At 28.3% G+C, this 288,358-nt stretch overlaps 7 protein-coding genes and 1 long non-coding RNA gene across 14 annotated transcripts; 4 read left to right on the forward strand and 4 right to left on the reverse strand.

The window, feature by feature from the left end:
- Nucleotides 1-3,499: 3,499 nt before the first annotated feature.
- Nucleotides 3,500-36,677, forward strand: PIP5K59B (Phosphatidylinositol 4-phosphate 5-kinase 59B). Of its 3 annotated transcripts, none has more exons than XR_012723391.1 (14): nt 3,500-4,144; nt 9,685-9,710; nt 9,776-9,916; nt 10,003-10,343; nt 13,707-14,243; nt 14,308-14,409; nt 14,466-14,598; nt 14,731-14,818; nt 19,758-19,820; nt 23,951-24,031; nt 24,184-24,558; nt 32,099-32,402; nt 35,026-35,166; nt 35,276-36,677. XR_012723391.1 is itself a non-coding variant. In XM_075312525.1 (14 exons), exons 1-14 carry the CDS (start codon nt 4,045-4,047, stop codon nt 35,377-35,379), a joined length of 2,568 nt encoding a protein of 855 aa, XP_075168640.1. In that variant the 5' UTR covers nt 3,500-4,044; the 3' UTR covers nt 35,380-36,677. The 3 variants fall into 3 exon arrangements, 2 of the variants coding, with proteins under 2 accessions (XP_075168640.1, XP_075168641.1); XM_075312525.1 differs by having other exon boundaries at nt 34,994-35,166; XM_075312526.1 differs by lacking the exons at nt 23,951-24,031; nt 24,184-24,558 and having other exon boundaries at nt 34,994-35,166.
- A 9,695-nt stretch (nt 36,678-46,372) lies between these two features.
- On the reverse strand, nt 46,373-53,807 carry YME1L (ATP-dependent zinc metalloprotease YME1L). Of its 2 annotated transcripts, none has more exons than XM_075309954.1 (10): nt 53,650-53,807; nt 53,127-53,581; nt 52,872-53,064; nt 52,468-52,563; nt 52,312-52,385; nt 51,925-52,238; nt 51,623-51,852; nt 51,397-51,557; nt 47,396-47,561; nt 46,373-47,325 (listed from the first exon to the last, which is right to left on the reverse strand). In XM_075309954.1, exons 1-10 carry the CDS (start codon nt 53,674-53,676, stop codon nt 46,831-46,833), a joined length of 2,211 nt encoding a protein of 736 aa, XP_075166069.1. In that variant the 5' UTR covers nt 53,677-53,807; the 3' UTR covers nt 46,373-46,830. The 2 variants fall into 2 exon arrangements, with proteins under 2 accessions (XP_075166069.1, XP_075166068.1); XM_075309953.1 differs by having other exon boundaries at nt 52,312-52,394.
- Nucleotides 53,808-55,606: 1,799 nt separating this feature from the next.
- Nucleotides 55,607-56,110, forward strand: LOC142242020 (uncharacterized). Its single transcript, XR_012723918.1, has 2 exons — nt 55,607-55,839; nt 55,897-56,110. It is a non-coding gene; the product is annotated as an uncharacterized LOC142242020 (long non-coding RNA).
- Nucleotides 56,111-56,801: 691 nt separating this feature from the next.
- On the forward strand, nt 56,802-59,304 carry MED16 (mediator complex subunit 16). The gene has a single exon (XM_075311111.1). It carries the CDS (start codon nt 56,862-56,864, stop codon nt 59,220-59,222), a length of 2,361 nt encoding a protein of 786 aa, XP_075167226.1. The 5' UTR covers nt 56,802-56,861; the 3' UTR covers nt 59,223-59,304.
- A 1,598-nt stretch (nt 59,305-60,902) lies between these two features.
- Nucleotides 60,903-63,850, forward strand: asrij (OCIA domain-containing protein asrij). The gene is made up of 4 exons (XM_075309748.1): nt 60,903-61,054; nt 62,493-62,630; nt 62,698-63,049; nt 63,121-63,850. Exons 1-4 carry the CDS (start codon nt 61,016-61,018, stop codon nt 63,366-63,368), a joined length of 777 nt encoding a protein of 258 aa, XP_075165863.1. The 5' UTR covers nt 60,903-61,015; the 3' UTR covers nt 63,369-63,850.
- Cndp2 (Cytosolic non-specific dipeptidase 2) lies at nt 63,409-73,094 on the reverse strand. The gene is made up of 6 exons (XM_075309747.1): nt 72,916-73,094; nt 67,815-68,049; nt 67,218-67,751; nt 67,073-67,140; nt 64,086-64,602; nt 63,409-64,006 (listed from the first exon to the last, which is right to left on the reverse strand). The coding sequence occupies exons 1-6, from the start codon at nt 72,951-72,953 to the stop codon at nt 63,959-63,961; spliced, it is 1,440 nt and encodes a 479-aa protein (XP_075165862.1). The 5' UTR covers nt 72,954-73,094; the 3' UTR covers nt 63,409-63,958.
- Nucleotides 73,095-78,691: 5,597 nt separating this feature from the next.
- vlc (disks large-associated protein 2) lies at nt 78,692-132,128 on the reverse strand. 3 transcript variants are annotated; one of them, XM_075309751.1, is made up of 7 exons: nt 131,983-132,128; nt 131,188-131,412; nt 100,791-101,081; nt 87,510-89,134; nt 87,280-87,376; nt 87,061-87,215; nt 78,692-84,106 (listed from the first exon to the last, which is right to left on the reverse strand). In XM_075309751.1, exons 3-7 carry the CDS (start codon nt 100,858-100,860, stop codon nt 83,777-83,779), a joined length of 2,277 nt encoding a protein of 758 aa, XP_075165866.1. In that variant the 5' UTR covers nt 100,861-101,081; nt 131,188-131,412; nt 131,983-132,128; the 3' UTR covers nt 78,692-83,776. The 3 variants fall into 3 exon arrangements, with proteins under 3 accessions (XP_075165866.1, XP_075165864.1, XP_075165865.1); XM_075309749.1 differs by having other exon boundaries at nt 100,791-101,119; XM_075309750.1 differs by having other exon boundaries at nt 100,791-101,119; nt 131,188-131,417; nt 131,983-132,115.
- Nucleotides 132,129-137,986: 5,858 nt separating this feature from the next.
- On the reverse strand, nt 137,987-238,401 carry ap (apterous). Of its 2 annotated transcripts, none has more exons than XM_075311224.1 (9): nt 237,254-238,401; nt 222,145-222,446; nt 214,043-214,314; nt 207,129-207,345; nt 206,787-206,926; nt 143,331-143,504; nt 142,182-142,465; nt 141,908-142,104; nt 137,987-141,494 (listed from the first exon to the last, which is right to left on the reverse strand). In XM_075311224.1, exons 2-9 carry the CDS (start codon nt 222,181-222,183, stop codon nt 141,321-141,323), a joined length of 1,497 nt encoding a protein of 498 aa, XP_075167339.1. In that variant the 5' UTR covers nt 222,184-222,446; nt 237,254-238,401; the 3' UTR covers nt 137,987-141,320. The 2 variants fall into 2 exon arrangements, with proteins under 2 accessions (XP_075167339.1, XP_075167338.1); XM_075311223.1 differs by having other exon boundaries at nt 214,043-214,317.
- Between the last annotated feature and the right edge of the window lie 49,957 nt (nt 238,402-288,358).

Consider the following 288,358-nt stretch of genomic DNA (forward strand, 5'->3'; position numbering starts at 1 on the left):
AAATTTTCTATAGAAATAAAATTTTGACAAAATTTTGTATAGGAATAAAATTTTGACAACATTTTCTATAGAAATAAAATTTTGACAAAATTTCATCTACAGAAATAAAATTTTGACGAAATCTTCTATAGAAATAAAATTTTGACAAAATTTTCTATAGAAATAAAATTTGGACAACATTTTCTATCGAAGTAAAATTGTGGGAAAATTTTAATTTTTTAATTATATTAAAAAATTATTTTGGAAAAACGGCTAAACCGATATAAAATTGTTTATTCGGCGGCATACAATTTTCCATTATAAAATCAATTTGAAGTTTTCCGAATTGTAATTTCTATAGAAATAAAATTTTGACAAAATTTTCTAAATAAATAAAATTTGGACAAAATTTTCTATAGAAATAAAATTTTGACAAAATTTTGTATAGGAATAAAATTTTGACAACATTTTCTATAGAAATAAAATTTTGACAAAATTTTCTATAGAAATAAAATTTGGACAAAATTTTCCATAGGGATAAAATTTTGACAAAATCGTCTATAGAAATAGAATTTTGACAAAATTTTCTATAGAAATAAAATTTGGACCAAATTTTGATAAAATTTTCTACAGAAATAAAATATGGACAAAATCTTTCATAGAAATAAAATTTGGACAAACATTTTTATAGAAATAAAATTTGGACAAAATTTTCTATAGAAATAAAATTTGGACAACATTTTCTATCGAAGTAAAATTGTGGGAAAATTTTAATTTTTTTAATTATATTAAAAAATTATTTTGGAAAAACGGTCCGCTGGTACGAATTTTGGCCCAATTTTGGATAAATGTTGGTCCAAAATAAAAATACATTGTAGCAACGATGTTCGGGTAACTTACATTAGGTGTTAGTGACAGCCGCCTTAGACATGTAGTCCACTGTGATAGCTCATTTACAAACAAATTAGCACATTCGCTTTGTCGTTGCCTGGTATATCCTTGTGGTCGATTTCCTCACTATGTGAACTGCTCAGCCATCTCCTTAACATATTTGAGGAAGTCATTGGAAATTTACGAAATCTGAAGCGTGTCCGGTAAATACGGCTACTAGATCAGAAGAGTAGACATCTAATGCTGCTCTCCCTTTCAGTGCGATGGTTTATTTAAAGAAATCCCTCATTGATTTAGCACGGTTTGAATTGGTTGCTCATCGACACTTGATCAGATGCTGTGAGCCAAGAGAGATCAATGTTTCCTGGCTAAAAGCATATTGAAACCGTCTTGGAGTTCCCTTCCCGAGTAGTTGAGTTACAACAATAAATACTCTTAACGAAGTACTCTGTATCAATGATCGATGAAAGGACTTCCAAACTACTTAACGAAGTACTCTGTACTTTCTGAAGATTCCGAAATTCTGTGCAGCTAATATAGTCGATGAAAGGACATCGACACTGCTTGTAGGTTCTTATCATGTCCATACTTTATTAAAGGGTTAGGATTAAGGTGGAGTCTTAGCAATATTACTTTGGGGTACTGAATATCGAGCTTCTGCTCCATCGCCACCGTGGTGCAGTGGTTAAAATTCCCGCCTAGCAAATAACGGGTCATGTGCTCAATCCCAGTTTCGACCGAACAATCAAAAGTTTTTCAGCTTTGGATTATTCCTTCTCTGTAATGCTGATGACATTTCTGGGTATTGCCTAGAAATTTAAATTTTTTAATTGATTCAATTATTATTTTTAATTGATGTTGATTGCAAAATTTTTTAATTAGAAATGAAACTATTTTTAATCGCTATACTATATTTCAATAACGTTCTATAACTATTTTTAAACCTTTTTAGTTTGATTCAAAAATTGATTGTTTCCAAATAAATTTAATTAAAAATTAAAAAAGAAAATATCCATAATTTTTTAACTGACTAACTCTTCCCAAGTTAATTGTATCAATTAATTTTTTGATTGAATTTTTTTTTTAATGTCAATCATTGACGTAATTGACTTAATGTTTCTAGTTTGATTAATTAATTAATTGGGAATATTTTGGTGATATCTTTTTCGGCACACAAAAAAAATGTCTAATTCAATCACGAAATTAATTGATCCAATTAATTTTTTAATTGAAATGTTTTCAATCACAGAAATGATAGTATCAATAAAAAAATTAATTGAAAGTCAATTAAAATATTAAATATACAATTAAAAATTTGATTTGATTTTTGTTTCAATTAAAAAAATTGTTGAATCAATTAAATTTTTAATTGAATATTTTTTAAAACTCAATTAAGATTTTAATTGTAAAAATTTTCGTGAATTTTTTTTTCTGTGTGTGTAACCATACTATTAATTTGTGTGATTTGATTTTTGTTTCAATTAAAAAAATTGTTGAATCAATTAAATTTTTAATTGAATATTTTTTAAAACTCAATTAAGATTTTAATTGTAAAAATTTTCGTGAATTTTTTTTCTGTGTATGTAACCATTGAACCTTGGAAGCTAAGTTAAGGTATTATAGGCAAAAAATTAAAATTAAATATTTTCTCACTATTTTATACAAATTGTCATAGTATTATTGTGTAATGCATAACATTTTTTTTTAAATTATTATAATTATCTCAATCATTATTAAGGATTATCATTATCCCCATCCCCGTAAACGCACCACCACCACCACTCTCAAAGTAATGAACAACAAATTTTTTAAATACCTTTAAATTGCCGATTTTTTTTTTCTTTCCTTTACATAATCTGCTTATCCTTACAAAAGACAACTCATACTTATTTCCTCCCCCGCCAAACAAAAAAGGCAAAAAACTCATACAAAGTCTTCTAATTTACGTTAAAGTTCCTGACTTTTTTAAATTAGTGTCATGCCATAAAACATGAATGTTATCTGATTTCCTCTCTATTGTTTTGAACTCTCCGTTATGCGACTACCACTACGATTCTTGTATTTATGCTATGTTAAGGAGACGATAGTCAGTAAATGTGCCGTTAAGTAAACAGCATAATTCGCTCTCCCTCTCCTGAGGTATTTTATACTTATGAGAGGGGGTGTTTCGTAGCCAATAACTGTTACTTTATTTAAACAAAAAGGCAGGTAAAAAAGCATGCTCTGCTCTTGGGGAATATGTTGTAAGGTTTCTTGGCCACTCAGACTCAGCACACTCACACCCTCTTGCTTGCTTATAAGGGAGTTTTCTGTTACTCTTTTTGTTTTGTTCTGTTATTGTTCAAGGCAACTGTCAAACTTCTATACGTTTTTTCCTAAGGGTAAAGCAAAAACACATGATTTCTTTTCTCCAAGAGTTGCCAACTTTTTAATTACCCCCCAAAATATGGTAACATTGCTAGCCGGATATTACATTTTCTCTTACATTGGCAAAGTAAATACAACCCTGTGCTTGTGTTCTTTCTGTATTGGAATACAGGTTTTTCATTCGTTTTCATTCTTCTTCCAGAGCATTTCTATCTCCCTACAAGTATGCAGTGACAGTAGTAAAAAGACAAATCACCATTCAAGAGTAGAGTGGCTCCAAGGTTTTTTACATCGGTTTTTCGTTCTTTTTAAGTTCTTCGATACAAAGTGTTTGTAGGAAAAAAAATCAGGCAGCCCAACTAAGCCAAGGCAGTGATTAAGTAACACACAACTTAAAAGCAATAAATCAAAACATTTAGTGCAAATTCGTTTTTAAGCAATCTCATTTTAAAAGCAAATCGTCCTGGTCCTGGTCAACGTAACCTATACCTTTACTTCGTCTTGCTCCCACTCCTGGTCACATAGCCAGTGTTAAGTGTAAAGAAAAAAAGAAATCCTCATCCAAAAAGAAAAAAATAAATGATAAAAACATGTATTGCAATTATACATAATGAAAATTCTTAAAACTACTTAAGCAAAAAAAAAACTAAGCAATTTGGATAAATCTATAAAATATCTTAAGGATAAATCCCCGCCCAGGATACACTATAGTTGGAAGGTGGCGTATAAAAGAAGGTCTTTTGATCCTTCATTAATAAATCGTTCCTGTTGCAATCTAGAAGGAAAAACCGAAATAAAACTACAATCATGGCTTCGGGTGGAGTTGGTATTAGCTCCATAGATCCTGAAGTATCCTCAACATCCAATACCAAATTCACATCAGATAATCTAAGTCATAGTCGTGAAGGTAATTTTTCATTCCCCAAAATTGTTACATAAAATCAATCTCCTCACCCTGTGATGAGAACAACATAAAATTTTGCATAAATTTTTGATGAATATCCCATAAAAATGTTGGGATTTCTGCTAACAGTGAAAAAAAAATCATTATGAAGAAAAATCAATGAATTCGTTCAACTGACAAATACGTGTATTCCTATTGGAATATACTCGGGTAAAGAGAGTGCATGTGTGTGTGTGTGTATGTAAAAGTGCCAACACAAAATAAGAGAAAGATTTTCTCTCAAAGCATGTGATAAAAAAGAGCGAGAGAGAGAGAGAGAAAGTTATAGAGTCATTTACCGTTGTTTCGGTTTAATTAATGTGGGGAGATTTGTTTATGTGAAATTTTTGGGAAAAACAAACGAACGATTTGTCTAAACATTATGTCCACTATTCCATTGTTTAGAAAATAATATTGGTGACTAAATATTAACTACCATTTATTTATATTTGTTGTTGTATATATAGCAACGAGCCTTTATACTTTTATTACACCAGAGATAAGGTTTAAAATAGCATTTCAAATTGTGACGTTTAACAATTACTACGTACACTGGGTAGATCTTAATCTGTATAAAAGACAAGATTATATATTTGTAGTTCGCTGGCCCGCTTAGACTATTATTTAGATTCTTTTTTATTAATGAGTGTTACTTGATTCTATATTTAGCTGAATGACAAAGAGACCCCCCCTTTATAGTCGAGTCAGAACATGTGATATCACTAATGACTTCGATTTTTCGATTTTTATAATAAGTGCACAAATTTTTTAGAAATTGTCTATAAAATATAGAAAGACACAATATTATGATTTTTGTTTAATTTACTAATTAAGGGAAGAAGTAGTATAACACTGGGACAACACCTTTTCACAGAATCGAAATCGCCATTAGTGAAGTTTTGAAATACTCAGTAATGTCAACAGCATAGATTATAGATTACATAGAAGGTTCATCGGTGTCAAATGCTGTTTGACAGTTCTAAAGGTTGAGAGAATAAATGAAGAAAATAAGAGCACATTTAATTTCTCTTTTGTTTTCCTTTTCACAATTTTATCCAAAATCAGAAAATTTATGGTGGACCAGATGATTTATAAAATAAACATTTAAAAGTTCATATTTGCACAAAAAAAAATTCGAGCAAAAACGAGAAAATATAAAAAAATATTTTGGGCGGATTTGCTTTACGAACAATACAAAATCAAATGCCGGTAGATTAATGTTTGGAACTGGCGCATTAAAAAAATGTAGCCATGGTGCAATGGTTAGCATGCCCCCCTTGCATACGCAGGGTCGTGGGTTCAAATCAAGTTTCGACCAAGCAGAGTGTTTCAAAGCTTCTCTAAGTGGTTACACTGCAATGTGAAACCCCGTTCGAACTCTGCTATAAAAACGAGGTCCTTTGTCACTGAGCTTAACATCCCAGCAAATAAATTTGGAAGTTCTTCCAAAGGCACAACTTTAAAAGCACTTCCAGAAGATGCACTCCCAATGATGTTCTTTATTTTAACTACCTAGGAAGTTATTGTAATTCAATTTTTTATAACTCGTTTTTTTCATACTTTTAATGGGTAATTTCAACTTTTTTGTTTCAAATAGGTTAAAAACAGAGTAAGAATTCATAAAATGGTACAAATCATTTAAACTTTGTCGAAAAAAATGCTAAATCCAATCTGAAAAAATGGTGAATTTTTGAAAATATTTGAGGTCAAACCTTTCTGATAAGCTTTAGAATCCATTAAAAATTAAAAAAAAATTAAAAATTATTTATTTGACAATATATCACAGAATTTTTTAATTTACATCCAAACCATTGAATTCGGATCACACCTAAAGAAGTGATGCAAATTCAGTGCAACGGCTGTTGAAATGGAGGACTTCCGTCCTATGACAAGTCCATGTTAAATTCATCGCTTCTGCGTCAATTTTGCACCACTTCCGGATCCAAAGAGAACATTTGCCGGATAGAATCGGGCGGCACTCAGTGATAAGAGAAAAGTTCACCACTGTGGTATCACATTGAACTGAAGAGTCTAAGTGAACCTAAAATATTGAGCTGCCACTATACCTAACGAAGGGCAATTTTCGCCAAAGGTTCATACCGTGCTTTAAGCCAAAAATTTTTGGTACCTTTTTTGAACATTTATTCACCAATTATTATAATATATAATTTAAATTTGGTATAAATTAAATTTGGTGATTTTTTGGCCATTATCTATTTGGACACACTGGTTTAAACCACTGATGCAGATTGGTCAATAATTTAACCATGAATCGTCTTACTATTGAAAAACATCCACGTAAGTTCAGCATTTTGAATGTCGGTTGCCACAGTTGGTAGAATTCTACCAAAAATGGTAGATTTTTTACTGTTTGGTAGAATGATAAAATTCTTAATGTTTTGGTAGATTTTGCAAAATATTCCTCCACAACTAAGAGTTATTTCACAAATTTCCTGTAGAAATAAAATTTTGACAAAAACTTTATAGAAATAAAATTTTGACAAAATTTTCTATAGAAATAAATTTTTAACAAAATTTTCCATAAAATAAAATAAATTTTTGACAATATTTTCTATAGAAATAAAATTTTGGCAAAATTTTCTATAGAAATAAAATTTTGACAAAATATTCTATAGAAATAAAATTTTGACAAAATATTCCATAGAAATAAAATTTTGACAAAATTTTCTATAGAAATAAATTTTTGACAAAATTTTCTATAGAAATAAATTTTTAACAAAATTTTCTATAAAAATAAATTTTTTACACTATTTTCTATAGAAATAAAATTTTGGCAAAATTTTCTATAGAAATGAATTTTGACAAAATTTTCTATAGAAATAAAATTTTGACAAAATTTTCTATAGAAATAAATTTTTGACAAAATTTTCTATAGAAATAAAATCTTGACAAAATATTCCATAGAAATAAAATTTTGACAAAATTTTCTATAGAAATACATATTTGACAAAATATTCTATACACATAAAATTTTTACAAAATTTTCTGTAGAAATAAAATGTTGACAACATTTTCTGTAGAAACAAATTTTTAACAAAAGTTTCTATAGAAATAAATTTTTGACAATATTTTCTATAGAAACAAAATTTAGACAAAATGTTCTATAGAAATGAATTTTGACAAAATGTTCTATAGACATGAATTTTGACAAAATTTTTTATAGAAAAAAAATTTTGACAACATTTTCTATAGAAATAAAATTTTAACAAAATTTTCTATAGCAATAACATTTTAACAAAATTTTCGATAGAAATAAAATTTAGCAAAAATTTTCTATAGAAATAAAATTTTGACAAAATTTTCTATAGAAATAAAATTTTGACAAAATTTTCTTTAGAAATAAAATTTTGACAAAATTTTCTATAGAAATAAAATTTTGACAAAATTTTCTATAGAAATAAAATTTGACAAAATTTTCTATAGAAATAAAATTTTGACAAAATTTTCGATAGAAATAAAATTTGACAAAATTTTCTATAGAAATAAAATTTTGACAAAATTTTCTATGGAAATAAAATTTTGACAAAATTCTCTATAGAAATAAAATTTTGACAAAACATTCTATAGAAATAAAATTTTGCTATAGAAATAAAGTCTTGACAAAATTTTCTATAGAAATAAAATTTTAACAAAATTTTCTAAAGGAATAAAATTTTGACAAAATTTTCTATAGGAATAAAATTTTGACAAAATTTTCTATAGAAATAAAATTTTGACAAAATTTTCTATAGAAATATATTTTTGACAAAATTTTCTATAGAAATAAAATTTTGACAAAATTTTCTATAGAAATAAAATTTTGACAAAATTTTCTATAGAAATAAAATTTTGACAAAATTTTCTATAGGAATAAAATTTTGACAAAATTTTCTATAGAAATAAAATTTTGACAAAATTTTCTATAGAAATAAAATTTTGACAAAATTTTCTATAGAAATAAAATTTTGACAAAATTTTCTATACAAATAAAATTTTTACAAAATTTTCTATAGAAATAAAATTTTGACAAAATTTTCTATACAAATAACATTTTAACAAAATTTTCTATAGAAATAAAATTTTGACAAAATTTTCTATAGAAATAAAATTTTGACAAAATTTTCTATAGGAATAAAATTTTCTATAGAAATAAAATTTTAACAAAATTTTGCTACAGAAATAAAGTTTCTATAGAAATTAAAATTTAACAAAATTTTCTATAGAAATAAAATTTTGACAACATTTTCTATAGAAATAAAATTTTGACAAAAATTTTATAGAAATAAAATTTTGAAAAAAAAATCTATACAAATAAAATTTTGACAAAATTTTCTATAGAAATAAATTTTTAACAAAATTTTCTATAAAAATAAATTTTTGACAATATTTTCTATAGAAATAAAATTTTGACAAAATTTTCTATAGAAATAAAATTTTTACAAAATTTGAAGAATTTTTTTTTTTGTTCATAATAACCACATAAATTTGATCAAACACTGCAAAATTAAAATTTAAATTTAGATCAACTCCGAAGTCGGCCCTGAGCATTATTGATTTTGTGGCCCCAAAATAAACCTATTATCCATATTCTATTCAAATCGAATAAATGTGGAGGCTTATATGCGCTCAAGAATAGCTTTATGTAAGGCTATATCAAAATCTGGACCGACAGGATTCATATTTTGAATATTTGATTAGGGATCCCAAATTCGGGAAAATGGTATGCAAATTTCAGGCTGGCAAAAATTGTAGACCTCTTGGTACAACCAGACTAACCTAACTTAAACCCTCAAGAAAGCAAATCGGATGATCGGTTTATAGGGCGTGAAATCAATAACAACTGAAATTAAGATCGATATTTAGAAACGTTACAAATTGAATTTTATGGTGGTGGGATCGATTCAATCTATCTTCTCGTCTAAACTTCAAGAAAACGTAGAAAAATCTCAATTATTAGAAGTTGCACCCCAATTACAATCATTGATCGATGGAAGAACTCAACGGAATAAAATTTTAAAACATTTAAATTTAATTAAAAATTTTGCTCGACTCCGACTCCGGCCATAACCTAGGCCGGAGTCGAGCAAAACTTTTACGACTCCGACTACAGCAAATTCTTCAGACTCCGACTCCACAGCCCTGGATGGAACCAAACAGATTGTATTTGGCGGAATGGTGGAACATTGAAATGCATATTTATGACAGGATGGTACCTTTAAGTTCTCAAATGGTTCAAAGACGTAGTAGCACCTAACGAGAAGCTAAAGGCATGAACATTGAAAAAAGGTTGTAGGATTATAATTCTTCATAAATGATTTCGGTTTACATTTTATTTGGTTATTCCATTTTGAGAGATTTCACTGTAATGAAGCATAAACCAAAATATCTAAATTAAGGTACACAACTTTGGATTTAAATCATCTTACTTTTAAGAGTTAAGAGAGTACTTTTTAAAGAGATAACATCAACCAAATCTATAATATTTTTTTTATCTATTTATACAGATGCCCTGGACTCATCCATATCGGAGGTAAAAATAAAAACAAATATTTTTTTACGTAAATTTTCTACAAATATATTCTTTCCCTACATTAGACTCAAAGTAAGCAAAAGAATAAAAGTGACAAGGAGCGAAAAATTGGTCATCGGAGGGTTGGTGAAGGCGGTGAAATTACCTATAAAAAAATTCAGACATCACAAATTATGGGTTCCATACAATTGGGTATACAACATACGGTAAGAAATTTGGTACATATTTTACAGGGTACATAAATGTTTTAACTTTTCCTTCTTCTTCTTCTTCTTCGTTTTGGCTTTTACAGGTTGGTAGTTTAGCATCAAAACCAAAACGTGATTTACTTATGATGGACTTTTGGGAAATCGAAAGTATAGTCTTTCCACCCGAGGGTTCTAGCCTTACGCCTGCCCACCATTATAGTGAATTCAGATATAAAATTTATGCACCAATTGCATTTCGTTACTTTAGAGATTTGTTTGGCATTCAGCCAGATGATTTTATGATGTCGATGTGTTCATGTCCTTTGCGAGAGCTATCGAATCCTGGTGCTTCTGGTTCTATATTCTATTTAACGCATGATGATGAATTCATTATAAAAACCGTACAGCACAAAGAGGGAGAATTTTTGCAAAAATTATTGCCAGGGTAAGTTGATGCAATTCAAGCGTTCCATGGTAGAGAGAGAGTTTAGTAATGAAATTTATCATTAAAATTGAGCAAACGAAAGAATTTCATAAATTCTATGAAAATTTTCCTAATTGTAATTAATTGTATATTTAATAACGAATGTTCATACTATTAATGAATATGTTCATTTGTTAATGAAAAAATTTCGTTGACTGAATTTCTTCGACAAAGTCTCTGTGCGAATCTCTTAATAACAATTTCATAGAACACAATGACATTTTTTTTTAATTATTATGAATTGTATTCTTAATAACGAGAGTATTCATAATATTAATGAATATGGTCATTATCGTTATGAAAAATGTAGTTAAAAATGATAGAGAAAGCTTAGTATTGAAATTGGTCATTAAAATTGAGCCAACGAAGGAATTTCATAAATTCAATGAAAATTTTCCTAATGGTAATGAAGTTTATCTGTAATAACGACTGTTCATACTATTAATGAATATGTTCATTGCATAATAAAAAAAATTACGTTGACTGAATTTCCTCGACAAAGTCTCTGTGTCAATCTCTTAATAACAATTTCATAAAAACAATGGCATTTTTCTTAATTGATACGAATTTTATTCCTAATAACGAAGATATTCATAATATTAATGAATATGATCATTGTCTTTATGAAAAATGTAGTTAAAAATGATAGAGCAAGCTTAGTAATGAGATTTGTCATTAAAATTGACCCAACGAAAGAATTTCATAAATTCAATGAAAATTTTCCTAATTATAATGAATTTTATATTTAATAACGACTGTTCATATTATTAATGAATATGTTCATTGCATAATAAAAAAATTACGTTGACTGAATTTCCTCGACAAAATCTCTGTGTCAATCTCTTAATAACAAATTCATAGAAAACAATGACATTTTTTTAATTATTATGAATTTTATTCTTAATAACGAAGATATTCATAATATTAATGAATATGGTCACTATCGTTATGAAAAACGCAGTTAGAAATGATAGAGAAAGCTTAGTATTGAAATTTGTCATTAAAATTGAGGCAACGAAAGAATTTCATAAATTCAATGAAAATTTTCCTAATTGTAATGAATTTTATATTTAATAACGACTGTTCATATTATTAATGAATATGTTCACTGCTTAATGAAAAGATTACGTTGACTGAATTTCTTTGACAAAGTCTCTGTGTCAATCTCATAATAACAATTTCATAGAAAACAATGACATTTTTCTTAATTGTTAAGAATTTTATTCTTTATAACGAAGATATTCATAATATTAATGAATATGAAAAATTTAGTTAAGTCAAATTTAATGACTGATGAAGAAAGCTTAGTAATGAAATTTGTCATTAAACTTCAGCCTGAATTTTGAGTAAGGAATTTTATTCTTAATAATGAAGATATTTATAAAATTAATGAACATGGTCATGGTCTTTATGAAAATTTTCGTTAATTCAACTTTATTGGCTGATAGAGAAAACTTAGAATTGAAATCTGTCATTAAGTTTGAGCCAACGAAATAATTTCTTAAATAAAATGAAAATTTTTCGTAATTGTAATGAATTTTATGGATAACAATGAATCATTTCATACTATAAATGAACATATTCATTGCTTAATGAAAATAACTTCGTTCACTGAAATTTAATCGAAACTTCTTTGTCAACCTCATAATAACAATTTCATAGAAAACAATGACATTTTTCCTAATTGTAATGAACTTAATTCTTAATAACGAAGATATTCATAATATCAATGAATATGGTCATTGTATCTATGAACACTTTAGTTAACACAACTTTAATGACTGATAAAGAAAACTTAGTAATGAAATTTGTCATTAAATTTGAGCCAATGAATTAATTTCTTAAATAAAATGAACATTTTCATAATAAAAATTCGTAATTTTCAATTCTAATCCAATTTTCTTTATCGATAATTTCATAAAACAATGTCTTTTTTTTTCCTAATTGTAATGAATTTTATTCCTAATAACGACGTTATTCATTTAATTAATGAATATCGTCATTGTAATATAATAATTTCTTAAATCAAATGTAATTGTATGAATTTTATAGCTAACAAACATTTCATACTATTAATGAACATTTTCATTGATTAATGAAAAAATCGTTGACTCAATTTTAATCCAATTTTCTTTGTCAACTTCTTTACAACAATTTCATGAAAACAATGAATTTTTTCCTAATTGTTATGAATGCTATTTTTAAGAACGGAGATATTCATACTATTAATGAACATGATCATTGTCTTTATGAAAATGTTCGTTGACTCAAATTTAATGACTGATAGAGAAAGCTTGGTATTAAAATGTTGTCATTAAAATTGAGCCAACGAAAAATTTCGTAGTTGTAATGAATTTTATATATAATAACGAAACTCTTCATACTATTAACGAGCATGTTCATGACAAATTTCGTTTAATCAATTTTATTCAAATGTTTATAAAAACAATAACATTTTTCTTACTAGTAATGATTTTTTTTAATAACGAAGATATTCATGCGATTAATGAACATGGTCATTGTCTCTATGGAAACTTTCGTTGATCCAAATTGACTGATAGAAAAAGTATAAAAGAAATAATTTCTGAAATAAAATGAAAATTTCGCAATTGTTATTTATTAGTGAAAAAAATCATTATATTTATGAACGTGTTCATTGTTCAATAAAAAAAAAATCGTTAACTCAATTTAAGTTGCTTTGTCACTCTCATTTCAACAATTTCATACATACAATTAAATTTTTCCTAATTGTAATGATTTTTATATTTAAAAACGAATCTATTCATAATATTAATGAACTTGTTCTTTGTTTAATAAAAAAATCATTAACTCAATGTTAAACAAAGTTTCTTTGTCACTCTCTTTTCAACAATTTCATACATGCAATGAAACTTTTCCTAATTGTAATGATTTTTATATTTAATTACGAATCTATTCATACTATTAATGAACTTGTTTAATAAAAAAGTTTTTAACTCAATTTTAATCAAAGTTTCTTTGTCACTCTCATTTCAACAATTTCATACATACAATGAAATTTTTCCTAATTGTAATGATTTTTATATTTAATAAAGAATCGATTCATACTATTAATGAACATGGTCATTGTTTAATAGAAAAAAGTCGTTAACTCAATTTTAATCAAAGTTTCTGTGTCACTCTCATTTCAACAACTTCATACATACAATGAAATTTTTCCTAATTGTAATGAATTTTATATTTAATAACGCAACTATTCATACTATTAATGAATATGGTCATTGCCTTTATGAAAAAATTTCGTTGACTTTATTTTAATGAAATTTTCTTTGTTTTTACCACCAGATACTACATGAATTTAAATCAAAATCCCCGAACCCTTTTGCCAAAATTCTTCGGATTGTATTGCCTGCAAACGAACAATGCAAAAAATATTCGCTTGGTTGTTATGAACAATCTCCTGCCTTCCTATGTGAAAATGCATCTGAAATATGATCTCAAGGGTTCCACATTCAAACGCAAAGCCAGTAAAGCTGAACGTGCCAAGAAATCTCCAACGTTTAAGGATTTGGATTTTATGGAACAACATCCAAATGGTATATTTTTGGAAGCTGAAACCTATTCGGCATTAATCAAGACCATACAAAGGGATTGTACTGTCTTGGAATCATTTAAAATTATGGACTATTCATTGCTATTGGGTGTCCATAATTTGGATATAGCCTCAAAGGAGAAACAGAAGATTAAAAAACAGCCCAAAACTTCGCAATCAGAGGAATCGGATAATGATGATACACCACGAGGAGGAGGAGGGGGAGGAGGAGCAGAACCTACATCAGATAATCCAGACGATGAAACGCAAAGCAATATACAACGCAATAGGTAAAACTTGAAAATTTCGGGAGAAATTTCCCAGTGATAATTAAAAATTTTCATTATTATTTAGTGCGGCTTATCGTTCGAATCGCCAACGTTTGGTGGCCCATTCAACAGCCATGGAAAGTATACAGGCCGAAAGTGAGCCCATTGATGATGAAGAGGATATGCCGTAAGTTTTATATGGATAGGGTATCAATACCTTTAAAAATTTATTGTGCTTTATAGGCCCGGTGGCATACCAGCCCGCAGTGAAAAAGGCGAACGTCTTCTTCTATTTATTGGTATCATTGATATTTTGCAATCCTATCGTTTAAAGAAGAAGCTCGAACATACTTTCAAAAGTATCATACATGATGGCGTAAGTAGCAGCACATTCTGTTCTTTTTATCACAAATTGTCTTCGGGTTTCTCTATAATATTCAAAAACAATGAATTCTATATTAACTTATGATAATTTCTTCCTTATTAATGATAACACCTCCCACAAAAGGATACTGTATCTGTGTGTCGTCCTTCATTTTATGCTCAAAGATTTCAAAATTTCATGGCCAAAACTGTATTTCGTAAAATACCGTCTCGTAAGTTCATAATAACTTTTCGAGGAAACGAAAAATGACTAAATCGTCGTAATATTTCCGTTTATAAGGAAAGTATAAAATTCATACATTAATGTTCAACGTAAGTTAAATTTTAAATGTAAGATTTGACCACGTTTTATATTTTATTATTATTTTTAATAATAATAATAATTATGAGGGCAAAGCCAAAAACAATTCCAAAGCAGCATTGATCATGTATATCATTTTATAAATTGTTTGGTACCTTTTGCGTGAACAAAGTACCGTGGTACTCCCGCGATATTTTTCGTACCTTTTTTCACCTTTTTAAGTATATACACTCAAATATGAATTTTGACTAAACTTTCTACAGAAATAAAATTTTGACAAAATTTTCTGTGGGAAAAAATTTTACACAATTTTCTACAGAAATAAAATTTTGACAAAATTTTCTATATAAATAAAATGTTGACCAAATTTCTATAGAAGTAAAATTTTGACAAAATTTGAACAAAGTACCGTGGTACTCCCACGATATTTTTCGTACCTTTTTTCACCTTTTTAAGTCTATACACTCAAATGTGAATTTTGACTAAATTTTCTATGGAAATAATTTTCTATAGAAATATAGAATAAGTAAATTTTTGATAAAAAAAATTCTTTACTATTAAAGTTTTGACAAAATTTTCTATGGGAAAAAATTTTACACAATTTTCTACAGAAATAAAATTTTGACAAAATTTTCTACATAAATAAAATTTTGACCAAATTTCTATAGAACTAAAATTTTGACAAAATTTTCTATTGAAATAAAATTTTGACGAAAAAATTCAAAGGAAATAAAATTTTCAATAGAAAAAAATGTTTGAAACAAATCTTTAGAAATAAAGTTTTCCATAGATTAAAATGTTTGTAAACTAATATAAAAATTTTTTATGGGAAAAAATTTTACACAATTTTCTACAGAAATAAAATTTTGACAAAAATTTCTATACAAATAAAATTTTGACCAAATTTCTATAGAAGTAAAATTTGGACAAAATTTTCTATTGAAATAAAATTTTTACGAAAAATTTCAAAGGAAATAAAATTTTGACAAAATTTTCTACAGAAATAAAATTTTGTGAAAATTTTTTATAACACTAAAATTTTCACAAAATTTTCTATAGAAATAAAATTTTGACGAAAAATTTCTAAAGAAATATATTTTAACAAAATTTTCTATTGAAATAAAATTTTGACAAAATTTGCTTTAGAAATAAAATTTTGACAAAATATTCTATAGAAATAAAATTTTGACAAAATTTTCTTTAGAAATAAAATTTTGACAAAATTTCTTATAGAAATGGAATTCTGACACATTTTTCTATAGACATAAAATTTTGCCATATTTTCTATAGGAATAACATTTTGACAAAATTTTCTATAGAAATAAAATATTTGACAAAATATCCTATAGAAATAAAAATGTTGACAAAATTTTTAATAGAAATAAATTTTTGATAAAAAAAATCTTTAGAAATAAAGTTTTTCATAAACTAAAATTTTTGCAAACTAAGCTTTTTTTGTTTGGTAATTTCTTGTTAAAATTTTCTACAAATATTGGTAGATTGTTTCTGGCTCCAATGGTAACCGTATCCGAAAATCTTTCATGATTAAAAAATCAAAAATAATATTTTGACAAAATTTTTCATAGAAAAAAATTTTTGAAACAATTTTCTATTGAAATAAAATTTTAACGAAAAATTTCTACAAAAATTAAATTTTAACAAAATTTTCTATAGAATTTTTATATAGAAATAGAAATAAAAATTTTGACAAATTATCAAATAAAAATTTTGACAAATAAAAAAAATCTCTAGAAAGTTTTCCATAGATTCAAATTTTTGCAAACAAACATTGTTTTTGTAGTTTCTTGTTAAAATTGTTTAAAAATATTGGTAGATTATTTTTGGCTCGATTGGTAACCGTGGCCGAAAATCTTTCATTATTAAAAAAAAATTGACAAAATTTTCTATAGAAAAAAATTGTTGACACATTTTTCTATAGAAATAAAATTTTGACGAAAAATTTCTAAAAAAAATTGACGAAAGATTTCTAAAAAAATAAATTTTAACAAAATTTTCTACTGAAATAAAGTTTTGACAAAATTTGCTTTAGAAATAAAATTTTGACAAAATATTCTATAGAAATGGAATTTTGAAAAAATTTTCAATAGAAATAAATGTTTGAAAAAAAATCTTTAGAAATAAAGTTTTCCATAGATTAAAATTTTTGCAAACTAAGATAAAAATTTTCTATAGGAAAAAATTGTACACAATTTTCTACAGAAATAAAATTTTGACAAAATTTTCTTTAGAAATAAAATTTTGACAAAATATTATGTAGAAGTAAAACTTTGACAAAATTTTCTATTGAAATAAAATGTTGACGAAAAATTTCAAAGGAATTAAAATTTTGACAAAATTTTTTACAGAAATAAAATTTTGACAAAATTTTCTATAGAAATAAAATTTTGACGAAAAATTTCTAAAGAAATATATTTTAACAAAATTTTCTATTGAAATAAAATTTTGACAAAATTTGCTTTAGAAATAAAATTTTGACAAAATATTCTATAGAAATAAAATTTTGACAAAATTTTCTTTAGAAATAAAATTTTGACAAAATTTCTTATAGAAATGGAATTCTGACACATTTTTCTATAGACATAAAATTTTGCCATATTTTCTATAGGAATAACATTTTGACAAAATTTTCTATAGAAATAAAATATTTGACAAAATATTCTATAGAAATAAAAATGTTGACAAAATTTTTAATAGAAATAAATTTTTGATAAAAAAAATCTTTAGAAATAAAGTTTTTCATAAACTAAAATTTTTGCAAACTAAGCTTTTTTTGTTTGGTAATTTCTTGTTAAAATTTTCTACAAATATTGGTAGATTATTTTTTGCTCGAGTGGTAACCGTGGCCGAAAATCTTCCATGATTTAAAACAAAAAAAAAACAAATACAATTTTGACAAAATTTTTTATAGAAAAACATTTTTGATACGATTTTCTATTGAAATAAAATTTTGACGAAAAATTTCTAAAAAAATAAAATTTTAACAACATTTTCTATAGAAAAAAAATGTTCACACAATATTCCATAGAAATAAAATTTTGACAACATTTTCAATAAAAATAAAAATGTTGAAAAAAGTTTCTATAGAAATAAAATTTTGACAAAAGTTTCTATAGAAATAAAATAAAATAAAATTTTGACAAAATTTTCTATAGAAATAAAATTTTGACAAAATTTTCTATAGAAGTAAAATTTTGACAAAATTTTCTATAGAAATAACATTTTGACAAAAGTTTCTATAGAAATAAAATAAAGTTTTGACAAAATTTTCTATAGAAATAAAATTTTGACAAAATGTTCTATAGAAATAAAATTTTTAAAAAATGTTCTATAGAAATAACATTTTGACAAAAATTTTCTATAGAAATAATATTTTGACAAAATTTTCTATAGAAGTAAAGTTTTTTGAGAAAAGTTTCTATAGAAATAAATTGTTGACAAAAGCCACAACAATAAAAAAACACAAAAGAATAACAGAATTTTTCTATAGAAATATAATTTTGGCAAAAGTTTCTATAGAAATAAAATAACATAAAATTTTGACTAAATTTTCTATAGAAATACAATTTTGACACAATTTTCTATAAAAAAAAATTGACAAAATTTTCTATAGAAGTAAAATGTTGACAAGATTTTCTATAGAAATAACATTTTGACAAAAGTTTCTATAAAAAAAACTTTTGACAAAAATTTTTATAGAAGTAAAGTTTTTTGACAAAAGTTTCTATAGAAATAAAATTTTGACAAATTTTTCTATAGAAAAAAAAATTGACAAAAGCCACAACAATAAAAAAAAAACAAAAGAATAACAGAATTTTTGTAGAGAAATAAAATCAAACAAAAAAAAAAACAAATACAATTTTGACAAAATTTTTTATAGAAAAACATTTTTGATACAATTTTCTATTGAAATAAAATTTTGACGAAAAATTTCTAAAAAAAAATAACATTTTAACAACATTTTCTATAGAAAAAAATTTTTCACACAATATTCCATAGAAATAAAATTTTGACAAAATTTTCAATAAAAATAAAAATGTTGAAAAAAGGTTCTATAGAAATAAAATTTTGACAAATTTTTCTACAGAAATAAAATTTTGACAAAAGTTTCTATAGAAATAAAATAAAATTTTGACAAAAGTTTCTATAGAAATAAAATAAAATAAAATTTTGACTAAATTTTCTATAGAAATAAAATTTTGGCACAATTTTCTATAAAAAAAATTTGACAAAATATTCTATAGTAATAAAATTTTGACAAAATATTCTATAGAAACAAAATTTTGACAAAATTTTCTACAGAAATAAAATTTTGACAAAATTTTCTATAGAAATAAAATGTTGACAATTTTTTCTATTGAAATAAAATTTTGACAAAATTTTCTATAGTAATAAAATTTTGACAAATTTTTCTATAGAAACAAAATTTTAACAAAAACCACAACAATAAGAAAACCCAAAAAGAATGATGGCTTCTGAATTGTATTTGGCAATGCTTAGTCATCTTACCACAATTTACAGTTAAATTTCACGTTAATGGTTCGTTTAAACATTAAAATTTATTAATATACCATAATACTATTTTCTACAGGAAACTTAGACATTTTTCGTTTCATCGCTCCTCGAAATTTAAATAAATTAAACAAAAAAAGCGCCTTGAACGCTAGAGTTTGCTCCATTCGAATTGTCATGTTGCAATCAAAATAAAACATGAATACCAACCCTGTAAAAACATGCGACATTCATAATCTCGTTTATTTTTCTTCTTTCATTTCACATTCTATAATTGTTTATATATATATATTTAATTAATAATGTCTTGCGATGCACAGTGGATCTCCCCGAGATCAAAGGAAATCATAGAAAATTTCGTACTTTGGTATCCAGTTATATAGGTAAATGATAACAATAGTTTAAATGTCAAAGAAATAAAAAACAACTAACCTCTTTTTTTTAAATTGTAATATAAATAAAACTAACTCAAAATTTCCAAATTTATATAACTCAAAATTTATAATTTTGATAAAAATATTTAGATATACAAATGACTTCCAGTTCCAAAGGTTAAGTTAAGATATTTCGAAGAGAAAAGATAAAGTGTTAAATTAGTATTAAAATTTAAAGACATTTAAATTTTTTATTAGAATATGATTGTATCAGGGGCCCAATAAGTGATTTCAAACACATACATTCCTAAATAATGTTGAAATCACGTGTTTTTCTTTTGGACAAAATTTTCTGTAGAAATAAAATTTTGACAAAATATTCTATAAAAATAAAATTTTTTACAAAATTTCCTATAGAAATAAAATTTTGACAAAATTTTCTATAGAAATAAAATTTTAATTAGGTCGAAATCCTAGTACCTTTATTTTGTATTTATTTTCATAACTTATTATGGTTTGAAATAAACTAATAATAATAAAATTTTAAGAAAATTTTCTATAGAAATAAAATTTTGACAAAATTTTCTATAGAAATAAAATTTTGGCAAAATTTTCTATAGAAACAAAATTTTTACAAAATTTTCTATAGAAATAAAATTTTGAAAATTTTCTATATAGAAATAAAATTTTAACAAATTTTCTAAAGAAATAAAATTTTAACAAATTTTCTAAAGAAATCAAATTTTGACAAAGTTTTCTATAGAAATCAAATTTCGACAAAATTTGCTGTATAGAAATAAAATGTTGACAAAATTTGCTGTATAGAAATAAAATTTTGACAAAATTTTCTATAGAAATAAAATTTTGACAAAATTTGCTGTATAGAAATAAAATTTTGACAAAATTTTCTATAGAAATAAAATTTTAACAAAAATTTTTATAGAAATAAAATTTTGATAAAATTTTCTATAGAAACAAAATTTGGACAAAATTTTCTATAGAAATAAAATTTTAATTAGGTCGAAAACCTCAGTTGTTAATACCTTTATTTTGTATTTATTTTCATAACTTATTATTATTTGACAAAATTTTCTATAGAAATAAAACTTTGACAAAATTTTCTATAGAACCAAAATTTTTACAAACTTTTCTATAGAAATAAAATTTTGAAAATTTTCCATAAAGAAATAAAATTTTAACAAATTTTCTAAAGAAATAAAATTTTAACAAATTTTCTAAAGAAATAAAATTTTAACAAATTTTCTAGAGAAATCAAATTTTGACAAAATTTTCTATAGAAATCAAATTTCGACAAAATTATTTTAATTATTTAATTAGGTCGAAAATTTCAATTGTTAATACTTTTATTTTGTAGTTATTTTCATAACCTATTATGATTTTAAATAAACTAATAATAATAAAATTTTAAGAAAAATTTCTATAGAAATAAAATTTTGACAACATTTTCTATAGAAATAAAATTTTTGATAAAAATTTTTATAGAAATAAAATTTTTATAAAATTTTCCTTAGAAATAAACTTTTGACAAAATTTTCTTTAGAAATAAACTTTTGACAAAATTTTCTATAGAAATAAAATTTTGACAAAATTTCATCTATAGAATTAAAATTTTCTATAGAAATAAACTTTTGACAACATTTCATCTATAGAAATAAAATTTTGACAAAATCTTCTAAAGAAATAGGTTAAGTTAGGTTAGGTTAGGTGGCAGCCGGATGTATCAGGCTCACTTAGACTATTCAGTCCATTGTGATACCACATTGGTGAACTTCTCTCTTATCACTGAGTACTGCCCGATTCCATGTTAAGCTCAATGACAAGGGACTTCCCTTTTATAGCCGAGTCCGAACGGCGTTCCACATTGCAGTGAAACCAGTTAGAGAAGCTTTGAAACCCTCAGAAATGTCACCAGCATTACTGAGGTAGGATAATCCACCGCTGAAAAACTTTTTGGTGTTCGGTCGAAGCAAGAATCGAACCCACGACCTTGTGTATGCAATGCGGGCATGCTAACCATTGCACCACGGTGGCTACCGATGTATCAGGCTCACTTAGACTATTCAGTCTATTGTGATACCACATTGGTGAACTTCTCTCTTATCACTGAGTGCTGCCCGATTCCATGTAAAGCTCAGAGACAAGGGACCTCCTTTTTATAGCCGAGTCCGAACGGCGTTCCACATTGCAGTGAAACCACTTAGAGAAGTTTTGAAACCCTCAGAAATGTCACCAGCGTGGTGCAATGGTTAGCATGCCCGCCTTGCATACACAAGGTCGTGGGTTCGATTCCTGCTTCGACCGAACACCAAAAAGTTTTTCAGCGGTGGATTATCCCACCTCAGACAAACTTTTTGGTGTTCGGTCGAAGCAGGAATCGAACCCACGACCTTGTGTATGCAAGGCGGACATGCTAACCATTGCACCACTGTGGCTCCCGAAAAAGAAAGAAATAAAGAAATAAAATTTTGACAAAATTTCCTCTATAGAAATATAATATTGACAAAACTTTCTATAGAAAAAAAATTTTGGCAAAAATTTCTATAGAAATAAAATTTTGACAAAATTTTCTATAGAAATAAAATTTTAACAAAGTTTCTATAGAAATAAAATTTTGACAAAATTTTCCTATAGAAATAAAATGTTGACAAAATTTTCTATAGAAATAAAATTTTGACAAAATTTCATCTATAGAAATATAATATTGACAAAATTTTCTATAGAAATAAAATGTTGGCAAAATTTTTCATAGAAATAAAATGTTGACAAAATTTCCTATAGAAATAAAATTTTGACAAAATTGTCACCATTCTATGGTTGTTGTTGGTTGTTAAGTTAGGTTCATTGACTTTCAGACTGTTGATGATATGCTATGGTATGGAAGGAAAAGGGCGAATGGGAAAATGAAAATAGGGGTTTTAATTTACAAACAGTTTATTTTTATTTTATTCCTATAGATATAAAATTTTGACAAAATTTTATGTAGAAATTAAATTTTGACAAAATTTTCTGTAGAAATTAAATGTTGACAAAATTTTCTGTAGAAATAAAAATTTGACAAAATTTTCTATAGAAGAAAAATTTTTACAAAATTTTCACTATTCTGTGGTTGTTGTTGGGTAAGTAGGATTACCTGTATTTTTGATGGCGAAGAGACTGTTGATGGTTTCAGTTAGGTTCAGTGACTTTCAGACTGTTGATGTTATACTATGGTATGGAAGGAAAAGAGCGAATGGGAAAAAGACAAAATTTTCTATAGAAATAAAATTTTAACAAAGTTTCTAAAGATATAAAATTTTGACAAAATTTTCTGTAGAAATAAAATTTTGACAAAATTTTCTATAGAAATAAAATTTTGACAAAATTTTCTATATAGAAATAAAATTTTGACAAAATGTTATTTCACTTATGTTCACTGTATACTATGGTATACTTATGGAAAAATGGGTCTTAGGTTTCGAAGGGATTTAAAATGAACCGTTATAACTTCTTCACTTTTGCTTCTTTTAACTGACCAATGAGCCAGCAACTCGAAATCTGAACACAAATGCTAATTCATTACACCTTCATTCATTCAAGAAAGGAAAAGGGCGAATGGGAAAATGAAAATATGGGTTTTAATTTACAAACAGTTTAAGCAACTTTTAAGTAATTAATAATTTTATACAAATTATTGTTTTGACCGAAATAAATTCATTTCAATTCATTAAAAATTTCAATTTATTCAATTATTTTTAATTCAATAGTTATGTCGCAAATAAATAAAAATTCTGAAACAACTGCTTTAGGAACTGGAAGTGTTGAAAATAATCGAAACAAAAAATCAGGTGATAATTTTGTAATTTAGTATATACATATATCATATCGAAATCATTAATAAATCATATTAAATCACATTTAAAAGCATTCTGAATATTTTGCGTGCTTTTTTAGTTAAATAATATGAATTGATAGAAATGAAAAATGAAAAAAAAATCCAAGCAAAATTCAAATGCTAATCAAAATTACAAATTTATTTCTCGCCTCTTCTAATGCAACTGCAACAACGCTAAACAAAAATCTATTTTGTGGCTGGTGTCTACACTCGAAAAAAAATCGAACAAAACAAAACAATCTTATAGCTCTGAAGCATTCACCATCGAAACGAAAAAGTCTTTCGAAAGCTATACAAAGGTCCATTGACAGTGAAAATGAGGCAAGAGGTAAAGACACATGACACAACAAAACTACTCCTTCTTCTTCTTCTTATTTTCTTGTAATAAACCCCTAAAATTCCCCCACTTTCTCTAACAAACACTTGAACCCCCTTAAAGACCTAAATGCTAATTTTACGATATTTAATTTCAAAACGCAGATCATGGTCATACTCACCATCCACCTACATCGACGGTTCAACAATTCAAAAAATCACATGTCACCTCCAGTGCTAAAGGAGCAGCGACGTCTGCGGCGGCAGCGGCGTCGTCAACGACTGGTGGAGCTACCACATCACACTCAGCTAATACACTTAAATCTATCGCTGCTCCTCCAGTAAAACAACGTACACCAGCCGGTAGCGGTTCCACATCGAATAGCGGTGGCGTTGGTAGCACACTAAAGGCCAAAGTTCCCCCACCGGTACCGCCAAGAGGTTCACCACGCAAACGAGGCGATAGTGATACCTATCAACAGCAGTCCCAATTGCATCACGAAGGAGGAGGCTCTACGCGAGCCCTTTCCATTACGCCAGGTATAGCAAATATAACGAAACTGAAAAAACATAGAACCAAAGAGAAAAACCCAAATTCCTCGCACAATGACAACAAGAACATCAACGGTGACCCTAGAGACGACAAGGACTTGCTACAGGTTCCCATCAAAGATATACCCTTACCGCGTTTTGGAGAGCAGCGTTCGCCCAGCAATGTGCGTGACTGGTTGGAATTGCACGATCTCTTCGAAGGCATTGGGGGTGGCGGCGAAAGTCCCGTAAAAGGGAAAGCCAAACCGCCGCCCATACCACCACCTCCGCCCCAAATAACGGCGCTGCAAAAGCTTAGGCGCAAAGACTCAGTGAGATCAACCGCTTCTAGTTCTTATTCAGCAGCTAGATCACGCATTTCTCATGCTCGCCCGCTAAATCATGTCGATATATTCCACCAGCGACAAAATAATATCATCGCCGGTAGACGTCCATCTGTGGCCACATCCATTGTGCATAGTTTCCCACCCATACCATCCGAAATTAGTAACGATTTTAGTATACCCCAGACGAGCAATCGCCGTGAACAGCGTCAAAGTAGGGCCCTAAAGAAGCGTGAGAAACGCATGCAGTATTTACAATACGCCGATATGGCCTTGGCCGAAGATGAACCCTATGAGGATAATCTTTTGCAGTCGATGCATGCCTTTATTGAAGTTAAACAGGAACTGGAAAAATCCCATAAAGTGCGAAGGCCTAGAAAATCCATTCCCCTAGATAATGGGGACACGGGAGAGGATAGACCAGCAGTGGATTTGAGTGAACAATACTCTATGGAGGTGGCCTCTTCGAAACGCTCGATTAACGATGAGAGCCACAATGGTGGCGGTGGCGTCATTGACGATCAAAAAGTCAGTAGTAGCCGCAAATATCGATATTATCCTCATACACGATGGGATCAAGATCAGCGTGATACGAAACCACAAAAGAAAAAGAATCGAACGAAAACGACAAATAACGAAGACGATACGATAGTGACGAAGACTAATGCGAAATCGAATATGACCGATGGCTTTCCATCTAATTATAGCCTATATCCCCCACTTAGTAGTAGACGTAGTAGTTTTGTTGAATTTTAGTTCTTGTTGTTGTTGTTGCTCTACTCTTGTTTGATTGGTTGTTTTGTTGTTTGTTGTTATCTACGTCCTTATACCGCCCCTTCCCTCCCCCAACATCATGATATCTCCCACATATATTTTGTCCTACATTATAGTTTATCAGCTTTTGCTGCATTAAAGCTTTTTCATTTCATAATTTTTAGTTTACTGAGAATTTTGCGAAAATATTCATATGGGTCATTCCATGGAAAAATCGTATCAGAAAAATATGAAAAAATTAAATAGGTTTCGATTTTCTTAATGAAATCGGAAATCAATTTAAAGAAACTAACATAATAACTTATTTCCATATTAAAAATTAAAGTTGGATGGTAATTTATTCTAGTCGATGGCAAACAGCATTGGAAATTTTAGTCGATCGGAGCCTATGCTATCGGTGGCGTAGTCGAGTGCGGCGGCTAACATCGGCGGAGCTGCTCGGCGGCTTTACTCTCTGTTTGTGTTCTATCATGATAAAAATAATTAACATAACAGGTACACGGACGAAAAAGACTGTTTTTCATATGTTTGGGTATAAAAATTATATGTTTGGAACTCAAATTTTTTAACACAATATTTTTAAGTGCAAGCATATAATGTTCATAAACTAGCATAATATGTTTGGGACATATATGTTAATATGTTAGAACATATTATATTTGGGACATAAAGTGTTTGTAAATATAATATGCTTAGATGAAAACATATATTAATTTAGAAATAGCCTATAAACATATTTGTGTTTAGAAAGAGAGACCTAGAGAGTATGCTACAAGTAAAATAATGGAAGTTACCAATTGGCGCCTTAAAAATATATCCGCACAAAGAAAAATTCATTAAAATTTTTTCTACCAGTGTATGCCCTAAAGTGAAACACAATATGTTTGAACAATACAAACAATATTTTGTTTGGACCAATCCTGAAAATATATATGCTTGAAGCAAAATGTGTTTGGGGTATATCTTACAGAAGCGATTTTTTTTAGGGTGTAGCCGTAGTATTAAACTAACAATTTTCAAGTGCATCGATTGTATGATTTATTAGTGAAAACCCGCCAGTGTTGCCAAGTTGAGTTTTGATAAAGTGATAAATTTCATTCACGATAGCTATTTATTGTGATTAATTGATTCAATAAGATGAAATTAATGGTCAATTTCTCATATTCGAAACGAATGCTTTCGTTCGACTAAGATGTTAAAACAGCTGAATTTATTTAAAAAAACACATTTCTTAAACAGAAAATATTTATTACACAGAAAAAACAGTAAACTACATTATGGGAAAAATGAATTATCTCGTGCGAAAATTTAACTAAATTGTATTCCAAATTTTGAGATTCATTAAATTAACGAACATTTTCCGACATTTTTGGATTTTTAACTACCATTTGCATATCGTAAATGGTTTTCTCGAAAAGCAAAAATGAACTAAAAATAAAGAAAAAATCGTAAGTGCCAGAACATTCCCATTTTAAGTATGCTGCAGTTCATTCTTACTATTTTTGAGATAAGTGTACGAAACTTTTTCTGTTTTAGTTAGAATTGAAATAATTTGTATGTCATTGAAATTTTACTGTCATTTACTTCATAAATTTTTTGAGACATACTTGGAATAAATAAAAAATCGTTTGGCTGGGGAATATTTCTTACAAATTAAAAAAAAAAACTAAAACAAAATAAAATTTTTGCAATAAATATTAGTTCATTTTAGCATCAGTTTTACAACAGACGTTTTTCTTTTTCTGTATATTCTTTGACAAATGTGTACATACATTAAAATATATAATTTTACTCGTCGTTTTTAAACAGCTGATGCCAGTGTTGTGCAATTTTTCAGATGTTCTGAATAAACGAGTACAATGTTTTCTTTTAGTCCATCACGACTTGGTTATCCAGGACTAAAAGAAAACAACGCTTATGTAGAGCAGAACATCAGTCCACACTTCACCGATATTGCAACACTGAACTTTGATAAATTGACGCTTTTGCCGAACTATAATAGCAGTTTATTGTGAATGAACAGCTGTTCTAACACACACAGGGCATAGACCAAGGAATGTATAGACATCTCAAGTGAATTCACCATGGTTTTGTTTATTTGCAGAGCGCAGTCATTACACTCAATTGCGCAGTCAAGTGACTCAATTTCTTTTTGGAAAACAAGAATTACCGTACAAAGCAGCCAATTTGCATTACAAAAAAGGTGTGAATGGATCAAATTTTATAAGCTTTTACAATATTTTGTGTTTCATCAAGAGAACAAAGGAAAGAAAACAAAAATAAAGCCAAATTAAAAAATCACTCAATTGCAGACGAAAAAGAGCCCTCTACGGTGTGCAGACAAACTACAGCTCTGTGAATTCATTTGAGATGTCTTATATTTAATTGGTCTATGCACAGGGTGTTTTCTTCTCTTGTAAAAAAAAAAATTTTTGCATTTTGCCCGAAATATTACCTTTTTAAATTCTTTTCTGAAAAAAAAACAGACAAAAGTACGAAAAGGCTTCGAATTCTGTTGTGAAAATAGTGCCACACATAGAGGCAAATTGCTGCAATTTTCAGAACTGCCGACAAACGAGAGTGATGCGATTGCCCTGTTTGCTTTGAACACTGAACTGTGATACTTCGAACACTGAACTGTGATAAATTTACGCTTTTGCCGAATTATGATAGCAGTTTATTGTGAATGTTCTAACACACACAGGGTGTTTTCTTCTCTTGTAATTTTTTTTTTTTTTGCATTTTGCCCGAAATATTACCTTTTTAAATTCTTTTCTGAAAAAACAAACAAAAGTACGAAAAGGCTTCGAATTCTGTTGTGAAAATAGTCCCAGACATAGAGGCAAAGTGCGGCCATTTTCAGAACTGCCGACAAACGAGAGTGATACGATTGCCCTGTTTGCTACTTTGAATTCTTTTCTGCCCGCTGAAATGATAGCATTTTTACAGGTTGCTGGCAACATTGTAAAAATGCGCATTCCCTACAGCCAAGTGGAGGCAAAGCACTTTTTTCAGAAAGAAAACACCATAAGATTTTCGGCGTTACTAAACGTTCGAACCGCGTTTTTCGGGAAAGTATTTTTTTATTGAATTTAATGAATGGACTTGCTAAATTCAGATAATGTCGAATCTTGTTGATTCGTCAATGGTATATAACAACCGAAATGTGTTCACACGGCTCCAACGTAGCTTTCCAAATGTTTAAAATTATAATTCGACGTTAAACTCGATGAAAATTCGATATATAAAATTACATCAGGTGATCTTTCGTAGACTCAAATTCAGGTACATTGAAGACGATGTTCGGAAAATCACTACGTTCGTGCAACTGAAGGAACTCCTTCGCATTCTCAAGTCTACACCGATAGAAAAATGTTTGTAATATTAAAGTAAGCAATACAATTGAGCTAAGTACACCAAAAAGAAAGTGAACCCACCGTGGAAGAAAATGTAGGTTTATTTTAGAAAATTTTAACTAAAATAGTTTTCTAATTGCTACATGTTACAAATAAGTTTATATTTTTTGTCAAATTGAAGAAAATTTTTTAAAAATAATTATTTTTTTTCTGTTGTTTAAGAAAATTTATGTTGAAAGAAAAAATTGGATTTAAAAACTGTTAAAATGTCTTTAGCGCTGTACAAAGTTCAAGACCGCGTTCTCATTTGAGAGATTTATGATCTCAATTTAAGCAAACTTGTGTCATTTTAAGAAAATATGAACTAATTTATTTTTTAGTAAAATTGTGCACTATATTTGTATACAACTTTTTATCTTATTTTTAGTTAACGTCATTAAAGTTAGCAAAAAATTATTCAAATAAGGAACATTTACTCATATTGTGCAAAATTTAACTAAAATCAACTAATCTTCATAAACTAAAATAAAGTTCAATTGGCATTAGAGCCCCTTTTTCTGGGTGTAAATATAATGAAACTGTTCATTATTGTTATTATTTTTGTATTAAATTAATCGAAAATTTTCATACGGATAATGAAAATTTTCATTCTCGCAAAGAAAAATTTTCGTTATGTCAATGAAAATGTCGTTGGCTTAATTTTAAATGAAATTTTCTACCTGTTTAAGTTAGTTATAGTGATCATTATTACAAACTCACAATTCTGTCCATTCCCTGCAAACATTGAATTTTTGAATTTAACGGCACTTCTGAGAAAACAGTCGTATACGATATCCAAAACGCGTCGCAAAAGTGCCATCACTATTGAGAAGTTGTACCACTCCAAGTTATTACAAAAAAGTATCGCATGAGTGCAATTATTAGGTGTCTTTTTAGATAAATTTAGAACGACGCCAATAAGAGCCCCTTCAAACTATTAGACAAAATGCATTTTAAGATAGCTGTAAAAGCATCATTTTGATCAAATAAAATACGATTCTTTAAATGTTATTAATTTCAATAAATATTTATAAATTACTCCAGGTATTAATAAAAACACATTGAATATAATGCCTTAAAAAAATAATTATATTGATTTATAAATTTCAATTCTGCTATATTCAGCTGATGCTCCAGCATCTATCAGTGTTTATTCTTAACGAAGGCAAAGTGTCTGGAAAAATATCTGAAAAACTATCACTTTATTCCATTTGGAAAGTTGAAAATTGTTCACCAATATACACCCAGAAAAAAGGGGCTCTAATACCAACTGAACTTTATTTTAGTTCATGAAGATTAGTTGATTTTAGTTAAATTTTGCACAATATTAGTAAATGTTCCTTATCTGAATAATTTTTTGCTAACTTTAATGACGTGAACTAAAAATAAGAAAAAAAGTTGTATACAAATATAGTGCACAATTTTACTAAAAAATAAAATAGTTCATATTTTCCTAAAATGGCAGAAGTTTGCTTAAATTTAGTTCATAAGTATCTCAAATGAGCAAATTTTACTAAAATTGTACATGTCATTTTACAATTTTTAAATCCAATTTTTTCTTTCAACATATGAAATTTTCTTAAACAAGAGAAAAAATTAATTATTTTTAATAAATTTTCTTAAATTTGACAAAAAGTATTAATTTATTTGTAACATGTTGCAATTAGAAAATTATTTTAGTAAAAATTTTCTAAAATAAACCTATATTTTCTTTCACGGTGGGTTCACTTTTTTTGTGTGTACCTTTCACAATTTTAAGCGTAATAACTACGTTTTCAGCACTTTTCGTTTTTATTTAAATAAATTATAATAATCTAATTGCGCTTGGTGTTTCACAAAATATTAAATGACTCTTATAACAACAGTGATGGCATTATACGTTCATGTACATTTCGTACTTTTTGATACGCTTCCCCCATCACTATTGGCGATTGTTGTAGTATCACTTACTTTGAAATGCTGGCAGGGTTGTGATACCATTGTGGAGATATTTATAGTCGAACTTTTTGTTTTCTAAAAAACCGGACTTTTTTCCGAAGCCCGAAAACCCGTCATCATCGATTCAACCGGTTTTCACAAAAACGCGTAATTTTCAAAAGCTATAAAAAATAATTCCATAATTTATAAAAATACGAAAGTATTTTTTACGGTGCTTTATTATAATATCCAGATCTGATTGGCATTGAATTTAAAATTTTACATTGAAAATGAAAAGTGAGTTTATTAAAAAAAATCAGTGTAAAAATATAAAGTCGTCTACCGATTTTCATCCACCGGCTTTGATCACTCTAAATATGTTCCATCCTTTCAAATCCATTTGATTATCTCCACCGGATGGATTTCAAGCCTTCACTTGATGGACAATTTTAAATATTTTCGCATTATTTTTGGACTACCACCATGTCACATGGCTACGCTACCGGTATTATTATAACGATTTACAGTGTCATACACTAACATTATGTTTGCTGCGATGTGTTTGAGCTCTTCAACAATAGCCAGCCGGTTGTGATATACAAACCAATCATACTATTACTCTTGAGACCCAACACGATCAACTCTCTTTTTATATAATCTAAGGTGTAAATGCTTTTGGTGGACTGTAAATGTACGTGATGTGAGGTCAAGGACCGTTATTTCTGGGTTCGATACTTATTTCAAAATTGCTCGGTGTCCTAAATTTCCTCCACTTATGGGAGGTGTATTTTTTCTAATTTTAAGAATTTATTATATACATATATATTATTTTTAAAATGTTTCCAATGAAACTAAAGTTTCATTAACAACAAAAATACTTTAAACATTTGTCATATATATGTATTTTGACATGGAATGCTTCTCATATCATTTAATAAACATTTCCCCTCATTAAATCCTTTGTAATTATTTTGAGTGTTTTTATTTTTATTTATTTTTATAAAAAAAAAATCTTATTAGTTTTTTTATGATATTAGGCATTATTAGAGAAATGTTGAATTTATTTTCAAAATATTCATCTGGTATTTATATCTCTCATCTAATTGTATCTATCGCTAGGCACAACACCATCATGCAGTTCAACACCACCCCCTGCCTTCGATGATATATCCGAGGATAATAGTTATAACAAGCATAGTTCCTCAACGACTTCGAGGCGTTCACATAAACATCACCACCAACAACACCAACAGTCCTCATCGTCGTCCCATCAACACCACCATCACCACCACCATCAACAGCAGCAGCAGCAACATTACCATCAAAACGATGGGTTATCCACGTCATCGTATCACGATCGAAAAATGAATGTGGGTCCAGCCTATCGAAGTTCATCATCATCACAAAAGGATGATATGGTCAGGTATGTGGTTAATGGAATTTTATTATTATTATTTTTATTTATTTTTATCTAAACTTCGACTATTTCCAATATTATTCTTCTTTATTCTATAATAAATAAGAAAAGTAGTTTAAATATTTTATTTTTTTTTAACACAAACAAAATTAAAATTGGAAAAATTTCGTATTATTGTCGATTTGATCTAGAGTGAGGATTAAATTTTTATTTTACCTTAATTTTAATTTTACCTTAAGAAAAAAATTAAGGGAAATATCTATAGCCGATTTAACTTTATTTAGTTCAAAATTAGAGTTAATTTAATTAAATTGTTTAAAATTTGAGAAAAATTTCCTTTATCTTTATTTTATATTATTGTTTTAATTTTTGGTTATTATTTTGATAATGACGCCTAAGATTTCGGTATATTTTTATCAAAGATATTTCACAAAAATTTTGCTAAAGTTTTATTCCTATAGAAAATTTTGTCAAAATTTTATTTCTATAGAAAATTTTATCAAAATTGCATTTCTATAGAAAATTTTGTCAAAATTTTATTTCTATAGAAAATGTTGTCAAAATTTTATTTGTATAGAAATTTTTTTCAAAATTTTAGTTCTATTGATTTTTCTTTTCAAAACTTGTTTTCTATTGGAAATTTTGGCAAAATTTGATTTCTATAAAAAATGTTGTCAAAATTTTATTTTTATAGAAAATTTTGTCAAAATAATATCTCTTTAGAATTTTTTTTTAATTTTATTTCTATTTCTCTTTAGAATTTTTTTTTTTCAAAATTTTATTTTTATAAAAAATTTTGTTAAAATCTTATTTCTATTTAAAATTTTCTTAAAATTTCATTTCTATAGAAAATTTTGTCAAAATTGTATTTTGTCAAAATTTTATTTCTATAGAAAATTTTGTCAAAATTTTATTTCTATAGAAAATTTTGTCAAAATATTATCTCTTTAGAAGTTTTTTTCAACATTTTATTTCAATAGAAAATTTTGTCAAAATTTTATTTCTATAGAAAATTTTCTTAAAATTTTATTTCTATAGAAAATTTAGTCAAAATTTTATTTCTATAGAAAATTTTCTCAAATTTTATTTATATAGAAAATTTTGTCACAAATTTATTTCTATAGCAAATTTTGTCAAAAAATTATTTTTATAGAAAATTTTGTCAAAATTTTATTTCTATAGAAAATTTTCTCAAATTTTAGTTCTATGGAAAATTTTGTCAAAATATTATTTCTATAGAAATTTTTTTCAAAATTTTGTTTCTATAGAAAATATTCTATAGAAAATATTCTTAAAATTTTATTTATATAGATTTTTTTTTTTCAAAATTTTAATTCTATAGAAAATTTTGTCAAAATTTTAGTTCTATGGAAAATTTTGTCAAAATTTTAGTTCTATAGAAAATTTTGTCAAAATTTTGTTTCTATAGAAAATATTCTTGAAATTTTATTTATATAGAATTTTTTTTTTCAAAATTTTAATTCTATAGAAAATTTTGTCAAAATTTTAGTTCTATGAAAAATTTTGTCAAAATTTTAGTTTTATGGAAAAGTTTGTCAAAATTTTATTTCTATAAAAAATTTCGTTTCTATAGGAAATTTTCTTAAAACTGTATTTAAATAGAAATTTTTTTTTCAAACTTTTATTTCTATAGAAAATTTTGTTAAAATTTTATTTCTATAGAAAACTTTGTCAAAATTTTATTTCTATAGAAAATTTTGTTAAAATTTTATTTCTATAGAAAATTTTGACAAAATATTATTTCTAAAGAAAATTTTGTCAAAATTTTATTTCTATAGAAAATTTTGTCAAAATTTTATTTCTATAGAAAATTTTGTCAAAATATTATTTCTAAAGAAAATGTTGTCTAAATTTTATTTCTATCGAAAATTTTGTCAACATTTTATTTCTATAAAAAATTTTGTCAACATTTTATTTCTATCGAAAATTTTGTTAAAATGTTATTTCTATCGAAAACTTGATCAAAATTTTATTTCTATCGAAAATTTGTCAACATTTTATTTCTATAGAATGTTTTGTCAACATTTTATTCTATAGAATGTTTTGTCAACATTTTATTTCTATAGAATGTTTTGTCAAAATTTTATTTCTATAGAATATTTTGTCAAAATTTTATTTCTGTAGAAAATTTTTTTAAAATTTTATTTCTATAGAAAATTTTGTCAAAATTTTATTTCTATTGAATTTGTGAAGTATCTCTTATTTGGAGATAAATATGTCATCGTGTCACTGACATGACAAATTTTCTCTCGTGAGATCAAATCGACATTAATCTCCAAAAAAGGTCTTTTTCAATTTCCGTTTCCTTTTTGTTATGAATTTAACTCTCTTTAATACTGCACCTGTTTGTAAAATTAATTAAGCACTTTACATAATCAAATCAAAACATTCCCACACACATACAATGAGAAAGCCCTGGCACACACATACACATACATATATATCAAGAGAAGTATTTTTAAAGAATATATTTTTGAAGTATCATGGAATGGAATGACGAAAATTCTATTGAATGTGATCTGCTCATTAACTCATCCGGTAGTTGAAATGAATTCTATTTGTATCTGTGATTTTAGTGTTTCCGAAATACATTTAGACACCTATTTAGCCGTAGATACATCATCCAGTAGTCACTATGGTTCAAGGGGCGGTCTAGCCTGGACACCACCAGCATCTGGTGAAGGTTCAACACCCACATGGACCGAGGGAACGCCCAGTTTTACGGATTCCAGTTCCAGCGGTGACTTTGGTAAGTGAGATTAAGGCAATTTGCCATAAACCCCAACTCGAAACACTTACATATCCAAAAACCCACACATTTTTAATGTTATCATCAGATAATAATTCCTTGATTTCAGAACATTTTTCGCCAATAAACTCTTCGAAAATGGATCGTTATAAGCCAACAGTAGAGGATGCCATAAATTCCTTGTCGGCAGAAATTGTAAATGATCGTCATTGAATAGTTAGAGATGGTAAACGAAATGAAAAATTGAGATGATGATGATGATGATGAAGACGCCCAAATCAAAAGTCCCCCAGTGAGGAGAAGTATGAATGGTTTTCAAGGGTTTGCTATTCCATCATACAGAGAAAACCAGGATTTTTCACCAAGCATATACAAGATTTTTTTCGATGAAAGGAAAGTTCTAAACAAATATTCATTTTAAATGAATTGTGTTCATCCTATCTAACATAAAGTGAAGCCTATTTCTAAGTCAGATGTATGAAATAATTAAGCTTAAAGTAGGGACTGGACACATAAGACATGTTTCACTAAAATTGAGCTAATGGAAAAATCCATTGATACAATGATAATAATATGATAATATGATAATGTGCATTATGAAATATGAAAATGTGCATTAATTGAATGAAATTGTTCGTAATACACAAATATTAGTGGATCACCACACAACCATGGCAGTAGTCAATAAGCGAAAACTTTTTACGTCTATTTCCATATAGTCAACGGCTAGACTCATTCATAACGCAGCAAATTATTTTTTCTGATTCAATTACGACATTAATTGATCCAATTAATATTTAATTGAAATTGTTTCAATTACGAAAATGATAGTATCAATCACAGACTTATTTAGGAATAAAAAATATACTTGATTAAAAAATTAATTGATTTATTTTGGCATTTTTAAACAATTTTTTGATTAGTTCTAATAAAATTTTAATTGATTTTAGTCGCAAACGTCAACTAACTTTTTAATTGAGGGAATTAATTATTTGTTGTTTTTTAATTTATTTATTTATAATCATTCTACCTTATGATGACATAATTTCCTTGGAAAGGTTCTGCTACTACTGGATGGAAACAAGTCCAATGATGTTCCGGATGGCGCATACAAATGATGCATCCAGTCAGTGTTGCCTTTGTGCCAAATTTTTCACTTTTTCAAGCGGTGATACTTTTGTGCCACTAAATGCCATATTTTTTACATTTTTGTGCCACCTTTTTCCCATAAAGCTTTCAATGGATACCGCCCAAAATAATGCAAGAAAAAATTGCTATACATAGTGGACTTGATTATTTCAGGGAATGGTTTTCAATTAAATGAAGATAAAATGTTTGATGTGTTAGTGAGGACAATAATAGAAAATGTCATTTCAGAATTCTATATAAAACATTGATATAAATACGTTTAGCTATTACTTGTTCTATATGAACAAGTGTATCACTTTTTTGAAATTAGTGTGCTACCATTTATTGGGAGTGCCACTTTTTTGTGTACCACTTTTCAGAAATTCTCGTCTGTGAAAAATTTTATTTTTCAAAATTTTCTCAAAATTTTATTTCTATATAGGAAATTTTGTCAAAATTGTATTACTATAGAAAATTTTGTCAAAATTTTATATCTATAGACAGTTTTGGCAAAATGTTATATCTATCGAAAATTTTGGCAAAATTTTATTTCTATAGAAAATTTTGTCAAATTTTTATTTCTATAGAAAATTTTGTCAAAATTTTATTTCTATATAGAAAATTTTATCGCCATTTTATTTCTGTAGAAAATTTTGTCAAAATTTTATTTCTATAGAAAATTTTGTCAAAATTTTATATCTATAGAAAATTTTGTCAAAATTTTATATCTATAGAAAAGTTTGGCAAAATTTTATTTCCATAGAAAATTTTGTCAAATTTTTATTTCTATAGAAAATTTTGTCAAATTTTTATTTCTATAGCAAATTTTGTCAAATTTTTATTGCTATAGAAAATTTTGTCAAAATTTTTTTTCTATATAGAATTTTTTTTCAAAATTTTATTTCCATTTAGAAAATTTTGTCAAAATTTTATCTAATTATACAATTATTTCTCGAGCTTTATGGACAGATATAGATTAAGGAACATGGTTAATAGAGCCATTGAAAAGAAAACGCCATGTTTCTTAATCTATATCTGTCCATAAAGCTCGAGAAATAATTGTATAATTAGATATAATGCATTTGGACGTCAATTGCCTGTTTTCGGTATCAGGCTAACATGAAATATCAAAATTTTATTTCTATAGAAAATTTTGTCAAATTTTATTACTATAGAAAATTATGTCAAAATTTATTTCTCTAGAAAATTTGGTTGAAATTTTATTTCTATAGAAAATTATGTCAAAATTTATTTCTATAGAAAAATTTCTCCAAATTTAAATTCTATAGAAAATTTGGTCAAAATTTTATTTCTATAGAAAATTTTTGTCAAAATTTTATATTTATAGAAAATTTAATTACTGTAGAAAATGTTGTCAAAATTTTATTTCTATAGAAAATTATGTCAAAACTTTATTTCTATAGAAAATTTGGCTGAAATTTTATTTTTATAGAAAATTATGTCAAATTTTATTTCTATAGAAAACTTTCTCCAAATTTAAATTCTATAGAAAATTTGGCCAAAATTTTATTTCTATAGAACATTTTGTCAAAATTTTATATTTAACAGGTTGGCTGATAAGTCCCCGGACTGACAAATAGATGGCGTCGCTAGTATTAAATGCATATTAGTTTTATATAGTACCAACCTTCAAATGATTCGTGACGTCTGTAAGTCAATTAGTTTGTGAGATAGAGCATCTTTTGTGAAGCAACTTTTGTTATTGTGAAAATCATGGAAAAAAGGAATTTCGTGTTTTGATAAAATACTGTTTTCTGAAGGGGAAAAATATGGTGGAAGCAAAAACTTGGCTTGATAATGAGTTTCCGGACTCTGCCCCAGGGAAATCTACAATAATTGATTGATATGCAAAATTCAAGCGTGGTGAAATGAGCACGGAGGACGGTGAACGCAGTGGACGCCCGAAAGAGGTGGTTAACCGACGAAAACATCAAAAAAATTCACAAAATGATTTTGAATGACCGTAAAATGAAGTTGATCGAGATAGCAGAGGCCTTTAATATATCAAAGAAACGTGTTGGTCATAACATTCATCAATATTTGGATATGCGGAAGCTCTGTACAAATGGGTGCCGCGCGAGCTCACATTTGACCAACAACAACAACGTGTTGATGATTCTGAGCGGTGTTTGCAGCAGTTAACTCGTAATACACCCGAGTTTTTCCGTCAATATGTGACAATGGATGAAACATGGCTCCATCACTACACTCCTGAGTCCAATCGAGAGTCGGCTGAGAGGACAGACCGGTGAACCGTCTCCGAAGCGAGGAAAGAATCAAAAGTCCGCTGGCAAAGTAATGGCCTCTGTTTTTTGGGATGCGCATGGAATAATTTTTATCGATTATCTTGAGAAGGGAAAAACCATCAACAGTGACTATTATATGGCGTTATTGGAGCGTTTGAAGGTCGAAATCGCGGCAAAACGGCCCCATATGAAGAAGAAAAAAAAGTGTTGTTCCACCAAGACAACGCACCGTGCCACAAGTCATTGAGAACGATGGCAAAAATGAATGAATTGGGCTTCGAATTGCTTCCCCATCCACCGTATTCTCCAGATCTGGCCCCCAGCGACTTTTTCTTGTTCTCGGACCTCAAAAGGATGCTCGCAGGGAAAAAGTTTGGCTGCAATGAAGAGGTGATCGCCGAAACTGAGGCCTATTTTGAGGCAAAACCGAAGGAGTACTACCAAAATGGTATCACAAAATTGGAAGGTCGTTAGAATCGTTGTATCGCTCTTGAAGGGAACTATGTTGAATAATAAAAACGAATTTTGACAAAAAATGTGTTTTTCTTTGTTAGACCGGGGACTTATCAGCCAGACTGTTATATGAACAAGTGTATCACTTGTTTGAAATCTATAGAAAGTTTGTCAAAATTTTATTTCTATATAGGAAATTTTGTCAAAATTGTATTACTATAGAAAATTTTGTGAAAATTTTATACCTATAGACAGTTTTGGCAAAATGTTATATCTATAGAAAATTTTGGCAAAATGTTATTTCTATAGAAAATTTTTTCAAATTTTTATTTCTATAGAAAATTTTGTCAAAATTTTATTTTTATAGAAAATTTGGTTGAAATTTTATATCTATAGAAAATTTTGTCAAAATTTTATTTCTATATAGGAAATTTTGTCAAAATTGTATTACTATAGAAAATTTTGTCAAATTTTTATTTCTATAGAAAATTTTGTCAAAATTTTATTTCTATAACAAATTTTGTCAAATTTTTATTTCTATAGAAAATTTTGTCAAAATTTGATGTGTATAGAAAATTTTGTCAAAATTTTATTTCTATAGACATTTTTTTTAAAAATTTTATATTTATAGAAAATTTTATTACTATAGAAAATGTTGTCAAAATGTTATTTCTATAGAATATTTTCTCAAAATTTTATTTCTATAAAAATGTTGTCAAAATTTTATTTCTAGATAGAAAATTTTGTCAAAATTGTATTACTATAGAAAATTTTGTCAAAATTTTATATCTATAGACAGTTTTGGCAAAATGTTATATCTATAGAAAATTTTGGCAAAATTTTATTTCTATAGAAAATTTTTTCAAATTTTTATTTCTATAGAAAATTTTGTCAAAATTTTATTTTTATAGAAAATTTGGTTGAAATTTTATTTCTATAGAAAATTTTGTCAAAATTTTATTTCTATATAGGAAATTTTGTCAAAATTGTATTACTACAGAAAATTTTGTCAAATTTTTATTTCTATAGAAAATTTTGTCAAAATTTTATTTCTATAGACATTTTTTTTAAAAATTTCATATTTATAGAAAATTTTATTACTATAGAAAATGCTGTCAAAATTTTATTTCTATAGAATATTTTGTCGAAACTTTATTTCTATAGAAAATTTTGTCAATTATTTATTTCAATAGGAAATTTTGTCAAAATTTTATTACTATAGAAAATTTTGTCAAAATGTTATTTCTATAGACAATTTTGACAATAAATTTTATGTGTATAGAAAATTTTGTCAAAATTTTATGTGTATAGAAAATTTTGTCAAGATTTTATTTCTATAGAAAATTTTCTCAAAATTTTATTTCTATATAGAAAATGTTGTCAAAATTTTGTTACTTTAGAAAATTTTGTCAAAATTTGACTTCTTTTTAGCGAGTAACACTTTTTGTGCCACTTTTCAGAAATTCTCAACACTTATTTTTAGAGACAATTTTCGCAAAATTTTATTTCTTTTGTCAAAATTTTATTTCTACAGAAAATTTTGTCAAAATTTTATTTCTATAGAACATTTTGTCAAATTTTTATTTCTATTGAAAATTTTGGCAAAATTGTATTTCTATTGATAATGTTGTGAAAATTTTATTTTTAATGAAAATTTTGTCAAAATGTTACTTCTATATAGAAAATTTGTCAATATCTTATATCTATAGAAAGTTTTATCAAAATTTTGTGTGTATATAGAAAATTTTTTCAAAATGTTATTTCTATAGAAAATCTTGTCAAAATGTTATTTCTATAGAACATTTTGTAAAATTTTTATTTTTAATGAAAATTTTGTCAAAATTTTATTTCTATATAGAACATTAGTCAATATCTTATGTCTATAGGAAATTTTATCAAAATTTTGTGTGTATATAGAAAATTTTGTCAAAATTTATTTCTTTAGAAAATTTTATCAAAATTTTATTTCTATAGAAAATTTTGTCAAAATGTTATGTCTATAGATAATTTTGGCAAAATTTTTATTTCTATAGAAAATATTCTCAAAATTTTATTTCCATAGAAAATATTCTCAAAATTTTATTTCTATAGAACATTTTCTCAAAATTTTATTTCTATAGAAAATTTTCTTAAAATTTTATTTCTCCAGAAAATTTTGTCAAAATTTTATATCTATAGAAAATTTTGTCAAAATTTAATTTTATAGAAAATTTGTCGAAATTTTATTTCTATTAAAATTTTTCTCATAATTTTATTTATATAGAAAATTTTGTCAAAATTTTATTTCTATTGAAAATATTCTCAAAATTTTATTTCCATAGAAAATTTTCTCAAAATTTTATTTCTATAGAAAAATTTCTTAAAATTTTATTCCTACAGAAAATTTTGTCAAAATATTATTTCTATTGAAAATTTTGGCAAAATTGTTTCGCCCATCGTTATTCGCTGTGGTTATGTTTTGCACATTTAACGAAACTTTTATGAACAAATTTTGTTGGCTCAATTTTAATGAACCATTACCTAAAATGATGAGGCATAACGAAGTAAGGACTTTAAAACCACGAACAAATAAGGACGTAAGTAAGGACTTTAGCAATGACATTCAAAACTAAAAAAAGGTATCGAGAAACTCACCTAACGAATGAAATGTTATAGATATATGAATCCATAGAAAGAACAAATAATTTACATAATGATATGTTATTATGTTAAATTAACATAATTATCTTACACATACATATATAACATGTGACTATATCCATATATACATATACATGCATATATACATACGATGATTACATAGAAATATCTATACAAAAAAAAAAGAAATTTGTTCATTAACAAAATGAAAAAAAAAAAAACAAAAATCGTGTACATAAGCTAATCTACATATATACATATGTATGTATTTATTGTATTCTGTTATATACGTGTAAAGTTGTTCGAAGCAAATGTGTTTTTTTCTTCTTCGTTTTTTGAAAATATTTATATATACACTTACATATAGAAATAATTTAATAAACAAAAATATTCTAAATTAATGCCAGTAATTTGTAAGCAACATTTTTTTTTTTTTTTTGATTTGGACTCCTCCATTAATATTAATCCATTTCAGCTGTCAAAATTAATTCTATTAATACAAATTTTTTTCTTTTGAATCCAATATATTTTAATATTTACAAAATGATAAAAATTAAATAATAATTTCTTGCTATATGAAAATATCAATAATAAGCCATAGTCACTAGTCAAATATTCTTGACATATTTTTGATGTTCTTTGCTAATATGTGATTTCTTAATAAATTGTGTATTTTTTTATATGAATTATAATTAACAAACTAGAGTTAACATATAAACTAAGGTTTAATAGTCTGTGTTTCGTTTCTAAAATTTATATAAAGAAAATATATATGATATCAATTATATATATGTAACATATATAAACAAGTGTGTACGGCCGAACGTTCGGCCAGGTGGAATCTTACGTACCATCCACCATTGGATTGCGTATAAAATTTTATTTAAATCCCAAATTATTAGACAAAGAAATTTATTAGCAGACATAGTCTGAAATTAATCACTGTTTGCTGAAATAGCAACCATTACATTACACAGAAAAAAATTTCACGAAAATTTTCCAATTAAAATCTTAATTGAATTTTAAAAAATATTCAATTAAAAATTTAATTGATTCAACAAATTTTTTAATTGAAATAAAAATCAATCACACAAGTTAATAGTATCAATTAAATACTTAATTGGATAAATTAATTTTTTAATTGACTGTCAATTAATTTTTTAATTGATACTATCATTTCTGTGATTGAAGACATTTCAATTAAAAAATTAATTGGATCAATTAATTTCGTGATTGAATCAGAAAAAAATTTTTTATGTGTACGTTCTAATTTTAAAAATTGTAAACAAAAAACATTTTTTATTGTTTTGCAAAATCGTTTAGCTAACACTACTAATTCAGCAGAGCAAAATTTTTCCTATTTCAACTAACGGAAGATTGTTGTCTTTACTGACTGCTGTCCTTTTTCAGCAGACAAAAACGGCTACATGATCCAAGTTTTCCTGTAGCCTTATATTCACTATTCCGCTTACCGCAGCCCAGACTATTAAAAACTAAGCATATATGCAAAATTAGTAAATATGATATCTGTAACATGTTAATTTGTTTCATAGATTTTTTTTATATTATACATTCATCTACATTGATATCTTGATAACTGAATATATTGTACAATAACTACTAGCTACTATATTTATCTAATTGTTATTATGGTGGATATTACATTGAATTAGCAAATAAAAACAAAATAAAAAATTTACAAAAATAAAAAATGCTGATAACTGATAAATACAATGAAAGAATAAAATCCAAAAGACAGATGATTAATCAATAACTAAGTAAATAATATACTTGGGTAATTATAAGTAATTTAATTATATAACAATCTCTCTCCATATATACCCATCTTTCTCTATCTCTCTCTCTCTCTTTCAAAATCTTTCTATATACTTCTGCCCCGCCTAATCCTTTTCCCAAAACTTTTTTCTATAGCCACATTTAATATTTGTTGTGATGAAAGTAATAATATTGTATTAATATATAAAAGGTTTATTTTGAAATAAAATATAACAATAAATAAAATTAAAGGGAAATAACTAAAAAAAAAAAAAAAATAAAAATAAAAATAAAAATAAAAATAAAAGCAAATAGAAATAACAAAATTATATTGCGATATCATATTCTCTAGCTAAACAAAGGAAACGCAAAACAAATGAATAAAAAACTTTCAAGCCATATTTAATAATACGATAATTAATTTAAATAATAATTTAAAAAATATATATATACACATATATACAATACATACACTCCGTGGCAAAAAAAAAAACAAAATGAATGAATAAAAAAATGAACGATACAAAATACATAAGGGAAGTTAGATGATGTATTATTAGTAAGAAACTGTTAAATTATACATAAATAAAATATTATATTATTCTGAATTAATTTATTTAAAGAAAAATATTGAAAACAAATAAAAAATGAACTATACATAAAACTTAAAAGAGGTTTCATTTTTATAGTCTCTACACTCAATCAAGAAAAAATTTCTCAAAATTTTCTTTGTATAGCAAATTTTGTCAAACTTTTATTTCTATCGAAATTTTTTTCAAATTTTTATATCTATAGAAAATTTTGTCAAATTTTTAATTCTATAGAAAATTTTGTCAACATTTTATTTCTGTAGAAAATTTTCCCAAATTTTACTTCTTATTTAATTTCGATAGAGAACATTATCAAACTATTATTTCTATAGGAAATTTTGTCAAAATTTACTTTCTATCGAAAAATTTCTCAAAACTTTATTTCTATAGAAAATTTCATCCAACGGTTTATTTCTATAAAAAAAATTATTACTATAGAAAATTTTCTCACAATATCATTTCTATAGAAAATTCTCTAAAATGTTATTTCTATAAAAAATGTTGTCAACATTTTTACTTCTATAGAAAATTTTCTCAAAATATCACTTCTATAAAAAATGTCCTAAAAAATATATTTCTATAAAAAGTGTTCTCTAAATTTATTTCCTATAGAAAATTTTGTCAATATTTTATTTCTATAGAAAATATTGCCAAAATTTTATTTCTATAGAAAATTTTGTCAAAATTTTATATCTCTAGAAAAGTTTGTCAAAATTTTATTTCTATAGAAAATTTTGTCAAAATTTTATTTCTATAGAAAATTTTGTCAAAATTTTATTTCTATAGAAAATTTTTTAAAATTTTTTTCTATAGAAAATTTTGTCAAAATTTTATTTCTATAGAAAATTTTGTCAAAATTTTATTTCTATAGAAAATTTTGTCAAAATTTTATTTCTATAGAAAATTTTGTCAAAATTTTATTTCTATAGAAAATTTTGTCAAAATTTTATTTCTATAGAAAATTTTGTCAAAATTTTTTTCTATAGAAAATTTTGTCAAAATTTTATTTCTATAGAAAATTTTGTCAAAATTTTATTTCTATAAAAAAATTTTGTCAAAATTTTATTTCTATAGAAAATTTTGTCAAAATTTTATTTCTATAGAAAATTTTGTCAAAATTTTATTTCTATAGAAAATTTTGTTAAAATTTTATTTCTATAGAAAATTTTGTCGAAATTTTATTTCTATAGAAAATTTTGTAAAAATTTTATTTCTATAGAAAATGTTGTCAAAATTTTATTTCTATAGAAAATTTTGTCAAAATTTTATTTCTATAGAAAATTTTGTCAAAATGTTATTTCTATAAAAAATTTTGTCAAAATTTTTACTTCTATAGAAAATTTTCTCAAAATATCACTTCTATAAAAAATGTTCTAAAAAATTCTATTTCTATAAAAAATGTTCTAAAAATTGTATTTCTATAGAAAATTTTGTCAAAATTTTATTTGTATAAAAAATGTTGTCAAAAGTTTATTTCTATAGAAAATTTTGTCAAAATTTGTTTTCTGTAGAAAATTTTATCACAATTTTAAAATTTTGTCAAAATTTTATTTCTATAGAAAATTTTATTTCTATAGAAAATTTTGTCAAAATTTTATTTCTATAGAAAATTTTGTCAAAAAAAAATTTATAGAAAATTCTGTCAAACAATTTATTTATAGAAAATTTTATATCTATAGAAAATTTTTTCAAAATTTAATTTGTATAGAAAATTTTATCAACATTTTATTTCTATAGCAAATGTTGTCAAAAATTTTTTTTTCTATAGAAAATTGTGTTAAAATTTATTTTCTATGGAAAATTTTGTCAAAATTTTATTTCAGTAGAAAATTTTGTCAAAATTTTATTTCTCTAGAAAATTTTGTTAAAATTTTATTTTTATTGAAAATTTTGTCAAAATTTTATTTGTATAGAAAATTTTGTCAAAATTTTATTTGTATAGAAAATTTTGTCAAAATTTTATTTCTATAAAAAAATTTTGTCAAAATTTTATTTCTATAGAAAATATTGCCAAAATTTTATTTCTCTAGAAAATTTTGTCAAAATTTTATATCTCTAGAAAATTTTGTCAAAATTTTATTTCTATAAAAATTTTCTCAAAATGTAATTTCTATAGAAATTTTTTCAAAGTGTTATGCCTATGGAAAATTTAATGACATTTATAGCTATAGAAAATTGAGGTACCTGTTAGTTAGAGAGGAATGTTTTCCAAAATTTACCAAAACCTCAAAAACTCTACCAATCTACCAAACAATAAAAAATCTTCCATAGTTGGTAGAATTCTAACATTTGTGGCGAACGTGTTTACATTGTCCTACCAGTGTGTTTGATTTTAGAATTAAAAGACATGACTTTAATATGATTTGTAATCATTTATTTTACAATTTTTTTTTATTATTTTTTGCATTAATCTTACTATGGTTTATAGGCTATGGAATCAAAAAATAATAAAAATAATATAAAATGGATTAGTTTTGTAACTTTTGTTATAATTTTGTTTACGCTTGTTTTTTGGTGATAAATAGTATTTTTGTTTTATAATAATACGTTTACTATTCGTAGTTCCATATCCTTGTTGATATAACGACGTTGTTTTAAAAGAAATTTTTGTTTTACTGCTGCATTTGTTTTCTTTTTACTGCTAATTGTCCTTTCAGTTGCTTTTGTAATTTTAAGTAATATTGTATAGAGTGTGTGTTTTGTTGTTAAGTTAGAGTTATACTTAAAAAAAAAATAAAACTAAAACGCTTTCCTTTTCATCTTCTTCCTCTTCATGTTCACCTACTTCATATTCTTTAAGTAAAATTTCACTATTGCGAGTCCTTCATAATCGCTTTTATGTCCTCGGCATCGAGAGTCTCGTATTTTAATAATGCCTCAGCCAAAGCCTTATGTTCCTTAGCATGTTTTCGCAAAATAGCTTTGGCGCGTTCATAACTTTCATTGAGTATACGTTTAATTTCAGCATCGACAGATTCAACGGTATTTGGTCCCAATGATTCATTGGGAAACATACCCTTCGAACTTTCGATAGTACGTAGACCGACTTTTTCCGACATTCCCCAGTCTTTTACCATATGTGTTGCTATGGAAGTGGCTTGTTTTAAATCACTACTGGCTCCCGATGTAATTTTGTCTATACCGAATATTAATTCTTCAGCAGCACGACCCCCCATCATCGTATCCATCATGGCTAAAAGTTGAGCTTTGGTAACATGGTAACGTTCTTTTTCGGGAATATAGGCTGTGTGACCAAGTGAAGGCCCTCTTGGCATAATGGTTACTTTATGGAGGGGATGAGATTCCTGTAATTATATGAGAATATTTTTTGTTATTATAGGACATTTGTATAAAGGTCATTTATAGTGGAATTACCTTGGTATAATAAGCAACAATGGCATGACCACCTTCATGATAAGCTGTAATAAGATTTGCTTCTTCATCGGGCAAGCGAGCCTTACGTTCGGGGCCCATTAAAACTTTGTCACGTGCCGTTTCCAAGTGTTTCATAGTCACGGTTTCTGCTCCATCGATAGCCGCCCTGAAATTTGACGTAATAAATAATTAGTCGTGGTAAAATATCCAAAAATAATTCTTTGGATTCGACTGTCTGCCGAGAGATTCTTGAGAAAATTCTACCAAAAAACTACCATACAAAAAATCTTCTATAGAAAATTTTTTTTCAAAATTTTATTTCTATAGAAAATTTTCTGAAAATTGAATTTCTATAGAAAATTTTGTTAAAATTTCATTTCTATAGAAAATTTTTTTTCAAAATTTTATTTCTATAGAAAATTTTCTGAAAATTTAATTTCTATAGAAAATTTTGTCAAAATTTTATTTCTATAGAAAATTTTGTTAAAATTTTATTTCTAAAGAAAATTTTGTCAAAATTTTATTTCAGTAGAAAATTTTGTCAAAATTTTATTTCTATAGAAAATTTTGTCAAAATTTTATTTCTATAGAAAATTTTGTCAAAATTTTATTTCTATAGAAAATTTTGTCAAAATTTTATTTCTATAGAAAATGTTGTCAAAATTTTATTCCTATAGAAAATTTTATCAAAATTTTATTTGTATAGAAAATTTTGTCAAAATTTTATTATTATCGAAAATTTTCTGAAAATTTTATTCCTATAGAAAATTTTATCAAAATTTTATTTGTATAGAAAATTTTGTCAACATTTTATTTGTATAGAAAATTTTGTCAAAATTTTATTTGTATAGAAAATTTTGTCAAAATTTTATTTCTATAAAAAATTTTGTCAAAATTTTATTTCTATAGAAAATTTTCTGAAAATTTTATTATTATAGAAAATTTTCTGAAAATTTTATTTCTATAGAAAATTTTGTCAAAATTTTATTTGTATAGAAAATTTTGTCAAAATTTTATTTCTATAGAAAATTTTCTAAAAATTTTATTATTATAGAAAATTTTATTTCTATAGAAAATTTTGTCAAAATTTTATTTGTATAGAAAATTTTGTCAACATTTTATTTGTATAGAAAATTTTGTCAAAATTTTATTTGTATAGAAAATTTTGTCAAAATTTTATTTTTATAGAAAATGCTGTCAAAATTTTTTTTCTATAGAAAATTTTCTGAAAATTTTATTATTATAGAAAATTTTCTGAAAATTTTATTTCTATAGAAAATTTTGTCAAAATTTTATTTCTATAGAAAATGTTGTCAAAATTTTATTTCTATAGAAAATTTTGTCAAAATTTTATTTCTATAGAAAATGTTGTCAAAATTTTATTTCTATAGAAAATTTTCTGAAAATTTTATTATTATAGAAAATTTTCTGAAAATTTTATTTCTATAGAAAATTTTCTCAAAATTTTATTTGTATAGAAAATTTTGTCAAAATTTTATTTCCATAGAAAATTTTCTAAAAATTTTATTATTACAGAAAATTTTATTTCTATAGAAAATTTTGTCAACATTTTATTTGTATAGAAAATTTTGTCAACATTTTATTTGTATAGAAAATTTTGTCAAAATTTTATTTGTATAGAAAATTTTGTCAACATTTTATTTGTATAGAAAATTTTGTCAAAATTTTATTTGTATAGAAAATTTTGTCAAAATTTTATTTGTATAGAAAATTTTATCAAAATTTTATTTCTATAGAAAATTTTGTCAAAATTTTATTTCTATAGAAAATTTTGTCAAAATTTTATTTCTATAGAAAATGTTGTCAAAATTTTATTTCTATAGAAAATTTTGTCAAAATTTTATTTGTATAGAAAATTTTGTCAAAATTTTATTTCTATAGAAAATTTTGTCAAAATTTTATTTGTATAGAAAATTTTATCAAAATTTTATTTCTATAGAAAATTTTGTCAAAACTTTATTTCTATAGAAAATTTTGTCAAAATTTTATTTCTATAGAAAATTTTGTCCAAATTTTATTTCTATAGAAAATTTTGTCAAAATTTTATTTCTATAGAAAATTTTTTCAAAATTTTATTTGTATAGACAATTTTTTCAAAATTTTATTTCTACAGAAAATTTTGTCACAATTTTATTTCTATAGACAAAATTTTATTTGTATAGAAAATTTTGTCAAAATTTTATTTGTATAGAAAATTTTGTCAAAATTTTATTTGTATAGAAAATTTTGTCAAAATTTTATTTCTATAGAAAATTTTGTCAAAATTTTATTTCTATAGAAAATTTTGTTAAAATTTTATTTGTATAGAAAATTTTGTCAAAATTTTATTTCTATAGAAAATTTTGTCAAAATTTTATTTTTATAGAAAATTTTGTCAAAATTTTATTTCTATAGAAAATTTTGTTAAAATGTTATTTCTATAGAAAATTTTGTCAAAATTTTATTTCTATAGAAAAATTTGTCAAAATTTTATTTCTATAGAAAATTTTGTTAAAATGTTATTTCTATAGAAAATTTTGTCAAAATTTTATTTCTATAGAAAATTTTGTCAAAATTTTATTTCTATAGAAAATTTTGTCAAAACTTTATTTCTATAGAAAATTTTGTCAAAATTTTATTTCTATAGAAAATTTTGTCCAAATTTTATTTCTATAGAAAATTTTGTCAAAATTTTATTTCTATAGAAAATTTTGTCAAAATTTTATTTGTATAGACAATTTTTTCAAAATTTTATTTCTACAGAAAATTTTGTCACAATTTTATTTCTATAGACAAAATTTTATTTGTATAGAAAATTTTGTCAAAATTTTATTTGTATAGAAAATTTTGTCAAAATTTTATTTGTATAGAAAATTTTGTCAAAATTTTATTTCTATAGAAAATTTTGTCAAAATTTTATTTCTATAGAAAATTTTGTTAAAATTTTATTTGTATAGAAAATTTTGTCAAAATTTTATTTCTAAAGAAAATTTTGTCAAAATTTTATTTTTATAGAAAATTTTGTCAAAATTTTATTTCTATAGAAAATTTTGTTAAAATGTTATTTCTATAGAAAATTTTGTCAAAATTTTATTTCTATAGAAAAATTTGTCAAAATTTTATTTCTATAGAAAATTTTGTTAAAATGTTATTTCTATAGAAAATTTTGTCAAAATTTTATTTCTATAGAAAATTTTGTCAAAATTTTATTTCTCTAGAAATTTTTGTCAAAACTTTATTTCTATAGAAAATTTTGTCAAAATTTTATTTGTATAGACAATTTTTTCAAAATCTTATTTCTATAGAAAATTTTGTCAAAATTTTATTTCTATAGAAAATTTTATCAAAATTTTATTTCCATAGAAAATTTTGTCAAAATTTTATTTCTATAGAAAATTTTGTTAAAATTTTATTTCTTTAGAAAATTTTGTTAAAATGTTATTTCTAAAGAAAATTTTGTTAAAATGTTATTTCTATAGAAAATTGTGTCAAAATTTTATTTCTATAGGAAAATTTTTGGAGAGGAATAGATTGCAAAATCTACCAAAACAGCAAGAATTTTCGACGTGACCATGGACTCGACATTTTATTGTCATTACAATCCATGGAACTTTTCTCAATTTTTGATAAGCCGCAGAATGTGTGAAAAAACTTCACAGTTTGTGTGGGATAGCTAAGACAAACAAAAGTCCTAGATGAAACAGCGTACTTAGTTTCCTGCATGAAATTTTGGAGCAATGGGTCGAGTTTGCTCTCAACCGTGAGATAATTTCAGAGCAGGATTTTATTATTTTTAATTTAATCCCTCGAAAATCCCTTTATGGAGTAAGTGCAGGCCAAATTAAGACAGTTACAAGGCAAATCCATTTTATAGCCTTAAATTCTGGTCTGGTCTTAGAGAAATTGAGATAACGAAAATATGTTCACATCTTCGAAATTATTCGATCTCTATCTATATCTCTAATAGCCAACAATTTTTTATAAATAAAAAAAATTCTCACCTGAGTGCAGCTTGGTTAATCATATTCTCTAGATCTGCACCAGTAAAACCTGATGTACCTCTAGCCAACATATCCAAATCGATTTCATCGTGTAATATTTTCGCAAGATATAAGGTAATAATCTCTTTTCGTCCGGTGAAATCGGGTGTATTAACGACAACCTTTAACAAAATTAAAGTCAGCATAATTCAAACTTCTCAAAATTTTTTCCATTCAAGGATATTACCTCCACATCAAAGCGACCAGGTCTTAGAAGAGCTTGATCTAAATCATCACGGCGATTGGTGGCTCCCAAAACAATAACACCAGCATTCTGATGGAAACCATCCATTTCCGAAAGTAATTGATTAATGGTTTGATTTGCATAGGGATGTAAAACTGAATTGGTACGTTTGGCACCCACTGAATCTATTTCATCGATAAATATAACGCAGGGAGCACGTTGTTTGGCGGCCTCTGCACAGCATTTGAAAGAGATATACATATAAGTGATACTAAAACGTCAAATCATAATCGTTTACAACTTACTAAATAAATCACGTACACGCCTGGCACCTTGGCCTACCAATACTTCATCGAACTCAGGACCAGCTGCATGGAAGAACGGTACATTTGCTTCGCCTGCTACAGCACGAGCCAGCAATGTTTTACCTGTACCCGGTGGCCCAACCAATAGAACACCTTTAGGTAATTTACCACCCAAATTGGAAAACTTTTCAGGATTTTTGAGAAATTCCACAACTTCCTTCAGTTCTTGTTTGGCCTCATCGCAGCCCTTTACATCGTCGAAAGTTACATGAATTTCTTCAGGATCAACTTCAACTTGATTACCCAATTGTATGCTGTTCACAAGATCAGAGAAATATAATATAAGAATAATATGATAATAGTCGTTATCTTATTAATAATTCATACCGAAACATGGATCCATTCGATGAAGAGAATAGGCTTACGAATATTCCAATAAATACCACAATAACTAATAGTTGCTGAAAGACCTAAAGTTTTAACAAATGTTTTTTCTGTATGATTTTTATGTGTTATTTGGGTGGTTGTTGTGTTATTACTTACCTTTAAATACTTCATGGTTTTCCCAGATTTTGGATGATCTTCGGAGTTTGCAGCTGCTAGATAACCTTCAGCAAAAGCTATTTTTATATTATTTTCCTGAAAAGTAGAGCATATTAATAAAATGGTGTAATTAAGGAATGGTATTTGGTCATTGATTCAATTTAAATTTTATTATTCAATTCTGTCCCCATTTCATATAAAATGGTCCTCACATGTCGCTCATAGGTGGATTGTAAATTGGCTTCTCCTTCAAATTTATAGCATGAAATATTTTTGGTTAAAAATCTATACATATGCTAGAAATACATGCGGCCACCTTTTCTCATAACTTTTGTTTGAAACATAAACCATTTTCCATAAAGTCAAAATTTCCAACCTTTGGTTATATAATTCCCCTGGCTTACCTGGCTTTTCTCTGGACCTCCCTCTGAGGACTTCTCCAATAGACGTTTAAGGGCCTCCGAGCTGCTGGCCATCTCGCCATCAAGTTTTTGAGGATTGCCACTAAATGCAGTACGAAGGCGAGAAGTCATTGAGGGATTACGTCTTAATTCTGCAGCTATGGAACGATCAGTTTTAAAAGTACGTACAAATTTCCTGAAAAATAAATATTTTTTGTTTACAATTTTATCCTCCTCTCATTATATGTCAACACTTACAATTGATGTTGAGGTAATATGGATTGCAAGAGTTTGGAATATGTATTTGCCGGCAAACTATGAGCCCATGCATTGTTTAATGAAAATTCGATTAAATGGCGCGCACTTTTTCCTTTTCCCATTATCGAATGTTTCAAGTCCACACCATCTATGTTGACCTGCTGCGAGGTCAACAAGGTTTTGGCAGCCTTTTGTAACATTTCATTTAGCCTTGCGGTCTCAAAGAAATTTTCTACCGTAGCATTGTACTGACTGACCATGTGATGAAGGTTCGGTGGTATCCTAAAGATATTTTTAGCTGGTGTCGTTGATACTACATCACGTCGTTTTCCAATATTTGTCAAATGATTCCATCGACTTGAAACATTTCTTCCTGTCACCATCTGATGGCCATGGCCATAATAGACCTTATTTTTATTTACTGTGTAATAGTGAGGTTTTCGACTGAAATTTCCCTGCAAAATATCCAAAGATTTTCTATAAACCTATGGCCATGGATGTTATGTAGCATTCGATTAGTTACCAATGAATAAGTGTAGGCACAAAACATCTCGTATTCGTTCCAGAAATTTGTACAAATTTTCAATTTTATAACTAAAACTAGGAAATTTCTGCCCAAAGAGCCAACAAAGATAATTTTCTTCTAATTTGCGTGATGACAGTAGCGTTTGACAGACGAAGACATTTGACAGGAAATTTCATCAGCGGATTTAAACACCGATCACAATCACATCGTTGTCGGAAAGCGAATGCAAAGTCAATACAGTATAAAATAGGTAGTGAGAGAGATATTCAGCAGCAATTTTCATTTGTATTACTAAATTTAAAAATGAAAACGGATTTTGGATACGTATAATAATTTTTTCCATTTGTTACATAGGCCCGGTATAGAACGCGAGCGAAATTTCCGCTACCCACAAAAAATGCATATGCATTTACCAGCAAAATCCCTGCCAACATTTTTTGAATTTGGGGGCGCTTCAGAGAATCCCCACTACGTCGAAAACAGTCGTATACGATATCCAAAACTCCTCGGAAAAGCGCCGTCACTATTGAGAATTTGTACCACGCCAAGTTACTACAAAAAAGTATCGCATGAGTGCAATTATTAGGAGCCCTTCTGGATACATTTAGAAGGACGCCAATAAGAGCCCCTTCAAATAATCAGACAAAGTGCATTTTAAGATAGTTGTAAAAGAATCATTGTGGTCAAGTAAAACACGATTGTTTAGATGTTTATTAATTTTATGAAACATTTATAAATTCTCATAAATATAACATTTATACGGCTATCACATCACATTTAACACATTTTTATGCATTAATAAGAGATTGATGTTGAGTTACAAGTTGTAAGTTAAATGTTGTAGCGTCTATCAGCCAGTACTTTTATTCCCAATGGAGGCAGCGTGTCTGGAAAAATATTTGAAAAACTATCACTTTATTCCATTTGGAAAGTCAAAAATTGTTCACCACTTTACTTTTCACAATTTTAAGCGTAATAACTATGTTTTCAGCACTTTATTTTCGTTTTCATTGAAATAAATTATAATAAGCCAATTGCGCTATCACAGTTGGCGATTGTTGCAGTGTCACTTACGAGTCTGTGGTAGCGATGAGGATGAAATGGAACATTGAAATGCTGGCAGGGATGTTCGGTAGCACTATATTATCGACAGTTTTCATTTTGGTTGAAATAAGACTTTCCTATGGTTTTAGTTCATGTGTATAGACTATGTTATTGACATGAACATACTCTCGGGAGGAGGAGCATACCGCTTTTTAAGCCGATAAGGCAGTCTACTAAGTTTTTCTTCATTCCATTATGTAAATCTAGGTTTACTACTAACGAAATGTTCGTAGAACGATATTATCGTTTGCTTACATTTTCTCCCACAAGAAGTCATTAAAAACTGACAAACGTATAATAATATTTTTCCATTTATTTCATAGGCCCGGTATGCAACTCTAGCGAAATTTGTACTACCCATAAAAAAAATGCATATGCATTTACCCTGCCAGCATTTCAAAGTTCCGTTTCATCCTCATCGCTACCACAGACTCCCCTGCCAACATTTTTTGAATTTGACGGCACTTCTGAGATGTGGTAGACGTAAAAATTTTATATTTATACGAAATTATAAATGTTTAATCCATCTTAAAAACATCTAAACAATCGTATTTTACATGACCACAATGATTCTTTTTCAACTATCTGAAAATTCACTTTTTCTAATAGTTTGAAGGGACTCTTATTGGCGTCGTTCTAAATTTATCTTAAAAGTCACCTAATAATTGCACTCACGCGATACTTTTTTGTAGTAACTTGGCGTGGTACAACTTTTCAATAGTGACGGCTCCTTTTCCTACGAGTTTTTGATGTCGTATATGATTGTTTATGACGTGGTGGGGATTCTTAGTAGTGCCGTCAAATTCCAAAAATATTGGCTGGGAAGTAATGAAAAGGTACAAATTCCCTGCCAGCATTTCAAAGTTCCATTTCAACCTCATCGTTACCACAGACTCGTAAATGTCACTTCAACCATCATGAAAAGGTACATCAAAAAGTACATGCAAGTAATTTGCCATCCCTACTGTTAAAAAAGCCATTTTTTTGTGAAACGCCAAGCGCAACCAGCTTGTTATATTTTAATTAAATAAAAACGAAAATAAAGTTCTGAAAACATAGATTATACGCTTAAAATTGTGAAAGGTATATTGGTGAACAATTTGGTGATTTTCCAAATGGAATAAAGTGATTGTTTTTCAGATATTTTACAGACACGCTGCCTCCAAGGAATAAAAACACTGGTTGATAGACGCAGCAACATGTAACTCGCTACTTGTAACTCAACATCATCATTAATGCCAAAAATTATGTTAAATGTAATGTGATAGTGGTATAAATGTTATATTTTTAAGAATTTGTAAATGTTTAATCAAATTAATAAATATCTAAACAAACGTGTTTTACTCGACCACAATGATTCTTTTACAACTATCTTAAAATGTACTTTTTCTGATTGTTTGGAGGGTCCCTTATTGGCGTCGTTCTAAATTGATCTATAAAGGCACCTAATAATTGCACTCATGCGAAACATTTTTGTACTAACTTGGCGTGGTACAACTTCTCAATAGTGACGGCGCTTTTCCGACGAGTTTTTGATGTCGTATATGATTGTTTTCGACGTAGTGGGGATTCTCAAAAGAGTCCCCAAATTCAAAAAATGTTGGCAGGGTTATTACAATTTTATCGAAAAAAAAATGTTATATCCATTCTAAACAAAATTGCGAATTTTTGAAGTCAATCGTTTCAGACAAGCATTAGAATGCATAAAAAATTATACAAAATTTTATAAATTATTCATTTAGCGAAATATCACCTTTTTTTAATTTACATCAAAAGCACTGAATTCGGATCACACCTTAAAAAGTGATGCAAATTGAGTGCAAAGGCAGTTGAAATGGTGTACATCCGTTCTATGACAAACCCATGTTAAATCCATCGTTTCTGGCAGCAGTGCCAATTGATTTAATTTTAAACCCAGTAGTATTTTTTTATCATCAATGCCTCTACCTTGAATAGTTGTATCATGATGTAGCTGCATACAGACTGACGGCGTTAAAACCATGTCTGCGGCAATGATTTTCCATTTTGACAGCTAGAGATTTTTGTTTACCGGTCATACACAAACCAAGTACGGTCACGTAAATAATATAAGATAATTTGCAATAATGACGATTTTATATAAAGTACAAAATGCTTTGGGCACTAAAGATGGATATCTCTTACCGAATTGTGTATTGTGCAAAGTATCTGTAAAGAATATAGTGGCTTATTGCGTGCAACAGAATTTACAGAGTGTATTGTCTGTATGTGACCTTGTTCTTCCTTGGAAAAGTTTTTTGGTTACCACCTCAAAAAACTTAATAGCTACATTGGAATGGAATCAAACAGGAGAATTGCTATTGGTTGGCTATAAACATGGTCTATGTGAGATATGGAAGACACGAAACCATGAGATCAATAACTGGAGACTCATATATAAATCTAGTATGCCTTTCGAGGAAATCATACAGGCGAAATTCTTCCATAATGGTCGACAAATGTATTTCAATACCCACAAGAAGGATTTGCAAGCTTATGCCGATAAATTTGAGCGTTCTGACTTTCGTCCATCTCTAATGCATTTTGGAAATACACCTGTTGAAGGATGTTTCATTCTCTCATCTTCGGGGCTGATTGGAGCTTTCGCAATACCTAAACTTTTACCCCCAGATGTTGGAGCAAATACCCCGGTGGAACTAAATATGCATACCTACACTAGTTTACAACTAGTGCGTTCCTATTTGACCCATAGCTATGTGGGGTATTGTCCATCGGGAAATTTTAGCGTAGTCGTTAGTTGTGGAGATGAGCCTTTAATCAACTGCTATAAAGTAGCTGTTGAAAAAGAAAATGACGAATCTTTGGCCTTGAAATGTGGCTCGTTGACCAGTGTTTTCTTGCAAAAAGACGATATGGAAGGGAAGCGAATTTCACATATACGTTGGCGTTCTATTAACGGAGAAGAAGTTTTGTTCATTGTCTACGACTACATGGAGGGCAGCTTTTTGGAACAATGGATATTGAAAAAGAAACATCAACCGGTGCATAAATTATTGCAGAAGAATAAAAATGATTTTGTTCAATGGGAGGAATGGGAATTGGCTGCAAAACTATCACTTACATCCCGAGTCTGTGATGTCAGCCTAACCAAATTACCCGCGGAATCCATTTTGATATTTGCCACTCTGAAGGATAATTCTGTTCAGGTTTTGGAAATGGGCTTGAAGAAAATTGCCTCCACAGTATTCGAAAGAATGACTGAGGATCCTCAACGTATGCCTTGCAAATTGATGACGTCGGATATCACGTTTCTAAATCAACTGCTGGTTTTGTTTGATAACTTGGGCCAGATGTACGCTATGCAGGTTCCCAGTCATCACTATGATAAAAACTACAAAATGAATCCATTGTCATTGCCGGCAGCTTTACTGGAATACTCTATAGTTACTGGTATAGATGCCAGTGATGTCTTGATGCTAAACCTACCCAATTTGGAAGTGCTATCGGAAAAGATAACCGAGAATTTCACCAGACAACATAATTTCACACGCCAATACTATTACTCAAATTTTTTGTCATTGAAAAGCAATCTGTGCAGGATACAAACTAAACAGCAGGATTTCGATAATTTAATAACATTACATTCCATTTCAATAGCCTTTAAAAGTTTGTTAAGACCATCCGATATGAGTTCACAAGATAAAGGTCCTGCTGAAAATCTTTCGATGATACTTTCCGATCCTAATCCCCAATACAATGATGTGGACAAAGTCTTATGCGTTTTGGATGCCAAGGATTTCACAGTGGAACCAACGACTCTACAAAGTCTACAACAACTTATACAATGGGTAGCAGATTTGGCATTGAGTATTCTTAACAAGTTGCCAGAGGAAATAATGAAGTCCAAGTTCAATAAGAAACATGGATACGATATTAGTCGAGATATGATTGCCATTAGCAGCATACGGGAACTTTTGGTAATGATACGTATTTGGGGATTGCTAATACCTCAATGTTTACCCATTTACACAAAATCGGTAGAAAATTTCGATGTTCTACCCGTGCTATTTCGTCTGCTAACACGCCTCTATCAAAATCCCAATGAGCCCGACGATGTCCTATTGGACGATTGTAGTGTTCTCTCCACCCAGGTTCTTATACCCAGCCGCCATTCGAATACTCCTACCACTTTGCTAAATAGTCATGCTACAGCAAAACTGTTTCCCTTTGTTTTCCAAACAGCAGTAGAACCTTTGGCTTTGCAGGATTTACATTATGAGGAAGTGGTATTTGCCAATAGCTGTCGTGATGATGTTAGCAATCTACATTTGGGTTCCAAAGTCAAAACTGTTCGAAAATGTATACGTTGTGGATTTATTAATAATCTGGAAATAGCAAAAAATCGCATAGCAAAAACATCAGCTTTGAAAGCTTGGACAGCGAAAACTGCATATTGCCACTGTGGAGGATTTTGGTTGAATGCTTAGATCGGTATAGGGCTGAGCCTCTCCTAGTATATAAGTTATAATAATTAACAGTAAAAAATATATTTTTTTTTTATAAATATAATTTTTTGTGTGTTTGTTATTAATAGAGAAATTTGATATCCCCTTGCCTAAATTCATATTTTAGGGTACATCATCGTCGACAGCAGCTTTGCCGCTAATTAAAAAAAGTAGCACAGAAAGTAACATCCGTTTATCACAATGGACTGAATAGTCTAAGTGAGCCTGAATCTTAATCGGGCTGCCACTTTAACCTAACATTCGTTATAAAAGGTGTGGAAGTTGGGCGGGTCCTCTATATTATACCCATGTATCAAATTTCATCACAATCGGTTAATAATTACGACCGGAATCCTTGGAATAACAAATACATGGACAGACGGAGTGCTTGATCGACTCAGATGGTGATTCTGATGGGATCTATAATCAATATTTCTGGTTGGCACATGTTTTTGCAGATCAAAGGTATTATTCCACTATGCGGTCAGGGCATATGAGTTACAACAAAAATGGCACACTTTTATAAAAAAACGAATTAAATGCATTTGTATCAGTTTTTACAATGAATGTGTGAAATCATTTCGTTTTCAAAACTAGATATAATTTAACCTAACAAGTCCCTAGATCTTTTAAAATCACCCCTAGAGATTAACTTCAATGAAGATCAACCAGATGTACCTACTATCGACCATTTTCTTTGTATATTTTTAAGCGAATGGGGGTTCAAGTAAAAATCAATATTTTGATTATTAAAAAACAAACAAAAAAATAACCGCGAAATCAATTGATTTTCAGTACAGGCTAGGGCTGTCATTCGGGATTAATCCCGTCCCGGGATCAGGGAAAGCAACATGAAATAGCTTTTAATTTATTTTTCTGTTCATATTTTTTGTTAAGTAGCAATTTGAAATTGCTTTTTAATTTACGCTTATGTTCTGTTGTTAAGTTTTTTATAAATATGTTAAAATTGGGTTAATTCATATTTACTTAATGTACTACAAGTTTTTAATGCTGTAGATATCAAAATATTTAAAGAATCCCAAAAATCCCGGGATTCTACATTTTGAAATCCCGAATCGCGGGACTTATAAAAATCGATCCCGAACGACAGCCCTAGTAAAGGCCGACCCATTTTTGTCGGCGGCAGCTAACACTAAATTTTTGCCTTCGGCGGCGGCGGCTTGACGGCTAAGCTGATAAAAAATTGTCTGTTCGGCGGCGCAAAATTATCTATTACAAAATCAATTTGAAGTTTTCCGAATTGTAATGAGATTAGTTGTACAACCAATCTTACAATCAAATTTACATTTCATTCAAATTTTTTGAGCTAAATTTTTGTAAAACTATTATAGCAACTTGATACTAATTGATTGAAAGTGGAAAGTTCAAAATTTTGGCAAAAACTATAACAAATAAATGTTTATTATTAATTTTTTCTGATATAAATCAATATTTTAGATTAATTGGCGGCTAAATTTGAGTCGAGATGAGTCGACATATTCGGCGGCGGCGTCGACTGCTAATAACGGTTCGGCGACGGCTAAAATCGGCGGCGCGACTCGGCGGCTTCATTCTCTGGTAAAGGCCTTTAAACTGAACTCCTCTAACTGTCAGCGCCATCTAGAGCCTTATCATTATCTCTGTCAATATAAGAGAGCAAATCGCATCTTGTTCTGTATGACATTTGACAGCCACTACCGGTAGAATAATGTAAATATTGCTGAAGAAGGCGGAGTTGTATAATTTCACAATATTTGCTTCCATTTTCCAAAACAATGAATACGCAGGATCCTCAGAGACCCCAGCATCCTCTGGTAAGTTACGATATGAATGTAACACTTTGCAAAAACCTTTGACATTCACGAAGCAATACTGAAAGCTTTGGAATGCAATGGAACCAGGTCACGAGTCTCCGAGTCATAACCTGGTGGATAGAAAATCTACGACCTCTACTACGCCATAGACATTGCCTTTCCATAAGGGCACGGAGTTCCGAGGAAAAAATACGCGGCATAATAACATCCGAATGTGATACCTTCGAGGATATAAAATTTTCACCTCAGAAGAGGCAGGGCCGCTTTTGGGACTCTAGAGAATATTTAATGGCTGTGAGTTATGGAATGCTATACAGTAATCCCTCGATTTACGTCGTCATTGGTTCCGGAATTTGACGATGTTATTCGAAACGACGTAAACGGAATTAAAAATTGCTCATATCCCTGCAAGCATTTGGGTGATTGTTTTATCGTCCTTAGCTAAAATGTCATAGACTCCATACATCGACATTGCGAATTTTTCATTAGCACCTCTTTGAGAGTACATGTGTGTAAAAAGCCACTATCAGCCAACGAGCGTGGGTAGCACAGAGGGAGAGCCTCTGACTGGAAAACGGAAGGTTCCGAGTTCAACTTTCGGTGCGGCTGATCATCATTTTTATTTTTTAAGAAATAACTATCGCTTTTTTTACATCCTTTGGTCACTGGTTCGATTCCCCGAGAACACTATCGCGTAGTGGGACATTTGTTCCCGAACGGGGACACTAACTCGATAAGAAAATGATATCGCCTATGAAAGTTTTATCTTCCAGGGCGAAACTACTTCGATACACTTTCGATAGAAAATGTTTGCAGGGTGCTTACTCCTAAGTCCATTTATGTATGTGTGTGCGTGTACATAATAGAAAACTTCAAAAATAAAGGTAATTCAGTAATTTCGGTAAGAATTTCAGAGAAAAAAAATGTTTCGATGTCATCATCGTTGATACTTATTTTACTTATGGAAGGCGTTTCTGATAAAGTGGGCAAAAAAATCGATTCGACGTAAATCGAATGGCGACTTAAATCGAAGTTTTTAAATCGAGGCATTACTGTATTCAAGTATTCATTAACTGCAGGCTATTCAAGTATTTATTAATCTCTACATAAGAAAAATATTCCGAATACTTTGACCCAATACTATTTCCATTCAACTAGCTGGACAGCGGCAAAAAACGAAGGGCTATGTCTGGTTACCAGGAGGCAATAAATTTTTAATTGAAATTGCTTCAATCACGGAAGTGATCCAATTAAAAATTTCAATTCTTCCAAATAAGTAAATAATTCCTGTAAATGATTTTTGTTTTGATCAAAAAAATATTCTAATTAAATTATTTAAATTTTAAGAATATTTGTAAATCAAATTGAATTAAAAAAAAATATTTATATTTATTCAAAGTTAATACAAATTACTAAAATCAATAATTTCCATTTTTAGGCCAATTACCAATTCACCACTGATGAACTTCGTGTATTTCGAGAATGTAATACGGAATCATTTTTCCAAAGATCTCTACCGCTTGGTACCACATTTGGTGTGGCAGCTTTCTTAGGTGTAAAACAAGGAATTTTATCGGTAAGTTATACGCCCACATCAATCTAATAAAATAAATAACAAAAACAAATTGTATTTATTTCTTTAGCCTAATATTCGTTATGGAGCTGCCCCAAAAGTTATTCTAGGTGTTATTGTAGGCTATTTCATGGGTAAATTTAGTTATCAGCAAAAATGTGCTGAAAAGCTCATGGCTTTGCCAAACTCAAGGCTTGCCGAAATTTTACGCCAACGTCAACAACAAAGAGGTGGAGGTTTCCTCAATACTGACCAGAGCATTGGAATGGGAATGGCTTTGGGTCCTTTCACACCCAATGCAAGTGATGTTTATAGCGATGAACATATGCATCCCGATGTCAGAGGCAATGCTTTGAATCTAGATATGGAATCGAGGCCGCAATTTGCTGGATTAGATGATATTTATAGGCCTAATTTGGATAGTAATGTTTTATTTTGGAAATTTTTTGGGATTTGCATATCTTAATGTGTGTTTGTACATTTTGTTTTATAGGTCCCGCCAGTACCCATGTTGATCCCGATATACCCCTGGAACCTGTCAAACCTGGTATGACCTATGAAGAATTACGCAAACGTAATCGTGAAGAATACACGAAAAAACAACAAAATCCCTATTCACAACCTTTGCCCCCAGAGGCACCTGTGGTAATGAGGGCATCACCCCAACGTCCACCAGCAATGGATGAGAGACCTTCGAAAAATATGCAAACTAACAAATATGGTGATGCCTGGTCAGAATAGATTTCTAATCACATTGTGCAACAAAATACAGGTCGAAGTCTTTAATGGATGGAAAATTCTTTATTGGGAAGAAAACTTGGGTGGAATTGGTGAATCAATACAAATCTATAGGCATTTCAACTTTGGGAAAGCCAATTTTTACCAATTTGTTTAATTTCGATTTTTTTCAACAAATTCACATAAAATCAAATCTTGATTGGTCGGATTTTTTCAACAAATTCACCTAAACTTTTCTTAATAATTCTTCAACGATCGAATAGTCTGGATTTAGGGCCTATACATTTTGTATTCACCGAGGACTTGAAAATCTCCAAAAATTAATTGCCATCCTGTTTTAATTTTTTGATCCAAAGTGTAGTAGAATAGTTGTACTCAGTAACGCTCAGAGAGCTCAAAAAGGAATAATTTTTTTAAAGTAATATAATTCATTGTTATGCTTTTATAAATGTTAAATACAAAAGTATTAAATTTGGAAAACTAAACAGAGTGAAGACTTTCTTCTTAAAATGTGATGTATTTCATAAGGACAAACAGTTCACGGTATATGGTGTATTTAGAATACACACACTGGGTGGTTTAAAGCTTACAGCTCATTTCAATTGGCCAACTTCATATAGATAGGCACCCAATAGTTTTGTCTGAAAAAAAATAATAATAATAAAATATTTTTATATTTAAATATTTCCGTTATTTAATTATATCACTCCATTAACTTACGCCTTCAATATAATTATAAATGTCAATCTTTTCATTTTGGGAATGTGCACCATCATCACATGCTCCGACAGGAACCAAAATAACATTTTTACCTGTGGCCTCTTGCAATGTCAAGGTCACGGGAATTGAACCACCCTCGCGTGTCATATCGGGATCTACTTTGAAAACATGTCGGATTGCTGTTTTGGCTGCTTCATAATGAGGATGATTTGGATCTTCAGTCCATGGTTTACCAGCCGATACCAATGAGACCTTCATCTTATTTGGTGATCCTCTTTCAGCCCACTTTTGATTCAAATATTTGGTAACACATTCCGTAATATGATCAGGATCTTGATGGGGAACCAAACGAATAGAAAATTTACCAATAACTTTGGCAGGTATAACAGTTTTAGCACCAGGCTCGTAAAAAGCACCCTCAATTCCATGAATTGAAAGTGATGGATAACGCCAGCGAGCCATCAATAATTTTGTTTTATCCTCATTGTGAGGAAGACGACTTGTTCCGATATCGTTTCTAGAAAAGATGACAATAAAAAAGGAAGAAATGAAATTTTGTGAAGATGCAATCGGGGATAGATAAAATGCGGGCAAAATAAACAGTGGCAAAACTGAAGGCCTTCGGTAGCAAAGTGGAAGTAAGTTAGTCTTGTAAATGTAAAAATACAGCTCGCACCATAATTGGCTATGTCGAAGCCGGAGCGAAGTCTCCAGGCTGTTCCAAAAACATCAGTGGTGGAATAGCTCCAATTGTCCCTCGCTTCTTTTTAACATTACACTTAGTGACAATTTTATCTGCAACAATTTTGAATTTTATGTCCTCAAATCTACATCAACCACTTTTATTTAAAGGGCTAAAGATGTGAACCAGGAGGTCGATATACACCCAAGGTCAGTGCATTCCCAAGTCCAAGAACTCCAAATTTCTGGGCATGATATTGAATAGCCTGATACTCTTTAGTAAATACGAGGAAATGGTTGCCAAAAATGTTGGGAACAGAAACCAGAACTCAAAGGCATTGGCTAGTGGAAAGATAAGGAAAGCATTGAAAAGAATCTATTCCATTAACGATTACACTGTCACCGTTTAGACTCCGAATATTAGCTACACCCAATGGACGAGGCCTTGCTAGGCAAACGCTCCGTATACAGAGGCCTTTCAGAGAGCTAGATCTCCTAATAGCGCTGTAATGAACTGAGGAAATTTTCTATAGAAATAAAAATTTGATATTGACAGAAATTTGAAATTTGACAGAAATAAAATTTTGAGAAAATTTTCTATAGAAATAAAATTTTGAGAAAATTTTCTGTGGAAATAAAATTTTGACAAAATTCAAAAAATTTGACAAAATTTAATATTGACAAAATTTTCTATAGAAATAAAATTTTGAAAAAATTTTCTATAGAAATAAAATTTTGGCAAAATTTTCTATAGAAATAAAATTTTGGCAAAAATTTCTGTAGAAATAAAATTTTAACAAAATTTTCTATAGAAATAAAATTTTGACAAAATTTTCTATAGGAATAAAATTTTGACAAAAATTTCTATAGTAATAAAATTTTGACAAAATTTCTATAGAAATAAAATTTTCTATAGAAATAAAATTTTGACAAAATTTTCTATAGAAATAAAATTTTGACAAAATTTTCTATAGAAATAAAATTTTGACAAAATTTTCTATAGAAATAAAATTTTGACAAAATTTTCTATAGAAATAAAATTTTGACAAACTTTTCTATAGAAATAAAATGTTGACAAAATTTTCTATAGAAATAAAATTTTGACAAAATTTTCTATAGAAATAAAATTTTGATAAAATTTTCTATAGAAATAAAATTTTGACAAAATTTTCTATAGAAATAAAATTATGACAAAATTTTCTATAGAAATAAAATTTTGACAAAATTTTCTATAGAAATAAAATTTTGAGAAAATTTTCTATAGAAAAAAAACTGAGAAAATTTTCTGTAGATATACAATTTTGAGAAAATTTTCTATAGATATACAATTTTGAGAAAATTTTCTATAGAAATACAATTTTGAGAAAATTTTCTATAGAAATAAAATTTTGACAAAATTTTCTATAGAAATAAAATTTTGACAAAATTTTCTATAGAAATAAAATTTTCACAACAATTTCTATAGAAATAAAATTTTGTCAAAATTTTCTATAGAAATAAAATTTTGACAAAACTTTCTATAGAAATAAAATTTTGACAAAATTTTCTACAGAAATAAAATGTTGACAAAATTTTCTATGGAAATAAGATTTTGACAAAATATTAATAGGTTTGGTAAAAATTCTCTAAATTTTGTTAGATTATGGCTTGGATGGCAATCTTGATCACAACACGGGTGTCCTGCAAACCCGATTAATCTGACATATACTAACAATCTGGACGCGTCCAGAGAAGGCCACTTAATTCCTTGGGCAGTATGTAGGCTTTACTCTACAGGCATAAATATTGGGGAGCTGCGACGTCTTACTACTACAAAATGTTATATCCTTATCACCTGAATAGCTATGTGGAAATTATATTAGAAGCGGTGGATGGATACAGCCATGTACTTTTTCCAAATAACACCCGCATAATCTCCCCATCCTTCAAATTTCATCCTTATGCGGCACATTCCCTAATTGCTTTAGGGCACTTGGTGACTCTGTTTTAAAGGATTTTTCAACTTGTTGAGGCAACATTGCAGAGTTGTTGTTTACTAACATTCTTCATATGGGAGCGATGTTCTAAAAATCTACAAGTTTTAAGAACTTTTATAGGAAAAAAACAAATTGTCATTTTCCAGTCCTTCATTCTACGCACAAATCCAAATTGAAAACATATATTCATTTGGAATCTATAAACTGGAAATTCCGCCTCCTACCCACATCTTGCATTTTTCCATATTCTACGCCACTGTCATCACCACAGAATAAAAACAGTTATTTGACTTAATCTAAAAGAAACATGCAAGAAAAACGTTATCTTACTTGTAATCGTCAACTTCATAATCAATGCGCTGATAGATTTCATTTTCGTTATGGAGAAGAGGAGCAATCTACAATGAAATATTATTGGCAAATAAATTATATTTTAATCCAAAGAAAATTTATATAGGCGAACTGAAATACTTACGTCTCTCTCAACACCAGGCACTAAAATTTTTGTATCTTTATCAACCAATGTACTTAGCAACCAACATAAATCAGGCATAGCCTCATGTACAGTACCACCAAAGACACCACTGTGCAAATCTTTACGAGCACATTCTACTTCGACGGTATAGTAAACAAGACCACGTAGACCATAGGTCAAGCAGGGACGTTTTTTACCCAACCAATAGTTATCCGAAATGCACACGTAATCGGTATTGGCAAGGAAATCATCTTTACGTTTCATTAGTAAATCATCTAAATTCTCACTACCACTCTCCTCCATGCCTTCCAAGACAAATTTCACATTTACCGGCAATTCAATATTCAATTTTTGGAAAGCTTCAATGGCATGTATCCAACAAAGAACAGGTCCTTTGTCATCGGAAGCCCCACGACCATATAGTTTACCGTCCTTTTCGGTTAATTCGAAAGGTTCAGTATTCCAGCCATCTTCTTTGAGGGCAGGTTGAACATCCAAATGACCATAAACTAAAACGGTTTTCTTTTTGGGATCCTATAAAAAAAAACAGATGACAACATGGTATTAACTTAAAAATTATAAATGTCCTTGTTTTACCTTTCCCAAATCACCCAACAAAACATTGGGCAAAGGAATTTTTTTGCCATCCACTAGCGTTTGCTCTCCTATATCGGCCAATTCAATTTCAGCACCTAAGGCTTTCAATTTGTCCGCAGTCCATTCAACCATACGTTGAATTTCTCCACGCTTATCCGGCCATGCTGACACAGATTGGATAGCTACAGCTGTTTTAAGGACATCGATGTATTTAGTCTTATTATCTTCGATGAAGCTGTAAAGGGAAATAGATACATTTTGATGATTGTAAAATAAAAATTAGTTGGTGTTTAATGGGCATTCCCATTATCTTGATGGTTTTCTAATAATTTTGGGAAAATTTGGGAAAAAGTGATTTTCAATTTGAAAGCCTATGGATGTGATTCTCAATTTTTGAGGCCTGATGTAACCCTCTAATGCTCAATCCCGCCTTCATTAAATAAGAAAGCTTTTAGTAAAACACACCTTAAGACAACAAAAATGGGTAAAAGAAAAAAGAATTAAGTTGAAACTGTTCAAGAGACTTTGCAGCACATACTGAATTTTACCGTATAAATTTTTTTTGTTTAGTTTTTGTGTCGTTAACATTAAATATTTAATCAGCTGGCCAAAAAATTGGGGCATTAGAGGGTTAAGATTGACTTCACCCTTAACTCTTTTTATACTAAATTTTATAAAAAATACTACTAAAATCTTAATTTGATATAACTGATAACTTAAATATGGGTCCTGGAGCCAATACGACGCTTGATAGTGACCACCCCCAAAAAAATCAAAATTTCGATGGAAATCTTCAACAAATCTATTTTTGTACATGAAAAAAATATTTTGCCCACATCTCCATAAATATGATTCCCAGAGTCAAAAGGGCGATAATTCATGATCATCCCCAAAAAATCAAATTTTCGACGAAATCACAAATTCGATGGAAATCCACAACAAATTCAAAAACTGATTTGCCTATGTATCCTTAAATATGGGTTCTAGATACAAAGGACGTCAATTAGTAACCGACTCCAAAAAATCAAAATTTAATATGAAAAAAAAAAATATTTTTCCCATATATTTATTAATTTTTATTTATTTAAAAATTCTGTAATAAAAAGCCAATAGAGGCCTTAAATTTTCGATGGAAATCATCACTAAATGCAAATTTTATATAAAAAAAATTATTTTGCTAATATCTCTTAGAGCCAATGGAACGTTATTTCGTGGCCACCCCCAAACAAAACAAAATTACGATCGAAATCCTCAAAAATTCAAATTCAATGAAAATTTCGCGGTTAGTTTTTTTTTTTTTGAAAATTGCCTTCATCTAAAATCAGCCAATATCTGACAGAAATAAATTTCTTAGGTCTGAAAATTTAGAAATTAATAAACGGACAAAAGTAATAATCAAAATAAATTTCTTTTGATTTATATGTATTTCTAATAATTTGGAAAAAAAAGATAACTAAAAAATATTTTCAATTCGAAACCATAATAAGAATTCTAAATTTTTGTGGCCCGATGATTTTGACTTCATGTCTAAAAATGGATTTAAAAAATAAAAACAAGTAAAAAAATATTAAAAATTGAAATGTGAATTGACCATGAGGATTATACGACATCCCAAAATTCATTTTAACTAGATTTTAACTGTCATTTGCATTGTGAAAAAAAGACCTCGAACCTGTTAGAGGAGCTTAATAAAAATTGGACTCGTATAAGTGGTTTTCCAATATTTTCAAATATTTTGATTTATTTACCCATGGGTTTTATTATCGTTTATTTTTGTTTCCTTGTGTAATAAAATAATTCTATCAATGTCATCATAGCTTTTGGTCTTTGTGAAATCCTAAACTGCAGGTAAGTCACATATTTCCATTATAACCTAATAAGATCATATGGTAAAATGCATGGAGATATTTATGGTTATTGTATTATAAATTATTGATAAAGATTGCCATGAGCAATGTTATTATTTTTTCAATGTGGATAAAGAGTTTTTTTTTTGGAAAAACTAAAGCTAATAACAATATATTCAAGAAAATTCTGAATGACTGTTATTAGATCCCCAAAAATTGTAGATAAGGTTTATTTAAATAATTGCCATATGAAAATATGGGAGATTATCTCTAAATCCCAAAATGAAAGCAAGAAAAATAATATTTTCGGAAACTTGACAGAACTCAACTAAAATATCAACATTATAAATAAATAAAACATATGGCGAACATTTATCTTCAGTCTTCTCGGGTGCTATCAGTGTCAATAAAATTGTTTCCAATAATACAACACCCAACACTACAAATAAAATAAAAGATAAAAACTTTTTATGAATGTACAATATAAAAATAAAAATATTTTGAAACAATGATATGCGTTTGTGCTCGGTTTCTTGGTATGGTTATTATCTCGAAGACAATAGCTAGCTCTAAGCCACAGATCCAATTTGTGTGGATTATAGTGTGTCTACCAAATTCCTCAAAAAAAAAAATAACAATGTAAATTTGAGAATAATAATTCGAGTGCAATAGGTAACGGATATAAGCCCATCTCATATAAGAAAAATATGCATATTAGAAAGTTTATAAAAAAAACTATACTTGCTTTTTATTAAGAACAATGATTGTCTATAAGAAAAAACGCATAAAAGAAAAGTGTGTGTATTTCCGAGTTTCTTATTTAATAACACCCATTCCTTCATTTTAATGTCCAAAATGCTCGCATGAAAATTGTAATTTATGTAGAAAATAATTAATTTGGATAAAAAATCAGCCTACATTGATTTACAGGCTTCGTATTTTTCACTAAAGGTGAGTATTAAGTTCGAGTTTAGCCGCTAATTTTCACTAAAGTGAAAACTATATCAGTAAAAAACGGCATAAAATTATACATATTTGTTGCAAATTTTATTATAACTTGATGGGGAATAGCCCAAAGCAAATTTGCACAAATTTTGTATTCCTTAAAATGGATTATTAAAGAAAAGTAATCGTGAAAAAATAACGATTTTAGCAGCTAAACTCGAACTTAATACTCACCTTAAAACACTAAATTAAAAGTACAAAAATCTATATGAAGACCAATCTATTTTTATAAAGGAAAGGAATTGATTGTGAACCATTTTATATTTATAATTAAATTAATTTAAAAAAAGTAACCATGAGAACAAGCCGATTTTCAGCTTGAAAACTGAACATAAACTCAGCTTAACAAAAAATTTTGATTTTTTTTGTTTATCTACAAGTCATTTGAATGGGCATTGCTGTATAAGGCCTCGATCGCTTGGTCCACCCCTGGACAACCACCTCATATATTATATACGCTCACACACAATAAATAACAACGTTAAACTATAAATATATGACCACTGATATCAACAAGATGTTTGGTAAAAGTTTCATTTCAATTCATGGAGAAATGCATGAGCTGAATAACTCTATGCCACAAAACTATGTAATTGGTGGCGTTTGTAACCACGAAGAGGAAATGGTAATATTTATCAAGAGTTAGTTTTTATCGTAGTTGTAAAATCGAAGAAGTCCTATGTTAAAATAAAATATGAGAAGCTAACTCCTGATTTAGGGAATTTGGGGCACCTGAATCACAAATGGTGTAAAAGCATGGTGGTCTTAATTTGCAGCTTCTCACATTTTATGTGAAATGTTACATTCAAATAAAGATTAATTCAGTCTAGATTGCGAATATGGATAATTACAATCAAAAAAGGTGGATCCAGAAGGAAATGGGAGAAAGATCCTGATCCTAAATATATATTATATGGTTCGCAAATGCTAGGGGTTTCAGAATATGAATAATTTGGATCCCAAAGTAGATTTTTGAACCAAACAAAATCACTAATATGAAAATTTATATATTTTTAGCTGGAACCCTATCATTTCATTGCGCTTTTATCTGCATTGCATTCCTTTTTAAAATTGCCTATATTTGTTGGCAGTGCTGCCGCTAGTGAAAAATTGAGTGAAGTAGATTTTGGAAAAAGTGGAGTAGATTGCATAAAATTGAAGTAGCATACATTTTTGAAAACAAAACAATAGAATTCATTTTATTAAACCCTCCACCATAGGATGGGGGTATATTAACTTTGTCATTCCGTTTGTAACACATCGAAATATTGCTCTAAGACCCCATAAAGTATATATATCCTGCGTCGTGGTGAAATTCTGAGTCGATCTGAGCATGTCCGTCCGTCCGTCCGTCTGTTGGAATCACGCTAACTTCCGAACGAAACAAGCTATCGACTTGAAACTTGGCACAAGTAGTTGTTATTGATGTAGGTCGGATGCTATTGCAAATGGGCCATATCGGTCCACTTTTACGTATAGCCCCCATATAAACGGACCCCCAAATTTGGCTTGGCGGGGACTCTAAGAGAAGCAAATTTCATCCGATCCAGCTGAAATTTGGTACATGATGTTAGTATATGGTCTCTAACAACCATGCAAAAATTGGTCCACATCGGTCCATAATTATATATAGCCCCCATATATAAACCGATCCCCAGATTTGGCTTGCGGAGCCTCAAAGAGAAGAAAATTTCACCCGATCCGTCTGAAATTTGGTACATGGCGTAAGTATATGGTCTCTAACAAATATGCAAAAATTGGTCCACATCGGTTAATAACATCGGTTAAAACCGCTATGTTCATCGTAATTAAAGGAATAGGAAAAACATTTAGGTAATATGGGAAATTTTAAAATTTGAAGCAGAACAAAAAGTGAAGCAGATTTTTGGAAGAAGGAGTGACGAAGTAAATTTTGTGAAAATGAAGCAAGATACTTCGATTGAAGTAGTAGCGGCAGCACTGTTTGTAGGGTTCAAACTTCTGGACCAACTTTCGTTGGACACTTTTTCACTTAGTTACATAGGTCTATTCGGCACCTTTTTTTAATAAATTAATACTATCCACCTGCTGGCATTTGCCAATACAAAAAGGACTTTCAATAAAAAAAAACAGCAGAGATAACTTTTAAAAACTGTTTCCCTCAAATAAGCCATATTTTTGTACTTACTTTTGGGAAAACATTCGCAAAAATTCGACCCAACTTAATTATTTTGGTGAGCCATTTGTATGCGTTTATTGGAATCACTCACCTAAATAACTGGTTCAAAGCACTGGGTAGATTTGACATTTTTGTTGTCGTTGATAGCTATGACACCAAAAAATATTAAAATTATTATTTTTTTTTTAACCACTCGCGTAAAACCAAAATGTTAACCTCCTATTGCTTCAACATTTATACAATGAATAAGTAAAATTAAACTTGCGTGAAGATACCGAAGAATGCAAGTGATTTTATGTCAAATGTTCTCTTTGCCAAAATGTTCCTCTCTAAAAGCCGCTATGGCAGTGTTACCACAACAACTTTTTTTCAATTCGAACTTTTCTCTAAAGAAAACGCTGATATTTGTTTACAATTAAAGGTGTGTACTATGTTCGGTTTTCGAGTTGAAAATCACTTTATTTTCGCGATTACTTTTCCTGAAATAATCAAAATTATAAATGAAAACAGACATATTCCTGTAAAGTCTTGCCGAAATATAGAGGAACAAGAAATTGCACATCAATTGAGTTAATTTATCTGCTTCATATTGAACTGTTTTAATAAAGTAACCGCGAAAGTTTCAACGCGAAAAGCGAACATAGTACTTACCTTAAGTGTGTAAATATAATCACAGCGATAGGCTGTAGGCGAAACAGTTTTGCCACGACGACAAATACAATAAGCTTTTCGGCAAAATTTTTCTCTTTCCTTGTTTCCGTGTGTTTTGATGTTCACTACAGCAAGCTATTTCAATATTTAATAAAGGAGTTGAAACATGTAATATCTTGCTTTTGTTGAGTTTTTCGAAGATAAAAGAATGTTCACGTTATATTTACACACTAATGGACATAGGGCTGTCACGCGGGATAAATCCCGGGATTTTCGGGACGGGATTAATCCCGAATCCCGAGATTTTTATTTTGTATCCGGGATCTCGAAAAAACAATTCCAATTTGTTAAATGTGTGGCTTTTTAGCATTATTTATTAATAAATTAGAGTCTTCCCGAAAAATTGAGTTAATAAACATTTATGGCACATCTTGAGTGTGGAATGGAATTCGTTCCACATAAAATAAAAAGCAATGATAAAAGGACCGTCGACAATACGACAAGATCGCGTTTATCTGATAAGAATTTGGATGCCTTGATATTTTTAAGAAGTTACTTAAAACAATGAAGTACAAAAGGATTGACACAAGTGTACGAAAATATACCTAATATAATCAAAATCCTTAAAATGCTTTGCTGAGTAATATAGCAATATGAAATTCCTTTTTAAATTATTTTTGTCATAATTTGTTGTTTTTTTTTCATATTGTTGAGTTGGACTAAAAGTTCGTTATGTATGATAGCAATTTGAAATTGGTTTTTAATTTACTCTTATGATATTTTGTTAATAAAATTGAATTAAACTAAAATTGTTTAATGTACAACAATTCTTTTGTCGCTGTAGATTTTTATTACTAAATATATTTAAAAAATCTCCAACATTTCGGGATATCGAAAAAATACCGGAAAATCCCGGGATCCCGGGATTCCATATTTTGAATCCCGAATTCCGGGATTTATAAAAATCGATCCCGAATGACAGCCCTAAATGGACATAATGTATGAAACGAGTTGCTTCTCGATTTTATCTTCCCTGGATATAATATATGTCCTGGAGCACGTTAGTTAGTGACCGCTTCCAATCTAAATTTTTATATGAAAGACCTAGTTTGAAATATTTATTTTGCCCACATCTCGTTAAATTTTCGTCCTAGAGCCAAAAGAAGGTTAATTCGTGACCATCCCCATCAAATTAAAATTTCGATGAAAATCCTCAAAAAATCTAAATTTTTAAATGAAAAACTTGTTTTGGTCATATCTCCTTAATTGTACGTTCTAGAGTCAAAAGGAGAGTAATTCGTGACCACCCCAAAAAAAATGAAAGATTCTGGAAAAATCCTCAAAAAAGCCAAATTTTTATATGAAAAACTTGTTTTGACCTTAAATATGCGTCCTAGAGCCAAAAGGACCTAAACTCGTGACCACATCAAAAAATCAAAATTTATATGAAAATCCTTTAAAAATTCAAAATTTTTCCATGAAAAACTTGTTTCGGCCATATCTCCTTAAACATGCGTCCTAGAGCCAAAAAGAGGCTAATTCGTGACCACCACCAAAAAAAAAACATAATTTCTATGAAAATCCTCAAAAAATCCGAAATTTAATATGAAAAACTTGTTTTGACCATATATTCTTCAATATGCGTCCTAGAGCCAAAAGATGGTTAATTCGTGACCACCCCAAAAAAATCAAGATTTCTATGAAAATTCTCAAAAAATCCAAAATTTTACATAAAAAACTTGTTTTTGGCCACATCTCTTTAAATATGCGTCCTAGAGCCAAAAGAAAGTTAATTCGTGACCACCCCCAACAAATCAAAATTTCGATGAAAATCCTCAAAAAATCTAAATGTTTATATGAAAAACTTGTTTTGGTCATATGCGTCCTAGGGCCAAAAGGACCTTATAATTCCTGACCATATCCAACAAATCAAAATTTCGATGAAAATCCTTAAAAAATTCAAATGTTTACTTGAAAAAATTTGTGTGGCCATATCTCCTTAAATATATGTCCTAGAGCCAAAAAGGACGTTAATTCATGCCCACCCCGAAAAATCAAAAATTCTATGAAAATCCTCAAAAAATCCAAATTTTTACATGAAAAAGTTGTTTTGACATATCTTCTTAAATATACCTCCAAAAATCAAAATTTCGATGAAAATTCTTGTTTTGGCCATATATCCTTAAAAATGAGTCCTTCAGCTAAAAAAAAAACTATATTGCCCATATCTCGTTAATGTGGGTCCTAGAGCCAAAAAGTCGTTAGTTATTGACCACCCCTCAATAAATGAAAATTTCTATGGAAATCCTTAACAAATCCAAATTTTCATATGATAAACTTATTTTACCCTTAAATCTCATTAAATTTGAGTCCTACAGCCAAAAGAAAGTTAATTCGTGAACACCACCCCCCCCCCCCCCCACAAATCGAAATTTCGATGAAAATCCTCAAAAAATCCAAATTTTCATATGAAATACTTATTTTGCCCATATCTCCTTAAATAAAAGTCCTAGAACCAAAAGGCTTAAATATATGAGCCAAGAGGACGTTAGGTATTGAACACCCATAAAAATCAAAATTTCGATGCATTTTAAAAAATCCAATTTTTGATATGAAAAAAAAAAAATTTTGCCCATATCTCTTAATGCGTCCCAGAGTCATAGGAGGAGGTTAATTAGTGACCACCCTCAATCAAAATTACCATCAAAAACCTCAAAAAATTTAAATTTTCATATGAAAAACTTGTTTTGCCCCGAAAATAATTTCGATGAAAGCCCTCAAAAAAATCCAAATTTTTATATGAGAAACTTATTTTCGCCATACCTCTTTCAAAAGGTGCCCAAAAGACTCTGAAAGGACATTAAACAAAATCAAAAGAGAAAAGTCTTTGAAAATAGTAAAATATTTAGTGATAGTTGGAAAATGTAATTTTTTCCATAATTACAATTTCCACTTTTTTTGTACGACGTACAGCAATACGTCAAAGATTCCCATTCAAAAATCACCCTTCAGAAAGATTGAAAAAAATTCTTGCATATGTTGTTGATAATGAATAAAAAATAACTTTATTAATATTAGTTTGTTTTCTTGTGGGTTTTTTATATTATGTGTTTTTTTCTCTCTCACAATTAAAATATTATTTTCAACTTAAAGCTATATTTCGTTTTCATCTGTTTTGAGTAATGCAAATAAAAATTTTAAAAGAAATTTTCATGAAATATACCAAGTTGTGTAAATATGAATCAATTGTATATGTAAATGCAACAAGAAATATAATAGTAAATATGTGTATGTAATATAGATGCATAAAAGACTAAAATGTGTAATAGAGAGCAACTATAAGAAAACTGTCTTTATATAGATATTAATTATATTAAAGAAGACACAAGCGGGACTGAGGTTTTTGGGTTATAAACAACATACGAAAAAAAGATACATTAAAAAAACAAAGATCTAAATACAACCAAGCCTAAGTCCATTATCGACAAAAATTAACTTTTCTTCATACCAAATTGGAATAGAAAAAAGACAACATTTTGCTTTTTTGTATTGTATATTGTTTCACAAAAAAAATCTTAAATGAATTCTAAAAAAATATTCACCCTTTATTGATTCTAAAAATTTTTTTTAATCAAAACATAAATCAATCAAAATAAAATTTTTTTAGTTTCGTTGATAGATATTAATGTGATTGCATTTTAATCAATTAATAGATTTTAATGGGATTAATTAATTTTAAAATTAGCGTCCGTTTTTGACTTTATTTTCGTGATTGAAGCAATTCCAAATTAAATAAAAAAACATCAGGTTTTGCAAAAACAAATATGGAATTCCAATTAAAAATTAATTTAAAAAATATGTTTTACAAATAAAAAATTGTGAAATGGATAAAATTTGTCTATATTCCTTGATTGAAAGAACAAAATTTTCTGTAACTAATGGTCTAAATAAAATTTAATTAAATTGTTTCTATCACAAAAAATTTTAATATCTAAAAATTTTAATATCAAAAAATTAATCATGCCTGTTCTGGTACACATGTATTGCTTGCGTGAGGTGTAACACCTAAGATCTGTTCTAGACTACACTTTATATCGTCAAAGACAAAGCCAAGAACACTTTTCCTGTATGGGTCAAGTGTAGAGCTATCTTATTCAAAGTTGGAAGATTTTTAACATATATATATAAATTACAGATTCTGATATTTTAAAGTTTTTTTCTTTTTTGGTATATCAATATGACACGATATACTAGGACTGTTTTCTTTTAGCACTGGATGCAACATTTGTATGGGCTATCCAGAACATCGTTGCACTGGTGTTCTATCCAGAACATCTCATCAGTGCAAGTCGCAGCGATGTTGCCAGATTGTTTTTATTAAGTGAAATTCAAACTGATACAAAGTCATAAATAATCGCAGCAGTAATTATTTATCACTAATTGGAGCATTTCATACATTAAAAATTCAAGATTTCACTTCTTTTCTGTGATTGTTTTTAAACAGCTGATGACAGTGTTGCATATTTTTGGAGATGTCCTGGATAAACGAGTACTCTGTTTTCTTTTAGTCCTTCACGGCTAAGGGTATTCAGTGCTAAAAGAAAACAGCCCTACGATTAAAAAAAAAAAAACATTAAAAATTTAAACAAAAATTTCTTCTTTTCCACAGTCTAGTGTAAATTTAGCTGCAAAATAGATTTAGTCAAAGCTTCTGTCGACAAATAAAATGCATTCCACAAAAAATCATTTGTTTATATTTTTCGATCAAAAGTCCGAAAAAAGTGCCCACGTGTACGCATTGCGTTGAGACCCAGAACAGGTATGAATATTTCCTGTTAATGTATGCGCACAAAATTTTTTTTCTTGGATTCAATCACGAAATTAATTTTTTAATTGAAATGTCTTCAATCACAGAAATGATAGTATCAATTAAAAAAATTAATTGTAAGTCAATTAAAAAATTAATTGATACTATTGATTTTTTGTTTCAATTAAAAATTTGTTGAATCAATTACATTTTTAATTGAATATATTTTTTTAACTATTATAATTATATAATTATAATTTTAATTGGAAACATTTTTGTGACATTTTTAATTCTGGGTGGAAGGTTATAGCTCTTTCTTGAATTTCGTCATACTATTCTCCGCCAGAGGCGCTTTTCTATGGGTTTATACATATAATACAAATTTTATTTCGCTTTTTTATTTATAGTCTGGAAGAGTAATCGAACACAACAATTTTATTATGGAAGACTAAAGGTTGAATTGCATACCATGCGTCAATCCGTGCGTTGATGGAAGGGTTGATTTTTTTCTGTTTGCGGCAGACTGTTCGAGCATTTGCTTTCAAATAGAAATTTCAACTCTTCAATCATCGCGTACGCATTGAACGCATGTTATGTAATTCTACCTTAACACACAAAAAAAAGTTTTCTGATTCTATCACGAAATTAAATGATCCAATTAATTTTTTGTTTCAATTAAAAAATTTGTTGAATCAATTAAATTTTTAATTGGATATTTTTTTAAAACTCAAATAAGACTTTAATTGGGAAAAATTTTTGAAATGTCTTCAATCACAGAAATGATAGTATCAATTAAACAATTAATTGAAAGTCAATTAAAAAATTAATTGATCCAATTAAAAAATTAATTGATACTATTCATTTTTATAATTGATTTTTGTTTCAATTAAAAAATTTGTTGAATCAATTACATTTTTAATTGAATATTTTTTAAAACTCAATTAAGACTTTAATTGGAAAAATGTTCGTGAAATTTTTTCTGTATAAAGCATTTCCACTGTGGTACTGAAGGTCATTAAAAATGTCGCAATTATTTTTGATTTCATTAATTGAGTACATCACATTGTCAATAAAATATTTTTTTATTCAGTTAATATTTTTGTGATATTTTATGTGATTCATGATAGTAGGTGTTTCTGCCAAACATAATTTCGATGAAAAAAATTCGTTTTTCAAGTTCAAAAATTTAAGAAAGTATCATGTTGCCGCCCATCTTTGGCCCGAAAAAATTAGACCGATCAATTGAAAGATATATTGCCATTCATAATAAGTGACAATCATGGCGTTTGATAATAGGCGAATATTTTTTTTAAGACGAACAAATAAAATAACCTTGGCGGAAAATATATTCTTATATAGACACACAAAAAAATTCTCGAAAATTTTTCCAATTAAAATTTTGATTGAGTTTTAAAAAATATTCAATTAAAAATTTAATTGATTCAACAAAATTTTTTATTGAAACAAAAATCAATCACAAAAATTATAGTATCAATTAATTTTTTAATTGGACCAATTAACTTTTTAATTGACCTTCAATTAATTTTTTAATTGATACTATCATTTCCGTGATTGAAGAGATTTCAATTAAAAATTAATTGGATCATTTAATTTCGTGATTGAATCATAAAAGGCGGGCAGGCGGGAAAACTGCTATTTAAACAGTTTTTTTTTGCTAAAAAAGCAATTAATCTACTATTTTTGAAAAGCAGGCATACTGCTGAAAATCAGAAATTTGCTTAAATTTTCTGCTGATTCGTAATTATAACTGAATTATGGAAATTATGAATTATGAAAATGGTACACATTGGACCTTTAAAACTTTCAAACATTAAAAAAGCTATTAATAGTTTTTTTTTATGCAATAATATTTGTAATCAAATCGCCCTTTTTAACATATGACCCACACGGAGATTGTAATTTACATTTTAGTTAAAATATTTTTTTAAATTAAAAGGACCTTGGGATTTTTATATAGACTCTACGAAAATGTGGCCACTAGAAATATTTGTCCTGGACCACAAAATCTGACGAGTCACAGTCTTCGACAGTCACTTATATTGCTGGTCTAAAAAAAACCTGGCTTTATTTCACATAAAAAAATTACAAGGTTTGTCAGGTTAAAAATGTCAGCCAATGCAGTGTTATATTTCAGCAGAGATGTTTTTTTAAGAAATTTTTAGCAAACATGTTTGCTAACTCAGCAGTAATTGTTTGCTATTACAGCATAGACAAATTTTTGCTGTTTCAACTAACGGATGATTGTTGAAACAATTTCATTGACTACTTTCACCTATTCAGCAGACAACAGACGGCCGTTTTACCATATATTTTTGCTTTTAAGAATAACAAACATTTTTTGGGTGTATAGTTTAGTTTAGCACATGGACAAGCCAAAAATCAAAATTAATGACAATATCCCATTTTACGCCTTTGAGAAATACACGTAAAAAATCTTGCTGTCACCCATGTTCGGATATCCACTTCAATTCCACTTCCACTATTCACGTCAAATCCACGAACGTGAAAATTTGGTGTTCTTAATTCCACGTTCTGTTTTGAACTCTTCTGTAACCAGCTGGGTTGAACAAATCACCCAAAAAGTCACTAAGGCAGAAATCAAAATAAGTGGAATCAATAGACTTATTACAATTTATTATTTTTTTTTAATTAAAAATTACGCAGTTTTAATAAAACTCATGTATTAAATATAAAACATTTCAAATTTTTTACGCGAGTACTTTTTAACCGGAAATACACCCATCTTGGACATAATTCAACTTTCGCCAAGACTTTTGCAAGTGAATTGATTTCACGAAAATTCCGGTGAAAGTGGATTGTAGGACACGAAAATCGTGGAATTGATTCACATTCACCTGGAAATGGATTTGGGAACATGGGCATATGTTTGTGTTTAAGACACTAACGGCGACACTAAATATAAAACCGACTCTCTAGTGTCAGTGGATTCAAATCAGATTCGAAATTTTTAATTTGGAGCAAAAATATTTGAAAAAATAAATATATAAATTATTGGCGCTGAAAATATGATCCTACACATAAATAATTTTTTTTCTGATTCAATCATGAAATGAACTGATCAAATTAATTTTTTAATTGTCTTCAATCACGGAAATTAAAAAATTGAAAGTCAATTAAAAAATTAATTGATACTATTAATTTTTGTAATTGGTGCTTGTTTCAATTAAAAACTTTTTTAAATCAATTAAATTTTTAATTGAATATTTTTTAAAACTTATACCCTGTTTCTGTATGTCGAAAGAAAACCCAGTCGACTGAAAAGCAGTCACTCGAATTCGAATCAATTTGGGGTTCTCTATTTTTGAAATTTCATATCGTTTGTATGAGAGTACATTAGATTGATTATCAAAAATGAGTGTTTTCAAATTTTTGGTATGCGAATTGATTCAAATTTCAAAATTATTTTTACATTTTTCTTGACACTTATTGTATATGTTCGTTTGGTACTCGACAACAAAATATGAAGTGACTTGCCTGTCGACATGGAGAAGCCCAAATATTTTTTTTTCATTTGAAATACTCTCGTTCGACATACAAAAACAGGGTATTAATTAAGACTTTAATTAGAATAATTTTTGAGAATTTTTTTCTGTGTATGTTCACTTATTTTTGATTTAATTAAATATGACATTAAATGGTACTATTAATTTTTGTTTCAATTAAAAACTTTGTAGAATCCATAAAATTTTTAATTGAATATTTTTTAAAACTCAATTAAGACTTTAATTGGAAACATTTTTGAGAATTTTTTTCTGTGTATGTTCACTTATTTTTCATTTAATTAAATATGACTTTAAATGCTACTATTAATTTTTGTGATTGATATTTGTTACAATTAAAAAATTTGTTGAATCAATTAAATTTTTTATTGAATATTTTTTAAAACTCAATTAAGACTTTAATTAGACAAATTTTCGTGATTTTTTTTTTATCTGTATATGTTCACTTATTTTTCATTTAATTGAATATGACTTTAAATTCACTTAAAATTTCAAATAATAACTTATTGATGTTTTTTTTTTGTAGAAATTACGTAAACAATATGTTATTCAAGTGTAGATTTTTTTTGGTTGTATTTAGGCCTGAAATTATTAATTGTATGTTTGAAGATGAGTTGAGTAATGAAAGCCAGGTAGGTGATTTCGAAATGACTAATGAAAAATATATGATAATGATTAATAATAAAACTATTATTTGACATGTTAAATAAGTTGATTATTATTTTATAGTTTTTATATATAAATGTGTAAAAATATATTAATATTATTATGTGGTAGTAGTATCAAAAAATGAAAAAACAAAATAACATTTTCTAAATATATAAATCATAAGAAAAAAATGTCTTTTGTTGTCGCGATTAAAAAACAAAAAAAAAATACAAAACAAAGATTTCCAAATAGCCTTAATAAATTACCAAAAAAATATATATACTTGAAAAAATTAGAACAATTTGGATATTTGTTTTGTTTGATTTTAATTTTGATACAAAAAATTTTTTTTTTCAAGAACAAAACCGAATCGAGCTAAATTCTCTGGTGCGGTGCTAAGGGGTTTGTGTTTTTTCTACTGGAAATAGGGATATGGGTTTTTACGTTAAAAAAAATAAATTTGGGAAAAGGCATTGGGAAAAGCAATACTTTTGTTAATACTTGTACTAGAATAATTATTACATAAATTTTTGTTTTCTAATAAATTTCTAAATAAACATTTTTTAAAAAAAGGCATTTCAATATAAGTTCGTTATATGTTCTTCCATTTTTATGGGATATATTTTTGTTTATGATTTTTGCACAATTGTAGCAATTGTTTTGATTTTCTTGTTTTATTTTATTTTATTAATATGTGTGTTCTTTCAAAACATTCATAACAATTTGATCAGTTTATCATCCATCATCACTGGGCTCTAGGGACGGGAATGGGGGTCCAGTGTTGGGTGGTATGTTTATGTTTTTATTTTGGGGGAATTTGTTGATCAATTAGTTTTCCTAAGCACGACTCTGTTTTGAACCTGCCACTTTTTCTTTTCTTAGCATGATATATTTTTTCGTTTCGTTTTTCATAAATTTGAATAATATCTCGAGTGTTTTATTAGTTTTTGTTTTATCATTCAATTTTGTCTTAAATTTACTCACAATTACCATATATATTATTATTTTTTTTTTTTGCAATCAACATTTGTCACTCAATAATTTAGATTTTTTTTGTTTTTGTATAATTTTCTTAGCGCATTCCTAGACTAGTAATAGTAGTAGTAGTACAGTGGTATATTATTAGCAAGATAGAGTATGTGTTAGAGACAAGTTTTGAAATTTTCTCCATATAGACTTGTGGTTAAGAGTATTCAACTATTTAGTTTCCGACTATGTTTTCGCAATTTCGCTTTGCATAATTTTAATAATTTCGTAAAGCTTTTGCCTTTACGTTAGGCTACATACAAAAAAAAAAGACAAAATTAGCTGTCCTGCTTCGGTGCAAGTATTTCAATGCCATCTATCAAATTATCCGATATTGTTGCTGAGGCATCTGCCGCTGGCGATGAGGAGGCTGCTGCAGCCATAGCTTCACGATTACGTCGTTTCATTTCTTGTAGTTTTTTACGTTGAGCTTCGCGTTTGAGTGCTGCTGCGGAAGGTGTTGAATTGACACTGTTGGACCCACTACCACCACCATTTGTAAGGGGTGTATTTGTTCGAGATTTTAAAATCTTAACCGTTTTGGGTGTTTTTAAGGAATTATTGCCACTGTTGGAGGATATAGTTGGCATAAGCATATCGGCGGATCTCTAGAGGAATAGAAAAAAAGAACAAACAAACTTTAAAAAATATTTCCATAAGCTGTATGGGTCATGAAAAAATTGGACAATATAATGAGATAGCCTAACCTAAGCTATGGTATATCTTTTGAAGATACGTTTCATATTGCCCCTTCATGCCTTGTATAAGACGAGCAATAAATATAAATGGAATTACATCGTTACTGGTAATAAAAAGTGGATCCACTAAACAATCCCTAGTCATGCCTCAACATCGAAGTCAAAATCGAATATCCAAGCAAAGATGCTTATGCTGTATATTTGGTGGACCAACTGTGTGTGGTGTACTATGTGCTGCTACAACCCAGGTAAACGATCACAGAAGCTTGGCATCGACCTCAATTGTAGCATTGCATGATAAACGAGAGCACAATATTTGGAAAGGCAGGATAACATTCGGTCACACGTTTCAAAACCGGTAACACTCAAATGGGATCAAATATTGGCGTCGGGCGAGCTCCTAGAACAGGATTATCCATATTCATACCTTATTTGTAATTTTAAAGCCCCATGACCCTGACCGTCCAATTGCCTTATATGTAGTCAACAAGGTTTCTTGCCTTGTATTCCAAGTACTACCGACAAGCGACTTGAGGACCTTGTTTCTACCCCGCGGCATATCACAATTTTTTTTAAAAAAACTGAATGAATTAAAGAATACTAGATACATCGTAATCATAGACTCTGTAGTAGATTTAATGCATTAGGGCCACGGTTGCCACAGTTGGTAGAATTCTACCAAAAATGGTAGATTTTTTACTGTTTGGTAGAATTCATGTTTTGATAGAGTTTGCAAATATTCTCTCCACCTACGAGGTACTTAACAAATTTTCTATAGAAATAAAATTTTGACAAAATTTCCTCTAGGAATAAAATTTTGACAAAATGTTCTATAACAATTTGATCTTTTTTCTAGAAATAAAATTTTGACAAAAGTTTTCACTAGAAATAAATTTTTGACAAAATTTTCTATAGGAATAAACTTTTGACAAAATTTTCTATAAGAATTTGACAAAATTTTCTTTGCAAACAAAATTATGACAAATTTATATCTTTGGAAATAAAATTTTGACAACATTTTTTTTACCAAATTTTATATAGGAATAACATTTCAAAAAAAAATTTCTATAGGAATAAAATGTTGACAACATTTTCTATAGGAATTTGACAACATATTTTCTAGGAATAAAATTTTGACAAAATGTTCTATAAAAAAAATTACAAAATTTTCTGTAGTAATAAAATTTTTACAAAATTTTCTGTAGGAATAAAATTTTGACAAAATTTTCTGTAGAAATAAAATGTTGACAACATTTTCTCCAGGAATAAAATGTTGACATAATTTTCTATAGGAATAAAATTTTGACAAAATTTTCTCTAGGAATAAAATTTTGACAAAACTTCCTATAGGAATAAAATTTTTTATAGGAATAAAATTTTTACAAAATTTTCTATAGGAATAAAATTTTGACAAAACTTCCCATAAGAATTAAATTTTCTATAGGAATAAAATTTTTACAAAATTTTCTATAGGAATAAATTTTTTACAAAATTTTCTATAGGTATAAAATTTTGACAAATTTATAGGAATAAAATTTTCTATAGGAATAAAATTTTCTATAGGAATAAAATTTTTACAAAATTTTCTATAGGAATACAATTTTTACAAAACTTCCTATAGGAATAAAATTTTCTATAGGAATAAAATTTTTACAAAATTTTCTATAGGAATAAAATTTTTACAAAATTTTCTATAGGAATAAAAATTTGACAAATTTATTTCTTTGGAAATAATTTTGATTTTTTTTACCAAATTTTCTAAAGGAATAAAATTTTGACAAAATTTTCTATAGGAATAAAATTTTGAAAACAAAAAATCTATAGGAATAAAATGTTGACAACATTTTCTATAGGAATTTGACAACATTTTTTCTAGGAATAAAATTTTGACAAAGTTTTCTCAAGGAATTAAATTTTGATAAAGTTTTCTCAAGGAATAAAATTTTGACAACATTTTCTGTAGGAATAAAATTTTGACAAAAGGAATCAAATGTTGACACAATTTTCTGTAGGAATAAAATGTTGACAAAGTTTTCTGTAGGAATAAAGTTTTGACAAAACTTTCTATAGAAATAAAATTTTTCTCTAGGAATAAAATTTTGACAAAATTTTCTATAGAAATAAAATTTTGACAAAATTTTCTATAGAAATAAAATTTTGACAAAATTTTCTATAGAAATAAAATTTTGACAAAATTTTCTGTAGGAACAAAATTTTGACAAAACTTTCTATAGAAATAAAATTTTGACAAAATTTTCTATAGAAATAAAATTTTGACAAAATTTTTTATAGATGTAAAATTTTGACAAAATTTTATATAGATGTAAAATTTTGGCAAAATTTTATATAGAAGTAAAATTTTGACAAAATTTTCTATAGATGTAAACTTTTGACAAAATTTTCTATAGAAGTAAAATTTTGACAAAATTTTCTATAGAAATAAAATTTCGACAAAATTTTCTATAGAAATAAAGTTTTGAAAAAATTTTCTATAGGAATAAAATTGTGACAAAATTTTCTCTTGGAATACAATTTTTACAAAATATTTATATAGGAATAATTTTTTGACAAAATTTTCTATAGAAATCAAAAACTGAAAAATAAGATTTTTTATTTTGTAGTTTTTGGTAAAATTTTCTACAAATTTATTTTTAGATCGAGTGGCAACCGTTATTAGGGCCCCTGTATGGTACTTCTGGATTTTGATATAGCTACCGTTAAAAAAAAATTAAAATATATATTTGTCTAACTTTAACTGAAAAATCTTCAGCGGTTTTTGTAATCCCGTTTTAAAAATTGTCCTTTGCTAACCTTCAACTAATGAAGCTTCATGTACATAAATGAGCTTTGTAATCACAACATACCTTCCATTCGTTTGCTTTTAATTGCTCAATATCTTTAAATATCGCATCTATGTGATCCACTTGCAAATACACCATATCCCAGAATCCTTGTAAATCATCTACCGTTGTTGGGAATTGATCTTCTGGCGAACTATTGAGATTATTGTGACACAAACCTTTAAAGAGAAAATTAATTTGATTTTAGCAATGCAAACAATTATCGATATAACGTTTGCTTACCCTCAAATTGTTTCATTTTTTGTGATACTAATAGACGGGCTTTACCCGATGCTGAACGTAAAAGGCCCAAGGTGTCCTCGGTTATATCTGGATTGCTCTGAAAATTTTTTGAAATTTATATGTATATGAGTATGTATGGTCATTATTATGATTAAAAGCTATGAAACGTTGACAATTTATTTTTATATTAATAATAAAGAAAACTAAAAAAAATTGATCTAGAAACTTACCGTTAGAGCATCTAAATATTTCTCAGCCACTGCTGCCATTTCTAGCAAACGATTTTGTTCACTTTTCAATTGTTGCAGGAAGAAATGGGCATCTTTAACAGGGACCACTGAACCATTACTCGTGGAAGTGGTGCTGGTGGTAGTGGGGGACACATTAATGCTTACGCTGGGACCAGTCTCTTGAGAAATTTGGGAATTTGATTCTAAAACTATTTCGCCCTTTGGAGATTTGATAGGGGCCGAATATGATAATGACGTGGATGATGATTGCGGTGGTGCTGGGGGTAGTTTTGTTGGTGTATGTAATTCCTCTGTACGATCCCTAGGTATCTGACGATCTACTTCATCGACATCTACAGACTTCTCACCTATATCGGATGAATTAAGATTTTGTGACTTTTGATCTTTTATGATGATGGTGTGTTGGGGTTGGTGGTTATTAATTGTGGTTGTTGTTGTTGTAGTACTGGTGATTGAATTACTTGTAGTGCCATTACTTGTGCTATAATTTTGTGTTGTTGTTGCTGTTGTTGTAATGGTGGAATTAAGCTCCCTACCAGGGGAACTTCTGGAGAAATTTCTCTTGGGTGACACCATGGGTAATTGAGCTCTAAATTCTTGTGATAAATGTCTCAAACATGGTAAATCAATATTATTGTTTTCCGTATTTAAATTATCCGCTGCCGAAGAGGACAAACTGGCCGGTATCGAAGGTCTACCATTTGTAGAGGTTTTCTCACGGAACTTACTATAGTCTTTGCTTGGCGATAATTCTTGGAATTTACGAGCCAGCTCTGATGTGGCACTGCCAACACCGCCACCACCATTCTCACAAGTCTGTGAACGATTCAATCGTTGTGGTGAATCCCTAGTCTTTTTGGGACTATAGAAGCCTTGAGCTAAAGCACCAGGCCCATATAATCTCTCCACACGTTGTTGTATAAAGCTACGCGTAGACGAAGATGAACTACCGCCACCACCATCATCACCACCCACACTTAAATTGTGAAGACTATCGCTGCCACCATTTTGTGTATGATTGTTATTCTCAATAATCGAGTATTTGGTTCCTATGGTTGTCATAATGCCACCATTCGAAGCCATATGATGATGATGATGGTGATGCGGAGATGTTACATTAACATTAGGCATGGTCAACAATACGGGTGGTGCCAAAGAATTACTCTTCTTGCAATACTGTAAACTACTGGACGAGGGTCGTATGGGTGAGACTTCACGTGACTTATTGATGTCTTGTCGTATTTTCGAATCGTATGTGGTTATATTCGAATAGCCGTTAACACAACAGGCTAAATTCAAATAGCTTGGTTTCTTGTCGTATGTATCGATGGGCGTTTGGGGTGATAAGAGATTCGTGGTGCCGATGGTCGGTGTCGTTTTATTGTGCGACTCCACTGTGGTCGTATGGTTATTGTTCACCGTTCCTGTTGTGGGCGGTTGTGTTGTTAGTGCGATGCACACTTGTCCTGTGACAGGATCTACATAAGCTGTGGTATTATTTTTCACGGTCTGTAGTGAACACCGTTCACGTATGTTGGCTGTGAATTCACGTGTAATGTCCTTGATGGAGATGGGGGTGGGGAAATTTAAACTGCCACTGGTATCTAAAATTTTTTATTATACGAAAAAAAAACAAAATAAGAAGTGCAAAATAGAATGTGGGTATTAAAAATTACAATTCAATTCATTAATAATATAGTGCCACCATAATAATAATAATAATAATACAAGGCTAATTGGGTGTAAACCTTATATCGATGACTTGAAATTAAATACTACGTTGTTCAAATAAATAAATAAATAAAACATTAAACCATAAATTGTTTTAAATACCTAAAAGGCTTAAAAAAGAAACCCTTGAACCAGAGAGTAAATAAATAGTTGGAAATCCCCCTAAAGCAATCAAGATTTTGAGAAAGGAAAGCTTTTTGGTTTAATAGGAAAGCTGTTTCTAAGAGAAAGTGCAATAAAATTATATGGAAAGCAAGCCTACAGTGACAGAATGTTGAAAAGTTCCTTGAACGAGGAATTTGTTACTTTCATTATCTTCTAGTGTTTACTGATTTTATCCAGATATTCTTAATTCGTGATCAAACTAAAAAAAATTTTAAAACTTTGCCAACAACCAGTAGACATTTTGAGCTATGTGAGCTTTAGCGCATTGCTCTTGCTGGTAGAACACTTCCATAATTCTTACTAGGGAAAGTTATATTCTAAACTGATTTGCTGGAGGAGGTATATCCATAAACTGTCCTTAAGTTTAACGTAAGTGTCTGCCTTTGGAGTGAACCATGCCAATTTTGTCAAAATTTTATTTCTATAGAAAATTTTGTCAAAATTTTATTTCTATGGAAAATTTTGTCAAAATTTTATTTCTATGGAAAATTTTGTCAAAATTTTATTTCTATAGAAAATTTTGTCAAAATTTTATTTCTATGGAAAATTTTGTCAAAATTTGATTTCTATAGAAAATTTTGTCAAAATTTTATTTCTATAGAAAATTTTGTAAAAATTTTATTTCTATAGAAAATTTTGTCAAAATTTTTATTTCTATAGAAAATTTGTAAAATTTTATTTCTATAAAAAATTTTGTCAAAATTTTATTTTTATAAAAAATTTTGTCAAAATTTTATTTTTATAGAAAATTTAGTCAAAATTTTATTTCTATAGAAAATTTTGTCAAAATTTTATTTCTATAGAAAATTTTGTCAAAATGTTACTTCTATTGAAAATTTTGTCAAAATTTTATTTTTATAGAAAATTTTGTCAAAAGTTTATTTCTATAGAAAATTTTGTCAAAATTATATTTTTATAGAACATTGTTGTCAAAATTTTATTTCTATAGAAAATTTTTGTCAAAATTTTATTTCTATGGAAAATTTTGTCAACATTTTATTTCTTTGGAAATTTTTTTTATTTCTTAGCAAATTTTGTCAAAATTTTATTTCTATGGAAAATTTTGTCAAAATTTTATTTCTATAGAAAATTTTGTCTAAATTTTATTTCTATGGAAAATTTTGTCAACATTTTATTTCTGTAGAAAATTTGGCAAAATTTTATTTCTATAGAAAATTGTAAAAATTTTGTTTCTATAGAAAATTTTCTCATAATTTTATTGCTATAGAAAATTTTGTAAAACTTTTATTTCTATAGAAAATTTTGGTCAAAATTTTATTTCTATAGAAAATGTTGTCAAAACTTTATATCTATAGAAAATTTTCTGAAATTTTATTTCTATAGAAAATTTTGTCGAAATTTTATTTCTATAGAACATTTTGTCAAAATTTGATTTCTATAGAAAATTTTGTCAAAATTTGATTTCAATAGAAAATTTTGTCAAAAATTTTTTTCTATAGAAAATTTTCTCAAAATTTTTATTTCTATAGAAAATTTTGTCAAAATTTTTATTTTTATAGAAAATTTTGTCAAAATTTTTATTTCTATAGCAAATTTTGTTAACATTTTTATTTCTATAGAAAATTTTGTCAAAATTTTATTTCTGTAGAAAATTTTGTCATAATTTTTATTTCTATAGAAAATTTTGTAAAATTTTTATTTTATAGAAAATTTTGTCAAAATTTTATTTTTATAGAAAATTTTGTCAAAAGTTTATTTCTATAGAAAATTTTGTCAAAATTTTATTTTTATTGAAAATTTTGTTAAAATTTTATTTTTATAGAACATTGTTGTCAAAATTTTATTTCTATAGAAAATTTTTGTCAAAATTTTATTTCTACGGAAAATTTTGTCAACATTTTATTTCTTTGGAAATTTTTTCAAAATTTTATTTCTTAGAAAATTTTGTCAAAATTTTATTTCTATGGAAAATTTTGTCAAAATTTTATTTCTATGGAAAATTTTGTCAACATTTTATTTCTGTAGAAAATTTGGCAAAATTTTCTATAGATATAAAATTTTGACAAATTTCTATAGAAAATTGTCAAAATTTTTTTTCTATAGAAAATTTTGTCAAAATTTTAATTCTATAGAAAATTGTTGTCAAAATTTTATTTCTATAGGAAATTTTCTCATAATTTTACTGCTATAGAAAATTTTGTAAAAATTTTATCTCTATAGAAAATTTGGTCAAAATTTTATTTCTATAGAAAATGTTGTCAAAACTTTATATCTATAGAAAATTTTCTGAAATTTTATTTCTATAGAAAATTTTCTGAAATTTTATTTTTATAGAAAATTTTGTCGAAATTTTATTTCTATAGAACATTTTGTCAAAATTTTATTTCTATAGAAAATGTTTGTCAAAATTTTGCTTCTATAGAAAATTTTTGTCAAAATTTTATTTCTACAGAAAATTGTTGTCAAAATTTTATTTCTATAGAAAATGTTGTCAAAATTGTATTTCTATAGAAAATTGTTGTCAAAATTTTATTTTTATAGAAATTTGTCTCAAAATTTATTTGTATAGAAGATTTATTGTCAAAATTGTATTTCTATAGAAAATTGTTGTCAATATTTTAATTCTATAGAACATTGTTGTCACAATTTTATTTATTTCAAATTTTTATTTGTATAGAAATTTTTGTAAAAATTTTAAATTTTGTCATTTCTATAGAAAATTGTCAAAATTTTATTTCTATAGAAAACTTTTTCAAAATTTTATTACTATTAAAAAACAGTAAAAAATCTACCATTTTCGGTAGAATAGTAAAAGCTGGAGCCATACCGTATGTTTATGAACAGACGAAAGCGACTGCGAGGGCTATTTCTGGAATAAAATTACCATCGCTATACGGTTTCGGTTCTCATACATTTGATTTTCATGAATACTACCATGTAGCAAATACATTTGTGTTTATTTTCTGGATTGATTTTTTTTAATTTTTGGGGGTTATCACGAATTATTCCCCTTGTCGCTCTAGGACTCTTATGGCGATTTCGATTGGGAAAAAAGGTGCAACATTCTCGAAATTGATTGCCACATATGAAGGACACTGTCATAGATTTTGGATCCTGTATCCCTCAAAATGTTATGGATTAATAATAACTTTGGCATGACACTATCATTTGGGCGAAAATACAAAAAAAGTAGCGTAACACCAAGGCAACATATTTTTTGCGAAACGAAAACGCCCTTAGTTTAGAATATATGAGCAAAAAAAAAAAAGTTTTTCGTATAAACTGTGGATTTTTTATGGGATTTATATTGATTTTTTTAAATTTTGGGGGTGAAAACGAATTAACCTCCTTTTTATTCTAGGACGCTTTGTTTAGAAGATATGAGCAAAAAAAGTTTTCCATATAAAAATTTGATTTTTTTTTATTTAGATGGATATTTTTTTTATTCTTGGGGGTGATCACAAATTTACTTATTTTTCGCTTCATGACGCTTAGTTAGGGAGATATGAACAAAATAAATTTTTCATATAAAAATTTTAATTTTTTTTTTAGAATTTGGATGGATTTTGTTTTAAATTTTTGGGGTGATTACGAATTAATCTTCTATTCGCTCTAGGACGCTTAGTTTAGGAGATGTGAGCAAAAACAGTTTTTCATATAAAAATTTTATTTTTTTAGAACTTGCATAGATTTTTTTTATTTTTAGGAGGTGATCTCGAGTTATACTCCTTTTCGCTCTAGTTTAGGAGACATGAGCAAAATAAATTTTTCATAAAAAATTTGAATTTTTTAGAATTTGTATTCAAGTTTTTAATTTTAGGGGGTGATCACGAATTATCCACCTTTTCGCTCTAGAACGCTTACACTCAAAAAAAGTGAAACCTATAGTTCACTAAAGCCGATTTAATTCTATTTTAGTTCATGGATTTATTCAGAATTTCTTAAACTTTGTAAATTTTGCCAATAATGCATACATCTTGAACTTCGTATGGCACTAAAGATATTTTTGCAATTTTAAACTCCAATTTTTCAAACTACGAAATTTTCTTTAATAAGTAAAAAATAATAATTTTGTCTACAATTTTTTTTTTGAATTTGACGAAAATTATTTACATATTTTTTTATGAAGTCAGAGTGACATCTGAGTTTGTATTTGTACAGTTTAGTTAAAATTTTCTAAAATTAACTAATTTTTTTTTTTGGTTCACTGTTTTTTCAGTGTAGTTTAGCAGATATGAGGATAATAAATTTTGCATAAAAAAATTTGAATTTTTTTTTTTGAATTTATATTATTTTTTTTAATTTTAGGGGGAATCACGAATTATCCAACTTTTCGCTTGCAGCATTACCAATTTAGCTCTTGGTAATGCTGCATGTCATTGCGAAAGTAAACAAGATGTCCATAGTCCATATCAATTTTGAACTAAGTTAAATCCAAGATTATGTTGTAACGAGAGTTTTTGCTGGGTAATGCGTCGAAACGAAAAAATCTCAATTTTATTAAAAAAAAATTAACCAAATTTCATTTAATTTTTTTTGGGGTATTTCTTCATTTGGATAATTTTTCATGGAGTCAAATAATCCATAAGATTTGATAAAAATTTCGTATTGACAACTACACAGAAAAATATCACCAAAATATTTCCAATTAAAAAGTTGTTTGCAGTTGAAAAAATTGTCAATTAATAAATTAATTGATACAATTAACTTTTTAATCAAGATAGAAGCATTCAATTAATTAAGCCAATGATTGAAAATTTTTAATTACAACAAAAAATTGATACAATCAATTATTTAATCAAATTAAAACACAAAGTCAGATAAGAAAGTAATAGAAAATAGTCACATTTTTAATTCAAGAAATTGATTGACTTTTGCAATCAACATCAATTAAATAAAATTAAATAAATAAATAAAATTTTTAATTGAATCAATTAAAAAATTAATTGAAATTTTTAAATCAAATCAATTAATTTTAATCAAGTATTTTTTATGCCCAATTAAAACTGTGATTGATAATATGATTTTCGTGATTAAAAAATTAATTGGATCAATTAATTTAGTGATTGAATCAGGAAAAAAATGTTTATGTTTTTACTAAGAAGACAACTTTGGATTTCGGTCACAGTTGGTTGTTGGCAATTGTTTACAATTTTTGTCAATACACTAAATGAACCACAAACTCATAGAGGCAAACGGCAGGCCCTTACATATATTTCGCACAATCTAAAATAAATTAAAAAATATTTATTTTAAAAATCATTTATTTGAAAAATTATTTTAATATTTCCTTTTAGTTAAATTTGCCCAAAGAATTTTTTTTCCCTAAGAACTGTTCAACTATCACCTTTGAATGAAAAATACAATTGGTTCAATTTGAACCAACTAAAAACGAACTTAAAATAGCCAAGTTTTTTATATGTGGGTATGTATAAAGGACTCTTTTCAAATAGGTCAGCGACTTGGCGTAAGAAATATCCTTCAAATATTTAATGAACAAACATTTGTCTGCATGTTCGAGTGCCAGAGAAAATTTCTTTACAATTGTCCACAAGACCTAAAAACCCCACAAAAAAAAAAGAAAAAAATATAAATATCAGTGCCCTCTAACCACTACAAGCGTGTTGGCTTCTCTATATACTAGGTGAGTGTAAACGAACATACTATTAAAAAAAATTAAGTAAATTGAAATAATTCCTAAAAGGTGTAGTCTCATCAATACTTCTAGGCCAGTGGATAAGCAGCCCTGTGTTTAAATGTTAGGATATACCATTGGATACCAAAAAGTATATACAAGTGGGTAGAATTGTGCTAGATATGAAAAAATAACCCACCAAAGCTAATCGGTTGGTGGTAAATAATATGGGTATCAGGGTAGGTGTCTGGTGTCGGACAAACACACGCATAATATGACAATAATATGACCGGCCTAGGCCGGCCTGGTAGACTCTTGTAACTCTCTTTGTTGTAGCATTTATTTGATTTGCTTGTTGCTGCGCCTACATAGAAATGATGTTAAACTTTAAACCAACAAATAAACATAAAATATGAACATAAAAACAAAAAAAAATATTTCTTTAAGTATGTAGCAATGTACCATCATCGTGTGTTAGTTAATAGAGTAATAAATAAAAAACAAAACAACAAAATTAAACAAAAAAAAAAAGAAAAAAGAAAAACAAAACATGGACATAAAAACCCCCTCAGAATTGAACAGACTTGAGTATTACAAAGTAGGAGAGTGTTGTTTTGGGAGGGGTACTTCGGAATCCTTAGGAACGTATAACGTTTTTCTTTTCCAAACTACGTCATTGCATTGAATGGGTGCGAGTTATCTCTGCCATTTGGAATTTACTCCGATTTATGGTTACAAAAGGTGAAGGGTTGGGTGGTGGGAGGTTCTAAGTAAGGTGAACCCATTTTATATGCAATACAAGTGATTTTTAAAGAAACATAAAAAAAACAAAAAAATATAACAAAACTCATCCATGGACAAAATATTAGTTGGGTGATGGTGTTGCCGTGGGTTTTGGGTGGAGTAGAAAAAAACAACTTATAAAGCTGTGTATAAAGGCTTATATGATATGTACATTCTGGTGGGTATTCCATCGTTGGTCAAAGACGTTCACACACACACACACACACACAGGGGAATAGACCAAGAAATATGCTACGGGCAATGAACTTTAAGATGATTCCAAGTTGGAATTTCTTTTATAAAGATGGCTTCATTTGTGTTTTAAGTTCGAAACATAATCTTTAATCTCTTGAAAGGGGAAATGCAAAAAAAAATATAGCTACCTAGTGATTATTTAAGTAAAAATTTAAATATCGGCAAATAGATATTTTAATTCAAAATAATTGCACTGCCGAGATATATAGTAAAATTTTGTAACGTTTAGTGTGGAGACCCACTATATTATGCCCTACTTCCGAATCGGAGCCTTAACTTCACCGATTAGGCCAACTCATATAAATACCCATCTGATGTGCTAGGCTCCTTGGATTTCAGGAAAGAGATACAATCGATTGACCAAGTCATCGGCCATGATAGTGATATGGGAATAAGGATGGCATAGAGGGAGGCACATACGGCAGCGGTTCAGAAGGCAATAGTACAGCGTTGTGCTGGGGGAAGACCACCTTCTGTAAGCGATGACGAGAGACGGCTGCCTATAGGGAGACCAGGTAGGTGCTACCTCAGCGAAGGTCTGACATCTCCGGGTATTTGAACAGTTACCTCTTCCTTCTGAACGTGACAATTCAAGACGTTTGCCCAAATATTTGAAAATGTCTTATGGAAACAGTTGAATTTGGTTGGAAAGGGCCGGGCAAAAAAAAAACATCTTATGGACCGAGCTCCCATTTTCAAATCGCTGCTGAATCGCAACAAAATGGGCTCAGAAATGAGTAACACACGCAATGTAAGGCCAAATGTCGTTTGGAACCATTTGAATAAGGTTGGATAGGAATAGAAGTTCCGTATATAGGTGCCAGGCAAAAAAAAAAAACAATGGTTTGTGTTTCTATCACGGTAGAAAATTTTGTCAAAATTTTATTTCCATAGAAATTTTGCCTATATTTTATTTCTATTAAAAATTTTTACTTCTATGGAAAATTTTCACAAAATTGTTTCCATAGGAAATTTGGCTAAAATTTTATTGCTATAAAAAATTGAAGTACATCTTAGTTGGAGTGGAATATTTTGTAAAATCTAACAAAACATCAAGAATTCTACCAAACTACCAAACAGTAAAAATTCTAGCATTTTTGGAAGAATTCTACCAACTATGGCAACGATGGTTTCTATTCAAATCGCTGCTGAATCGCAACAAAATACATGCATCTCTAAAGCTGTTGGTGACTGGCGATTAAAAGTGCATCACATACGACAATGTCAAGTGAAAACGGGGAGATTCGGCGAAAACGGTGGTTCTGACAAAATTTTCTATAGAAATAAAATTTTGACAAAATTTCCTATAGAAATAAGATGTTGACAAAATTTTCTATAGAAAAAATTTTAACGAAAAAAAAAGTTGACAAAAGTTGTTAGAGAAATAAAATTTTGACAAAATTTTCTATTGAAGTAAATTTTGACAAAATTTTCTAGAGAAATAAAATTTTGACAAAATTTTCTAGAGAAATAAAATTTTGACAAAATTTTCTAGAGATATAAAATTTTGACAAAAGTTTCTAGAGAAATAAAATTTCGACAAAATTGTCTATAGAAATAAAATTTTGACTAAGTTTTCTATAGAAATACAATTTTAACAAACTTTTCTATGGAAATAAAATTTAGGCAACATTTTCCATAAAAATAAAATTTTGACAAAAGTTTCTAGAGAAATAAAAATTTGACAAAATTTTCTATTGAAGTAAATTTTGACAAATTTTCTATAGAAAAGATTTTAACAAAATTTTCTATAGAAAAAATTTTCTATGGAAATACAATTTTGACCAAATTTCCTATAGAAGTAAATTTTGACAAAATTTTTTATAGAAATAAAATTTTGACAAAATTGTATATAGAGGTAAATTTTGACATTTTCTATAGAAGTAAATTTTTACAAAATTGTCTATAGAAATAAAATTTTGGCATAATTTTCTGTAGAAATAAAATTTTGACAAAATTTTCTACAGAAAAACATTTTGAGAATATTTTTTATAGAAAAAAATTTTGACAAAATTTTTTATAGAAGTAAATTTTGACAAAATTGTCTATAGAAATAAAATTTGGGCAAAGTTTTCTGTAGTAATAAAATTTTGACAAAATTTTTTTGACAAAAGTTTCTAGAGAAATAAAATTTTGACAACATTTTCGATTGAAATAAATTTTGACAAAATTTTCTATAGAAAACATTTTAACAAAATTTTCTATAGAAAACAAATTTTAACAAAATTTTATTTATTAAAGAATTTAAAACCATAATAAATTATGATATTAAATGAGATAGGTACTAACAACAAAGGTTTTCGACCTAACAAAATTTTCTATAGAAAAAAATTGACAAAATTTTCTATGGAAACACAATTTTGACCAAATTTTCCATAGAAGTAAATCTTGACAAAATTGTCTATAGAAAAAATTTTGACAAAATTTTTTATAGGAAACAATTTTAACAAAATTTTCTATAGAAAAGATTTTAACAAAATGTTCTATAGAAAAGATTTTAACAAAATTTTCTATAGAAAAAAAAATTAATAAAATTTTCTATGGAAATACAATTTTGACCAAATTTTCTATAGAAGTAAATTTTGACAAAATTGTCTATAGAAAAAATTTTTACAAAATTTCCTATAGGAAACAATTTTAACAAAATTTTCCATAGAAAAGATTTTAACAAAATTTTCTATAGAAAAAAAATTAATAAAATGTTCTATGGAAATACAATTTTGATCAAATTTTCTATAGAAGTAAATTTTGACAAAATTGTCTATAGAAAAAATTTTTACAAAATTTTGACAAAATTTTTTATAGGAAACAATTTTAACAAAATTTTCTATAGAAAAAAAATTGAACAAAATTTTCTATGGAAATACAATTTTGACCAAATTTTCTATCGAATAAAATTTTGACAAAATTTTCTATAGAAAATGAAGGGTATAAAAATTTTAACAACATTTTCTATAGAAAAAAATGTTGACAAAATTTTCTATAGAAAAAACAATACAATTTTGACCAAACTTTCTATAGAAGTAAATTTTGACAAAATTGTCTATAGAAATAAAATTTTGGCACAGTTTTCTATAGAAATAAAATTTTGACAAAATTTTCTATAGAAATAAAATTAAGGCAAAATTTTCTACAAAAATAAAATGTTAACAAAAGTTTCTATAGAAATAAAGTTTTGACAATTTTTTTTAAGTAAATTTTGACAAAATTTTCTATAAAAAAACATTTTCTATAGAAAACAAATTTTAACAAAATTTTCTATAGAAAAAATTTGACAAAATTTTCTATGGAAATACAATTTTGACCAAATTTTCTATAGAAGTAAATTTTGACAAAATTGTCTATAGAAATAAAATTTTGGCAAAGTCTTCTATAGAAATAAAATTTTCTACAGAAATAAAATTTAGGCAAAATTTTCTATAGAAATAACATTTAGGCAAAATTATCTATAAAAATAAAATTTTGACAAAAGTTCCAGAGAAATAAAATTTTGACAAAAGTTCCTAGAGAAATAAAATTTTGACAAAATTTTCTATTGAAGTAAATTTTGACAAAATTTTCTATAGAAAAGATTTTGACAAAATTTTCTATAGAAAAAAATTGTAACAAAATTTTGTATAGAAAAAAATTTGACAAAATTTTCTATGGAAATACAATTTTCACCAAATTTTCTATAGAAGTAAATTTTGACTAAATTTGCTATAGAAATAAGATTTGGACAAAATGTTCGATAGACAAAAATGTTCACAAAATTTTTTATAGAAATAAAATTTTGACAAAATTGTATATGTAAATTTTGACATTTTTTTGGCAAAATTTTCTATAGAAATATAATTTTGAAAAAATTTTCTATAAAAATAAAATTTTGGTAAAATTTTATATAGAAATAAAATTTTGACAAAATTTCCTATAGAAATAAAATTTTGGCAAAATTTTCTATAAAAATTAAATTTTGGCAAAATTTTTTATATATATATAAAATATTAACAAAAGTTCCTAGAGAAATATAATTTTGACAAGATTTTCAAGAGAAATAAAATTTTGACAAAATTTTCTAATACCTCATTCACATTACACTTCCAAAATCCACCTTAACTAGATTTCAACTGTCATTTGTCTTATAAAAAAGGGATTTCAAATCCACTTTTAGTAGATTTCGATCCTAATGTGAATGGGCTATAAAGAAATAAAATGCTGAAAAAATGGTTCTAATAATTCCTGAATATGTGTGGTCTCCATACGTGGAAATTTTAAATTAAATTTTGGCCACCGTGCCATTTGATCCTATCTGCAAAAAATCCACCATCTTTTGTATTATCAATTAACCTTTACGAAATTATAATATTCAATCCATGGTGATGTGTATCGATATGGGGGTATCGCTCAGTAAAATAATTATGTTAGTTACCATCAATCCAATCTTTAAAGCAAATTATTTAATATCGATAAGAAAATTATATTACCCAATACCATATTCCCTTGTATGTGTGTGTGTGTTTCACTATATAGTATAAATTATATGTTGGTTTGTTTTTCCTTGACTTTAAGCGGGAATAAATGTTCCATTTACAATTTTATTAATGCACTTCATTCTGTACAAAAATAAACTTATTAGGTATTTTGATAGTTGCTGGTTGATTGATTTGTAGGTTGATGGGTTTAGATTGGTTTGTTTGATTGATTGTTGCTTTTGCATTGGTTTTGTTTGTTTGTTGTTTTTTTTTTAATACCTGATATATCAGATGACTCGGCATCAACATCTAAAGAACAGCTGCCAATGGAATCCATGCTACGATCCATAACGTTATTTCCTCAATTTGGAGCAAGTGTTGGTTTTTGTTTTGGCCGCTTCTATGGTGAAGGTGGTCGATTTCAAGACAATACTTTCCTATATTTGTGTTTATGGTTCTTTGTAAAATGTAACAATAACACTTTCAGCTGGTCTAGATATTATTCGCTCCCCCGCTCTTCTTTCGAGATGGCTATACACGGACTTACTATTTTTGTTTTTGTTACATGTGCTAAATTTTGATACAGGAAAGGGGGATGTTGGATGTTCCTTTTGTATTTTGTTAGAACATATGGAGACGACGACAAACAATTGGAGAGAGAACAATATCATGGTTGTGGACAATAATAGTTGTGGTTGGTTGATATGTGATGATGGTATTTGGTTGGTTTGTCGGTCAGTTGGTTGGAGAATAAAACACAAATAAAAAAACAAGAAGAAGCTATTATAAAGACGACTCACATGGACACATGGATACGAAACAAAAATAACGAGATAAAAAATAGGAAAAAAACGGAATATAATAAATTTTCCGTTAACTCATTGGATTTGCTGGTAATTATAGTTGAAGTTATTTGTTTGTATTTTTTTTTGTTAATTAATTAATTAGCAACTCTCAAAAAATAATTATAAAAGAGAAATTCGATATAACAGCACACACAGACAAAAGATAAAGCAATTAAAAAAAACTAAGATAAAACTTCATATTAAAAAAATGATAATTATTTACAAAAAGAAAACAAAAAACAAATTGACAACTTTGTCTAACCAAAAAAAGAAAAAAAATTCAATCGATTAGTTAAAGGAAGCATGCCACTTTGAAACATGCATTTGGTTTCTTTTCTTTTTATTTCCATCGCTCATTTAAAGAAATGAAGCAAGCAAATCACATCACAGAGAAGAGAAGCACATATCGTTAAATTAATTTCCAACAATCATCACAACTAAATTGGCTTACAAAAATATCAACTAAATCACTTCTAATCACGATAGTTTAACTAAGTTTATTTACAAAGCTCAGGCAATATGTGTGTGTATAGGTAATATTTCTTTATAACCTATATATTACTAATTAAATAAATGCTATAAATTAATTCTCAAAATGTTTTATTTTGTCATACAAAACAAATTGTAGTCTTTTTTTGTTCTTTTTACAAATCGTGCATTCTATATTAGCTAATTGATGTTTATAAATATTTAATTATGTATATGAGGTAAACAATCAAAGTCACTTATTTTGATTTAAAAAAAAGTTTAAATATACAATATCGAATAAAACAACAACAACCATGAAAGCAAATATTAGATATAGTAAAAATACATGACGTTATTTATCTTACGTTGTAGAAATCGAAACGGACTTTTTACTAAAACAAAAACTTTCTAATAGTTTTGTGGATCGGTTGAACGTTGAACCTCAAAGGTTGACTGACTACTAAATATATGTCTATTGTGGAGCTTTCGTCCACCAATTTAAATGAAAATTCCTCAAACCCACCAAAAAAAATTGTTGACAAGTTTTTTATGGCAAAAATAATGTAATAGGCTCCACTTTAGAAAATCCGTAATAATTTAAAAATTGAAAAATTCATATCCAGTGCAAATCTTCTTCTAAATACTCGATAAATGGAAATGGAAGTTCGGTCACCTTGTATTTCCCAGCAAAAAAAAAAACAAAATGGAAGTACAGTCGAAGCTCGGTTTAACGAACGATATATTGTCAGGCTCTTTCGTTATTTTGAAAAATTCGTTAAATCGAACGGGAATATTAAATGTTAACTTTTATTGAAAATCGTAGTTTTTTTACCAGATGAGTAAAAATTCATAATCATTTGAAAAAAATTAAAGCACAGAGATACTTAAAAAATAATACTTAAAATAATCCTGATGAACTTGATATATCTAGGTTAGGTTAGATTGAAAAGAGGATCCAAGATTCGTTGTCGTATGGGGGCCTATATACACCCATGTCATAATTTGTGTGCTCTTAACTTCTTAGACGAATTGCATAATTTGTTTCCAGTCCCCGGTTTCAAGATGGGCCAGGCATAGGTAGTGTTCATAGTAACATCTTCCTAAAACGTCCTACATACACCATTACTCTGCTGCTCCTGCCGGCATAGATGTACTCTCAACGCTAGATTGCCGTTTCGACCAAGCACCAAAAAATTTTTCAGGGGTAGTTTATCCCTCTCACTAATGATGTTGACATTCCTGTGTATTTTATAGTTTCTCTTCAGCTAAAAGACGAAGGTTCCTTGTTATTGAGCTAAATATAGAATCGGGTAGCACTCATTATTAAGAGAAAAATTCACCACTTGTCCAACTGGCAATCCTACGAAATATTGCCACTAACGGACCTATCACAGGACTAGTACCAGTGCTCGTGTTTGTCGTAGTTTTTAAATTTTCATATATTTTATTGATTTCTATACTCTCATTATTTTAAAATTTTATTTGATCTAGACATGTACCTATGGGCCAACATAGTCCAAAAGTTTTTCTTTCTGGTGCAATTTGGATGATCAAAATAATTCCGGTACCTAAGGGTTTGTCCCAGACTGGTTCATGAGGACCTGTCTAGTCCTACTAAGTTCTCCCAGGTCATGTAGTTTGGAATGAGTCCAATCCGTGGCCTGCAGTGTAAATTTATCCCCGTCAATGACAAACCCGTGTTGAAGTGACCGGTCCCTTCCATACGTTTCGGCCAGAACTGGAACTGGTCTATTCACACCAGGGAGTAGTCCTGCACCGGCTCTGTTGTAGATACATTTCCCGTAGCGAAGCTGCGGGACCACTTACCCGGCGGGACCAGTTACCCGACCATTGAATATGTGTTTTCAAACATTTTAATGGAATTTAAATATCTTGGGAATGCCGTACTTTGTGGACATTTCCTAAGGACTTAAGCCATTCTCACAATCGTCATATATTGCTGATTTTTTGATTTTATTTTCTTAAGATTAAAAGCCTTTTCGTTAAATCGAACGTAAATTTTGTTCAATTGTTCGTTATTTAGAATACTAAATGTTAAGAATTTTGACATTCGTTAAATTGGATTTTCGCTAAATGGGATATTCGTTAAACAGAGCTTCGACTGTACTTCTAAGGGCGCAAATTTAAAAGTACTTCCAAAGATGTTCTTTATTTTAAATATTCACGAAGTTCTTTTAATAAAATAGTTCTTTGTTTAAAATAGGTTAAAAGCTGAGTTTAGGTTAATAAAATAATACAAATTATTTAAATTATGTAAAAAAAAAAATACTAAATCCAGTCTAGAAATTTGCGAATTTTTGAAAATATTTGAAGTCAAATATTTTAGAATACATTAAAAATCATAGAAAATTGTAAAAATTATTTATTTATCAAAATAGCACAGAATTTTTTACTTCACATCCAAACCCCTGAATTCCGATCATATCTTAAGAAGTGATGCATATTCAGTGCAACGGACGTTGAAATGGTGGACATCCGTCCTATGACAAACCCATGTTAAATTCCGGATCCAAAAAGAACATTTTCACAACTTTTTTGGCGACGATTTTTTCCTGGGTTATAAAAGAAAATTTACTTCTAAATCATTAAGAAATAAAATTGCGTGATTGATCAATACGAAGATGAAATGTTATTTTTATATTTAGGGGATATATTCACGGTTGCCACTCGAGTCAAAAATAATCGAATATTTTTTTCACAATTTTATTTCTATAGATTTTTTTTTTCAAAATTTTATTTTATTGTCAAAACTTTATTTCTATAGAAACTTTTCGTCCAAATTTTATTTCTATGGAAAATTTTGTGAAAATTTTATTTCTATAGATTTTTTTTTAATTGTATTTCTATAGATTTTTTTTTTCAAAATTTTATTTCTATAGAATTTTTTTTTCAAAATTTTATTTCTACAGAAATTTTTTAAACATTTTATTTTTATAGAAAATTTTGTCAACATTTTACTTCGATAGAAAAATTTGTCAAAATTTTATTTCTATAGAAAAATTTGTCAAAATTTTTTTTCTATAGAAAATTTTTTCAAAATTTTATTTCTATAGAAAATTTTATTCTATAGAAAATTTTGTCCAAAATTTATTTCTTTGGAAAATTTTGTCAACATTTTATTTCAATAGGAAATATTTTCAAAATTTTATTTCTATAAATAATTTTAAAAAAATTTATTTCTATAGAAAATTTTGTCAAAATTTTATTTCTATAGAAATTTTTGTCAAAATTTTATTTCTATAGAAAATTTTGTTAACATTTTATTTCTATAGAAAATTTTATCAAAATTTTATTTCTATAAAAAATTTTGTCAAAATTTTATTTCTATAGAAAATTTTGTCAAAATTTTATTTCTATAGAAAATTTTGTCAAAATTTTATTTCTATAGAAAAAATTCGGTCAACATTTTATTTCTATAGAAAATTTTGTCAAAATTTTACTTCTATAAAAATTATTGTGAAAAGTTTACTTCTATAGAAAATTTTTGTTAAAATTTTATTTCTATGGAAGATTTTATCAAAATTTTATCTCTATAGAAAATTTTGTCAAAATTTTATTCCTATAGAAAATGTTATCAAAATTTTATTTCTATAGAAAATGTTATCAAAATTTTATTTCTATAGAAAATTTTGTCAAAATTTTATTTCTATAGAAATTTTTGTCAAAATTTAATTTCTATAGAAAGTTTTGTCAAAATTTTATTTCTATAGAAATTTTTGTCACAATTTTATTTCTATAGAAAATTTTGTCAAAATTTTATTTCTATAGAAACATTTGTCAAAATTTTATTTCTATAAAAACTTTTGTCAAAATGTTATTCCTACAAAAACTTTTATCAAAACTTAATTTCTAAAGAAAATTTTTATCAAAATGTTATTTCTACAGAACATTTTGTCAAAATGTTATTTCTATAGCAAATTTTGTTAAAATTTTATTTCTATAGAAAATGTTGTCAAAATTTTATTTATATAGAAAATTTTGTCAAAATTTTATTTCTATAGAAAATTTTGTCAAAATTTTATTTCTATAGAAATTTTGTCAAAATTTTATTTCTGTAGAAATTTTGTCAAAATTTTATTTCTATACAAAATTTTGTCAAAATTTTATTTCTATAGAAATGTTATCAAGATATTATTTCTATAGATTATTTTTAAAATTTTATTTCTATAGAAAATTTTGTCAAAATTGTATTTCTATAGAAAATTTTATTTTTGTAGAAAATTGTTTAAAACTTTTATTTCTATAGAAAATTTTATTAAAATTTTATTTCTATAGAAATTTTTTGTCAAAATGTTATTTCTATAGAAAATTTTGTCCAAATTTTATTTCTATAGAAAATTTTGTCAAAATTTTATTTCTATAGAAAATTTTGTTAACATTTTATTTCTATAGAAATTTTGTCAACATTTTATTTCTATAGAAATGTTATCAAAATTTTATTTCTATAGAAATGTTATCAAAATTTTATTTCTATAGAAAATTATTTCAAAATTTTATTTATTTATTATGTATGATTGAGCTCAAGATTGTTTAAAATCCGTTTGGAACCAATCGAAAACTCCAAAACTCCACCAGTTGAAAACCAAAAACAAAACTCATTGACCGCGTACCCGCCTTCTGAGAATCGCCCATTTCTATCAATCAATTACGACATAGTTAAGCGAAAAGCGTTTAACCGATGGAAATGGTGGCCAAGCCAGGATAAACGGCTGGCGTGTTTGGTTGAGTTGGCAGGGAATTATCTACTATGAGATGCTCGCATACGGCAAAACTCATATCATGGAACTATACTATCAACCATTGGACGGCTTGAAGAACCAATCGCCAAATACGTATAGGAGAGGAATTGTGTTCCATCAGGACAAAGACAGGCCATACACATCGATAATGACTCGCTCCGAGAATCTATGTCTGTCCATGGCGAAAAACATTTTCTTAGGAAAGATTCGCTAAAAGAGGCTTGTGAAAATCGATACAGTCGATTTTCACAAGCCTCTTTTAGAATCGAAGGCTTCTATTAGAAAGTCACAATGTAATTATCTTTAAAATGGTATCGCATATTTGTCTTATATCTAAAAGTCTGTATTTAAAAAAAAGTCGACTACATTGTCCCCACATATAAATCGACTCTTTTTTACTTTACTTTATTTGGTACTTTGGCGTTTGTCCGTGCAAACCAAGAGAGAGAAATGGTTCCAAAGTGTTGAGAAGTTCAAAAGTTCAAATGCCTGACGCCGAGAAAACTACGCATTATGACTCTTAGTAAGGATCCGCATATACATTTACTGAAATACAATTATAATTATAATATATTGTTCAATATATTGCAAAACTTTTGGCTTTCTTGTGACAGATCGCATGGCCAAAATGAAACGATTCTTAACACACCAGGGACCAGCCTTTACCGATCCAGGTTTCCGATGAGGCAACCAAATCTCTCTTAAAAAGTTGTGGCAGAATCGAAAAGATGCAACACAACTTGCATTAGTTCAGAAAAATATGTTCCATTATATGCATTCATTTTAGAAATTAATAATTTTTACTTAAAAAATTCAAATTTTTTATTATATAAATTATTTAAGCTTTACAATTTTTTTCTCCAATAACGATTACGTGTTTTCTTCTCTAAATGGGCTTAGTAAAAGTTAACACTTTTCTAACATGAAACTTTCAAAAATGATGATGATTACACAAATTGTGCGTGATAGGATTGAATAGAAAAAATAAGCTGACGATCGTCACTAAGAGCTTGTATAAAATGAGGCAAGCAAATGATAAAAATGGAAAATAATTTGCACTTCTAAATAGCGCTATTGTATATAAAAAAAAGCAAACAACTGTTATTCTCCAGTCTTGGATTACGTAATGAATCCAACAACGCAATTATAATTATTCATAAATTGCTCCACATAGCTGAAGATTTATAGTTGGGGGGGGATGGCTGGTTTTTTTCGAAAACGGATATAAATGACATACACCTCACCTATATGCAATTGTAATGCATTGCCAATTTTAGTTTATGGAAAATGTCCAATTTTTTTTTTTTTGTCCATAAAGAATTTTTCTATCCACTTGGGTTCCATGTCATTTATTTTCTGTGTGACAGCAATTCCTTTTTCGATTGCAAGACAATAACGTTTCAATTTCTAAAGGCCATCATTCAAATATGAGAAATGTGCTAAAATATTTATTTTACTCTTTTTCATATAAATGTTTTTGATGCGGAAAATTATATTACATATGATGGAAAATTATCCAAAAAGCCAATTAAAAAAATTATTTTTAATAATAAAAAAAAATAATGAAAAGCAATTTCTTGAATAGTCAATTAAATATGGTGAAAATAAATTTTGTTTGTTTACTTAAAATGTTGTGCAAATAGCTCAACTTGTTTTTTCTTTCTTTTTTAATTTTAATGATTTCGCAATTTAATTCACACCTCTTATTTTATGGTTGAATTTTCAAATGAAGTTTTTATTTTTTAAATTAAGCCAAAATATCTATTGTAGAAAGAGCCAAAAACCATAACAAGGTAATCACAAGGCCAAAGAAATTTTGGAAATTTTTTCATAATTCACATACCTTGGAGTTTTTTTCGCCACTGAATAAATTTAGATGCCGTAAATGTAACCAAGCCCTTGTGAGATCTGTTAACTTAATGAAGGCACATAACAGAAATATGGATATTAACCATGAATAATTGCAGCATCTTCAATGCATACAATGACTATCGATGACAAAGACAATAATCCATTGTCGGCATCTGTTTTTTCTGTTTTTTTCTGTTTTTTTTTTTTCAACCACAAACTATATGTGAATGATCTGTATAATTTATTAATATATACCTTGGAGCTTTTTTTTGTTAAATAAATTGTTTTATGTCGCATTATTGGCATTAATAATAATTATAAGGAAAAACAATCTAAAGTGGTGTCGATAAAACCGTACATTTATATTGTTATTCAATAAGAACAATGACCCCGGTTTTATTTTTAGAATATCCTATGTTAGCGAGGTGCATGCAAATCATACTTTTTCTAAATATACTTTGTTAAATATATAGCTCTATTTCCTACTATTTTATCTTCTTTCTAATTATGTTTAGAGATATGAGCAGAACATAAGGCAATTGCTATAAATATTTGCTTAATTGAGATTAATATCATAATGGCTAGAGATATGCCACATGAGTCGGCTGTTTCATGCGAATGCATAACGCATAGAATTTGTTTTTTTATGGCACTTTAAATAAATGGAACGAATGCATTTGCTATAAATAATTCTAAAAACATTATTTGTGTATTATGCATTAGGCATTGATAACAGAATCAAAATAAACTTTTCGACATTTTCAAAATTTGGAAAAAAATTTTAACAAAATTTTCTATAGAAATAAAATTTTGATAAAATTTTCTACAGAAAAACAATTTTGACAAAAATTTTCAATAAAAATAAAATTTTCACACAATTTTCTATAGAAATAAAATTTTGTCAAATACAAATTTGTTTCTATAGAAATACAATTTTGTCAAAAATTTTCAATAGAACTAAAATTTTGAGAAAATTTTCTATAGAAATAAAATTTTGACAAAATTTTCTATAGAAATAAATTTTTGACAAAATTTTCTATAGAAATAAAATTTTGCCACAATTTTTATGTACAAATAAAATTTTGACAAAAATTTTCTATAGAAATGAAATTTTGCCAAACATTTTCTATAGAAATAAAATTTTGCCAAAAATTTTCTATAGAAATAAAATTTTGACAAAATTTTCTATATAAATAAAATTTTAACAACAATTTTCTATAGAAATAAAATTTTGTCAAATATAAATTTGTTTCTATAGAAATACAATTTTGTCAAAATGTTTCAATAGAACTAAAATTTTGAGAAAATTTTCTATAGAAATAAAATTTTGACAAAATTTTCTATAGAAATAAAATTTTGCCACAATTTTTGTGTAGAAATAAAATTTTGCCAAAAATTTTCTATAGAAATAAAATTTTGACATAATTTTTCATAGAAATAAAATTTTGCCAAAAATTTTCTATAGAAATAAAATTTTGACAAAATTGTCTATATAAATAAAATTTTAACAAAAATTTTCTATAGAAATAAAATTTTGACAAAATTTTCTATAGAAATAAAATTTTGACAAAATTTTCTATAGAAATAAATTTTTGACAAAATTTTCTATAGAAATAAAATTTTGACAAAAATTTTCTATAGAAATGAAATTTTGCCAAACATTTTCTATAGAAATAAAATTTTGACATAATTTTTCATAGAAATACAATTTTGCCAAAAATTTTCTATAGAAATAAAATTTTGACAAAATTTTCTATAGAAATAAAATGTTGACAAAATTTTCTATATGTTGGAAATAACATTTTCAGAAAGTTTTCTATATAAATAAAATTTTGACAAAATTTTCTATAGAAATAAAATTTTGACACAATTTTTGTGTAGAAATAACATTTTGCCAAAAAATTTTCTATAGACTTGAAATTTTGCCAAACATTTTCTATAGAAATAAAATTTTGACAAACATTTTCTATAGAAATAAAATTTTGACAAAATTTTCTATAGAAATAAAATTTTGACAAAATTTTCTATAGAAATAAAATTTTGACAAAATTTGCTATAGAAATAAAATTTTGACAAAATTTTCTATAGAAATAAAATTTTGCCAAAAATTTTCTATAGAACTAAAATTTTGACAAAATTTTCTATAGAAATAAAATTTTGACAAAATTGTCTATAGAAATAAATTTTTGACAAAATTTTCTATAGAAATAAAATTTTGACACAATTTTTGTGTATAAATAAAATTTTGCCAAACATTTTGTATAGAAATAAATTTTTGACATAATTTTTCATAGAAATAACAGTTTGCAAAAATTTTCTATAGAAATAAAATTTTGACAAAATTTTCTATAGAAATAAAATTTTGAGAAAATTTTCTATAGAAAAAAAGTTTGCCAAAAATTTTCTATAGAAATAAAATTTTGAAAAAATTTTCTATAGAATTACAATTTTGTCAAAAAATTTCTTTAGAAATAAAATTTTGGCAAAATCTGCTATAAAAAGAAAATTTTGACAATATTTCCTATAGAAATAAAATGTTGAAAAAACTTTTTGTAGAAATAAAATTTTGAAAAAATTTCTATAGAAATAAAATTTTGAAAAAATTTTCTATAGAATTACAATTTTGTCAAAAATTTTCTATAGAAATAAAATGTTGCCAAAAATGTTCTATAAAAATAAAATGTTCCCAAAAATGTTCTATAAAAATAAAATGTTTGACAAAATTTACTATAGAAATAAAATTTTGACAAAATTTCCTATAGAAATAAAATTTTGACTAAATTTGCTATAGAAATAAAATTTTGACAAAATTTTCTATAGAAATAAAATTTTGAAAAAAATTTCTATAGAAATAAAATTTTGGCAAAATCTGCTATTAAAATAAAATTTTGGCAAAATTTTCTACAGAAATAAAATGTTGAAAAAGATTTTTTTTAGAAATAAAATTTTGCCAAAAAATTTCTGTAGAAATACACTTTGACAAAATTTTTTTATAGAAATACAATTTTGCAAAAATTTTTCTATAGAAATAAAATTTTGACAAAATCTTCTATAAAAATAAAATTTTGAAAAAATTTTCTATAGAATTACAATTTTGTCAAAAAATTTCTTTAGAAATAAAATTTTGGCAAAATCTGCTATAAAAAGGAAATTTTGACAATATTTTCTATAGAAATAAAATGTTGAAAAAATTTTTTGTAGAAATAAAATTTTGCTAAAAATTCTCTATAGAAATAAAATTTTGCCAAAAATGTTCTATAGAAATAAATAAAATTTTGATTTTGACACAATTTTCTATAAAAAAATGTTTGACAAAAATTTCTATAAAAATAAAATTTTGAGAACATTTTCTAGAGAAATAAAATTTTGACAAAATTTTTTTATAGAAAAACAATTTGGACAAAATTTTCTATAGAAATAAAATTTTGAAAAAATTTTCTATAGAAATAAAATTTTGACACATTTTTTGTGTAGAAATAAAATTTTGCCAAAAATTTTCTATAGACATGAAATTTTGCCAAACATTTTCTATAGAAATAAAATTTTGAAAAAATTTTCTATAGAATTACAATTTTGTCAAAAAATTTCTTTAGAAATAAAATTTTGGCAAAATCTGCTATAAAAAGAAAATTTTGACAATATTTTCTATAGAAATAAAATGTTGAAAAAACTTTTTGTAGAAATAAAATTTTGAAAAAATTTCTATAGAAATAAAATTTTGAAAAAAATGTTCTATAGAAATAAAATTTTGAGAACATTTTCTAGAGAAATAGAATTTTGACAAAATTTTCTATAAAAATAAAAAGTAGACAAAATTTTCTATAGAAATAATATTTTGACAGTTTTTTCTATAAAAATAAAATTTTGACAAAATTTTCTATAGAAATAAAATTTTGACAAAATTTTCTATAGAAATAAGATTTTGACAAAATTTTCTATAGAAATAAAATTTTGACAAAATTTTCTATAGAAATAAAATTTTGACAAAACTTTCTATAGAATTATAATTTTAGCAAAATTTTCTACAGAAATAAAATTTTGCTAAAAATTTTTTATTGAAATAAAATTTTGCCAAAAATTTTCGATAGAAATAAAATTTTGCAAAAATTTTCTATAGATATAAAATTTTGACAAAATTTTTCGATAGAAATAAAATTTTGCAAAAATTTTCTATAGAAATAAAATTTTGCCAAAATTGTTCTATATAAATTAAAATTTTTCGGGTTTGTTCTCTAATATACACAATGACAATTTTTTTAGCACCCTCGTATGAAGGAGGGTGTAACTAATTGAAAGATGTGATTACTATCCACGAAGTCTTTATGTAAGCATAATTGGAGAAAATGTCTAAATACGTTAGTTTTCTTCAATTGATTTGTATAGAGCAATTTCTAAATAAGATAATATCCACCAAGGTAATGGTTATGAGCACAGCCTATTGTTAGTTTTCGTTTGTCCAATTTTACTTTCTTCTATGGGCACAAACGCATGCTTTCCATTTGAATTTAGATAAAATACGAGCGAACATTTTTAAATTCAACTCAACTTTATCAATGATAGCCATTTTAATCTAACCTAAATTCTAATTTACAATTTCAATATAACGGCCATGATAGTTTCAACGTTTTGTAATCTTTCTCTCTTTGTTTATCAATTGAATTGAAATAGGCAGGACCACATTATTATTCTAATGAACTTTTACAATAAGACTTTTTTTGATATTTTTATATATTCATCAAATGGTTTTTGCATTGTATATTTGTTAGCTTCGCAATTCATACAATAGAAAAAAAGATTAAAACAAAAAAACAATCACATCTTTAGCGCCATTAAAAACCAGTTCAAATTTCAAGTTATATATATTTGCGTTTGAATTATGCGAAAATACGTAGTATATTTAAATTTTATTTTTGTTGAAGATGAGCAAGGCAGGCTAACATGCCAAGCTTTATAATCACACACCCGGTATATATATATATATAGTATATTCAAAGAAGAACCAGTGATTCACCATACACCATCATATATAAAAAAATCTTGGATATAAAAATTTTCAATTTCATTTTGATTGTTTATAATAACAAATTCAAACAAAAACAAAGGTATAAAAAAAATCATATGAACTTTGCTAATTGATTGCTATGTTGAATTTATAATTAATTATAATATTTTGTATTTTCTTTTTATTTTTACATCCGACCCCTCTCAATTCCAGTGAAATTGTTTTGTGATTAAAAAGTTTGTGTAAAACACAAAAAATAAACGATTTGTTTCGAATTAACCGGAACTAACTTTGCACTTCCAACCACCATTCGTCTAGAGAAAAAGTCAAGATCAAACTGAATTGTGTTTTTGGTTTTTGTAGATATGCGAAATCTACTGGTTATGGGCTTTAGTTCTATTGTGGACTAGTTTGAAATATTAAACAACGAGACAAGTCTTTCTTTATCTATGGTAATGTCATTAGAAGGTGTCTCAGTTCAGTTTCAAGTTAAACGAAAACTTGTTTTCATTTCTGTTGAGTTTTATATAAGGAAAAAAATAAAAAAAAAAACAACAATAGCAACGTGTGACGACATGCACTTAATTTTTTAAACGTTTTGAAATGTTTCACAATTCAAGTGTAATTTTTTTCTCATCACCTGTATTATATTGAGAAAGTTTTGTCTGATTTTAGAGCATTCCTAAGAATTAAAACAAAAAAACTTCCCATGTTAGATTAAAATCTTGTCACTCATTCAAGTTCTTGTCGCCCATGATATTGCATGTCGTTGTTATTTGAAACCTACATTCCGGTTTATTAATTTCAAAATTCAGTTTTTTTTTCGACGTGTTGCCGACAGTAGACAGTGTGGTCACTTATAACTTGGATTGGATATGCTTAACATTTGATCATATTAGGTAATAGGCAAATATAGAAGACAGACAACAGCTTAGAAGAGCGACAGCAGATAGCCTAATTAGATTGATCTATAAGGAAATATTTTAAAATACTAGTTTCCATTGCCGGACGGGGAATCATGCAGAACAATAACTAGTGCTCCATATTGTTTATCCAGAGAATAAAAAAGAGGAGACAAGTAAATATTGTGGAAAGACATGATCTATTGCAAACAAGAAGATCATGATACTCTCCTAATCAAATTGTATCAAAATTTTATTTCTATAGAAAATTTTGTCAAAATTTTATTTCTATAGAAAATTTTGTCAAAATTTTATTTCTATAGAAAATTTTGTCAAAATTTTATTTCTATAGAAAATTTTGTCAAAAATTTATTTTTATAGAAAATTTTGTCACAATTTTTTTTATAGAAAATTTTTGTCAAAATTTTATTTCCATAGAAAAATTTTGTCAATATTTTATTTCTAAAGAAAATGTAAAAATTTTATTTCTATAGAAAATTTTGACCAAATTTTATTTCTATAGAAAATTTTGGCAAAATTGTATTTCTATAGAAAATTTTGTCAACATTTTATTTCTATACAAAAATTTTGTCAAAATTCTATTTCTGTACAAATTTCAAAATTTTATTTCTATAGAAAATTTTGTCACAATTTTATTTTTATAGAAAATTTTTGTCAAAATTTTATTTCCATAGAAAAATATTGACAAAAGTTTATTTCTATAGAAAATTTTGTCTAAATTTTATTCCTATAGAAAATTTTGACAAAATTTTATTTTTATAGAAAATTTTGTCTAAATTTTATTTCTATAGCAAATGTTAACAAAATTTTAATTCTATAGAAAAAATTTTTTAAATTGTTATTTCTATACAAAAAATTTGTCAAAATTTTATTTATATAAAAAAATTTTGTCAAAATTTTATTTCTATAGAAAATTTTGTCAAAATTGTATTTCTATAGAAAATTTTGGCAAAATTTTATTTCTATAGAAAATTTTGGCAAAATTTTATTTCTATAGAAAATTTTGGCAAAATTTTATTTCGATAGAAAATTTTCTCAAAATTCTATTTTGATACAAAAATTTTGAAAATTTTATTTCTATACAAAAATTTTGTCCAAATATTATTTCTATAGAATTTTTTCAAAATTTTCTTTCTATAGAAAATTTTGTCGAAATTTTATTTCTATGGAAAATTTTTTCAAAATTTTATTTCTATAGAAAATTTTGTCAAAATTTTATTTCTATACAAAAATTTTGTCTAAATTTTCTTTCTATACAAAAATTTTGTCAAATTTTATTTCTATACAAATATTTTACTTTTATGGAAAATTTTGTCATAATTTTATTTCTATAGAAAATTTCGTCAAAATTTTATTTATATAGAAAATTTTGTCAAAATTTTATTTCTATACAAAAATTTTGTCCGAATTTTATTTCTATACAAAAATTTTGTCAAAATTTTTTTTCTATAGAAAATTTTGTCAAAATTCTACTTCTATACAAAAATTTTGTCAAAATTTTATTTCTATACAAAATTTTTTGTCAAAATATTTCTATAGAAAAATTTGTCAAAATTTTATTTCTATAGAAAATTTTGTCAAAATTGTATTTCTATAGAAAATTTTGGCAAAATTTTCTTTCTATAGAAAATTTTGGCAAAATTTTATTTCTATAGAAAATTTTCTCAAAATTCTATTTTAATACAAAAATTTTGAAAATTTTATTTCTATACAAAAATTTTGTCAAAATATTATTTCTATAGAATTTTTTCAAATTTTTTTCAAAATTTTCTTTCTATAGAAAATTTTGTCGAAATTTTATTTCTATGGAAAATTTTTTCAAAATTTTATTTCTATAGAAAATTTTGTCAAAATTTTATTTCTATAGAAAATTTTGTCAAAATTTTATTTCTATACAAAAATGTTGTCTAAATTTTCTTTCTATACAAAAATTTTGTCAAACATTTTGTCAATATTTTACTTTTATGGAAAATTTTGTCAAAATTTTATTTTTATACAAAAATTTTGTCAAAATTTTCTTTCTATATAAAATTTTTGTCAAATTTTATTTCTATACAAAAATTTTGTCAAAATTTTATTTCTATAGAAAATTTTGTCACAATTTTATTTTTATAGAAAATTTTTGTAAAAATTTTATTTCTAGAGAAAGTTTTATCAAAGTTTTATTTCTATAGAAAATTTTGTCAAAATTTTATTTCCATAGAAAAATATTGACAAAATTTTATTTCTATAGAAAATTTTGTCTAAATTTTATTCCTATAGAAAATTTTGACAAAATTTTATTTTTATAGAAAATTTTGTCTAAATTTTATTTCTATAGCAAATGTTAACAAAATTTTAATTCTATAGAAAAAATTTTTTAAATTGTTATTTCTATACAAAAAATTTGTCAAAATTTTATTTATATAAAAAAATTTTTGTCAAAATTTTATTTCTATAGAAAATTTTGTCAAAATTTTATTTCTATAGAAAATTTTGTCAAAATTGTATTTCTATAGAAAATTTTGGCAAAATTTTATTTCTATAGAAAATTTTGGCAAAATTTTATTTCTATAGAAAATTTTGGCAAAATTTTATTTCGATAGAAAATTTTCTCAAAATTCTATTTTGATACAAAAATTTTGAAAATTTTATTTCTATACAAAAATTTTGTCCAAATATTATTTCTATAGAATTTTTTCAAAATTTTCTTTCTATAGAAAATTTTGTCGAAATTTTATTTCTATGGAAAATTTTTTCAAAATTTTATTTCTATAGAAAATTTTGTCAAAATTTTATTTCTATACAAAAATTTTGTCAAAATTTTATTTCTATACAAAAATTTTGTCTAAATTTTCTTTCTATACAAAAATTTTGTCAAATTTTATTTCTATACAAATATTTTACTTTTATGGAAAATTTTGTCATAATTTTATTTCTATAGAAAATTTCGTCAAAATTTTATTTATATAGAAAATTTTGTCAAAATTTTATTTCTATACAAAAATTTTGTCCGAATTTTATTTCTATACAAAAATTTTGTCAAAATTTTTTTTCTATAGAAAATTTTGTCAAAATTCTACTTCTATACAAAAATTTTGTCAAAATTTTATTTCTATACAAAATTTTTTGTCAAAATATTTCTATAGAAAAATTTGTCAAAATTTTATTTCTATAGAAAATTTTGTCAAAATTGTATTTCTATAGAAAATTTTGGCAAAATTTTATTTCTATAGAAAATTTTGGCAAAATTTTATTTCTATAGAAAATTTTCTCAAAATTCTATTTTAATACAAAAATTTTGAAAATTTTATTTCTATACAAAAATTTTGTCATAATATTATTTCTATAGAATTTTTTCAAATTTTTTTCAAAATTTTCTTTCTATAGAAAATTTTGTCGAAATTTTATTTCTATAGAAAATTTTGTCAAAATTTTATTTCTATACAAAAATGTTGTCTAAATTTTCTTTCTATACAAAAATTTTGTCAAACATTTTGTCAATATTTTACTTTTATGGAAAATTTTGTCAAAATTTTATTTTTATACAAAAATTTTGTCAAAATTTTCTTTCTATATAAAATTTTTGTCAAATTTTATTTCTATACAAAAATTTTGTCAAAATTTTATTTCTATAGAAAATTTTGTCACAATTTTATTTTTATAGAAAATTTTTGTAAAAATTTTATTTCTAGAGAAAGTTTTATCAAAGTTTTATTTCTGTAGAAAATTTTGTCAAAATTTCATTTCCATAGAAAAATGTTGTCAAAATTTTATTTCTATAGAAAATTTTGTCTAAATTTTATTTCTATAGAAAATTTTGACAAAATTTTATTTCTATAGAAAATTTTGGCAAAATTGTGTTTCTATAAAAAATTTTGGCAACATTGTATTTCTATATAAAAATTTTGTCAAATTTTATTTCTATACAAAAATTTTATTTCTATAGAAAATTTTGTCTAAATTTTATTTCTATAGAAAATTTTGTCACAATTTTATTTCTTTAGAAAATTTTGTCAAAATTTTATTTCTATACAAACATTTTATCAAAATTTTCTTTCTTTATAAAAATTTTGTCAAATTTGATTTCTATACAAAAATTTGGCAAAATTTTATTTCTATAGAAAATTTTGTCAAAATTTTATTTCTATAGAAAATTTTGTCAAAACTTTATTTCGTTATTGTTAGTTTTTTTCTTTAATCGTTGTTGTTGTTTTGGATTTCAGCTTAAAACCTAAACTACAAGTGTAGCTTAAACAACAGAGGAAAAGAATGTTTGTCAAATTTATTTGGGCAAAGCCCCATAGACTGCAAGATGGTTGGATGGACGCACGTTTCGGAATTAACACATTCCTCATCAGCATCCTCTATTTGCAGCAAAACTATCAACCAATTATCAGAATAAATTCAGGCAGTTCACTAAACCCAAAAGTGAACCACGCATGAACTTCCGAAAATAGTTTTAAGCTGAAATCAAAAACAACAACAAATTTTATTTCTATAGAAAACTTTGTCAACATTTTATTTCTATAGAAAATTTGTTAAAATTTTAGTCAATCCAATTTAATTTATTCCTATAGAAAATTTTGTCAAAATTTTATTTCTATACAAAAATTTTGTCAAAATTTTCTTTCTATATAAAAATTTTGTCAAAATTATATTCCTATAGAAAATTTTGTCAAAATTTTATTTCTATATAAAAATTTTGTCAAAATTTTATTTCTATAGAAAATTGTGTCAAATTTTTATTTCTATAGAAAATTTTGTCAAAATTTTATTTCTATAGAAAATTTTGTCAAATTTTTATTTCTATAGAAAATTTTGTCAAAATTTTATTTCTAGAGAAAATTTTGTCAAAATTTTATTTCTATAGAACATTTTGTCAAAATTTTATTTCTATAGAAAATTTTGTCAATTTTTTATTTCTATACTGCGTTAGAAGGCATTTTTTTATGATCATCACTTAGGAATTTTATGGAAATACCATATACCCTATATTGGAGATATTCTCTAATGCCGCGTTTACGCTTGCAAATTAAAAACAAACCCCCTTTCATTGTTAGATCATTAGATGTATACATCAGTACATATTACGTGAACTGGGTTGGAAGATATGACTTCACTTTCACTGTGGCTCCCAGTGATGCCAATAAATAGTTGGTCCCTTTTGGCATCACATCAGTGTTTGCCAATTTTTCTATGACAACAACTTCGACGAGTATGTAGTTTATAAAATTAGAACATGCAATGTTTTTTTTGCTATATCTTCTTTTCCTTTACATACTATTTACAATGCTGAGTTTTGGGGCTGGGTTTTGAAATTCGCACTACCCAGCCGGGCAGCCAGACACACGCACGTACGCACGCTAGCAGACAAAATAAAACAAAACCAAAAAAAAAAAAAAATGATGACGGTCTGAGTGACTACAATGAAAAAAACTTCGTATATGATGAGTATGGTGGCGATTAGCGTATAGCAGCGCGTAGTATTAAAATTATACATGGGATGGTGTATTTTTTTATGTTTTGAGTTTGCCGCTTGCCGATGCGTTTGGGGACAATGACAACAACAGCAGCAGTAATAGCAACAGTGAAATCAACAACAACAGCAATAACAAGGGATGCCAACAAAAACCAATGATAAAATGCTTAGTAATTGTCACTAAACACAATGCATGGTTATATTGAGTGAAATCTACAAAAAACCATACAATTGTGAGTTCTGATATGAACCATAGGCCTTCCGAATATTTCGTTTCGGTTTAATAGTATTAAGCATTTTATATTTGGCTGTCTTACTTATTTGGCATTTCTTTGTATGTATATGAATTTGATACTAAACGATTCAGAGTCACATTTCCAAATTTTGATTTATAATAGAAATCAATATTTGGAAAAGTCGTCTTTTCGACCTTTCGAATTTTTAAAAATTTTAACATTTCGCCCTATGTTGTTGTTGTTGTTGTAGCCCCTGGGAATTTATGTGTGAAGACAAATTGGGAAAATAAAAGACAAAACCAACAAATTATTAGGGTTAGGCATTTAGGCTTCTACATCCAGTTGGACTAAGCGAACTGCCTCTACTGAATGAGTCCAGACTGATGTAGGTGTCAGGTCTGTTGGCTTCGCAGGACAAGCTAAGAGTTGCCTAGTTATGTGAGGCGACTGTCCACAATTCGGGCTCAGAAGAGAGAGATAACTATTCAAGTACCTGGAGATGCCAGATCTTAGCTGAGGTATCACCGTCCTGGTCTCTCTAGGAAGCCATCTCTCATCGTCGCTAACAGGTGGTGGCCATCGCCCAGCACAACGCTGCACTGACAGGAATCTATAGCCATCTGAACCGCTGCCGTGTGTGCCGCCCCTATTCCCTTATGATTGTCATCGTCGATCAAGTGCTCTATTGACTGAATATCCTTCCTAAAATCAAACCGAGTGGGCTTGACTCTTTCGGTTGGTACCCTCCTGGATGTGGCATGGTTTGGTTGGTTTATCCCTCTGCACTTTTATCACCCACCGGAGGAGGAGAGTGCAGTGTTGCCTCACCGATTGCATTTTGGTCTCATGTTGCAGATGCTGTTCTGGTGGTTTGGTGTTTTGGAGTGGCAATCCGCAACGCAGTATTTTGTACCATTTGAAATTTTCCCTTGGGTAACGCTACTACTGAGAGTGTCATAGGTCTTTTGTATAGTGTCTATCTTTCCCTCAGGTGCTACCAGTCATCAGGAGGTTACTCTCCTTCAGGATCTTGTTTCTACTCCCAACATTTTTAGCTACACAGAAAAAATTTTCACGAAAACTTTTCCAATTAGAATTTTAATTGAGTTTTAAAAAATATTCAATTAAAAATGTAATTGATTCAACAAATTTTTTAATTAATAGAAAAATCAATCACAAAAATTAATAGTATCAATTAATTTTTTAATTGGATCAATTAATTTTTTAACTGATACTATCACTTCTGTGATTCAAGACATTGGATTAATTAATTTCGTGATTGAATCAGGAATCTTTTTTTGTGTGTACCATTTTCGCATGTTTCCCAAAAGGGGAACAGTCCACCAAAGGTCACACCAAGAACCTTGGGATTCTTGAATGTGGGGATACTCTGGCCACGAATGTGGAAATCGAGTTCCAGGTTCACTTCCTTGACCCACGATGTGAAAATGGTCACCGTCCTCAAGCTACCTGATGTCCCTACCTGATGTCACTATGGAACAGTCGTCCGCATAGGTGATAAAGTGAACATCTGATGGTGGAAAGGGAGCTCATGCCACGTAAATGTTAAAAAGGAGGGGAGCAGTACACCGCCTTGAGGTACACCTTAATTATTACTCCTAGTCGAAGATCTTTTTCCTCTGAATTCCACATGGGACTGTCTGCCAGCCATTCAGTTCGCCAATCATCTCATAAGATTATTAGAGAGGGAAGTTCCCAAAGAGGATGGTATGGTTCACTGTATCAAACGCTTTAGACAAGTCCAATGCTACGAGAATCGAACGTTTATGCGGCCTCTTACGATTCAATCCCTCAGCAATGTTGGCTGTTATTTCACACAACACAGTGGTCGTACTGCTGCCCGAGCGGGAACCATGCTGACGTTCTGTGAAATAGGGTAGTAAAATAGATTCCAGAACACACAAAAAAAATTTCTGATTCAATCACGATATTAATTGATTCAATTATTTTTTTAATTGAAATGTCTTCAATTACAGAAATGATAGTATCAATTAAAAAATTAATTGAAGACCAATTAAAAACTTAATTGAAGGTCAATTAAAAAATTAATTGATCCAAATAAGAAATTACTTGATACTATTAATGTTTGTGATTGATTTTTGTTTCAATTAAAAAATTTGTTGAAGCACTTAAATTTTTAATTGAATATTTTTTAAAACTCAATTAAAATTTTAATTGAAAAAATTTTCGTGAATTTTTTTCTGTGAATATCCGTAATGGGAGAAAGAAGAGTAATTGGTCGATACGAGTCTCCAAGATGTACCTGTTTCCCTGGTTTCAGACCTGGAACAACTTTCCCTTTTGATAGTTACTGCGATAAAAACATAGGAGATACTGCTTTGACAACATGTAATTGTGTCTTCGCACAGGAATGATCTTGGCCTCCAAATAAAGGGGATTCAGTGCTGGGGAGACATCCTGTCGCAATTCTAAGGGCAGAGTTCTTACAGATCTGTATGGTATTCCACTTCGTGTTGCATGATTGAGATGTCTATACTGGCGCACCCCAAGTGCTGCCGGCAAGCGACTTGAGGACTTATCGTAAATTGCAGTAGCATCGACAAATGACTTGTAAGGGCTGTTGAATGTAACCCCCAGAATCTTGGGGTAGTTTGTACTCGGAATAATCTCGCCATCGACTCTAACATTCAACTGCCTTGGAACTTCTTTCTTCCATCTATTGAATAGTGTGGCTGAAGATTTGGTGGCGGATATCGATAATATTTGGTATTATCTCGCTGTCGTCTCTAACATTCAACAGCCTGCCTACTTATGCCGTCATGTCATATGATACAATCTCAACGTCGTCTGGAGGGGTACAATAGAGGATAAGTAGTGGTTGAATAGTGCCAGAGATATCACCCTATGAGGTCTCGACTTTTTATCCCTAAATTCCACATGCCACTGGCGCCCGCACTGATAATTAATAACCAAACGTAAGGTACCTGCCGGTAGGGACAGTGTTGCCAGTATTGGGTATTTTTCCCCAAATTGGGGATATTTATTCGTGTATGGGGACGAAATGAATAGATATATAAATGAATAAATATATATGAATAGATAAATAGTTATAGATAGATGGTCATGTTAATCCATGGAATTAATATGTATTTATTTGAATTTAGTACTTTTATAGTGATATATAGAATTAAGAATTACTAAAAAGGCAGTACACTATTATTGGCCTCATTTGGCTTATTGTATTGTCTCAATAAATTGAAATTGAATTGAAAAAATTTCTGAGTTCAGGACATGGGGATTTGGTGGGGAATTTCCATAAATTTGGGGATTTTTTTTTGAGAAATCGGTTTAACCTTTTTGTCAATATATAGAAAATTTTGTCAAAATTTTATTTCTATAGAAAATTTTGTCAAAATTTTATTTCTATAGAAATAAATTTTATTTCTATAGAATATTTTGTCAAAATTTTATTTCTATAGAAAATTTTGTCAAAACTTTATTTCTATAGAAAATTTTGTCAAAATTTTATTTCTATAGAAAATTTTGTCAAAATTTTATTTCTATAGAAAATTTTGTCAAAATTTTATTTCTATAGAAAATTTTGTCAAAATTTTATTTCTATAGAAAATTTTTTCAAAAAATTATTTCTATAGAAAATTTTGTCAAAATTTTATGTCTATAGAAAATTTTGTCAAAATTTTACGTCTATAGAAAATTTTGTCAACATTTTATTTTTATAGAAAATTTAAAAAAAAAATGTTATAGAAAATTTTGTCAAAATTTTATTTCTATAGAAAATTTTGTCAAAATTTTGTTTCTATAGAAAATTTTGTCAAAATTTTATTTCTATAGAAAATTTTGTTAAAATTGTATGTCTATAGAAAATTTTGTCAAAATTTTATTTCTATAGAAAATTTTGTCAAAATTTTATTTATATAGAAAAATTTTCTCAGAAGTTTATTTCTATATAAAAATTCTAACAATCTACCAAACAAGAAAAAAATCTACCATTTCTGGTATAATTCTACCAACTACCACCAAATTTTACTACATGAATATTTAGAAGTAAATTTTCGTTCATAAATACAAGGTTGCCGAAAACTTATTCATATATTCAGCATTTGAAGACATTTGGGAGCCACCGTGGTGCAATGGTTAGCATGCCCGCCTTGCATACACAAGGTCATGGGTTCGATTCTTGCTACGACCGAACACCAAAAAGTTTTTCAGCGGTGGATTATCCCACCTCAGTAATGCTGGTGACATTTCTGAGGGTTTCAAAGCTTCTCTAAGTGGTTTCACTGGAATGTGGAACGCCGTTCGGACTCGGCTATAAAAAGGAGGACCCTTGTCATTGAGCTTAACATGGAATCGGGCAGCACTCAGTGATAAGAGAGAAGTTCACCACTGTGGTATCACAATGGACTGAATAGTCTAAGTGAGCCTGATACATCGGGCTGCCACATAACCTAACCTAACATTTGAAGACGATCACCAGTCTCTTGGAATTGTGATTCGAAATCTTTATGTTATTGCAGCTTGCATGATTTGACAAAATTGTAATTTTTAAATTATTACTGATTTTCTACAGTAGAGCCTTTAATTTTTTTCAAAAAAAAAAAAAAAAAAACTTGTCAAAAATGTATTGGGGATTTTTGTGAGGAATTTAAATTTAAATTGGGGATATTTGGGGACGAAAACATCATAATTTGGGGACAAGAGCCAGAAAAATACTGGCAACACTGGGTAGGGAAGTGTTCTCGATGTCCTCGGCAAGTCTGACATGGTTGACCGTATCGAATGCCTTAAAAAGTGAAAATGTCGACTTTTCGACATTTTAAAATTTTCATATTGAACGTATGTCTGTAGAAATTAGAGCTCGACAAAAGAGAAAATTTTTGGCCGAAGCCAAGATTTGGCAAAAATCCAATATTGGGCTGAAGACGAAACCGAGGTCCAATTCGTGGCCGACTATAGAATTCTAGGGCTGAATCCGATTATTCGGTCGAGCTCTGTTTCATATGTAACCCGTTTAAAATATTTGGTCTACGTATACTCTGAGACTTATCATAGAAATTAATTTAATTTTGAGTTTGACCAACATCATATCGGTTTTCAAAAATATCAAAAGGTCGACTTCCAATATTTTTTGACAAAAATTTGATTTTTGACTTTTGTACCCCTAACCAGAATCTCACCTTTTCCCGATTTTAATCAATCAAATTTCAAGAAGCATGTCGAAATATGCAAGTCTTTTCCTAGTTTAGCCTCTATTGTGTCCTTTGGAGGCCAGCCTCATTATGTTAACATCGAACTGATCAGATATCTCAGATCAGATTTAGTTTTTTTTATTGAAAATTATAAAATTTTATATTTTTTTTTTAGACTTAAGAAGTTTATATTTGTGATCACTTTAATTCCATACCTCTAACCATTTTAGATTATAAGTAAAGCTTTGTTTCGGGGAGTTATTCTTTAGTAGATTTATTGTAATTTACCTCAATTGGCCTTTAAGGCTTCAAATTACATATAAAGATAATAATAATATCTCTTCGAGAGATTTTGCAGCTTTTAGACGGAATTAACATTACGGTTTCGGCCGGCCTGTATGCATTTACCCCTTTAAATTCGGTAACACAATAAATACATTCAAAACTAGGCAGAGTACAAATATAAACAGTAAAAGAATTAAAAAAAAACACAGGAAAAAACTAAAAACAAAAGACATGCACATTAACATAATAATGAGGAAGATGGAATAATGGGAAAAGAAACTTTAGTTTATTTCATTTTATAGTAATTTGGTACAAATATAGAACGAAGAACCCAAGCACACACATACACACGCATACACTCCCAAACCATAGACAATAGTGGGGGAAAACAACGATGAGCCATAGATGATACTCCACGCCACCGAGGCCAAGGAAGTAAAACGAAGAAGAAATTTGCCGCATTATACGGCAATGCCAAAGAATCGAGGAATCTTTCTCAATAGGCTAAAAATATGCCTTAAGAAAAAGAAATATGGGAAATAGAATGAATGCATGGATGAATGACCAGCTATCAGCAGCGATGGGGCATCACATGTTTGGTGATGAGTAATCATCATCATTTAGACCATGTGTGATGAATATATTAAGTTTTTCCTATTTGAACTTCAATTTTAGCCAATACAAATGGGAAATGGGGAATAGTATTTGGGAACTTTTCCGATGATGATGGTGAGGAAGTCGTAATATTATTAACATTTTGGAATTTCCAATGAAGCGCATAAAAAACAATTGTGCCATCAACCTTGGACTTCATTTTTATTATTGACAGTTTGTTTGTTTGGGGTAATGATTCAATTCCATTGACTATTTTAGGGAAATCTGACATAAACAAATAAATCTATGACATTGAGAATGACGTTTATCACCCTCCATACTGCGATATTGGAATATGAACCTTTAGACAATATGAAAGCGGAAGGCAAAGTGTGCAGATAGTCTTGATTAGAGATATTTGTAGGGCTTGCGATAAGAAGAATTAACATTTTTGTTGATAATTTTGTTTAAGTGTCAAAGAAGTAAACCATTTCTATTTCCAAATCGATCAATAACAAGGCTAACAAACCGCCCTCTTTTTTCCTCTTCACATTTCCTGTTCTTTTGTAACAGTATTGAAAATAAATTCAAGATTTTGGGACTAAAGGCAGTTTTGGCTTCCTATCACGCCAAAAAATATCTGGAGGAAGATTCCGATTCGGATATAGACACCATACTGCATTCCTAGCGATTTGATATTACTCTATATTCTTATAATTAGAATGGCGATGGGGGTATAATAAGTTTGTCATTCCGTTTGTAACACATCGAAATATCGATTTCCAACTATATAAAGTGTTTATATTCTTGTTCAGGGAGAAATTCTAAGACGATATAACCATGTCCGTATATCTGTTTATTGTAATCACGCTACATCTTTCAATAATGTTGCTAACGCCCTTCGATTTGCCACAGATTCGTTTTTTGTTTGCGGGCAGGTCAGGTTCGAAGATGGGCTATATCGGTCGAGGTTTTGATATAGCCCCCATATAAACCGACCACCCGAATTGGGGTCTTGAGCTTCTAGGAACCGTATTTTCAATCCGAGTTGTCTGAAATTGGAAATCGAGAGGTATTTTAGGACCACAAATGGGTGTACCGAAAATGGTGTCTACACAGAAAAAAATTTCACGAACATTTTTCCAATTAAAATCTTAATTGCGTTTTAAAAAAAATTTAATTAAAAATTTAATTGAATCAACAAATTTTTTAATTGAATAAAAATTAATCACACAAATTAATAGTATCAAATAACTTTTTAAATGAGTGTCAATTAATTTTTTAATTGATACTATCATTTCTGTGATTGAAGACATTTCAATTAAAAAATTAATTGAATCAATGAATTTCGTGATTGAATCAAAAAAATATTTTTTTGTGTGTATCAGCCCATGTTTATACCCTTCACCACTACTGTGGTACAGGGTATAATAAGTTTGTGCATTTGTATGTAACGCCAAGAAGGAAAAGTCTGAGACCCATCGTTTAGTATACCGATCGTCTTAGAATTGAGTTCTGAGTCGATTTAGCGATGTCCGTCTGTCTGTCTGTTGGTGTATTTTTGTGTGCAAAGTACAGCTCGCAGTTTTAGCCCGATTGTCCTAAAATTTGGTATAGGGTCCTGTTTCGGCTCAAAGACGATCCCTATTGATTTTGGAAAAAATCGCTTCAGATTTAGATATAGCTGCCATATATATTTTTCACCGATTTTCACCGAGTAGAATTAGCATTATAGCTATGCGTGTCAAATTTGGTTGAAATCGGTTCAGATTTAGATATAGCTCCCATATATAGCTTTCGCCCGATTTACACTCATATGACCACAGAGGCCAATTTTTAACTCCGATTTAGTTGAAATTTTGCACAGGGAGTAGAATTATCATTGTAGCTATGCATGCCAAATTTGGTTGACATCGGTTCAGATTTAGATATAGCTCCCATATATATGTTTTTCTGATTTCGACAAAAATGGTCAAAATACCAACATTTTCCTTGTTAAATCGCCACTGCTTAGTCGAAAAGTTGTAAAAATGACTCTAATTTTCCTAAACTTCTAATACATATATATCGAGCGATAAATCATAAATTAACTTTTGCGAAGTTTCCTTAAAATTGCTTCAGATTTAAATGTTTCCCATATTTGTCTACTAACATTGTGTTCCACCCTAGTACATTAGCCAACTTAAATTTTGAGTCTATAGATTTTAGAGAAGTCTATCAAATTCTGTCCAGATCGAATGATATTTAAATGTATGTATCTGGGACAAACCTTTATATACAGCACCCAACACATTTGACGGATGTGATATGGTATCGAAAATTTAGATCTACAAAGTGGTGCAGGGTATAATATATAGTCGGCCCCGCCCGACTTTAGACTTTCCTTACTTGTTTTTCTATTAGATTTGCCTGAAATTGGAGGTATTTTAGGACCACAAATCTAGAGGTATTTTAGGACCACAAATAGGTGTGTTGAAAATGGGGTATATCGGTCCATGTTTTGGTAGAGGACCCATGTGGACCTATCTCCCACTTTTATTTCTTGGGTTTCCAAAAAACGTATTTTCTATCCAATTTGCCATACATTGGAAATCTAGAGGTATTTTAGAACCACAAATAGGTGTGCCGAAAATGGTGTCTATCGGTCCATGTATAGCCCCCACATATACCGATCTCCCGATTTTACTTCTTGGGTTTCTAGAAACGGTATTTTCTGTCCAATTTGCCTGAAATTGGAAATTTAGAGGACCACAAATAAGTGTGTCGAAATGGGGTGTATCGATCCATGTTTTGGTATATCCTCCATATAGACCGATTTCTTGATTTTACTTTTTGGTTTTCTAGAAACCGTATTTTCAATCCGATTTGCCTGCAATTTTAAATCCAGAGGTATTTTATGAGCACAGATATGAGTGATGAAATAGGGTGTGTCGTTCGATACCCATTGATGTAGCCCCCAAATAGACTGATATCCCGATTTTACTTCTTGAGCTTCTAGAAAAACCGCAGTTTTTATCCAAGTCGAATGAAATTTTAAATGTAGAACCTCTACCATAAATAGATTTTCAGAAAGTGATGTGCATCGGTCAATGTTTTGGCTGTTGTTGTAACAGTTTTTAATGTAATTTCATCTATTTTGTTCTATGCTTTGGTACTTCAACTAGTATCCAGATCTAGGCACTCTGTGACAAGGGTGGGGTGCGTCCAGAGTGATCTGCTAGGTCGGGTAGGTCTAGCTGGGCAAGCGAAATGGTGGTATAGCCCCCGTATAGACCGATCTTCCCATTTTACAACTTACACATCTAGAAACCGTAGTTTTGGCCATAAATAGGTGTTTCGAATATATTGTTTATCGGTACAGATTTTGATATATCCCCTTATAAACCCCTCTCCGATTTGGGATCTAGATTCTGTAGAGTTTACAGAACCACAATTAGGTGTGCTGAATTTGCTGCGTATCGGTGCATGTTGTTGGCATAGCACCCATATAGACTAATCTCTCGATCTCCTTGGGCTTATATAAACCGTAGATAATAATTATTATGACCGTAAGTTTAAATTTTATTCTATTATAGTTGTTCAAACTGGGCTTTTTGGTTGTTGTTATTCGATTTGCCTGAAATCACCAGAAACTTAGTAATTCCAAATTCAATGGGTTAAATGAATATTTAACCCTAGACAGTCATCCTTCGTCGAAATGACAACGCTTAATTTTATTATCGATCTAATCTGTATTTTGGTCGATTGGGAAATGACCCAATGGCCTTACGGCTTGGATTCGTCAAGAGAATAAATAAATAAATTTAATTTATTCTTATTATTCTTATTCTTATTAATTACAAATGAACTGAAGAAAAACTTAAACTACATTTTGGTTCTCATTTATGCTCATGGTACTACTTAAAACGCCTTGAAATTGGCCGTAATCTAAATGACGAAGGATGACGTTAGTGTACATAATATAAGGATGACTTTTCAGGGTTAAGACAAGGCCTTCCCAGATGACCTAATGTCTACCAACGAGCGATTTAGATAAGGTGTAGTGGCAGCCCACTATTTAAGGCTCACTTAGACTATTCAGTGTATTACGATTCCACAGAGGTGAACTTCTCTCTTATCACTGAGTGCTGCACGAATCCATGTTTAGCTCAATGACAAGGGCGGGCCCTCCTTTTTATAGTTGAGTCTGAACGGCCGAGACGGCGAAACCTCTTAGAGACGCTTTGAAACACTCAGAAATATCACCAGCATTGCTGAGACGGGATAATACACCATCGAAAACCATTTTGGTGTTTGTTTCGGATTAAACCCATTGCCTATGTATGCAAGACTGGCATGTTAACCAACAGTGGCTCCTGAGCGAATTACCATTTGGTTCATTTGGATTCAGACGTATTTATCACTGTTATATTTTATATAGGCTTTAGGCGATCACCAATATAATTGACTGTAAGGATAAGCAGATTTTAACTGGCTTCCAATTTAATTTATGAACTTAAAGAATCTACAATAACTAAATACTAATGGCCAGTTTCTCATCTTCCGATTAATTTTAACCGGAGACCTCCGGTTAGTAAAATTTTTGTATGGGATCAGCTGTTTTATCGACACGATAAATAATAACAAGGTATTGAGAAACTGGCCCTTAAAGTGTCTTAACTTATTTTACTTATATATTTTGAGAAAAAAAAGTACAAAAGTGTCAACTTTATCAACCTTGGGTTGGGGAAACTTCACAAATAACTGTACAGAAGGTTTTGTTGTTGTTGTTGTTGCTTTTGGTTTTTTATAATTTTATTTTAACTAGAACAATATAAAAGAACGGAAAGCAAAGGCAAAGAAACAAAACGAGAAATATACACAAAAAAAGCTATAGTACAATAACAGACAAAAAAAAAAAACAAAAGAAAATTACAACAAATATGACGAGTGTATAAAAGTAAATAGCAGAGCAAAAAAACAAACTAGCGGCAACAATAAGAACATCATGACAGAAAAACAGCAGCAACAACAATAATATAATTTTCTAGGCATTACCATACTCAATGTTTCTACATACCTTTTGGGTGAGTGAAAAGTAGGGGGAATGAGAGAGTGAGTAGTGGGGCTAGACAACTGATTTGTTGGGGCGCTGATACTGTGTTCACTATTACACGATGGATTTGGCAACAACAACAACCACACTAGATGGTATATGCTTTGATTTCTTCGTTGTAGCTGCTGCTGCGATATGGCTATGGCTTGCTGCCTCAAAATTGAGCCCGCCGCACAAACAATCTCACAACTTCACTTCGCATGAAATAAGACAGAAGAAGAAGAAGAAAAATATGACGTTTTAATTATGTTATGGCTCAATGATTTTTCTTTTTCAACACTCATAAAAAGAAATTTCCACATTATTATTTGTTTCTTTTGCATCAAAATTTTTTTGTGTTCTTTATTTTAACTGCACAATCTCGTCTCTCTTTCTCATCTCTTCTGCTCATTTGTTTAACAATAAATTGGCTTTCTTTGAGTACTGCCACACCAGCAAAAAACAAACATTATAAACAAATTTCCAATTCCGTTCAATGAGTTCATAAATTATTCATACTCATACACCTTGATACTTTTTGCAGTAAATTTTTCTTTTTTAAGAGGCGTGATCGGATTGCGTTTTTTTCTTTTGGTTTTGTGTTGGTGTATTTGATTGATCAAGGTTTTTTTTCTTGTTCGAGACTTTATGGGGGATTATAAATGTGCACTTTTTCATGGTTCTTTGTTTCCTTTCGTGGAGGACACAATATCAGATTTGATTACTTTTACATGGAATATTTTTCTTTTCTATATTACTTTTACAGCTTTATTACATTACCTAATTCACACTATTACACTGAAAAACTTCACTTCACAGACTCAAATATCTTTAATAAATACCCTCACTGCAAACGTTGAAAGAGAAAATCTTACTGGCACCGAATCAGTAATGTTGTTGGTATTGTGCCCACAGTTGATATTGGCTCTTTACTACAGCCTGTCATAAATGAGCCGATTTTGTACAACTTATAGTTTCAGCATTGCCAGTTTGAAATAAATGGCAAATTTACCATGGAGCCTCTTAACGATAGGATTTTGTTGCGGAGAAACTTAAACTATGTTAACACCATGGCTGAATAAGGAGGTTGAATCACGATAACAAAAACAACAAATTTCAATATGTTGTTTACAATTTTAAGAAGTCAAAATCAGCTGATAAAAAATCGTATGGCATTGGTAAAAGTGGAAATTATTTATTCTTTCAATTATCCTGAAAAAATAATTAAAATCCAGAGAAAAATAAAGGTTCAAATTTAATTGTGTCACCTATGAGTGATTGTGAAGTAGATAATTCATCCGAGGAACGCCGATATGAGACAAATAACACTATAATACCCACCAAAGTTAAGAATGGAAGTCAGTCAAATGGATCTTCGCCATCTATTAACAAAAACAGTTTATGATGCAGTTTAAAAACTGATGTGCGTGGTATTTTGGGTCTGGAATATGTTATCAAGATACTCAAGTCATCTTTGAACAATTCTCCAGCTATGAATGCTCGAGTTTGTTTGAGATGCATTTGCTATGCAGTGTCATTTTGAGAGCTGCAATCACCATAAACATATGATTTTGACATCTTAAAATTTTGTCGAAATAAAAAAAATTGTAATCATATGGGCCCATGATTTAACCTTCTTGTTCAGCCATAGGTTACAATTTCTCTTGATTGCAATGGAAAATATCAGCTGTAGGCTGTGTCTCGTAGTGGCTTTTAGCAAATGTCGTTTGATATTTTTTTTTCTCGAAGAAAGCTTATACTACGTTTACAATATCGCCAAAATTTCCTCAAGGTAGATTTCGTCTGTTAACTCGATAGATTTTAGTCGATGTGCACTGACGAATATTAGCTGTGGTCTCTGCTTAGTAGTAGTGCATTTTAACCAATCTCATTCAAAATCCACTATACTGCCGTGTGCAACTACTTTTAATAGATTTCAGGGATAGTGTCAACGGGCTATCAGCCCGGTGTTCACCCTTACCAAAAATTTTGCTGAACAGCAATTTATAATATGATCGCTATGAATATAATAATATAAATACCATGTTCACAGTAGGTACAAAATATTCTTATGCCCCGTTCAGACTATAAGTTTACCCGTACGATAATGCATGTGTCCAACTTTCCGTGACATATCCCAGATGTTGGCCACACCAACATAATTGATACTGTGATTGTTATTGTTATCAATAAAACATTTATCAAGTTTTTACTGTCTTCGCTTTTGGCCACACTGTCAGATTATTTACAACCACTGATATTTCGTCTAGATAATCGTATGATCTGAACGGTGCATTATCTCCACACTAATGCGTCGTCCAGATTATAAGTTTTTCTGGACGACAGTGCTCGTGTCGAACATGTCTCATATATTGGCCACATTATAAGTTAAGTTCGAAGGCATAATCGATACTGCTGCATTTTTATTTAGTCATCGCCGACAATTCGTATCGATTGGCCACATTGTAAAATTCTTTACAGGCATTCCGTCCGGAAAAACTTATAAAATGGACGACGCATAAAAGTTTATCGGGACGACAGTGCTCCTGTCAAACATATCCCACCTTTCACATTGTAAGTTTTTCCGGACGAAATGTCTGAGTTTGTAAAGAAACTTTTGTATATTTATTTATTTTTATGTGTTGTATTTATATTTATATATATTTGTTACTCTTTTTTTGGATTATTCGTTTGGTTTGAGGTCATGGACTAATGAAAAATGTTGGTGTTGTTTCAACATTTCAATAAAAAAGTAATGAAAAAAACAACAACACCAGCATTCTTCACTATTAGTCCATGACCTCAAGCCAAACGAATAATCCCAAAATTGTAAAATTCCAAAGGTCAAATAACATAACTAAACATTTGTTATTCTTTTAAAAACTAAAATAAACACACACACACAAGAAAGCCTTATTTGCGCCCGTATACCTTCGGCAGTATGTGCTTTTTCAAAAAAGAGAGGAAATTTCTGGCATAGTTTGAACGGCTGCAATCTCAATTGATTTCAGTAGATTTACAATAGAAATATCAGCGGTGGATTTTTATGTATACCTTCATGTTTCATATTTTGAGTTCATGTCTTTAGAGTAAGCAAAACATTAAAAAAGCAAGAAAATGTTCTCAGATTGAGGAATATCTAACTACAACCAATTAAACATGTTGGCATTTATTTTGAATATTGGACTTACTCCCAAATTGATATAAACTTGATTTTGAACAATCCCAATAAACACAGGATGAACTTTTTCAAATGCAACAACTTTTCAATTTGAGGGTAAATATAATATTCAACATAAATTCAACTTGACTTGAAATAGCTCATCTTCAAATTGTTTGCGAATTACATCCAATGTGGCAAAATGTTGACGAAATCATTGAAAAGGCGTTGAAGATAACATGAGAAAACTTTGACAAAACACTATCCTAAAATGCTACGAAAAAAACCAAGTGGTTTTCAATACTTTATTGTGCAACGAAGTTCGTGGTCAATCGGAAGAAAAAAAAATTAGACATATAACTGAATTTACTTCAAATAGTTTATAATCATAGGTAAATGAAGAAAAAAAATGTTGGTATTATTCAATAAATAAATGTAAATGTAAAACATTAAAAAGCTGACCGATGAAAAATGTTGGACAATTAACTGGAACTGCTTCAAATAGTTTATAATAATTGGTAAGTCAATATGAAAAATTAAGTCAACACTTTACAGAAGTCACAAAATTTAAATCTCTTTGCAGAAAACTAAAATCTTTGGATGCTACATTCTTGCAAACATTAAAAAACTGACCGATGAAAAATGAGTGGCTTATCGACAAGAAAAAGTTTCCAGAAACATTTCAAAGTGCAATCAATTAAAATTGTTAAAAACTTGATATTATTCCATATCAACAACTTCTGGTGGAAAATGTGCATCACATCGTTTGTTTAATTTACATTATCGGTTTAAATATATTCTAACATGCGGTCCAACAAGTTCCTAATTTCACATTGCCCGCATATTACTTAATTTTAATGCAGTTTTATGACACCAACAGGAAGGAAATCGAATTATCTATGCAAAAGTGTTTACAAATTATGTTTAAGATACATATTTAAAATTTTGTTGTTTTGTTCTTATTTGTTGATATGTTTAATAAGATATTTATTTTTCAATTAGTATTGTAGTGTACTATAATATATTTTATTTTGACGAAATGGAATAAATTATACAAAATTGGCTTTGACTTTCAATTGTTGAAAAGTATTTGCAACAATAGGGCTGTTTTCTTTTAGCACTGGATATGCTAAGCCGTTATGTTCGGGTTTTTCACCAAAACACTAAACTTAAAGTACAAAAGTATGTATGAAGACGATTATATTTTGATCAAGTCTTACCAAATAATGGAAGGAAAAGATCCAAGGAATTGATTGCAAATAATTTTATATTTCTATATTAATTAATTAAAAAGAGTAACCGTGAAAACAAGCTGGTTTTCAGCTTGAAAACTGATCATAGTACTCAGCTTTAAGGACTAAAAGAAAACAGAGTACTCGTTTATCCAGGACATCTCCAAAAATATGCAACACTGTCATCAGCTGTTTAAAAACAATCACAGAAAAGAAGTGAAATCTTGCATTTTTAATATATGAAATGCTTCAATTAGTAATAAATATTTACTGCTGCGAATATTTTTGACACTGTATCACTTTGAATTTCATGTTTTTCAATAAAATAGTCACAATAAATTGCTATTGTGAATCGAAGAAGCGTCACTTTATCCAAAAACAATCTGGCAACATCGGCGCGACTTGCACTGATGAGATGTTTTGGATAGAACACCAGTGCAACGATGTTCTGGATAGCCCATACAAATGTTGCATCCAGTGCAAAAAGAAAACAGCCCTAATGTTAATTTTTAATTTGACTCGCATCGAAAATTGTTTTAGAAATTATTGAGTAGAGATGCATTTCAATTTGAAGATAAAACTTGAGTAATTATTGATAATGTGTTGAATTTTAATGTTGAGGGTAATCTCTTGTTGTTGAGAACGCCATTTCCTCAATTTGAATATTACCCTAATCCTTTGAAAAAATGTTTGAAAATTTGTTGAAATTTGGTATTTTTCAAACGTTTGTGTTTATTGGGATGTTCGTTCTGCTAGTTGTTGAGGTGTGTTTAGCAAAGACATAAACCAATAGAGAAACGTTAGAGCCGTCAACGGCATTGCCAACCATTTAATTCAATGTGTCACACATCTTTGAAATCAAGACGATTTCCAATCAGAGTTCTTAGCAAATCAACATAAGCATTCAAATGCTTGAGTTTGTTAGGAATATCCATGAAACGCGCATAGGTGGAAGTAACATAGATTCCTGACGTCAACTCACCATACACCAAGAAATGTATAGACGTATCAGAGAGTATTAAGAAAACAAGAGAACGAAACTGTCAAGCGAAACTGCGACAGTAGGTGTCAGCATAGACATTATAATACATAGATGAGCCATGGGTGTCAAACTATGTTTGACAGTTCCGAAGATTAAGAATAAACGAGAAAAATAAGAGCACGCTTACAATCTCTTTCGTTTTCCTTTTTGTAGTTTGCCAATTTTACACAAAAAAAGAACGTTTATGATGCAACAGAGGATTTAGAAATAAATTAATATATTAAAAGTTCATATTTGAACAAAAAGTTGTGACCAAAACCGCGAAAATACGAAATTTAATTTTGAGCAGCATTGCTCTTTACGAACAACACAAAAGAAAATTAACGAAAATTAATATTTGGGACTGACTCTTTACGAAAAAGTTAAAACGAAATGTCAGAAAATTAATTTTTGGAACTGACACATTTTGTTTAAAGATAATAGTGGATCATCTATGTATTATAAGGTCTATGGGTGGCAGTCATGAGGAAATTTATCTAATGTAATGCGGTTTTTGTCGGCGCTTTTCTCAAATATCATACAGTTTGCGTCGGCGTCACCCAGTTCAGTTCTCTGCCGGCCTTATGAAACGTAAGATAAATAGGATTAAGAACCAGCTTTGTAGTAACAAATGTTCTTTCATATAAATCTTTTCATTCTATTAAATTTTTTGGCAGACAATTTGAAATTATAACTGCCGATGCCTTAATAAAGAATTTGCGCTTCGACCGCAACGTCCGTTATTCCAAAGCTGCAGGCATTGTGCGAAATCTATACGGTTGACATTTTTTGTTTTTGTAGAAGAGAAATTTTCGTCCTCTTGTTTTCTTAATACTCTCTGGACGTACATAGACACGGTTGCCACAGTTGGTAAAATTCTACCAAAAAATGGTAGATTTCTAATTTGAGTAGATTGGTAGAATTATTGATGTTTTGGTGGATTTTGCAAAACAGAGAAAAAAAATAAGATTTTATGTTGAAAATGAAATGTTTTATATCATATTTTAACAAAATTTTCTATAGAAATAAAATTTTGACAAAAATTTCTATAGAAATAAAATTTTGACAAAATTTTCTATAGAAATAAAATTTTGACAAATTTTGTCTATAAAAATATAATGTTGACAAAATTTTCACGAAATTGCACACCGTAGATGGCACTTTTTCGTCTGCAAATGAGGGAGTTTTTAGTTTGTCTTTTATTAGTTTTCTTTCCTTTGTAACTATATTAAAATCGTAGAACCTAATTACCCAATAATATTAAAAACTCAAATATTATATTTAATATATTTTTAGGCTTTATTTTTCCGATTTCTCATATATATTTTTATTTGTTATTTTCTGTTTTAATATTTTTTTTGCAGTTATTTTTAATATTTCAATAGTTTGTTATAAACCAGTTTTGTGTGTGTGTGTTTTTATTTATTTTTAATTCTATTTAATAATTTCTATAAATAATTTAATAATATTAAGTACAAATATTTCAATGTAATCTCATCCATTTGTTTTTTTTGGGGTTTTGTTACTTTTTCAATTTAAATTATAAACTACAGTAATTTAGTTTTTGTGCTGCTTAAATTAATTTCTGGAATTTAGGATATATTTTGCTGCCTAATTTTTCCATAATTGTTGATTTATGCTTTAACAAAACAAAACCCGTCCTCTTTTCAACTAACTATAAATTAAATATTTTCCTTTACGAGTGAGATTTTATTTTATTGAATTTTTATTTGTCTTCAATATAAATTATAGTAAATTTTACCATTACTTTTTACATATTGATATTTTTTATTTTTTTTTCATGATTACATTTTTAATTAAATATATACCAATAATATCGTTTTTTCAAAGGAAATTCCTTAAATAATATGGGATTTCGAAAGTATAGAACTAATAAAATAAATTAATAATAATTTTTTGTGTGTTTTTTACCAATACTTAATAATAATCTGCATTATTATATAAGTGGACCAATTAAATAACAACTTAAAACTTAAAGTCGATTAAATTAATAAATAACTCTAATATACTATTTCTTTATTTCTATTTATAGGTTAAGTTATTTATGAATTATATTTATATGTACAAAACAAAAATCTAATGTGTTTCTATTGAAGCAATATTTATTGAAGCATTTTCTTCTTTTCTTTTGTAGGAAAAAGAATGTGTGTTTTTGAGCTATGTATATATTTTTGTTTTTGCTTTAAAATATAAGCTTTAAAAATAAAATTAATCACTGGTGTTGTTTGGTTACTTATTATATGTTTTTATTTTTTATTTATTTATATTTCATTTTAGTATGGAACTTTCTGCGTGTTTTTTTTTTCGGGATATTCCCTTCTTTTATTTTTGATTTATATAAAACAAACAAAATTATTTTAAATTAGATTCAATTTTGACTAGAACAAAAAAACAAAAACACACTGTGCTTCCAATTTTCTTTTATTCATGATGATGGTGTAGATGCTATTGAATTTTTAGCTAGATACAGCTTCATATGAAATATAATTACACAGATTGAAGAGAAAGAAACATGGGCCTTTGAATTGAAATCTACAAAGGGACATTTTTATTAAAAATTAAAAAAATATAAATAATTTGGTGGGTATCTAATTTTTCCATAAGTGTATAAGTGCTATTTATGCTAACGAAATTTTTGGTAGTGTTCAATTCCGAACCTCTAATGGGTCGTTCATAGTATAAGTTTATCCGGGCGATAATGCCCGTGTCCAATTTTCGTGACATATCCGAAATATTGGCCACCCTTAAAGTTTTGTCCGAAGACAAAATCGATACTGCAACTTGTTAATGTGATAGATAACAAATTTATCGACATTTTTGTTAGCGCCCACAATTCGTACTGTTTGGCCACACTGTAAGATTCTTTATCAACACAGACATTTCGTCCGGATAAACGTATAGTCTGAATGGCACATTATTAAATGTTTCGCCATTGCAGGGTTGTAAAAAGTATATATTGGAGAGATGTTAACAGCTCATGGCAGAATCATTGAACGTTGCCCACATTGGTCACACTATAATTTTTGTTGGAAGACATAATCGATACTGCAGCTTCTTAATGTTATCGATAAGAAATTGATCGATATTTTACTTATCGCCAACAATTCTTAGCGTTTGGTCACACTGTAAGAATCTTTCCAAATAGTGACATTTCGTCCAGATAAACTTATAGTCTGAACGGCACAAAAACAAATTTTTTCCACCGTAAATTTCGGCCTCAATTTTTCTTGTTAGAAAGTTGACATGTGTTTATATTATATCCTCAAAAAGTTGTACAAATAAAATTGTAATATGAAATCCGATTTATGGCGTTCGTTTTATGAGTGACGCATTTTATTAAGTTCACATTATGATCAAAATCTCTTTTGATGATTTGCAACTACGAAACAGAGGCATTTCGAGTAGAGAATGAAGCCGACCCATTTTTGTCGGCGGCGGCGGACACTAAATTTTTGCCTCCGGCGGCGACGGTTTGACGGCTGAGCCGATATAAATTTGTTCACTCGGCGGCGGACAATTATCCATTATAAAATCAATTTGAAGTTAATCGAATGGTAATGAGATTAGTTGTACAACCTATCTTACAAACAAATTTACTTTTCGTTCAAATTTTCTGAGCTAAATTTTTGCTAAATTATTATAGCAGATTAAATATGATTGGTTGTGTTCAAAATTTTGGAAAAAATACGACAATTTAATAAACATTTTTCTGATTTAAATCGATATTTTTGATTACTTGGCGGCTAAATTTGAGTCGAGATGAGTCGACATATTCGGCGGCGGCGTCGACTGGCAAAAAATGGTCGGCGGCGACTGAAATCGGCGGCGCGACTCGGCGGCTTCATTCTCTGATTTCGAGCATAGTGTGAACGTAGTATTAGGGATGCCGTTGTTTGACATGAATTCCCAAAAAGTTGTATGAATGTCTGAAAGTTCGATTTTTCACTAAAAATGTGCAGATATTAATATTTTTTGGTATATTTTTTCCTTAATTTTCGTATAATAAAAGAAACGAACGTAATATTGTTGATAAAGTGACACTACCTGAGTAATTTTCTATGAAGAATTTAGTTTTGATTTTGTCTAAAAAAAATAAATGTTTAAAAAATTAATTTCAATTCGAGACCCTGTTCTTTGCTACTTCTAAAAGAAGAAACATTCGATTTCTTCTACTCCATAGAGAATAACTCTTTTAAATAAATACAATAACTAATAAACTATGCAAAGCATTTGTTCGTTTGTGTTCTACATTGAATACATATTTGCAATCTTTTTTTTGAGTATTTTCGTATATTTTTTGTGTTGAGTGATAAGCAATGCATGGATTCCGTGCGGTATGGTAGTAATGATGATGGATCAATTGGTTCATGTCCTGCAACTGCTGCTGTTGTTTTTTTAATGGTTCATCATCATATCCATCTTGAGCTTTTGATGAATGATTGACATTTGAATGGTGTAATCAATACCATAATTGAGGGTATGAGAAATGATGTGTAGAATAGATTTATGCGTCCCTGCCGTTATTTAAATCTATAGAAATGTCTTAGATTGTAGTTCAATTCTAATCGGGGGATTACTAGTATTATAATTCGTTATTTTCAATGATCTTGGTGTTGTTGTCGTAGCAGAAGGGGTTCATCGAATTGTTGTAGAATCCTTGGATTAGAAATGACTACTACGTATACTAATCCATACCATGCGGTGGTGGACTTTGACCACCTCCCATCATAAATGAGGTGGGACTGTGAACAGATATACTATCCAAATCTAAGGTACCATCGCCTTTTTCTAACATTCCAGAACCATCTTGTTTCATCATCATGCGACGCCATTTAGCTCGGGCATTTTGGAACCATACCTGTAAGAGAAGAAAAACAGAAATAAAAATTATAGTTAAGCCTTTCTCTCTCTCACTGCGATCCGAAGAAAATAATATCAGAAATATTTTCCCAGTTGAATTTGAAAAAAAAAATTGCAATTAAAAGACATTCTAATAAATTTGCAAATTATATTTTCGTACAAAATAGAGATTTCAAATAGAAATACGTTCACACTATGCTCGAACGAGATATCGAGCATAATGTGATCGCAGTATAAACTCCAACAAATCGTATTTTCCTAGAAAATAGAGATGTCGAAACGCGTTCACTCCATGACAGAACGAGATTTTGAGCATAGTGTGAACGTAGTATAAATGCCAACAAAGTTTACTTTTTTTGCATAAAAAAAAATATTTTCTCCATTTCTTTCTCTTTCTCTCTCTTTGCTTACCTGTAATACTCTCTTTGGTAAACCTGTCTTTTGTGACAATTGTTTTAGATCTTTTGCATCGGGATTATGATTTATGGCAAAATACGATTTCATGGTACGCAACTGATGATGCTTAAATGAGGTGCGCATGCGTTTTGTTCGCGATGAGGCACTCATATGCGAACCTCGGCCAAAATCCAAATATTCAGTATTTAAATCTGTATGAATGAAAAAAGCTTAAATTAGACAAAGCCATTCGTGTGTGGAGCTAGAGAACAGTACTTGCATTGCATACCTATGTTGGCAGTGAGGGCTTCGAGATCTTTGGGCTTACGTTTACGTGGTCGACCCTTTTGCCGTGGTGGTTGTGGAAGACCGGTCATAACGTGAGAGGCAGATGCAAATATACTACTAGGAACAATACGTGTTGGATCCGAGTGTGGACTCGATGAATCATTCGGTGGTGAACCAAATTGACTTGTGTATGGATATGAACTGGCACCGCCAACACCCGGTACCACGGCAGAGCCCAAACTAGTTGAGGCTGTATCACCTTCGCGGGCCATTGTATAATGGGTTCTGGAAAATAAAAATATAAAAAATATTTTGTTTTTAGAAATGATGGTTGCATAGGGGGTCCGTTTAGATTGAAAAATTATTGCTACAACTTTGTTTGATAAAACATCTGGCAACTATGATTTGAGCACAAAAAATGTCAAGGCGTAGATGGCTGAGAGTAAAGGCCATCCGTAAATTTTGTCCCATAAGGCCGGTACTCTGTTCGGTTTTCGCGTTGAAACTCCATACAAAACCAAAAAATGCGAAAAATTTGCGAAATTTTTTCCATTTGTGATACTTTGTTTTTTCGTGTTGAAAAACTGACGTTTATAGCACGGCGCCATTTGCAATGTGAATTAAGAAATAATTTATTTATTAAAAACTATTTGTGCGGGTTTATAAATCAAACACGGACCATATTTTTGTTCCGAAACTACACAAAGGATCAAAGGAATAGCAGATCAATTGCCCAAGGAAAAATAAAATGTTATTTTGTAAAAACAAGCAACAACCACAAACTTAATCCAATATCGCTCCCTGTAAAATAGCGCTCCAAGCTACCTAAAAAAACGCCGCTTTCTATGTGCGAAATAATGGTTTCCATAAAAATTTTTCGCAAGAATGAACATAGTACCGGCCTATATTTAAAAACCGTAAGAAAGTACAGTCATAATTTTAGGCAAAATTTCCAGTCAGGCTGGTAGAGACATCTAGCGCTTCAATGTTGCATTTCCAGGGTACATCTTAAAGGAAGTGAACTCCGAATAATTTTACTAACCAAGGGTTGCCATTGTTTTATATCAAATATCCAAAAAGTTGTACAAATAAACTCGTAATCGGAATGGTGCATTAGTATTTAAAACAGTTATGACATTTGTAAACTCACCTACAATAGATAAGGGCATCTATTATCCCATATTGATCACCTTTTGTTAGGGGACTCTGGCAGACGACACAGCAAAAACAGGTCACATGAAATACTAAATTTCTCGCTCTCATCACCAGTTCTGCGGCACCAATTGAGGCCAGACAACGGGAACAACGCCTTGTACCAAAAACACTGAAACAAAAATAAAAAAGAACATTAGTACAGTTTTACTTATAATTAGGTTTTTTGTAATTAACTGACAGTAATATAGTTATGCTTTCCATCTGATCTGAGTGGATACTATTGTGTTTGATTTTTTTACAACCTTTGACAGTTTTTACAACCTTTTTTGGTGAAGAATTTTCGTTTATAATATTTATAGACAATATATGCAACATTGCATTAAGAGCATGTGATGGAATCATACTAAAAACTTCTGTTACATTAAGTAATCATTCGTATATCAAGAATCCTGGGGTAGGACGCGAGTCCAGTGCTTGAATATGCTTTAGAATAAGTTCAAATGTGGTGAAAGGTGGGTTGGATGGTACCTATTACGATAAAAAAAAATCCAATTTATTTAAAATCAGTAAACAGCAACACTTTTCACTATATATAACTACTGGCGATGAATGGAAGAATTTTAGTCTATAGGCAGCTTTCTGTATCACTGAATAAAAAAATTTAGTAGGTACCTATTACGTTAACAATGAATAAAATTACATTTTCTTGAGCGTTTCCCATCTTAGCAGTACAATACAATTCTAATGGCTCTGGTAGCTCTATTTGTACCACTCCTTAAAAATGTTTAGCAGGTACCTATTACGATAAGTTAATAGGTAGCAACCGTGGTAAATGGCGGTGATCCTATTCGAATAAATTCTCATAATAATGTGTAAAGTCCGTTCAGATTGACGGGCCTGAAGTTTATAGGTCAACTCAACCTGGAAATTCGTAATAGTGATCCTGGAAAAAAGTTTGACACTTAATGTAGGGCAAATATTTGCCTAGTGGGACCATACCCTTAGCGAGAGCTTTGAATAATCCCTTGGGAAAATCCAGTGCTGAAGTATTGATTCAATGACACTGTGTATGCAAGGCGTAATAAGTAGCCACCGTGGTACAATGGTGATGATTCTAATCGAATAAATTCTCATAATAATGTGAAACGTCCATTCAGATTGACCGGTCTGAAGTTTATAGGCCAACTTATCAACCTAGAAATTCGTAATAGGTTGACAATTTTCTATTAAACTTTTCTGAACTAAATAAATCACGTCTACTCAGTTAAATGAACCCACGGATCTTTTAGACTAATTCTTGAATAAAAGAAATCCGTAATAGGTACCTATAACGACGGAAGTCTAATTAAATTGAATTCACCGAAGGATAAAAACACGGCTATCGAGTTGAACGACCCAATAGCTAAAGCTTATTTATTGATAGTTCTCTGGAGCTTGGACTCGCTCGAAAACGCGGAAAACAGACACACGTAACTCGTTGCTTCAGTTGGGCTAGGACTATGTGGCGATTCAGCATGTATATGAGGGACAGTTGAAATCGATTATACCAAGTATAGAGGAGTGGAGAGAGAGAGAGACGCATACATTTTGGAGACCTGAATATTTATATGAATGGCTCGAAAATGGATGATGGCACTGGCTGTGGTATCTACTGCGAAGAGTTGGGGATCAGGGATTCATACAAGATGGATGACGGATGCAGCATCTTTCAGACGGGGATATTTGTTATAGCGAAAGCTGTGGAACTACTGTTGATGAGGCCGATATTCAGGAGCGATATAATCTTCTTCATCGACAGTCAGGCAGCAATAAAGGCCTTAGGAAATCCGAACATAACGTCGAAGGTAGTCAGCCGCTATCGTAGAGAGTTTAGAGCTCTCTCAGAACAGCATAATATCACTCTGTGATGGGTTCCATGGACATTATGGAATAATTGAAAATGAAGAGGCGGATGTGCTGGCTAAAGAAGGCGCAAGCGGGACGAAAAACATCGCTGCAGATATCTTCTCCCGCTATCTTTATATACTTAAAGGATCAATTTCAGATACAATACGATTTATGGAAGGAACGTTGGGCAAGAGTCGTAAGAACTCTGATTTTCTGATGCCGACTCACAGAGATGATGTGAGAGCATTGATAGGCATCATACCAGGACACAACACACTTGGAAAACACATGGTAAGGATTGGCTTAATGACTGACGATATTTTTGTAGATGGTGTCTGGACCCAGAGGCAACAGAAGAGTCCTATCATTTTCTGTGCCAGTGTCCAGCATTATTCTTTAGAAGAAACAAGATACTGGGCTCCTTTTTCTTTCAGGATATAACGGATGTACGGAACTGCAACCTGAAGAATATACTTGCCTTTATCAAAGGCCTCGGGATGGAAGACCTAGGAAACTATTTCTTTGGAACTCGCCTGCAAACTCAAATGATTGATGAGGACGAAGAAGAACAACTATAAGGAAACACAATGGATCATCATGCTGTAAATGAGAGCCGAGAAGCAACCGTGGTGCAATGGTTAGCATGCCCGCATTGCATACACAAGGTCGTAGGTTCGATTCCTGCTTCGGCCGAACACCAAAAAAGTTTTTCAAGCGGTGGATTATCCCACCTCAGTAAAGCTGGTGACATTTCTGTGTGATTCAAAGCTTCTCTAAGTGGTTTCACTGCAATGTGGAACGCCGTTCAGACTCGGCTATAAAAAAGGAGGTCCTTGTCATTGAGCTTAACATGGAATAGGGCAGCACTAAGTGATAGGAGAGAAGTTCACCACTGTGGTATCATAATGGACTGAATAGTCTAAGTGAGCCTGCTACAGCGGACTGCCACCTAACCTAACCTAAGTGGGAGCTAGCCCTTTTTGTTACCGGCTGATTTCATTCTCCATAATCTAACCTAACCTAACCTCAAATGGGGATGTAGATTTATTAGGATTTTCTCTCCTAATAACTCCAGTTTGTGGGGGAGGATGTCAATACCTTCCTTGGACATAAAATAGAAGAATCATATGACTTTTCGCGTTTACCAATAAAGTACCAAGTTCCTGCTCGCTTTATACAAAAATGGTGGCTATCAAATATTAACAAAGTAAGTTTTTGGAATTTAACAACATTTATTTTTCGATATAGTGTTTTTTTTCTCAATAAAAAAACAGTAGCCAGCCCTGAAATACAATAGGAATTCCAAACCCCCAATGGTTATATCTAAACATACTGACCTTTTGCTCATATTTGCGTTATAATAATATGGTAGTAAGGTATTCCAAAGGGGTATGGACACATTTCAATGATTTTGCACTATATAATTTTCAGTTCCAATAATAATGACACCCAACAGTAGCCACAACATTTTATTCTGATGTAGAGATTCAAAACTGGATCCCCCTCCAAAAAAAAAAAAAACAGGCTACTCCTCCTCCAATGCAAGGGAAAATAATAATAATAAAATTGCAAATACAAGTCTATAATTTTCCATTTCAAACATATAATTTTTGGAAATGACGTTTGGACGAAAAATCAAAATCATAGTCACAAAAGTTGAAGCCAACTTTGATCGTTGCAGCAGCCACCATGCATCATTCATTTCGATAAAATCACCATTCAATGAAGACTATATGATCTTAACAATAGGTCTGCTTGATCTCATTTTCTTGAGAAAAGGGGCTTGCACCAATGATGACCTTTATTTGTTGAGGAAACGAACCATAATTACCTTTAAATGTATGAAAGATCTCAGGTTCATAATAGCGATGCTATGTGATGGCATGCCATCAATTTTCATCGACTGAAGTCAGCCTACGCATGCGTAATAGGGGGTTTCCTTCTTCATACGATCGTATGGAAGCGGTAGAATGCAAAGAAGCAAGAATCTTTTTGTGGCTACTGTAAATATTTTAATTTACCATAATTGTGGCCTTAATCATAGCACATAATTATCGACAGCGGGAGATAAAAAGAAGAATTAGCAACGACCATGAGTGTAAGGTGTTATATCCGCTAAGCTATTGAAATAGAAATGTTAATGAAAGGAGTGTTTTTGTAGATTCATACCGGATATAGATTTGCCTGAAATTTTCTATGACTTGGCAAAATATCGGGGAAACGTTTATGATAAGCATATAAACGGGGTTAGAAGTAATGAGCAATAATTAAAGGGTGTTCAATGTGGTTAGGAGGTAGGGCTTGATTGTAAAATTGTTTAATTCGTGTCAAGTGGAAAAGTGATTTGTCAAGTTTTTTATAAGTTAATTTTTTTCTCTCTAATGTGTTCTAGCTACATATGTAATAATACTTAAAAAAGGAAGTTTATAATTACCGAAAGAGAATATTTTTACTATCAATAAAATCGAACTTAAATCGAAAATTTTGTCAAAATTTTATTTCGTGCACATGTCTGCTAATTTTAACAAATAGTACTCTATTTTTTATTTTATTGTATTTGCATATTTATTATAATTAAAATCGAAATTAAATCGAAAATTTTGTCAAAATTTTATTTCTACAGAAAATAAAATTTTCAAAATTTTATTTCTATAGGAAATGTTGTCAAAATTTTTAATTCTATAGAAAATTTTTAAAAATTTTATTTCTATAGAAAATTTTTCAAAATTTTACTTCTTTAGAAAATTTTGTCATAATTTTACTTCTTTAGAAAATTTTATCAAAATTTTATTTCTGTAGAAAATTTTGTCAAAATTTTAATTCTATAGAAAATTTTCTCAAAATGTTATTTCTATAGAAAATTTTGTCAAAATTTTATTTCTATAGGAAATTTTGTCATAAATTTATTTCTACAGAAAATTTTGTCAAAATTTTTATTTCTGTAGAAAATTTTGTCAAAATTTTATTTCTATAGAAAATTTTGTCATAACTTTATTTCTACAGAAAATTTTGTCAAAATTTTTAATTCTATAGAAAATTTTGTCAAAATTTTTATTTCTGTAGAAAATTTTGTCAAAATTTTATTTCTATAGAAAATTTTGTCAAAATTTTTAATTCTATAGAAAATTTTGTCAAAATTTTATTTCTATAGAAAATTTTGTCAATATTTTATTTCTATAGAAAATTTTGTCATAACTTTATTTCTACAGAAAATTTTGTCAAAATTTTATTTCTATAGAAAATTTTGTGATGGTCACCGTCCAAAAATTTTGTTCTTAAAACAGGTTTGGGGTGATCATATTCCTTCTCTGCGTGTAAGTAATAAATAATAGTAGTAAACAATATGAATATGTTTATTGTTTTAAAATCTGTGAATTAGTTCATTGTAAATTGGTACTGGAAGGCGTTCGTGCACATTTCTGCTAATTTTAACAAATAATACCCTATTCTTGTATTTTATTTTATTTGCATATTTATTATAATTAAAATTACAATAAATAAAAAGAAGATTTAAGCACTAACAACTAAAGCTATCGGTTTATAAATAGAATAAAAGCACGAAAACAGACCTATTATATGGCAGAGACCTCTATTGCTTAAGTTTTGCAATGTTATGCATGCGACATCTCTATTTCTCAAATGTCAAATCTTTCTCTCTCTCGGTCTCTTTTGCCGATTGTTGGGAGAAAACGAACGACTTGCAATAAAAATTTGTGATAACTATCAAAAATTATTGGGTATACGAATGGAGCTTGTGTAGGATTTAATGTCGGCGCATTCTATATCTTAACATCAAAAATTGATTAGCAGTCCTTGGTTTACCTCTTCTAACCATCTCAAGAATAAGACTATATTTGAAGCACTCTTTATTACATGATTAGCCCCTCCGAAATGTATATCTTGATATGTTTTATTGGTTACCCCAATCTCATGCAAATACCGATGATGAATGACCAAGGCTATGGATCAGAGATTACACATTTCCTTGTCCTTGGTGGAGATAACAAAAATAAATGATAAATCCAATGAACAAAAAAAAAATCTATAGATTTTATCTGTTTAAGTTTTATAGGGCCACGATTTACTGATCAGAAGCTTTGCCTTGTTGATGTGCAGGCACGATGCAATCATATCATCATCGTCATCCAATTTACAACAAAGTAAAAATCTTTGGTTGTGCTAACCTACGTACTCACTCACTAGAGCATTTGCATGTAAACCAACAAAGATATTGAAGACACCACAAAGGTGAATGGAAATGTAAATGCGGCTAGTTGTTGTTGTTATTTGCTTGCCATATTGTTTTTGTAATGTTGCATGTGAAGAGTTGTAAAGGACTGACGATGATGACGACGACAATTTATGTCACCTCCCAATGTGTTCATGTATACCAAGCTAACAGTAGATATTACGAATCTAAAACCTACATTTACTGCACAGTCATACACACACACACACAAATAAATATTGTTACAACAAATATGCTTTGCTTCCATTCAAGATCCATTTCAATATTCGGTTTTATTCGTAGCTCTGTGGTGTTTGTTTGTAGGTGCAACAATTCGTACATGCACCTTTCGTTCGCACATGCATCTGTATATCATTTGATGCTTGTTCGTATGTAAGATGCAGTGATTGTGTGTGTGTGTGTTACAACCAGATGTGTGGTTTTATGTTCTTCTCGAGTCAAGGCAAAATTCTAGCAAGTGCATAAACCAGAAACAAACAACCGACTATCTATCATATCGTTTAAATGATGCTCTCGTCGTCGTCGTCGTCAACGATGATGACGACGGTGAGATGATGATGAAGTGAATGATGATATGGTTGGCAAAGAAACATGCAATGACATTGCACAATGGGATCAAATTATTATTTTGAAATATAATTATATTTCTACACGCAAAGAACATGGCATGGATTCTTGGTGAATAGTATTTTAATTGAGTTTGCAATTAAGCAGAAAACTCTCTCAAGGTCATTATGTATAAAAGCTAGTCGTATGTATGATCTGTTCTTCAAGACAAAAAGTTTGTTTTGAATATCTAAGAAACCAAGAATATTATGATCTTGAAACAAAAATGTGTTAACCAGTTTAAAGATTAAGGGTCAGGGGAGAGTATGAAGAAACTTTTTTTATTTTATAAAGGCAGGCTCACTTAGACTATTCAGTCCATTGTGATATCACATTGTTGAACTTCTCTCTTATCACTGAGTGCTGCCCGATTCTATGTTAACCCTAGACAGTCATCCTTCGTCAATATAACAATGCACAATTTCATTTTCGATATAAAATGCATTTTAGTCGATTGGGAAATGATTAATTTAAGTTATACTAATTCAACCATTTTATGAATTTTTGTTTTATTTTTAATTAAAAACAAATTGAATATGAAAATAAACTCAATTTCGTTTCTCATTTTTGCTCACGATGCAAATTATAGTGTCTTGAAATAAGCCGTAGTTTAAATGACGAAGGATGACGTTATTGTACAAAAAAATAAGGATGACTTTCCAGGGTTAAGCTCAATGATAAGGGACCTCCTTTATATAGCCGAGTCCGAACGGCGTTCCACATTGCAGTGAAACCACTTAGAGAAGTTTGAAACCCTCAGAAATGTCACTAGCATTACTGAGGTGGGATAATCCACCGCTGAAAAATTGTTGGTGTTCGGTCGAAGCAGGAATCGAACCCACGACCTTGTGTATGCAAGAAAAAACAATTTTAGACTCTTTTCAGATTAGGTTTTGAGAGAAATTCGAATTTCGATTTTGCAAGTTATTTTGAAAAAATTTCGTTTCATATTTTTGCAAAGTTCGACTTTTTAAAATTTTTGATAAAAATCTACTTTTATAAAGTTAAAGTTTTGGAAAAGATTTTATCCTCTTTCAGTTTTGCCAGAAGTAGGGGAAATTGTTTTTTTTTTCTAATATTTAATGTAGAGACTTTTTCACTCAACACAATTTTTAATAATTTGAACATTTAGGTGGCTCTAAAGGAGGTAATTAGAAGCCGGCAAGGCTTGTGCGGTAGCCACGGTTACCACTCGTGCCAAAAAAAATCTACTAAAATTTGAAGAAAATCTTACCACAAATCTACCAAACCAATATTTCTACAGAAAATTATATCAACAATTTATTTCTATAGAAAAAAAATTATTTCTATAGCAAAATTTTGTCAAAATTTTATTTCTATAGAAAATTTTATCAAAATTTTATTTCTATAGAATTTTTTTTTTCAAAATTTTATTTCTATATAACATTTTGTCAAAATTTTATTTCTATAGAAAACTTTGTCAAAATTTTATTTCTATAGAAAATTTTGTCAACATTGTATTTCTATAGATAATTTCGTCAAAAATTGATTTCTTTAGAAAAAATTTTGCCAATTTTTTTTAATTTTATTTCTATAGAAAATTTTCTCAAAACCTTATTCCTGTAGAAAATCTTACCACAAATCTACCAAGCCAATATTTCTATAGAAAATGGTGTCAAAATTTTATTTCTATTGAATATTTTGTCAAAATTTTATTTCTATAGAAAATTTTTTCAAAATTTTATTTCTATAGAAAAATTTTTCAAAATTTCATTTCTATAGAAATTTTCGTCAAAATTAATTTTTATAGAAAATTTTTTCAAAATTTTATTTCTATAGAATAGTTTGTTATAAGTTTATTTCTACAGATTTTTTTTTTATTTCTATAGAAAATTTTGTCAAAATTTTATTTCTATAGAAATTTTCGCAAAAATTTATTTTTTATACAAAATTTTTTCAAAATTTTATTTCTATAGAAAATTTCGTCAAAATTTTATTTCTATTTTTTTCGCAAAAATTTATTTGTTATAGAAAATTTTGTTTCTATAGAAAATTTTATCAAAACTTTATATCTATACAAAAATTTTGTCAAAATTTTATTTCTATACAAAAATTTTGTCCAATTTTTTTTCTATATTGTCAAAATATTTATTTCTATAGAAAATATTGTCAAATTTTTATTTCTATAGAAAATATTGTCAAATTTTTATTTCTATAGAAAATTTTGTCATAACTTTATTAGTGTAGAAAATTTTGTCAAAATTTTATTTCTATAGAATATTTTGTTAAAATTTCATGTCTAGAGAAAAATTTCTCAAAATATTTTTTTATAGAAAAATTTTGTCAACATTTTATTTCTATAGAAAATTTTTTCAAAATTTTATTTCAATAGAAAATTTTGTCAAAATTTTATTTTTATAGAAAATTTTGTCAAAATTTTATTTTTATAGAAAATTTTGTCAACATTTTATTTTTATAGAAAATTTTGTCAATTTTTTGTTTTCTATAGATAATCTTTTCAAAATTTTATTTCTATAGAAAATTTTGTCAAAATTTTATTTCTATAAAAAATTTTCTCAAAATTGTATTTCTATAGAAAATTTTATCAAAACTTTATTTCAATAGGAAAATTTTCAAAATTTTATTTTTATAGAAAATTTTGTCAAAATTTGATTTCTATAGAAAAATTTTGTCTAAATTTTATTTCTATAGAAAATTGTGCCAAAATTGTATTTGTGTAGAAAAATTTTGTCAAAATTTTATTTCTTTAGAAAATTTTCCAAAATTTTGTTTCTATAGAAAATTTTACCAAAACTTAATTTCTATACAAAATTTTGTCGAAATTTTATTTCTATAGAAAATTTTGTCAAAATTTTATTTCTATAGATAATTTCGACAAAAGTTTATTTTGTTAGAAAATTTTGTCAAAATTTTTTTTTAATTTTATTTCTATAGAAAACTTTCTCAAAACCTTAGTCCTGTAGAAAATGTTTTCAAAATTTTATTTCTATTGAATATTTTTTATTTCTATAGAAAATTTCATTTTTCTATATAAACATTTTATTTCTGTAGAAAATTTTTGACAAAATCTTATTTCTATAGAAAATTTTGTCAAAATTTTATTTCTGTAGAAATTTTTCGTCAAAATTTATTTTTTATAGAAAATTTTTCAAAATTTTATTTCTATAGAAAATGTTGTCAAAATTTTATTTCTGTAGAAAAATTTTGTCAAAATTTAATTTCTTTAAAAAAAATTTTGCCAATATTTTATTTCTATAGAAAATTTTTCCAAAATTTTGTTTCTATAGAAAATTTTATCAAAACTTTATTTCTATACAAAAATTTTGTCAAAAATTTATTTCTATATTGTCAAAATATTTTTTTCTATAGAAAATATTGTAAAAATTTTATTTCTATAGAAAAGTTTTTCAAAATTTTATTTCTATAGAAAATTTTGTCAAAGCTTCATGTCTATAGAACATTTTCTCAAAATATTTTTTCTATAGAAAAATTTTGTCAACATTTTATTTCTATGGAAAATTTTGTTTAAATTTCATATCTATAGCAAATTTTATCAAAATTTTATTTCTATAGAAAATTTTATCAAAATTTTATTTCTATAGAAAATTTTGTCAAAAAATTATTAAAATTTTATTTCTATAGAAAATTTTGTCAAAATTTTATATTTATAGAAAGTTTTGTAAATTTTTTTTCTATAGAAAATTTTTTCAAAATTTTATTTCTATAGAAAATTTTGTCAAAATTTTATTTCTATAGAAAATTTTGTCAACATTTTATTTCTATAGAAAAATTCCTCAAAAAAAAATTATAGAAACTTTTTTCAAAATTGTATTTTTATATACGTCTTTTGTATTTTATTATATTTAAAATATTGCCTTTAGGTATATTTAATTGCTGTGATGTTTTTTATTCACTCATAAAAAAAATAATCCGAAACTTAAAACTTCTCCCCACTGTGCCTTCTATTTCTTTCTTGTTTTTTTTTTTAAACTTATGATGATAATTCGTTACATTTTTAAGCGTTTCACGACATTTCTCCAAACGGTTCTCGACAATATTCAACTACCATTGTCGCCTGTGCCGCCAAAGCCACTACTCTACCACTGCTGGTGTTTGGTCTCGATAAAAGTGATTGTATTTTTAGAGTACAGAGTGCGTGTGTGTGTGGCAGCAGAATTTAACAAGCGAATGAGCCAACGGACGATAGGGACATGTGTTTGCTATGTTACATCCTCCATGTTACAGATTCCAAATTCCCTGCCCACAATTGCCACCATGATGTATGGTATAGTACTATAATGGTCTTGCAATCAGATCTGCGCTCTAGTACTCTACTCTACTCCTCTGCATGCTATGTTCGTGATGATAGTGTGATACGTTTGCTGTGGTTTTTGAGGTATTTTGTGTGAATATGAATGGCTGTTTTGAGTTTCCTTTACGGATGATGATGATGATTCCCTTACTTTAACCCAGCCGCCGCTATAGCTTACGATGATGGTTTTCCACATGGCTACTGCTTATGCTGTAGTTGTGGTTGTTGTCGTTGTTCCTTTACCAGGAACAGGAAAAATTATAGTTCTTTGATTTGTGCTCGTGTCACACGCTCGTATTTCTTCACCAGAAGCAACATCCATCCAATATTTTGTACGCATGCATCATCATCATCGTCGTCATGCTTGGTTGCATATTTGGGAATTGAGATGACAAAAAGATCTCTCTGGTGTTTCTGGGCTCCACCTCTTTTTTGTGGTTTCCATTTGTGTAGTTGTTGTTTTTGTTGTTGATATCATGGTTTCATTTTTGGGGTGTTATTTTCGTGTGGTTGACCCCCTCCACCTTTCGGTGTTTCTTTCGTTTTCTCCAGGACAAGGAAAATACAGTGTTTTGGATTAATCTTTGGATTTATTTCAAATGCTTTATCCTATACTCTTATTTCTTGTGGTGAGAGTTTAAAAAGAAATTTCTTTGGCAAGAATCTACAGTAGCTATGAATCCTGCCTTTCCCAGAGGACAAGATTTCATAATTTTCTGGTATTCTACTTTGTTTTGCCATGTGCAGCAGATAGTCGTGTAAAGTTGACATGTTTCCTTATCTTCATCAGCATCATTATTGTAGTCATCATGATTTTTCGTCAACGTAAAGTACATCAGCAGATAACAGTCAAGAAGAATGTAAAATTGAGATTTTATTTCAAACAAGGCAAGAGACAACAGTGGTTTAAATCACTTTGAATTTTGGTACATAATCACGGTTGCCACTCGTGTCATGTTATGTTATTTCTATAAAAAATTTTGTCAAAATTTTATTTCCATAGAAAATTATGTCAAAATTTTATTTCTAGAGAAAATTTTGTCAAAATTTTATTTCTAGAGAAAATTTTGTCAAAATTTTATTTCTAAAGAAAATTTAGCCAAAATTTTATTTCTAGAGAAAATATTGTCAAAATTTTATTTCTGGAGAAAATTTTGTCAAAATTTTATTTCTACAGAAAAATTTGTCAAAATTTTATTTCTACAGAAAAATTTGCCAAAATTTTATTTCTATAGAAAATTTTTTCAAGATTTTATTTCCATAGAAAATTATGTAAAAATTTTAATTCTAGAGAAAATTTTTTCAAAATTTTATTTCTATAGAAAATTTTGTAAAAGTTTTATATCTATAGAAAATGTTTTCAACATTTATATCTATAGCAAATTTTGTCAAAATTTTATTTCCATAGAAAATTTTGTCAAAATTTTATTTCTATAGAAAATTTTTTCAAAATTTAATTTCAATAGAAAATTTAGTCAAAATTTGATTTCTATAGAATTTTTTAAAATTTTATTTCTACAGAATATTTTGAAAAATGTTATTTCTATAGAAATTTTTTTTTCAAATGTTTCTATAGAAAATTTTTGCAAAATTTTATATCTATAGAATTTTTTTTAAATTTTATTTCTATAAAAAATTTGTCAAAATTGTATTTCTTTACAAAATTTTGTCAAAATTTTATTCATACTTTGTTTTTATAAAAAAATTTGCCAAAATTTTATTTCTATAGAAAATGTAATTTCTATGGAATTGTTTTTTTTATTTAATTCTATAGAACGTTTTGCAAAATTTTATTTCCATAGAAAATTTTTTCAAAATTTTATTTCCATAGAAAATTTTGTCAAAATTTTATTTCCATAGAAAATTGTGTCAAAATTTTATTTCTAGAAAAAATTTTGTGAAAATGTTATTTTTATAAAAAAATGTCAATTCTTTTTAAGTTTTATTTCTATAGAAAATGTTTGTCAAAATTTTATTTTTATATAATTTTTTTTTATTCGTTTTGTTTGTTATTGTTGGTTTATTCCTCAATCATTATTGTTGTTTTTGATTTCAGCTTAAAACCATGCATTGACTAAACTACAAGTGTAGCTTAACCAACAGAGTAACAGTATGCTTGTCAAATTTATTTGGGCAAAGCCCTATAGACTGCAGGATGGTTGGATGTACAGCTGCTTCGGAATTACCACATTCCTCATCAGCATCATCTACTTGCAGCAAAACTATCAACCAATTATCAGAATAAATTCGGGTAATTCACTCAACCCAAAGTGAACTACACTTGAACCTTCCGAAAAAAGGTTTGATAGTCGGCTACTGCCTAAGGCAAAGGAAAAGAGATATGCTTGCAAATTTAAGCATATATCTTTTCCTTTGCCAAACTCAAATCAACGATTTTCAAATTTTATTTCTATTTTGCAAAATTTTATTTCTCTAGAAAGTTTTGTCAACATTTTATTTCTATAAAAAATTATGTTAACATTTTATTTCTATAGAAAATTTTGTCAACATTTTATTTCTATAGAAAATTATGTCAAAATTTTATTTCTGTAGAAAATGTTGTCAAATTTTATTTCTATAAAAAATTTTGTCAAAATTTTCTATCTATAGAAAATTTTATCAAAATTTTATGACTATAGCAAATTTTGTCAAATTTTATTTCTATAGGCATTTTTTTTTCAATTGTATTTCTATAGAACATTTTTGCAAAATTTTATTTCTATAGAAAATTTTGTCAAAATTTTATTTCCATAGATTTTTTTTATGAAATTTTATTTCTTTAGATTTTTATTTTCAAATTTTATTTCTATAGAAAATTTTATCAAAATTGTATATCTAAAGAAAATTTTGAAAAATTTTATATCTATAGAAAATTGATGTACCTCTTAGCTGAAGAGGAAAGTTGTGCAAACCCTACGAAAACATCAAGAATTCTACCAATCAACCAAAAATTAAAAAAAATTAACCATTTTTGGTAGAATTCTGCCAATTGTGGCAACCCTGTACGGCGTTCTCGCCAAGCATGTTTTGGGGTTTGAAATGTTTCCCCTTTATAAGAATTTCAAAAAGAGTCGTTTTCCTCATACAAAAAATCAAGGTCAAAACACAAATTGTCTTCAAAAACACGTCAATTTTAGAATGTGAATCTCCCTAATTTGGAGCAGGCTCTAATTAAACATACTCTTTTCAAAATACATATATGTCAAATTATGGGTATAAACGAATAAACATACACTAATAGAAAAAATTGCGTTTCACAATCGTGAACGGACGTTGTCAAAATGAAACGGAAACGTTCACAAAAAATCAAAACGGAATGTTCACGATTTCGTCCACGGGCGTTCACGATTTCATGAACGGCATTCGTTTTTCTTTGGTCATGAAATGTCTTAAAATAATCGTTAGACGTTGTTATGTCAACTCCGCCGTTGGTGCAATGTGCTAAGGCGACTGTTAACGTGTATCGTGCAGGCAACACAGGTTCGAGCCACGGTAGGGGAAATCTTTTTTTAATTTTGTTTATAAATTCGTAACCATTACGTTTTCAGATCATGAACGCTGGTTGTTGTTTTGAAAACTTATGGTGTAATTTTTACGTTGTCAGATTGTCCCCATCTGTTCTCAGTTTGGCAACACATGTGTGCTGATTCACTTTCATGAACGGATCGTTTCAAAATGACCACGCCGTTCATGATTTTTTCTATGGGTGTAGGGATGTGAAAAAAAAACTTTAAAAAGATGTTTCCTTGGCGGTCGCGGTATTTATTTGAACAAACTTTGCAAATATTTGAATTTAGAGTAAATGTATTTTTTATAAAAAATGTGAAACTTTTTTAAAATTATGTAATGTCCTCTTTTATTTTCGTTGACACTTTTTTTATGTTCTCAGTGGTAACACTGCTCGCATATACCATATATCGATTTTCATACTTGTAACTCCTCTAGACCTACACAAACCACTGTCTTACATGATTATATCGCGAAAAAAAGAAACACAACAGCAGCATTGGCGTGAGCGTCTATGGTGAGTGGCCTTGTGTGTGGGAATTCAGATGTTGATAAACGGTTATTTGGATAGATGTCTGTCTGACTGTATGTGTGTGTGTGCTGTTATTCCCGGCAAAAAGGGATGAATGCTTGGCTGGTTGGTTAGTTGTGGTCACACATCACACTGTCGATGTTGGCGGCGTAGCAGAGACGACGACGACGAAGATACCGATGGTAGAACCGTAGCGAAAGCCACACATATCAGATTTCGAGTGTTTTGAGAACAGAGTCATATATTAAAAGATGTCACTTTGACATTTCGCCTGCTCTTTTGCATGGCAATAATCATAATTCATTTTTTACACTTCCATCTTCTTATGTTGTTCACTTGATGTTTCGTACTCCTTCTATGTGATAGACGGTTTTTTTTTGTATAGCTCTGTTAGCAGGAGATGTTTGAATGAACACAAAATTCTACATAACCCAGCAAACAAAAACTTGTGATAAATCCGGATGGAGTATGTGAGAAAGTAGGGAATATTTTGCAAATTCAAATTCCCAAATACATTAAGAAAAAGTCTAAAAGAAGCAAAAAGTTCTACACAGTAGGTAACGGATATAAGAAGCTCCGAAAAATACACAAGTTTTGTTTCTTATATGCGTTTTTTTTTTCTTATAGGCAATTATTGTTCAGATGAAATGGAAGGTCTGGTGTTTTTATTTTACTTTCTTATATGCATATTTTTCTTATATGAGATGTGCTTGTATCCGTTACCCACTGTATTATGATGGCAGAGACATCTAGTGCTTCAGTTTTGCAATGATACTGCAACCTCTCCATCAGGGTTGCCATTTTGGTCCGATCGGCCCAAAATTGGTCCAAAAAATTATTAATTTTTAAATTTGGTCCGATGGTCGGACCAAATGGAATTTGGTTGATTTTGGTCCATTTTCGTCAAATCGTTTTTTTTCACATTATTCTATAGAAATACAATTTCGACAAAACTTTCTGTAGAATTAAATTTTTGACAAAATTTTCTATAGAAATAAAATTTTGACACATTTTTCTATAGATATAAAATGTTAACTATATTTTCTATAGAAATAAAATTTTGGCTAAATTTTCTATAAAACTGAAATTTTGACAAAATTTTCTAATGAATTAGAATTTTAATAGTTTTCTACAGAAATAAATATTTGTCAACATTTTCTATAGAAATAAAATTTTGACGACATTTAGTAAAGTTGTGACAAACTATTCTATAGAAAAAAAATTTTCTATAGAAATAAAATTTTGCGAAAATTTTCTATAGAACTAAAATTTTGTGAAAATTTACTTTAGAAATAAAATGTTGACAAAATTTTCTATAGAAATAAATCGAAATAAAAATTTGACAAAAATTTCTATCGAAGTAAAATTTTGGAAAAAATTTAACTTTAATGATATGATATTAATATATGATATTAATGATATTAATTTAATTTGGGAAAATGGTCCGCTGGTACGACCTTTGGTCCAATTTTGGTAAAATGTTGGCCCAAATTAAAAATTAATTGTGGCAACGCTGCTCTCCATATTTAATGATCTTTCAATCAATCACAAGCAGTGGCGAATTGCCACTTTTTTAAGCGAAGACAATTTTGTGTCACTTTTTGTTGTGCAACTAAATATCCTATGTTTCACATTTTTGTGCCACTTTTTGCTCATTTTTAATTAATTCGTGCTATACTGTAATATTTTGTATAAATTATCACTCCAAATCGCGTTAAAATCGTAAGTTTTATGCGTCGAGTACAATATTTGTGAGAACATTTCCGGTGCCATAGCGTTTTCAAGGGAACACTTGTAACGCCTAAAAATATGCAAATGTTTATAGTCGAAAGCATTGCTATCACGATTGCCACCAGTTGGTAGAATCCTACAAAAAATTGTCGATTATTTACTGTTTGATAGATTGGTACAATTGTATATGTTTTGCAAAATATTCCTCTCCAACGTAGAGGTACTTCACAAATTTTCTATAGAAATAAAATATTGACAAAAATTTCTATAGAAATCAAATTTTGACAAAATATTCTACAGAATTAAAATTTTAACGAAGTTTTCTATAGAAATAAAATTTTGACAAAATTTTCAAAAGAAATAAATTTTTAACAAAATTTTCTATAAAAAAAGATAAAATGTTGACAAATTTTTTATAGAAATCAAATTTTGACAAAATTTTCTATAGAATTAAAATTTTGACAAAATTCTAAAAGAAATAAAATTTTTACAAAATTTTCTATAGAATTAAAATTTTGACAAAATTTTTATAGAAATAAAATATTTACAAAATTTTCTAAAAAAAAATAAAATTTTGACAAAATTTTCTATAGAAATAAAATTTTGACAAAATTTTCTAAAAAAATAAATTTTTGACAAAATTTTCTATAAAAATAAAATTTTGACAAAATTTTCTATAGAAATAAAATTTTGACAAATTTTTCTAAAAAAATTAAATTTTGACAAAATTTTCTATAGAAATAAAATTTTGACAAAATTTTCTATATAAATAAAATTTTGACAAATTTTTCTATAGAAATAAATTTTTAACAAAATTTTCTATAAAAATAAAATTTTTAAGAAAATTTTCTATAGAAATAAATTTTTAACAAAATTTTCTATAAAAATAAAATTTTTAAACATTTTCAATAGAAATAAAATTTTGTAAAAAAATTTCTATAGAAATACAATTTAAAAAAAAAATAAAATTTTTGCAAAATTTTCTATGTAAATAAAAAGTAAGATTTTTTTGTTTGATTATTTTGGTATATTATTTTTACTTTTGGTTTTACTATTACAAATTATTTTCTTGCCTGGCTATCTGCCCCTCGATTGGCTTCCTCTTTCCGTCAGTCCGTCATTCTAGTATAACTTTTTTTTTAGCATCCCCTTATGCGAAATTGGTATCTGGTATCAACCATGTCTCGCCTTATTTATGATGGTCTTTTTGTTCACAATATGAGCGATACAAGTGTTCTACACTGGTGTCTTTTTTTTTTGTAGCGGTGTTTTGTGAATTTTTATTCTCAACTATATGACGACACAACATCGCATCGCACAATAATTTTATGAATTTATTTTGTCATAAAAACTATAAGACAGAGATTTAATACGACAACAAGAAAGCTTCCAATGAATGGGAGGAGTGATTTATGTGGTAGTTGTACTCGCTTTGGTATGGGAATTCTTAAGGAGAATAATTTGCAGCCCTAAATTACCGGCGTATTACACTCAGATAAAATAAAAACTGCAATTTAAAAAAAAAATATATATAATATAGGTATATATTACAAAAATCGAAATTGGTACATTGAGAGATACACATAGGTTAGGTTAGATCTTTTTTTGTAGCTGCCTTAGAAAAGGTGATTGATTTGTCAAACAGGTATCGAAGTCAATCTAACTCTTTTAGATAATACTCATAAATCATTTTTAAGAGAGAGAGGGTGAGAGAGAATACTTTTATATCATTTAAACAACCTAAGACCTCTCTAGCGAGACCAGACCTACATTTTTTTGAAGCTAAATCAGAGTTAAAATAATGCTAAAAATGCTAAAAAGATTATTAAAATGCAAAAACATATATTTTAAAAGTTTTGAACTAACTATACAGCAAGTATTTATTAAAAGTGTGTGTTGAATGGTGCTTTAGAAATATATTTCATTAGAATTAAAGAATGTCATATAATAATGAAACCATGTATTGTTGAGCCAAGACAAAGGACAAAAAAGTATTTATTAAATAAATAACTAAAGAAAGTCTATATCCGGGAGCAGCCGACTATATTATACCACACTCCAAGGCACCGTTTCCTTTTATATCCCAAACACTAAAATTTCTTCCGGGAGAATTTCTTGGAAATGTTTCATTTCTATAGAACATTTTCTCAAAATTTTATTTCTATAGAAAATTTTCTCAAAATTTTATTTCTATAGAAAATTTTCTCAAAATTTTATTTCTATAGAAAATTTTCTCAAAATTTTATTTCTATAGAAATTTTTGTCAAAATTTTATTTCTATAAAAAATTTTGTCGAAATTTTGCAAGTTTATTTAGTTTATCGACCTTTTTCCTTAATTATTAGTTTTTGTTTTTTAATGGGCTTTCAAGGTCACTTTAAAATGCGAATAAAGCAAGAATTGAATTATTCCATTATTTCCATCCAACGTTTCGCTGGGATTATTTCCAGCCTCATCAGGGATGATTTATTTATTGGATCTGGCAACAACATATGGAATTACATTAGAGCTTAGCCTATATTCTGTTATTTTCCATAAAAGTTTAGCTTACATTCAATTTTAGTCAATTACTTATGCAAAAAAATATATACGTCTATTAATACGACACTATTACAGCACGACATAGAACACATATTTACTAATTGCAAGAATAATTAACTTAATCTAATATCACAGTCAAACTTGTGTTGTTATCACAGATGGTAAATGACAACTAAAATAATACAATGCTGTAGTTGGCGTTAGCATTGTCTTTGTCTTCTTTTCTGTTTATTGCACTTGTTGTTTTTTGTTGTATTCGTAAGCTCTCTAAAGTATATCTCTTATTCTCTCTTCGCTCTTTGTCCAATATTTTTGCATTTTGCAGATCTGCATTGTGTTTGTTTTCAATGCAGTGTTGAGCCAATGCTGTTGTCATCTTTTCTTTCTTTATATCTGCTTCGTGTTCAGCAATTCTGGTGGCTAAGCTACGCTTGGTTGTGCCGATGTAACATTTACCGCATTGCTCTTTTGAGTTTCCAGTACATGTTATTTCGTACACTACATTGCTTTGCTCATATTTTTCTATTTTGGTTTTTGTTTGTGTGTATAGAGAAGAAATGGTTTTGTTTGGTTTGTATGCTAATCTTATTTCTTGGTTGTTTATGATTTCTTGTAAGTGTTTTTGTTCTGTAAGTTTCGGTATGTAGGGAATCCCAAAATATTTGGTGTTGCCAGAAGGGTTGTTTTCTTTTTGTTCTGTTGGATTCATATTAAGTTTACGGTCAATTAGATTATTTATTATTTTTAAAGGGAAACAATTTTTGGTTAAAATATTTTTAATTATTTTAATGTTTTTGGGTAAAAATTTTGTATTACTCAATGTAATAACTTTGGATATGAGTTGATTAGCTGTGTTTATCTTTTGTCTTATTGGCTGAGTTGAGTGAAAATTTATTAGACGACCAGATGCAATGGGTTTTGCATACCAATCCGTTATTATTTTGTTTTTCTCTCTATGAATTTTTATATCCAAATATGGAATGCATTGGTTTTCCTCTTTCTCGAGTGTGAATTGTAACTTTTTGTGGTAATTGTTGAATGTTTTTAATATCTTATCCTCATCTTTTCTTTTTATTATGGCAAAAAGATCATCTACGTATTTTGTGATCAGTTTTACGTGAATATTTTCTTGTTCTAATTCTGACAAACAGGTTTCCAATAGAGTGTCAAGAATTATGTCCGCAATAGTGGGAGATAGCGGGTTTCCCATTGGCATTCCGTATGTTTGATTAAAGATGGTGTCCCCATATATGAAATAATTGTTGTCATTGAGGCAAAATTGGAGAGCTTTTAAAAATTGGGGTTTTGGTATTCTGGTGTGTTTCTGAAGGGATTCCCATTTTGTCATTTCTATAGATAATTTTGTCGAAATTTTATTTCTATAGAAAATTTTCTCAAAATTATATTTCTACAGAAAATTTTGTTAACATTTTATTTCTATAGAAAATTTGCTCAAAATTTTAATTCAATAGAAAATTTTGTCAAAATTTTATTTCTATAAAAAATTTTGTCGAAATTTTATTTCTATAGAAAATTTTGTCGAAATTTTATTTCTATAGAAAATTTTGTCGAAATTTTATTTCTATAGACAATTTTGTCGAAATTTTATTTCTATAGAAAATTTTATAAAATTTTTTTTTTGAAATTTTATTTCTGTAGCCAAATTTGTCGAAATTTTATTTCTATAGAAAATTTTGTCAAAATTTTATTTCTGTAGAAAATTTTCTCAATATTTTATTTCTATAGAAATTTTTGTCAAAATTTTATTTCTATAAAAAATTTTGTTGAAATTTTATTTCTATAGAAAATTTTGTCAAAATTTTATTTCTATAGAAAATTTTGTCGAAATTTTATTTCTATAGACAATTTTGTCGAAATTTTATTTCTATAGAAAATTTTGTCAAAATTTTATTTCTATAGAAAATTTTATCAAAATTTTTTTCGAAATTTTATTTCTATAGACAATTTTGTCGAAATTTTATTTCTATACAAAATTTTGTCGAAATTTTATTTCTATAGAAAATTTTCTCAAAATTATATTTCTACAGAAAATTGTCTCAAAATTTTATTTCTATAGAAAATTTTCTCAAAATTTTATTTCTATAGAAATTTTTGTCAAAATTTTATTTCTATAAAAAATTTTGTCGAAATTTTATTTCTATAGAAAATTTTGTCGAAAAATTATTTCTATAGAAAATTTTGTCGCAATTTTATTTCTATAGAAAATTTTGTCGAAATTTTATTTCTATAAAAAATTTTGTTGAAATTTTATTTCTATAGAAAATTTTCTCAAAATTTTATTTCTATAGAAAATTTTCTCAAAATTTTATTTCTGTAGAAATTTTTGTCAAAATTTATTTCTATAGAAAATTTTGTCGAAATTTTATTTCTATAGAAAATTTTGTCAAAATTTTGTCGAAATTTTATTTCTATAGAAAATTTTGTCGTAATTTTATTTCTATAGAAATTTTTGTCAAAATTTTGTTGCTATAGAAATTTTTATCAAAATTGTATTTTTATAGAAATTTTTATCAAAATTTTGTTTCTATAGAAATTTGGTTCAAAATATTATTTTTATAAAAAGTTTGTTAAATTTTTATTTGTATAGAAATTTTTGTCAAAATTTTATTTCTACAGAAAATTTTGTCAAAATTTGATTTTTATAGAATTTTTTTTTTTTTAATTTTTTTCTATAGAAATTTTTGTGGACATTTTATTAATTTAGAAAATTTGGCCAAAATTTTATTTCTATAGAAAATTTTGGAATAATCGAATCTGAGTGAATAACGACTTAAGTGTATCATTGGTAGGCACTGTCATGCAAAGCGACAATGGATATATTCTTATGGATATTTTAAATATCCGACTCATGAAACTCGGTAACAATAGTCGGGTCAAAATTATTTCACTTCCATCCTCCACATATTCCATTGCAGTAGGATTACAGAAGCTATAGTAAGAAGGTTATGTCTTCACATTTATGTGTAGTCCCCATGGCATGATGTGATGTATGGAATCGTCATGGAATCTCTTCAATAGAATGGAAGATGAGTGGTTCTTTCATTGTTGGATGCTGTTGGTTGGATGGATGAATTAGTGATTGACTACACAGTAGAGGGCGGCTTGTAATAATATGGATTGCAGTTGTCAAACCTCCCCTACCCATCTCTGATAAAGTTTTACTACTGGTTGACTTTATGAAATAGATCACATCATGGCCATACCCATGGTGACTAAATAAATGACTGGCTGGTACACTGGTGTATTTTGGCAAGGCAGAACGACAATGTTCCATCCCAAATAATTTCTCAACACGTTGACATTCCCCCATTGGGTTGTTTCAAAAATTAAATCAAATAAATTAAAAGAATAATACAGTAGACTAGATATAAATAAAAATATACAATAACCATATGAAAGAGCTCTCAGGGAGAAAGGAGTACAAAATACAGGCTTTTGAATATAAAAAATTCCCCCCAAAGTAAAAAATGCCATCCATGGCTGGAAATGATAAATTCAAATGGAATTGCTTCTTTAGTTTTATTTTTTCTCCCCGAAGTCTGCTACATATGTTTGCTCATATATTCGCATCACATTATGCCAAAAAAGGAAACAAAACCAAAGGCTAAAAAGGGAAATCGTGGAGGAAGACAAATCACGCCAGGGCAAAATGATGCCAATCAAAAAGAAAAAAAAAAATACTTCAACTCCAACCTAGAGAAATGAGGAATTCATGGGCCCATATACCAAACATAGTCATCGTCATGAATAAAACCTAGGATATGGCCATATCCTCAATTCTGTCATTATGGTATTCATATAAATTACAACAAAAATATAGAGGGAAACGTTAAACGAGAGCAAATATAACACGAACGAGAGGGTGGTAGAGAGGGGTAATACAGATATGCCAAACAGTGCTGCCGCTACTACTTCAATCGAAGTATTTTGCTTCATTTTCACAAAATTTACTTCGTCACTCCTTCTTCCAAAAATCTGCTTCACTTTTTGTTCTGCTTCAAATTTTTAAAATTTCCCCCATATTACCTAATTGTTTATCGTTTAACCGAGGTGGACCAATTTTTGCATAGTTGTTAGAGACCATATACTTACACCATGTACCAAATTTCAGCCGGATCGGATGGAATTTGGTTCTCTTAGAGGCTCCGCAAGCCAAATGGGGGGATCAGTTTATATGGGGGCTATATATAATTATGGACCGATGTGGACCAATTTTTGCATGCTTGTTAGAGATCATATGCTGAAACCATGTACCAAATTTAAGCTGGATCGGATGAAATTTGCTTCTCTTAGAGTCCCCGCAAGCCAAATTTGGCGGTCCGTTTATATGGGAACTATACGTAAAAGTGGACCGGTATGGCCCATTTGCAATACCATCCGACCTACATCAATAACAACTACTTGTGCCAAGTTTCAAGTCGATAGCTTCTTTCGTTCGGAAGTTAGCGTGTTTTCAACAGACGGGCGGACGGACGGACATGCTCAAATCGACTCCGAATTTCATCACGACCCAGAATATATATACTTTATGGGGTCTTAGAGAAATATTTCGCTACTTCAATTTTATTCGATCTACTCCACTTTTTTCCAAAATTTACTTCACTCAATTTTTCACTAGCGGCAGCACTGATGCCAAATTTGTAAGATCTCTAAAGAATATATCATACTCTCTCTATTTATTTATGTGTCTCCACCTTCTCTTTATAATATAGAGCGTGGGAGTTGTAAAAGGAGAGTCTATATTTATTTAAAAGGTCTCTAATGAATATGTTATCTCTACCGTCTCTCTATCTTTGCTCTTTGTCTTTACAATAAATATAGACTCTATATAAATAAAGACTCTCCTTTTATAACTCACTCCCTCTATACTAGAGAGAGAGTAGAGATAGTCATTAGAAATCTTAAAAATTTGGCATATCTGTATACTTCTCTCTACCTTCCTCGTGCTTGTTTTTTCTTTGCACTCCTTTAACAACTCCCTCTATATTTTAGTTGTAATTTATATGAATAGAATAATGATAGAATTGAGGATAAGGGCATATCCTAGATTAAAGGAGAGTAGTGATGAAACGAATCAGAGGGAGGCCTAGAGATGAATACAGTCAAATTTGTAAGATCTTTAATCTCTTCCCTCTCTTTGCTCTTTGTCAATAATTCTCACCAGGGATGACAAATTCTGTACTTTTGGACTTTTTAATATAATACAAACTTTTTTCAAAAGTAGTTTATTTACAAATTCACTGCTAAGTTTCAAAAAATTCTTCTACCTTTTTTTTGAGACAATAGCTTGTATTGACATTTTTCTTTGATTTCTTCAAAATATCCTTATAGATTGTACCCAATGGGAGGTCCTATAAACAACTAACCATAACTTTTGTTGCGCTTTCTTTTTCCCGCCTTTTGTCAAAAAGTCAATATGCCCTTAGGGGCATAAAAACGAAAAAAAGCAAACATTCCCACAGTCAACAAAGAAAATAAAGTCAGTGCAACAAAGACGATATCCTGTGATGTCCTGGCTTATTTTACACAAAATCTCAAACCTAAAAAAAAAACAAAAACACAAAAACCAAAGAATAAAGATCTTGACTCCGCCTTAGTTTTGTGATTGATTATGGAACAGCGGGAAAGCCCATTTGCTTTTGTTTGTTTGCACACAAATGAACTCTTCAAGTTAAAACTTGGATATTTTAATTATACCACTGGTAATTGTTAACCAGGCTCAGGGACCAAATAACCAACCAACCAACCAGGCAGGCGGGCAGGCAGACAATCATTATTTCTCATAAGTTTGAAGAAAGAAAAAAAAAGATTTGTTCTGATATCACAGGGAGAGGGCATAAAGCCATTAAGAGTTGGAAGAAAAAGTTAACTACTTTTTTATTTCTTTGCTAAATCAGGCTTTAGTTAGTTTTTTCTTCGATTTTGTTTGTTTGTTCTTCACCCCAAGATGTCGAAACCTTCCAGCATTGGTTTCGACATCAAGTGAAAAAATAATAATAATTGCAGTCATAAGAGTCATTCTGGCAAAGAGCCAGCAAAAGCTATACCCCAGTATTACCTTATTCTCATTAAAAATGCCAAAAAATATAGCAGCAGCAGTTTTCTCTACGAATTAAATATCTTAAGGCATTACCAAGTATGATTATTTTTTTTTTTGGTAAATATAGTTAGTGTTTCTACCATCCATCCATCCGTTTATTGGATGGATTGATGAGGGCAGCAATAATTTTTTTCGGAATATTTAAGATGGGCCCCCATATACTTGGCTAGTAGTCCGTAAAACATGGCTAACTTTTTCTTTTGAAAAAAAAAACTCAGTTGAAAAAACCCCATCCCCACCCTCTGGCTCATTAAATTACTTTAAAACGCAATAATATTTTTTTTTATTACAAAATGCATTGCTCCTAGGTAAAGAGGTGGTAGATTTTTTCTGTTTTTATTCTTAAATATATATAACTTTTAGTTTATTACTCGTAATAATAATTTATAATATTATTATTCTTTTCATTTTTAGAAACTTAACAATGCCATCATAAAATGGTATAATCTTTGAGATTATTTGGCGAAAAGAGCTAACCACTTCAATAGTCATGGCTAAGTTAAAGGGAAGTAACCGAAGAAATAAATGCTCAAGAGTTTTTAAAGATCATTGACTCATAGTTTGAAAGAAATAATCATCAAACTTCGTCTAGCAATGGTATACTCTTTTCATGAAGAGTTTACAATTGAGAAGAGTGGATTTAATTCGCATTTTATTACAAGAGATTTTGCTGGTTTTTAATAGCAAACACTCAAAGGTATTTCTTAGTTAATTGTGCAAAAATCATATTGAGGGGAGTTATAAAGATGTGCTTGCCTTTTATGTGGAACGTTTAATCTCAGGGACTAATAAGATTATTAACGGTGATTTTTCTCTTCTCAAGTATAATTTTTCTCTCCTCTCAACTATTATCATTTGCCTTTTTTATATGGCAAACACTCATAGGTATTTCTTAGCTAACTGTTCAAATCATATCTTTCAGTTGTAATGGTTTGTGTGGCATGTATATGGAAAGTAACATTGATTTTTCCCTTCTCAACTATAATTATTCTCTCCTCCCCTGAAACTATTTTGTATGGCAAATACTCATATGCTTTTCTTAGCTATCTGCCCAAATCATATCTTTCAGTTGTAATGGTTTGCTTGGCACGTATATGGAAAGTCTCAATAACTAACACCAACAAAATTATTAGCGGTGATTATTCTCTTCTCAAATTTGATATGAAAATGATATTATTCTCTCCTCTCAAATATCATTATTTGTGTTAGTTTTTTTTTTAACTCAGACTCAAATGTATTTCTTAGATTAATTTTCCAAATCAAATCGTAGTAACGGTTTGCTTGCCTTGTATGTGGAAATTCAATCTGAATGACTAACACCAATAACATTATTAGCGGTGATTTTTCTTTTCTCAATAATAAAATGAATTTCTTTGTTGACATATCAATCATTTCATTGAGAGTGGTAATGGTTTGCTTACATGACAAGTTCAATCTCAGTATATGACTAATAAAGGGTGATTTGTTAAGAGCTTGATAACTTTTTTTAAAAAAAAAACGCATAAAATTTGCAAAATCTCATCGGTTCTTTATTTGAAACGTTAGATTGGTCCATGACATTTACTTTTTGAAGATAATTTCATTTAAATGTTGACCGCGGCTGCGTCTTAGGTGGTCCATTCGGAAAGTCCAATTTTGGGCAACTTTTTCGAGCATTTCGGCCGGAATAGCCCGAATTTCTTCGGAAATGTTGTCTTCCAAAGCTGGAATAGTTGCTGGCTTATTTCTGTAGACTTTAGACTTGACGTAGCCCCACAAAAAATAGTCTAAAGGCGTCAAATCGCATGATCTTGGTGGCCAACTTACCGGTCCATTTCTTGAGATGAATTGTTCTCCGAAGTTTTCCCTCAAAATGGCCATAGAATCGCGAGCTGTGTGGCATGTAGCGCCATCTTGTTGAAACCACATGTCAACCAAGTTCAGTTCTTCCATTTTTGGCAACAAAAAGTTTGTTAGCATCGAACGATAGCGATCGCCATTCACCGTAACGTTGCGTCCAACAGCATCTTTGAAAAAATACGGTCCAATGATTCCACCAGCGTACAAACCACACCAAACAGTGCATTTTTCGGGATGCATGGGCAGTTCTTGAACGGCTTCTGGTTGCTCTTCACTCCAAATGCGGCAATTTTGCTTATTTACGTAGCCATTCAACCAGAAATGAGCCTCATCGCTGAACAAAATTTGTCGATAAAAAAGCGGATTTTCTGCCAACTTTTCTAGGGCCCATTCACTGAAAATTCGACGTTGTGGCAGATCGTTCGTCTATTCATGATGAAATGTCAAAGCATACTGAGCATCTTTCTCTTTGACACCATGTCTGAAATCCCACGTGATCTGTCAAATACTAATGCATGAAAATCCTAACCTCAAAAGAATCACCCTTTACTAACCAGATTTTGATTTTGAATCATCATCATTATCTTCATCAAATTATAATCTCCTCTCAATCCATTAATATTGCTCTCACAACAGTCTTGTTAGACAAGGGATGATAAATTATGTTGACGAAAAAGTACTAAAACTGTATTTCCGAAGCCAAAATGTGCTAAAATTGCATAATATTAAATTTAAAGACTATTGAAAAAGTATACGTATATTCAAATCTATTGTAAAAATATACGTATATTTAAATCTAGACCGATTTGGACAATTTTTTTAGTTTTTCTTATTTTGCAAAATTTTATTTCTATAGAAAATTTTGTCAAAATTTTATTTCTCCAGAAAAATTTGTAAAACTTTTATTTCTACGAAAATTTTGTCAAAATTTAATTTCTATAGAAGATTTTGTCAAAATTTTATTTTTAAAGAAAATTTTGTCAAATATTTATTTCTGTAGAAATTTTGTCAAAATTTTATTTCCATAGAAGATTTTGTCAAAATTTTATTTCTATAGAAAATTTTGACAAAATTTTATTTCCATAGATTTTGTCAATATTTTATTTCTATAGAAAATTTTGTCAAAATTTTATTTCTATAGAAAATTTTGTCAAAATTTTATTTGTATAGAAAATTTTGTCAAAATTTTATTCCCATATAAGATTTTGTTAAAATTTTATTTCTATAGAAAATTTTGTCAAAATATTATTTGGACAATTTTTTTTTTAGTTTTTCTTATTTCGCAAAATTTTATTTCTCCAAAAAATTTTGTAAAAATTTTATTTCTACGAAAATTTGGTCAAAATTTTATTTCCATAGAAAATTTTGTCAAAATTTTATTTGTATAGAAAATTTTGTCAAAATATTATCTGGACAATTTTTATGTAGTTTTTCTTATTTTGCAAAATTTTATTTCTATAGAAAATTTTGTCAACATTTTATTTCTCCAGAAGATTTTGTAAAAATTTTATTTCAGCAGAAAATTTTGTAAAAATTTTATTTCTATAGAAAATTTTGACAAATTTTTATTTCTATAGAAAATTTTGTCAACATTTTATTTGTATAGAAAATTTTTTCAAAATTTTATTTCTACAGAAAATTTCGTCAAAATTTTATTTCCATAGATTTTGTCAAAATTTTATTTCTATAGAAAATTTTGTCAAAATTTTATTTCTATAGAAAATTTTGTCAAATTTTTATTTCTATAGAATATTTTGTCAAAATTTTATTCCCATATAAGATTTTGTTAAAATTTTATTTCTATAGAAAATTTTGTCAAAATATTATTTGGACAATTTTTTTTAGTTTTTCTTATTTCGCAAAATTTTATTTCTCCAGAAAATTTTGTAAAAATTTTATTTCTACGAAAATTTGGTCAAAATTTTATTTCCATAGAAAATTTTGTCAAAATTTTATTTCTATAGAAAATTTTGTCAAAATATTATCTGGACAATTTTTATTTAGTTTTTCTTATTTTGCAAAATTTTATTTCTATAGAAAATTTTGTCAACATTTTATTTCTCCAGAAGATTTTGTAAACATTTTATTTCAGCAGAAAATTTTGTAAAAATTTTATTTCTATAGAAAATTTTGACAAATTTTTATTTCTATAGAAAATTTTGTCAACATTTTATTTGTATAGAAAATTTTTTCAAAATTTTATTTTAATAGAAAATTTTGTCAAATTTTTTATTTCTACAGAAAATTTCGTCAAAATTTTAATTCTATAGAAAATTTTGTCAAAATTTTATTTCTATAGAAAATTTTGTCAAAATTTTATTTCTATAGAAAATTTTGTCAAAATTTTATTTTTATAGAAAATTTTGTCAAAATTTTATTTTTATAGAAAATTTTGTCAAAATTTTATTTCTATAGAAAATTTTGTCAAAATTTTATTTCTATAGAAAATTTTGTCAAAATTTTATTTCTATAGAAAATTTTGTCAACATTTTATTTGTATAGAAAATTTTGTAAAAATTTTATTTGTATAGAAAATTTTGTCAAATTTTTTATTTCTACAGAAAATTTTGTCAAAATTTTATTTCTATAGAAAATTTTGTCAAAATTTTATTTCTATAGAAAATTGTCAAAATTGTATTTCTACGGAAATTTTGTCAAATTTTTATTTCTATAGAAAATTTTGTCAAAATATTATTTGGGCATTTTTTTTAGTTTTTCTTATTTTGCAAAATTTTATTTCTACAGAAAATTTTGTCAACATTTTATTTCTCCAGAAAAATTTGTAAAATTTTTATTTCAGCAGAAAATTTTGTCAATTTTTTTATTTCTACAGAAAATTTCGTCAAAATTTTATTTCTATAGAGTAATTGTAATGAAAAAGTACCAAATGGCTCGCGATGGTGCCACGGTGTTTTTGGCAGCACAAAAGTGTCAACTTTATCAACCCTGTGTTAGATTAGGGAAATAGTAACACTGGCAGCCACCGTGGTGTAATGGTTAGCATACCCGCCTTGCGCACACAAGGTCGTGGGTTCGTTTCCTGCTTCGACAGAACACCACAAAGTTTTTCAGCTTTGGATTATCCCACCTTAGTAATGCTGGTGACATTTCTTAGGTTTTCAAAGCTTCTCTAAGTTGTTTCACTGCAATGTGGAATGCCGTTCGGACTCGGCTATTAAAAAAGGAGGTCCCTTATCATTGAGCTTAACATGGAATCGGACAGCACTCAGTGATAAGAGAGAAGTTCACCAATGTGGTATCACAATGGACTGAATAGTCTAAGTGAGCCTGATACATCGGGTTGCCATCTAACCTAACCTAACCTAACACTGGACAAATAATTGCCCAAAATGAGCGTCAAAACTTTTTCTTGAACAATTATCAAAATTACTATAACATATATAATTTTCAGAACACAACACAAATTGAGCTATATATGTATGTAGGTATGATTATGGAGACGAATTATTGGAAAAAAATACCATACGTTGTTTAACTTAAAAATTTAGTTGAAGTTTAAAATGTATTTAATTAAAAGTGTAAATTGTTATAATTCAAATTGTTATAATTTTTGAAAAAAAAAAAATAATTTGAAATAATATATGTACATATTATTAGATTTTTGTCAATAGCAAATCACAATTTTAATTGAGTCATTCAAAATTATTAAATTAAAAGTCAAATTCGATTTGATGTTTTGAGGGCCTAGTTTTGCTCTGATTTGGTCAAAACTCAGTATCTGATTCAAAAACTAAATATCTCCATGGATAACAAAAGCCCATCGGATATATTTTCCTTCCATGTGAATCAAAGTAACTAATTTGGTTATTATCGTCAATACCAGTATGTATCTAACCCTTAACCATATTCTCAACGAAACAAATCCCTCTAAGTACACCGCCACTTCATTAGTTTACAATTTTCACATCTAGAGATTAAGTGAACCAAAAAAAAAAAAAAAAACAACAACAACACCATTACAACTGTAAGCCAGGTGATCGACCACCACATCAAATTGTTATTGAAATCCTTTAAGTTTCCTCACAACACAATGGGATATGGGGCTATTAGAATATGCCACCACTTCATCAAGGCCAGTTTCAGCTTTGCCAGTTTCTTTTCCACTTTGAACGCAACAGGAGATCATTTTGTTTGCCAAGATTTTGGGTGGAGTGGAATAATCATTGGTAAACTGGTATTTAAGCACTCAAAAAATCGATTTTCCATTTACACTCACTCTCACTCTCTCTATCTCATGGCAATTGTAGCAGTTCACTTTTTGCAGTTCCTTGTTTGTTTTTGGGAATAAAGTAACCAATACATAGCATTAGTGTACCCACAAAACTTTTGTGTTTTTTTGTTTGAAGGATTTACTATTTGATGTAAGGATTTTTCTAAATGCTTTGATGAAGCCTTAACACCACAGGACGTTTGACGAAAGACGGACAACATTAACGGCGTTCGTTGGCCTTAGGTTCATTATTGAAATTCTCATGAGCCATTAGCATTGTTTGTTTGTGTTTAACTTAACAAAAAAAAAAACAACAACAATATGTTTTCTCATGTTGTTGGTCGTTTGTTGTTGTTGTTTTTATTGCAGTAGATGTGGTTATTGTTCAACAGCATCATCATCACATTACATGGATTTTTTGTTCACGACAATAATGAGAATACCTTTGATGGCCTTAATTTCCCCCTAACATTGGCAGTGGTTGTTTGTTTGTACAAGGCATAAACCAACCCAATCACACCCCAATAGCAACCAACAACAAAAGTTAAACAAATAAAAATACAAAAAAAACCTATATTCGTAAGTACATGAATGAATGAACATGCCCTAGAATCAAAAACAAATAAAAAAACAACAAGAGAAAACTTTCTCACACACACGCTCTCTATGCTATGGTCTGTTGAGAGTAATATCGGATTTTCGATTTGGGATTTAAAATCGGTTTGAAGTAACGGCAAACGACCATAGGAAAGTACGGCAGCCGACCTGCGGGATGCCATCTACCTTTCTCGCTATTGTTTTTGCCCTCTAATGGCATTGCATGCTCTTAATATTCATTGATATCCTTTTTGTTGTTGCATTCAAAACGTCTGCCGTTTGACTCAGCTTACTCTTAGCTTTTTTTATTCATTTTTGCTGGATTTACTGCAAGTTTCAATGAGTATGCAAGACATATGGCTCATGTTACGCATGCATAAGTGCTGCTCATGTTATTTTTTCGAAAGGACGAAATTTATATCCCAGAATTGATTTTCAAAGCAAATGTAATGCTGTTGGTTTTATCAGGGGCTCTTAGACACGTTTTTATATTGGATCGTTAGTATTGGGAAATATTTTATTTAAAAAAAAAACGAGCTTTTGTTTTATTTCACGAAAATAATAATCATATTTTTTCTCCGAAAATAGATCCACGTGAGTACACGATAGTTCGTTCGTTTACTCCCAACTCCAGCAAAAGAGAGTGTGGACATGAATTTTGACATTTGCAAAAAATTTTCTACAGAAATAAAGTTTTGACCAAATTTTCTATAGAAATAAAATTTTGAGAAAATTTTTTATAGAAATAAAATTGTGACAAAATTTTCTATAGAAATAAAATTTTGACAAAATTTTCTATAGAAATAAAATTTTGACAAAATTTTCTATAGAAATAACATTTCGACAAAATTTTCTATAGAAATAACATTTCGACAAAATTTCTATAAAAATAAATTTTTGAGAAAATTTTATATAGAAATAAAATTTTGACAAAATTTTATATAGAAATAAAATTTTGGCGAAATTTTCTATAGAAATAAAATTTTGACAAAATTTTCTATAGAAATAAAAATTTGACAAAATTTTCTATAGAAATAAAAATTTGTCAAAATTTTCTATAGAAATAAAATGTTTACAAAATTTTCCAAAAAAATAAAATTTTGACAAAATTTCTATAAAAATAAATTCTTGAGAAAATTTTATATAGAAATAAAATTTTGACAAAATTATATATAGAAATAAAATTTTGACAAAATTTTCTATAGAAATAAAATTTTGACAAAATTTTCTATAGAAATAAAATTTTGACAAAATTTTCTATAGAAATAAAATTTTGACGAAATTTTCTATAGAAATAGAATTTTGACGAAATTTTCTATATAAATAAAATTTTGACAAAATTTCTATAGAAATAAAATTTTGACAAAATTTTCTATAGAAATAAAATTTTGACAAAATTTCTATAGAAATAAAACTTTGACAAAAATTTTCTATAAAATTAAAATTTTGACAAAACTGTCTAAGAGACAAAATTTTTTATAGAAATAAATTTTGCAAAATAACATTTTTTGTTTGGTAGTTTTTTGGTTGAAATTTCACCAATTTTTAGTAGATTATTTGACTCTAGTAGCAATCGTGGTTCGCGTATATTTTTCCTAAGTTTAGCAAAGAGAGTAATATCCATAATAATCCCTTGCAAGTTTTTAGACCTATCGACCTAATACATTTTCGTCGTGAAACTAAAATCTAATAATAGGTGATGGTCATCTTTGAGATTCCAAACGTGTGATCAAATTCGACTACATGGTGAAGGATAAGAAGATCACAAGTCTATCGGTACCATTCAATACAATAATGCTACGCTCTTAGTGCTACCCAATCTACCACCGTATTCTTCTGTTTTCGACCAGTCTTGCATTGTTAACTCCATATGTAACTCGTGTAATATTCTAATTGTTACCAATAAACTGAAACAGCTCAATAGTGGACATCCATGATCGCTTATATTTCGTTCAAAATTGCAAGTGGTTAATTTTAATGTGTTAGCATATATGGAACGTAATTTTGAGAGGTTTTATTGTAGTTGTTTTGGTTAATATGGATCCCCCTTTAATAAATACTCGTATTTATGTTTGAACCTACCAACTCTCATTATAATTCTCTCTTAGTCTCTCACATTTCTATACCTTTACTTGCGTATTTCTCATTCTCATTGCGTATTTCTCAATGTGGGGAGCTTATTTTAGTTTGGATCCACGCTCACTAATACTCACTTATACATATTCTCAATTGTTTTGTGATGGTTCAGTTTAAGAGTGGAGTGTTTTGGAGATGTTTAAACGAAATAAATTTAATAAATTGTATTTTATAGAAATTATTTTTGTGAAAAATGGTGTCACTTTTTATTGCGAATGATACTTTTTCTTAAACATGGTGCAAAATCTATAATTCAGGGGCAAGAATTTTCATCGATGGGAATTCTTTAGGTATTGAGTCTTTAGATATTGAACTTGAATTCTCCGAAAGAATGATTTTGAGTCGATTTTGTTTCAATTTTATAAATCGAATATTGAGAAAAAATCGAAAGCTCAAAAATAAATTTATTAAAAATTAAAAAATATTGAAACCTCCAAAGTTTCTTAATGTAAATAAAAAATATATTTTTTTTATTGACAATGTAGTTTTTTGGATTAAAAATATATCGTTACTAATAGAACTATTATGGTGCTTCCACATAGAACGAATATCATATTGAACAAAAAAAATCGTAAGCCCTATTTTTCTGTTTAAGGTGATGAATTTTTCACATCTCACCATGATGTCTAGAATTAAGATAACCAAATGATGAGTTTAGAGAATGATTTGTGAAAAAAGGAGGAAGTTGTCCAAAACAAAACAAAACAAAATAAAAACCAGCAGATATTGCTCGTAAACGATGCCTCAGCATTTTTTCGTAATGTTTTATTAAGCCATAAGCTATGTGATTTCTACATGTCTACCTTGGTTGTTGGCCAGAGTTTGAATGAGTGTCCAACACATCCGACATAAGTTGGCCAACACAAGAAATAAGCCGACTATAATAAAACAACGAAACGGAAAAAAACCCAACTCCCAACTTACAATAGAGATACAATTTTTATTATGTCTGCTGGTTTCGGAGTCGAATGGTTATCTGTGGTGCCACCGTCACCACCATCACCACCGTGGCTTGACTTGGTCTTTATCTCGGCTGTCTGGGGCGATATCTGGGTCCTAAGTTAAGCACTTGGAAAAAAACTGCAGTTTAAGTTGGTGAATTACTTCTTCAGACACAATCGTCCGTCTGTCAGCAGTTTCAGCTGGATGATTTGCCTCGTAAAACTAAGCTCTTACATTGAGCCGCAAAAATAAAAAAAATAAATAAAAAGGAAAGCTAAATTTTTGCGAGTAGTGATGATTAAGGCTAACTCAGTAGTTTGGTTTCTGAGCTATATCTGTAAATGTTTTTGGTATTCCCTTTGCCAGTGTTTTTGTTTTTATTGATGAGCATCATCAATAAGAAGAAATTTTATATGATCAAGGATTGTTGCCTGTTGATTTTTACTGCAATCTTGGCTTGCTTGTTTTGTGGTAAAGTTTTATTATTCCAGCTTAGCTTATTCCTTGGCAAGAGGTTTGATGATTTCGTTTTTATGATGACTATGATGTATATGTGGAATTGGTCGTTTGAAATAATATCCTCTGAAGGTGGTAACTGATTTATATTTTCATACTACAATAACAACATACTACAATAACAACAAATTATAAATATTGAGAAAATATCCTGCTGCAGAAAATCATAATGAATATGAACCCCCTATGAAAATAAACCCCAACAAAATGTAACTGAAGCATGAAAATCGACCCCAAACTAAAATTAGGGCATATTTTCATTGTTGAATTAAATGTGAAGAGTAGCCACCATTGTGAAATCTCAGAAAGCGAAAAGGTCCCACTTGATAACGAAACACAAACCCAAAAAGGATATAGGGTTTCATTTCCATTTAAAATATTGAGGTGTATTTTCATAATGCAAATGGGTCCCAAAAATAAAATGAAGTAACACTCCAAAAATCATAAAATAATAATAATTTTGTCAAATAAAATTTTATTAAAATTTGCTAAAGAAATAAAATTTTGACAAATTTTGACAAAATTTTCTATAGAAATAAAATTTTAGCAAAATTTTCTATAGAAATAAAATTTCGGCAAAATTTCCAACAGAAATAAAATTTTGACAGAATTTTCTATAAATTTTAGCAAAATTTTCTATAGAAATAAAATTTTAGCAAAATTTTCTATAGAAATAAAATTTCTAAAAAAAAAAAATTGACAAAATTTTCTATAGAAATAAAATTTTTACAATTTCTATAGAAATACTATTTTCACAAAATTTTCTATAGAAATAAAATTTTGACAAAATTTTCTATAGAAATAAAATTTTTGACAAAATTTTCTATAGAAATAAAATTTTTGACAAAATTTTCTATGGAATGAAATTGTTACAAAATTTTCTATAGAAATAAAATTTTCTATAGAAATAAAATTTTGACAAGATTTTCTATAGAAATACTAAAATTTGATGAAATTTTCTATAAAAATAAAATTAATGTGTTTTCAAGCTCTAAAACACATTAATTCATTATTATAACAAAAAAAGGTCGAAGAAAATCAAAGAAAATTGTTAAAATAAAATTTTGACTAAATTTTCTATAGAAATAAAATTTTGATAAAGTATTCTATTAAAAAAATGTTGACAAAATTTTCTATAGAAATTAAATTTTTACAAAATTTTCTATAGAAATACAATTTTGACAAAATTTTCTATAGAAATACAATTTTGACAAAATTTTCTAAAGAAATAAAATTTTGACAAAATCGTTTATAGAAATAATAGAAAAAAAAATTGACAAAATTGTCTATAGAAAATAAAATTTTGGTAAAATATTCTATAGAAATATAATTTTGACAAGATTTTCTATAGAAATAAAATTTTTATGATTTTTTATCTCATAATCTCGGCTATAGGTCTATAAATTAAACTTGAAATTGTTGGTTTCTTGTTTTTTTTTTTTTTATTTTCCGATACTTCGGTTGACTTTTTCAGAACCGTTTTCAAGCATTTTCTTGGTATTTTTTTGTTTTGATAAAATTTACTCCAAATTTTGGTATATTTTTTTTGCCTCGAGTGGCAACCTCCGTCTTAATTCTTACTCTTTATGAAAAATTGTGATACTTCTTGTGACACTTTTTTTTTAAGTTGAGTGTGTCAACGGTGATGCTGCATGCCTCAGAGTAATCTTATTTTATTTGGAAAAGTGGGTACTAGTGGGTTCGGCTTATGAGCCAAACACACTTACTTTTGATACCTTTCACCACTACTGTGGTACAGGGTATAATAAGTTTGTGCATTTGTATGTAACGCCAAGAAGGAGTAACCATAGACCAACCTTTTAGTATACGGATCAGCTTAGAATTAAATTCTGAGTCGATTTAGCGATGTCCGTCTGTCTGTCTGTCTGTCCGTCTGTCTGTTGATGTATTTTTGTGTGCAAAGTACAGCTCGCAGTTTTAGTCCGATTGTCCTAAAATTTGGTATAGGGTCCTGTTTCGGCTCAAAGACGATACCTATTGATTTTGGAAAAAATCGGTTCAGATTTAGATATAGCTGCCATATATATTTTTCACCGATCTGGTCATAATTGGCGTATATATCAACCGATCTTCCTCAAATTCCGTACATCCGAATATTTTATGAGTCTCGAAAAACTTGAAATCAGCCAAATCGGTTCAGATTTAGATATAGCTCCCATATATAGCTTTCGCCCGATTTACACTCATATGACCACAGAGGCAAATTTTTAACTCCGATTTAGTTGAAATTTTGCACAGGGAGTAGAATTAGCATTGTAGCTATGCGTGCCAAATTTGGTTGACATCTGTTAAGATTTAGATATAGCTCCCATATATATGTTTTTCTGATTTCGACAAAAATGGTCAAAATACCAACATTTTCCTAGTGCATTAGCCAACTTAAATTTTGAGTCTATAGATTTTGTAAAAGTCTATCAAATTCTGTCCAAATCGAGTGATATTTAAATGTATGTATTTGGGACAAACCTTTATATATAGCACCCAACACATTTGACGTATGTGATATGGTATAGAAAATTTAGATCTACAAAGTGGTGCAGGGTATAATATAGTCGGCCCCGCCCGACTTTAGACTTTCCTTACTTGTTTTTAAATAATTAAATCCACTGTCAATGCTTTAAAATAGAGGTGCGCGCGTGACACGAAATTTTCGTGACACGCGTGATTCACGCGTGAGTCACGTGATTCGTGAATGAAATTTTGACCAAATCACGTGAATGTGCGTGAATGGGACTGAACAAAAATGTGTCGTGCGTGATCGTGCGTGAACATCAAATTCTGTTCGTGAATGTGAGTGAGTAAATTTTTTTCTAAATCACGCTCACGACAAAATTCACGTTCACGAAAAAATTCACATTCACGAAAAATTCACGCTCACGACAAAATTCACGCTCACGAAGAAATTCACGTTCACGAAGAAATTCACATTCACGAAAACTTCACACTCACGATGACATTCACGTTCACGAAAAAATTCACGTTCACGAAAAATTCACGCTCACGAGAAAATTCACGCTCACGAAGAAACTCATATTCACGCTCACGATGAAATTAACGTTCACGAAAAAATTCACATTCACGAAATAATTCACCCTCACGAGAAATGACACGTTCACGAGCCTATTTACGCTCACGACAAATATTATATTTACAAAAACGTCTTGCTCACGATAAAAATTATGTATGAACAAGTAAGTAAAGTCTAAAGTCGGGCGGAGCCGACTATATTATACCCTTCACCACAATGTAGACTCTCAACCACTTCAAATTTGCTGGGAGCTATATAAAGGTTTGCATTTCCAGATACAAATACTTTTAATGGAGACAATTTTTTGTACTTTTACAAAAACTCTAGAATTACAATTTAAATCGGCTAACGCCCTGGGATGAAACACAATGTTAACATAGTAAAAAAATATGAGAAATATGAAGCGAGAGAAATTTTAATGCAATTATACAAAAGAGCATTTATGATTGATCAGGTGATGCATATGTATTCGAGATATAGGGCAATTTTAGTAATATTTACAATTTTTGATACTTAGCAGTGGCGACTTTACAGGGATATTGGGTAGATCCCGCCAAGATATATAGTCAAGTATGGGTTATGATATATTATTTGGTCAAGTCGGGCGACTTGGAGCCTTATTTAAAACTCAACCGTTCTGTGGAAATTCTGGCATTACAGTGTTTAGGATATGACTAAGATATGGGGAAATCATCACAGAATTTTGTGTCAAGTGTGGGAATTTTTGCCATATTTGTATAAAGCGGAAAAACGAATATATGGAGGCTTTATCTAAATCTGAACCAAATTAGATCAAACTTGACACACTTAAATATCATATTAAATATATTCTCTGAGGAAACTATGAAGTCAATTAGAGGATAATCTCATTGAAAATAGGTCTAAAATATGAAACAGTCTACCATATTTCCCCAACTCTGGTGTACATATAATGGGAGCTATATATAATCTGAACCGATTTCGAATAATATTAGAATAATAATTCTGTTATCTCTGCAAAATTTCACGTAAATGGGTGTTTAACTTTGGCCCCCGTAGTCATTTGAGTATAAATCGGGCGAAATGAGTATAAATCGGGCGAAAGATATATATGGGAGCTATATCTAAATTTGAACCGATTTCAACCAAATTTGGTACACTTATCGATACTATTAAACGAACTCCTTGTGCAAAATTTGAACTAAATCACGCCAAAACTCTGGCTTTTGGGGGCATATAAGTGCAAATCGGACGAATGATATATATGGGAGCTATATCTAAATTTGAACCGATTTCAACCAAATTTGGTACACTTATCGATACTATTAAACGTACTCCCTGTGCAAAATTTGAACTAAATCACGGCAAAACTCTGGCTTTTGAGGGCATATAAGTGCAAATCGGACGAAAGATATATATGGGAGCTATATCAAAATCTGAACCGATTTCAATCAAATTTACCAAGCATTGGTAGAATGTCAATTCTACTCTTTACGCAAAATTTCACGAAAATCGGTAGTAACCTTTGGCCTCTTTGTTCATATGAGTCTAAATCGGACGAAAGATATATATGGGAGCTATATCTAAATCTGAACCGATTTAGCTGATATTTTGCAAGTTTTTCGAGACTCATAAAATATTCGGATGTACTGAATTTGAAGAACATCGGTTGATAAATACGCCAATTATGACCAGATCGGGGATAAATATATATGGCAGCTATATCTAAATCTGAACCGATTTTTTCCAAAATCAATAGCGATTGTCTTTGTCCCAAAAAACGACCCTATGCCAAATTTGAGGACTATCGGACTTAAACTGCGACCTGTACTTTGCGCACAAAAATACATGAACAGACAGACAGACAGACGGACGGACAGACAGACAGACAGCCAGACAGACAGAAGGACATCGCTAAATCGACTCAGAATTTAATTCTAAGACGATCTGTATACTAAACGGTGGGTCTCAGACTTTTCCTTCTTGGCGTTACATACAAATGCACAAACTTATTATACCCTGTACCACAGTAGTGGTGAAGGGTATAATAATGATTGAACATTTTTAAATTTTTAAATTGAAAACATACTTCCAAATAAAAAATTAATAATTTTCGGAAATAATTGGTTTCATTGGTTCATTAAATTTTGGTTTAGATTTAAAAAAATAATTCTATATAGTATAATTATAATATATGTAATTATAATATAATTATAAAAAATAAAATAAGTAAACAATAACACTATAAATCATTGATTGCCTCAATTAAAAATTAATTAAGTTTTTCGGCCAAAATCAATCCAAATTTTAATTGAATTTATATTTTGATTTGATTAAAATGTTAATTGTATCTGTTAATTTTTTAATTGAATACGTTTTCAACTTCAGATTTTTAATTAGGAATATTTTGGCGAATTTGTTTGGGTAGCTCATTTGTATCACGAGCGAGAGTGAGTATGTTTTTAAGTTCGCACTCATTCGTGAATTAAATTTTTTCGTTTGTTTTGTATGTATAATAGTCGTGAACCTTCGTGAGTTGAATTTTACATCGTGATCGTGCGTGAATAGTTTTTTTATGAATCGTGAGTGTGTGGATGTACGTTTCATTGTTCGTGAACGTGCGTGAGTAGTTTTTTTTTCGAATCGTTAGTGTGCGTGAATAAGTTTGTTGTTCGTGAACGTGCGTGAGTTGATATATCCCGTCGTGAGCGTGCGGTAGTCACTATTCTGCAATCGTGAGTGTTTATCTTTGCAGGATTTTGGTTCGTGAACGTGAGTGAGCGTGAATCAATAAAAACCTTCGTGCGTGAATGTTACGAATTCATTCGTGAGCGTGCGTGAGTGTGAGCAATCCAAAAACGGGCGTGCGTGATCGTGCGTGAATGTTACGAATTCATTCGTGAGCGTGCGTGAGTGTGAGCAATTCAAAAACGGGCGTGCGTGATCGTGCGTGAATGTTACGAATTCATTCGTGAGCGTGCGTGAGTGTGAGCAATTCTAAAACAGGCGTGCGTGATCGTGCGTGAATGACATTTTGAATTTGTGAGCGTGCGTGAGTGTGCGTGAAAAATCCCTCACGCGCACACCTCTACTTTAAAACTTTCCATCCAAGTTTTGTTAACATTGCATAAAAATATAATTGCCTTCATGTACATATTTGCAATTTTAATTTAAAAAGAGTCAGTGTCTAGTACGCAAATTTAGTGCGAATTTCCTTCTTCGCTTTTTTAATTGGTTTCACTAAATTCTATGATTTTTACACTTTTGTGCTACCTTTCTTGTCCTGATGTGACACATTTTTAATTAATTTCTAATGAAAAAAAAAAAAAAAAAAAAAATATATATATATATATATATATATATATATATATATATATATATATATATATATATATATATATATATATATATATATATATATATATATATATATATATATATATATATATATATATATATATATATATATATATATATATATATATATATATATATATATATATATATATAATAAAGATATGTAATAAAATGGCTCCATTTATTGCTAATAGCAAGTTCAGAAAATTTTCAGCAAAATTAATATTAAGTAAAATAGCTAGATCTAGCTGTAAAATAGCTACACTCAAAAGTGAACTCTCTAAAGCCAATTTAACTTTATTTTAATTCATGGAATTATTATATATGGAGACAAAAAGTAAATTCGTACTTCTCACAAAATAGTTCATTATTCCTTTAAATTTGTAAATTTTATTACAAATGTGTCCATCATGAACTACAAAATTTTCTTTAACAAGTGAAAAAAATTAATTATGTCTAATAAATTAAATTATGTCTTGAATTTGTCCAAAAATATATACTTATTTTTGTGATATCGGGGCGATATCAGCGTTTGTAATGTTGTTTAGTTAAAATTTTCTAAAAATATTAAAAAAAAAATTTTAAAAATAACTAAATTTTTTCTTCCTGGTGGGTTCACTGTTTTTTCAGTTAGATTGGCATCTCTGATATGTAAATGTCTGGATTCAAAGAACCAACCATTCTAGATTGCTAACGCTGTTCATGTATAACTGCAATAGATGATAGACACACATCCACAGATATTCTATCAATCATTCTCTTTAGATAATTAGAATTGGTAAATCTCACAAAGTGAGAGTAATTGCTACCTCACAAAGAGAGTCTTAGAATTCCTGTATGTATGTGTGTTACTAGCATGATTTAAAGAAAGCATTGAAATTCAATTTACTTTTTGAAAATGGTAATGACGAATACCGTAAAAGTTACGGATATAAAGGGTGGGCCAAGTAATTACAGGATTTTTCCCATTTTTCATATCATAATGCTTTCAACCAAAAACGTATGCAACAATTTCTATGGAAATTTTCTATGATAGTTAAATTTGAAATGCCATTTTCAAGGAGTGGAGATAAAGTCTAAATAAAATGATTTTAGGTTAGACTTTATTAAAAAAATGTATTTGATATTTTTTTTTTTTTTTGGAAAACACACATCACATTTCGTGGCCTTTGTATTAAAAGAAGTATGCCTCCGGTTATTGTGAATGACACTTTTTGTGCCACTTTTTCGATATTCTGAATTGTACTCACTGCTATCATTTTATACCCAATATGGAGCCATGTAGTTTGGATTTTTGTTTTGTTTTTTTCTGTATTCTCCATCGCAAATCGCAAATGTCATTGACTGAAAAACAAGCCATATCTCATAACAACAACCAAAGTAAAGCTACTCCATATATACATCAACCAGTTAACCAGTGAGACAACACCATTGACACTACTAACATCTATGTCATCAGCAGCTCCTTTAAGATAAACATGGATGACAAAGTAACCTCATCTTGGGAAATTCACATACATGTCATCCTCATCGTCATCATCATCATCATGATGACTATCATAATACCGGACAGGAACTTCAGGTTGGCAAGAAACAAAGTGAGGGGCTTCAAACCATACATACACTCACCACTTGTAAAACCACAGTGAACAGTGGTCCAACATCAGAGCTAGAGCTCAAAAACTAACAAAATCAACATGGCATAAGCGGACATAGTGTTTGGGCTACCATCACCACTCGCTGTGGTGTCATGAGAGATGTTATCTTTTAATAACAGAATTAAATAAAAAAAAGACACACTCGGAAAAAGTCTGGGACATTTCGCAATTTCTATCCTAAAAAGGGTAGAACGCTGGAGAGATTTCGAGCAGTTTTATAATCACACACAAGTGCAACTGATATGATGGTGCTAAATTTTGATAAAACATGCAAAGTTTATTGTATGCCACACGAAGATCACATAAACCAGTTGGCCATTGGATATGTCTGCAGTTGCATCAGAAAAATCTTGCAACATTTTTCATGGAGAGAAATTGTAGAGGAGGGCAGGAAGGAACTTGTAACTCATTTACCACCTTTTTTTAATTTTTCTTCAGCTCTTTGGCAAATCGTGTCCACATATTTCATGGCGACAATATTTGGTTGGCGTTTTGATTTTTTTCTTTTGTTGCAAGTAAACAGCAGCAATAGCAGTATTTTTTTATGACATTTTGAACTTTTGTATGACAGAAAACTGGAGATTAAATCTGATGGACAACAGCAACCGAAATTTTTAAATTTTTTTTGACCGAACCATGACATGGGCCATGAGAACGAGGTTATAATTTTTTTAATTAAACATTTTTTAATGACATCATAATAGTCCGAGGAAGAGGCTGAAATCGAAAATCCCGGAGAATTTCTGAACAACGTCTCTGTGTGGGTTAGGGTTGCCGTTACTATAGAAATAAAATTTTGACAAAATTTTCTTTAGAAATAAAATGTTGACAAAAATTTTTATGGAAATAAAATTTAAACAAAATTTTCTATAGAAATAAAATTTTGGCTAAATTTTCTATACAAAGAGAATTTTGACAAAAAAAATTAATATTTGACAACATTTTATATAGAAAAAAATTTTGCGATAACTTTCTATAGAAATAAAAAATTGACAAAACTTTCTATAGAAATAAAATTTTGGCTAAATTTTCTAAGGAATAAAATTTGAACAAAATTTTCTATAGAAATAAAATTTGGACAAAATTTTCTATAGAAATAAAATTTGGAAAAAAAATTCTATAGAAATAAAATTTGGACAAAATTTTCTATAGAAATAAAATTTGGACAAAAATTTCTATAGAAATAAAATTTTGGCTAAATTTTCTATACAAATGCAATTTTGCCAAAAAAAGTGAAATTTTTACAAAATTTTATATAGAAATATAATTTTGGCAAAATTTTCTATACAAATGGAATTTTGACAAAAAAGTGAAATTTTGACAAAATTTTATATAGAAATAAAATTTTGCGATAACTTTCTATAGAAATAAAAGATTGACAAAACTTTCTATAGAAATAAAATTTTGGCTAAATTTTCTAAGGAATAAAATTTGGTCAAAATTTTCTATAGAAATAAAATTTGGAAAAAAATTTCTATAGAAATAAAATTTGGACAAAATTTTCTATAGAAATAAAATTTTGGCTAAATTTTCTATACAAATGCAATTTTGACAAAAAAAGTGAAATTTTTACAAAATTTTATATAGAAATACAATTTTGGCAAAATTTTCTATACAAATGGAATTTTGACAAAAAAGTGAAATTTTGATAAAATTTTATATAGAAATAAAATTTTGCGATAACTTTCTATAGAAATAAAAGATTGACAAAACTTTCTATAGAAATAAAATTTTGGCGAAATTTTCTAAGGAATAAAATTTGGACAAAATTTTCTATAGAAATAAAGTAAAAGAATAAATGCTATCAATTATTGTCATAAAATAAAGAGAATTTGTAAATCTTACAAAGTGAGAGTAATTGCTCTCTCAATAAGTGTGACATAGAATTCCTGTGTGTAACTATCACGATTTAAAGAATGCATGGAAATACAATTTCTGAACAACTTCTCTGTGTGGGTATAACTGTGACTGTCCTTTCTCTATGTGAGTATTACAGTAACACTCTCTTTGTATCCTGTTATAAGGTTAAGTGCTGCATTATTTTGTTCAAAATGGAAATGCGTAAGACTCTAGAACACTATTTTTGACGGTAAAAAATAAAAAAACCGACTAATTCATAATATTGTTTGCCAAAATTGGTTATAATTAAATATTTAGGTGTTTTTAAAAGAAAAATTATATCTGCAATTGATCATACACACATACCCACGTGTATAAATGCTATCAATTATTGTCATAAAATAAAGAGAATTTGTAAATCTCACAAAGTGAGAGAACAATTACTCTCAATAAGAGTGACATAGAATTCCTGTGTGTAGCTATCACGATTTAAAGAATGCATGAAAATACAATTTCTGAACAACTTCTCTGTGTGGGTATAACTGTTGCTCTCCCTTCTCTATGTGAGTATTACATTAACACTCTCTTTGTATTCTGTTATCAGGTTAAGTGCTGCATTATTTTGTTCAAAATTGAAATGCTTAAGGCTCTAGAACACTATTTTTGGCGATAAAAAAATAAAAAACCGACTGATTCATATTATTGTTTGCGAAAATTAGTCATAATTAAATATTTAGGTGTTTTTAAAAGAAAATTATATCTGCAATTGATCATACACACATACCCACGTATATAAATGCTATCAATTATTGTCATAAAATAAAGAGAATTTGTAAATCTCACAAAGTGAGAGTAATTGCTCTCTCAATAAGAGTGACAACAAATTCCTGTGTGTAACTATCACGATTTAAAGAATGCATGGAAATACAATTTCTGAACAACTTCTTTGTGTGGGTATAACTGTGACTCTCCTTTCTCTATGTGAGTATTACAGTAACACTCTCTTTGTATTCTGTTATCAGGTTAAGTGCTGCATTATTTTGTTCAAAATGGAAATGCGTAAGGCTCTAGAACACTATTTTGACGATAAAAAAATAAAAAAACCGACTAATTCATATTATTGTTTGCGAAAATTAGTCATAATTAAATATTTAGGTGTTTTTAAAAGAAAAATTATATCTGCAATTGATCATACACACACATGTATATAAATGGAGTCAATTATTGTTATTAAATAAAGAGAATTTGTAAATCTAACAAAGTGAGAGTAATTGCTCTCTCAATAAGAGTGTCATAGAATTCCTGTGTGCAACTATCACGACTTAAGGAATGCATCGAAATCCAATTTCCTTATTAAATTAATTTTGAATTTTGCAAAAAAAATCTATAAACACCATCCAAAAACCTAATAAATCTTTTATTCAACCATTTCCAACTAAAAAATTTATACACATGTTGAAAAACAAATAAAAATGTAAATAAAATGAAGAAGGAAGAGAGATTTATGCAATCTATAATTCTCTTTGACTTAAAACATTTCCTTGCAACCAACACTTGGTGTGAAATTTATGAAATCACAACAGAGATTTTACCCCAAAGAAAAAAAAACGAAAAACAAAAAAACTTGTCCTCCCAAGGGAAGTTAATGAAATGAGATCGATTTTTTTTTCGTTTTGGTTTTGGGTGAAAATGAATACCGAAACAAGAAAGATAGAAATGTCATAATTTAGTCACACCGTGCTGCACATTGTTGTTTTGTGTTCGGCTAAATGACTGGCCAGGCCATTCATTCAGCTGTCTCTGCCCTGAAATGCTGCCTCATAAATTCATTTAAAATTTGTTGATATTTCATAAATAATAAAAAATACAAGACACAAGCAAAAAAAAAAAACTACTGCCACAAACTATAAAGAACATCTCCATCTCGATTTTCACTTTGGACTTTTTGGTTGATTTCCAGTAGAGGGAAATCATAATATTATGATGATCATAATCAAAAAATCCATCCAAATAACCATCAGATCACAATACACATGTAGTACACCACTATTGTTAATGGAGAGGATGATAGAGATGAGAGAAGAAGGTATAATGAAATTTGGGGGGTTTTTAGTTTTTTTTTCTTTTGCTTTTTGTTTCGTCTGTATGGCATGGCATATTCGAACATGTGGCCACATAATTCAAATTCAACCAACAAAAACTGTCATATAAACAATGTTCACATTAGATTTATTTGAATATTTTTTGGGCTGCTGATTGTCATAGATCATTATTTTATTGTTGTTTGTCACAATGCTTGTTGGCTTTTTGATAATAAATTTATAACGGTGAGATTGTTTTTAGTGGAAGTGTGTCTCTGTGTATGGTTTTGATGGTACTAAGTAATAATGGTGGTCTACATCAAGTGTATCAGACAGATATTTCTATGTGACTCCATAAACATTTCAATTATTATGAGCAAAAAAGGTCATCACATTGTTTTTTTTTTTTTAACATACATAAGGGGAGGAGATGTTTATATTGCGGGATCTTATAAAAAAATCACTTAATATCTTTGATTTACTTGAAATTTCCAGGGATGGTAGAGGGATTTGAACTAGGAATTGTGAAGATCTCAAAACGGTGTTGTTCATATTTCCCATACCAAAAGAAGCAATATGATAACCTCTTAGAGCAAAATGTTATTCTTGGACGGTGAACATGTAATATGTTCGTCACAACCATATTATTAAGTTCAAGTATTACAAAATTTCTCTAAAAATAGGGCATTGATTTAAAGATTCCGAAATGAAGTTTGATACTTTAATTAATGGTTCTCTTGCTATCAACGCTCTCCTTCTTGCTGTCAAAGCTCTCTCTTGCTATCAATACTCTCTCAATGACTCTTCAACTGTTTTCTCTATGCTATCATAGCAAAAGCCACCCATACACAACTAACCAAACAATAGCCACTCAAACTTACGCAACTTCTACAACAAGGCAACACAAGAAAAATGCAAATTGTACCACTAAAACCTATGACGATTTCGTTTGTAATAAAAAGTGCAACATATACGAAAACGACAGTGTTGTAGCTTTTCGAGTTAGAATCGATGTTACCACAGTTGGTAAAATTCTACCAAAAATGTTAAATTTTTTACTGTTGGGTAGATTCTAGATATTTGGTTAAATTTAGCAATTTATTCCTCTAAGAGGTACTTCACAAATTTACTATAGAAATACAATTTCGGCAAAATTTTCTTTAAAAATTAAATTTTGACAAAGTTCTGCTACAGAAATAAAATTTTTGCAAAATTTTCTATAGAACTAAAATTTTGAAAAAATTTTCTATAGAAAAAAATTTTTGACAAAATTTTCTATAGAAATAAAATTTTGACAAAATTTTGCTATAGAAATAAAATTTTGACAAAATTTTCTATAGAAATAAAATTTTGACAAATTTTTCTATAGAATTAAAATTTTGACAAATTTTTTTATAGAAATAAAATTTTGACAAAATTTTCTATAGAAATATAATTTTGACAATATAGAATTAAAAAGTTGACAAAATTGTGCTATAGAAATAAAATTTTGACAAAATTTTCAATAGAAAAAAATTTTGACAAAATTTTCTATAGAAATAAAATTTTGACAAGATTTTCTATTTTGACAAAATTTTGTATAGAAATAAAATTTTGATAAAATTTTCTATAGAAATAAAATTTTGAAAAATTTTCTATAGAAATAAAATTTTGACAAAATTTTCTATAGAAATAAAATTATGACATTTTCTATAGAAATAAAATTTTGACAAAATTTTGTATAGAAATAAAATTTAAAAAAAAATTTCTAAAGAAATAAAATTTTACAAAATTTTCTATAGAAATATAATTTTGACAAAATTGTGCTATAGAATTAAAATGTTGACAAAATTTTCCTATAGAAATAAAATTTTGATAAAATTTTGCTATAGAAATAAAATTTTTTAAAATTTTTAAAATTGTTTGTTATAGAAATAAAATTTTTTAGAATTTTCTATAGAAATATAATTTTGACAAAATTGTGCTATAGAATTAAAATGTTGACAAAATTTTGCTATAGATATAAAATTTTGACAAAATTTTCTATAGAAATAAAATTTTGAAAAAAATTTGCTATAGAAATAACATTTTTACAAAATTTTCAATAGAAAAAAATTTTGACAAAATTTTCTATAGAAATAAAATGTTGACAAAATGTTCTATAGAAATAAAATTTTGATAAGATTTTCTATAGAAATAAAATTTTGAAAAAAATTTTATATAGAAATAAAATTTTGAAAAAAATTTATTTATTTATTTATATTATTTATAGAAATTGAATTTTGACAAAACTTTACTATAGATATAAAATTTTGACAAAATTTTCTATAGAAATAAAATTTTGACAAATTTTTCTAAAGAATTAAAATTTTGACAAAATTTTTTATAGAAATAAAATTTTGACAAAATTTTCTATAGAAATATAATTTTGACAATATAGAATTAAAAAGTTGACAAAATTGTGCTATAGAAATAAAATTTTGACAAAATTTTCAATAGAAAAAAATTTTGACAAAATTTTCTATAGAAATAAAATTTTGACAAGATTTTCTATTTTGACAAAATTTTGTATAGAAATAAAATTTTGATAAAATTTTCTATAGAAATAAAATTTTGACAAAATTTTCTATAGAAATAAAATTTTGACAAAATTTTCTATAGAAATAAAATTTTGACAAAATTTTCTATAGAAATAAAATTATGACATTTTCTATAGAAATAAAATTTTGACAAAATTTTGTATAGAAATAAAATTTAAAAAAAAATTTTCTATAGAAATAAAATTTTACAAAATTTTCTATAGAAATATAATTTTGACAAAATTGTGCTATAGAATTAAAATGTTGACAAAATTTTCCTATAGAAATAAAATTTTGATAAAATTTTGCTATAGAAATAAAATTTTGGCAAAATTTTCTATAGAAATATAATTTTGACAAAATTGTGCTATAGAATTAAAATGATGACAAAATTTTGCTATAGATATAAAATTTTGACAAAATTTTCTATAGAAATAAAATTTTGAAAAAATTTTGCTATAGAAATAAAATTTTGACAAAAATTTCAATAGAAAAAAATTTTGACAAAATTTTCTATAGAAATAAAATGTTGACAAAATGTTCTATAGAAATAAAATTTTAATAAGATTTTCTATAGAAATAAAATTTTGACAAAATTTTATATAGAAATAAAATTTTGAAAAAAAAAATATTTCTATATAAATAAAATTTTGACAGCATTTTCTATAGAAATAAAATTTTGACAAAGTTTTCTATAGAAATAAAATTTTGACAAAATTTTCTATAGAAATAAAATGTTGACAAAATTTTCTATAGAAATAAAATTTTGACAAAATTTTCTTTAAAAATAAAATTTTGACAAAATTTTCTATAGAAATAAAATTTTGACAAAATTTTCTATAGAACTAAAATTTTGAAAAAATTTTCTATAGAAAAAAATTTTTGACAAAATTTTCTATAGAAATAAAATTTTGACAAAATTTTGCTATAGAAATAAAATTTTGACAAAATTTTCTATAGAAATAGAATTTTGACAAAACTTTGCTATAGATATAAAATTTTGACAAAATTTTCTATAGAAATAAAATTTTGACAAATTTTTCTATAGAATTAAAATTTTGACAAAATTTTTTATAGAAATAAAATTTTGACAAATTTTTCTATAGAAATAAAATTTTGACAAAATTTTCTACAGAAATGAAATTTTGACAAAATTTTGCTAAGAAATAAAATGTTGACAAAATTGTTTATTGAAATAAAATATTGACAAAATTCTTTATAGAAATAACATTTTGAAAAAATTTTCTATTGAAATAAAATTTTGACAGCATTTTGCTATAGGAATAACATTTTCGACAAAATTTTCTATAGAAATAAATTTTTTACAAAATTTTGCTATAGAAATAAAATGTTGACAAAATGTTTTATAGAAACAAAATTTTCTATTGAGATAAAATTTTGCAAAGTAATATTTTTTTATTTACTAGTTTTTGGTAAAATTTTGGTAGATTATTTTGGACTTGAGTGGCAACCTTGGTTAAAATCCCCGACAGCATTATCAATTAGCATTCCCTTTAGAATGACACTATAATTTTGCCATAAGGCAAATTAAAGAAGAAGTTGTTACATTATGTTATGGTTACACTTTTTCACCGAAACGAAATTAAATCATATAAATCCGTTATATACCTATAGAGAAAGATATTTTTTTTCAAGCACAAACTTTATTTTGTAATTAAAGTTTCTTTAATCACAGAAATTATAGTATCAATGATCAACGTCCAATTAAAATATTAATTTATACAATTAAGTTTTGTGGTTGAGTTTTGTTTGGATTAAAATATTATTTGAATCAATTTAAATTTTAATTGAATATATTTTTTTAATTTAATTAAAATTTTAAAATGGGTTACATTTCTATGTATGTGAAATCCTTAATTCAAAAACAATAAATAAATCTATTTATCTAAAATAAATAAGTTTTACGTTGCAAAATTACTCTAGAAGAGATGATCATCGATTACCTAATAACTTTAAGACCTAACATTTTCAAATCACACAACACATTTCCCTGATACCCATATGTATGCAAAATACAATCCTAGTGTCATTGCTTTAACTCATTCTCTTGCTAGAAATACTCTCCCAAATACTGTACATTTTTTTTCTCTGCTATCATAACAACAAAAGCCAAATAAAGCCACCCACTACAACAGCCACTAGCCAACCAACCAACTGCCACTAAAACTAACACAACAAACTTACACATACAACAGAGGTTATACTTCAAAACAAATGACAATTTTACCACTAATATTTAATCAAATTAAATTAAATCCATTTTCCATATCTATGGAAAATTACCTTTACTTTGATACTAATTTTATCCAGCAATATCCCCCCACACACGACCAAAAACTGGTAGTAAGATATAAAAATGTGTGTGTATGTATACATATATATATTTACAGAACTCCTACTTGTTTTTTGCGTTGAGTGGGGGAGCCCCTTTCCTTTTTCCTATATCATTTTAATGGAGATTGTGGTAATGCAATTAAAACTGGGTGCCTCATTGTTTTCTCTAGGGCGCCAAGAGAGATCATATGGTGATTTCTTTTATGAGAGGAGAGAGTAGTGAGAGGAGAGATAGTGTTACAACCATATTATGAATTGAAGCATCACCTCTCTAACATATTTAATATTGAATTTAATCCCAATAACCACTACTGTTTCCTATACAATTTAAAGGAGGCTTCAAGAGAGATTATGTGGTGATTTTTTTATTGAGAGTAGAGAATAGTGAATATGAAATATTGATCACATAGAGAATTGGAGTATAACCTCTCTAACACATTCAATAACTAACTTTCTTCCCATTCATTATTTTATTTCAAGAAAAAAAAAATGATACGATGATGATTCCAGCTTTTCAAACTGTTTTAACGATTGTGTTGTTGTCAGAGGCTGCTGTCAATGTTACTGTGGCTGCTGATGTCGCCAAGCTATGAGTTGCTGATATGGTAAATAATATTTATGTAGTCATAGTACATAAAAAAACAAGATTGTCATATCTGACATTTCAGCTATAAATCACCAACGAACGGGAACATTTAAAATATGAGGAGTATGAGCAAAAACAACAACAACAACCACAAGACAACTCAACTTCAATGGCATTCACCAACATTCGAACAGAAGCAGCAACAACAGCAGACCACAGTAGTATTGGTAGCAGCAACATCTCCACCAACATCATACCCAGGGTCGTCAAAGCAAATTTCTGTGATCTGTGATCTTATGGCATTGTGTCAAACACTTTGGGGCGTTAGCGTCTTATGGCTGCTGATGCCTCATTCCTCTTGCTTCGCTTCGATCGCATTCACTCAGCAGCCATTTGATTGATAATATAACACGCATTTATAATGTCTCTGAGAGATTCAAGATTTGGAGCAACATTGGCACAGCAGGCATATGTTGTGGCATATACGGATTGGGTGGAGGCATCGAATGGATTGCATGAAAATCCAACCATCCATCCATGCAAGCAAACAAACATCCATCCATTCATCCATCCCTTAGATGATTTTGTTTTTTTTTTTTCAGAAGGCCCAAGCAAACCTCAACATATGTTGGGTATAGTCATTCATGAGATATATACGTGAGTGTGTGTTTGTAGTTGGATTCCTCCACTCATATGGCTGACTAGTTTACTTAGCGCAGATGACTGGGGTGGTGATAGCACAAAGGCTGCGCTGGCTGCTAAATAATCGCTTGGCATGTAATAAGCGAAGCGAACCAAAACCTTAAACCAAGTCCCATAAAACTGTTACACATAGCCAATAATAATAATAACCAAAAGCTGCTGTTACTATCACAGGCTAAGCACATATGGTCCATGGAGAGATGATAGTGATAGTGCTCCTGGTGCTGTCTCATTGGCATTGTCGTCTTTTTGCCATCAATTTTTGTTTTGGGGGTATCGGTGTAGCCTATCCCATGGTCTCATATATTTTACGTCATGCTAGACTGCAAAGGGGCTAAGTGCTGGAAGAGCCTCAGCCATAGCGTCAGCGGTATCCATAAATGTCACAAGATTCATTTGTGGAAGGAAGTACGACGTATGACGTGCATGACCTGTCGAATTTATGACTTTTGGTAGCTAAAAATTATGATGATTTCTGGGATCTTTTGTTTTCTTGCTGCATAGATAGATGGTTGGTTGAAGACTCAATTCCATGACAAGTCATTCAAATTCCTTTATGACTCTGGCAAAGCACCTCTCACAAGACAGCACCATCGTCATCGACATCACCACCTCGGTTTCATCTCTCGTTATTGTTATTGGTTGTTCGCTTGACTTTTGTTATCTTAATTTTTTTGTTCATTTTTATTTTTATTTATATTTTTATTCGTTTGTTATACATTTTTATTATTTTTTATATTTTTGTATGGGTGTGTGTGTGTGTTTTCTCTGGGTTTGTTGCCTGCCAGCCACTTTTCATTATAGGGGGAACACAGATATTTCATTAAATTTTACGATATGGAAATATTTTATTAGTTTTTAGTATTTTTTTTCATTTTCTTCGGCTAAGTTTCTTTTGGTTTAATTTTAGGGCGCCTATGTTAACATTTTTTTATAATTATTTTTTAATGTTTATTTTTTTCTGATGAATTTTTTTCCCGGAATGCGTAAGGTGGTTTTTGCCTGCGTTAAGTGTTTAGTGTGAGAATATTTTTTAAAAATTTTAAGAAATTTATCATTAAATAAGAAAAGTGACGATAATGTTTTTACACTTAACTTTATGTGCTATTAAAATTAACGGAGATATAAAAATCGAAATTTAAAGAGAAAATTTTTGTGATAAAAAAACAATATTTTAATTTAATTTGTTTAGAAATTTATTTATGCTGAATTTCGTATTAATTTAATTTAGGTTTGGCCTAGTTTTATTTTATTTAAAATCAAACTTTAAAATTGAAAGTAAAATAAAAATAAAATTAAAAATTAAATGTAATAATAAAATTTATATTAAAATTTAAAATAAAATTAAAATAAAATTAAAATACAATTTATTTATGTTGAATTTAGTATTAGTTTAATTTATTATTACTTTAATTTATTCTAAAATTTCATTTAATTTAAAATTAGAAATTTATTTATGTTGAATTTAGTATTAATTTATTATGAATTTAATTTAAATTTAAAATTAAAAATTAATTTACAAATTAAATTTAAAACTAAAATTCAAATTCAAATTAGAAATTTATTTATATTGAATTTAATATTACTTTAATTTAATTACATTCATTCATTTAATTTATTTTAAAATGTTTAATTTAAATAAAGAATTAAAATTAAGTTTAAAACTAAATTTAAAACAAATAGTTGAATTTAGTATTAATTTAATTTATTATTACTTTAATTTATTCTAAAATTTCATTTAATTTAAAATTATAAATTTATTTATGTTGAATTTTAATTTATTATGAATTTAATTTAAATTTAAAATTAAAAATTAATTTACAAATTAAATTTAAAACTAAAATTCAAATTCAAATTAGAAATTTATTTATATTGAATTTAATATTAATTTAATTACATTTATTAATTTCATTTATTTTAAAATGTAATCTAATTTAAAATTAAAATATTTTATTTTAATTTAAATAAAGAATTAAAATTAAGTTTAAAACTAAATTTAAAATAAATAGTTGAATTTAGTATTAATTTAATTTATTATTACTTTAATTTATTCTAAAATTTCATTTAATTTAAAATTAGAAATTTATTTATGTTGAATTTTAATTTATTATGAATTTAATTTAAATTTAAATTTAAAATTTAATTTAAAATTAAATTTCAAACTAAAATTCAAATTATAAATTTATTTATATTGAATTTTATATTACTTTAATTTAATTACATTTATGAATTTAATTTATTTTAAAATGTAATCTAATTTAAAAATAAAATATATTAAAATATTTAAATAAAGAATTAAAATTAAGTTTAAAACTAATTTATTTATATATATTTATATAATTTATTTATTTATATATTTATTTATATATTTATATAATTTATTCTAAAATTTCATTTAATTTAAAATTAAAATTAGAAATTTATTTATGTTGAATTTAGTATTAATTTATTATGAATTTAATTTAAATTTAAAATTAAATTTAAAACTAAAATTCAAATTCAAATTAGAAATTTATTTATATTGAATTTAATATTACTTTAATTTAATTACATTTATTAATTTAATTTATTTTAAAATGTTTAATTTAAATAAAGAATTAAAATTAAGTTTAAAACTAAATTTAAAATAAATAGTAAAATAAATAGTTGAAGTTAGTATTAATTTAATTTATTATTACTTTAATTTATTCTAAAATTTCATTTAATTTAAAATTAGAAATTTATTTATGTTGAATTTTAATTTATTATGAATTTAATTTAAATTTTAAATTTAATTTAAAATTAAATTTAAAACTAAAATTAAAATTCAAATTAGAAATTTATTTATATTGAATTTAATATTACTTTAATTTAATTACATTTATTAATTTAATTTATTTTAAAATGTAATCTAATTTAAAATTAAAATATTTTATTCTAATTTAAATAAAGAATTAAAATTAAGTTTAAAACTAAATTTAAAATAAATAGTAAAATAAATAGTTGAATTTAGTATTAATTTAATTTATTATTACTTAAATTTATTCTAAAATTTCATTTAATTTAAAATTAGAAATTTATTTATGTTGAATTTTAATTTATTATGAATTTAATTTAAATTTAAAATTAAATTTAAAACTAAAATTCAAATTATAAATTTATTTATATTGAATTTTATATTACTTTAATTTAATTACATTTATGAATTTAATTTATTTTAAAATTTAATCTAATTTAAAGTTTAAATATTTTATTTTAATTTAAATAAAAAATTAAATTAAGTTTAAAACTAAAATAAAATTTTAAATAAATGGTAAAATTAGAAATATATTTATTTTGAATTTATTATTAATTTATTTTATTTTAAAATTAAATTAAAATCTAAAGATAAATTTAAAATAAAAATAAAAAAATAAATTAAAATAAAATAAAATTAAAATTAAAATTAAAATTAAAATTTTATTTTATTTTTTTTATTTTATTTTATTTTATTTTATTTTTAATTTTAAATGCATCTTTAGATTTAAATTTAATTTTAAAATAAAATAAATTATATAAAATAAATTAATAATAAATTTAAATTTAAATTTATTTAAATTTAAATTTAAATTTAAATTTAAATTTAAATTGAAATTTAAATTTAAATTTAATTAAAATTGAAATTGAAATTAAAATTATAATTGAAATTGAAATTAAAATTAAACTTAGAAATTTATGTTGAATGTATTATTATTTTTTTTATTTAATTTATTATTTATTTAATTTATTTTCAAATTTAATTAAAAATTAAAATTAGAAATTTATTTATGTTGAACTTATTATTAATTTAATTTATTTTAAAATTTAATTTGATTTAAAACTAAATATAAATTAAAATAATATAAATAATATTAAAATTAAAGTTAACATAAAATGAAAATAAAAACTAAAATTAAAATGAATAGTAAAATAACATTTAAAATTAATAGTAAAATTAAAAGTTTAATTAAAAGTTTAATTTCTTTTGTGTGCTGTGCTGCATAAATTTATTTATTTCTGTTTGTGTTTTTGTTTTTAATTAATTAAAATTAAATTTAAAATAAAAATGAAAATACTAATAATTTTAAAATTAATAGCAATAGTAAAATTAAAATTAAATTTAATTTCTTTTGTTTGCTGTACTGCATAAATTTATTTATTTCTGTTTGTGTTTTTGTTATTAATTCTAAATTTAAAATAAAAATTAAGATAAAATGAAAATTATAAATAAAAAATAAAATTAAAATAAAAATAAAAAATAAATTGAAATGAAAATTAGAAATACTAATAAAATTAAAAATAATAGTAAAATTAAAATAAAATTTATTTTTTTGTGTGCTCTTCTGCATAAATTTAACCTAGCAATATATTTTTGTTTTGCTTTTTATTCTAAAGTTGAAGTTACATATCCCATAAATCAAAAACACTTTGGAAGAAATATTTCTCTAGAATAGTCCTATGTCTTAGTTATCCGGTGGTAGGGAGGACTGCAATGCAAATTACCCAAGTGCATATAGCACAGTCAGTACATGCATGTCTTTGCCGCTTGGTTGGTTCTTTTCCTTCCTACCATTAATTAAAACAAATTCTCAATTGAATTTTTTTGACTTCTTCTTCTCGAGCCTCCTGGCTACTATTCCAATAGTATTTTTTTTTTGTTTCTACATGTAGTCAGTCTCGTGTCCGCTTATGGGTTACATTTTTCACAGAACATTCTGTGCCTCATAGACAAATAAGGCAACGCTTTGGCTTTGGTTTAGGGTTAAGCATTTAATGCATGCGATAATTTGTTTATAGTTTTTCATATCTGAGATATATATGAATGGGATGTCAGAGTTTTTGTTTGTTGTTGTTCTTATAGGAAAATGAGAAGGCAGAAGGGATAAGGTATTTGTGTTATGTGTTTTTTGGGGACAAAAAAAAAAGGAAATGGTGATGGACGAAACGGGGGAGCATAGAAATACAAAATTTGAGTTCTGGCTTTATTTCGTTCCATGGGTAATTTACAATTGGCAATTGTTACCTATTACGGATGAAAAGTTTTCGATATTTGTTTCTAGTGAGGAAATTTAATGGAGGATGTAAAAAATTTGCAAAATTGTTTGGAATGGGATATCAAAATGTTAGAATATTAAACTGTATTCAACAGGAGTGTCCCCGTGAAAAAAAAAACGAAAACAAAATTTTCATAAATGAAAATAAATTCAGGGGAACAGCTATAAAGAAGTCAGAAGTTGAATTGATTTCAATTCCTGTGTAATACAAAAAAAAATAGACTTCCCGGTACTCTAAACTCGAGTGCATTGAACCATTAGTAATGTTATAAAGATCCTAGATTATATGGAAAAAGTATAACCTTGATATTACTAACGCCTTTGGAAAATATATACTGCTAACTGATAATTTTAACTACCCACCACAACTCCCTTCCTCCTCTATCAATTATAATCTCTTGCCTATACAGAATACATTGCTATCATTCTCATTGCTTTAGCTTACACTCTTCTCTCTATCACTGTTCTTCGAATGACTCTCAAGCATATTCTCCCATGCAAGCAAAACAAAAGCCAAATACAACACACATATGAACCCACGCTATATATACTGCTAACTGATCATTTTAACCACCCACCACAACCCCCTTCCTCCACTAACTATTACAAACTCTTGCCTATACAGAATACAATGCTATCATTCTCATTGCTTTAGCTTACACTCTTCTCTCTATCACTGCTCTCCGAATGACTCTCTAGAATACCTAACATGCCAGCATAACAAAAGCCAAATAAAACACACACATGCACCCATGCCACAACAAACCAAACTAACTCTCTCTCAAAGTGAACACAACAACGTGAATAATTTTAGAAAGATGCAATTTTCTCCACTGTATTAATTTAAAAAAAATGTATTAATTTAAAAAAAATTAATGCGATTCGCCATATCTACAGAATATTACCGTTCCTTTTATACCAAATTTATCACGAAAAACCCTCGCATGCGTTCACAATATGTAACCCCCCCCCCCCAAAAAAAAGGATGGCGTATTAATATATAAACAATATATAATTTGGCAATGCCAGCAACATTTGTCACCCATTAGATTACTTGTAATCGATAAAGGGTTCATATTATAAGAATTGCTAAATTATTTAACTCAAGAACAAACTGCTTTTTGTTTGAAAATTTCAAAATTTCATAGCATTAAACCGTTTTCAAAGGCGTAGTGATTTTAGTATTTGTTCTCTTTTCCCATGGAACCAAACAAACTAAAGCAACTAAAATTCTGTGGAACTTCATTACCAATGAAAATCCCATTGGGAAAGTTTCTTTGATTCGGTCTGGTTATTTTTGCCGCCAAAACCCCACTATTTTTTGTGGTTCAAAACTTAATGGTAAAAACGGTAGCGGACAATGAGGAATAGAACAGAACCTATTGACAAGCTGGCATAAAATTCGTAGTAAACTTCAGTTGCTGCTACAACATTATCTTGGATTCAGTGAACCAAAGGGGGAAATCGCCAAAACGGCAAGACCAACATAGAAATGTTTTTGATTTGCGTGTTTAGAAATCATTTGATAGTCACTGTTCTTAGCATGTATAGCCTTAAAGTTTATCAAACGATTCATCAGACGATTGTTGTTGCTGCTGCAGTTAGCAATTGTTGGTTGGTTTTTGCTGTTACTTTTGGCCTCTTCTAGCATATGCAGCTAAAGGTGGTGGCCGTATTATTGCATGAACCCAATAAACTATGACGAGAAAAATCACTTTACATTACCACGTACCACACACATTTTGCATTACCGTGGTGTGTAGAGAGTAAAAATCATCTAAAAGTCATTGGTTGCATGGTTTCATTTACCGTACTGGAGAGAGGGGGAGGGGTATGGATGCCTTAAACGAATGATGAAACTGAACTGAACAAACATTTTTGCGGCTTTAACTAAAAGCTTCGTTTTCTTTTAGAATTTTTACTATGGTAGGGGTTTTCTCGAGTGGCTTTTCGCTATGTCAGATTTTTTGTTGTTGCTGGTGTGCTGCTGGTTTGTGGCGTGAAATAGTTTTTTGGTAAGATCCGTTTCAAACTGTTTTTTGCGGAAATATTTTCTCGAGCTGTGAAGTTCTTGTCATGATTTTCACTCAAGCGAATGTGAAAGAGTTTGATATCGTAGGTACTATAGGAGAGTAGGCCAAAATGTTTTTAACATCATCAACAAAATATTAAGGCGAAAGGTATGTTAAAGGTGGGAAAAAGTAATTGGTTTTATTGCAAGATTAATATTAAAAAAATATTTGTATAGAAAATTTTGTCAAAATTTTATTTCTATAGAAAATTTTGTCAAAAATTTATTTCTATAGAAAATTTTGTCAAATATTTATTTCTATAGAAAATTTTGTCAATGTTTTATTTCTAAAGAAAATTTTGTCAAAATTTTTTATTTCTATAGAAAATTTTGTCAAAACTTTATTTCAATAGAAAATTCTGTCAAAATTCTATTGCCATAGAAAATTTTGTCAAAATTTTATTTCTATGGAAAATTTTGTGAAAACTTTATTTTAATAGAAAATATTGTCAATATTTTATTTCTATAGAAAATTTTGTAAAATTATTTAATTCTATAGAAATTTTTATTAAAATTATATTTCTAAAGAAATATTTGTGTTGAAAAGTTTATTTCTATAGAAAATATTGTCAAAATTTTAATTCGATAGAAAATTTTGTCAAAATTTTATTTCAATGGAAAATTTTGTCAAAATTTTATTTCTATAGAAAATATTGTCAAAATTTTGTTTCTATAGAAAATTTTGTCAAAATTTTACTTCTATGGAAAATTTTGTCAAAACGTTATTTCTATAGAAAATATTGTCAAAATTTTATTTCTATGGAAAAATTTGTCAAAATTTTATTCCTATAGAAAATATTGTCAACATTTTATTTCAATAGAAAATTTTGTCAACATTTTATTTCTATATAAAATTTTGTCAAAATTTTATTTCCACAGAAAATTTTGTCGACATATTATATCTATAGAAAATTTTGTCAACATTGTATTTCTTTGGAAAATTTTTGTCAAAATTTTATTTCTAAAAAATCTTTTGTTTTGACAAGTTTATTTCTAGAAAATTTTGTCAAAATTTTATTTCTATAGAAAATTTTGCCAAATTTTATTTCTACAGAAAATTTTGTCGACATATTATTTCTATAGAAAACTTTGTCAAAATTGCATTTTTATAGAAAATTTTGTCAAAATTTTATTTCTATAGAAAATTTATTTATTTCACAAACCTGTTATAAGTCAATTTTTCTTCTAAAAATATATATTTTATATATCAACAAAAAAACATTTTATATCACTCTTGAGATTACTTGGGGACAATCAACGTACCAATTCATAAAAGACTGGTTTAATTTGAATGGCAAAACTAGTAATCACGTATTTTGAGCAATAAATTCCATGATTTTCTCGTAGTCAAAAGTAATTTCATTACATACACTGAAAGAAAAATATTCTTCTCTTAGATCCAGAATTTTAGGCGAATAAAATTTTCTTTTATAGTTAAAAATTTCCTTTAAGAACAAATGAAACATATGAGAAACCTTTATTTCACAACTCGGCATAAATCCAAGTCAATTTTCTCTTAAAGAAAATATTTTATATCAGAAAAAAATAAATTATATCACTCTCTAGATTACTTCGGGACAATCAACGTACCAATTCATAAAATATTGTTCTGATTTCAATGGCTAGTAGTAACCGTGAATAGTAGCGGAATATTCTATTCAATAAACTTCTTCTCTTTAAGTAATATACCCTGCAAGAACAGTTTTCTTTTCCTAGGGAAGAAAATTTCGATTTTCTAAGAAATCTTGACAAAGTGGAGTATTTTTTTCTTTATTTACACTATACAAATTTTTGTATTATAACTCATAAATAAATTAATCATAGTGATGATTTTCATATTTTACATTAAACAAAACCTGATTAAGCCCCCTTCGTAATTGTACAACTCTGTTGAAAGCCATAATAAACGCGTCAACGTCTGTCATCCATAAGTCAGTCACACGATTTTCAAGGCATTCAGTTACAATCACACCCACATAAAAATTACATGTTCTTGCAGAATTCAATGCACCTTAAAGAAGTTTTTTCCCTCTCATAGCAATCACCAACGTGTCGTGTAATTGAAATTCAGTTGTATGTACTTGTACAAAAAAAAAAAAAAACGAATATTAAAAAAACACACCAGAGGAGTTAAAGTCACTTGTAAAGAGGGGGCCAGTATATGCTGAAGGTTTCTTAGAGGTTTGTATATGGTGTTAGGGCCTTGTGCCGTTTGTTTAGAAGGTGTTTCTTGGAAATAAAAAAAACCCAAACACAACGACTGCAGTCTCATTACATCATAGAAAAAATAATAATTATTTTGGTTGTTGTTGGGTTATAGAACCTACTGGGCCATAAATACCATTTACTCAAAAGGTTTTCACATAAACCATGGGCAAAATAGCATACAAAAAACGTTTTTTTTTCACAAAAAAAAAAGTTTACAAGTAAAGCTCACCTATAATAATCGCTTTTGCAGTAAATATTACCGTCGCGCGAATAACATGAAGATTCCCGGTCGAGGGGTTGTCGACATGCATAACATTGCAGGCAACTGGCATGCCACCGTTTATCCACAGCAGAGAGGTAGAAACGATCCTGGGGTAAAAAAATAGACAAAAAACAAAATCACCGTTAAAATTAGCCATGTTCTTATTGAAGAAACAAATTGCAAATTAAAAATTCTCAAAATCATAAATATGAAATTTATGGGAATAAATCATAGATCTAGGTTGAACATAGAAACATTGTGCTCAATAAAATTAAAACAAACATACGTAATTTTTGTTGTTAAACTCACCTGTATTAGACGCCCACACCCTGCACAGGGTGGACTACAATTTGGTTTTGTTTCAGTCGCTGATTCTGGACTACTGGGTGGTCCATAGGGTTCTGTTTTAAAGGATATACCCGAATTGGTCTCATCATTAAGATCATCCGGACATTCGGTTTGACCACGACTGATGGCATATTTGATGGAAGATTCATCAAATGTAGCCTGTTCGGCTGTTTCATAGCTAGCAGAGGAGAAAGGGGAAAAATAGAAAATACAAAAAAAAAAATATTATTAAATTGCAAAATACAGTCGAAATTATAAAATAAATCACATATTCACAATAAATGAATAAAATTTCTTATAGTGAAGAAATTTTTACAAAAATTTCTTATATACAAGAAATTTTGAAAAATTTCTTATATACAAGAAATTTTGAAAATTTTTTTATATACAAGAAATTTTGACAAAATTTACTATAGACAAGAGATTTAAAAAAAATTGCTATGGAAATGAAATTTTCTTATTTTCCTGTATATAAGAAATTTTTGTAAAAATTTCTTATATACAAGAAATTTTGACAAATTTCTTATAGCAATGAAATCTTGACTAAATTTCCAATAGACCAGAAATTTTGACAAAATGTACTATAGACAAGAGATTTAAAAAAAAATCCTATGGAAATGAAATTTTCACAAAATGTTCTTATAGACAACAAATTTTGATAAAATTCACTACAGAAAAGAAATTTTGACAAAAGTTCTCATAGACAAGAAATTTTGTCAAAATTTTTCATATTTAAATTTAAATTTTAACAAAATTTCCTAAAGACAAGAAATTTTGGAAGAATTTCCTATGCAAAGGAAATTTGATAAAATTTCGTATGGACAGGAAATATTGACGAATTTTCCTAAAAAAAATGTAAGAAAATTTCCTATAGATAAAAAATTTTGACAAAATTTCTTATAGACAAGAAATATATAATAAAATTTCCTATAGAAATGGCATTTTGAGAAATTTTTCTTATAGAAATGAAATTTTGAAAAATTTTCCTATAGACAAGAAATTTTGACAAAATTTCCTATGGAAAAGAGATTTGACAAAATTTCCTATTGAAATGAAATTTTGACAACATTTTCTATAGACAACAAATTTTGATAAAATTTACTACAGGAAAGAAATTTTGACAAAAGTTCTCATAGACAAGAAATTTTGTCAAAATTGTTTATATTTAAATTTAAATTTTAACAAAATTTCCGATAGAAAAACAATTTTTGAAGAATTTCTTATGGAAAAGAAATTTGATAAAATTTCGTATGGACAGGAAATTTTGATGAATTTTCCTATAAAATTTTTAACAAATTTTCTTTTATACAAAAAGTTTTGACAAATTTTCTTTTATATAAGAAATTTTGCGAAAATTTCCTATAGATAAGAAACTTTTCAAAATTTTCTGTAGACAAGAAATGTTGACAAAATTTTCTATGGAAAAGAGATTGGACAGAATTTCCTATGAAAATGAAATTTTGACAAATTTTTCTTATAGAAATAAAATGTTGACCAAGTTTGGTATAGACAAGAAATTTTGACAAAATTTCCTTATAGAAATGAAATTTTGCGAAAATTTCCTATAGAGAAGAAACTTTTCAAAATTTTCTGTGGACAAGAAATTTTGACAAATTTTGTATAGACAATAAATTTTAACGAAATTTTCTATGGAAAAGAGATTTGACAAAATTTCCTATGAAAATGAAATTTTGACAAAATTTCCTATGCCAAAAGAAATTTTGACAAAATTTCCTATGAAAATGAAATTTTGACAAAATTTCCTATTAAAATGAAATTTTGACAAAATTTCCTATGAAAATGAAATTTTGACAAAATTTCCTATAGACAAGAAATTTTGACTAAATTTCCTATGGAAAAGAAATTTGACGAAATTTCCTATGGAAATGAAATTTTGACAAAATTATCTTAGAAATTAAGTTTTGACAAAATTTCCTATAGACAAAAAAATTTTGATAAAATTTACTATAGAAAACAAATTTTGACAAAAGTTCCCATAGACAAGAAATTTTGTCAAAATTTTTTATATTTAAATTTAAATTTTAACAAAATTTCCGATAGAAAAGAAATTTTAAAGAATTTCCTATGGAAAAGAAATTTGATAAAATTTCGTATGGACAGGAAATTTTGATGAATTTTCCTATAAAATTTTTAACAAAATTTCTTTTATACAAGAAATTTTGACAAAATTTTCTTTATACAAGAAATTTTGAAAAAATTTTCTTTCTACAAGAAATTTAGACAAAATTTTGTATAGACAAGAAATTTTTCAAAATTTTCTGAAGACAAGAAATTTAGACAACATTTTGTATAGACAAGAAATTTTGACAAAATTTTCTATGGAAAAATGATTGGACAAAATTTCCTGTGAAAATGATATTTTGACAAAATTTTCTTATAGAAATAAAATTTTGACCAAGTTTCGTATAGACAAGAAATTTTTACAATGTGTCCTATAGACAAGAAATTTTAACTAAATATCCTATAGACAAGAAATTTTGACAAAATTTTCTATGGAAAAAAATTTGACGAAATTTCCTAATGAAGTGAAATTTTGACAAAATTTCCTATAGAAATGAAATTTTGACAAAATTTCCTATAGACAAAGAGAAATTTGAAGAAATTTCCTAAGGAAATGAAATTTTGACAAAATTATCTTAGAAATGAAATTTTGACAAAATTTCCTATATACAACAAATTTTGATAAAATATATATAGAAAACAAATTTTGACAAAAGGAATTTTGTCAAAATTTTTTATATATATAATTTTAACAAAATTTCCTATAGACAAGAAATTTTGGAAGAATTTCCTATGGAAAAGAAATTTGATAAAATTTCGTATGTACAACAAAATTTCCTATAGATAAGAAATTTTGACAAAATTTTCTTTGTACAAGAAATTTTGACAAACTTTCCTATAGACAAGAAACTTTTCAAAATTTTCTGTAGACAAAAAATTTTGACAAAATTTTGTATAGACAAGAAATTTTGACAAAATTTTCTATGGAAAAGAGATTTGATAAAATTTCCTATGAAATTTCCAATAGACATGAAATTTTGGCAAAATCTATTATAGTCAAGAAATTTTGGCAACATTTTCTTATAGAAATTATATTTTGACCTAGCTTCCTATATTCAGGAAATTTTATAAAAATTTCCTATAGACAATAAATTTTGACAAAATTTCCTATGGAAAAAAATTTGATAAAATTTCCTATTGAAATACAATTTTGACAAAATTTTCTAAAGAAATTAAATATGGACATAACTTCCTATAGACAAGAATTTTTGTCAACACATGAAATTATGACAAAATTTTCTATAGCCAAGAAATTTTGACATAATTTTGTATAAAAATGAAATAACCGAGAAATTTTGACAAAATTTTCCAATAGACATGAAATTAAGAGTAAATTTTCTATAGAAAATATTCTATAAAAATTAAGTTTTGAAAAAATTTCCTATAGCCGAGAAATTTTGATAACATTTTCCAATTGACATGAAATTATGAGAAAAATTTCGATAGAAGAAGAAGAAATTTTCTATAAAATTAAGTTTTGAAATAATTTCCTATAGCCGAGAAAAAATGACAAAATTTCCTATAGAAATGAAATTTTGATAAACTTTCTATAGAAATAAAATTTTGGCAAAATTTCCTATTGAAATGATATCTTAACAAAATTTCCTATAGAAATGAATTTTGTCAAAATGTCTTACAAAATTTTCTATGGAAAAGAGATTTGATAAAATTTCCTATGAAAATGAAATTTTGACAAAATTTTCTTATAGAAATAAAATTTTGACCAAGTTTCGTATAGACAAGAAATTTTGACAATGTTTCCTATAAACGAGAAATTTTGACAAATTTTCCTATAGAAATGAAAATTTGACAAAATTTCCTATAGACAAGAAATTTTCAGTAAAATTTATATAAAAATAAAATTTGACAAAATGTCATATAGAAATTCAATTATGGCAAAAAAATCTATAGAAAAGAAGTTTTGACAAAATTTCGTAAATAAAGAACATTTTGACAAGATCTCCTTCAGAAATGAAATTTTGATAAAATTTCCTATAAAAATAAAATTTTCAGAAAAATTTCTATTAAAATGAAATTTGACAAAATGTCATATAGAAATGAAATTTTGATAAAATTTCCTATAGTAAAGAAATTTTGACAAAATTTCCTATAGTAAAGAAATTTTGACAAATTTCCTCTAAAAATGAAATTTTTAGAAAATTTCTTATAAAAATAAAATATTAAAAAAAAAATCTATAAAAATGCCAATGAAATGAAATTTTGACACAATTTCCGATAGAAATGAAATCTTGACACAATTTCCTTTAGAAATGAAATTTTAACAAAATTTCCTATAGAAATGAAATTTTAACAAATTTTCCTACAGAAATTTCTTATCAAAATGAAATTTTAACAAAATTTCCTGCAGAAATGAAATTTTAAAAAAATTTTACTCCAGAAATGAAATTTTGACAAAATTTCATATAGACAAGAAATTTTGGCAAAAATTTACTATAGAAATGAATTGTGACAAAAATGCCTATAAATTTAAATTTTGAGAAAATTGTCTATAAAAATTCTTATAGACAATTTGGAAAACATACTATAGACAAGAAATTATGCAAAAATTTCCAATAGACTTTAAATTTTGCCAACATCTATTATAGTCAAGAATTTTTGGCAACATTTTCTTATAGAAATTATATTTTGACCTGGTTTCCTATATTCAGGAAATTTTATAAAAATTTCCTATAGACAAGAAATTGTGACAAAATTTCCTATGGAAAAAAATTTGATAAAATTTCCTATTGAAATAAAATTTTGACAAATTTTTTTAAAGAAATTAAATCTGGACAAAACTTCCTATAGACAAGAATTTTTGTCAACACTTCTTGTAGACATGAAATTATGACAAAATTTTCTATAGCCAAGAAATTTTGACATAATTTTCTATAAAAATGAAATAACCGAGAAATTTTGACAAAATTTTCCAATAGACATGAAATTATGAGAAAATTTTCTATACCCCAGAAATTTTGACAAAATTTTCTATAAAAATTAAGTTTTGAAAAAATTTCCTATAGCCGAGAAATTTTGACAAAATTTTCCAATAGACATGAAATTATGAGAAAATTTTCTATAGCCCAGAAATTTTGACAAAATTTTCTATAAAAATTAAGTTTTGAAAAAATTTCCTATAGCCGAGAAATTTTGACAAAATTTTCCAATAGACATGAAATTATGAGAAAATTGTCTATAGCCAAGAAATTTTCTATAAAATTAAGTGTTGAAAAAATTTCCTATAGCCGAGAAATTTTGACAAAATTTTCCAATAGACATGAAATTATGAGAAAATTTTCTATAGCCAAGAAATTTTGACAGAATTTTCTATAAAAATTAAGTTTTGAAAAAATTTCCTATAGCCGAGAAATTTTGACAAAATTTTCCAATAGACATGAAATTATGAGAAAATTTTCTATAGCCAAGAAATTTTGACAAAATTTTCTATAAGAATTAAGTTTTGAAAAAATTTCCTATAGCCAAGAAATTTTGACAAAATTTTCCAATAGACATGAAATTATGAGAAATTTTTCTATAGCCATGAAATTTTCTATAAAATTAAGTTTTGAACAAATTTCCTATGGCCGAGAAATTTTGACAAAATTTTCCAATAGACATGAAATTATGAGAAAATTTTCTATAGCCAAGAAATTTTGACAGAATTTTCTATAAAGATTAAGTTTTGAAAAAATTTCCTATAGCCGAGAAATTTTGACAAAATTTTCCAATAAACATGAAATTATGAGAAAATTTTCTATAGCCAAGAAATTTTGACAAAATTTTCTATAAAAACTAAGTTTTGAAAAAATTTCCTATAGCCGAGAAATTTTGACAAAATTTTCCAATAGACATGAAATTATGAGAAAATTTTCTATAGCCAAGAAATTTTCTATAAAATTAAGTTTTGAAAAAATTTCCTATAGCCGAGAAATTTTGACAAAATTTTCCAATAGACATGAAATTATGAGAAAATTTTCTATAGCCAAGAAATTTTGACAAAATTTTCTATAAAAATTAAGTTTTGAAAAATTTCCTGTAGCCGAGAAATTTTGACAATTATTAGCCAAGAAATTTTCTATAAAATTAAGTTTTGAAAAAATTTCCTATATCCGAGAAATGTTGACAAAATTTTCCAATAGACATGAAATTATGAGAAAATTTTCTATTGCCAAGAAATTTTGACAAAATTTTCCAATAGACATGGAATTATGAGAAAATTTTCTATAGCCAAGAAATTTTGACAAAATTTTCTATAAAAATTAAGTTTTGAAAAAATTTCCTATAGCCGAGAAATTTTGACAAAATTTTCCAATAGACATGAAATTATGAGAAAATTTTCTATAGCCAAGAAATTTTCTATAAAATTAAGTTTTGAAAAAATTTCCTATGGCCGAGAAAAAAATAACAGAATTTCCTATAGAAATAAAATTTTGATAAAATTTCTATAGAAATAAAATTTTGATAAACTTTCTATAGAAGTAAAATTTTGGCAAAATTTCTTATTGAAATGATATTTTGACAAAATTTCTTATAGAAATGAATTTTGTCAAAATGTCTTACTAAATTTCGTAACCATTTTTATCTCTTATATGCTTTATAAGCCTTCAAAATAATGACTCTGTCCAAAATTTTGTTTGAGAGAAAAGAAATTATTATTTTTTCTTTGGGTAGACATTAAAGGCTTTTCTTGTTCCGCCTATTATCAAAGATTGTGAAATTAATTAGTTATAAATAAATAATTATTTAAATACACAAAAAACAAAAAAAAAATATTTGAATAATTTTTAGCTTACCTTCTAAATGCAACTGAATAGGCTGCCGCCGCTGCACTAAATGGCTTTGTACTGTGTTCGCATATATCGGGACATGTTGAGCAGGATGATCGAAAAATGAATTGATTGCTATGATTACTACTGCTATTATTATTATTATTGTTGTTGTTATTATTATTACTACTGTTATTTGCACCTGCAGCACTGCCGCAATGTGCAGCATTTCCTTGATGTGCTACAGGTGGTGTTGGACTTTTTTCCCTTGCACCTGGCCCAAGAAATCTTGCGCTCTGCTGCTGTTGTTGATAAATACAAAGAGTAAAAACAAAAGAGAGAGGGTGAGAGAGTGAGAACATTAAAATAGATATCAAATTATGAAAGCTTAAAACTACTCTATGTAATTATGACAAATTGGGGAGGTAGAAATTTAATTTAATCGACTTAAGTTATAAAATTAATTTAAAAACAAAATAAATTTATTTAGAGCTACAAAAATTCAGATTTGTTTGTTTTTTTACAACCAACTTCTTCTGCTGTAAGACTAAATCACTTTTAAGAAACTGAAATAAAATCATGTATGCTGATTTTTTTTTATCCTTCATAATAATTGTGAACCTGCTCTTTTCAGTCTATATGGTGTTGACATATCTTTTCATTTTAATTAAGAACATTTCAATAAAATTTCATCTCAGAAAAGAAAAAGTTCCTTTAACTTCCACCGAATTACATGCCCGGTCCAATATTATTTGATATTTTTCCTAGTATTTCCATATATCTCATTTGTTTTTTTTTCGTTTTTCTTAAGTTCCAGACAAGAAAGTATTCAAATTTCAGTTTTTATTTGTAAAGTCTTTGCCTGCTTTTGTTGTTGCTGCTGTTGTTATTACTGTTTTGCGTATTTTTAAGGTTAATTAGCATAAAAAAGATTTGACAAGTTTTTGCAGTTGACACTTTTCAACATTCGTCGTGAGACTTGTAAGAGTGGGAATATCAACGACAACGGCGGCATTCACCGTCATCCAAAGAAGTAGAAGAAGAAGACCATGAAGAGGATTATGCAGAAATCAAAGAAAGGAAGTTTGTCTCTTATTGCTGTTGCAATTTTTATTTGCTCTTGGTTGTTTTGGGGAAGGGGTGGGAGGATTTAATAGGCGTGATAGGCGTGTGTACAGCTTATATTAGTAATTATTCTCTTAATATCCTGCAACAAATAAATATTTATTTTTTTATTGTTTATAATTTGCTTTTTTATGTATGTATTTATTAAACTATGCAATTTTATGTCCAATCAATACAGGTCAAATTACAGTACAATCAATACAGTGCAAATTATTTATTTTCTTTAAACATATTTATATTAATCAAAAGAACATAAATTAGAATTAACTTCAATTAAATTAAACGGAAAAAAAAATTTAAAAATTAACTTTTCAATCAAATTATAAAATAGAATCGATTAAGAAAATGGTTGAATTTTTAATAAAAATATTAATTAAATAAAAAATTATCAATTAAAAAATAATTGAAAATTTTATTCTGAAATAATTAGAATAATTATAACCGAAAAAAAATCATAAGAAAATATAAACTATTGTATAAATAATGTATTTTGTAGAGTTAAGTTGGTGCTACAATATACTAAAGTATCTGTCATCTCAAGACGGCGCGCGTGGTCCAAACTTTCGGCTGTATGAAGTCCATAATTCGAATAAATTTAAACTTCTTTTGTACAATAAAATAGAAAATTAAACAAAAAAAAAAAACGAAAAAACTAGTGATATACTTTGTGGTACCGAATTTCTGGTGGATCTATAGCAATAAAAAAATCTTTGTATCAAGTTTGAGCCAGATATGGCAGCCATGGAAGCAACAAAATCGAGGGTGGTGGCTATATCAGGAAATGGATCGACGTTGGCAGGACCTCTTCGAACTTTAACTGACAAATTGCGTAAGATCCAACCACGGCCACCACAGTTAGGTAGAATTCTTGATGTTTTGGTAGATTTTGCAAAGTATTCCTCTCCAACTAAGAGGTACATCAATTTTCTATAGAAATAAAATTTTGACAACTATAAAATTAAAATTTTGAGAAATTTTCTATAGAAATAAAATTTTGCGAAAATTTTCTAGAAAATTTTTATAAATAAAAATTTTTACAAAATTTTCTATAGAAATAAAATTTTGAGAAAATTTTCCATAGAATTAAAATTTTGACAAAATTTTCTACACAAATAAAATTTTGACAAAATTTTCCATACAAATAAAGCTTTTTATATAGAAATAAAAGTTTGAAAAAATTGCCTTATAAATAAAAATTTTGACAAAATTTTCTACAGAAATAAAATTTTGACAAAATATTCTATAGAAATAACATTTTGACAAAATTTTCTATAGAAATAAAATTTTGATAAAATTTTCTATAGAAATAAAATGTTGAAAAAATTTTCTTTAGAAATATCATTTTGACAAAATTTTCTACAGAAATAAAATTTTGACAAAATATTCTATAGAAATAACATTTTGACAAAATTTTCTATAGAAATAAAATTTTGATAAAATTTTCTATAGAAATAAAATGTTGAAAAAATTTTCTTTAGAAATATCATTTTGACAAAATTTTCTATAGAAATATCATTTTGACAAAATTTTCTATAGAAATATCATTTTGAAAAAATTTTCAATAGAAAAAAATTTTGACAAAATTTTCTATAGAAATAAAATGTTGACAAAATTTTGCTATAAATATAAAATTTTGACAAAACTTTGCTATAGATATAAAATTTTGACAAGATTTTCTATAGAAATAAAACTTTGACACAATTGTTCATAGAAATAAAAGGTTGACAAAATGTTCTATAGAAATAAAATTTTTAGAAAATTAAATAAAACTTTGAAAAAATTTTCAATAAAACTTTGACAAAATTTTCTATAGAAATAAAATTTTGATAAAATTTTCTAAACATTATTTATTTATTTATTTTCTATAGAAATAAAATTTTCTATATAAATAAAATTTTGACAAAATTTTCTATAGAAATAAAATTTTGATAAAATTTTCTAAACATTATTTATTTATTTATTTTCTATAGAAATAAAATTTAGACAAAATTTTCTATATAAATAAAATTTTGACAAAATTTTCTATATAAATAAAATTTTGACAAAATTTACTTTAGAAATAAAATTTTGAACAAAAATGCCTATAGAAATAAAATTTTGGCTAAATTTTCTGTGGAAATAAAATTATGCAAAATTTTCTATAAAATAAAATGTTGATAAAATTTTCTCTAGAAATAAAATTTTGACAAAATTTTCTATAGAAATAAAATTTAGGCAAGATTTTCTATAGAAATAACATTTTGACAAAATTTACTATAGAAATAAAATTTTGTCAAAATTTTTTCTACAGAAATAAAATGTTCACAAAATTTTCTATAGAAATAAAATTTTGAAAAAATTTTTCATAGAAATAAAAGGTTGACAAAGTGTTCTATAGAAATAAAATGTTGAGAAAATTAAATTAAATTTTGAAAAAATTGTCAATAGAAATAAAAAATTGACCAAAAATATTTATGATCGTACAATTTTATTTTTTCAATTTTATTCTTGTTTTTTTTTCTTTAGAAATAAAATTTTGACAAAATTTTCTATAGAAATAAAATTTTGACACATTTTTCTATAGAAGTAAATTTTTGACCAAATTTCCATAGCAATAAAATAGAAAACAAATTCCATATAAATAAAACTGTGACCAAATTTTCTATAAAAATAAAATTTTGATAAAATTTTCTATGCTAATAAAATGGAACAAAATTTTCCATAGAAATAAAATGGAAAAAAAATGCCGTAGATATAAATATTTTGACAAAATTTTCTATAGAAATAAAATGTTGACAACAGTTTCTATGGAAATAAAATTATGCAAAAATTTTCTATAAAATAAAATTTGGACAAAATTTTCTATAGAAATAAAATTTTGAGAAAATTTTCTATAGAAATAAAATTTTGAGACAATTTTCTATAGAAATAAAATTTTGACAAAATTTTCTATAGACATAAAATTTTGACAAAATTTTCTATAGAAATAGAATTTTGACAAAATTTTCTATAAAAATAAAACATTGATAAAATTTTCTATAGAAATAAAATTTTGATAAAACCTTCTATAGAAATAAAATTTTGAGAAAATTAAATAAAATTTTGAAAAAATTTCAATAAAACTTTGACAAAATTCTATAGAAATAAAATTTTGACAAAATTTTCTATAGAAATAAAATTTGGACAAAATTTTCTATAGAAATAAAATTTTTACAAAATTTTCTATAGAAATAAAATGTTAACAAAATTTTCTATAGAAATAAAATGTTGACAACATTTTCTATGGAAGTAAAATTATGCAAAAATTTTGTATAAAATAAAATTGGGTCAAAATTTTCTATAGAAATAAAATTTTGAAAAATTTTCTATAGAAATAAAATTTTGAAAAAAATTGCCTATAGAAATTAAATTTTGACTAAATTTTCTATAGTAATGAAAATATTGACAAATTTTTCTATAGAAATAAAATTTTAAGAAAATTAAATTAAATTTTGAAAAAATTGCCAATAGAAATAAAAATTTGACAAAAAATATTTATGATCGTACGTTTCCATTTTATTCTTTAGAAATAAAATTTTGACAAAATTTTTATCGTAATAAAATTTTGAGAAAATTTTCTATAGAAATTTTTGACCAAACTTCCATAGTAATAAAATAGAAAACAAATTCCATTGAAATAAACCTTTGACCAAATTTTCTATAAAAACAATATCTTGATAACATTTTCTATAGTAAATGGAACAAAATTGTCCATAGAAATAAAATAGACAAAAAAATGCCATTGAAATTAAAATTTTCAATATAGAAATTTTTTATAGAAATAAAATTTTGATACAATTTTTCAAAGAAAAAAAAATTTACAGAATTTTCTATAGATATAAAATTTTGACAAAAATTTGTTATAGTTGTAAAATTTTAACAAAATTTTCTATAGGAATAAAATTATGATACATTTTTTTACAGAAATAATATTAAAAAAAAAAAATAATTTTATAGAAATAAAATTTTGACAAAATTTTTGACACAATTTTCTGTAGAAATAAAATTTTTCCAAAATTTTCTATAGAAATAAAGTTTTCAGAAATTTTTCTATAGAAATAAAATGTTCAGAAAATTTTCTGTAGAAATAATTAATAATTTTTTAAAAATTTTCTATAGAAATAAAATTTTGACAACATTTTGTATAGAAATAAAATTCTGACAAAATCTTCTATAGTAATAAAATTTTGACAAAATTGTCTATAGAAATAAAATTTTGAAAAAATTTTTTATAGAAATAAAATTTTGACAAAATTTTCCATAGAAATAAAATTTTGATAAATTCCATAGATTTAAAATTTTGATAATTTTGATAGAATTTTCTATAGAACTAAAATTTTGACAAAATTTTCCATAGAAATAAAGTTTTGAAAAAAAATCTATAGAAATAAAATTTTGACAAAATTTTCTATAAAAATAAAATTATGACAAAATTTTCTAAAGAAATAAAATAGAAAACAAATTTCATAGAAATAAAACTGACCAAATTTTCTATAAAAATAAAATTTTGATAAAATTTTCCATACTATTAAAATGGAATAAAATTTTCCATAGAAATAAAATAGGAAAAAAAAATTCCAAAGAAATAAAATTTTTGTAAAAATTTTCATAAAAAAAAATTGACAGAATTTTCTATAGAAATAAAATTTTGACAAAATTTTCTATAGTTGTAAAATTTTCACAAAATTCTCTATAGGAACAAAATTTTGATACATTTTTTTAAAGAAATAATATTTTTAAAAAAATTTTCTATAGAAATAAAAATTTGACAACATTTTTTTTAGAAATAAAATTCTGACAAAATCTTCTATAGAAATAAAATTTTGACAAAATTTTTTATAGAAATAAAATTTTGAAAAAAATTTTCTACATAAATAAAATTTTGAAAATTTGTTTAAAGAAATGATATTTTTAACAAAATCTTCTATAGAGATAAATTGTTGACAAATTTTCTATAGAAATAAAATTTTGACAAAATTTTCTTTAGAAATAATACAATTTTGACAAATTTTGCTATAAAAATAAAATTTTTCCAAAATGTGCTATAAAAATAAAATTTTGACAAACTTTTCTATAGAAATACAATTTTGGCAACATTTTCTATAGAAATAAAATTTTGGCAAAATTTTTTATAGCAATAAAATTTTGACAAAATTTTTAAAGAAATAAAATTTTGACTAAATTTTCTTTAGAAATAATACAATTTTGAAAAATTTTGCTATAAAAATAAAATTTTTACAAAATGTGCTATAAAATAAAATTTTGACAAACTTTTCTATAGAAGTAAAATTTTGGCAAAATTTTCTATAGAAATAAAATTTTGGCAAAATTTTCTATAGAAATAAAATTTTGGCCAAATTTTTTATAGAAATAAAATTTTGACATAGTATCACTTTATATAATTTCCTTATGCAGCCATAAACTATTAACATTGTTTTTTTCTACCAAAGACCACCATCGCCAAGCAAATTGGCATATGGGGATTTCCACCAGTTGGCCGTCTGTCTGTATGTCTGCCTTTTGCTGTATACCTACAGCAAACATTTGCAGTGCGTTAGGAGCGCGAATTTGTTGCTCTTATTAATCTAAAAATAATGTTTTTCGATTGTCGGTGTTTGGTGTAACCATCCATCCGTTCGTGTAGATGTCAACGTACAAATACAACTGTCTAATTAAAGGCGATTTTTCTATTTTCTGACAATTGCACAGCAAAGGATTTTGTTGCAATTTTGCAAATTCTAAGAACATTTTCATGGGGCTATGCAAAGATTTGATTTCTTTGGATTTGTGTTTTGATTTAATTTTTTTGTGAAACAAAAAAAAAATATGATAGAATGTAAAATAAAAAGAAAAAAAAACGAATATTTGAAATAAAACAAAAAATGAATTTTGATTTTTTTGGTTTTCGTAGATGATTTTGTTGCTGTCATTGTTGTGGCGTTGACTGACGTTATGCCCTAGCGTTTATAGATCTCGAGGAGAGTCCTCTCTTGGGGACTGCATCAAAAACTCAACGGACCCAACTATGATAATACCGAGATGATGACGATGATGCAGGCATGCACGCATGCATGCATTCATCATCTAATCGATGAAGATAAGGAGACGTGATGCTGCCGTTGCTATTGCTGCTGCTGCTGCTTCGGCTCCTGATGATGCTAAGGTTACAATGTTATCATCATCATCCCAATAGCATTGCATTTCAAATCTGTTCTGTATTTCACATTCGTATGGTGGGCAGTTTTTTTTTGTTTCACATTTTTTTGTTAGTTTGAACTGTCACTCGGATTGATAAGAAGATTTATATATGTGGGACTTGGACATAAGGGACTGCGATCTAATGGTGGGGGAAATAGGTTCGAAGAGTCAGATCAATAGAAATGGGAATCATCTTTGGAGCAATGACACAGCAACAAGATTTGGTTTTTGAACTACACAGATTTAGTTGTAGGGGTTTGTGGCATTATGAAAAAATACCCATATTTTGATACCCTCCACTTTGAAATGGGTGATAGACTATTTTGTCATTCTGTTTGTGACTAAACGAAATTTCTATGTCCGTCTGTCTGTTGAAATCACAGTCGCAGCTTTTTCGCTGATCTTCAAACTGTCAATTATTTAACTTTTGCCATATTATCCTCCGTGGCAGTATCACCGTTGCAATATTTTAGGGTGGTATGAAAATGAGCCCCCAGAATAATGAGCCCCAAAATCCAAATGAAACAGGGCCACACAATGAATATGAGGCCCAACAAAATGTAACAGAAGCATACAAATGGACTCCAAACTAAAATTAGGGCTCACTTTCTCTTTTTGATTTAAAAGACCGTGTGAAAATTAATCCTAAATGATGGAAAAAAACGCTCATCTCTTAAAAACGCTCGTTAGACCCCTTTTGGACACTGTCCATCTAGAAAAATTTTTTTGAGTTGAATGACAATGAAATTGACAAACTTTTTGCTTTGCTTTTCCCTTGAAGTACTTACCCAATGCATCACAGGGCGCTCTTCGGTACAGACGCCCATGTGCGTCTTTTGGGATATCACGAGGTTCGGTTCCAACGATGCTTATTTGGCAGTGCGGCGGCAGGATGTTGTCTTGTATAATGTTGACTGTGATGGTAACGACGACGAATCGAAGCGATAGCGACGCCGACAATGACGACAAATTGTACAATAAATCCAAGTTATTTTCTTTTTTAACGCTTGATTTTTTTGTTTTTGTAGGCACACAGAAATTTGTTTTTCACTTGGGTAATCACTTGATTTTTTTTGTTTAAAATTTATATCTGCAAATAAAAAAAAAAATAAATAAAATTCTTTATTAGTATAAATTGTGAGATTCAATTTATAAATAAATTAAATACAAATAAAGTTTGTTTTTTCATATGAATTCAAATGGAGAAATTTAAAAACCCCAAAAAAAAATTAATTCATTTTACATATATTTTTTCGTAAATGTTCTTTTATTAGAAGTTAATTTGCTTTCCATTAAATTTTTACAATTTAAAAACTTCGCTTCGGCTTTGAGTTGATCCTGTGAATTTAATAAAGGTAAGTCAAGTCAACAATTTTCGCCACTATACTTCACTAGAGTTAATAGGAGTAAAACTTGGGCCTTTGTGATCATATGAGTGTAAATGTGGCGAATGATATATACGGGAGCTATATCAAAAACTCAATCGATTTCAACAAAATTTGCCACACTTTACGATACTATCAATTGGACTTCTTGTGCACAATTTTGTCAAAATTTTATTTCTATAGAAAATTTTGTCATTATTTTATTTCTATAGAAAATTTTGTCAAAATTTTATTTCTATAGAAGATTTTTCCAAAATAATATTTCTACGGGAAATTTGGTCAAAATTTTATTTCTATACAAAATTTTGTCAAATTTTTATTTCTGCAGGAAATTTGGTCAACATTTTATTCCTATAGAAGATTTTGTCGAAATTTTATTCCTATAGAAAATTTGGTCAAAATTTTATTTCTTAAGATAATTTTTTCAATTTTTTTTACAGGAAATTTTGTCAAAATTTTACTTATATAGGACTTTTTTAAATATTTCATTTTTATTGAAAATTTTGTCAACATTTTATTTTTTTTTTTGGGACATTTTATTTATATACACACAAAGAAAATTTGATTAAAATTCATCCAACGAAAAATTTTCAATGATATAACGAAATATTTTCATTAATAAAATGAAGATATTCGTTAATAGTACGAAACATTACGTTGATTGGCAGAAAATTCGTTATAATAACGAAAAATTTCGTTGTATTAACGAATTTTTTTCATTGGCTGACTTTTAACGACTCATTTCGCTAATATAACGAAACTTTTTCTACTAGTGTAGAATATATTGTCTACATTACATTTCTATAGAAAATTTGGACATAATTTTATGTCTATAGGAAATTTGTTCACAATTTCATTTCTATAGAAAATTTTTTTAAAATTTCATTTCTATAGGAAATTTTGTCAACTGTTTTTTTCCATAGAAAAATTTGTCAAAATTTTATTTCTACAGAAAATTTTGTAAAAACTTTATATTTATAGAAAATTTGGTCACAATATTATATCTATAGCTAATTTTGTGAAAATTTTTTTTCTATAGAAAATTTAATCTAAGTTATATTTCATTCGTTTTGTTTGTTATTGTTGGCTTCTCTTCAATCGTTATTGTTGTTTTTTTGTTTTTTGATCTCAGCTTAAAGCCATGCATTGACTAAACTACAAGTGTAGCTTAACCAACAGATTCTATGGAAAATTTTGTCAAAATTTTATTTCTCAAGATAATTTTGTCAAAAAGTTTATTTCTAAAGAAAATTTTGTCAAAATTTTATTTCATTGTTGTTGTTTTTTTTTTGATTTCAGCTTAACAACAGAGGAAAATAATGTTTGTCAAATTTATTTGGGCAAAGCCCTATAGACTGCAAGATGGTTGGATGGACGCACGTTTCGGAATTACCACATTCCTCATCAGCCTCTGCAGGAAAACTATCAACCAATTATCAGAATAAATTCAGGCAGTTCACTAAACCCAAAAGTAAACCAGACTTGAAAAAGCAACAACAATCATTAAAGAAAAAACCAACAATAACAAAACAAAACGAAGGAAAATTTTATTTCTGTGGAAAATTTTGTCAACATTTTATTTCTGTAGAAAATTTTGTCAAAATTATATTTCTGTAGAAAAAACGTTTGTCAAAATTTCATTTCTATAAGAAATTTAAATTTAATTTCTATAGAAAAGGTTATCAAAATTTTATTTATATAGAAAATTTGTTAAAATTTTATTTATATAGAAAATTTTGTCAAATTTTTTTCCATAGAAAATTTTTCAAAATTGTATTTCTATAGAAAATTGTGTCCAAATTTTATTTCTATAGAAAAAGTTGTCAAAATTTTATTTATAAAGAAAATTTTGTGAAAATTTTATATAAAAAAATTTGTAAAAATTTTATTTCTATAGAAAATTTTATCAAACTTCTTTTTCTATAGAAAATTTTGCCAAAATTTTATTTATATAGAAAAATTTGTTAAAATTTCTTTCCGAAAGAGTCAAATTTTTTCCGTAGAAAAGACGTTTGTCAAAATTTCATTTCTAAAAGATTTTTTTTTAATTTAATTTCTTAATAATTAAAAGGTTGTCAAAATTTTATTTATATAGAAAATTAGTTTAAAGTTTAATTTATATAGAATATTTTGTCAACATTTTATTTCTGTAAAAAACTTGCCAAATTTTTTTCTATAGAAAAATTTTCAAAATTGTGTTTCTATAGAAAATGTTGTCAAAATTTTATTTCTATAGAAAAAGTTGTCAAAATTTTATTTATAAAGAAAATTTTGTCAAAATTTTATTTCTATAGAAAATTTTAACAAACTTTTATTTCTATCAAAATTTTTTTCAAACTTTTATTTCTATAGAAAATTTTGCCAAAATTTTATTTATATAGACAAATTTGTCAAAATTTCTCTCCGAAAGAGTCAAAATATTATTTCTGTAGAAAATGTTGTCGAAATTTTATTTTTATAGAAAATTTTGTAAAAGTTTTCTTTATATATAAATTTTTTTTCTATAGAAAATTTTGTCAACCTTTTGTTTCTATAAAAAGTGTTGTCAAAATGTTGTTTATATAGAAAAGTTTGTCAAAACTTTATTTTTATGGAAAATTTTGTCAAAACTTTATTTATATAGAGAAAATTTTGTCAAAATTTTATTTCTATAGAAAATTTTTACAAACATTTATTTCTATAGAAAATTTTGCCAACATTTTATTTCTATACAAAATTTTGCAAAAATTTTATTTATATAGAAAAATTTGTCAAAATTTGTTTCCAAAAGAGTCAAAATTTTATTTCTGTAGAAAATGTTGTCGAAATTTTATTTTTATAGAAAATTTTGTAAAAGTTTTCTTTATATATAATATTTTTTTCTATAGAAAATTTTGTTAACCGTTCGTCCCTATGAAAATGTTGTCAAAATTTTGTTTATATAGAAAGTTTTGTCAAAACTTTATTTTTATGGAAAATTTTGTGAAAACTTTATTTGTATAGAAAATTTTATAAAAATTTTATTTCTATAGAAAATTTTATCAAACTTTTATTTCTATAGAGAATTTTGTCAAAATTTTATTTATATAGAAAATTTTGTCAAAACTTTATTTTTGTGGAAAAATTTGTCAAAATTTTATTTCTATAGAAAAAATCTGCAAAATTTCTTTCCGAAAGTGTCAAAATTTTATTTTTGTAGCAAATGTTGTCAAAAAAATTTTTTTATAGAAAATTTTGTAAACATTTTGGTTATATAAATATTTTATTTCTGTAGAAAATTGTATTTCTATAGAAAATTTTGTCAACCTTTTATTCCATAGAAAATGTTGTCAAAATTTTGTTTATGTAAAATTTTTTGTCAAAATTTTATTTCTAAGAAAATTTTATCAAAATTTTATTCCTTAAAAAAATTTGTCAAAATTTTATATATATATAAAAAATTTTGTCAACATTTTATTTCTATAATCAATTTTTTCAAAATTTTATTTTTATAGGAATTTTGTCAAAAATTTTATTTTGATAGAAAATGTTGACAAAATTTTCTTAATATAGAAAATTTTGTCAAAAATTTATTTCTATAGCTTATTTTGTCAACATTTTATTTCTACAGAAAATTTTGTCAACATTTTTTTTCTAAAGATAATTTTGTCAAAATTTTATTTATATAGAACGTTTTGTCAAAATTTTATTTCTATATTTCCGAAAGTGTCAAAATTTTATTTTTGTAGCAAATGTTGTCAAAAAAAAATTTATAGAAAATTTTGTAAACATTTTGTTTATATAAATATTTTATTTCTATAGAAAATTTTATTTCTATAGAAAATTTTGTCAGCCTTTTATTCTGTAGAAAATATTGTCAAAATTTTGTTTATGTAAAATTTTTTGTCAAAATTTTATTTCTAAGAAAATTTTATCAAAAGTTTATCCCTTAAAAAAATTTGTCAAAATTTTATATATATAAAAAATTTTGTCAACATTTTATTTCTATAACCAATTTTGTCAAAATTTAATTTTTATAGGAAATTTTGTCAAAAATTTTATTTTGATAGAAAATTTTGACAAAATTTTCTTAATATACAAAATTTTGTCAAAATTTTATTTCTATAGATTATTTTGTCAATATTTTATTTCTACAGAAAATTTTGTCAACATTTTTTTCTAAAGATAATTTTGTCAAATATTTTATTTCTATAGATAATATTGTCAAAATTTTATTTCTATAGGAAATTTTGTCAAAATTTTATTTCTATACCAAAATTTGTCAAAATTTTATTTTATAGACAATTTTTTGAAAATTTTATTTCTGTAAGTGTTTGCTGGAGAAATTTGTGTCAACATTTTATTTCAATAGAAAATTTAAGTACTTCTTAGTTGGAGAGCAATATTTTGCAAAATCTACCAAAACTGGATTCTTCATGTTTTGGTAGATTTTGCAAAATATTTTACCAACTGTGCTTGTCTGGGCTTGTCCCTTGGCATTACTGGAATTCGGTAACTGACAACTTTCATGCAAGCGATGCTTGCTTCTCTACCTTTTTATAGCTTTTGTACTTTTTGGTATTGCAATGGATTGAGTCCAAGCCAATTTTTCAATATGTATTTTTTCTGGTGTTATTATCGTTTTTTTGCGCAATTTTTGGAGCGCTGCTTCTATCACGGTAACGAGTAATGGTACGTGAAACAAAGGATTTGTTCACATTTAAATGCTGAAGGGCTCTAACAACAGCCTGTTACGATTTTCCAACCAAAAAAATGAGGCAATCACACTTGAATTCCATCACGAAAAATTTTGTGTCTGAATGAAATAGATCAAAATGCTTTTGTAAGGTTGTAGACTATAAATTGAAATGAGCGGCTTGGAAATAATAGCAACCAGAAGTGAGACAAAAGATATGTCCTTGAAATAAATCTCGAGTGGTTTATAAGTTGGTTGCAATACTTGAAGTTGGTTGCAATACATACCAGCGACCCTTTAGACCAGTGATATGAAATATTTGGCTGAGATTTAAATCTTTAATCAAATCATGAGACAACACCCCGAGAAATATCTCTGTTGCTGTTTATCACAGACTCATTTGGGCCTATTTTTGATTTTCTCTTTGCGGGTCTTATTTCATTGGGGAGTTATTGCCTACACCCAGAGAAGGAATATGATCACCTCAAACATGTTTTAAGAGCAAAATGTTATTTTTGGGTGGTGACCATGTAACATGGTTTTCGCAACCATGTTATTTTCTCGGAAATCATGTATCTGATTTCGGCAAGCAGGTTTTATTTGACGAGAAAATAATATTTTAGTGACAAACATGTTACAGGGTCACCATACAAAAATAACATTTTGCTCTTGAAACATGTTTGAGGTGATCATATTCCTTCTCTGCGTGTACAGCCTACCAAATATACTGGTCCTATTTTTAAGATTTTGCCATTAGTTAACAAAATGTCTTACAACTTAATAACTTTGGCAAATCCAAGTTTGAATCCAATTTATTTTCTTGTGAACTTATTGCCTTAGTTCTCTCATCCCACCTATCAGAATATAAAATAGACCGGAAGCGATAATAATTCTGGCAAATATTCACCTACAACCAAAACAACCCAATTTCCTAAAAGCCTTTGGATAAAATACTCTCTTGGTTATCCCACACACATTGACTTTCAATTTCTGGACAGCGCCACCAGGTATTCCATAAATTCACACAATCCCTAAATTTTTTTTTTGTATGCCATAAACGGCCACCGTAATCGTTGACGACCTTCTCAAATCGAAGAACAAAAAAAAAAAAAACGAAATATTTTGATCATAAAATATTCTCCACAATCAGGCGATCTTTTCTAATGGCTAAACGAACTATAAGAGGCGCAAATGGGTTTAGCCTTAAAACTGGTGGTGGTGGCGTTGTCGACGACCGGTGGTTTGGTTTTGGGTTTTGGTGTTTCTTTCTTCCCAAAGAGATCATACAAACTGATGATGATCTTTGCTAGTGACTTTTTTGAAGGAGTGCTGTGGTGGCTTACCTTTCAGCAGGGTCTGGTGTTGCTGTGTGTGTTTTTGGTTGGGCTAATGTAGTTGTTGGTCGGTGGACATGTAAAGTGTCCAAAATGTTGACAATTTTTAACTTAATTTATGACATTCATTTAAAGACCTTCTTCAGTGTTCTCACACAAGAAGAAGCGATTTCAGTTTTCACTTCCAGAAATACCCCCAACAAAAAAACGAACCACAGAATTTTTTTAAGAAGCAAATTCTTAAGTTGTCCCATCTACCCAGCCAGCCCGACTGCTGGCCATCAGCAACATGTGGAAGTTAGTGTTGCCGAATGAATGCTGCTTGTATTTTGTGTGACCCCTTAATTCCAGAACATGCAATAAAAAGATGCAAGACCCAGATAAGGGGAATCTTTGTAAACTTAGAAGAAGAGACAAATAAAGCAGGCAGACACTTTCTAAGGCTGCTTTAATATCGGCGATCCTATTTTGTAAAGAGATAAAGAGAGAGATAGAGAGAGAGAGGAAAACAATGTGTCTGTCCATACATAAATATAAAACGGGGTTTTAAATTCTCTCTATCTTGCCCTCTTGTGGAGAGGGTCTCTTTAGCCTCTAAGTATATGTAAGCCTTAATAGAGAAAGAGAGTTTGATAAGTTTGTTGTAAATGCTTGTAGATAATCTACTCAATGACATTTTTCTAATAGAGTTGTTCTTATTATAACTGTTTCTGTTTCTCTTTTTGTATTTGTTGTAATGTGAGCCTTGACCTTTTATGTCTTTGAGTTATTTATTGCCATTTAAGTGGTATGTCATTGACACCCGGTGTAAGAGGCCATCAAACATACTTCATAGAGAGCTATCTCTGAAATATCTCATTTTAGATAATGATATGGGGTATGAGCCATTTTCCTTTCTTTTTTTTGTGGAATATCGAATAGGAATTTTGGGATTTCTAGTTTCATTTATTATAACAGGGAAATTTTGTGTAAAACAAGAACCTTTTAACACATTTAAAGCAGACATAAATAATGATAGAAAATTATTAAGCTGGAGAAAAGCAGCCAAAGTTTATATCATGTAGCCAGTGAAGAGAAAAAAATCACTTTGAGATCATAAAATGATTACAGGGAGTTGTATACTAAAAATAAAAATTAAAACTATATGACACTAAAGCCAATTTAATTCTCTTTTAGTTCATGGAATTACAGGGGGAAGCAAAACCGAGTGCATACTTTCACCTTTTTTTAAATTGTAAAAATGCATTTTAAAAAAGTAAGCAAAACAAAAAATTAAAAGCAAAAAAGTAGTCTCATGCATAGATAACCTAATTAATAGATGGCGCGTCGCTCTCCGACCAAAAAAATGTTGAAGAAGCCCAAATGAATTTTCTGATATTTCGTTTTGTGTTTTTCGTAAAGAGAAAATTTGCTCAAAATTAAATTTTATATTTTCGCGGTTTTTAGTCGCAATTTTTTGTTCAAATATGACCTTTGGAATATTTACTTTGATTAGTGTATCAAAAATGTTCAAATTATGGATAAAATAGGAAAATTGTAAAAACGAATCTAAGAGAGAATTTGTAATTCCCCCTATTTTCTTCCATTATTCCTCATTTTGGGAACTGTCAGACTGCTTTTGACACCGATGGGTCATACATTACTTAGTTATCTATGGTCTCATGCACTCAGTGAGTTATTCTCAATAAGACGTTCCCAGTCACATGAGAAATGTTTTCAAAGAATTTACCGTATACCGTTATGTTGAGTGATTTGGGTTGTTTTCATGCTTAATAAGCATACCGTTTTCATGCACGATTGATACTTGTTGCCGAATGTTCGAGAAATAAGGTGGACATTGAATCAAACTGCGGTTCTTTTGAAATCATGAAGAAAATTTCAGATGCTAATGATGTCGTAAGAATGACTAAAGAAGGATTTTCATAACGAAATACAGCACAGAAATTTAATATTAGCCAGCAAACCATCATTGCCGTTCAAAAACGTCGTAACAGTGCTCCTGCGCCTAACCTGGGAGGACGGCCAAGGTAAGATGGACATTGAATTAAACTGCGGTTGTTTTAAATCATGAGGTAAATTTCAGATGCTATTGAAAATGATGTCGTAAGAATGACTAAAGAAGGATTTCCATCACGAAATATAGCACAGAAATTAAATATTAGCCAGCGAACCATCATTGCCGTCCAAAAACGTCGTAACATTGTTCCTGCGCCTAACCTGGGAGGACGCCCAAGGTTACTAAAAAAGGTCTCATGCTCGTCTTATGGTAAGAGAACTAAAAAGCAAAGACTCTAGAACACCAAAACAAGCCGCTGCAGCTATAAATAAAACAGTTAGTGCTTGGACATCTCGGAGAGCTTTGCAGAGAATTTGGTTAGTGGCAGCAGTTAAAAATAAGAAAACGGGGTTGTCTGACAAAAATATCAAGGAACGGTTGGCATTTTGCCAAGGCCCACAAAGACTGGACCGTTGATGACTGGAAACGTGTTATATGGTCTGATGAAACAAAAATAAACTGTTTTCAATCCGATGGAAAAGCATATTATTGGAAAGACCTCATGAAAGTCTTCATAAATACCACGTCAAGGAGACTATTAAACATGGAGGGGAAGCTTCATTGTATGTTTTAAGTGGTGGCAAACTTGGCCGCTGGTCAAAATTGTAGAAATCATGAAAAAGGAAGCCTACCTTGATGTCTTGCAATCAAATTTGCCCAAATTTGTGGAGGTTTGAGCTTACCCTGAGGGGAGCCACCGTGGTGCAATGGTTAGCATGACCGCCTTACATACACAAGGTCGTGGGTTCGATTCCTGCTTCGACCGAACACCAAAAAGTTTTTCAGCGGTGGATTATCACACCTCAGTAATGCTGGTGACATTTCTGTGGGTTTCAAGGTTCCTCTAAGTCGTTTAACTGCAATGTGGAACGCCGTTCGGACTCGGCCATAAAAAGGAGGTCCCTTGTCATTGAGCTTAACATGGAATCGGGCAGCACTCAATGATAAGAGAGAACTTCACCAATGTGTTATCACAATGGACTGAATAGTCTAACGGGTTGGCTGATAAGTCCCCGGTCTGACACATAGATGTCGTCGTCGTTAGTATTAAATACATATTATTTTTTATATAGTACCAACCTTTTGTGAAGCAACTTTTGTTATTGTGAATAAAATGGAAAAAAGGAATTTCGTGTTTTGATAAAATACTATTTTCTGAAGGGAAAAATACGGTGGAAGTAAAAACTTGGCTTGATAATGAGTTTCCGGACTCTGCCCCAGGGAAATCAACAATAATTGATTGGTATGCAAAATTCAAGCGTGGTGAAATGAGCACGGAGGACTTTGAACGCAGTGGACGCCCGAAAGAGGTGGTTACCGACGAAAACATCAAAAAAATCCACAAAATGATTTTGAATGAAGTTGATCGAGATAGCAGAGGCCTTAAAATACTATTTTCTGAAGGGAAAAATTACGGTGGAAGCAAAAACTTGGCTTGATAATGAGTTTCCGGACTCTGCCCCAGGGAAACAATAATTGATTGGTATGCAAAATTCAAGCGTGGTGAAATGAGCACGGAGGACTTTGAACGCAGTGGACGCCCGAAAGAGGTGGTTACCGACGAAAACATCCACAAAAAATCCACAAAATGATTTTGAATGACCGTAAAATGAAGTTGATCGACATAGCAGAGGCCTTAAAGATATCAAAGGATCGTGTTGGTCATATCATTCATCCATATTTGGATATGCGGAAGCTCTGTGCAAAATGGATGACGCGCGAGCTCACATTTGACCAAAAACAACAACGTGCTGAAGATTCTGAGCGGTGTTTGCATCTGTTAACTCGTAATATACCCGAGTTTTTCCGTCGATATGTGACAATGGATGAAACATGGCTCCCTCACTACACTCCTGAGTCCAATCGACAGTCGGCTGAGTGGACAGCGACCGGTGAACCGTCTCCGAAGCGTGGAAAGACTCAAAAGTCCGCTGGCAAAGTAATGGTCTCTGTTTTTTGGGATGCGCATGGAATAATTTTTATCGATTAGCTTGATAAGGGAAAACCATCAACAGTGACTATTATATGGCGTATATTGGAGCGTTTGGAGGTCGAAATCGCGGCACAACGGCCCCATATGAAGAAAAAAAAAAGTGTTGTTCCACCAAGACAACGCACCGTGACACAAGTCATTGAGAACGGTGGCAAAAATTCATGAATTGGGCTTCGAATTGCTTCCCCACCCACCGTATTCTCCAGATCTGGCCCCCAGCGACTTTTTCTTGTTCTCAGACCTCAAAAGGATGCTCGCAGGGAAAAAATGTGGCTGCAATGAAGAGGTGATCGCAGAAACTGAGGCCTATTTTGAGGCAAAACCGAAGGAGTACTACCAAAATGGTATCAAAAAATTGGAAGGTCGTTATAATCATTGTAGCGCTCTTGAAGGGAACTATGTTGAATAATAAAAACGAATTTTGACAAAAAAATGTGTTTTTCTTTCCTGACTCCAATCGACAGGCGGCTGAGTGGACAGCGACCGGTGAACCGTCTCCGAAGCGTGGAAAGACTCAAAAGTCCGCTGGCAAAGTAATGGTCTCTGTTTTTTGGGATGCGCATGGAATAATTTTTATCGATTAGCTTGATAAGGGAAAAACCATCAACAGTGACTATTATATGGCGTATATTGGAGCGTTTGGAGGTCGGAATCGCGGCACAACGGCCCCATATGAAGAAAAAAAAAGTGTTGTTCCACCAAGACAACGCACCGTGACACAAGTCATTGAGAACGGTGGCAAAAATTCATGAATTGGGCTTCGAATTGCTTCCCCACCCACCGTATTCTCCAGATCTGGCCCCCAGCGACTTTTTCTTGTTTTCAGACCTCAAAAGGATGCTCGCAGGGAAAAAATTTTGCTGCAATGAAAAGGTGATCGCCGAAACTGAGGCCTATTTTGAGGCAAAACAGAAGGAGTACTACCAAAATGGTATCAAACAATTGGAAGGTCGTTATAATCGTTGTATCGCTGTTGAAGGAAGCTATGTTGAATAATAAAAACGAATTTTGACAAAAAAATGTGTTTTTCTTTGTTAGACCGGGGACTTATCAGCCAACCTGTTAAAATTAGGATACAGATCTTATTTATCCAATTTTCATTCTATTTTTCCGGTATATTACTAAAGCTATTCACGTACAAACAAATGTCAGTTTGAAAACTCCAAATTGTGACGGATACTTCGAAGTAAAAAAATGTTTTCTTAATTCCAAAAAAAAAACTTTAAACCAAAGATGCTAAATCCTCAAAATAAGTCTTAGCCTATATTTGAAACCTTTTTATCTTAAATCTAAAGATTCAATATTTCAGCTAATTTAAGGACGATTTCTTTAAATCAAAAATAAGTTTCTTTAATTTAAGGAAAAAATTTGACTAATTTTAAAGACATGAAACTTTAACGAAGGGACGCAAATTTTCAAAATGTGTGTCCTAACTTTAATGAGCAATTTTTTTAAAGCAAAGATTATAAAATTTCTTTTAATTAAAATTTCATTGTTTTAAAGAAATTTGTCCTTAATAGTGTGTAGATTGCGCATCCTATAATTGAGGCTGCGTAATCTTTAGGTTAGGTTAGATTAGGTGGCAGCCCGATATTTCAGGCTCACTTAGACTATTCAGTCCATTGTGATACCACATTGGTGAACTTCTCTCTTATCACTGAGTGCTGCCCGATTCCATGTTAAGCTCAATGACAAGGGACCTCCTTTTTATAGCCGAGTCCGAACGGCGTTCCACATTGCAGTGAAACCACTTAGAGAAGCTTTGAAACCCTCAGAAATGTCACCAGCATTAGTGAGGTGGGATAATCCACCGCTGAAACACTTTTTGGTGTTCGGTCGAAGCAGGAATCGAACCCACGACCTTGTGTATGCAAGGCGGGCATAGGTTAGGTATAGTGGCAGCCCGATGTAACAGGCTCACTTAGACTATTCAGTCCATTGTGGTACCACATTGGTGAACTTCTCTCTTATCACTGAGTGCTGCCCGATTCCATGTCAAGCTCAATGACAAGGGACCTCCTTTTTATAGCCGAGTCCGAACGGCGTTCCACATTGCAGTGAAACCACTTAGAGAAGCTTTGAAACCCTCAGAAATGTCACCAGCATTACTGAGGTGGGATAATCCACCACTGAAACACTTTTAGGTGTTCGGTCGAAGCAGGAATCGAACCCACGGCCTTGTGTATGCAAGGTGGGCATGCTAACCATTGCACCACGGTGGCTCCCAAGGCGGGCATGCTAACCATGGCACCACGGTGGCTCCCATGCACCATGGTGGCTCCCATGCGTAATCTTTATTATCACGTAAACAGTTTTTTCCAGTGTAAATTTCAAATTAAGCGGTTTATGAACAAACAAAATGATCGGGTTTATTTGCCAAAGATCTAAAAATTTACACCTACGATTGGCCAACAGAGCTCAAATCGATGGCAATGGAATGGGCCGCCGTAGCGACCGAGATTCATCGACGTGGGGTCAAAATTAATGCCAAATATTATTAAGAAAATGCCCTAAACACAGTATTGAAGACCTCGGCAGACAAACCTTTCGGCCACAGACAATGGAATTCCAACAGGACCGCCGTAGCGACCGATATTCTCCCCTACTCGTATTCATCGACCGTGTGGTCAAAATGAATGCCAAATATTATTAGGAAAATGCCCTAAACACAGTATTGAAGACCTCGGCAGACAAACATTTCGGCCGCAGACAATGGAATTCCAACAGGATTATCGCCCTCAGCATGTGTCATCAAAGTATGTTCCTCGCTTCATTTCTACCGCATAATGGTAATCAAAATCGTAAGATCTCAATCCTTATGTGCCTGAGGCATTTTGGAGAGGAAGGCTGGAACTAAACAATATCAAAGTGTCGATCATATCAATCATTCCCGCTTCACCGGGAAAGGGCCAAAATTCGCAAAACTGAAACATTTTTGGCTCGTCGCACCTTGTCGGACTGCAATGTAAGCAAGTAACAAGTAACAAAATTGACGCTGGTGTTAGGATATCATTTAGTACTCCACCGTGGTGCAATGGTTAGCATGCCCGCCTTGCATACACAAGGTCGTGGGTTCGATTCCTGCTACGACCGAACACCAAAAAGTTTTTCAGCGATGGATTCTCCCACCTCAGTAATGCTGGTGAAATTTCTGAGGGTTTCAAAGCTTCTCTAAGTGGTTTCACTGGAATGTGGAACGCCGTTCGGACTCGGCTATAAAAAGGAGGTCCCTTGTCATTGAGCTGAACATGGAATCGGGCAGCACTCAGTGATAAGAGAGAAGTTCACCACTGTGGTATCACAATGGACTGAATAGTCTAAGTGAGCCTGATACATCGGGCTGCCACATAACCTAACCTAACCTTTCTAACGCATAATGGTAATCAAAATCGTAGGATCTCAATCATTTCGTGCCTGAGGCATTTTGGAGAGGAAGGCTGGAACTAAACAATATCAAAGTGTCGATCATATCAATCATTCCCGCTTCACCGGGAATGGGCCAAAATTCGCAAAACTGAAACATTTTTTCTTCGTAAAGCACCTTGTCGGACTGCAATTTAAGCAAGTAGCAAGTAGTAAAATTGACGCTGATGTTAGGATATCATCAAGATTTATTTGCTCTCCATCTTCATTATGTTAGGATTTGTTGCGGTTTATGGTACGGTGGAGTTATTGGATCTTACTTTTCCGAAAATTAGATTGGATCTATGAATTTAAGGTGAATGGATTGCTGTAGCGCGATATGAAAAATGAATGTGAAGAGGTGATTACAATTAGCCAACAAAATCTTTTGATTTTATATCCTCAAGCCGACGGTATGGAAGTATCTCGGAGAGCTGACGGATCTTAACATGGTTTTTATAGTAAAAAAATATTTTGACGACGCGAAAATAATTTCTATAGTATTTTATTTTCTATTCAGTAGCATTTTTTTTGTAATATTTTGTAATACTTAATAAAAAAAAAAAAAAAAAAAAAAACAATAAGAAAAACTATCGCTTTTTAAACTTTGGAGAGTGTAAAAAACGACACAGTCTTAGAGTGTCCATGTTATCCAACGAATATGGTCCAGGAGTTGTATACTAGGTTGTCCGTTCATATCCAACTAAACTTTCATGTAATTTTTTATATTTGGGAATTTTTTGTTTACGATCTAAATATAAATCGTTCACGGCCTTATCTTCTGGGGCATATTTTTTTTTATTTTTGTATGTAACGAAATATTACCATGCCACTTTTCATGAATATTAGGAAAGGTGTCTTAAAAAAAAATATTTTTTTTATAATTTTTTTTTATTACATCAAAGCAAGGAAATTTCATCACAAAAATGAAAAATTCCTCTATGTTTTGGACTCAAGTTTAATGCGAACATTTTGTTAATATATATTTTTTTTACGGGTAAGAAATATTATAAAAAAAAGAAAGTTTTCTCATTGTTTAGTTCTTCGCTTTAAACAAATATTAGTAGATATACCTTTAGATTAAAGTAAATCATGTAACGCCAACAAATTATATATCCGTTTTTCGTATTCTTAATCCATATGATGTCAAAACAAAATTAAAAAAAATCTTTTTTTTCCAACACAGCACAAGGATTGTTAAATAATTGCAACACTTGTTTTTATTTATAAAATAATTTTTGTTAATATTTTTTTTCCACAAATCACTTTGATTATTAAATTTGATTTTCACTTTTTTTGTATTGATTTTCAGATTATAGAATTTCTTTTCTTAAGCATAACACCTTTTTGTTTTCTCTTTTTTTTTGCAAAATTTATTTTATTTTTGCTTATTTCTTTCAACCGTTATTTCATTGACGAGTGCATTTGTGCCCGAGACGACGGGATGTTTATATTATTTTTTTTGTTTACTTCCAATACCGAAACGCCGTTGTAATACAGGAAAAAATGTATTCGTTAATTTATAACGTAACGTATACGTAACAGCGATACATACGCCGATTCTTTATAACATAAACTGCCCGCGGTTAAGTCTGTGTGATATCTAATCCGAAATGATGTTTGCGCGAGAAGTGATGATATTTTTCTCAATCAACATGTTTGGTAGCACGGTAGCAGCAGAGGCAGAGCGTCGCCAACATCGTTGATGTGGTGGCTTAGGGATTTGCCAGAGAGAGACTATACGCACTCAGCCACTCAAACACACACACACTTAAGCAAGTAACGCATCAATCATCAGACAAATGACTGGCTGCTGGATATTTGTTTTCTTACTCCCGTTTGAGGTGCAACAAACGATCGAACGGTTCGTTTGTGTCTGAACGACTGTTATGGCGGCGATGATTGAACAAACTGACAAGTCAACTGTCCGGCCAACTAGGTCTGTTTTCAAATCCTTCGGTTATGTGTGTATGCACCCATCAGATGGGTTTGTTGTGTTTACAACACCTTTCAATGATTTTTACTGCACGTGATATAAACAAAAAAAAAACCAGCTTGGCAACTCTACACACACGCACATTAAATGAAAACACATTAGTTTGAGTAACAATGGCATCGGTGCAAAACTAAAGAGAGGAGAAAAACACCAGCAGCAAAATATCAAAAGGGTAGACAAAAATCTTGGCTTCTGAGACATGCGCGCGTAACAAACGGACGAACCGGCGACTCACCTTTAGGCAAGTTTGAAGATGAATGGCAACAAAAAACAATAAGTAAATGCAACACAAACAAAAAACCCTCTATTGCAACCTCAACCATAGAGAGATTTGTTTTCTCTGGGTCGTATGTTGCAAGCGGAAATGTATGAGGTTCGAGAGAAGAAGACAAACAACAAATTGAATTCTTAAACAATTATCCCTTTTCCCCTTACTAAAATTCATCAAAAGGAAATTACTGTGTGCTAAATCTTTCTATGGGTGCAACAAAGACAACAGCTATTACTTATTTGTCTTGTTGTTACATTCACTCTTCTTATTTTCCCTCTTCTAGTGTGAAGAATGCGTTCATTTTTATTATTTACTACCACACAACTTGTTTCCCATCGTTTCTCCTCTTTCATTTTTGTTTCTTTGTTGGCGTTGTTGTTGCTGTCACTGTTGTTTATTATTTTAGCCTAGGCGTGGTTTGCTATGGCTCTACGCTTTTCAGATTCTTATTTTTTGCCATTTGTTGTTTATACCCACCATCATTTCATTTTGAACATGGTTTCCTGCTGCCGTTGCCACTGCTGCTGCTGCTACTGCTATTGTATTGTGTGGTGGGTGAGTGAGTGTGTGCGTGTTTGTTTGCTCTTCTGCTACTTGCTCACCTTACTCACCGGAGTATGAGTGTGATTTTGATTTGGTGTAATAGGCATAAGGGTGTTTGGTTGGTTGTTGTGATGTGTAGTTCTTGTTGTTGTTGTTGCCTGGCCAAGTATGGCTAAAGCATTGTTGGACTTGTAACGTTTTCCTTTTTTTTGTTTGGTTGTCTTGATGTTGTTGTTATTGCAGTATGTAGTTGTAGTTTGTGGGGTATTTTTTGTGTTTTTTCGATTTGTTTTTGCTATTTGCAATCCTTAAGCCCTCCATTCACATGTTCACTGTGACGCAACGCTGCACAATGGGGAGGATGTTATCGATTACAGGATCGTTTGACAAATGTATTTAGCCAGTGAGTGCATTTTTATGTGTTAGATATAAAAACGACAAAGACCTACGACAGCAATGCTGTTGAACATTCATTTTTTCTGGCAAGAGTAGGGCTTCTGTTACTTTATTATGGCGTCAGCATTTGCAGTATACAGAAAAAATATAATAATAAATTTTTCAATTTGAATTTTAAAAAATTTTCAATTAAAAGTTTAATTGATTAACACAGGTTTTAATCGAAACAAAAATCTAGCAAAAAATTCATAGCATTACATTGAAGTCGCGGTAACGTGAACTAATTACAACCAAGAGACTTCACGTTAGTGAACACGACTGCCACTCGTGGCAACAATATTCTACCAAAATTTTACCAAAAATCTACCAAATTTCTAAAAAAAAACTCTATAAATATCACTTGCAAATGTGTAGAATTTAAATGTTTTTGCGATTTTACGCCAACAAGGGAAACTTACCACTTCTACAAAAAACAGGAAAACTAAATCACCAATACTCACAAAAATTAAAATTTTTAAAAATATTGAATTTAAAGATTTTTTTTTTTCAAAATTTTATTTCTATAGAAAATTTTCCCAAAAGTTTATCCCTAGAGCACATTTTCTCAAAAGTTTATTTCTATAGAAAATGTTCTCAAAATAGAAAATTTTGTCAAAATTTTGTTTCTATAGAATTTTTTTTTTTCAAAATTTTCTTTCTATAGAAAATTTTGTCAAAATTGTATTTCTATGGAAAATTTTCTCAAAATTTTATTTATATAAAAAATTTTCTCAAACTTTTATTTCTATAGAAAATTTTCTCAAAATTTTATTTCTATAGAAAAAGTAGTCAAATTGTTATTTCTATAGGAAATTTTCCCTAAAGGGTTTATGGAATTTATGTTGGAGCGTATGTTTAAAAATACAATTTTAGAACATTACGATCACTTAAAATTAAAATTTTTAAAGATATTGAATTTAAAGAACATTTTTTTTTCAAAATTTTATTTCTGTAGAAAATTTTCTCAAAATTTTATTTCTTTAGAAAATTTTCTCAACATTTTATTTCTATAGAAAATTTTTTTCAAAATTGTATTTCTATAGAACAATTTCTCAAAAAAAAAAAAAACTTTATAGAAAATTTTCGCAAATTTGTATTTCTATAGAAAATTTTCTCAAAATTTTATTTCTATGGAAAATGTTCTCAAAATTTTATTTCTATAGAACATTTTCTCAAAATTCTATTTCTATAGAAAATTTTCTTAAAATTAAAATTTTTAAAGATATTGAATTTAAAGAACATTTTTTTTCAAAATTTTATTTCTGTAGAAAATTTTCTCAAAATTTTATTTCTTTAGAAAATTTTCTCAACATTTTATTTCTATAGAAAATTTTTTTCAAAATTGTATTTCTATAGAACAATTTCTCAAAAAAAAAAAAACTTTATAGAAAATTTTCGCAAATTTTTATTTCGATAGAAAATTTTCTCAAAATTCTATTTCTATAGAAAATTTTTTCAAATTTTTATTTATATTGAAAATTTTCTTAAAAAGGTTTATGGAATTTATGTTGGAGCGTTTGTTTAAATACATATTTCTTGTTAAAATAATTTTGAAGTTGACACTGAAGATAAATTCCGAATTAATCTAGCGGAGATATAAACATGGTTGCCTCTCGTGCCAAAAATAATCTACAATAATTCCATTTGTTTTGTTTTGTTATTGTTGGTTTTGTTCTTTAAGCATTGTTGTTGTTTTTTTTTTTATTTCAGCTTAAAACCACAAAAAAAACTACAATAATTTTAAGAAATTTTACCAAATTTAAAAAAAAAACTGGATTGTACATGTGTAGAATTTTATCAATTTTAACTTGCGCCAACAAGGGAAATTTACCACTTCTACAAAAAAAAAAAAAAAAAACAGAAGAATATAGTCACAATGGGACTTTGATAGTATGAGCTAACACGAAAACTACAATATTTAAAATTATTGAATTTAAAGGAAATTTTGTCAATATTTTATTTCTGTAGAAAAATTTGTCAATATTTTATTTCTTTAGAAAATCTTCTTAAAATTTTTCTTAAAATTTTATTTCTATTTAAAATTTTGTCAAAATTTTATTTCTATAAAAATTTTTCTCAAAAATTTATTTCTATTTAAAAATGTATTTCTATAGAAAATTTTCTCAAAATTTTATTTCTATAGGAAATCTTCTCAAAATTTTACTTCTATGGAAAATGTTCTTAAAATGTTATTTCTATTGATTTTTTTTTTCAAAATTTTATTTCTTTAGAGCATTTTCTCAAAACTCTATTTCTATTTATTTTATAAATTATAAATTTTATCTCTACAGAAAATTTTCTTAAAATTTTATTTATATAGAAACATTTTGTCAAAAGTTTATTTCTATAGAAAATTTTGTCAACGTTTTATTTTGATAGAAAATTTTGTCAACATGTTATTTCTATAGAAAATTTTCTCAACATTTTATTTTTATTTTATTTCTATAGAAATTTTTTTTCAAATATTTAATTCTAAGGTAATTTGTCCCAAAATTTGATTTCTATTTTATTTCTATAGAAAATTTTGTCAAAATTTTATTTCTTTAGAAGATTTTGTCAACATTTTATGTCTATGGAAAATTTTCTCAAAATTTAATCTATAGAAAATTTTGTCAAAATTTTTTTTTCTATAAAAAATTTTGTCTGTCATTTGTGTGATTGAAGAAATTTCTATTAAAAATTAATTAATTTCGTCAAACTAAGTGTAAGTGATTAGTTGAATTTAATGATTACAAATTACATTACATTATATCGCCTTTTTGAAAAAAAAATCGATTTTCTATTTACTACTTAGTAAAACATTGTCAATGGTTTTCTTTTCGTAAGCACTAAGCAACTTCTGATATGGATAATTCCATTTTTTAAGTGAGTCCAAACAAAAAAAAACAAATACTAAATTTTCTAAAATAATAATTTTTTGTACAAACCAAACCCACTGTGAATAACACGTCTGCGTCAAAATATGTTTTGGACGGACACTCTACAAGACGTCACGTTTTTGTCAAAAGTATTTGTTGTTAATGTTGTATGTATGTTTTGCACTTGTATTTTCCAATGGTGTATAAAAGAACAAAAAAAAAACAACAACAAACAACCAAAGAGAGCAAGGCAGGGGGTTGAAAGGTGGAAAAACAAGAAGCTGTAGTAGTAGCATCACCACTACCAGCAATAGCAGCATAACTCAAAGCCATGTAAAAATCTTTTGTTTATATTTCTCTTGAACAAATGTGTAGTTGATGATGGACAGACGAAAGCTAAAACACAGCATGCCTTGCCAAAAGTTTTGTAACAATTTTCCTCTCGAATGAGGAAGAAAAAAAAAAACAAAAACAACAAACAGAGAAGCAAGCAAAAGCGGCTACCCTTCTACAATGCACAGCTCACTTCTCTGGCCCCGTTATTCTCTTTAGAGCACGTCTCTTGCATTACCTCTCTCTCTCTCTCTCTCTCTGGTATAGCAAAATACTTACACTCCTAACATAATCTTTTTGGTCTAACAAAACAGAAACGTAAAGGCACAAGAAGAAGAAGCTTTAATACAAGCACACACACATAAACATACAAATGCTTCTTAATAGAAAATAGCATGCTTAAAATTTAAATTCCCTAAATGCTTGTATGGCGGCAGCAGTATTGGATTGTGCGGAGAGTACTTTGACTTAAACAAACATTAAACTAGCTAAAGTAAACTGGCAGCTTCTGTTTGGCGGCAAGCGTTCTTCTGTCACACATTGACAATGTTAGAAAATAACTTTGTGATAATACAATGACATAGTTCATTCTATGCTAAGCTTACTCAGTGCTATATATTCAACGGCGTCATACTTAGTTTGACCAGCATTGTGGAGTAGGGATTTTATACAGACAAATGGTTTGTGGTCTATTAATGGGTTTCAAACAGAAAATTTTGTCAAAATTTTATCTCTTTAGACAATTTTGCTAAGATTTTATTTTTTTTCAAAATTTATTTCTATAGAAAATTTTGTCAAAATTTTATTTCTATAGAAAAATTTTATTTCTATAGACAATTTTACTAAGACTTTATTTTTGGGAGCCACCGTGGTGCAATGGTTAGCATGCCCGCCTTGCATACACAAGGTCGTGGGTTCGATTCCTGCTTCGACCGAACACCAAAAAGTTTTCTAGCGGTGGATTATCCCACCTCAGTAATGCTGGTTACATTACTGAGAGTTTCAAAGCTTCTCTAAGTGGTTTCATTGCAATGTGGAACGCCGTTCGGACTCGGCTATAAGAAGGAGGTCCCTTGTCATTGAGCTTAACATGGAATCGGGCAGCACTCAGTGATAAGAGCGAAGTTCACCAATGTGGTATCACAATGGACTGAATAGTCTAAGTGAGCCTGATACATCGGGCTGCCACCTAACCTAACCTAACCTAAGACTTTATTTCTATAGAAAATTTTGACAAAATTTTATTTCCATAGAAAATTTTGTCAATTTTTTTTTTCTATAGAAAATTTTGTTAAAATTTTATTTCTATAGAAACTTTTTCCAAAATTTTATGTTTATAGAAAATGTTGTCAAAATTTTTTCCATATAAATGTTTATAAATTTTTTCCAAAATTTTGTATCTATAGAGATTTGATTAAATTTAAATTAAATTTAAATTTAACGAAAAATATTGTAGGGGAAATTGTAGCAAACATTTTTGGGGAATGTAGGGGAAAGATGGGAATTTTTTTATCTTTGTAGGGTAAACCGAACACTGGGTTCAATAGTTGCGCCAATTTTATAGAAAATGTGATTTTTTGGCTATTATCTTTTTGGCAACACTGCTTTAAACAGCTGACGCATGTTTCGTGTTCTGTTTCACTATCCAACATCTTCAGTTTGGTCGATCACTTACCAACATAATTGAGTTGAATTTTATTATCAAAATGACTGCTCTCTTAAGAAAGTTGATGGGCGAACATTTTCCACTTTATAACCAGTATCAATTTTAGAAAAAGTAATCGTGAAAATAAGGTAATTTTCTACTCGAAAACCAAACGTAGTACCGGCCTTTACGGTGAAATCAGTTAGACATGCTTGAAAATCTCAGAAATGACACTAGCATTAGTGAGAGATGATAACACTGCTAGAAAATTTCGTTGGTGTTTGTTAGAAACGGGGATTGAAACCATGATCTTACTTACTTAACAAGTATAAGAATACGTACACAGAAAAAAATGCACGAAAATTTTTCCAATTAAAGTCTTAATAGAGTTTTAAAAAATATTAAATTAAAAATTTAATTGAATCAACACATTTTTTAATTAAAATAAAAATCAATCACACAAATTAATAGTATCAATTAATTTTTTAATTGGATAAATAAATTTTTTAATTGACTGTCAATTAATTTTTTAATTGATACTTTCATTTCTGTGCTTGAAGACATTTTAATTAAAAAAATTATTTGGATAAATTAATTTCGTGATTGAATGAGAAAAAAATTTTTTGTGTGTACTTACCATTTCTTATTTTCGATATAAAAATAGATTCTAATAACACAAAGAAATTTTTATGTGTAACCAAAGATGATCACTCTCTTTGTACTATGAGAAAGGGAACGAGGGTTATGACCCTCGTCGGTTTAGCTCAATTCCTGAAGCCTCTTTAATATAGTCGAATCCGATCGTCGTTTCACATTACGGTGAAATCACTTGAAACACACAGAAATCTCACAAGTATTAGTGAGAGGGGATAATCACCACTACAAAATTTTTTTGATGTTTGGTCAAAACGTATGGCGTGCATACTAATTTCACCACGGTGGATTCCTGTGGATCTCTTTAGCTTCATATACAAATATATATTTTTTGTGTGAGCAAAGATGATCACTCACTCTTTCTCGCTCTCACTCTCTCTGTACTATCGGTTTATTTAGAGAATAAGAGAAAAAGGGGGAGGTCAAACGTTTTCATATTCTCACTTTTTTCTCACATCAATCTTTCAGCAGCATTTCCATTTTTCATATTTTGTAAATCAAAGGATGTTGTGATAAATAGAAATTTATATGACATAAAATAGAAGCTGAAATTATTAAAATATAAATTCACGGGCTTTATCATAGTAGAGAACTATGAGTACAGAGGGGAAATCATATGTATAAATATGGGGAGAATAGGAATGTGTAAAATTATATGATTTAAACGCAGCTCAAAATTTTAAAATGTCGAGTTTTCCAAATTTTGTAATAGCCGAAAACGCGAGAAACCGATTTTTCCAAATTTTTAAAAAATTAAAGCCCGAAATGGACACAGTTATATTTTTCTATGTTATGCTACAAAGATGATCACTCTATCTTTTTTGTACACTCTCTCTCTTTGCTAGGGGTCCATTAAGAGAATATGAGAAAAAGAAGACCATCTCTTCTTCATATTTTTTAAACTTATATTATTCCAATATTTTGTAAAATAATAGGGAGTCATGATAAATAGAAGTGTATATAATTTCAAAACAATTAATTCACTGGCTTTCCCAGCAAAAAAAGCGTCTCCAAAAAAGTAGCGAAAATGTTCTTTTTGGATCCGGAAGTGGTGCAAAATTGACGGAGAAGCGATGAATTTAACATGGGTTTATCATAGGATGGATGTCCACCATTTCAACAGCCGTTGCACTGAATTTGCATCACTTCTTAAGGTGTGATACACAGCGGATTCGTATCACACCTTAAGAAGTGAATTACGTAATTTTGTGATATTTTGACAACTAAATAATTTTTAAAATTTTTTTATGATTTTTAATGCATTAACATTAACATTGCAGTGAAACCACTTACGAGAAGTTTTGAAATATCAACAGCATTACTGAGGTGGGATAATCCACCGCTGAAAAACTTTTTGGTGTTCGGTCGAAGCAGGAATCGAACCCTTGACCTTGTGTATGCAAGGCGGGCATGCTAACCATTGCACCACGGTGGCTCCCGCACTATGTTATTAATTCTTAATCTGTTTTTAACTTACTTGAAACAATAAATATTTAAAATTCCCATTAAAAATACGAAAAAGTGACTCCAATGAATTTCCTGTGCAGTTAAAATAAAGAACAACTTTGGGAGGACGTTTTTGGAAGTGCTTTAAAAGTTGTGCCTTTAGAAGAACTTCTAATTTTTTTTTGCTGGGTTATTATAGTAGAGAACAATTAATACGGAAGGCAAATGATATGTATCGATATGAGGTGAATATCAATGTGTAAAACTGTCCAAATTAACCACTGCTAAAAATTTTGAAAAAGTCATTTTTTTTTTTTAAATTTTGTAATAGTCGAAAACCCGAGAAGTCGATTTTTCCAAATTTTCCAAAAACGTGAAAGTCCGAAAAGGGCAGAAAAATATTTTCTGTGTAACCAACAGCGTTATCACAATGAATTTTTGTCCATTACTTCTATTGAAAATATGTTCAAAATTTTATTTCCATAGAAAATTTTGTCCAATTTTTATTTCTATAGAAAATTTTGTTAAAATTTTATTTCTATAGAAAATTTTATCAAAGTTTTATTTCTATAGACGATTTTTTCAAAATTTTATTTCTATAGAAAATTTTGTACGACTTTAATTTCTATAGGAAATTTTGTCAAAATTTTATTTCTATAGAAATTTTTGTTAATATTTTATTTCTATAGAAATTTTTGTTAAAATTTTATTTCTATTGAAAATTTTGACAAAATTTTAGCCAAGATTTTATTTCTATAGACGATTTAGTCAACAATTAATATCTATAGCAATTTTTGTTAAAATTTTATATCTATAGAAATTTTGTTAAAATTTTATTTCTATAGAAATTTTTGTCAAAATTTTATTTCTATAGAAAATTTTGTAAAAATTTTATTTTTATATAAAATTTTGTTAAAATTTTATTTCTATAGAAAATTTTGTCAAAATTTTATTTCTATAAAAAGTTTTGTCAAAATTACATTTCTATAGAAAATTTTGTTCAATTTTTATTTCTATAGAAATTTTTTTCAAAGTTTAATGTCTATAGAAAACGTTGTCGAAGTTTTATTTCTATAAAATTGTTGTCAAAATTTTATTTCTATAGACGATTTTGTCAAAATTTTATATCTATAGAAATTTTTGTAAAAATCTTATTTCTATAGACGATTTTGTCAAAATTTTATATCTATAGAGATTTTTGTTAAAATTTTATTTCTATAGAAAATTTTGTCAAAATTTTATTTCTATAGAAATTTTTGTTAAATTTTTTTTCTATAGAAATTTTTGTTAAAATTTTATTTCTATAGAAAATTTTGTAAAAATTTTATTTTTATAGAAAATTTTGTCAAAATTTTATTTTTATAGAAAATTTTGTAAAAATTTTATTTTTATAGAAAATTTTGTCAAAAATTTATTTCTATAGAAACTTTTGTCAAAATCTTATTTCTATAGAAAATTTTGTCAAAATTTTATTTCTATAGAAAATTGTGTCAAAATTGTATTTCTATAGAAAATTTTGTCAAAATTTTACTTCTATAGAAAATTTTATCAAAATTACATTTCTATAGAAAATGTTGTCCAAATTTTATTTCTATAGAAAATTTAGCCAAAATTTTATTTCTCTAGAAAATTTTGCCCAAATTTTATTTTTATAGCAAATATTGTCAAAATTTTATTTTTATAGACGATTTTGTCAAAATTTTATTTTTATAGATATTTTTGTCAACATTTTATTTCTATAGAAAAGTTTGTCCAAATTGTATTTCTATAGAAAATTTTATCCAAATTTTATTTTTATAGAAAATTTTGCCCAAATTTTATTTCTATAGAAAATATTGTCAACATTTTATTTATATAGAAAAGTTTGTCCAAATTTTATTTCAATAGAAAATTTTATCCAAATTTTATTTTTATAGAAAATTTTGTCAAATTTTATTTCTATGAAAAATTTTGTTAAAATTTTTATTTGTATGGAAACTTTGCCAAAATTTTATTTCTATAGAAAATGTTATCCAAATTTTATTTTTATAAAAAAATTTGTCCAAATTTTATTTCTATAGAAAATTTTGTCAACATTTTATTTTTATAGAAAAATTTGTCAAAATTTTATTTCTATAGAAAATTTTGTCAAAATTTTATTTCTATAGAAAATTTTGTCAAAATTTTATTTCTATAGAAAATTTTGTCAAAATTTTATTTCTATAGAAAATTTCGTCAAAATTTTATTTCTATAGACAATTTTGTCAAAATTTTAATTCTATAGAAAATTTTGTCAAGACTTTATTTCTGTAGAAAATTTTGTCAAAATTTTATTTATATAGAAAATTTTGTCAAAATTTTATTTCTATAGAAAATTTTGCCCAAATTTTATTTCTATAGAAAATATTGTCAAAATTTTATTTCTATAGAAAAGTTTGTCCAAATTTTATTTCTATAGAAAATTTTGTCAAAATTTTATTTTTATAGAAAATTTTGTCAAAATTTTATTTCTATAGCAAATTTTGTCAAAATTTTATTTCTATAGAAATTTTTGTCAAAATTTTATTTCTATACAAAATTTTGTTAAAATTTCATTTCTATAGAAAATGTTATGCAAATTTTATTTTTATAGAAAATTTTGCCCAAATTTTATTTCTATAGAAAATATTTTATTTTATTTTTTAAAGTTTGTCCAAATTTTATTTCTATAGAAAATTTTATCCAAATTTTATTTTTATAGAAAATTTTGCCCAAATTTTATTTCTATAGCAATTTTTGTCAAACTTTTATTTCGATAGGAAATTTTGTCGAAATTCCATTTCTATAGAAGATTTTTTCAAAATTTTATTGCTATAGAAAATTTTGTTAAAATTGCATTTCAATAGAAAATTTAGCCAACTTTTTATTTTTATAGAAATTTTTTTCTATAGAAATTTTTTTATTATCTCTATAGAAAATATTGTCAAAATATTATTTCTATAGAAAATGTTGTCCACATTCCATTTCTGTATAATATTTAGCCAAAATTTTATTTCTATTCTTTAGGAAATTTTATTTCTATAGAAATTTTTGTTAAAATTTTACTACAAAAAAAAAAAAAATTGTCAAAATTTTATTTCTTTAAGAAATTTAGCAAAAATTTTACTTCTATAGAAAATATTGTCAAACTTTTATTTCTATAAAAAGTTATCCCAAAATTTTATTTCTATATAAAATTTGGTCAAAATTTAATTTCTTTAGGAAATTTTGTCAAAATTTCATTTCTATAGAAAAATTGGCCAAAATTGTATTTCTATAGAAAATTTTGTCAAAATTTTATTTCAATAGAAAATTTTGTCAAAATTTTAAAAATTTTGAAAAATTGCCGATTTGACAAAAATGGACAAAAATCAACCAAATTCCTTATAAATTTTTGGATATTACTCCTTTAGCTAATTTGGGAGCCACCGTGGTGCAATGGTTGGTTCAAACCTAGTTTCGACCAAACACCAAACAGTTTTTCAGCGGTAGATTATCGCACCTCAGTAATGCTGGTGACATTTCTGAGGGTTTCAAAGCTTCTCTAAGTGGTTTCACTGCAATGTGGAACGCCGTTCGAACTCGGCTATAAAAAGGAGATTCCTTTGTCATTGAGCTTAACATAGAATCGGACAGCACTCAGTGAAGTTAATTAAAGAGAAATAAATAAAAGAGAAGTTAAATTTTGGTCGATCGGACCAATTTTGGCAACCCTGGCCACCAAAGATGATAACTCTTTCGCTATCTCTCTTTATCTCTCTGTCCATTTGGAGAATAAGAGATAAAGAGGCTCATTTCTTTTTCGTACTCTCTTTTTTTCACATCAATCATTCCCAATTTACCATATTTTGTATAACAATAGGATATCATGATAAATGGAAATGTATATGACTTAAAATTGAAACTGATATTATTATTAAGATTTAAGTATCAATTTAGGGGCTTTATTATAGTTGAGAAGGATGAAAACGGAAGGAAAATCTTGAATTGAAATTCAAAGCTTTAATAAAGCAAACTTAAGAATTCATAGAAAATTCTTTCATTCGTTACTGAAGGCCTAGCTCTAGCAAAAGTTAAACAAAAATTGAATGTAAGGCGAATGTCAATATGTCAATACTTGCGTTAAGAGTCCATATTATTATAATGCCAGAAAGGAAGATAGATGGAAGTAACGACAGAATGTGATATGTCTGCCATGAGTATTTAACAAGATTTTGGTTTTCTATCAAATATTCACTGGCTATTTTCTCTCATTTCTCTTCCTCTCCGCTATACTCCCTCTCTCTCTCTTTCTCTGTGTAGTTTATATTTATTTATTCCGTTGCCATACAATTGTTCGTAACTTAACCATCCTTATGGAATGACTAGAATCTCCAATCCTTAATGGAATGAGGTTGCTGGCTAAACTCTTCTCCAAAGTAGATGGATGGAGGCATACATCATCAATTCCTAGCCTCATTGTCGAAACGTGAAAAGATAGATTTTCATTTTATGCAAAATAAGAAAAATGGTATCCCCCCTCCCCCCACCAACAGAAGCTGAAGTGCTTGTGCTAAGTCAAGATAGATTTCGACGTAGTTGAAATTCAGTTAGAATGAATGGTTTTCGAAGGCCAAACGGATGGATGGTGGACGAACGAACGGACGGACGGACATATGATGGTCTATCGGTAAAGAGACGTAATAGGAAAAACGCTCATCTTGTGTATAAATTGAATAAATTTTGTTTTTTTTTGGGCTTTCCATCACCGTCTAGATATTGAATTGCTTTTCCTACTTGGCTGCCGTTCGTTCGCATGGAATACTAGAATCCTTCCCTCCCCGGGTCCCGGGCATATTTAACATTTTTACCTCGTGTCTTTATCTTCAAGCCTTTGGCCGGGCTGTGTGTGTGTTTTTTTTTTCGTGTAGCTGTTTACAGTTGAGAAGAGGACGACGATGATGACGATGGTGGTCCCTCCAAATAGGACCCAGGTTAGATGAGGAGGTCTTTCAGTATGACTATGACAATGGGCTTGTTGTCGTCGTCGTCGCCGCCAATCTTTGCCATGCCAATGCTACGATTGTGGATGATTCCTGCTGACAATGCGGCTGCGATTGCTATTGATGCTGCTTGTTGCACATGTCATTGTTGTTGCAGTTAATGTGAAGGTTGTTGATGTTGCTGCTGCTACTCCTGCTTTAGTTATTGTGTTGCTGGTGCTTATTCAAGGGTGTTGTTGTTATTGTTGCTGTTGTTGGTCCTCAATGATTGTTGTGATGTTGCTGTGGCCGTTGTGTGACCATTCGTTGTGCTGTTAGCTATTGGATTTTCTGGTTACACTCTGTGTTACTCAAGTTTTGGCATCAACAATGAACCGTGGGTCGAGACTCGAACGATTTTCGATAACAGGGAGGAAAATTTCATCAGGCCGAAGGTAGATCTTAGAGATGGTGACATATAAATTTTAAATAATTTTTATATGGAAGAGATTGCTGGCGTAAGGGATATGAAAGTGAAAAATCGAATTTTCGACCAATCGAAGTTTTGTCCTAAAGGGTGATACGGTCAAAATTTGGTCAAGGGAAAACGCGTGTAAATTGGTGAAATAGTTTATTTAAAAATCAAATTAAATTTCTTTTTCAAGTTCAATTAGTATAAAATTCAGGAAAAATATTCAGTAGGCTTTCGCTTTTCCAAATCCGAATTGCCGGGCCTCACGCTTGACACCTGCCATCCGATTTTGTACAGCCACCTTGTCCACCTTCTTAGCCGCAGAAAGCCAGTTTGCCTTGAACTGCTGCTCGTCCTTAGCAGTTTTTTGGTCTTCTTTAGGTTCCGCTTGACAATAGCCCAGTATTTCTCAATTGGGCGGAGCTCTGGCGTGTTGGAAGGGTTCTTGTCCTTGGGAACCACCTGCACGTTGTTGGCGGCGTACCACTCCATGGCCTTTTTACCGTAATGGCAAGATGCCAAATCCGGCCAAAACAGTACGGAACAACCGTATTTCTTCAGGAAAGGCAGCAGACGTTTATTCAAACACTCTTTCACGTAAATTTCTTGGTTGACAGTCCCGGAAGCTATGAAAATGCTGCTTTTCAAGCCACAGGTACAGATGGCTTGCCAAACCAGATATTTCTTTGCGAACTTTGACAGTTTTATGTGCTTGAAAATATCTGCTACCTTTCCCCTTCCTTTTACCGTATAAAACTCCTGTCCCGGAAGCTGCTTGTAGTCGGCTTTGACGTAGGTTTCGTCGTCCATTACCACGCAGTCAAACTTCGTCAGCATCGTCGTGTACAGCCTCCTGGATCGCGCTTTGGCCGTCGTATTTTGTTTATCATCGCGATTTGGAGTCACTACCTTTTTGTAAGTCGATAGTCCGGCTCGTTTTTTGGCTCGATGCACGGTTGTAGACGATACACCCAGCTTATTTGCGGCATCTCGGAGACAGAGGTTAGGGTTTCGCTTGAAACTACCGGCTTCCGGTTTTCGATTTTCCCTTGATCCAGACTTCCTGGCTGTCGACAAACGTTCCCCAAACACTTTAATTACATTTGTAACGGTTGATTTGGCAGCTTTTAGTGATTTTGCCAGCTTTGCGTGCGAGTAGCACGGATTTTCGCGATGCGCGAGCAAAATTTTGATACGCTGCTCTTCTTGCTTGGACGGCATTTTGACAACTGAAGAGTGAATTCCAAAATCAAAATAGGAGCAACATTCTACACACAGACACCTTCAAAATGAGGGGTGTTCAGGTTTTTTAAAATGCAAAATTGAAAGAAATACGTCAAGTTTATATTGACCAAATTTTGACCGTATCACCCTTTATAAAGTCGAAGTCGACTTTTTGTAATATTCAAATTCGATCCCCGTTTGATAATCGTACCATGGAACCTCCAATTTATAACAGAGTCCGAAAAGCTTTGAAATATTTGGAAATGTCACCAGCATTACTGATAGGGAATCATCTACCACTGAAACTGCCTTCTTTAATGTTTGGTCGAAACTGCTTCTTTGATGTTTGTTCGAAACTGGAAGAGATTGCTGGCGTAAGGAAGAGATTGCTGGCGTAAGGAAGAGATTGCTGGCGAAACTGGAAGAGATTGCTGGCGAAACTGGAAGAGATTGCTGGCGAAAGTGAAAAATCGAATTTTCGACCAATCGAAGTTTTGTCCTATAAAGTCGAAGTCGACTTTTTGTTCAAATTCGATCCCCGTTTGATAATCGACTTTTAAGTCTAAAAGTCGACATTGAATTAAAAGGCGAATATGATCATTTGATTATTTTATGGAGGAACCACCGTGGTACAATGGGTCATATGGGTTCAATCCCAGTTACGACCAAACATTAAACACTTTTTCAGGGGTATATTATCCCCTGTTTCATTTCTGAGAGAGAAAAAAAGAGGTACCTTGTCAGTCAGCACTCAGTGTTAAGAGAGAAGATCACCTCTGTGATCTGAATAATTTAAGTGAACTTGAAATATCAGGCTGTCACTTGTGCGTTGTATATGAATGTGTAAAATTATTCGGTTTAAATAACCACAGCTCAAATATTTTAAAATGAAGAATTTTCCAAATTTTGTAATAGTCACAAACGCTAGAATTTTGATTTTTCCAAAATTTTACAATTCCAATTTTTTTTATAATCAATTGTCCAAAGGCGGAGGGGAAATCTATCCTTTAGCCTTTGAAACTGAAAAATCTGAGGGTCAATATCTAGGCCGCCTGACATAAAAGGATTTATGGGTTCAATAGCAGATTCGACCAAACATCAAAGAAGGCCCTATCAGTAATGCCGGTGGCATTTCCAAATATTTCAAAGCTTCTCTAAGTAGTTTCACCCTAATGTGAGAGACTATTCGAACTCTGTTATAAATTGAGATTCCATGGTACATTATATTTTATGACACTGTTGAAAAAAGCCTGGTAACACTGTTTTTGGAATAAATCAGATAAAAGATATCTATGGATCGTATACGTAATTCGAATAGAATAATATAACAAAAATCATACGCCACCAAGTCATAGTGAAAATTCGTCAAAAGCAGCACGTTATCTATCTTATATTGTTTTTTCTTTTTATACCTTCCACCATAGGATGGGGGTATATTAACTCTGTCATTCCGTTTGTAACACATCGAAATATTGCTCTAAAACCCTATATAGTATATATATTCTGGGTCGTGGTGAAATTCTGAGTCGATCTGAGCATGTCCGTCCGTCCGCCTGTTGAAATCACGCTAACTTCCGAACGAAACAAGCTATCGACTTGAAACTTGACACAAGTAGTTGCTATTGATGTAGGTCGGATGGTATTGCAAATGGGCCATATCGGTCCACTTTTACGTATAGCCCCCCATATAAACGGACCCCCAAATTTGGCTTGCGATTGCTCTAAGAGAAGCAAATTTTATCCGATCTGGCTGAAATTTGGTACATGATGTAAGTATATGGTCTCTAACAACCGTGCAGAAATTGGTCCATATCGGTCCATAATTATATATAGCCCCCATATAAACCGATCCCCGATTTGGCTTGCGGAGCCTCTAAGAGAAGCAAATTTCATCCGATCCGGCTGAAATTTGGTACATGGTGTAAGTATATGGTCTCTAACAACCGTGCAGAAATTGGTCCATATCGGTCAATAATTATATATAGCCCCCATATAAACCGATCCCCGATTTGGCTTGCGGAGCCTCTAAGAGAAGCAAATTTCATCCGATCCGGCTGAAATTTGGTACATGGTGCAAGTAAAGGGTGATTCTTTTGAGGTTAGGATTTTCATGCATTAGTATTTGACAGATCACGTGGGATTTCAGACATGGTGTCAAAGAGAAAGATGCTCAGTATGCTTTGACATTTCATCATGAATAGACTTACTAACGAGGCACAACGTCGAATTTTCAGTGAATGGGCCCTCGAAAAGTTGGCAGAAAATCCGCTTTTTTATCGACAAATTTTGTTCAGCGATGAGGCTCATTTCTGGTTGAATGGCTACGTAAATAAGCAAAATTGCCGCATTTGGAGTGAAGAGCAACCAGAAGCCGTTCAAGAACTGCCCATGCATCCCGAAAAATGCACTGTTTGGTGTGGTTTGTACGCTGGTGGAATCATTGGACCGTATTTTTTCAAAGATGCTGTTGGACGCAACGTTACGGTGAATGGCGATCGCTATCGTTCGATGCTAACAAACTTTTTGTTGCCAAAAATGGAAGAACTGAACTTGGTTGACATGTGGTTTCAACAAGATGGCGCTACATGCCACACAGCTCGCGATTCTATGGCCATTTTGAGGGAAAACTTCGGAGAACAATTCATCTCAAGAAATGGACCGGTAAGTTGGCCACCAAGATCATGCGATTTGACGCCTTTAGACTATTTTTTGTGGGGCTACGTCAAGTCTAAAGTCTACAGAAATAAGCCAGCAACTATTCCAGCTTTGGAAGACAACATTTCCGAAGAAATTCGGGCTATTCCGGCCGAAATGCTCGAAAAAGTTGCCCAAAATTGGACTTTCCGAATGGACCACCTAAGACGCAGCCGCGGTCAACATTTAAATGAAATTATCTTCAAAAAGTAAATGTCATGGACCAATCTAACGTTTCAAATAAAGAACCGATGAGATTTTGCAAATTTTATGCGTTTTTTTTAAAAAAAAAGTTATCAAGCTCTTAACAAATCACCCTTTATATGGTCTCTAACAACCGTGCAGAAATTGGTCCATATCGGTCCAGAATTACATATAGCCCCCATATAAACCGATCCCCAAATTTGGCTTGCGATTGCTCTAAGAGAAGAAAATTTCATCGGATCCGGCTGAAATTTGGTACATGGTGTTAGTATATGGTCTCTAACAACCATGCAAAAATTGGTCCATATCGGTCCACTTTTACGTGTAGCCCCCATATAAACGGACCCCCAAATTTGGCTTGCGATTGCTCTAAGAGAAGCAAATTTCATCCGATCCGGCTGAAATTTGGTACATGGTGCAAGTATATGGTCTCTAACAACCGTGCAGAAATTGGTCCATATCGGTCCAGAATTGCATATAGCCCCCATATAAACCGATCCCCCGATTTGGCTTGCGGAGCCTCTAAGAGAACCAAATTTCATCCGATTCGGCTGAAATTTGGTACGTGGTGTAAGTATATGGTCTCTAACAACCGTGCAGAAATCGGTCCATATCGGTCCAGAACTACATATAGCCCCCATATAAACCGATCCCCCGATTTGGCTTGCGGAGCCTCTAAGAGAACCAAATTTCATCCGATCCGGCTGAAATTTGGTACATGGTGTATGTATATGGTCTCTAACAACCATTCCAAAATTGGTCCATATCGGTCCATAATTATATATAGCCCCCATATAAGCCGATCCCCAGATTTGAGCTCCGGAGCCTCTTGGAGGAGCAAAATTTATCCGATCCGGTTAAAATTTGGTACGTGGTGTTACTATATGGTCTCTAACAACCATGCACGAATTGGTCCATATCGGTCTATAATTATATATAGCCCCCATATAAACTGATCCCCAGATTTGATCTCCGGAGCCTCTTGGAGGAGCAATATTCATCCGATCCGGTTGAAATTTGCAACGTGGTGTTAGTATAAGGCCGCTAATAACCATGCCAAAATTGGTCCACATCGGTCTATAGTTATATATAGCCGATCCCCAATCACACAAAAATTATAATCATGGTTGCCACTCGAGCCAAAAATAATCTACAAAATTTTTATTTTTATAGAAAACATTGTCAAAATTCTATTTCTATAGAAAATTTTGTCAAAATTTTATTTCTATAGAAAATTTTGTCAAAATTTTATTTCTATAGGAAATTTTGTCAAAATTTTATTTCTATAGAAAATTTTGTCAAAATTTTATTTCTATAGAAAATTTTGTCAAAATTTTATTTCTATAGAAAATTTTGTCAAAATTTTATTTCTATTGAAAATTTTGTCAAAATTTTATTTCTATAGAAACTTTAAACTTAATTATATACATATTTAATCGGACTTGTTTAGTTTAATATATACCACATATGGACTATATGGTATTTATTACGGTGTTAGGAAGTTTTAAGATACCGCAACCCAAGTAATTCGATTGTGGATGACAGTCTTCAGTAGAAGTTTCTAGGCAATCCATGGTGGAGGGTACATAAGATTCGGCCTGACCGAACTTACGGCAGTATATACTTGTTTTTTTTTACATATCTAAATTCAATCCCCCCGAAATTTTCCCGATTTTGCCATGAGTTGCCAGGTTATCAGGTAAGATATTTTTTTTTGAATTGAGTCTACAGGGTGGTATACGTTATATTATTAGAACTATTAGATCGTATACGTAATTTGAATTAAATCTATTGACAATATTTATTAATAATACTCATACGTCACCTTGTCAATAGGTCAATGGAGTTTAATATAGTATGAAAATTATATACAAATCTTAAAGTTTTTTGTTTTTTATATTGTTCTCATTTTTTTCGTATCCGATCCCACCGTTCATTGTCGATTTGAAATGTGTTGTACGAATATATTGGTTGGGTAACGTTGTCTTCCTTGGCCTTAACAATTCTAGGCTTTTGCATTATGTATGGATTTCCTTGTTGAGTCTTTCAAGCACTTCCTGCACCATCACTACCACCTTTCGCATTTCCATGATCGTGATCGTGTTGTTTAGGATTTTTTTTGAGCTGCTGATGTTCTGTGGTTTGGTTGTTGTCGTTGTGTACTGGTTTCAAGGAGCATTTCATTCGTTGTTGTATTCTTCGGGGTTTGGTGTTTTCTGTTTTCTTATTTTTTTTTTGGTTTATTAATCTCGTACTTGAATACGCCACAAATTTTTTATGTTCAATTCATGACAACAAAATTGGCAGTTTGAGGATTTGAGGTAGTGCCACCGACCGACACCAGTGAAACAGCCATGGTTTGTATTGTTGCCGTATACAAAAAAAAAAGCTCCATGGTTGGCATATATAATCCATGAAAATGTTTTGTAGGCAACATCTGCAGAGAATGATGAGGATGATGGTACTCCAAACGATTGTTCGATGGCATGGCATCGTTTTACGACCTGCCTCCACCACTTCACTCGATTGTTATGAAAATAACAAATTTCCAGGAAAGAAATCTTTTTCTCTCGATTCATTTTTGTTATGTTGACTGGCTGCCTGCTAGGCAGCCTACTGCTGTTTTTGACTTTCGGAAAATAGATTATCGTGATTTGTTGGAAAGAAGTTGAAATAAAATTTGTGAAGGCCTATGGAGTTTTGCGTCTCTCTCTCTCTTCCAAATGCGATTCTTTCGACTTTTTTTTTGGCGGGGTGGTTTATTAGAGATGGATGGATTTGGATGGACGGTTGGTTGGCAGCAAGATGGTTGACTCGCATTGGCTGACCACCACTCTAAAGTGCTACGCCATGACGATTCATATTTCACCATTTCCCTGTAATAATAATAACAACTGCTTGACGTTGCTATCATTATTTCTTGTGAAACTACAATGATTTTTTTGAGAGCTAGGCCAAATTGTATTTATGGTTATGGAGGTTACTCCTGATGGCCAATAGATTTGAAATTTATGCTATGCCTCTCTATTCAAAAATTCCAAAATTATTAGGAAGCTAAGGCATAATCATAAACAATTGTTTTGCGTGGTGATTTGAATCAATTGCCTCGAAATCCTAATCACAAGGTTTGTTAAGCAATTCGTACGAATTTGAAATTACTTACAAAACAGTATGTCCAAAAGAATTTTTAGATGAATTAAATATAATGGATTTTTGGCATTGAAAATAATAAACGTCAATCAAATTTAAATTTTCTTTAGTATATTGTGTCGTATAAGGGATCTTATTAGGATACCCTGGGTTGTATGAGTTATATTAATTGCTAGTCGTCCTGTGAATACGGTTGCAACTCGATTCAAAAATAATCTAACAAAAAATTTGGAAAAAAATTTACCAAAAATTATTTTTATAGAAAATATTGTAAAATGTTTATTTCTATAGAATATTTTGTCAAAATTTTATTTCTATGGGAATTTTTTTTCCAAAATTTTATTTCTTTAGAAAATGTTGTCAAATTTTTATTTCTATTGAAAATTTTGTCAAAATTTTATTTCTATAGAAAATTTGATCAAAGTTTTATTTCTAAAGAAAAAATTTTTAATAATTTATCAATTTTTTTCTATAGGAAATTTTGGCAAAATTTTATTTCTAAAGATAATTTTGTCAAAATTTTATTTCTATAGAAAATTTTGCCAAAATTTTATTTCTATAGAAAATTTATCAACCCTTTGTTTCTATAGAAAATGTTGTCTAAATTTTATTTCTATAGAAAATTGTGTCAAAATTTTATTTCTATAGAAAATTTTGTCAAAATTCTATTTCTATAGAAAATCTTGTCAAAATTTTATTCCTATAGGAAATTTTGTCAAATTTTTATTTTTATAGAAAAATTTTCAATATTGTATCAAATTGTTTTTCTATAAAAAATTTTGCCAAAATTTTATTTCTATCGATAATTTTGTCAAAATTTTATTTCTATAGAAAATTTTGTCAAAATTTTATTTCTATAGAAAATTTAGTTAAACCTTTGTTTCTATAGAAAATTTTGACAAAATTTTATTTCAATAGAAAACTTTGTCAAAATTTTATTTCTATAGAAAATTTTGTAATAATTTTATTTCTATAGAAAATTTTGCCTAAATTTTATTTCTGTAGAAAATTTTGTCAAAATTTTATTTTTTATAGAAAATTTAGTCGAACCTTTGTTTCTATTGAAAATTTTGACAAAATTTTATTTCTATAGAAAAATTTGTCAAAATTTTATTTCTATAGAAAATTTTTTTTTCAAAATTCTATTTCTAAAGAAAATTTTTTCATAATTTTATTTCTATAGAAAATTTTGCCTAAATTTTATTTCTATACACAAAAAATTATCACCAAAATTTTTTCAATTAAACACTTAATTGAATTTGGAAACGGATTCAATTAACATGTTAATTGATTCAATTAATTATTTAATCAAATCCGAATAAAATCCAATTAAAAAAATGATTGATATTTGTTACGTTTCCAATTAAAATATTAATTCATTCAATCAATTTGTTAATCAATTCGGAAATAATTTTCAATTACAAACGTGATTGAATTTTTTTCCGTTTCCAATTACATATGTGATTGATCCAATCACCTTTGTGATTGAAACTGAATAATTTTGAGCAATGGAAAGAGCGAAAAGAGAACAAGAGAATGGGTATTTATTCAACAATGTATGATGGAGAGATCAGTCTGTGGAAGTAACTCGTAACGAACGGTTGGGTTTTTGTTTTTCGCGTAAATTGAAAAACATGATTGGCGACATTCTGTCTGCTGCATTCAAAATGTGTGCATAAATATTTTGAACGCAACAACAAATCATAGCAATGGGTTGAAATAAATAAAGTGTGCAACAACAAACGGACACGTGGTAAAGGTTTGAAAAAAATATATGACAGAACGCATTTGAAATTACCTGTGTTTGTGTTTTGTGGTATTGTAAAAATGGAAAACAATCTACGCTTATTGAAGGTAAAAAATTGTGAAATGTGAATACCGTTTTCCATTGAAGCCTGTTTACATTAAACGGACTAAAAAAAATGTATTTTTTTTCATTTCTTTTAGTGACCAATTTTATTTCGTGAAATTGACCAATCAATCCCATCAACTCCGTCATTTTATCAAATATATAATAATATGTTTGCAATAAAAAAGTGGGTACCGTATTGATCTTTTAAAATTATAAATTTTTTTCACTCCTAGTTTTCTTAAAATTTTATTTCTATAGAAATAAAATTTTAACAAAATTTTCTATAGAAATAAAATTTTGACAAAATTATCGTTAGAAATAAAATTTTGGCAAAATTTTCTATAGAAAAACAATTTGATACAATATTTGAATTTTTTCTATAAAAATAAAAATTTGACAGATTCACCTTGAAGTTGCGAAGTAGCGTTGGCATTAAATTGCATTTTTGTTTTACCTGTCTTTTTCAGTTTGAACCCAAGTAGAGAGCAGTATATCTGGTATATAAACTAATGAGCTGAATTATGTAATGGTAAAAAAGTTCTTTCTTTTGGATTTAAAAATATGAAAAATATCCGATAATAATAAAAATATGTATTTTCCATTTATATTTTTTTCTATTTCCAGAATTTGCAAAGTATCATCAATATAATACCAAATATTACATTGCTTTCCAATTATTTTTGTCTTTGATTGGTTCAAATTTTAATAGACGATTTTAATGTGTGGAAATTTTGGAAAGGAATTGTTACGAAAATTAAATTACCGAGCTCCTTAATACACCTTTTTATGCTAAAAGACTACAACTGCAAAAGAAAATTATAAATCTGCAACCTGGAACTAAGAATTGAACTTGATATTCTATGCAGGTAATGTTTAACAAAATTAACTTTTAATTGAACAAAATTAAATTCGAATTATTCTGTTTACTTTCAGAAAAATTAATTTAGCTTACAGGCTGCTGAATTATTGGAAATCTAGGCGCATCTACATATTAGAAGGAACATGCTAACATGGTTATTATTATAAGGAAGATAATGATTTATATAATTTATTTTTTCACCCTATAGTTGTTATTGATAGTAGTTGTATTTGTAAGTTACGTTAGAACAAAACACAAATGACAAGAACCAAATTTATTTGTCTATTGCATAATTCAAAAAATAATAAAATATTAAATATGTTTTATAAGAAACACATATTTTCTTTTATTTCAAAAGAAAAAAACTAAATACGATTTTGGGTTCGCAATATATAAATTTTTTGATCGAAATTTATAGCCAATTTCAATTAATTATTTAATTGAATGAATCAAATAGTTGATTGATTTTTGTCGCGAAATTAATTAAAATTTTAATTGATTCAATTAAAACTGTGATTGAATTTTATGCTAAAAATCAATCACGTTTTTAATTGATTCAATCACACAATTAATTGATTCCGTGACAAAAGTCAATTAAATTTTTAATTAAAAATCGTGTTGGTTTTCAATCAAAATGGGTGATTGATATTATCATTTTCGTGATTGAAGACATTTCAATTAAAAAAATGATTGAATCCGCGATTTTCGTGATTGAAATCAAACATTTTTTTTTTTGTGTGTATAGAAAATTTTGTCAAAATTTTGTTACTATAACATATTTTGTCACAATTTTCATTCTATAGAAAATTTTGTCAAAATTTTATTTTTATAGAAAATTTTGTCAAAATTTCATTTCTATAGAAAATTTTGTCAAAATTTTATTTCTATAGAAAATTTTGTATACATTTTATTTCTATAGAAAATTTTGTCATAATTTTATTTCTATAGTAAATTTTGCCAAAAGTTTGTTTCTATAGAAAATTTTTTCAAAATTTTATTTCTGTAGAAAATTTTTTCAAAATTTTATTTCTGTAGAAAATTTTGTCAAAAGTTTATTTCTATAGAAAATGTTGCCTAAATTTTATTTCTATAGAAAATTTTGTCAATATTCTATTTCTATAGAAAATTTTGTTAACATTTTATTTCTACAGAAAATTTTTTCAAATTTTTATTTTAATAGAACATTTTGTAAAAATTGGATTTGTATAGAAAATTTTGTCAAAATTTTATTTCTATAGGAAATTTTGCTAAAATTTAATTCGTCCAGAAAATTTTGTCAAACCTTTATTTCTGTAGAAGATATTGTCAAACCTTTATTTCTATAGACAATTTTGTCAAAATTTTACCACTATAGAAAATTTTGTCAAAATTTTATTTCTATAGAAAATTTTGTCAAAGTTTTATTTTTCTATAAAATTTAGTCAACATTTTATTTCCATAGAAAATTTTGTCAAAATTCTATTTCTATAGAAAATCTTGTCAAAATTTTATTCCTATAAGAAATTTTGTCAAATTTTTATTTTTATAGAAAAATTTTCAATATTGTATCAAATTATTTTTCTATAGAAAATTTTGCCAACATTTTTTTCTAAAGATAATTTTGTCAAAATTTTATTTCTATAGAAAATTTTGTCAAAATTTTATTTCTATAGAAAATTTTGCTAAACCTTTGTTTCTATAAAAAATTTTGACAAAATTTTATTTCTATAGAAAACTTTGTCAAAATTTTATTTCTATAGAAAATTTTGTCAAAATTCTATTTCTAAAGAAAATTTTGTCATAATTTTATTTCTATAGAAAATTTTGCCTAAATTTTATTTCTGTAGAAAATTTTGTCAAAATTTTATTTTAATAGAAAATTTTGTCGAACCTTTGTTTTTATTGAAAATTTTGACAAAATTTTATTTCTATAGACAATTTTGTCAATATTCTATTTCTATAGAAAATTTTGTCAAAATTTTACCACTATAGAAAATTTTTTCAAAATTTTATTTCTATAGAAAATTTTGTCAAAGTTTTATTTTTTTATAAAATTTAGTCAATATTTTACTTCCATAAAAAATTTTGTCAAAATTTTATTTCCATAGAAAATTGTGTAAAAATTTTAGTTCTACAGAAATTTTTTTCAAAATTTTATTTCTATAGAAAATTTTGTCTAAATTCTATTTCTATAGACAATTTTGTCAAAATTTTATTCCTATAGGAAATTTTCAATATTTTATTAAAATTTGTTTGCTATAGAAAATTTTTTCAACATTTCATTTCTGTAGAACATTTTGTCAAAGTTTTATTCTTATAGAAAATTTTGTCAATTTTTTATTTCTATAGGAAATTTTGCCAAAACTTTATTCCTACATATATATGGTCAATATTTTATTTCTATAAAAAAAAAATTGTCAATTTTTTTTATATAAAAAAATATCCACATTTTATTTCTAAATTTTATTTCTATAGGAAATTTTGCCACAATGTTGTTCCTACAGAAAATTTTGTCAAAATTTTATTTCTATCGAAAATTTTGTCAAACCTTTATTTCTGTAGAAAATTTTCTCAAGATTTTATTTCTATAACAAAATTTTGTCATAATTTTATTCTTATAGACAATTTTGTCAAAGTTTTATTCCTATATCTAAATTTTGTAAAAATGTTATTCCTACAGCAAATATGGTCAAAATTTTATTCTATAAAAAAAAGTCAATTTTTTTTTCTTTAAAATACAATGTCAAAATTTTATTTCTACATAAAATTTTGTCATAATTTTATTTCTATAGAAAATTTTGCCTAAATTTTATTCCTACAGAAAATTTTGTCAAAATTTTATTTCTATAGAAAAATTTGTCAAACCTTTATTTCTGTAGAAAATTTTGTTAAAATTTTATTTTTATACAAAATTTTTTCAAAACTTTATTTCTAAAGAAAATTTTGTCAAAATTTTATTTCTCTAGCAAAATTTTGTCAAAATTTTATTTCTATAGAAAATGTTGTCAAAATTTTATTTTTGTAGAAAATTTTGTCAAAATTTTATTTTTGTAGAAAATTTTATCAAAATTTCATTTCTATAGTAAATTTTGTCAAAATTTTATTTTGATAGAAAAATTCGCAATTTTCCTGAAATGGGGTTAGCATTATTCTCGGCAAAATTTTAATAATTTGTACCATTTTATTAATTCTTATTAATTTTGTATTTTAACCTCTTTGAAGCAGAAAAAGTTAAAAGTTGGCATTAAATTTATGAAAAAAACGAGTTATAAAAAAAATTAATTAAAAGAACTTCTTGTTTAGTTAAAATAAAGAACATCTTTAGAAGGACATTTTTGGAAGTTCTTTTAAAGTTGTGCCTTTAGAATAACTTCCATTTGTTTTGCTGGGTTATTAATTAAATTTGAATTTTCTTTTCTTATTTTTTATCATAAAACATTATTTAAAAATTAATTTAGTTGTGTTTTTAACATTTTGCAAATACCTAATCTTATGGATAAATTAATGGAAATCCAAGTCTGACCTTTTAGACAACAATTGACAGATCCAAAGATTGTATAAGTAATTTGATTTGAGTCTAGGGGGTGGTATACGTTATAGAAATTATAAAAAAAATCTATGGCACCCAGAAAAATTATCAGAAAAATGCGAATGATTATATTTTTCCTTTGTTCAATATATTTTCTACAATTCAATTCAACCTAAATTTTCTTTTTGTGAACATGAATTGCCAGGTTATTATGTGGAGTAAGTATTTTGAATTGGGTCTTCACGGTAGTATACGTTATATTATTTGGATTGTTAGGTCGTATACGTAATTGGAATGGAATCTATAGGGTGGTATACGTGATGTTACTTATGAAAAACTCATACGTCCAGGACACTTATAAGATCACTTGCCAATGGGGTTTAGTATTTATTTAGTGGTTCGTAGGTGGTATAAGCATTTTGAATTGGGTCTATAAGTTGGTATACGTTATATTCTATACTAGTTTTTGGCATCGAAAATACTAAAAAGTAACGCCTTTCAAACTTTGATTTTTCCAGTATATGGTGTCGTATACGTATTTTTATTTGGGGTACCCTATGTTGTATGCGTTATAAAAATTTCGCAGCAATCATAGGAACCTATTAACCAGAAGAATTCAAGACATATTTTTATACCCTGCGCCACAATGTGGAACAGGGTGTTATAAGTTAGTGCATATGTTTGTAACACCCAGAAGGAGACGAGATAGACACATGGTGTCTTTGGCAATAATGCTCAGGGTGGGTCCCTGAGTCGATATAACCATGTCTGTCTGTCTGTCCGTCTGTCTGTGAACACATTTTTGTGATCAAAGTCTAGGTCGCAATTTAAGTCCAATCGCCTTCAAATTTGGCACATGTTCCTAATTTGGGTCAGAATAGAACCCTCTTGATTTTGGAAGAAATCGGTTCAGATTTAGATATAGCTCCCATATATATCTTTCGCCCGATATGCACTAATATGGACTCAGCAGCCAGAGTTTTACACCGATTTGTTTGAAATTTTGTACCAACATAACACTTAGTCGTATAATCAAGTGTGCAAAATTTGATTGAAATCGGTTCAGATTTAGATATAGCTCCCATATATATCTTTCGACCGATATGGACTTATATGGTCCCAGAAGCCAGATTTTTTGCCGAATTTGGTTGAAATTTTGCACTAGGAGTACAATTAGTAGTATAGTCAAGTGTGCAAAATTTGATTGAAATCGGTTCAGATTTAGATATAGCTCCCATATATATCTTTCGCCCGATATGGACTTATATGGACCCAGAAGCCAGAGTTTTATCCCGATTAGCTTGAAATTTTGCACAAGGAGTACAATTTCCAGTATATGGTGTCGTATACGTATTTTTATTTGGGGTACCCTATGTTGTATGCGTTATAAAAATTTCGCAGCAATCATAGGAACCTATTAACCAGAAGAATTCAAGACATATTTTTATACCCTGCGCCACAATGTGGAACAGGGTGTTATAAGTTAGTGCATATGTTTGTAACACCCAGAAGGAGACGAGATAGACACATGGTGTCTTTGGCAATAATGCTCAGGGTGGGTCCCTGAGTCGATATAACCATGTCTGTCTGTCTGTCCGTCTGTCTGTGAACACATTTTTGTGATCAAAGTCTAGGTCGCAATTTAAGTCCAATCGCCTTCAAATTTGGCACATGTTCCTAATTTGGGTCAGAATAGAACCCTCTTGATTTTGGAAGAAATCGGTTCAGATTTAGATATAGCTCCCATATATATCTTTCGCCCGATATGCACTAATATGGACTCAGCAGCCAGAGTTTTACACCGATTTGTTTGAAATTTTGTACCAACATAACACTTAGTCGTATAATCAAGTGTGCAAAATTTGATTGAAATCGGTTCAGATTTAGATATAGCTCCCATATATATCTTTCGACCGATATGGACTTATATGGTCCCAGAAGCCAGATTTTTTGCCGAATTTGGTTGAAATTTTGCACTAGGAGTACAATTAGTAGTATAGTCAAGTGTGCAAAATTTGATTGAAATCGGTTCAGATTTAGATATAGCTCCCATATATATCTTTCGCCCGATATGGACTTATATGGACCCAGAAGCCAGAGTTTTATCCCGATTAGCTTGAAATTTTGCACAAGGAGTACAATTGGTAGTATAGTCATGTGTGCCAAATTTGATTGAAATCGGTTCAGATTTAGATATAGCTCCCATATATATCTTTCGCCCGATATGCACTTATATGGACCCAGAAGCCAGAGTTTTATCCCGATTAGCTTGAAATTTTGCACAAGGAGTACAATTGGTAGTATAGTCATGTGTGCCAAATTTGATTGAAATCGGTACAGATTTAGATATAGCTCCCATATATATCTTTCGCCCGATATGCACTTATATGGACCCAGAAGCCAGAGTTTTATCCCGATTAGCTTGAAATTTTGCACAAGGAGTACAATTGGTAGTATAGTCATGTGTGCCAAATTTGATTGAAATCGGTTCAGATTTAGATATAGCTCCCATATATATCTTTCGCCCGATATGCACTTATATGGACCCAGAAGCCAGACTTTTATCCCGATTAGCTTGAAATTTTGCACAAGGAGTACAATTGGTAGTATAGTCATGTGTGCAAAATTTGATTGAAATCGGTTCAGATTTAGATATAGCTCCCATATATATGTTTCGCCCGATATGGACTAATATGGTCCTACAAGCCAGAGTTTTGGCCCAATTTGTTTGAAATTTTGCACAGGGAGTAGATGTAGCATTGTAGCTATGTGTGCCAAATTTGGTTGAAATCGATTCAGATTTAGATATAGCTCCCATATATATCTTTCGCCCGATATGCACTTATATGGACCCAGAAGCCAGAGTTTTATCCCGATTAGCTTGAAATTTTGCACAAGGAGTACAATTGGTAGTATAGTCATGTGTGTCAAATTTGATTGAAATCGGTTCAGATTTAGATATAGCTCCCATATCTGATTTTGACAAAAATGGTCAAAATACCAACATTTTCCTTGTTAAATCGCCACTGTTTAGTCGAAAAGTTGTAAAAATGACTCTAATTTTCCTAAACTTCTAATACATATATATCGAGCGATAAATCATAAATAAACTTTTGCGAAGTTTCCTTAAAATTGCTTCAGATTTAAATGTTTCCCATATTTTTTTTTACTAAAATTTTGTTCCACCCTAGTGCATTAGCCAACTTAAATTTTGAGTCTATAGATTTTGTAAAAATCTATCAAATTCTGTCCAAATCGAGTGATATTTAAATGTATGTATTTGGGACAAACCAACACATTTGACGGATGTGATATGGTATCGAAAATTTAGATGTACAAAGTGGTGCAGGGTATAATATAGTCGGCCCCGCCCGACTTTAGACTTTCCTTACTTGTTTATTATATAAAATTAATTTGCTTGTGTTGTAAACATTTTGCAAATACGTAATCCTAAGGGTAAAGATCGATTTGTAAACTTTTTAAGAAGATTATAAAATTCTTGATTGTCCTGACCGTCCTTCCGCCTTTGGGAGTAGCGTAAGATTTAGAAAATTAGGTATACCCGAGGCGTATACATAATTTTAATAGAATACTCGGTGTGGTATGAGTTATATTAATATGAAGTCATCAAGCGATACACTGTTTAAACAAATCGAATATGTATTTGTAAGTTGCCAACACTAAGTATTATTAAGAGTTCTTTCGGATTATTTTTTTATATTTTCAAATTTAATTTTAAATATTCCAATTTAATGGAATCTATCTAAATCTGACCAGAATATTTGAATGAAGTTCACCGGGTTGTATGAGTTACATTAAGTTTGATTGATTAATTGAACAAACAAATTTGTTGCAAATAAAAATAAAATTTCCTAAATTTCGAATAATTTCCACAAAAATCTAATATGCCAAAAATATTGGAAATTTGTATACTTGAAGAACCATGAATCGAAGTGACATATTATTGTTTATATTGTGCCACATTTTGAAATTATCAACTAAAGATTAATCTATCAATTTTATTTTATTATTAGCAATGCCACTTTAAAGAATTTAAAGCAACTATAACTACGCTATGGTCATATGCATGTTAAGATGTCTGCTCATTGTAACATTTCCTTATGCCATGCTTTATGAATTCACCACAGCAATTTCCTGTGGCGACTACATTGACTTCCGTATCCTTTATATATCTAAAAAAAATACAAAAAGATCCTATAGGCAAATGTGATTTTATGTGATTTTGCTTTATAGGTTAGAAATGTGTATTCAAGTTTTTCTTTTCTGTTTTATATAGAATGCAAACTTCCAACATCCAAGTCTCCTACAAATGTGTTACCTTTCTTCATAAATATTATTCCATATAGCCTTATTCCTATGATTGCTTTTTGTAGGGGGGAAATTGTGAACAATTTTCTATCTATTTAACTTTTTCTCATATTAAATTCGTGATGTTATAGTGTACATAGCAATCAACTTCCTTGTATTTCACATATATCTTCACTCATGTGGATATAGAAATATTGACAGAAATATGCCTGCATGTATGCAATATGTTGTATTATGCAATAGTGTATACACACACTGAGCAAATTAAGAAATAATTTTGTTAAATTTTCATGTCTATGGAAATTTTTTAAATTCTAGGAAATTTTCTCACAATTTCTTTTCTATGGGAAATTTTGTCCAAATTTCTTGTCTACAGGAAATTTTTGTCAAAATTTCTTGCCTATAGGTAATTTTGTCAGAATTTCTTGTTTATAGGAGATTGTGTCCCAATTTCTTGTCTATAGGAAATTTTTTTTCAAAGTTTCTTGTCTATAGGAAATTTTCTAAAAATTTCATGTGTATAAGAAATTTCGTCAAAATTTCATGTCCATAGAAAACGTTGTCAAAATTTCTTCTCTTATAGGAAATTGTGTCAAAATTTCTTGTCTTTAGGAAATTTTGTCAAAATTTTTGGTCTATAGGAAATTTTATCAAAATTTCTTATTTATAGGAAATTGTGTCAAAATTTCTTGTCTTTAGGAAATTTTGTCCAAATTTCTTGTCTATAAGAAATTTAGTAAAAATATCTTGTCTATGAGAAATTTTGTTAGAATTTCTTGCCTATAGGAAATTTTGCCAAAATTTCTTGTCTATAGAAATGTTTGTAAACATTTCTTGTCTTTATGAAATTTCATCAAAATTTCTTGTTCGTGGGAAATTTTGTCCAAATGTCTTGTCTACAGGAAATTTTGTCATAATTTCTTGTCTATAAGAAATTTTGTAAAAATATCTTGTTTATAGGAAATTTTGTCAAAATTTTTTGCCTATAGGAAATATTTTTTAAAAATTTTTTTGCCATATGATATTTTGTCAACATTTCTTATCTATAGAAAATGTTGGCAAAATTTCTTGTCGATAGGAACTTTTGTCAAAATTTCTTGTCTATAGGAAATTTTGTCCAAATTGCTTGCCTCTAGGAAATTGTGTCCAAATTTCTTGTCTATAGGAATTTTTTTTTCAAAATTTCTTGTCGATAGGAAATTTTCTAAAAATTTCATGAAAAATTTCATCAAGAAAATTTCTTCTCTTATAGGAAATTGTGTCAAAATTTCTTGTCTTTAGGAAATTTTGTCAAAATTTTTGGTCTATAGGAAATTTTATCAAAATTTCTTGTCTTTAGGTAATTTTGTCAAAATTTTTGGTCTATAGGAAATTTTATCAAAATTTCTTATTTATAGGAAATTGTGTCAAAATTTCTTGTCTTTAGGAAATTTTGTCCAAATTTCTTCCCTATAAGAAATGTTGTAAAATATCTTGTCTATGAGAAATTTTGTCCAAATTTCTTGTCTATAGGAAATTTTGGCAAAATTTCTTGTCTATAGGAAATTTTGGCAAAATTTCTTGTCTATAGGAAATTTTGTAAAAACATCTTGTCCATAGGAAATTTTGTCAGAATTACATGTTCATAGGAAATTTTTTCAGAAATGTTGGCAAAATTTCTTGCCTATAGGAAATTTTTTTCCATATGATATTTTGTCCAAATTTCTTATCTATAGAAAATTTCGTCAAAATTTCTTGTCTATAGGAAATTTTGTCAGAATTTCTTGTCTATAGGAAATTTTGTAAAAATATCTTGTCTATAGGAAATTTTGTCAGAATTTCATGTATATAGGAAATTTTGTCCAAATGTCTTGTCTACAGGAAATTTTGTCATAATTTCTTGTCTATAAGAAATTTTGTAAAAATATCTTGTCTATAGGAAATTTTTTAATAATATCTTGTCTATGGGAAATTTTTTAATAATATCATGTCTATGGGACATTTGTCAAAATTTTTTGTGTGTATAGGAAATTTTTGTCAACATTTCTTTTATATTGGAATTTTTATCAAATATTTTTGTCCATAAGTAATTTTGTCAAAATTTTTTGTCTATGAGAAATTTTATCAAAATTTTTGTCTCTAGGAAATTTTGTCTAAATTTCTTGTCTCTATGAAATATTGTCATAATTTCTTGTCTATAAGAAATTATGTCCATAGGAAATGTTGTCAATATTTCATATTTATAGGAAATTTTTTTTCGACATTTTTTGTCTTTAAGAAATTTTATCAAAATTTCTTGTCTCTAGGACATTTTTTTTAATATCTTATCTCTTCCTTTTTCTCTATAGTAAATTTTCATTTGCATAGGAAAGTTTGCCAAAATTTCTTTTTTTTTATATAGGAAATTTTTGTAAAAATTTCTTATGTATAGGAAATTGTGTAAAAATTTCTTGCTTATAGGAAAATTTGTCAAAATTTCTTGCATATAGAAAATGTTGTCAAAATTTCTTATCTATGGAATTTGTTGTCCATAGGAATTTTTGTCATAATTTCTTGTGTAAAGAAAATTTTGTCAACATTTCTTGCCTATAGGAAGTTTTTTTTTTTTAATTTATTGTCTGTAGGAAATTTTGTTAGAATTTATTGGGCTAGGAAATTTTGTCAAAATTTGTTGCTTATACGAAACTTTGCCAAAGTTTTTTTCTATAGGAAATTTTGTCAAAATTTCTTTTCTATGGGAAATTTTTGTCAAAATTTCTTTTCTATGGGAAATTTTGTCCAAATTTTTTGTCTATAGAAAATTTTGTCAAAATTTCTTGTATATAGAATATTTTGTCATAATTTCTTGTGTATAGGAAATTTTACAAAATTTGTTATCCATAGGAAATTTTGTCATAATTTCTTGTGTAAAGAAAATTTTGTCAAAATTTCTTGCCTATAGGAAGTTTTTTGTTTTTTATTTTTTGTCTGTAGGAAATTTTGTCAGAATTTCTTGTGCATAGGAAATTTTGTCAACATTTGCTGCTTATACGAAACTTTGTCAAAGTTTTTTTCTATAGGAAATTTTGTCAAAATTTCTTTTCTATGAGAAATTTTTGTCCAAATTTCTTGTCTATACGAAATTTTGTGAAAATTTTTTGTCTATAGAAAATTTTGCAAAATTTCTTGTTTATAGGAAATTTTTTCAAAATTTCTTGTCTATGTTATAAGAAATTTTGTCAACATTTTTTGTCTATGGGAAATTTTGTAAATTTTTATCTTGTATAGGAAATTTTTGTAAAAATTTCTTATGTATAGGAAATTTTGTAAAAAATTCTTGCTTATAGGAAAATTTGTCAAAATTTTTTGCATATAGAAAATTTTGTCAAAATTTCTTGTCTATAGGAAATTTTACAAAACTTATTGTCCATAGGAAATTTTGTCAAAAATTCTTGCCTATAGGAAATTTTGTCATAATTTCTTGTGTGTAGAACATTTTGTCAAAATTTCTTGTATATAAAAAATTTTGATTTCTTGTTTATAAAAAATTTTTTCAAAAATTTCTTGCCTGTAGGAAATTTTGTCAAAATTTCTTTTCTAAGGGAAATTTTTGTAAACATTTCGTGTGTATAAGAAATTTTATCAAAATTTCCAATTTCTTGTCTAGAGAAAATTATTCAGAGTTTCTTGTGCATAGGATATTTTGTCAAAATTTGTTGCCTATAAAAAACTTTGTCAAAATTTCTTCTTTGTAGGAAATTTTGTCAAAATTTCCTATCAATACAAGATTTTGTTAAAATTTTTTCCATAGGAAATTTTGTAAAAATGTCTTGTCCATAAGAAATTTTGTAAAAATTTCATGTCCATAGGAAATGTTGTGAAAATTTTTTGTCCATAGGAAATTTTGTCAATATTTTTTGCATATAGAAAATTTTCTTAAAATTTCATTTGCATAGGAAATTTTCTCAAAATTTCCTATCTATTGTGATTTTTCTCAATATTTTGTGTCCATGGGAAATTTTTTCAAAATTTCTTTTCTATGAGAAATTTTTGTCAAAATTTCTTGTCTATAAGAAATTTTGTCAAAATTTTTGTCTATGGGAAATTTTGTCAATTTTTTTTTGTATAGGAAATTTTGTAAAAATGTCTTGCTTATAGAAAAATTTGTCAAAATTTTCTTACATATAGGAAATTTTGTCATAATTTCTTGTGTATAGAAAATTTTGTTAAAATTTTTCGTATATAAAAAAATTTTGTCAAAATTTCTTGTATATAAAACATTTTGTCAAAATTTCTTGTATATAAATTTTTTTTTTCAAAAATTTCTTGCCTATAGGAAATTTTGTCAAAATTTCTTTTCTATGGGAAATTTTTGTAAACATATCGTGTGTATAGGAAATTTTGTCAAAATTTCCAATTTCTTGTCTATAGGAAAGTTTGTCCCAATTTCTTGCCTATAAAAAATTTGTCAGAGTTTCTTGTGCATAGGATGTTTTGTCAAAATTTGTTGCCTATAAGAAACTTTGTCAAAATTTCTTGTTTGTAGGAAATTTTGTCAAAATTTCCTATCTATACGAAATTTTATTTAAATTTTTTCCATAGGAAATTTTGTAAAAATGTCTTGTCCATAAGAAATTTTGTCAAAATGTCATGTCCATAGGAAATGTTGTGAAAATTTTTTGTCCATAGGAAGTTTTGTCAATATTTTTTGCATATAGAAAATTTTCTTAAAATTTCATTTGCATAGGAAATTTTCTCAAAATTTCCTATCTCTTGTGATTTTTCTCAATATTTTTTGTCCATGGGAAATTTTTTCAAAATTTCTTTTCTATGACAAATTTTTGTCAATATTTCTTGTATATAAGATATTTTGTCAAAATTGTTTGTCTATGGGAAATTTTGTCAATTTTTTTTTGTATAGGAAATTTTGTAAAAATGTCTTGCTTATAGAAAAATTTGTCACAATTTTCTTGCATATAGGAAATTTTGTCATAATTTCTTGTGTATAGAAAATTTTGTTAAAATTTTTCGTATATAAAAAAATTTTGTCAAAATTTCTTGTATATAAAACATTTTGTCAAAATTTCTTGTATATAAATTTTTTTTTTCAAAAATTTCTTGCCTATAGGAAATTTTGTCAAAATTTCTTTTCTATGGGAAATTTTTGTAAACATATCGTGTGTATAGGAAATTTTGTCAAAATTTCCAATTTCTTGTCTATAGGAAAGTTTGTCCCAATTTCTTGCCTATAAAAAATTTGTCAGAGTTTCTTGTGCATAGGATGTTTTGTCAAAATTTGTTGCCTATAAGAAACTTTGTCAAAATTTCTTGTTTGTAGGAAATTTTGTCAAAATTTCCTATCTATACGAAATTTTGTTTAAATTTTTTCCATAGGAAATTTTTTCAAAATTTTTTATCTATAGAAAATTTCTTGTATATAGAATATTTTGTCATAATTTCTTGTCTATAGGAAATTTTACAAAATTTGTTGTCCATAGGAAATTTTGTGATAATTCCTTGTGTAAAGAAAATTTCGTCAAAATTTCTTTCCTATGGGAAGCGAAACTGTGTCAAAGTTTTTTTCTATACGAAATTTTGTCAAAATTTATTTTCTATGGGAAATTTTTGTCCAAATTTCTTGTCTATATTTTGTCAAAATTGTTTGTCTATAGAAAATTTTGTCAAAATTCCTTGTCTATAGGAAATTTTATAAAAATTTTTTGTCTATGGGAGATTTTGTCAAAAATTTTTTTTGTATAGGAAATTTTTGTAAAAATTTCTTGTGTATAGGAAATCTTGTAAAAATTTCTTGCTTATAGGAAAATATGTCAATTTTTTTTTGCATATAGAAAATTTTGTCTAAATTTCTTGTCTATAGGAAATTTTACAAAATTTGTTGTCCATAGGAAATTTTGTCAAAAATTCTTGCCTATAGGAAGTTTTGTCAAAATGTCTTGTATATAAACAATTTTGTCAAAATTTCTTGTATATAAAAAAAATTGTCAAAATTTCTTGTATATAAAAAATTTTGTCAACAATTTCTTGCCTATAGGAAATTTTGTCAAAATTTCTTTTCTATGGGAAATTTTTGTAAACATTTCGTGTGTATTTATAATTTTGTCAAAATTTCCAATTTCTTGTATATAGGAAAGTTTGTCAGAGTTTCTTGTGCATAGTATATTTTGTCAAAATTTGTTGCCTATAAGAAACTTTGTCAAAATTTCCAGTTTATAGGAAATTTTGTCAAAATTTATTGTCTATAAAAAATTTTGTCAAAATTTATTGTCTAATTTGGTCCAAATTTCTTGGTTATAAGAAATTTTGTCCACCTCTCTTGTCTATAGGAAATTTGGTCCAACTTTGTTGTCTATAAAGAATTTTGTTAAAATTTCTTGTCTTTAGCTAATTTTGTTAAAATTTCTTGTCTTTAGCAAATTTTGTCAAAATTTATTGTCTATGGGAATTTTTGTCATTTTTAACTTTGTGTCAATTTTTTGTCTGCAACAAATTTGGTCCAAATTTCTTGGTTATAAGAAATTTTGTCCACCTCTCTTGTCTATAGGAAATGTGGTCCAACTTTGTTGTCTATAAAGAATTTTGTTAAAATTTCTTGTCTTTAGCTAATTTTGTTAAAATTTCTTGTCTTTAGCAAATTTTATCAAAATTTATTGTCTATGGGAAATTTTGTCATTTTTAAATTTGTGTCAATTTTTATCTATTTCTATTTTTTTTTTTTCTAGTGTATTAAATATATTCTCAGCAATTTTAAATCACATGAACATCATTCTTCAAATCCATTCCTTTGACATAGTGAATGAAAATTAGAAAATAGAAAAGTTTTGCAAAAAAACTATTCTAACGTATGTTCAGTTCCTCAGTACTCACTGACATCCTTAAACATTGCTTTAGTTGCATAGACCAATACGTTTTCGTTTTGCTTACACAGAAGCACGCAGAGAAATTCTAAAGTCCTTTTGTGAAACTTGGGGAAGAGAAATAAAAAAACCCAAACAAAAAAAACAGAAACACATTGTAAATGTCTAGAAAAAAAAAAAACAGTGCTATAGTAGGTGGTAGTGTATAGAAGGAGCAAATAAAAAACGTAAACCTAAATTCAATGGTAGGAGAGAACTCAGGCTTCTACAAAAATACAATACACAGAATAAATAGAAAACGTTTTTTGCTAGCTTTGGCTTCTCTATGCTTGTTTTTTTCACTTGTGACTACTTAACAAGTTAAACAGAAGGTTCTTCTTCTATCAGGGTCTGATGATTCGTATACGGATTTCACACAAACACACTCCTCAGCTTCCAGTTTGTAACCAAACAGAGAGAGGGAGAGAAAAAAAAAACATTTCATAAAATTGTACGATTGTTTATATGAATCCCTAGTAGCTTTCAGATCAAATGCTATATATAGGGATATCGTTAAAGTAAGGGTGGTTTAGGGGATTTTTGTTTAAAGGTTCTTGAAATTTTCTAAAAAATTAATTTTTCGATCCATTGTATTGAAAAATATTTCCTTTTAATATTTACACTTGATCCCTTCTGAATTGGCATCCCTATTTCCCAGTTATTGCTATAAAGTAGAATGTGTATATAGCCATACGCTTGAGTATGCATTTGCTTGTTTTCCCTTTGGTTTTCAAAAGAAATGCCAGAGACTGCCACCAGGTTGTTGTATTTCAGCTCGGCAAAAGAATAGAAGAATAAGGCCAAAGCTATATACTTAGAAAGGATGAGGAAGGATGTGACGACGACGACCAAGTGCTGGGTTGGTTGGTATTTTGAGTATTGTCAGATATGTATAAATAGATAGCAGTCAAGCATAGAGCAAAGATAGCTTTTGAAGTATGAAATAGTTTAACAACCGTATGAATTGAAAAATGAACTTATGAGCAGACAGACAGACCGACAAACAGTAAGACACAAGGATGTATGAGTGGAGGAGAAGGAGAGCAATGATGGACTAACATAAAGCCTGAGAATTACAAATGAATCGCACACACACACTCACCAACACACATAGGCAAAGGCACACATGATACACAAAGTACTACTGAGACTGATAGACGACCAAGTCAACAACAGCATCATATGATACTCTCATACCCAAAACAACAACAACGACAACGACAACAAAGTTCTTTAACAAAAAGAGCCAGCAGAGTGAGTGATATAATCGGAATGAACATACAAACAGAGCACTATCACCCATCATATGCACATACTCCTACGTACGTACTTATACTCATGGCTCTTATAAATGTATATTTATATATGTATACATTGAAGTGTGTACATAACACACAAAACGCAATACTTGTACAAACAAATAACCAACATAGATATGTAGAGAAGTGCGGCTATGCACTCCCATATGTATGTATGTACAAATATGCTACTTGTCATCCATCTTCCATGAGTATGAAACATCATCTATTCACTATGTTTGTTTGTATACTCTACAGAGAGAGAGAGAGAGGAAAAAAGTACAAATCTGAAGAGATTTGTTGTTGTTGTTATTCTATGACTAAATGTGTGATAATGGTAAATCTTTTTCTAGATTGTTTTTTTTTTTGTGTTATTATTGTTGTTGCTGTTTATGTTTTTGCTATTTCTCCAATAGAAGAACATTTTGTATAGGTCGAGTGGATACTCCGTTTTTTTTGTTTGGTGGTGTCATGTATACGAGCATAAGGAAATAAACGAAAAAAAGGTCCGACTTGAATTAAACAAAAATACATCCTTTGAATTGAAATTTGAATTTATAGTTTTTAGAAATATTTTATAGATATAATTAATTTTAAATAGAAACAAGTATATACGGCCGTAAGTTCGGTCAGGCCGAATCTTATGTACCATCCACTATGGAATGCATAGAAATTTGTACTAAAGATTGTCTCATCCACAATCGAATTACTTGGGTTGCGGTAACACTTGCCGATGGCCAGGTACTTTAAAACTTCTTAACACCGTCTTCTCAATTGAAAGTTAGTCCATACGGGGTATATATTAAACAAAAAAAAGGCCGATTAAATACGTGCATATTCAGTTTGACAAAACTTTCTATAGAAATAAAATGTTGACAAAATTTTTTATAGAAATAAAATGTTGACAAAATTTTTTATAGAAATAAAATTTTGACAAAATTTTCTATAGAAATAAAATTTTGACAAAATTTTCTATAGAAATAAAATTTTGACAAAATTTTCTATAGAAATAAAATTTTGACAAAATTTTTTATAGAAATAAAATTTTGACAAAATTTTCTATAGAAATAAAATTTTGACAAAATTTTCTATAAAAATAAAATTTTTAAAAAATTTTCTATAGAAATAAAATTTTGACAAAATTTTCTATAGAAATAAAATTTTGACAAAATTTTCTATAGAAATAAAATGTTGACAAAATTTTCTATCGAAATAAAATGTTGACAAAATTTTCTATAGAAATAAAATTTTGCTAAATTATTTTTGGGGGATCGGCTATATATATAACTGTAGACCGATATGGACTAATTTTTGCATGATTGTTAGAGACCGTATGCCAAGACCATGTACCACATTTCAGCCGGATCGGATGAAATTTGCTTCTCTTTGAGGCTCCGCAAGCCAAATCTTGCGGACCAATTTTTGCATGGTTGTGGACCAATTTTTGCATGGTTGTTAGAGACCATATGCAAACATCATGTACCAAATTTCAGCCGGATCGGATGAAATTTGCTTCTCTTTGAGGCTCCGCAAGCCAAATCTTTGGATCGGTTTATATGGGGGCTATATATAATTATGGACCGTTGTGGACCAATTTTTGCATGGTTGTTAGAGACCATATGCAAACACCATGTATCAAATTTCAGCCGGATCGGATGAAATTTGCTTCTTTTTGAGGCTCCGAAAGCCAAATCTTTGGATCGGTTTATATGAGGGCTATATATAATTCTGGACCGATGTAGACAAATTTTTGCATGGTTGTTAGAGACCATATGCCAACACCATGTACCACATTTCAGCCGGATCGGATGAAATTTGCTTCTCTTTGAGGCTCCGAAAGCCAAATCTTTGGATCGGTTTATATGAGGGCTATATATAATTCTGGACCGATGTAGACAAATTTTTGCATGGTTGTTAGAGACCATATGCAAACATCATGTATCAAATTTCAGCCGAATCGGATGAAATTTGCATCTCTTTGAGGCTCCTCAAGCCAAATCTGGGGATCGGTTTATATGGGAGCTATATATAATTATGGACCGATGTGGACCAATTTTTGCATGGTTGTTAAAGACCATATACTAACACCACATACCAAATTTCAGCCGGATCGGATGAAATTTGCTCCCTTTTTTATGTTATACGCTTGGTACTTCAGCTTGTGGCCAGATCGATCAACTCTGGGACTAAGGTGGGGTGTGTCCAAAGTGATCTGGTGGTAAGTCGGGTTCGTTTAGGTGGGCAAGAGAAAAGATGACCAGTGTCGTGTGGCCCTTGGTTGCAAATTGGACATACATCAGGTACGCTGCTATCAATCACAGATAAGTAGGAATTTAGGCGGCTGCACTTGCCTGATCTCAATTGGTCTGCCGTGGGAGGTCTCTTTCCTCTGGTGCTATGGGCGGTGGTCGGACTCCGAGAACAGGATTTACCTTGAAGCTTCTCACCGCTTCAGCTACAGAATCCTCATGAATTCTGTTCAAACATGCTTGGTATGCTGCTTGATCTAGAGGCTCTCTTTTGTAGCGCTGGATCTCACGCTCTAGATGATGTATATCAACCCTTACATTCCTGGGTGGTGGTTGTGTATCCCTGAGATGGTGGTTTGGATGATTACTGCGATGACAACCCAGGAGATACTGCTTTGACAACATGTAGTTGTGTCTTCGCTTAGGAATGATCTTCGTCTGCACATAAAGGTGATCCAGGGGTGTGCTGAGGAGACACCCAGTCGCAGTTCTAAGGGCAGCGGTCTGGCAGGTCTGTATGTTATTCCACTGCTTATCACTAGTCTGCGGTGTCCACACTGGATCTGCATAGTTTACCACTGATCGGTCAATTGCCTTATAGGTAGTTAACAAGGTTTCGTTGTCCGCACCCCAAATACTGCCGGCAAGTGACTTGAGGACCTTGTTTCTACCACGGAGCTTATTACAAATTGCAGTGGCATGGGCAGATGACCTGAAAAGGCTGTCGAATGTGACCCCAAGAATCTTGGGGTAATTTGTGGTCGGAATTATTTCGCCACACAGAAAAAAAATCGCGAAAAATTTTCCAATTAAAATTTTAATTGAGTTGTAAAAAATATTCAATTAAAAATTTAATTGATTCAACAAATTTTTTAATTGAAACAAAAATCAATCACAAAAATTAATTTAATTTTTTAATTGACCTTCCATTAATTGTTTAATTGATACCATGATTTCTGTGATTGAAGACATTTCAATTAAAAAATTAATTGGATCAATTAATTTTATGATTGAATCAGAATTTTTTTTGTGTGCATCGACACTAGTTTTCAACTGCCTGCGTACTTCTGCCGTCCATGTAGTGTGGCTGAGGATTTGGTGGGGGATATCCTTAAGTTTATCGCAGTGAACTAACTGGTAAGATGAGCGAGGTAGATATTTAATCGATCTCAGATGTCATCAAAATTGGACCCAGATGCCAAGACTGTACAATCGTCTGCGTATGATACAATCTCGACGCCGTCTGGAGGGTGTGAAATAGAGGATAGGTAGAGAGGATAAACAGTGCCGGAGATATCACCCCACCCTGCCAAGGTAAGATGAACGAGGTAGACATTTAATCGATTGCAGATGTCATCAACATTGGACCCAGATGCCAAGATTGTACAATCGTCTGCGTATGATACAATCTCGACGCCGTCTGGAGGGTGTGAAATAGAGGATAGGTAGAGAGGTTAAACAGTGCCGGAGATATCACCCCACCCTGGGGAACTCGCTGTTTCACTCTACGGGGTTTTGATTTCCTATCGCTAAATTCCACATACGACTGGCGTCCGCACAGATAATTAGTAACCCCACGCTTAGTTCCTGCCGGTAGGGGCGTGCTCTCGATGTTCTCGTTTGGCATGGTTGACCGTATCGAATGCCTTCGATAGATCAAGTGCCACGAGGACCCTCCTGCGACATGGCTTGGGCTGATTGAGTCCCCTATTTATAAATGCTGAAATGGCATGCAAAGCCGTTGTCGTACTAGGTACTTTGCGGAATCCATGTTGATAATAAGCATCTGGAAAATTCTCCACAAGGCTGGGGTGGAGTAGTGCCTCAATTGTCTTGGCTACTGGCGAGAGAAAGGAAATCGGTCTGTACTATTCTAACTTGCTTGAGTCTTTCCCAGTAGTGGAATCATCCTACCCATTTTCCAGAAATCGGGTATAATGAGCGATTCTAAGGACAAATTGAGGAGTCTGGTCAAGTACTCAACTCCCAGTATTCCCAGATGCTTCAGCATTAGCATAGAGATTTCGTCAGGGCCCAGCGCTTTGGAAGGTTTCGCGCTATTGATGACTTCGGTAACTTCGCCTATGGTAAATTGTGGTGTGTCATCGGTTCGGAGACCACGCATACGAAGAATGGCTCTCCTTTTCGATCTATCACTCTCGGTGAGCTCGACAAAAAGTCGGTTAAATAATGTGGCGCAACTCTTCGGTTCAGTCACTGTCACGTCGCCAAAGGTGACTGAAATACCATCATCCCTAGTGTGCGAGAGGGCTCTCACTGTTGACCACAATTTACCTGTTCCTGTGCCTAGGTTACATTGCTTAAGGTGCTCTAACCAAGTTTTTTGCCAAATTGTCATTGATTATGATTGTAGACCGGAGATCCTATTGTGAGTGCTATTGGTAAGAAATCCGTCATGGCAATGTTTAATCAATGGTCTCTGTGGTGGAACAATGGGTTCAAAGGACTCCAGTGTGGGTACTTCAGATTCGAAGGTTTCCTTGTGGGAAATGTAGTCTCGAATTTAGAAGGCGTAATAAATATAACTCTGCACTGCAAACAATGAACAACCAAGTACAAACAAAAAAAAAAATGCTTGCAAAAAGTCTTGAGTCTCAATCTGTTTCCTTTCGTCGACCACATTTCATTTCGTTTTGTAATTACCAAATCATGCAACCAGGTGTACCATGTATTATCATGTGTTATATCTCAGAATTTCAAATTATGAATCTGATTCCGACAAGCATTTTATGTTTGCCGAGGAAATAATATTTTTTCTGCAAAAATGTTAATATGTAGCCCATTCTAAAATAACATTTTGCTCTTTATATTCATTCTCTGCGTGCTCTTTATGCAATTCAACGTGAGATACAAAAGGGAAGATTATCTCATTGTCTCGGAGAAATCTCTTTTGGTTTCTTTCAAAGAAATCTTCAGTGTGAGCGTAGAAGAGAAGTATCCACTCTATACTCTCTTTCTTGAAAGAGATTCCGATTAATTTCTCTTGATGGAAGATTGTCTTAGAGAAAAAAACTATTTCTGAAGAAAATCATGAATTTTATGATTTTTGTTTTATTTTTTATTTTAAATGACATCTACATAACATACCTTTCTAATGTTGAGTCTTTGCTTGCCAGAAAACTAAAAGAATTGGATATATCTCCAATCGATGCACTGGGCCAGAAAAACACATGTCTCTGCCTCCTACTGGCTTACAAAAAAAAAACCTTTAACATCACCAACATCAGCTTAGAATATGAGATTGTTCGAACGTTTTGTACATCACCATCCACAGCATCATCATGGAAGTCAACTATCGCCATCAAGTTGGTCGTAATGTGTACATAACTATTAACAAAACGTTTTGCTTTTTTCGCTTGAACCTCTTTAGGCCTTTTTTTTGATACTTCAACAGTTTGCTTGTTGTGTTTGTTTTTTCTTCTTCTCTGTTTGATGGTAGCAAGGCCAAAAACACACAAGACCGTATGTATGACCAAAGAGAAGGTGGCTGGCTAGGTTCGCTTGGATGGATGAATGGTAGTTTGCAATGGGTATTCGTCTGGTTGGCCAAAAGGTATAGTTTTTAGGGAATTTTTTTTTTGGTGTTTCTCCAACTTTTGGGTTTCTTTATTCACGTGTCTATAGTCACAAGTTGGAACATGGACCTGGTGGCAATCAGCTTCAGCTTGAATAGAACAAGAAACCAGAAATCAAGCTTGCCACAAAAAAACAAAATACACAACTGAAATAAAAACGGCCATAATCCAAACACACATCGAAGACGAAAAACATGAAAGCAATGTTAGCTACAAAATGCGCGTATAACCACACCCTAAAATTGTAAATTTTTTTCGGCAAGAAAAAAAAACATTCTACATGGTTTTTCCCCTTCTAGCACTTTATTGTAGGAACATTGAAGTATCTGTAGAAATGAACAACTGAACGATGATGCCCAGACTTGGCATGAATTTGTGAAGTGGTCACAGTGAAAATGTAATTGCTCATAAGAAATTGTTAATAAAATTTATTTATTTATTTTAATAAAATTAAAAAAAATTATTTTTTTACAAAATTGTTATAAGAAGAGAATTATCATCATATCAAATTTTCCGATCATTAACACAAATTAAATAAACAACATAATTAAATTATTTTTTATTTAATTAATTTTTTTAATATTTTTATATTATTTCTATGCAAGCGATTACTAGTAAAATGCTTGCTTTACTTCCTGTTTATGAGAATTGTGTTTCCCCCCCCCCCCCCAAAAAAAAAAAAAAATACAATTCTCTTTGAGAACTTCATCTAAGAGAAATTCTCTTCTACCACATTCTATGAAATATGCGAATACAATCAAGGAGAAATAGCAGAATATCACGTCCGATTCAATAATATAATAATGTTTATAGAAAATCGATATGTATTCGAGGTATAGGGAAAGTGGAGTCATTTGTACAAGTTTTCGAATATGCAGTAGCGATATTACAAGAAAAATGTGGGTATTTTGATGATATTAGTCCAACTGGGAAACACATATATTTGGAGGCTTTGTCTAAATCAGATCAAATTTGGTACACATTGCCAAAATATTAATCGTGATAAATTTGAAAATTTTCGGAGTGGTTATATAAATCCAAATTCAAAATATATATGGGAGCTATATTTGAATCTGAACCGATTTTTAACCAAATTTGACATAAATAGCCGTATACGGCAAATTTACTTTATCTCCAAAATATTGAGTAAACCGCAGTGAAATTTTAACAAATTATGCAAAAATTTTCTATAAAAATAAAATTTTGCAAAAGTTTTCGTTAGAAATAAAATTTTGACAAAATTATCTATAGAAATAAAATTTTGACAAAATTTTCTATAGAAATAAAATTTTGACAAAATATTATATAGAAAAAAAATTTATTTAATTTTGACAAAATTTTCTATAGAAATAACATTTTGCAAACATTTTCTATAGAAATCAAATTTTGTGAAAATTTTCTATAGAAATAAAATGTTGACCAAATTCTGCCACACAATTAAAAAGTTGATCAAATTTTCTATAGAAATAAAATTTTGACAACATTTTCTATAGAAATAAAATTTTGACAAAATTTTCTATAGAAATAAAATTTTGACAAATTTTTCTATAGAAATAAAATTTTCACAAAATTTTCTATAGAAATCAAATTTTGCAAATATTTTCTATAGAAATAAAATTTTGACAAAATTTTCTATAGAAACACAATTTTAAGAAAATTTTCTATAGAAATAAAATTTTGACAAAATTTTCTATAGAAATAAAGTTTTGAGAAATGTTTCTAAAGAAATAAAATTTTGCGAAATTTTGGTAGATTTTCAATTTTTTATAGGACAAAAATTCTTAGAAAAATTAAATTTTGATAAAATTTTCTATAGAATTCAATATAGCAAAACTTTTCTATAGAAGTCAAATTATGCAAAAATTTTCTATAAAAATACAATTTTTGCAAAAGTTTTCATTCGAAATAAAATTCTTAAAAAAAATTTTATACAAATAAAATTTTGACAAAATTTTTTATACAAATAAAATTTTGACAAAAATTTCAATAGAAATAAAATTTTGACAAAATTTTCTATAGAAACAAAATTTTGACAAATTTTCTATAGAAACAAAATTTTGACAAAATTTTCTATAGTCATAAAATTTTGCAAATATTTTCTATAGAAATCAAATTTTGAGAAAATTTTCTATAGAAATAAAATTTTGACAAAATTTTGCTATACAATTAAAATGTTGATCAAATTTTCTATAGAAATAAAATTTTGGCAAGATTTTCTATAGAAATAAAATGTTGACAAAATTTTCTATAGAAATAAAATTTTGACAAAATTTTCTATAGAAATCAAATTTTGAAAATATTTTCTATAGAAATAAAATGTTGACAAAATTTTCTATACAAACACAGTTTTAAGAAATTTTTCTATAGAAATACAATTTCGTCAAATTTTTCTATAGAAATCAAATTTTGAGAAATTTTTCTATAGAAATAAAATTTTGACAAAATATTTTATAGAAATAAAATGTTGGCTAAATTTCTATAGAAATAAAATTTTGAGAAATGTTTCTAAAGAAATAAAACTTTGCGAAATTTTTCTTTAGAAAAAAAATTTTGACAACATTTTCTGTAGACATAAATATTTGACAAAATTTTCTATAGAAATAAACATTTGAGAAAAATTTCCATAGAAATAATATTGTGAGAAAATTATGTATAGGAATACAATTTTTACAAAATATTTTATAGCAATAAAATTTTGACAAAATATTCTATAGAAATAACATTTTGACAAAATTTTCTATAGAAATAACATTTTGACAAAATTTTCTATAGAAATAAAATTTTGACAAAATTTTCTATAGAAATAAAATTTTGAGAAATGTTTCTAAAGAAATAAAATTTTGCGAAATTTTTCTTTAGAAAAAAAATTTTGACAACATTTTCTGTAGACATAAATATTTGACAAAATTTTCTATAGAAATAAACATTTGAGAAAAATTTCCATAGAAATAATATTGTGAGAAAATTATGTATAGGAATACAATTTTTACAAAATATTTTATAGCAATAAAATTTTGACAAAATATTCTATAGAAATAACATTTTGACAAAATATTTTAAAGAAGTAAAATTTTGGCAAAATTTATATAGAAATAAAATTTTTAAATAATTTTCTATAGAAATAAAATTTTGACAAAATTTTCTATAGAAATAAAATGTTGACAAAATTTTCTACAGAAATAAAATTTTGAGAAATGTTTCTAAAGAAATAAAATTTTGCGAAATTTTTCTAAAGAAATAAAATTTTGCGAAATTTTTCTATGGAAAAAAAATTTTGAAAAAATTTTTCTATAGAAACACAATTTTAAGAAAATTTTCTAAAGAAAGAAAATTTTGCCAAATTTTTCTATAGACAAAAAAAAAAATTTACAAAATTTTCTGTAGAAATAAATATTTGACAAAATTTTCTATAGAAATAAACATTTGAAAAAAAATTTCCATAAAAATAATATTTTGAGAAAATTATGTATAGGAATAAAATTTTGACAAAATATTTAATAGGAATAAAATTTGGCAAAATATTTTATAGAAATAAAACTTTGGCAAAATTTTCTACAGAAGTAAAATTTTGGGAAAATTTTCTATAGAAATACAATTTTTACATAATTTTCTATAGAAATAAAATTTTGAAAAAATTTTCTATGGAAATAAAATTTTGAAAAAATTTTCTATAGAAATAAAATTTTGAGAAATGTTTTCTAAAGAAATAAAATTTTGCGAAATTTTTCTATAGAAAAAAAAAATTTGAAAAAAAAAATCTATAGAAATCAAATCTTGCAAATATTTTCTGTAGAGATACAATTTTTACAAAATTTTCTATAGAAACACAATTTTAAGAAAATTTTCTAAAGAAATAAAATTGTTCAAACTTTTGCCAAAATTTTGCCTAAATTTTCTATAGAAATAAAATTTTGACAAAATTTTCTACAGAAATAAAATTTTGAGAAATGTTTCTAAAGAAATAAAATTTTGCGAAATTTTTCTAAAGAAATAAAATTTTGCGAATTTTTTCTATGGAAAAAAAATTTTGAAAAAATTTTTCTATAGAAACACAATTTTAAGAAAATTTTCTAAAGAAAGAAAATTTTGCCAAATTTTTCTATAGACAAAAAAAAATTTTACAAAATTTTCTGTAGAAATAAATATTTGACAAATTTTCTATAGAAATAAACATTTGAAAAAAAATTTCCATAAAAATAATATTTTGAGAAAATTATGTATAGGAATAAAATTTTGACAAAATATTTAATAGGAATAAAATTTGGCAAAATATTTTATAGAAATAAAACTTTGGCAAAATTTTCTACAGAAGTAAAATTTTGGGAAAATTTTCTATAGAAATACAATTTTTACATAATTTTCTATAGAAATAAAATTTTGAAAAAATTTTCTATGGAAATAAAATTTTGACAAAATTTTCTATAGAAATAAAATTTTGAGAAATGTTTTCTAAAGAAATAAAATTTTGCGAAATTTTTCTATAGAAAAAAAAATTTTTGAAAAAAAATCTATAGAAATCAAATCTTGCAAATATTTTCTGTAGAGATACAATTTTTACAAAATTTTCTATAGAAACACAATTTTAAGAAAATTTTCTAAAGAAATAAAATTGTTCAAACTTTTGCCAAAATTTTGCCAAAATTTTCTATAGAAATAAAATTTTGACAAAATTTTCTACAGAAATAAAATTTTGAGAAATGTTTCTAAAGAAATAAAATTTTGCGAAATTTTT

This window comes from Haematobia irritans, chromosome 5 (assembly GCF_050003625.1).
Source record: "Haematobia irritans isolate KBUSLIRL chromosome 5, ASM5000362v1, whole genome shotgun sequence".
Classification (NCBI taxonomy): domain Eukaryota; kingdom Metazoa; phylum Arthropoda; class Insecta; order Diptera; family Muscidae; genus Haematobia; species Haematobia irritans.

What these genes read in the sequence shown, in the direction of transcription:
- ap (XM_075311223.1), bottom strand. Translation starts at nt 222,183, where the DNA reads ATGGGCGTCTGTACCGAAGAGCGCCCTGTGATGCATTGG. An exon ending in TATTCAGTTGCATTTAGAAG is followed by an intron (nt 207,346 to 214,042) that starts GTAAGCTAAAAA and finishes CTCCTCTGCTAG; the next exon opens with CTATGAAACAGCCGAACAGG. An exon ending in GGTGTGGGCGTCTAATACAG is followed by an intron (nt 206,927 to 207,128) that starts GTGAGTTTAACA and finishes TTTTTACCCCAG; the next exon opens with GATCGTTTCTACCTCTCTGC.
- Cndp2 (XM_075309747.1), bottom strand. Translation starts at nt 72,953, where the DNA reads ATGTCAAATCTACCCAGTGCTTTGAACCAGTTATTTAG. An exon ending in GCTTTGAACCAGTTATTTAG is followed by an intron (nt 68,050 to 72,915) that starts GTGAGTGATTCC and finishes TTCCCTTTACAG; the next exon opens with CTTCATCGAAGATAATAAGA. An exon ending in TATGAAGTTGACGATTACAA is followed by an intron (nt 64,603 to 67,072) that starts GTAAGATAACGT and finishes CATCTTTTCTAG; the next exon opens with AAACGATATCGGAACAAGTC.
- MED16 (XM_075311111.1), top strand. Translation starts at nt 56,862, where the DNA reads ATGACGATTTTATATAAAGTACAAAATGCTTTGGGCACTAAAGATGGA.
- vlc (XM_075309751.1), bottom strand. Translation starts at nt 100,860, where the DNA reads ATGGATCGTAGCATGGATTCCATTGGCAGCTGTTCTTTAGATGTTGAT. An exon ending in CGAGTCATCTGATATATCAG is followed by an intron (nt 89,135 to 100,790) that starts GTATTAAAAAAA and finishes AAAAAATTTTAG; the next exon opens with ATACCAGTGGCAGTTTAAAT. An exon ending in AAAAATGAAACAATTTGAGG is followed by an intron (nt 87,216 to 87,279) that starts GTAAGCAAACGT and finishes TTCTCTTTAAAG; the next exon opens with GTTTGTGTCACAATAATCTC.
- YME1L (XM_075309953.1), bottom strand. Translation starts at nt 53,676, where the DNA reads ATGTTTTGTGCCTACACTTATTCATTG. An exon ending in GTGCCTACACTTATTCATTG is followed by an intron (nt 53,582 to 53,649) that starts GTAACTAATCGA and finishes GATATTTTGCAG; the next exon opens with GGAAATTTCAGTCGAAAACC. An exon ending in TTGTTGCTTATTATACCAAG is followed by an intron (nt 47,326 to 47,395) that starts GTAATTCCACTA and finishes ATATAATTACAG; the next exon opens with GAATCTCATCCCCTCCATAA.
- PIP5K59B (XM_075312525.1), top strand. Translation starts at nt 4,045, where the DNA reads ATGGCTTCGGGTGGAGTTGGTATTAGCTCCATAGATCCTGAAGTATCC. An exon ending in GATGATGAAGAGGATATGCC is followed by an intron (nt 14,410 to 14,465) that starts GTAAGTTTTATA and finishes TGTGCTTTATAG; the next exon opens with GCCCGGTGGCATACCAGCCC. An exon ending in ATTTCGTAAAATACCGTCTC is followed by an intron (nt 14,819 to 19,757) that starts GTAAGTTCATAA and finishes TGCGATGCACAG; the next exon opens with TGGATCTCCCCGAGATCAAA.
- asrij (XM_075309748.1), top strand. Translation starts at nt 61,016, where the DNA reads ATGAATACGCAGGATCCTCAGAGACCCCAGCATCCTCTG. An exon ending in AGAGACCCCAGCATCCTCTG is followed by an intron (nt 61,055 to 62,492) that starts GTAAGTTACGAT and finishes TTCCATTTTTAG; the next exon opens with GCCAATTACCAATTCACCAC. An exon ending in TTATAGGCCTAATTTGGATA is followed by an intron (nt 63,050 to 63,120) that starts GTAATGTTTTAT and finishes TTTGTTTTATAG; the next exon opens with GTCCCGCCAGTACCCATGTT.